Source organism: Bactrocera neohumeralis, chromosome 5, assembly GCF_024586455.1.
Source record: "Bactrocera neohumeralis isolate Rockhampton chromosome 5, APGP_CSIRO_Bneo_wtdbg2-racon-allhic-juicebox.fasta_v2, whole genome shotgun sequence".
In the NCBI taxonomy this organism is placed as follows: domain Eukaryota; kingdom Metazoa; phylum Arthropoda; class Insecta; order Diptera; family Tephritidae; genus Bactrocera; species Bactrocera neohumeralis.
Window position 1 is genome coordinate 17,296,976 of NC_065922.1, and position 243,793 is coordinate 17,540,768.

The 243,793-nt window shown below is 34.2% G+C and overlaps 7 protein-coding genes across 16 annotated transcripts; 4 read left to right on the top strand and 3 right to left on the bottom strand.

The window, feature by feature from the left end:
• The first annotated feature begins 33,951 nt into the window (after window positions 1-33,951).
• On the top strand, window positions 33,952-35,510 carry LOC126760695 (SREBP regulating gene protein). Its single transcript, XM_050476532.1, has 2 exons — window positions 33,952-34,320; window positions 34,396-35,510. Exons 1-2 carry the CDS (start codon window positions 34,234-34,236, stop codon window positions 34,954-34,956), a joined length of 648 nt encoding a protein of 215 aa, XP_050332489.1. The 5' UTR covers window positions 33,952-34,233; the 3' UTR covers window positions 34,957-35,510.
• Window positions 35,511-35,911: 401 nt separating this feature from the next.
• On the top strand, window positions 35,912-36,844 carry LOC126760693 (uncharacterized). Its single transcript, XM_050476530.1, has one exon. It carries the CDS (start codon window positions 35,912-35,914, stop codon window positions 36,758-36,760), a length of 849 nt encoding a protein of 282 aa, XP_050332487.1. The 3' UTR covers window positions 36,761-36,844.
• A 931-nt stretch (window positions 36,845-37,775) lies between these two features.
• Window positions 37,776-39,788, bottom strand: LOC126760687 (allantoinase). The gene is made up of 6 exons (XM_050476524.1): window positions 39,458-39,788; window positions 39,171-39,322; window positions 38,830-39,097; window positions 38,619-38,764; window positions 38,021-38,564; window positions 37,776-37,964 (listed from the first exon to the last, which is right to left on the bottom strand). The coding sequence occupies exons 1-6, from the start codon at window positions 39,611-39,613 to the stop codon at window positions 37,806-37,808; spliced, it is 1,425 nt and encodes a 474-aa protein (XP_050332481.1). The 5' UTR covers window positions 39,614-39,788; the 3' UTR covers window positions 37,776-37,805.
• Window positions 39,789-41,491: 1,703 nt separating this feature from the next.
• LOC126760688 (polyglutamylase complex subunit TTLL1) lies at window positions 41,492-45,364 on the top strand. 2 transcript variants are annotated; one of them, XM_050476526.1, is made up of 7 exons: window positions 41,492-41,898; window positions 42,070-42,270; window positions 42,358-42,548; window positions 43,865-44,051; window positions 44,115-44,316; window positions 44,435-44,775; window positions 45,142-45,364. In XM_050476526.1, the coding sequence occupies exons 1-7, from the start codon at window positions 41,888-41,890 to the stop codon at window positions 45,287-45,289; spliced, it is 1,281 nt and encodes a 426-aa protein (XP_050332483.1). In that variant the 5' UTR covers window positions 41,492-41,887; the 3' UTR covers window positions 45,290-45,364. The 2 variants fall into 2 exon arrangements, with proteins under 2 accessions (XP_050332483.1, XP_050332482.1); XM_050476525.1 differs by lacking the exon at window positions 41,492-41,898 and having other exon boundaries at window positions 42,032-42,270.
• Window positions 45,365-45,602: 238 nt separating this feature from the next.
• On the bottom strand, window positions 45,603-220,119 carry LOC126760676 (partitioning defective 3 homolog). 9 transcript variants are annotated; one of them, XM_050476499.1, is made up of 11 exons: window positions 219,750-220,119; window positions 218,346-218,691; window positions 57,123-58,628; window positions 56,020-56,247; window positions 55,430-55,947; window positions 55,088-55,372; window positions 54,414-55,018; window positions 53,862-54,348; window positions 53,187-53,309; window positions 52,914-52,970; window positions 48,518-50,262 (listed from the first exon to the last, which is right to left on the bottom strand). In XM_050476499.1, the coding sequence occupies exons 2-11, from the start codon at window positions 218,463-218,465 to the stop codon at window positions 49,644-49,646; spliced, it is 4,548 nt and encodes a 1,515-aa protein (XP_050332456.1). In that variant the 5' UTR covers window positions 218,466-218,691; window positions 219,750-220,119; the 3' UTR covers window positions 48,518-49,643. The 9 variants fall into 9 exon arrangements, with proteins under 9 accessions (XP_050332460.1, XP_050332456.1, XP_050332455.1 ...); XM_050476498.1 differs by having other exon boundaries at window positions 219,648-220,119; XM_050476497.1 differs by having other exon boundaries at window positions 219,643-220,119.
• Window positions 220,120-220,820: 701 nt separating this feature from the next.
• On the top strand, window positions 220,821-221,758 carry LOC126758322 (uncharacterized). Its single transcript, XM_050472556.1, has 2 exons — window positions 220,821-221,298; window positions 221,356-221,758. The coding sequence occupies exons 1-2, from the start codon at window positions 220,914-220,916 to the stop codon at window positions 221,724-221,726; spliced, it is 756 nt and encodes a 251-aa protein (XP_050328513.1). The 5' UTR covers window positions 220,821-220,913; the 3' UTR covers window positions 221,727-221,758.
• Window positions 221,759-222,859: 1,101 nt separating this feature from the next.
• Window positions 222,860-242,738, bottom strand: LOC126758321 (proton-coupled amino acid transporter 4). Its single transcript, XM_050472555.1, has 6 exons — window positions 242,207-242,738; window positions 227,488-227,870; window positions 227,025-227,385; window positions 225,963-226,417; window positions 225,711-225,886; window positions 222,860-223,276 (listed from the first exon to the last, which is right to left on the bottom strand). Exons 2-6 carry the CDS (start codon window positions 227,580-227,582, stop codon window positions 223,032-223,034), a joined length of 1,332 nt encoding a protein of 443 aa, XP_050328512.1. The 5' UTR covers window positions 227,583-227,870; window positions 242,207-242,738; the 3' UTR covers window positions 222,860-223,031.
• Window positions 242,739-243,793: the final 1,055 nt, after the last annotated feature.

A 243,793-nucleotide genomic window follows, 5' to 3' on the forward strand; every position in this document is an offset into this window, starting at 1 on the left:
ATTGTATTAACTACGTTTGGGTTTAAATATTGTAGATTACTGGATCAGGGGGCTCTGTAAACTATATTTAACAATATTGCACAAAAAATGTTGTTCCAAATCAAGGTCTGACCGATTTTAATGTCGGAATTGGATAATGAAACTTGAACGAATTAAAAACACGTACTACATTGTGGCCCGGAACGCAAGACATTTAATTATTTATCAATATTTATTCTATCGGCTTCAAAGTAATCTCCGCCAAACCTGTAAAACACTTATGCCAACGATTTTTCCAGTCCACGAAAGAATTTTTATAAGTAATTTTTGGGATGGCCTTCAGCTCTTTTAGCGAATTTTGTTTTATCTCTTCGATCGAAAGAAGACGGGTTCTATTCCGATGATTGTTGACTTGTTTGCATGACAAACTCATTAACCTATATCTTATCGGCTGTTAAAATACTCTACATGAATGTGGGATCTGACTTCGCAGGATCAAGCATGTCCAAAGAGACCTGTTGACGGTACTCTTTTTGTAAAATAAATCTGCTTTATCGGGAGGAGTAGAGTAAGAACGCGTTTGATACCCAAACTCTTTCTAATGCACTCGCAAGAGATGTCAAGCTCATTTGCCATCCCTCAAACACTTGCCTAACGATTTTCAAACACCATATCCTTACTTTTTTCACGTTTTCATCAGTTGAAGAGGTCGAAGGTCATCCAGAACGAGACATTTCTTCAACGATCTCTCGACCGTCTTTGATGGTTTTTTACCACTCGTAGGCTTATGTTTTTAATAACCCGAGTTATCGATCGCCCATAGAAGTTTTCATACGGAAAGTGGCAGCATATTTTGCTATAAGAATTAAAGAGTTAGGTGGTTGGTTATAGCGATATTCTTAATCAGCTCTTCCCGAGGTTAGATTTCAATAGGTTCTTCTAGGTGAGAATACCCTCTGAAAGTGAATGGAAAAAAGGTTCAGTAGTGGAAACAATACTATTTCAATCTATACCGAAGGGTTAGATAGTGGACTCTGTAATAGGGACGGACGACTTAATATCTCTCTCTATCCATCTACCAAACTCAGCCAGCTTTCTTCAAGCGTATATACGAGGCATAAAGAAGGGCTGTGGAGTTCTATTGAATAACTACGGTAGGATTCAGAGACCGGCCGTTTACACAGATAGCCGGGTGACGTTGCTAGTCTTGTCGCCGCCAAAAATACTCTGATAAGTCGACTCCCCTTGTCCATAATCTGGGTTCCCAGTCACAGGGACATTATTGGCAACTAAAAAGCATAGCATCTGGTCAAATCATGAGCCTCTCTAGACAAATCCGAAGCAAAGACAATACCGTGCCCGCTAAGAACGATCAAGAGGGATCGCTAGACGCAATTAGAACAAATAGCTCAGAGCAGTTGGAAATCTATAACCGAATGCATTATAGTAGTTTCTTAGTAAATATCCAAATATACCGCAAACCCGACATAGTACAAGTAGAACTATTGGAATCCATTAGGTACCCAAACATGAAGGGCTAACTACAAAGAGCAGAACGAAGATAAGTAATTTCATAAAGGGCTTCAATTGGTTTTAACGCAACCACGAAATGACATAGCAAGATTATAAAAATCTAACGAAAGTTATCAAAATGGCGCATATAGCGCTAATTGCACCCAATGTGGCTGCACACCTACCTACTACCCTTATTATCGGAATAAATCTTTGATATCTTCTTCTTCTTCTTTATAGCCGAGTTTACAACAGCGCGCCAGTTTTTCTTCCTTTTCGCAGTTTGTTGCCAACTGGAGATTCCCAGCCAAGCCAGGTCCTCCTCCACCTGGTCTTTTCAACAGTGTACAGGTCTTCCTCTGCTTCCCCTGGCGGGTACTGCATCGAATACTCTCAGAGCAAGAATGTTTTTATCCATTCGGATGACACCCATTCATAGCCGCTGTCTTTTAATTCGATGAACTATGTCTTTGCCGTCGTATACCTTAATATACATTATATACTCTAGGGCGCTGCATGAAGAGTCTCTATCTAGAAAACGAGGTTAGCATCTTTCAGTACTAGGGTTGAGAAAACTTGGCGGTCATTTGACAAAAAATCATAAATATTACTCTAAACAGCATTAAAGTTGTCAAAGAGCAGATCTAAAAGTGTAGGAGAGCGCTCACTATCTTTACGGCGAAAATGACTGTCTACTTTGGTTTCCTGGGCATAGGAATATAGAACAAAAATATATTAAAAAGGGTCTCTCTTGACGAACCATAGATAAACGACAATTAGTACTGTAGTTAGCAAAAGTTAGTTGCTGCTTGGAATTATCTAAAAGATCACTTAAGAAATTACAGTGCTATCTAAAAGCAAAACAAAAAATAAAAAAAATCGCCTGGTTCAGTAATTATTTGTACAAAGCTTATATTTTGCATAATAACACGAAATATACTTATGATAATTTCTATCTCGACTAAGGCACTTGATCAAAACTAATAAATAATTTGTTCAACATTTGCATTATTTACAAAACTATATTATTTTTATTAATTAGCACGGGAATACAGCAGGGCCTGTCTTCAGTAACAAGCACCCACTCAAACCTAAATTATAAGTACAATATTATATTTATTATTAGTACCAGTACTCGAATATATAATTTGTTTGCCTACGAACTTGAAAACCATATGTAAGTACATATGTTTATGACTTGTTTCTATTTGAGGTTTGTTGCTTCTCCAAAGAGCACTAATCTTTTTGTGAAGTATAAAGTACAAGTACAAGTTTGCAAATAACTTCACTTGCCAGTGTGATAATACGAGTATGTGAAATTCAAAGGTTCCATCGCCATAATTTGCAAGGCGAGATTTTTTTAAGGTGTGACCATTTTGCGGCTCGTTTTCGCTATCGCGTGTTTGGCAAATTCGCACATGTGAAATGAAAAGGAAGTGAAACTGAAATCTACTAAACAATTATAAAATGTTAGATACGAGACGGCATAACGATACAAATGTTTACCCACGAATAGGATGGGTGGTTGCGCATTAAACGCAATTCATCAATAATATACAATTACATTATATAGTAGATAAGTACATACATATTTATAGGGTGCTTAGTGGCGTAGAGTGAACTTAAGGCTGATTTTCGAAGTTGTCAGTTGTTGAATTTTTAAAGATAACAAAAACGATAGAATAATCACGCTCTTGATAAGAGGAATAAAGAAAACTATAGTCCCTATATTCAAATCTGAGTTAAGTCTAAGCCCCAATCAGACCTTTTTAAGCGCTGCTAATAGATTATAATTATATAAAATACTTGAGTTTTCTTTTCGCCATTAGGTAAGGCGAAGTTTTGTGCTACTTTGAAGACACTATCGCATACTAAATTTTCAACCGTCTAATTAATTTTCAGCTTAGAAGTAAAAAAGAACAAGAAAGAAAGGGCTAAGTTCGGATGCAACCGATATAATCTTGCAACTTACAAGAATCAAAGTATGTAAAACGTCAAACAGAGAATCGGAATCTAAGCAATTTTATATATACATATACCAGGGGCGGATCCAGAAATAGTTTTTCAAATCGATCTTCTAATATCAAATCCTACTAAATTGAAAAAAAAAACAAGAAAAAACGTTAACTTCGGCTGCACCGAAGCTAATATACCCTTCACAGCTGCATTTCTTTTAGTAACAATGTGTTCAGTTTGTATGGAAGTAATAGTAATCCGATCTGAACAATTTCTTCGGAGATTACATTATTGCCTTAGAAAATAATATATACCAAATTTCGTGAATATATCGTGTCAAATGTGAAAGTTTTCCATACAAGCATTTGATTCCGATCGTTCAGTTTGTATGGCAGCTATATGTTATAGTGGTCCGATATCGGCCATTCCGACAAATGAGCAGCTTCTTGAAGAGAAAATGACGTTTGCTAAATTTCAAAACGATATCTTGAAAACTGACGGACGGACGGACGGACGGACAGACAGACAGACGGACATGGTTAAATCGACTCAGCTCAACATACTGATCATTTATATATATACTTTATAGGGTCTCCGACGCTTCTTTCTTGGTGTTACAAACATCGTGACAAACTTAATATACCCTGTTCAGGGTATAAAAACACATTACCGTAGACGTGCGGGTGACATACTGCATTGCAATGTACATATAATATTGTAGTCAGGTCGTGTATTGAATAGAAAAATTTCACAAAACAAAATGATGTATTCCAAGTTTTGAGAATCTTTCGAGAACTTCTTCTGCAGTGACTTCAATGTGTGGATGCGTATGCAGCAACGCCAGCTCGGTCAATCTATCTTGAAGCATGTTCATCCTCAGCCACGTTTTCATGCGGCGAAGTGTCGAAAAAGAGCTTTCAGAGCTCGCATTCGTCACAGGAAGTAAGCAGAGTATGCGAAGAAAACAATGAATCATGAGGTATAAGTCTACATCGCAGTTCTTCAACGTTTCCAATGCAGTAGTCGGTAACTTGTTGTCTTTTGACTTTAGCTTTTGCCTCAGTGGCACTGCCAGTGATCAAGTTCATCTTTGAGCTCCGCACGACGTTGTCATTATCTAAAAGGCCTTTGAATCTATCTATCAAGCAGTCAATAAGATTTTCCGATTCTTTGGTTTTCAAAGTACAGACTTTTTCTGGAAGCATCAAACTCAGTTAAAATCCATAGTTCTCTAGAAAAGCGCTTCTTCAAATCTTCGTCGATTGTATCCAACAGAAGAATGTACACTGAAACCCTGTAGGATTCTTCGCAAGTTCTCACGCAGAAATTTTCGCGTTTTGTATGCCGCAATTTCTTGGTTTTTCTTCGTCAACTTTCCGTTCCGCCGTTTTTTTTTCCTATCTAATAAATGGATCGAAAATGTTCCTTAGTTTTTTGTCTTCGATTTCGGAATATTGCAAGCAGCGTATCAATCAGATTTGATGCTTTTGCCAGTTCGATCTATTTTTCCTGAAGAATCACGCTGAGTGAATGAGTTGGAGATAGAATATTACATAGGCAAAAAATCCCAATCATATCCTTGCTTTTCCCGCTGTTTCCCTCATTTTTCCAGTTAATAATTTTTCTTTGTTGGAAAACTTGGAGGATAAACCGCGAAGAATTAATCGAACATATCACAGATGGACCAGAAAGCAGCATCTATTTCAAGTTCTCTACCAAGCCGCGAAATTTCCAACAGTGCCCTCTGAGTAAAAGACGCTCTCTTATTTCCACTGAGATAACTGACATATTGACCGATATATGCGGTATAAAATCACCCGGAAGTTCGAAAATCTTTATATTAGGTATATGAAAGCCTTGGACGTATTGACCCAATTCAACCCATTTTTGATACATAGCATTCTGTCTGAATTTAAATTGCATGTCAAAAGTCAACTACCGAAATGTGTACCCTAGTATCTGTCCAAATTTTGGGTACCTAAGTTAGGTGACAAATTAGGAAAAATGAAAGATTCAAACCAGTGATCAGTTATTGAAGAGCAGCACTTTATTATTGATAATATAATTTTTACTTCGACACTATCACTAGATATACCAAATTCCTTAAAGCGTTCCCTTTTGTTTTGAGTCATAATTTTCGTTGTGAAAACTCCGCGCCTATTATTCAAACCGGAAACACTCCCTAACATTTATCAGTTAAATAAACAGCAAACATTTAAAAATTTCCTTAAGTATATGTATATATAAACAATAAATATTTGAAAATTTCCATATTTATATGCTTTCTCTCGCTGTTTCAAATACACATTTCCTCATTTGATCTCATGGTGCAGCTCTGTCACTCACACTCTCTATCTCTTTCGCACCCACTAACGCTCTTAACTTGAAAACATGTGTTTCTGTGTACATTTTCTACACGAGCTGACAGTCAGTGTTAATAACAATGAACCTTTTAAAAATACAGTTATTAACCCCTGCCCATTTCCATATGCGCACTTCACCTTTTGTCAACCGTGTATTCTTTCAGGGTCACATGCTGGCACTCAACGTGAGTTTTGCGTAAATACTGTTATAAATAAGTACACTTCGGTTCTAAAGTACGTGTATGAGTTTAATATTTACTACTTGAAGTAACGTTTTATTAGTATTTGCAAACATATATTAAAATACAATAACAATTATTGTTATCTCTACTCATTCCTCGTACTTAATTATTTACTTTGATCGGTTTACCAGCCTAGTACTGGGTTTTAGCTTTACACCTAACCTATTTGCATATACTTTTAATAAATAATCATAAATTTTGTGGCAAGCAGTTTGCTATAAAAACTTTTTAAGGTTAAAATAATATTAAAAAGGAAGTACCTTGAGTTGTTTAATTAAATTAAATATCTTGTTTTTTTGTAACGCAAACAATTGTTCAAATAAATACAGTTATATATTACAGAATTATTAATTTACAGCTAGTTTTGTAGAACAAAGTGAGGAATTTGTGAGCGTTTTTCTTGAAACTGTAAGAGGAAATGCTTATTTGCGGCGATTAATTTTTTTATCATTATAAAACATTATTAATATAGTAGATTAAAGTAGAGTTTGTAATAAAAAGTTGTACTTTCCTCGTTAATGAACTCGCTTAATAGAGTTGTCTCCTGTTTGTTAAAAATATCGAAACCTGAAATTATAAACTCTAAGAGTTTAGAAATACGCCAATAAAGAAGAAGAAAACTTTAGAAATAATAAAATACTTGTGTTCAGATTTTATGAAGCTCTCAATCAGCTTATATCCCGATGAAAATTATCTGATATTTGAACGTAGCCACAACCTTCGGTAATAGATGAGATGAGAGCCAGGTTTTAATTAAGTTTATTTGCTGGTCGGTTGATGGCCCGAGTATCATTGCCGACCTATTAGGTTATCGACCCTTAACATATTTAAATTTAAGTTAAATTTAAGTATAACATACTTTTAACTTTACACAACACAATATTTTTGTTAAACACTCCGATATGGAGAGAGAGAGAGAGAGAGTACAAATGAAGCCCATTGCTTTTCGAAAAAGTCCAAAGAACAGCTGGGACGAAAAGAAGTGTCAAGTCGTAATGGAGAGAAAACAAACTGCTTACCTCGCAACGTTACAATTGACGACAACACTTGCGGGATGGCAAAGATACCGAGAGTTGAAGAGGGAAGCGAGACGCAGCGGCGACTAACAGAAGGTTTCAAGACCGGAGCATACTCTTGTAGAGCCCCCGAGGGATCTAGTGATTGATGCCCAGAGCATACTGAAATTATGGAGGGAACACTTCTCCAGGTTACTAAATGGCAGTGAAAGCATAACCCGTGGAGATAGTGAACTTCATACTCCAATTGATGACGATGGAGTAGACGTTCCATTGCTTGACCAATAAGAAGTCCGAATAACATCAGCATGCCCGCAATTTACGTTTGCTCTGCCAAATCCACAAAAGGGACTCCACAATTTGCGCCAACTACCGTGGGATAAGTCTCCTCAACATTGCATATAAGGTTCTATCGAGCGTATTGTGTGAAAGATTAAAGCTCATCGTCAACAAACTGATTGGACCTTATCAGTGTTTCTTCAGGCATAGAAAGACAACAACTGGCCAGATGCGCCAATTCTTCGAAAAGACTGGTGAAAAGAGGATGGACACACATCACCCTCCTCGTCAATTTCAAAGCTGCTCTTGAGAGCACAAAAAGCAGCTGCATTTATGCCGCGATGTCAGAATTTGGTATCCCCGCAAAACTAATAAGGATGTGTAAACTGACTTTGAGCAATACCAAAAGCGCGAAGGCCCTTTCCGATCCCTTCGATATCAAATGACTTTGTCAATCTAATGCTGCAGGAAGAAATTCGAGCGGTAGAGCTGAATTGAGATGGTACAATCTTCTACAATAGTGTACACTGAAAAAAATGATATCATTGGCCTTAAAATCCACTTTGATACTTCTCCTTTCTCCCGGTTGGACAAAGAAACGCAACAAATGGTGTGGTGGTGAACAAGGGCAAGTTGAAATGTTCTGCATTCAAATAAACAGTCGTCACACTCGCGACTTGGCTCCCATGTCACTGTTGACAGTCATAACTTTAAAGTCGATAAAGATAAAAACCAAACTCTAGAAGTCCCTCATCATTCCCGTCCTACTGTATGGTGCAGAGGCATGGACGTTGACCACATCTGATGAGTCGGCGTTTCGAGTTTTCGAGAGAAAGGTTCTGCGGTCGCCAGTCGATTAAACGATGAGCTGTACAAGATATACAAGTACATTGACATAGTTCAGCGAATTAAGAGACAGCGGCTACTCTGGCTAGGTCATGTCGTCCGAATGGATGAAAACACTCCAGCTCTGAGAGTATTCGACGCAGTACCCAACGGGGGAAGCATAACTCGGCTATAATCGCGTAAGCAATGTATACGCCAGTAAGGAAGAAGAAACTGTCGTACAAAGTAACAGATGAAAACCAAGACCTTGTAGGGCCTTGCAGAGAAAACTTTTTTATTGGCCAAGATATTTTTGCGAAATCCGGTTTCGAATTTTCGGTAGATTATTGTTCTAGGCAACGATACAATCTCCGCTTCTATAGTTTATAGGTGCCAAACAGACCATACAGAAATAGCAATATTTACACCCTTCGTAATATATGAAATGCAAAACTGAAGAATAAAACTTTAAGTAGCAGCCGATCCCTTCGATATCAAATGAATGGCAGCACTGGTAGACCGTAAAAGCAGTTAACATGAACTTAACCTTTAAAGGCAGTAATCTAAATAGCAGTTATAAACAAAGTGTTTATAAACAAAATGAAAGCAACAACAACTAAAAACAAACAAAATTAAGATATAAATAATTAAATGACTCAAAGTAGTAAAATTTTGAAAACAGAAATAAAGCTAAAACAAACTGCTGAGCAGTCGAAAGTAAACACGAAGTTGATAATTTGTTTTTCATTTAATTTTACTGCCGCTTTACTTATTGTGCACTTGAAGTCAAGTGCTCGATATATTTACGAGCATACAGATTCACACACATATGTGTATGTATATAGCATGTAAATATGTATATTGTTGTAAGTTGCTGGCACATGATAAACAGCAAAACAGGCCGAAACATGGCTATAATAATAACAAATAAGCAAATGCTCGTGCTTTTACGTATATACATATATATGTATGAGGCTGTGTAAATTTGTAAATATGTAAATACTTGCTTATAATTTTATATAGACACATTTATATTTATATATCCGCTGCTTGGAGATACTCATCGAGCGTCAAGTAAAATTTGTGTTTTGTAAAACATGTTAGCGCAGCTTGCTGGCCGTCGCTGGCCGCCTGGTTGGCTGCTACACTAGCTTTCGTACATATCTACCTGTCGGCCCGCCAGCCAGCCAGCCGGTCTAACGCTACTTGTAGCAACGAAGAAAAAAGCTTGTCGCTTGTAACAAAGACTTCTTTCCGACTAAGGTTATTGTGTTTGGAGAATAGATGTGTGTGTGTATGTGTATGGGTATGGGTATGTGTGTGCGTGTGAGTGCTAGAAGCCACATATGTCAAGCCGCAAATGTTGCAAACTGGCAAACGACAAAGCTGCAACATATAAACTTCAACTTGAACTGAAGTCACAATATGAGCGACACAAACACAACAAACATGCATATGTAAATCTTATATATGTGTGTATGTATTAGCCATGTAGGTAAGTATCTTATAATTTATAGCAACAATATGGTGAATTAAATCGCAAAACAACTGAAAATGACGGATTGTAAGTTGTAATGTGTTACTTCTATGTGTGTATGTATGTAATAAATATAAATATACGTAAGTATATAGAATCTGTACACAAATATATATGTACATGTACATATGTATAACTTCAAACACGCAAAAAAGTTCACTTTCGCTGTACTTTAATCATTTTATTAGCAACAAAAACAAGCAGAGCATAATCAAAGCGACAACGATGAAAAAAAAACAACAACAAAAATACAAAAAGTTAACAACACCCTTCACATGTGCATTCAGATGCAATAAAAAGGTATAAAAAGATCTTTTTCTTGATTTTGATCAGCCAGTTTGTATGGCAGCTATACGCTATAGTGGTTCGATCTGAGCAATTTCTTCAGAGATTATAGAGCTGCCTTGGATAATAATATATATCAAATTTAGAGAAGATATATTGTCGAAAAAAAAGTTTTCTCTACAAAAACTCAATTTTGATCGATCAATTTGTATGGCAGGTATATGCTATAGTTAACCGATCTGAACAATTTCTTCAGAGATTTACATTATTGCCTTAGATAATAATATATACCAAATTTAGTGAATATATCTTGTCAAATACAAAAGTTTTATATACAAGCAATTGATTCCGATGGTTCAGTTTGTATGGCAGCTATATGTTATAGTGGTCCGATATCGGCGAGTCGGAAGAATGTGCAGTTTCTTGGGTCTAAAAGAACGTGTGCGAAGTTTCAGAGGAATATCTCAAAAACTAAGAAACTATTTATTATTTTAATTTATTGTATATACATACATACAGGGTCTCCGAAATTTCTTTTTGAGTATAACAAACTTCATGGCAAACTTTATAACCTGTTGAGGGTATAATAAATAAAAACCAACAGCAACAGTCGACAACCTCGTTTGCGATTAAAAAAACACAACAACAACAGCTTACAAAGCGCTTTAAGCCGACATTCAAAATACAACCAGGTGACCATCTCAAGCAGCTCAGTCCACTAACCAAAGCTTAACCGCATTTTTAACGCATATGCATATATACAATTAACCATATACAAACAAACATACATACACATACAAGTAGCGGCATTAAATTACCAACAAATCGAGCAAATATGGTAGAGCAGCAGGCTAAACAGTAAATAGAGATGTGCGACCATCATAAATGAAATGCGATATGACATTTATCATATGAGACGTAGCTGCGAGCAAATACATACAAACATACTACTTGATATGTTTTTTCCACCTCTCTTCCTCTACATACATATGTACATATGTATATATGCATACAAACAGTGTGTGGCACCCAAAACGCCTTAACATTTATTGTCATTGGAGATGGCGCTGATAGTTATTGCTATACATATGGTATATGTATCTATGTATCTATGGCTGGCTGCTTGAGGCGATAGTGGTGATGTCGCCGCTAATGTCAAAGTCTTCAAGTCCCACCATAAACAGCGGCGGCACCGTTCGTTGTGTTGCCAGTGTGGTAACGGTTAAGCGTCTGTCAGCGCATGCGTCAATGTTAATCAGCTGACTTGGTCTTGATCGTGTCTGATTTGTTCGTGGCGCGGCTGGTTTGATACGGTGCCTTGTATTTGTTTAATTATTATAATACATAACGTATTTTTGTTGTTGTTTGACGTTTGACGGCGTGTTTTGTTTGGCCTTTCCCTTTTCGAAAGCGAAAGTGGCGAGTTTCGCACTGCGACGGCACACCTACACACGCACTTATAGGCGCTGTTGTTAAGTGACTCTTTTATTGGTGTCTTTTTTCTTGTTGCTTTGGCGGTGATTCACGTTTGGAGCGCATGGAAGTGAGATTTGTACGGTTATTTAACTTCTTTAATAAGTTTTTTTCTTGATTTTTTCGGCCACTTATGCAAACTAATATGTAAGACACCAACATCTAGCTTCTGCTGGTAGCTCTGACCTAGTTTCATGTTGGCGAAAAATATTGGAAAGTCCAAAATGAGCCAAGTTCAAACGGATTTCGCCTCTTATAGGCTATTGCACTTCCGAGAAGGTCGTTTATTTGTTTATTATCACCAATATCGATAAGTAATTTGTAAAAAATTATGGTATAAATAATATGTTTGGACAATAACCAACCGTTGGATAATTCGAATATTGATAGGAATCGGGAAGCCGAGCCGTTCAATAACAAACGAGGTTTCAAACAAGTTGACTCCTTATCGTGCGAGTTCTTCAATCTATTCCTGAAGAAAGTAGTACGAGCTGCAGATCTGAATACAGAAGGTACAATCTTCTATAAGAGTGTACAGCTGGTGGCATACGCCGATAATATTGATACCATTGGCCTCAACAACTGCGCCGTTAGTTCTCCTTTCTCCAGACTGGTTAAGGGAGCGAAGCGGATGGCTCTGGTTATGAACGAGGACCTTACTGCTAAAAAACTGTTAGAATCATCTATCACCATCCCCTAAGGTAAGGATCTCACTTAGACAGCTTAGAACGTCTGTTCGTTATGGTACCTAAAACTTCTATATAAAGAGTGATCCATTTCGAAGTTGAACGAGGACCTTACTGCTAAAAAACTGTTAGAATCATCTATCACCATCCCCTAAGATAAGGATCTCACTTAGACAGCTTACCTAACCTAAAACTTCTATATAAAGTGATCCATTTCGAAGTTGAACGAGGACCTTACCGCTAAAAAACTGTAAGAAAATGATGTCACTTAGACAGCTTAGAACGCCTGTTCGTTATGGTGCCTAAAACTTCTATAAAAAGAGTGATCCATTTCGAAGTTCCCTACTTATTTAAAGCAAAACCTCAGAAACTTCAAATTTAATAGGGAACGTTTATTTTTTGAAGATTATCTTTTTTAAATGTTGGCCGCGGCTACGTCTCAAATGGTCCAGCCGTTGTGTCCAATTTTCGATGACTTGTTCAAGCATTTCGACTGGTAACTGGCGGGTGACACGTGTAATGTTTTGCTCCAATGCCTGAATCGAAGCGGGATTGTCCGCTTAGACTTTAGACTTTAAATATCCTCACACAAAAAAAGTCTGACGGTGTGATATCACACTATCTTGGTGGCCAATGGACCAACCCAAACGTGAAATTATCTGCTCACCGAAGTTTTATCTTAATAAATCCATTGATTGATGCGATCCGTGGGAAGTGACGCCGCCTGGTTGAAACCAATTGGCGCCGAAGTCACGAGCTTCAATTTCAGTCATCAAATAGTCGGCTATCATGGCGTGATAGCAGTCCACAAACCTTGTTACGGCCTAAAACTTTCAATGATAAAATCCCTAACAATAATGAACAAAAATAACCTGACACCTTGACACGACTCACGCGTGATCTGTCAAAAAGACTATTAAAATAAATACCTCTACTTGGATCACCCGTTAATAGGTCCAAAGGCCTTTACAAAGCAGACAAAGTGCTTTGCGCCTATTACATATTGGTTGAGGCGGCTAATGTCAGTGTCGGCTATGTCCACTCGTTCACTAAGCATAAGACTACCGAGATGTTTCAAGCTGAGCCGTGCAAAGGCTGGACAATGAAGAAGAAAATGCAAAGAATATTTCCACCTCAAACTCCACCATACAACTTTGAAGACAAACGTCCGACAAGATCCCATCTCCTAACACCAACGAAAATATTTACTTTTGCAGCTTAAAATTTCTACTAGACATAACCATCCATCGACTTAAATTTCTACCATTAAAAGTTAACGCTAACAAATATTCTATGTACTTACATATACATACATATGTTATATATTTAAACAAATAACACGTGTTAAAAGCTTTTTACGCACTTATTCGCACATCTTATATAACAATAACTAATTTCACTGTTCCCATGTGCGAAGAGTTAATGAATTCCACAAGCTCGGAAATATTTTCACCGAAACTGCGACATTTGCGCTCACTGCTAACTGTAAATGCTGCGATCCTGTTAAAAGGCCTTGAGCTCCAGCTGCCTAATTATGTTGCCGAATACACGAGTATAGGTATCAAACAAAGAAGAAGAGATTTCTAATTTGCAAACCAGTTTCCAAATGGAATTCATAGTCAAATGTAAATCTTTCGCACGGGCTTTTGTTTGTAATTTAATAACATTATTTACAGCAAATCAAATATGTATGAAATGATGAAATATGCAAAATGAAACTGGATTATGAATATTCAGACATTGACACACACACATACATAACATATACAACTATATATGTATGTATGTACGTAGATAGATATACTTGAATGCGGGTTATGACATCACAGTCTATGGATAATACGCCCATTGAATAATGCTCCGCTTCATATGCAAATATGAATGTATGTATGTATGTATGTATGTATTTGCATATGTCACTTTTTAAGAGTATATTTATATATATGTGTATGTGCGTTTGTGTGATCATTACGAAACCGTTTTGTAAGCGAGATAATAAAATGGTCCAACGCGAAGCCACAGGTGACATCTGCCCACCTTAGCGCCAACACACACTAACACACTTATACTCGTATGCACATATTGACTTGAAAAAGCTGTAGATTAGCGAAAAACTTGTTCAGAAGCTATACTAAATATACATATATTTTTATGTGTTGCTTAGTGAGCCACAACGCCAACATGCAGATCGCCTCCCAGTCGTTAGCAACAACAACACCTTAGCAAACATAAACCACCAACACTTGCCACTTCAACACTTGTTTATCGCGCATAAAATCTCGATTATTCCGTTTCTTATGCAAATATTGCAGTTTTCTTTGTTGCTGTTGGAGTTTTTATGCAGTCAATATTTACAAAAACCTAATTTGCTTACAACACACAATGCCATGCACACACCCATACGCACGCACATATGCCAATTCATTCAGTAAATTCAGTCAAAAGTCAACAATTTTTGTCAAATCAATTTTGGTTTTTGGTTTGGCGCCAATTTGGTCATAGGCCTACTATTTTCAGCAAGTGTTTTATGCGCGCACACACAGACATATAGTATGTATGTACATATGTACATATGCGCATATTTAATATTTCCTTGGCCATAAGTCAGCCTTTGTTTGGTCGGCAATTGTTAATTGCCGCAGCCGTCAAGCCTTTATTTCTGCGTCGAACAATTAATTCTTTACTTGTAACGATTTATTATTCTTAAGCTGTGGTATAATTTATGGATTTTAGTTGCTTAAAAGGCAGGTGTATTTATTGAAAACGAAAATATTAAACATTGATGGAATTTGCTTGAAATATGTACTATAATTCAAAGGCGTGATGGGTAGGCGTTTAGTGGCATGCAAAACCAGCAAGGGCGGCATTAAGTGAAGCAAAACTTACGATACTGTGGCAGATATACTACATATGCATATATAATCAAAACTCAAATTTTTTTAATAATTAAATTTATTAGACGCAACTGAGGAAAGTTCTCTTCTGAGTAGCCAGAAATGATTCTTTTAGACCCGTCACGTAAAAACCACCCTCAATAAAAAGGACACAACAGCTTCGGAAAAGAGACCCCCTTTTGATGACGACCACTGCAAACGTATGATTTAAGGGCATGCATCTGGAATGTCCGGTCCACCTCGGTGGTTGAAAGAATGAGAGAAAGAGAGGGACCATGCGGCCAAAGATGTCTTTCATGAGCGCTTGGAGCGGAGCTATTCAGTCTCCATGATGAAATATCCCCAAATGGGTTGAGGCTGATTGATTTCCTCGGTGCCCGAAATATGATTATCTATAGTACTAGATTTCACCATATATGACCTGGTCTACGAAAAGGGAGCTAACGTGCGAAAACTAGTTTTCTGGGAAAAGCTGTTAAAAATAATCGTCAGTTTCTCGTTATCTCATTAATTGTTCTCCTTTTTTTTGACACCTAAGCCCCCTTTCCGTAGACCAGGTCACATATTATAATTCATCATGCTGCCTGGCTGTCTCCGGATCGAAAAGCCATCAACCGGAACAATCATGTTCTTTTTCATTTTCATTCGGTGCGCTTTTTTACGTGGCGGGTCGAATGGGAGCTGCAGAACTTAATCGAGCAGGTACAATCTTTTCTAAGTACAGCTGCTGGCGTATGCCGAAGTTATTGATACCATCGGCCTCAACACCCGCACCGTTAGTTCTGCTTTCTCCAGACTGGACAAGGAAGCAAAGCAAATGGGTCTGACAGTGAACGAGGGCAAGACGAAATATCTCCTGTCATCCAACAAATAGTCGTCGCACTCGCGACTTGGCTCCCCCGTCAATGTTGATTGCCATAACTTCGAAGTCGTAGATAATTTCGTCTATCTTGGAATCAGTATCATCACCAACAATAATGTTAACCTCGAAATCCAACGCAGAATAACTCTTGCGAACAGGTGCTACTGACTGAGTAAGCAATTGAGAAGTAAAGTTCTCTCTCGACGAACAAAAACTAAACGCTGTAAGTCACTCATTATTACCGTCCTGCTATATGGTGCAGAAGCATGGACGATGACAACATCTGATGAGTCGACGTTACGAGTTTTCGAGAGAAAGCTTCTGCGGCAGATTTATGGTCGTTTGCGCATTGGCCACGGCGGATACCGCATTCGATGGAACGATGAGCTGAATGTGATATACGACGACATTGACATAGTTTTGGGAACTAAAAGACAGCGGCTACGCTGGCTAGGTCATGCCGTCCAAATGGATGAAAACACTCCAGTTCTGCAAATTTTCGACGCCGTACCCGCCGGGGGAAACAGGGGAAGAGGAAGACTTCCACTCCGTTGGAAGGAACAAGTGGAGAAGGACCGGGCTTCGCTTGGAATATCCAATTGGCGCCACGTAGCGAAAAGAAGAAACGACTGGCGCGCTGTTGTAACTCGGCTATAAACTCAAAAACTAGCTCAAACAATCATTTAAAATTTTTAGTACGCTATATTTAAAGGTACAACCTTTCCAAATAAGATAATGATCAATAACACAGTACAACAGGTAATCTGGGGGGTGAGAAATTCCAAGTCTGGGTGATGGTACTAGGACAGTATAGCAAAAACGCAGTTTAACATAAAAAAAAATACGTTTTTGCCAAAATGTTACAACTAAGCGAAAAAACATCAAGATAAGGAAAAAATTTAAAAGGTCATAAAAAAAACTGACACATACGAACCTTTGAGGGTTTTACTATACTGACCTAGTACCATCACCTTGACTTGGAATTTCTCACCCCCCAGACAATAATCCCAAAAATGTTCCACAGTGTAACACACGAGAACAAGGTCTAGAAAACCTTTAGTGGAAGGAGTAGAAACAGCGGGACAATGCACCGTGCCGCAAATCAGTGAAAGCTGTTGCCGTAAAATTGGCTTTAATATGATTGTCGCTGGATTCTTCCAGGATATCAGGCCTAGTTTGAAGCAATAGGCAAATCATACTACAAAAAGGTTATTAAAAATTTGTATTACCTTGTATTACCGTCCATAAAAAAATCGAATTTCACTCAAAATCGGGCTTGACGCCCGAGCTGAAAATTGCAATTGTGTTGCCCGCAACCTTTGAGATAACATTTCTTAGGACACCTAAGATTCAAAGAAGAGAAGTACAAAAAGTGTTCAGAAAATATGTTTCATGCTATCCAGACAACTAACCTAAGAGAACTACACAATTTAACACCAAAAACGTATGTACTTTGAATATTTTTTATATAATTTAGTATATGAAGAATAGTTTCAGAGACTAAAGCCTTTCTCGTACCTTTCCGCATAACATAAATCAAATTAGTAAGCATTTCCCTATAATATTTCATGCATATTAATAAATTTCTTTAAATAACTACATTTATACAAAACGGAATTATATTATTTCCAAACTATTCAAATATTATATAAACTATTAATTATTCTTCATACGATAGAGCAGCTGCCCAATTTATTGTTGCGTGTTTTCGCCATATTCGCGCTATCTCTGCGAATTTTCAGCCGACAACCCGACAGCCACTTTCGTCTTATAAAACCAAATGCAATTTAAAATCGAATTTATCACCTAATGAAAGTAAAAGTTTGGCGAATGAACCCATTTGCTAAAAAAGGTGTAAAAGCGAAACAAGCGACGATCTGGACGAGTGAGCCATATAAATTGGAATCAAAAGCGCCGTTGCAATCGGCAATCGACAGGCAATCCAAACAAATACTTGTTAATATGTAAACAAATGTTTGTATGTTTGCAGACACTTGACGCACTCAACCTGTCCGTAGTTTATTGTTACGCTTTTTAGGTTATTTAATATAAAGTGCAGTTAGCTGCTGTTAATGCATTGCAGCGAGTACGTGATCTCTTTGAGCCGGTAAAGCAAGTCGGTGGTAAGTGAACGCAACGAGTTCGATTACGTAGCCTCTTTCTTGACTGGCTGGTCATGTGCAACTGTCTACTAAAGGCTAAATATACAGCCGCGATTTTGATTGCCGAATATTTTGGGTATTAATTTCGGTTTCCCTGATTGTTTCGGTTATTTTGTCGAATTATTCGACCCAAAATATGGAAGGAGGGCTTAGGGTATACTATTTCTAGGATGGCTTTAAATTTTTCTTAGCTTGAAGGTCTGAATCGACATGAAATATATGAAATAAATCGTTTCTCGGTCTGTTTTACGGTAGAGGTAGGTTAGCTTATGAGATCGATTCTTGCATGGATCTCATTTAAACAGCTTATAACGCCGGTCCGTTGTGTTAGGGTAGAGGTAAATGGTGCTTAAGTTGAGGTTCAAGCTAAATATATGTATATCGTAACGGAACTCTATCTGGTATCGCAATGAACCAAAACTGGTCTATGCGTGGCTCATTAACCTAACAGACTAACCTAACCCAAATATATTCTGTACTGGCGATTCTTTCTCTGCAAATCTGGAAGATATTTGTGGGCGGGGCGAAGCCGTTGAAGAATTCACGGATAGATCGAACTTAAAAAGGAGGATAGAAGTTAGAATAGAGAGCTCTCCATAAACTATACCAGACCATCACAGCGTCGTTCAAACAGTGGTGGTTGCCATCAAGGTTTTAATAGTTGTACTGCTCCCAAGGGAGAAGAAAGAGGTTGCGTTCACTCCGATAGACGAGCGGCTATACTGCCTTTGAGTTCGCTGACTATGTGCTCAAAACTAATAAAGAAGTGCATGACCGATTTAGCAATAACATTAAGCTTCTGCCATATTATACTTGTTTAGCAGCCCAGTAATTGCAGAGCTGATAAGTTGGCTTGAGAGGGCACTTACTCTAATTTCAACCGATTTGAAGCGAATCGGTCCGCTGTTTTCCGTTGTCCTCTTGCGTTCTACCGCTAGACGCCCTGTGAGCATAGCAAGCGTTGGTCAACAACCAGAACTTGTGTGACTCTAAGATCCTTCTGGCCCAGAGTAAACCATAAGGCGTCCTTGTGTGACTGTAAGATCCTTCTGAGCCAGAGTGAACCGCAAGACGTACTCTTAGCTACTTGTTTTGAGTCAATCTCACTGCAATTGTATGTGTTCTCACTGGACGTCGTCCCATAGGTTCACACGCGACGTGGCTAAATATTTTGTCGGATTCATTTTGTCAAAGTTATAGTGTGGAAAGCGAGTTGGAATCGTTTTGCCTGTTTCTCCTCTATTTAACGGCTTTTGATCGTCTGGGATCGAAATATCTTGGTATACTCGTCTCTAACGACCTTGATCGAATTGATATTGCCTTCACAAATTGGTGTTAAGCTCGACACTTCGTCGAACTATGAGAATCTGGTGATCCATTTTGAAGAGTTCGTGAATAATACAAAAGATCAATAGCTGTTCAAGTAAGATCCAATGAACCAACCTAACCTTATTTATTTATTCTTTTTTATAACCGACACTCCACTCCGGCTTCAACAAAATATATTCGTCGCTTTCGATCGCTCACTATTCAACTATGCGTAACGACGTAGTTACCAATTACGGTTGCCTGGTGCCATATCGTCGCTTTTGACGACTCACTATTTAATGCTTTCGCTTTCTTTCAACGCAATATGGCGAAAAATGCGTGCCGCATTGCAAATTGAAGCGGACAATTTTTCCTGCCACTGCTCACAAGCGCCAGCCGCGGCCACATACCCGCATATGTAACGGCATAAGTGTTATCAGTGCGTAGTTTGTCGACAGACGATTTTTTAGTGACTTTAAATTCACCATTACAAACTGTAATGACACGAAAGTCAACTTATTAAGTGTTTACGAACACCGAAGGCGTTCAGGTGGTTAAATAAATTGTGGAAAATTGCAACGCAAACTGCCAGCCAACATCATAAATTATCACAAATGTCAAAGACTTCGTACAGATGATTGCTAGTAGGTGGCGCACAATGAGTTTAAATGAGGTAAAAAGCGTTGCGCGGCGGTGACATGTGTGGGAGATCCATAGTGGAACCAAAATGTTTGTGCAAAGAATTCTCGGACATTTTTTTCAATTTTTTTTAAAGATAGATCAAACCAAACATAACTTCGACTCAATAGTCTAACTTTTAGAAAAATCAAACCTCGCATGAATCATGAATAAAATTTATGAAAATTTCAGAGCTTGTACGTGAATATTTTTTCAATAGTTTGAGCCGACATAAGTATAATATAAACAGATTTATAAACTAAACAGAGTCCATAGAAATATAGCCAAATTTGCTCAGAAAACATTTTCTAATATATGCAGCCGATAAAACTAAGAGCTCTTAATTTCAAAAGGTGTTCAGCTTTCCAAGGGAGCCGGACGTTATCTCAAGTATGACTACAGTATTTTCTTAAACTCCCACTGGAGCTTAGTTCCAAAACCGCAATGTGGCGTCAATCGAAGATTTCAAGATCCTGGTCTTTCTATCGGAATGGAGGTTTTCCTCCTCCACTGTTTCTCCTGGCAGTTACTGCGTCGAAAACTTTCAGAGCTGGAGTGTTTTCGTCCATTCGAACCGCATGACCTAGCCAGAGCAGCCGCTGTCTTTTAATTCGCTGAACTATGTCAAAATCGTCGTATATCTCATACAGCTCATCGTTCCATCGAATACGGTATTCGCCGTGGCCAATGCGCAAAGGACCATAGATCTTCCGCAGAACCTATCTCTCGAAAACTCGTAATGTCGACTCATCAGATGTTGTCATCGACCATGCCTCTGCACCATATAGCAGGACAGTAATAATGAGTCACTTATAGAGTTTCGTTTTTGTTCGTCGAGAGAGGATTTGGATAACGGAGTCATGTGTAGAAGTTCTCGCAAGTGAGGAAAGTTCTCTGATTGACATTCACATGGGAGTGGGCAAAAACGATTATTTTACATATGGCTCAAGCAGCTCACGACTTCCGATCTTAGACCAAGTATCCTCTGGGTAGCCAAAGAACACTCATTTGAAGGCGAACTAAAGCGAGAAGGCGAACCACAGGGTTGTGCGCTGGGTTGACGATCCGGGACGTAAAAAACGCCCCCAATGAAAACTAAACAACCGACGGCTCTCTTTAGAAATGTGAACTATGGCAGGTTCGAAGACAAAGGTAGCTACACTAATGGCGGCTAATCGTCTTTCTAAGAGGACAACGATGATTCTAGAAACTCGTAATAAGTGAAACAAAATAAAAAAGGCTGACTCATTGATAGACTTCGACACCGCAGAATATATAACAGGGAAACCAGTTGACACTATTCAACTACAGTGCGGCTTCGGGAACTTTCTGGCACAGATTGGAATGCTAGAGCTTTCCTAAACTAAATAATCTTGGCAAAGTCCATCTCACTGTACTGTAGATGCTCTGAGTGGCCACTGTTTAATAGGCTCACACGCGGTATGGCTAACTATCTTTTCGGATGGATTTTACCAAAAACGTAAGGTTGAGAGAGGAAGGCGAGATAGAATCATCTAGGCTCTATCTGCTCTACTACACAAGTTTGACTACACTGAGGTTGAAATATCTCCGTATATATTATACTATATAGCCCTCTTAACTAATTTGTGGAAAGCTCAAAACGCTACGTCGATCAACGCGGATTTGGTTATTGATATTGAGGAGTTTTGAGTATATCAGAGAACCAACGCTCACATCTAGCCACGGTCCTAACTTAACCCACCGAATGTATACCATTTGTAGAACACCAAAGTTTATTTTAGGTGTAAAAAAATTATTTTTTTTTGGGCTCATCAATGTTTGTAAAACTCTCAATAAAGAAAACCTTCAATTGCGTTACATAATCACTAATTTGACAGAATTTTGACCAATTCCATGCCACTGTAGCGCCTATGCTGTGCGTATGGCACAATAATTGCCAACAAAATTACGTTACAACGCATTTGGGGCGGCAGCGGAGAAGCTGCCAATTTGGCGCGCGGCACGGCGACGTACGCGTTTTGCGGCGGTGGCGCATCCACACATAATACATATCGACATGTATGTGTATGTGTATGTATTGCAGTGTGTGTGCGTATGCTTAGCGCGCTGTCAGTCGACGACACCAATTTATGTGGCGCGTTAGTTAGTGCTTAAGATTTAATAAATCGTAAGCGAGACCCGATGCACTATGCAATTTGTCTTCTTCTTCTTTGCAAAGCAAACGCACGCGTGTATAATATGTGCGTGTGTGTGTGTAAGTGTTTGCGCGCTGTTTGGCGCTGCATTACTTTCGGTGACTGCTGTGACAATTTAATTGAATTTAAGTGGGCACTTTGCCGCCTGAAAAATTTTGTCGTGCGTAAAAGAGTTTTCAGAAAAAAAAAATGTGTTGAAACTAAAAAGAAAATTTTACGAAAAAAATTGTTGTGCAACTTTCTAAAACTACCTGCCTGCGTGAGATGAGTGTGTGCGAAAATCAAACAAAGAACAAAAAATACTAAAAATGATAGCAACAACAACTTGTTGGCGGTGCAAGCGTGAGTTTGGTACCAAATGGTGCAGAGAGCTGTGATTTCAAGGCGGTTTTATGCCTTGAACAGGGTACATTAAGTTTGCAACGAAGTTTGTACCAAAGAGTAACAACGAAGACCCTATAAAATATATATAAACGATTAGCGTGAAGACCTGAGTCGGTTTTGACGTATTCTTCTGGCTGCCTAGAGGTATATACGCGTACTAGTCGCTCAGTTTTTGAGATATCGAACTGAAATTTTGCATATGTCTTTTTCTCTCCAAGAAGCTGCTTATTTGGCGGAATCGCCGATATCAAACTACTACAGTATATAGCTGCCTTACAAACTGATCAATCAGAATCGAGTTCTTGCATGGAAACCCTTTTCGTTTCAAAAGATATCTTCACAAAATTTGGCAGGGGTTATTGCCTGAGACAATAATGGATTCTCAGAAAAAAATATTCAGATTGGATAGCTATAGCATATATCTGCCATACAAACTGATTGTTAAAAAACAAGTTCTCATATGGAAACCCTTTTCATTTGAAAAGATATTTACACAAAATTTGGCATAGATTATTATTTAAAGTAGCGCTACAATCTCCGAACAAATTATTTAGATCGGACCACTATAGCGTATAGCTGCCATATAAACTGATCGTTAAAAACAAGTTCTTGTATGGAAAACTTTTTTATTTGAAAAAATATTTTCACGAATATTGGCAGATATTATTATCGAAGCCAGTGCTCCAATCTCCCAACAAATCTTTTAAATCTGATCACTATAGCATAAACCTGTCATACAAACTGATCGTTAAAAATCAAGTTTTTGTATGGAAAACTTTTTTATTTGAAAAGATATCTGCACGAAGCTTCTCAGAGACTATTATCCAAGGACACGCTGCAATCTCCGAACAAATTATTAAGATCGGCCTACCATAGCATATAGCTGCCATGCAAACTGACCCGTGAAAATCAAGAAAAGTTATTTTTATACCCTTTTATGCTATCAGAAAAGCAGCTGTTAAGGGTATTACAGCTGATATGCAACCGACGCTAATGTTTTTTCATGTTTTTGTTGTTTTTGTATCGATGATTTTTTGTAATTTCAGCGGTTTTGCATAACAAACCAGCTTCAGCGCAATTTTCTGCGCATAATTATGGAAAAGTTGAATTTTATGCTGTGTTAAAGCAACTTTGTTTGCTTAATATTTTTGCGAATGTGCAGATATTAAACATCTCGCGGGCATAAAATTTTTGCGCCATTGCTTTTTCATAATTTTTTGCAATTTTTTCTCATTCACTTTTATATTTTTTGTGCGTTTAAATTTTTAATTTCCGCAATTTATGATTTGTAAATTGTTTTCATATGCGCCAATTGAGCGTACAAACACGCTAGCCACAGCGTAACGTAACGTAACGTTCGCAGGGAAACAGCGCGCACGCAATCCAAATCCAAAGTAAATGTATGTAAAGCACAAACGTACTTGTATATATGTTGCGCATACGCCATGGCCGCCAGCCACAATGCGGTGCTGCTCTTTGAATGCCCGGAAAATGTGCAAATTGGCGCATGCGCATGCGCGTGCCAAGCACACGAGTGTCAGTGGCGCATGTAATTGCGGTCATTGATTTGACTTGCCAGCCAGCTGCGGCTTTTTCAGGCGTGTCAGCGTGTCTGCAGCAGCTAAAGAGCGCATGCGGCACGACCGCGTTACGCCGGCCGGTCACAAAGCGCACTCGCACAAAACAAATGACTAAAAAATGAAATCAATGAAAACAAAAGCAACTATGATTGGCAATTTCAAATCTCTAGTTTTACTATTTTTTTGCATTGCTTATTATTGCAGCTTGTTGTTGCGTAATTTCGATAGCCCACGCCCACGCCTCGAATGCTGACGAATTTTAATTTACTATTTCAAGTTCAACACTGGCTTTGGCCGGAAAGCTGTGGGCACAGCAGAAATAGGAAAGCAAATACAAAGTCATTAATGTGTGCAATCGAGCGGCGAGCAAAAACAAATAAACAAAGTCAACAAAATTGAATAAAAAAGAATATAAAAAAGTGGACTCATAGCCAAGCGGCGCTTGCAAAAATAATTGCAGCGGTCGAGGCGGCACGTGCTAGGCGCAGCGTTGGAAATGAAAGCATCTAACTATGTGTATACAATATATAAATTATACAAACATATACATATATGTACATATATATATTCATATAATGTCATGCAATGATGCGCGACGGAGTGCTAACAAAGCCTAATAATAGCGGCAGGCAGTGCCGGCATCCAAAGTGAAAGGAAACTGATGTTCGAGCTTCCACGAAAAGCGAAATATAAATAAACGACCAAGCAGCCAAGCGATAAAGGAAAGCAATAGGCTTTGAAATATATCATATGGAAATAAATATTGCTGACGGCAGTTATATTTCATGCATTTCGCGCAGCAGTGAAAGTAAAAGCCGAGATAATGTGCAATTCAACTGTGAGTGGTGGAGTTGGGCTGTGGAAGGATTTGCAGTTATCGAATGCCTTGGAGAAATAGAGAGTTAACTAAAGAGAAAAGCAGCAAGAGTAAGAGAGTGATAAAAAGTATGCTTGGAGAGATATAACTAGAGCAGTGTGTTGCAATGTGTTGGTGAGCACGAAAAAAAAGTAGCCCAGTGAGAAATTGGAATTAAAATTAAGCATCTAATCTAAATAATTAATAGTACAATGAAAATTAACAAAATGTCTTTTAAGGATATATTCCCTATTATCTTTAAAAGACTTGGAACATAAAAGGCATTGCATGGCACCAAAGGCATTTAGAATCATAAAATATTTCTCGCAGGGCATATTTGGTTTTGCGCTATAGTCTTGCGTGATGTTAATTCGTTGCTGGCTCGACAACGACTGTACGATAGAGCGTAAGCGTACGTGTGAAGTTAGTTTGCACATTTGTGCTAAGAAATGCCGACCACTGAACTAGAGCGAGAAGCAGTTAGAGAGAGAGAGAGAGAGAAAGTGATCATAAGTATGTTTCCTTCATACCATCATATACATATGTATGTATGTATGTGCTTGCATAGTTTTAGTGGATATCTGCAATTTCACTCGATCAGTAGTAGCCATGTGCAATTCTCAGCCAACTTATGAAATGTCATATTTTGGAGACTTGTTTAATAAAAATAGTAGTTTTGCATCTTTTTGTTAATGATTTTTAGATGAGCCAATTCTAGCTTAAGTTTTAACTCTTAACTTGATATTTGTTGATTAAAATTTGAATTTTTTCCGTTAGTTTGTCAATAGATGGTGTTGCAGTCGTATTTCTCCAGTGCTACCAATCACATTGTGTCATACCTTAAAGACTTTTTTGACTGCCCAATATTTTAAATTAAAAAATACATTTTGTTTGGGACTTAAAATGATAAGCTTACATTAAATTAAAGCCTCAAAACTGAGTTGTATGAATTTTTCACCTAAATTTTGAGGTTATGTGAAAAAAGTCTGGCAACAAGTGTTATAGATCCTTTCATTGCCTACAACATTGTCATATAACTGTTTTGTATAGGACTCGTAGTTTTGCCGGAAAAATTGATTTGATTTTTAAAAATTCAATCACGTTCCTTTCCCTTTCTTTCTCCGACCTCAGATCGCTCATACTCTATTTTTTCTTTGCATAATGTTTGACCTTATCTTTCGTTCTCAATAAATTACATCCTAGGCATCGGTTGCCTTGTACTACTGCAGAAGATCCATTTACAAAGGTGGAGACTCTCCCCTAAGGTAGCTCTTTAACTTTATGAAACCATAGTTAAGCCTATAAAGTTCTACAGAGTTTTTTTTTGAAATTTTTATTTTGGGTACTGTGAGTTTTTTTACGCTTGAATCAAAGCTTGCGGGGACGGTTGGCGGAGGAGTCCACAGTCGGGAATTTTCTATCAGCTCCAATTTCAAGCGGTCCATCCATCCGAGTTTCTATCTATATACTGGCAAGAGCTGTTATCGCAGAAGCACATTTCATAAAACTTTCCGAGAAATGTTTACGATAGTATAACAACAACACAACAGGGAATTAAACGACACACATCTAACCCAGAAGAAAGTCGAAACCTCATCAAAATATATTACACAGTAGTTAGGATCTAGCCTAATCTACGTCATACAGTAATTTTCAACAACTAAATTTTTTATAAAAATATTTAGCTAAAATTAAATAAATCATTTATTTATAGCCTAGAATATTGGTAAAAAACTCTATTTTGAAAAAAATTTAAGATGTGTTTTTCAAACAAAATATTAAAATAAGCTAGAAAGCTTATAAAAAATAAAGCTTTCGGCAAAAAAATATATTCTGAAATAGAAAAAACGAAAAAAATTGTTATTGAAAAATATATTTGTTTTTATTTTTTATATTGAATTTTAATTTTTATAAAAATATAAGCAATATATTAAGAAAGTATGCTCAAGCTGAATAAAAAATATTAAAAATAATTCCAAATTTACAGTTTAAAAAAATACGGAAATTTTTTCCAGAAATTAAATTTACTGAAAAATATGTTTGTTTTTGTTTTGTATAATTTTTTTTATAAATTTTTATAGATATATAAATTTAAATATAAAAAAAGATTATAAAAAAAATTATAAAAATTTAAACAAATATATTTTTCAGTAAATTTTATTTCAGCAAAAAATTCTACTTGATAAAAAATTATAAAAAAAAAATGTATCAAAATTTATGTAATTTTATTTTTTTCTAATATACTCGTCTATGTATATTTTTTTGAAAAAATATATTTTTCAAAATCAAATGACCGCCACTTTTTACGTGCATTTCGTATACAATTGTAGATTATATAATATGTACATACGTACTTATGTATGTATGTAAGTATTTAGTTCAGTGGCAAGCACATTCTATGTTTACTGTTGCATGCACGTCAAACTGTGACTTATTTTTGCCCCATAATTACTATTTGTTTGCGTTTTTGAGGCTACACCGGTACGTGCTCCACCACACAGTCGTTCCAAGTAGACGCACCGTTTTCATTTCCAACAAACCTGCATACACACATTCATACATATGTAAATACTCAAAAGCAAACACATTGTGAAATTGATTTTTCTAGCTTAATTGGAGCAATTAAACATTTGTTTTGCGAAAACAAAAATGGCACAACAACAGCGGCAAGCAAAAGCAAAAGCAAAGTAAAATTCATTTGCACACGAAATTGGAGTTCAGGGTCTCGGCGGCGGAAGGTCACTGGCTAAATGTTTTCACGCCGCCTCAAAGTAACTGGAAATGCACATTTACAACACTTTTTTGCTTTATTTTAATGTATTTTTTTATTTCTGTTGTAGTTGAGCGCTACGTGTGCACTACCGTTCACCGATGTGCTTGTATTAAATATTATTTATGTCGATTTGAGATTTGTTGCGCCGATTTCGTAGGCTGTGCAAGTTCAACTGCTTTCGTAGTTGTTGGTTTTGTTTTTGTCGATTTTCCGATTTGTTTATCTTTCACTTCGACTGGATTTAGGCTGTCGCAATGCCGAGCGTGAATGAAACTGCCATTTAGTTTAGTTTTTTAGGTCAATTATTTTGAAATGCATTCACTTTTGCATTTAAATGGAAAGGTTTGAATAGAGATTTGCAACTGATTTTCAAATAAATAGAGATTTTAAAGTAATTTTCTTTATAAATTAAAAACAACAAAAAATATATATATAAATCATGTAATTAGGTTTGGAAGTGGATCTTATATTAATAACATTAAATAGAATATTCGAACCAGAGATGTTTGCAATAGATGGCCCTAAAGAGGTCCACCTAGTGTGAAATTAAAAAAAATTTTTTTTTTTCGACGGGTAATGCTCGAAAATTATACAAAAAGATGCGGCGACTAACAGAAGGTTTCAAGACCGGAGCATACTCCTGTAGAAACCCCAGAGGAATGGAGGGAACACTTCTCCAGCCGGCTGAATGGTAGTGCAATACAACACCAGGAGATAGTGGAGCGGACATTGCCTGACCATGAAGAAGTTCGAATAGTAATTGCCCGTCAGAAGAAAAACAAAGCGGCGGGGGCCGGATTTCCAGCCAAACTAATCAAATACGGCAGCGAAGGACTGATAAGGAATGTAGGGTATGATCGGAAGAAATCATGCCCAACGATTGGAATTTAAGTATGCTCTTCCCAATCCACAAAAAGGGAGACCCCACAATCTGCGCCAACTACCGTGGGATAAGCCTCCTCAACATCGCATATAAGATTCTATCGAGCGTATTGTGTGATAGACTGAAACCGGGAACGGGGACGACCCCTCCGAGCCGTTCGATACAAAACGAGGTTTCAGACAAGGCGGCTCTCTATCGCGCGACTTCTTCAATCTACTGCTGGGGAAAATAATTCGAGCGGTAGAGCTGATTAAAGAAAGTACAATCTTCTACAAGACAGTACAACAGCTGGCGTACGCTAATGACATTGGCCGTAACAACCTCGCTGTTAGTTCTACTTTCTCCAGGTTGGACAAAGAAGCGGAGCATATGGGATGTAGTGAACAAGGGACCAGACGAAATGTCCAATCGTCGCACTCGCGGCTTGGCTACTACGTCACTGTTGACAGTGATTACTTCGAAGGCGTAAATAATTTCGCCAGTTTTGGAGCCAGCATTAACACAAACAGCAACTTTAGTCTCGAAATACAACGCAGAATAACTTTTGCCAACAGATGCTACTTCGGAGTGAGTAGGCAATTGACAACAGTCCTCTCTCGACGAACAAAGACCAAACTCTATAAGTCACTCATTACTGCCGTCCTACTTTTTGATGCAGAGGCATTGACAATGACAACAACTGATGAGTCGACGTTACGAGTTTTCGATAGAAAGATTCTGTGGAAGATTTATGGTACTTTGCTTATTAGCAACGGCGAATATCGCATTCGATGAACAATGCGCTGTACGAGTTATGCGACGGCATAGAGATAGTTCAGCGAATTAAGAGACAGCGGCTACACCGGCTAGGTCATGTCGTCTGAATGGATGAGCACCAGCTCTGTGAGTATTCGACGCATTACCCGCCGGCAGGAGCAGAGGAAGAGGAAGACTTCCACTTCGTTGGGAAGACCAGGTGGATGGAAAAACCAGGTAGAGCAGGACCTGGCTTCGCTTGGAGTTTCCAATTAGCACCGCATTGCGAAAAGAAGAAACGACTGGCGCGCTCTTTTTAACTCGGCTATAACCGCGTAAGCGGTGTCTACTCCAGTAAAGAATAATGAAAGGATCCGCAATTTTTGTATTAACAACTTTTCCACATAACGTTGAAATTCTTCTTTTTCTTTATTGGCGTAGGCGTACGTTCAAATATATGTGAAAAATTCAACCAATCATTATTTTCGGGTTTTTTTACTTTTATCATTTTTTTCTTTTTTCTTATTCGATGTACTCAAAAAATGGTACAAAAATATTTTTTTTTTCATGCAGTTGCCAATTCGTGAAAAAAAAATTCTCCAACTTCTCAGTGGAACATTATTCTACAATAATAATGTTTATTGTGTTTTAGGTTGATAGGAGGACTCACGTGAGTATTTTTTGAGACTCCCTACTTCAGCACTGGCTAATTTTTTAGTTTTAAAACTATTTTTGATTTTTTTTCTGTATTCTTATAATGTTAATAATAACATCAAAAATACAAATTGCCTTTTTGCGACACTTCAAAAATCCCCTGAAAGTCATGTCGCTAGACTAGACCGTAATAAATTTTATCAAAACATTAATGTTCGATTGCTTTTGATTTTCAAATATTTCGATTATGAATTAATTGCAATAATCTCATCATTTTCGAAATCACCTGTTAGCCACTTGAAACAAAATTTCGAAATCTGATGAAACTGAAGGAAACTAAAAATAAATTTCAATTTCACTTTGCAACGCGATTATTTACTTTTCATGGCATTTTTGCGCACACCTTTTGTTTAGATTTCGAATTCTCATTGTGTAACGGATGAAGAAAGAGCGCTTGACCTCACCTATTTTAGCTGCGGCTCGACGCAGACATGCACAGAACGCTCATTACTTTTGCTAAATTTCATTTTATTAAACTTTTGTTGTTGTTGTTTTTGAATAAACGCAAAAAACTTTTTCTTGGCATTTGCGAATATTTCGATTATTCTAATTTTCAAGTAAATAAATAAACAGGCGAGAGAAATTGAAAACGCTAAACAAAGCGAAATTAAACAAAAGTCAGCATGGTTGTTGCTATTGCTGCTGCTTTGGTTGCACATCAACGTCGCCATCAATTTGATTCAAACTCAATTCAACGCCGCGCAGGCAAATAGTTGTCTACAATCAACTGCAGCGAGTGAATAATTTGGGTAGACAGGTGGGGGGTGGTGAGTTGACGGACAGCAGTGGGGGCGGTCATTGTGCCGCTGAGGTAGCCAAATTTACTCAACGATTGCAGATATGTGTGCGAGTGTGTAGTTGTGTGCTGAAAATCGATTTGATCTTTCAGTGCGATATCAGCTCAGCAACGCCGCGAATTAGCGCAAAATATCAAAAATTGCAACAAAAATGCCACAGCCGCTGATTGCTGCGCCAAGAGTGTCTATTGCAGTGGAGGAGAGCCCATCCAACTCAATTGCAGACAGCGGAAGCAACACAATGAAATGTCACAGACGTTGGCAGTGGGTTGGTGGCCCCATCAGGCAAATAGCTGAGAATCGGCGCACCGACAGCGGCAACAACATTCAGCACAGTTGTGTTATGTTTCTGCAACTGCAGCAGTGTAACAGCAGCAACATAGTTGAGGCAAGCCACAAAGGCCAAAAAAATGCAAAAAAGCTGAGAAAATGCTTTGACATTGATTGACACAATCGAGCGCACGATATTTAAATGATCGCCTGTCGTGGCCCGTCGGGGACAAGTCAACGCTGTCGTCAAGCAATGCCATAACATTAATACTCGGCAATAATACTTAGATGCGAAAAGTGTGTGTAAATGTATCAAACAGCTGTAGGAAACCACTCCAACACTGTGGCAACAACCACAGCAGCGGCTGCCACAATTGAAGTTGATTGTCATCATAGCTGCCGCTGTCATCGTGGTCGCGGTCGGCGCTACAGTAATCTTTAGCTTATCGCATACAACATTTGTGGCACTCATACGTGCACATACATATATGTATGTATATAACTGTACAGTGTGCGATTTTTATCTAGAAGTGATTTTGACCGTCATAAATTAAAATTATTTTGAATTTCGCAGCTCGGTCCTAAATTATAGATAAAGATTAAGTTCTCAAGCAGCAAAGACGTGAACGCATAGGACGCCTTCGATCCAACCCAAAAGTGCTTGTTGCCGACGAAAACCTTAAAAAAATCCACAAAATGTTTTTTGATGACCGCAAATTCTTCAACATAAAATATAATTCACCAATATTTGGGCACGAGAATGCTCTGTGAAAAGTGTTGAGCTCATTTTTGGACCAAAAAAGGCGTGGAGTTGATGATTCTGAGCAGTGTTTGAAGATGTTCAGGTGTAAAAAATCCGACTGTTTGCGTCGATATGTGACCATCATGTCACTCCGAAGTCCAACAATCGAGTGCACTGCACATGATAAACCCGCTTCAAAGTGTGAAAACACGAAGAGCCGATTGGCAAGGTAATGGCGTCTGTATTTTGGGATGCGCATGAAATAATTTTTATTGACTACTTTGAAAAAGGAAGAATCATCAATAGCGACTATTACGTAACTTAGACTTACCGATATAAACTAGGTAGGATCTTCGAAATAACAGCCCTTGGCCGGATAAAATCCGGGTCAATTCCAGTTACTTAGAACCGGCTGTTGTAGGCATTGTTGGAATTGCTCGAGTAGTTGCGAAAAACGAGAGGGGCCCTTGCGCAGCTACCTTCTGGATATTGTAGAAGGTTAAACGCTTACTTATCCAAAATCGATCCCGACATATTAATTATACGTACTATGTCCAGCATGCATGATACTAGCCATCTCATTACATGCCATGCTAACCCTACACATCTGACACCATTCGGTCCGACCCCGTCGAAATAGCACGTTTCCAGGGCCTACCGTTAGATGACGTCGATGACAACTTATCTAATCCTTGCCATCCTAACGGGGCTTAGGTACACGTTACAACAGCAACAACAACTATTACGTAACATTATTGGACCGTTTGTAGAATGAAATCGCCGAAAAATTACCGCATTTAAAAATAAAAGAAAGTGCTGTTTCACCAAGCCATGCACCGTCTCCAAAATCAACGATGGCAAAAATCTATGAATTGGATTTCGAATTGCTTCAGTATCCACCGTTTTCTACAGATCTGGAATCCAACGACTATTTCCTGTTCTCAGATCTCAAAATAATGATCGCTGGGAAGAAATTTTTGTTGAATGAAGAGGTAATCGCCGAAATTGAGACAACAGAACTCGAGAACAACTCGAAATCTTTATTTGCCACAGATTACTGTTCAGATCGAACTATATAGTGTATATATGTTGTTGTTGTTTTGGCGGAGTTATCTAATCCCCGTTGGGGTGGTGAGGATTAACCAAGTTTCGATTCCCACGACAGCCGGTTCTACGCACCGGAATTGACCCGGCTATCATACGGCTAAATGCCATAAGAAATGAAAAAAGGGAATATTTTTGAGTAAAACAAAAATCAAAGATTGCGAAAGAAAATTTGTCAACGCATACTTTCTGGACGCACTGAACTGAATGTTCTTTCAAAATATTTACTTAACAAAATGTATAATCAAGTTGTTGAGAATATCATCCAGAGATAAAATATCATCTATTCATATCTCCTAGCTCGGTGAGTGAGTAGAAAATGGCAATGCGGGTACATACATACATACAAATGTATGTCCAAATGTGTGTGTGTGTAAGCATTACTTATGGATTTCCAATTGTCTTTAGGTTACCTTCAATTTGAAAGTTATTTCCAAATACAGAAAATCCGCAAGACTTTCTAATTGACATTCGTATCAATTAAATTATAAAATATAGTCTAAAACTCGGTTCGAATTAAGTACTTTATTTATTTTTTGTTGGCATTTGCTTCGTTTTAAACGTACATGTATAATGAATTACCAAAAGTTATCAAAGACACGAACCACTTTGAATAACCAATTCTTACTTTGCTTACAAATTCATCAGTTGTACTATTATACACATATTTCTGTTCGTGTGACCTTTAAATTCAAACAACTTTAATTAATCAAATCTTAAAATTTCTTTAACATATAATTTAAAAACACAAAGACTTCTGCGCGATATTTAAAAATAAATTACATCAAAAATCTCTCAATAAAAGCTAAAATATCAACTAAACATGATGGCAACACCGTCAACAGCTGATCAACTGTCTGATTATTACTTTTGTTTTGTTGTATCACTGCGTACTCGCATTTCTCCAATAAAAAGAGAGAAAATAAATTTATATTAATTTATTGTCACATTGTTTGCAGAAAATTTTGTGTTAAAAGCGTTCGTACAAAACTGTAAAATGTTTTGAAACATTCTTAATTGTTCGATGGAGAGCCCACGTTTGTGTACGTGAATTGGATGCGCATAGGTCATAGTAAACTTTGAGAGTCGCTATGTCACAGCAAATTCACCAGCTAGCGTGCCAGCAGTGAACTTTACACAGCAATCAGAGAGCAAAGGACAATGTGGCCACGATTTCTTGGCCGACGTATCCTTTATATAACCATCACGTTACTTGCCCTCATATTTTTACTAACGAATTTACTTAAGGTAAGTGCTTTATTACATATATACATATATACCCAGTAGAAAACTGTCTCACCTCCCTTCATTACTCATTAACAGTTTGGTGGTCTACGCGCACTGCATGCGGACAATGTGCTTACCGTGCAACGCACACGCCCACTTATATGGCGAACGCTACAGGAACACCTACTGCCCGAGGAGTCACAGAATCGCACCAACGACCCAGACATACACTGCCGCAATTCGGTGCAAGGACGCGATTTGCTCGTCGATGATCGCGGTTTCCTTTGCCGACGCGAACATCTCTTATTGCCCAGCAATTGCTGTGACATCGAAGTGCCCGAAACACAATATTACACATGCGATACATGCAATACAACAACACATTGCTGTGATATATACGAATATTGCGTCTCTTGCTGTCTACATCCCTCGAAACGTGCACTGTTGGAGCTAGTGTTGCGCACAATTACTGGACGTCAGGCAGCTGTCTATGCGCATGTCGAGGATCATTTCGAATTGTGTTTGGTTAAGTGTCGCACGAACTCGCACTCTGTGGCGCATGAGAACAAATATCGTGATGGCATGCCCAAATACTGTTATGGACAGACAGAAGCACATGAATCACAACGTGAAGTGTCGGGTGGCGTGGCACGTTGATTGTGCCACAGTCGTTAAAACAAGAGTGGTAGTGACAAATCGGTTGATTTAAAAGTGTTTTGTGTATTAACGACTGAAGTCTATTAAGTTGCTTAGAATTTTAGACACAACCAAGGTGGCTTTACATGCGGTTATAGGGCAAAACAAAACTACAAAAATACGCTTTAGAAGAAATGCTAATGTTTTGTGTGAATGATAATATGCCGGGTATATTTGAAGTGTAGTGTTTGTATGCATGTATCTAGAACTGTTGGAAGACAGCTACAAATCATGGTAAAACTAACAAATAACACTCATGAGTGCGTTATTAAGACAAAAATAATATATAATCAACGAAAATTACCATGACAATTGAAGATTAAGTATTAAAATAGAATATAGCAGTAAATTAAATTAATAATTTTAAGTACCAGGTATGTAGACTTAAGTGCGTTAGATTTATTTAACTAACTCTCAAATAATACTCTCGAAAGCTTTTGTTTAGCAAAAGTATAAAATTATTGTAATAATATTAATCACATTAATAAATATAGAATTTAATTTTTTACACCTTATTTGGCGTTTTTTCTCACTGAAATTGAAGCAGAGGACAATGCATCGAAATATAGTCGCATTTATGCCAGTTTAAGGACGGACAATTTCTTCTGAGATTGCAGCGATGCCTATCGTAATAATATTTGACAAATTTCTTGAAGATACCTTGTGAAATGAAAGAGTTCTCCATACAAGCATTTTTGGTTTTTTTGGGGAGAAAACGACGGGTGCGAAATTTCAGAACGATATCTTAAGAACGGAGGGAAAACTACACTGTTCAGGGTATATAAAATTACCAAACCATAAACACATCTGTTTTAATAAAGTCAAAATTAAAAAAAAAACAGAATTATTTTTTCAATTTAATCAATTGTTTCTGATATATTTTTCTGCACGTTTATTTCAATTTTAAGCCAACAACATGAACTGCTTACGCCATCACCGTTACGATTGTGGGATCTGTCATGGGGATTCACCCAGAGTTTCCAACTGCAATATCAATTTACTATCGCTGGATGAGATTGTGCAAGTTATGCAGAAAGTAGTAAATGACACGGTCTGTACTGCGCTGCAATGGATATTGAGTGATGTCACTGGAGAATATTTCTATCCGGATCCGAAAATTGTACCCGATACGAAAGAGGACTATCCCGACTTTCTTAGCTTTGATGCTATATATAAGGAGAAGTGTATTAATTGGGTTAATATACAGGACTTTTCGGTGAACGAAATATTCCAGCAAGTACGCGATTATATATATCTATGGAATTTATCGGAATGTACGAAATTTACGCTCGCCATCAATGACAAAGCCACTATTGTACCAAATAAAGGTTCGAGATATTTTCTAGATGCTACGTTTTCGAAACCCTCACCAGCTTGCCCCAACCCCTTAGCCGTGGCTAATGTACATTTCACCGCTATTGTACCAGCACACCTGCCAAAACATTTTCCCGTTAAAGTAATGTACCGTTTTGAGGGTTATCGTCGACAATATCATACGCATGGTCGGCATGAAGTGCGCAGCAAGGATTTTCAGCGATACTTTATCGATTCAATACTGCAAACAAAGTTAATATTCTATTCGAAAATATTCGAATGTCGTCATCCACATGTGAAATTGAACAAAAGTCCACTATTAGCTGAAGAAGCAGAGGAGGAAGATGATACTAAAGGCTTTGACAGTAATAAATCTGATGATGATGAAGACATATTACGAAAGGAACAGACAGATGTGTTAAGCTTGATTAGCACGCTTTTGAAGAAGTGAGCAAAAACTGTGTACATGATGAATGTATGTATAAGAGTATGGAAAAACTCAGTCTGTCGATTTTGTTCTTTGATATGTATGTAGCGAGCGAAATATGAAAATATTAAATTTTTAATTGTTTTGAGATGTGGAATTGGAATTACTAGAATCTAGAAAGCTTTATATGAGTTCCTAAAGCTTCTGGTATCAAATTGGTTAGGTAGCATTCGTGTCGTTTTATGTGGGGTTATGTTGAGAGTGGAAAGCATTTAATCTCCTGACCATGACAAAAGACCTGGATAAGTCCATTCACATGACAATGGGGTCTACGTAACTGGAATGGACTCGGATTTTAAACCGGTCAAAGACTGTCAACTCGGGAGATTTCTGCCGCTTCAACAACAACAACAATAGCAACAACAACAGTAACAACAACCTGGATAAGTCGAACGTTACAGAAATATTCTACAAAGTTTTTCTGTCGCAGAAACCATACATTTTCCACGAGGTTAGGCCACCGGAACTGGTGGCAGCGAATGTAGAGCGACCTTTGGGCAACCTCTTGCTAGATACCGAGGCATATTAAACTCCTACTTATTTAGAATCGAACGCGATATGCAAAATATAAATCCATGAGTTCTCGCATGATCACAACTTTGCATGCCCAGCGACCCCAACTCATCTAACACCCCTCTCTCTATAGTCTGATCCAGTTCAAACAGCACATTTCCTGAGCCTGCCATTAGATGAATTCGATGACAACCAACAAGACTCGTCGAATCTACGTAACCGTAACGGAACCGAATTTTTATCCGGTCGAGGACTGCCAACTCAGCAGATTTCTGCCGCTGCAACAACATCAACCAACATGAATCTACCACCTAAGCAGGGACTAGATAACCGTTACAACAAGAACAACAGTTTCATTAGGGTCATGTCCAACCTTACTAACATACATATGACATGATTAAGGCAAAATATGTCAGAACTTAATATTTAAAACACTTATCTTTAAATTTTTATGACACTTGTGAACTTTAATCTTCATATTAACAAAAAGCCAGCATTACATTCGTACAAATTTAACAATTTTCTTAGTAGTTTTACGCAGCAACACTTTACCCAGTGGCTGGCCAAAGCCCTCGTACTGCTGATAAACGTGCAAGCCGCGCACAACCGTGGCATGCACCACGCCGCGTAAGCGTTGGTCCATGTAAGGTGTAGCCTAAGTTGAAAAACATTCAAATATAAATCAAATCTAGTCTTGGAAAATCCAGATACCTTATTGGTGGAGAAAAGCATATCCGCCGACACGTTAAATTCCTCTTCCGGATCCCATATGCAAAAGTCGGCATCATAACCCTCTTCAATTCTGCTTTTGAAACTGGATAGACCACAAAGCACGGCGGGATTTTGACACATTAGACGATAAATGTGCTCCATGCCGAGCCCTTGTGCCTGACACTGTGTCCAAACTATTGAGAGACCCAATTGCAATGACGAAATGCCCGGCCAAGCATTCAAAAAGTTGCCACGTGCACGACCGTAATTCAAACACTTAACGCCCGGCGTCGCTGGCGAGTGATTAGAAGCGATAATATCCAAACAGCCATTCTTCAAAGCTTCCCACAGCGCTGGTTGATTGGATTTGTTGCGTATTGGTGGTTGGGCTTTGAACTCCGTGTGACAATCTTCGATTTGCTCGGCTGATAGCGTTAGATAGTGTGGACAAGTTTCGGCAGTTAGGTCCGCGCCCGCACGTTTACATTGCGCCACAATGGGCAGCACATCTGCGGAGCTCACATTCATGATATGCATATGTTTGCTAGAATATGGGGCGTCAATAGCAGTTTCACATAATTTTTACAGTTCGACATACCCCTTATATGCAGTGGCCAATTGACTGATCAATTGGACGGCATTCACCTCCATTTCGGCAGGACGTGTACGCGAGAAGGACTCATATTTTTTGGGTTCCTCCTCATCAGGTCCGATGGGAGTCTTCAATGGAAGTTCAGCATTGAACTAAAAATTAAATAAACTTGTATTTTTGCTCATTTTAACGCTACGTGCGCTTTCGAGTTTCTTACAGCCACAACGGTTCCGTCTTCTAGTTTATCTATCACCGCCTCCAGCCCTTTTCGATTGATGGCGGGAAAAGCATCACCAACTGGCGCCGGTGTAGGCGAAAGTGTGCATTGTAGGCCTATAACACCGGCGGCTAGTAGTGGCTCGGCTTCCTGGGCATTCTCGGGCACTAATCCACCCCAAAAACCGACATCCACATAAATCTTTCCACGCGCCACACCGGTTTTTGTCTTTAACGCCGAGACGCTGGTTGTTGGGGGTATAGTGTTACTAAAAAGATCGGTTTTTTTAAGGAATATTCGTGAATCGCCTTATCTTAATAACAAATATATTCGGTACGTACGTCGGCCGATCAATGATCGTTGTAAAACCGCCGGCAGCTGCTGCTTTCGTTGCTGTCACAAATCCCTCCCAATCTTTACGTCCCGGTTCGCTGATGTTTACATTGGCGTCTATCAGACCCGGCATAAGCACTTTGTCGCCAAAGTCATAGACCTACGACAAATCAAAACAAATAGAGCGCATTGGTATAAAGAGTTCAGTTCAACCGTCTGTTAGCCGGCAAAACAATACAATTCGAATTTCACTTTCACTCTCTTCGCCGCTCTTCCGCGCTCTCGTTAAACTCACCGCTTCCGACTCCGTGTTGTAGACATAAGTATTCACCTCTTGTGCAGTGCGCAAGACCTTACGTATTATGCCCTCAGTGTCGACGATAATGCCACCGTTCAAGAAGCCCTGCTCGGTGCCAAGGAAAATACGTTTGCTGAGGAAAAGCAAATCCATTTCACAATTGAAGTATGCACAATCAGGACACTTTTTTCGGTTATTTATTCAAGTTTTACGTTTCTTCAGTTTCCTCGAAATTTATAACTCCTTAATTGAAATCGAAAATAAAAAATTTATTTTCTTCTATGTGCTATATTTAGAAAGCTCTTTTGATTTATGTACTTCCACACGCGATCACCGAAAAACACTGAATGATCACTGAGCACTGAACAAGTAAAACCATTTCACTTTACTTATGAAAAGCTCCGAAGCTTTCTTTTTGGTGAAATTCTCCAACAACTTATTTGAGGTGAGTTTTGAGTATTTTTCAAATATATGTAAATCAGAAACTAACGAAGTTTTATTTAAATTTCGTTATGTTGGAATTTGACTAGAGACAGTTCCTGACTTTAATACAGTCTCTTCAAAGTTTTTTAGTTTCTAATTTCGTCTTGATATAAAAATAGAAAGGTACCCAGAGTACCTAAGACACAAAATCAGGTATCTAGGGATAAAAAGGATAAACAAGTAAAGCTAACCAGCATATGAAAATTGAATTCTCAATACATCAACTAAGATGACTGAGTTCATCCAGTTTTTATAACTACAATCCTCTTTACATATGGTTCTCTCCGCAATTAGAGAAGATAACGCTTTCAAAGACGTTGGGATTCGCAGGAATTTTCAAAATCTATGATAACTTATTGCCATCTGTTGGATTCCAGTACTAAAAACCCACATATTATATAGGGTAGACTCCATCTAAAGCAAAAATAGGAATATTTCGAAGGCTCTCTAAATCGAATATATGTATAAAAGAAATAAAAGAAAGCCCCTTGTATTACCACAATGCCACCTCCTGCACTTTTAAAACAGAAAAGGGTTGATATTTTCGACACAGTTAAACGAGAATAAAAGAAAAGTGAAAAGGGATCGTTCCAATAATCCAGCGAAAGTAACTACAGTTTGCTCGACTTTAGTAATAACAAGAAAAAACGTTAACTTCGGCTCCACCGAAGCGATAATATCCTTCACAGGTGCATTTCTTATAGCATAACGGGAAATAAAACGATTTTTATCTTGATAATGATCGGTCAGTTTATATGGCATCAATGCAGTTGATGGATTCGATCTGAACGAATTGTTCCAAAATTGTTCTGTTGCCTCGGACAATAAACCATGCCGAATTTCGTGAAGATATTTCGCCAAGTGAACAAGTTTTTCATACAAGGACTTGGTTTTGAGCGGTTAATTTGTATGACAGCTATATGCTCTTGTGGCCTGATCCCGTCGCTTTAGACAAAATAAAAAACAGATCAGTAGAAACGATGTGCGCGAATTTTCAGATCGATATCTCAAAAACTGAGGGACTAGTTCGCGTATATACAAAATATAATAAGATAGACGAACATGGCTAAATCGACTCCACTCGTCTCGCTGTTTCTTTGTAAATATTTGGATAGATCTCCGACATTTTCTTCTGGGTGTTACAAACTTAATTTCCCCTCTTCCGACTATAATTAGTTATATGAGGATACCAAAGTTCAAAATTCTAGTGTCAAAAGCGCCCATAAGTATGCATTATCTACAAAATATTTTCTTTCGGTAGGTAATGTTGATCTTTCGAAAGAGTTTCATAAAAATGTCTCTCATATTAACAGGAGCCTTCATTGCAAGAGTTACACCTCTCAATTTTGGGAAGTGAGCATCTTCCAGCGAAGTTTTAGGCAAGTCTTAAATATTTATAGACAAAAATTACATACTTTTACATAAAAATTATATACAGACTTAAATACTTGAAAAAGCAAACATAAATTGTGAATAAATTCTTTTACATGAAGATTTTTCTATTTTGTCTGTATATTTCACTTGGAAATAGAAAAAAGAAAGCGATAATACAACAAAAAATAAATTTACATATTTTCGGGCAGACAAAGACTAAGTCAAAGCGCATGTTTTTAGTGAAATATTATAGAAAATAACGGCAAAAAAAATCCTTAGCAACACTAAATTATTAGCAGCAATACGAGGCGCCTGTTGGTTCAATAAAACGAAGTGTAAACAAACGCAAATACATACACCCACACATATGTACGTATGTTAACAACTGCAAAGGCCGTCCTAAAGCATTTAAATAGGACATTTAGCGCAACATTCGCGATCCTTAATTGTTTTGATTGCAACGAACTCCACTTCGATAAGGATATTAGCAAATAAATCACAAGCCCAACAACCGTTAAATATAGCATAATATCGTGAATCAAACAATTGAAATCGAATAGAATTGACTAAATGTATGGCAGGTGAGTTGAGCGCTTAAGTACAACAATAGATAAATAGTAGAGTAGCATAAGTTTGTGGCATATCTAACATACGCTGAGCGAAAAATCACTTATTAATTTAAAATACTTATTATATAAATGCATATTGCTTGAAATGTTTAAAAAATACAAATTGAAAAAAACTCCACGCAGAGCGGGCAATGCGGTACCACACGAACGTATGCGCATAAGTTTTTGCACCGATTTGGACAAATCAGTTTTGGTGAATAATTTCGAGAAACGCGGTTGGTCGCAAGTGAGTCCCGATGATGATTGGAATTTTTATTGGGCGAGCGTGCAGACGTGTCGCAATATTTTTAGCGTCGACAGCGGCTATCGCATGCACGACAATCAGTGAGTTACAGATATGTTAAAGTATTGTAATACAAGTATAAATATGCTTTATGAAATAAGTAAAAAGTAATAATAAATTACTTACAGAATGATCAATCACTTTCCCAATCACTATGAGCTGTCGCGCAAGGATTTGTTGGTGAAAAATATTAAGCGTTATCGGAAGGATTTGGAGCGTGAAGGCAATCCACTGGCGGAGCGCTCTGAGCCAACAGCTGCCGGTGCGCCGCGTTATGTGTATTTGGATTTCGTGCCCATCACATTTGTATTGCCGGCGGGTAAAAACATTTTAGCATTTATTATTTAAGCTGGCGCTTTTTTCCTTTTTTTTCACAAGCTTTAAAGCTGACGTTTTTTTATTTTCTTTTTTTACAACCTTAATAGCATATACATATATTTTATTGATATATGTACTTTGTAATAGATATTTTATGAAACACTTTTTTCTTTATTTTGGCATTTTATTTTTTACTTTTTTTACAAATAGCTTATGTTTTGATACACATTTTATTTTCTTATTTTATTATTATTTGCACCTTTACCCTTTTTTTTACCAATAACACTTTATTACTTTATATATTTGCTATTTCATTCACCACCTTTGATTTTTTTTAACAAATAACTTATTTTTTTATTACACATTTTATTTATTTTTGTTATTATATTTATAATTTACACTTTTTACATTTTATTTTGCTATTTTATTTATAATTTGCACCTTTTACACTTTTTTGCAATAGCACTACCACTTTATTACTTTATATTTTGCTATTTAATTTATCACTTTTGATTTTTTTTTTTGACAAATGGCTTATTTTTTTATTACACATTTTATTTTCTTATTTTATTATTATATTTATAATTTACACTTTTTACAATTTATTTTGCTTTTTTATTTCTAATTTGCACCTTACACACTTTTTTACAAATAGCTCATTTTTCTCTTATATTTTTTTACACATTTAACCTTTTTTATTTTGCTATTTTATTTACTTTTACACCCTTTACTCATTTTTAACAAATAACTTTTTTCTTAATTACTTCTTTTACACTTTCAACCTTTTTCCTGCGCTATTTTATTTATTTTCACATCCTTTAACCATTTTTTTTTTTCACGGAGCTTATTTTTCTTTTAGCACACGATTTTTTTTTAACTAACTACACTTTTAAAGCTTTTTTTAGCATATTTTAACCGTTTCCATTTTAACCCACTTTATTTTCTTTTATTATTTACTTACTTTCACACTTTTTGCACATTTTACTTCTTATTACGCTCTTTGGCTTACACCTTTTGCCACTACTTTTCTTCTACCACTTTCTTTTTACACTCACTGGTTTTTATCGATTTATTTTAAATTTTATTTTGAACGCATTATTTACACCCTAAATTATAATTATATATATTTTTTTTATTTCCATTTTTTAAAATTTTCGCCTTTTTTACTACATGACATATTAATATGATTTATTTATTTTCATACATTTTAATTATTATTAAACTATTTTAGCAAACACTTTTTGCACTTTTTTCGAAAACACTTTTTCCAATTGCAGAACTCACGATTTTAGTTCAACATTAATAAAATGTTTTTAGATTACAATATGTTTGTTGAGGAGTATCGCAAAAACCCACAAAGCACTTGGATCATGAAACCTTGCGGCAAATCACAAGGCGCCGGCATTTTTCTCATCAACAAGTTGTCAAAATTGAAGCGCTGGTCACGCGAAGCAAAGGGTCCTTTCCACCAACAATTATCCAAAGAGAGTTATGTCATCTCCAAGTAAATGTCATGCACTTTAATTGTATGCAATTATTTTTTAACTACACTGTTTTCAAACACTAGATACATTGACAATCCACTGCTAATTGGCGGCAAGAAATTCGACTTGCGGCTTTACGTGTTGGTTACCTCGTTTCGCCCACTAAAAGCATATCTATTCAAACAGGGCTTTTGCCGCTTCTGCACAGTCAAATATGACACAAGCGTTACCGAGCTGGACAATATGTATGTGCATCTAACGAACGTGAGCGTGCAAAAGCATGGCGTAAGTAGGAAGTCTGCAATAAAATGAAAAGTGTCAAGTAACAAATATAACCGCACTTTACCGATTTCCTTTTACTTACATACTTTATTTCATTTCCTTTTCCACCTTCCGTCTAAAGGGCGAATACAACAATCTGCACGGCGGCAAGTGGTCTGTGCAGAATTTAGCGCTCTACTTAGAGGGCACACGTGGCAAGGAGGTGACGGATCGCCTCTTCGGTTCAATTGCTTGGCTAATTGTGCATTCGCTGCGCGCTGTAGCGCCAGTGATGGCCAGCGATCGCCATTGCTTTGAGTGTTACGGCTACGATATAATAATTGACAACAATCTGAAGCCTTGGCTAGTTGAAGTGAATGCATCACCGTCGCTTACCTCAACAACAGTCACTGATCGCATACTAAAATATAAACTAATCGATAATATATTATCTGTAGTGTTACCGCCGGACGGTGTACCCGAGTAAGTGCAAGAAAATTTGTTAATTTTACACGATTTTTCACTTTTCACGCGGAGCACGAAATGACGCTGCGATTTTTGCACAATTCCAACGGTAAACTGTAAAGTGTAATGGCGTACTGTCAAAGTAGCGGAAATTTTGTGTGTGTGGGTGTGTCAACATCTGTTTAGCAAGGTTGCCAACCGCGTGGTTTGGTGCTTGAATATGTTGTGAAACCGGATAAAGTTAATGCAGTGCTTTGTTTGAATTTGAATTTGAATACATTTTTAGTTGCTATATTTTGTTATTGATTGTTTTTATTAGTTTAGAATTTTTTAAAGTAATATTTGTTTTTCTGTAATATGGCTTTATTTTCTTATTTCCTTTAGCGTGCGTTGGAATAAAATACCTAGCGCCGATGCTTTGGGCAATTTCGATTTGCTGCTCGATGAGGAGCTGGCAGCGCAAGAAGAACAAGCACAAACTGCACAACCGAGCACGAAGGGTAGAGGCGCTGGCGGCAATCGTTGGAAGTGATAATGTGGTGTCATTTTGAAAATGCTATATATTTTTTAACTATTTTTATTTATTATTTTTTTATAACGAAAGAAAATTGTTAAGTGAAAAATAAATAAAAGTTATCGATTACTTACGTGTTCGATTTGTTGATAAGTTTTGTGTACTGAAATGCCAAAGTGAATAAAAAAAACAAATGTTGAGGTTATTTTTTATAATTTATTAATTATTGTTTTTAATTTAATTATTAATAGTTTTTATATTTAAAATTTATTCTATTTATTATTTTATACATTTATTGTTTTTGTTTTAATTTTTTTTCTGTATATACATATGTACATACATTTATATAAAATTGGTTGAAATTCGTTATGAGACAAATATAACAATTTTTGTTGGACTTTTCATCCTTTATAAGTTTGAAATGCTGAGGAAAACGCTCATTTTAGTGATTCTCAATGTTAATTGGCCATTCAAAGGCATTCGGATTATAAGCAGCCGAAGCAGTTACCGTGACTGAATCGTGTTTATGCCGCTACAACAACAAAAACAACAAGAAATGTAGCCCTCTGCATGATAAGCTCTTCCATCGCCTGCATTTTAAAGTGTTTTTAACTTTAAAAGTCAAAACTGAAATAAATTTCATTGTGTGTTGCCAGCGTGTTTCTTATTTGTAAAGAAATATGAAAAATATTTTCTTCATTTTTTGGCTGAAATTGAAACATAAATCTAGCATAAGTCACGTGCAATCGGATTAGTTACACAAACACCATAACAAATCACATAAACACAAATTACATTTATTTTAATATTTTTTCTTTATTATTAATTTGGACATAATTTTATTGTATCGTTTTAATTTTTTTTATTACTGGTAATTAACTTACATTTAAACGTTTATTTCAAATTACAATATTAACTTACAAAGCTACGGAATTTTTACTGAGCAATATTAGTCACTTAGTAATATTTAAGGTTAAGTACATGTCTATATGTAAGTTTGTATATAAAACTAATATTTTTAGTAGCTAATTTTAAAGCTAATGTAAACTGAAACTAAACAAATATTTATAAATGAAATTGATGAAAAAAATTGGAATGAAAGAAATGGAAAAAATAAAAAAATAATTATAATATAATAATTAATAATAATAAAAATAAACAAAAATTATTTGAAAAAAATAATAATATATTAAAATATTAAATAAAAATTTGTAAAAAAAATAATAGTAATATATTACAAAATAAACAAAAATTAATTACAAAATAAACAAAAATTAATTAAAAAAAAATAATAATATATTAGCGCAAGTAACAAAAATTAGTAACAAAAAAAACTAAATTAATATATTATACTAACAAACAAAAATAAAACAAACAAAAATCGGCGCAGCTTCTACAAAATTAAGTATTTTCACAAACACTTTCAAACCACGCTTAACAAAAAATTAATGAAATTAATTGCATTAAATGTAATTAAACATATATAGACATATATTTTAACAGTTATGTACGCGCTTATGTTATAAATGTCAGAAATGTCTTATGCTTTCACTTATATTGTATGTATGTAAATTAAATTATAAATATTACAAATATTATTTACAAAATGTTAACACACATACATATATAGAAATACATACATATGTGTTACACACACAAAAATGTTAAAGGACAAATACATACATGTATATATGTAAATGAACAATGAGTGCGTTTGGTTGGTGTGCTAGAGCGTTGCGGCGGCGTTAAATGTGTGACTTAAAAGTTAGGTTAGGTTAAAGATGGCTTCATGGCGTCAAGGTGTGCCCGAAATTGGTTGAAAAAAAAATTGTTATCATGTATAAGCATTTATGCAATGTTTTTTGTTATTTACAAAAATTTTTTACAAAAAAAATTGTGTTTACAAACAAACATATACATACGTATGTAAAGCTTTGGACACATTTTCTTGCTTAAATTCAAGAGTTGAATTTATAATTTTTCATTTATTTCGTTTTTAATGCAAATTTGTATTTACATTTTAATTTTTGTTACAAAATTTTGCTTTATCGTGAATTATTTTTCACACGCAGATACTAAACTCTGCTGTATATAGTTGTTTTTGTAAATTTTTGTCAATGTTTTTCGTTTTATATTTTATTTTAAATATTTTTCAATTTTATATTTTATTTTAAATTTCAAAAATATTGAAAAATTGCATTTTTGTAAATGAATTAAATTATTATGCACTGTAAGTAATTTTAAACGCCTAGTTTGCGCTGCTTAAGTACAAAAATAGTTAGTAGTTGGTAGTAGTAGTATTTTTGGAATGAAAATGTACGCTATTAACTTTTAATACTTTTAATTAGAAAAACTTTAAGTAGAAAATAAGTTTTAAGCATTTTTTCATAGACAAAGGTGGCTACACTGAAGCCAATTGGATTTTACTTCCACTGTGACAGGTGGAATAGAGTACGAGTGGAAATTTGATTGTTATTGTTTATTGTTGAAAGTCAACATTCAGATATAATTGGATGAATTTTTTTCGCAATTTCAGTGTACAAAATAATTTTTTTTCTTTCAACAATGTTTAGTTGTTTTTAAGAGCGCTTCGACATATTTAAATAGTTTGAAAAGCAGTAGTTAGTAGTAACAAAATTCGAAGTTTTCAAATGCTTACAAACTTGGTTTAGTCAGAGCGGCAGCTAAAAAGTGGACGAAATTAGAATAAATTTGTAATAATAAAGCTTGCTGCATAATTCAATATATAGGCATAAATTAGCTACGGCAACGGCTTTTAAAGCTACGCAAAATTCTTTCCAAATATAAATATTATTTCCAAATATAAATATTATAAATTCAAATGTCAATATATATTTTTAAAAACTATATACGTCTTTATATGTCAACTATTAACATATGTTTGCGTTAAGAATAACGAAATTCGCATTTTTAGAACTTTAACGTAACTCATATGCACGCTGTCGCGTAGTTATACACTTTTAGGTTAAGTGCTTAATTTTTTTAAGAAAATTAATATACAACAAAATATTTGTTTCAAAAGTGTTTTTTTTTTTGAATTGTAACGTCACTAATAAGCACGCTGGCGTGTAGTTTTACACTTTTAGGTTATGTGCTTAATTTTCAAAAAGTAATTTATAACAAAAATTTGTTTTCAAAAGTGTTAATTGCCGCGTTATAACACAAAATAACAACATAAGCTTGCCGTTAATGCTAAATATGCACAAAGAAATAGCTAACAAGTAGTTATTATTAAGAAAATAAGCATACACTCATTTATTTTTAATTGCTGTTACAATAATTATAAATTAAACAAAAAATACAATAATTATAGCATATTGTATTTTAAACAAAAAATACAATAATTATAGCATATTGTATGTACGTATAAGCATTTTCTGCCACGCTATAGCTTTAATTTGCTGCATTTTGGTGTCTACGCATTATATATATTAAACACAGAAAATAAAATATAATATTCCACATATTTTTTAAAGAAAATTATGCTGCTTTCTGACGTAAATAAATGTATAATTACATATCTACGCGCTTGTTGGCATACTTTTGCTTTATTTTTAACTTAATTTTAGTGTTTAGTTCGCGCCTAACCTCACTTTGAGCAGTTGGCTCCTTAAATCTACTTCGTATATTTATGTATGTACGGATTTTTTCGTTTCGTTTTTTTTGCAGTAATAAATTTACAATATATTCGATTTATTTTAACGCTATGCAGACGACATTGTTGCATATAAATATTTTTAAATTAAAAACAATACTGTTCAAGCTGCAAACTATGCAAATGCTGCAACGGAATGTATGTTAGTGTATATATAAATGTAAATTTCGCAGAATAGCTACAACTACCGTTAGCGCTCAGCTTACACAATTCTTTTATATATAATTTTAACTTTAATTACTTAAAATATTTATGATTACAAATTCCACATTTTGTAATTGTATGCCAGCACTTGATATTTTTTTGTTGTTGTTTGTTTTGTTGCAGTCTCATGATTTAAGGATTTCGTACCAATTCCTGTGTGCCACATTGAACATAATTTATTTACAAATTTTCTTTTTCTCTCAGCCAATTTTTTTTTATTTTGTTACACGAACGCTTTTGTATTGCTGTTGACTTAGAAACCCGTCGACGGCGACACACGCTTTAACACTCGGTGGCGAGGTAGAATATCTCCACCACATCCGAGTCCACATCTTCGTAGTCATTGTCGCCACCAGCGCTGCTGCCATCATCCATTCTGCCACCACCAACATCACACGCATCGCGCGCCAGCTCAGCGTACGCTGTATCACCAACCGCCGCGCGGTTTGCTTGTTCTACGCCACGCCTTGGGCGCAGCACCGGCACCTATAGTCACACTTTCGATGCGTGCGGCTGCGCGCCACCGCTAACGACTGCGCTCGCAAATTGCGGCTGCTGCTTCTGTACCGTTTGGTATGTGGGTTGTTGTGCGGCGATGGCCGCTGAGCTCTGATCGCGTATGGTCACGTGTGTGACGAAGGGACCGCGACTGCGCGCGCTGCTGTTGAGTGAGGCGGGCGAGAAGCCATTCATGCCCGCCACTTTCCAGTGTGGTTGCGCTTGTGGTGGTGGCCCAACTGTTTGCTGTTGTGCTTGTTGTTGTTGCTGCTGCTGTTGATGATGATTGCTGTTGTTGTGTTGCTGATGTGACTGCTGTTGTTGCTGCTGGTGCTGCTGCTGCTGCACGCCATTCACCGTTATCGGTGAGTGATGTCCGTTTTGCTTGAGACTGCCATTGCGCAGCTGATGATGTTGCGCCGCCGCCGCCGCTGGACTCACACTGTGCTGCACCGTCTCGTACTCATAGTATGTGGAGGTGGGACGCAGCAGGTTGCTCTTGTCGGCAGCGCTGCCGCTGTTGCTCAACATGGCGGCGTGATGATGATGATGCTGCAAGTTGATGTCCTGTGAGCGGGCGCTGCGTTGCGAATGGTAATGCTGATGACGGCGACTGCGCCATCGAAAATGTACAGCAGCAAAGCGGAGGGCGTGACGAAGCAAGGGCGCGAATGTGAGTATATGCAAGAGAGAACGTTTACAGAAGGGAAAAATGGCATGAGTAATGTTGATGAGAAATATATATCTATAATGTTGATGTGCGGTTATGTGATTCTATCACGTGAAAAAATCTCATCTTATCGATTTATATCTATATATATGTCTAAATATGTACATATGTATGTCTTGATAGTATAGCAAGGCGAGAAATACCTAAGGAAATGAAAATGAAAAAATAAAGCAAAGCAAAGGTGAGGGAAAGCGTGTGAAGCGAAAAAAGTGGGCGCATGCAAAATGTGTAATGAAAAAGTACGTATGTACATATGAGTGTTTTGTGTGTGTTATAATAAATAATATAATAAAAATTAAAACAAAAAAATAAATAAAATTTGTTTCTGCGGACATTAGAATGCAAGTAACCAATCAAGCGTAATTATATAATATAAAAGGGGTAAAATAAATAAAATATAACAACAATACAACCAAAAATTAAAATAGAAAATATAATCTTAGGAAATTAAATATTTTTGTTTAAAAAATTGTAAAAATCGTAATTGTACTAGTTACTAAAGATAATATAAAATAATAATTTCTAAAAAAAATGCAGCCATTTTTTTTTTAATTTTTACAGACTTATTTTAAATATTTGGTGCTTTGATTGAGCAGTTTAGGTCTTTAAGCGGGTTGAATGGTGACATTTCGCCGACTGTAATACAAGGTGCTTTCCAAAGTAAACAGGACTTTTTGAATCTAGCGCCCCTGCTGGCGCCATCTATATGTGGACTGGTGCGTTAGAATCTGCTCTCTTTATCGATTGTCCAGTGAGAATTTCATGACATTTCATCGATTGGAAGTGAAGTTACTGCGTTTTAAGTGTCAGTATGTTTGTGCTATCGGTGCGAAAATGAGCTTCGAACAAAGAGCCAACATAAAATTTTGTTTTAAAATTGGTAAATTTTTTCCGAAACGTTTCAATTGATAAACAAGTTTATGGCGATGATTGCCTATCCCGTAGCAGAGTGCACGAGTGGTTTCAACGATTTCAAAGTGGTCGTGAGGACATAAATGACGATCAACATGTAAGCCAATCAAAATCCGTGATCACCGGGAATTCCATGGAAACTGTGCGTGAATTCATCAAAAATCAGCCGAAATTATCATTGAATTTCTTGGAAATGGAATAGAACATCTCCAAAACATCGATTTATCGCATTGTGACCGAACATTTGACTGGCGACCAAAAATTGCTCAGAATCCAACATTCGAAGGACGATTATTTTACGAAAAATCACATTTTAACCATTAACCACTCGAAGTATTCACCTGATATGGTACCTTCCGAGTTCTTTCTTTTCGGAAAAATGCATTTGCCCATGAGCGGAAAGCGTTATGCAGACGTAGAGGCCATTCAAAAGGCTTGCACTGGCATACTGGCGGCCATACCGGCCAACGAGCTAAAACAATAGTTCGACCTGCTTTTGGACCGTGCAAAAAGCTGTATTGAAGCCGAAGGAGACTAGTTTGAATAAAATAAATTGATTTTGCCGAAAACCCCATTTGCTGTTTTTTTTTTAAGTCCTGTTTACTTAGGAACACTCCTTGTAAATTAACTTTGAACAAGAAAGTGCGCCTATTTCTTAGAGCCAGCTATATCGAAGAAAAGTAGATGTTTTCAGAAAATTAACACTGCAAATTTGTTCGCTAAAATCAGCGATAAATATATGACTATACAATCCTTGTGAATTGGAAAAGTACGACATATATGAAGTTGATTAAAAACAAACATAAATAGCCTTATTTTCTTCTTGGATCTTCAAAAAAAACAACTCTTGGCCGGAAGAAATTCGGGACAATTCGGGTAACGTAGAACCGGAAGTCGTGGGAATTATTTTTTCGATGGTTTGCTGCTAAAAAAGCTGACTAAAGTTTTTTGCTACGAAATATATATACATATATACTTATATATAGGTTATGTCTAACATTAAAAAAACTACAAAATCATTACAATATGTAAGGGGTATGTACAGGTAGATTTTTCAAAAAAATCGATTTTCTTTTTATTTTATTTTTTAATGTACATATATTTAAGAATACATACAAAAAATTTTATATCGTAGAATACTTGGAAGTACAAAGCCAAGCTTTAAATGCGTTTTTCGCAAAAAAAAGTGTTTTCAAAGTCAAAGTCAAAACCGATTAGTCTCAAATTTTAACACGAGCTTCTTAAATATATTTTTTCTCACCGATAAATTTTTTTTATAAACAATTTAAGGGTGAAATTTTAGTCGAAATCGATTTATCGATTTTTTTTTTTTAAACGAAATTTTTGTATCAAGGAATTCAAAAGTTTTCTGAGAAAAAAATCAGGAAAATTCGTTTTCTTCGGCTTTCTGACTGTATATTACCCCTTAAAGTAATTAATTAGGTACCTAACCACTCAAGAGTATGCATCGAATAAAATACAGTTACAGAGATACCAAAAAAAAATTTAACAACATTAAAAAAAATTAATAATTAAATATAATAAATTAATGAATACTTAAAAAATAATAACTTTAGCAACTAAAACTAAACTAGTGTTTAAGTAAGCAATATGGCAATTACTTCAATTCAAAGCAAATCCAATCTTCCGATTTCAAACGCACATATCTAGGGGTAAAGCTGCAATAGGAACCAAAGCGAGCACCGAAAAAACCGGTGGTAAGTTAATAAGGTGAGAGGCGTGTGGTTTAAGAATGCTTAAGTGTTGCAACCACAGCATCCACATATACAGCTACAAAGTACATATATGTATACATACATGCACTTAAGAGCGCTATGTATGTAGGTTTCAAATGTGTGTGTATGTGTGCGTGTTGGGTTGCAGTTAGTAGTTACCTTTCCGCCTCGACTTTAATGCGCTGCCTGATAACTTGTTGCCGCATGCATTCTAATGTCGACTCCGATAAAACATCTGTACTATTTTGATTTTGTTTAGTGGCCGTGTTTTCGCTTTCGCTGCTTTTTCGTGCATAAATAGTGCAATAGATTTGGGCATGTGTGTGTGTTTTGTTTGGTTTTTTAATTTTTTTTTTTTTTTTTTCAGATTTTTTGCAAAGTGTGGCAGCGCAAATTTTGCATATGCGCATATGTGGCGTGTTTGTTTAATGCAATATTATAACGGTTTATTTGCAGAATAATTTCAAAAAATTAAAAATAAACGGAAAATAGTAGTGATAATGGTGGTTTGTTGATGGGAAGAGAAAAAGAGAAAATGTAACAGACATTAAAGAGAGTGAAAATGTAAATGTTTTTGTGTGTGTGTGTGTGTGTAAAATGCGAGTTCTGCCAAATGCCGCAGCGACTTTCATTACAAAAATTAACAAAAATAATTCTTTTTTTTCATGAAAGCGCAACATACAGTTAGCGCAGTGAACGCTTATGTAATTTTCTTTATATATATAAATGTATATAGAAATGCATGTATATGTGTATATGAGTGTATGCGTGTATCAGTTAATGTTGAGAAATAAACAATTTATACAATTTTCAGCGAAGCAAACGCGCGCTCACCTCATCTGTTGCTGATGCAGTTCGTCGTAGTTGGCATAGTGCTGATAGCGATGATTGAAAATATCATTGTGGTGTATGCCATTCGAGTTCGACGACAAGTTACCAACGCCAGCGCCCGTATTTGCGCCACTGCCACCGCTGCCGGTGCTGTTGGCAGGCGGTAAGGGCGGCGGCGGTTGGTAGGCAGGCGGCACCAGCTTCGTATTCCGATCGAGCGCGGCCAAAGCGGCGGCAGGCAGCTGATTGTTGGGCAGCGAGGCTGGCGGGCGCTCAGCCAAGGCAGCGGCTTGCACATCTATCGGTGCAACGCCGTCTTTGCGATTCTTGCCGAAGCGAAACATATGTCCGATGCCGCGCAATATGCTCGGCTTCTTGGCGCGCGACTTGTGCTTGCCGTCGTTCAGCGAACTCTGGAAGGGACCGTTGCGATGCGCAAAGCCGCCGTCCTGATCGGTGCCCTCCTCGAGCAGCCAGTGCTTGCGTGGCTCTGTAGTGAGAGTTAGAGAAAATAACATGAAATAAGAAAACAAATTAAATTGCAGCGCAACTCACTGCCCGCCTCGGGATCCGCCACCACAGCGGCGCGCAAGCTGTCCTCACGTCCGCGTCCACGCGGCGCACGCAATGCCGTCGGACCGCGCGGCTCATCGGACATTTGTATCTCTTGCACCATGGTTTGCAGCGACTCCAACGATGAGGATTTCTTCAAGCCCAACGAGGGACCTAAATCACCGACTTGATCGCGTGCCTCCGCTTGCAGTTGTTGCGCCTCCACGCCGGAAGCGGTCTTCGTGTGCTTATAGCCGGGTATTTGCGCATTCGCATTGGCAATACGCGCTGTCAGCGACTCCATGGAGCCACCATATATGGCAGACTTGGTTAGTTGTATGCGGCGCTCGCGTTCGCGTTCTTCGCGCAACTTCTTATTGCGCTGGTAGGTGCCCGTTTCGCGTGCATCCAAGGCGGCGTGATGTTTCTCCGATATCGAACGGCGACCGAGCGCGTCGCGTGAAAAGTGCTCAACGCCCGAGTTGTTCGTTTCGAGACTCAACTGGGACGAATATGTGGCATCGAAGCCCGGTGCGGCTGTGGTCGTGTTTTGGCCACCATTGCTGCTTTGTGTGCACACTGAATCGTTGGGATGGTGGGGCAGTGTGCTGAAGGCAGAAAATAAAAATATGTTCAAATACATTTTTTGAGGGTTTAGGGCAGAAAAGAGTACTCACGGTGACATTGGCTCTGGATCATCTTCAATTAAAACTGTGTTGTTGTTGACGTGGCCATTCATCATCTTCTGATGATGCAAAGCTGGCGACCACGTTTCATTTGTTGCCATGTAATAGCTCTCATTGCGCAGGCCATGTAGGCCGGCGCTACCGGGAGCACCGCCAATACCACCTGCAACCCCACCGCCAGCGTTCAAGTGATCGCGTGAGGGCCGACGCGCCTGTTGTGATGAATTCGACGAGCAAACTCCACCGGTTAGACGATCTAATACGGGATTGCTCCATCTGAAAGGTTTTTATTATACATATAAATGACATAGAAAAGTAGATCCACACACTCACCTGTTCATTTCATTTGTTGCGCAGCCACCAGCTCCGCTGCGTGCTTCCTTCTTCTCCGGACTCAGATAGATCACTGTGGCGCCGGAATTATCGCTGGCATTCGAACTGCTATTGGTCTGCTCGAGTATGTCACCCGAACTGGCGGAGCGTGCAATCTTGCGTGCCACCGATAGCGTTATCATGCCCGGATGCTTACCGGGATTGTTGACCATGGCACGACGCAACGTCTCCATTGCCTCCGCGTTATTTTGACCCAACAGCGAGACACCGTTAACACTTAAGAGTTGATCATTCATGCGTAGACGTCCGTCACGTGATGCGGCGCCACCATGTATGACGTTCTTCACGAAAATACCCAAATCACCGTCGTGTTTCATTGAGTTGTTGCTGCTGTTGGAATTTGAACTGGTCTTGCCTTTGACGCTGACACCGAGACCGGCCTTCTCTGTATCGTGTACTGGTATGTGTAGTGTGAGGACTTCGCGTGAGCGCCATGCGATGCCCGCTTGTAAGCTATCCTGTATTGTTCGAGAGGTAGCGAGGGTTTAGAGGTTAGAAAATATTTATTGAAGCTTGAGGATTATACTCACGCTTGAGGCTGCCGACTCGCTGCCCGCATCTATGAAGTGCTGGGATTCGTTCAGCTGATACTGCGCTTGCTGTTGGTGCTGCTCAAAGAGTGATCGTGCGCTGTTGGACTTCTTAACGCCATTCGGCAGTTTATCCTGCTGCTGCTGTTTTTGTAATGAAGAGGGTAGCACTGGCGCTGGCGGTTTTGGTGGTGTATTCATAACGTCGCGCTCTTTCTCATCGTAGTTCTGGAAAGGATGTTGAAAACAGTAATTAGTAGAAAAACAATATTATTATCTTGGAGCTTAGTCTTTCGATTAATCATTTAGTTGATGAATCTTTTGACTAATTTCTTTCGATTAATCATTTAGTTGACGAATCTTTCGATTGAAATTTAACAATTTAGTCGGTTAACCTTTCGACTAATAATTTTTTTTTATTAATCTTCTGAATAATTTCTTCCGATTAATCATTTAGTTGATTAATCGTGCGATTGAAATTTAACAATTTAGTCGGTTGGTCTTTCGATTAATAATTTTTTTTAATTTCTTCCGATTAATCATTTAGTTGATTAATCTTTCGAATAAAATTTAACAATTTAGTCGATTTGTCTTTCGATTAATATTTTTTTTTATTAATTTTCTGATTAATTTTTTCGATTAATCATTACTCTTTCGATTAATATTTTTTTATTAATCTTCTTATTAACTTCTTTCGATTAACCACTTAGTTGATTAAACATTCGATTTAAATTTAAAAATGTAATCGATTAACCTTTTTTTATTAATTTCTTTTGATTGACTTTTCAATTAAAATTTAATAATTTAAAATGATTAATAATTTAGTCGATTAGTCTTTCAATTAATATTTTTTTATTAATTCTTCTGATTAATTTCTTTCGAATAATCATTTAGCTGATTAATCTTTCGACCACTTCTGATTAATCATTTAGTCGATTAGTCTTTCGATTAATCATTTAGTTGATTAATCATTCGATTAAACATTAATAATTTAGACGATTAATCTCTCGATTAATAATTTTTTGATTAAACTTCCGAAAAATCATTTTACAAAGCAAACTTTCGATTAATTGCTCTAGATTAACCCTCTCAGGCATACTTACAATTTCGCGCTCATCCTGTTCGGCTAATTCCTGCTGTCGCGACACTACTAAACGCACCGTAGCACCGGGTTGCGTAGCGCGCAAAATGGAGACCACATCCGTTTGGGTTTTACCAGTCATCGGCACACCGTCCACCTCGAGCAAGCGATCGCCTGGCTTCAAGCGACCATCCTCGATAGCAGCGCCACGCGGCAGTATATTCTTAATATAAATCGGACAATGGCCACCGGCTGGATTATCGCGTGTTGTCACGGAAAAACCCAGACCGTTCGGACCCTTCTTCAGCACAATTTCGATCTTGCGGCCGAGCTTACGCGTATTCGCAACCTGCAGAGATGTGCCCACTGGCGCCGTATGTGGCTTACGTGTGGGCGAGACAGTCGCCACCTTCGTTTCTACGGTTGAGGCCAATTTCTCTTCCGCTTCAATCATTTCGGCGACTTTAGAGTCGCGACGCCGCGATTTGCTGACGCTACGTTGGTTAGCGTTACTGCCACTGGCGCGCAACACGCGCACACGCAGTTCGGATGCTTCGAGTGAGCGTCGTAGATAGTCCTGCACCTTACCCTCGGTTAGACCGATCAGTTTAGTGCCATTGATTTCGAGTATGCGATCGCCGCGCCGCAAGCGTCCACGTTCAGCGCGACTACCCGGTTCCACGTGCTGCACCAGCAAACCGCCGCCATGTTCGTTATCCGGTATGGCCGTCAGACCCAACGGACTACCATACTCATTAATGATGAGCAACATTTCGCCATCTTTTTCGCGTATCGACTCATAAGCCTGACCGAGCGGCTCTTTGCGCTTACTTTCACGCGGCAGCGACTTGGTGGTGTACATTTGTCCCTGCGACGCATACTGATGTGATGGCTGCTGTTGCGGGTGCTGCTGCTGCTGATGCTGTAACTTTTCGGCGGCCTCCATCCATTTGTAGCCCGTGCCATCGCCCAGAAACTGCATGGACAAGCGACCGGAGCGTGCGAACGGTTGTTGCGTCGGTGCGGCTGTCGCATGCTGTTGCCCATCGTCTTCTTCCTCCCATTGTGGCGTTAAATAGCCGCTCTTATCGAGCAGCACACGATCGGGTGAATCACCACCGCAGTGTGGCGCTGCTGCTGACCAGCGTTTATTACCACCCTCCGCTTTCAGCGAGGCGAGCAAATTCGGATCACTGCTGCGACGCACTTGCAAACCCAGTCCGGTCATGGGGCAGGCAGTAGTGCTGGTGACTTCAATGTGCGGCGTGGCAGCATCGCCGCGTTGCCCATTTGTGGGCGCATCTGTGTTAGTGGGATCACGAAAGATATCGGGCGAGCCAGTGCCCACCGAAGAGCTGCCAGAGGCACCGTCGCCGCCACCTTGCGGCACACCCGGATCCGGACCGGAGTCATCGAAGCTGGCAAGTATTTGTTCGCGATCATCGGCGACATCGCCGACACAATCGTCGGGGTCGAGTATGCCCGACTGTGTTTGTAGATGGTGTACGGCAACCCAAGAATCAGGCTCCTGCAAATGAAAGCGCGACAGATGATTAGTAAATGCTTAGAAATAGTGGTAATAAAATACGTAATTAAGAACTAATCAATATTCTGTGTGTTTGTATTTGTTTCGCCGTGCACGTGACTTGGTAAGTTAATTAGGCGTGGTCATAAAAATACTTTGTAAAATAAGGCAATCGCTGAAATGCCTTTGCCTTTGTCTGTAGCGTAGCGTAACTGTTGTTGCCCATAATAATGGCTTGAGTATGTGACTTCCGTTGCGTAGAAGGGCCAAAGTGTTAATAAAAAACTCAGGCGTCTTTATTAGCTCCATACACATTTCAAGTTCGTTCGAGCAATTATACGAAAGTATGCAACGAAGTAGCGTTTATTCTTATTACAGAGGTCACTGACTTTTTTGGTAGAGTCTACTTTCGTATTGGAAAATAATTTTCATATTGGAAAAGGTCGTTTCTAATGACAATGTATTAGAATTATATTAGATATTAAAAAAAAAAACAGAAACATTCACCCGTCAGTTTTGGGTAGTCATAAACAGAAGGCTAGCACCATAACCTAGAAACTGGAACTGAACTTTGAAATTCTTAGCGAAAAAGCAGGGATCACAGGATGAGGTAAGATTCAAAATCGTTATCCGATTTCTTGTACTTCTCGCACCAAAATAGTGCTCTGAAATCTCCAGAATTATGATTTTCAATAGTTGACCGTTAGCGCCATGATAACCGGCTATTTGATGCCTGAAATTGAAGCTCGTGATCTTGGCGACATTTGGTAGCAAAAAGATGACGCCACTTCCCACACATCGCAGCAACAATCAATGGATTTATTGAGAGAACACTTCAGTGAGCAGTTAATTTCACGTTTTGGGCCGGTCGATTGGATTCTAAGATCGTATGATACCACAACTTTAGACTTTTTCCTATGGAGATATGTAAAGTCCAAAGTCTAGGCGGACAATCCCGCTTCGCTTCAGGCCTTGGAGCAAAACATCACGCGTGTCATTCGCCAGTTACCAGTCGAAATGCTCGAACGAGTCATCAAAAATTGGACTCAACGGACGGACCATCTGAGACGTAACCACGGCCAACATTTGAAAGAAATAGTCTTCAAAAAAAATAAATGTCAAATAATGTTTTTTCGAATGATAAGAAACATTTCCCCATTAAATATGAAGTTTATGTGTTTTTTCTTTAAATGAGCAGGGAACCTCGAAATGGTTTACCAAGTGTAGTCCCAATTAAATTCTTTGATATGCTTTTAGTGACATATTTTATGGAAGCTAGAAGCTTTTTCACAAATAAATGTTAACTTTTTGGGGGCACCAGTCAAACCTTGACGCATTCTGAGATAGTTTTAGGAGTTCTTCGTAAGTAGTCAAGGAAAACTTCATAATGTTAATCAAAATGAATATTTCTATAAATTTTATCAATCTTTATATATTTATTTTCACAAATTTGTTATTCCTTTTTTTCATATGCAATTCCGCAATGAACAAACCAGCAATTTCCTATAAGAAATATGCAGCACAGCTCACATTTGACACTTTTTGGTGACTCATGGCGCCCATATAAAGGCAACTCAAAATATATTCTTCACGGCTGCCACATGTGGGTGTAGCGAATGCAACCAAATAAAAGTAAAAATTTGTATAAAACAACAGAAAAAACACCACAACAATAGTAAAAAAATGATAATATAAACTAAAATATGTGACAGCTTGTTTGGCCAAAATGTGTTGCATTCATTGTTTATATGGTTATCGGATTGCTCATAACTGTGAGAAAAGCGAATAATGGCAAAACAAAAGACTTCAATAGCAACAAACGCCATGATATAAAAAACGCGCAGCAAAGACAAGCGAGTGACGGGTGATGGCAACAGACATGGCTGGATGCAAAGGCATAGCTATATAAGCGCAGTTGTATATTTACGTATATACATATGTATGTATGTATGTATATGGTAATGGTATGCATGAAAAAATAAATGAAAAACTAAACATTCCAAAATGAGATGATGAAAATATTGAAAAATACGCTTGGCATGGAAAAAACTTGCAGCGCAGAAATATATACGCATAATTATGATGGATAAATATAGAAAAAGGTACTAACAAAAAATAAATGGAATACATTTCTTACTCAAAAAATAAATATATGGTAAGGAGAATAATTAATATTAACAAAAAAAATATAAAGAAAAAATATTTGCGTTTTTAAACAATTTCAATTTTTTTCTACCATGCAAGTTTTTTTAATAAAAACAATTTTTAGTTTTTGTTCTTTCATGCGATTTTTTTATAACAAATTTGAGATCTAATTGAAAAGCGGAGAAAAAAATAAAATTGTTGAGTGTTTTAGAAAATTAAATTTTCTATCATGCGATTTTTTTTTTTGAATTATCAAAAATTAATTTTCATTCAGATCTATTGAAAAAGCTGAAGAGAATAAAATTTTTAAATTTATGAATTTTCTATCATGCAACTTTTTTGTTAATCAAAAGCTTGAAATTATATTTTTCGGGAATCATTTCAGTTACTATTTAAGTCCCGAAATTTCAGAATTAGTTTAAATATATTTCGGGATTCATTATCAGGTCTATAAAAGTCCCGAAATTTCGGAGTTACTTAAAATATTTTTTCGGGATTATTTAAAATATTTTTCGAAATTCATTATCGGATACTTGAAATTATATTTTTCGGGAATCATTTCAGATACTATTTAAGTCCCGAAATTTCAGAATTAGTTTAAATATATTTCGGGATTCATTATCAGGTCTATAAAAGTCCCGAAATTTCGGTTACTTAAAATATTTTTTCATTATTTAAAATATGAAATTCATTACGATACAATCCGAAATTTTTAATTCATTATATTTTTAGGATTACCTAAAATATTTTACATTATCAGATCTATAAAAGTCCCGAAATTTCGGGATTACTTGAAATATTTTTCGGGATTCATTATCGGATATGTTTTGTTTCAAGTAATTCCGTTGCAAATAAAAATAATAATAAGAAATAAAGTTAAAGTTAACAATCCCGAAATTTCGGGATTTAACTAAAAAAAAATTTAAATTACATTAACATGCATCGGAAATCTTGAAACACCCACAACAATGACACTAAAACCTAAAACATGTTAAAAAATTAGTTAGCAGAACAAAGCAACAACACATAAACATGCGACAAATGTAAAAACAACAAATAAACCCGAAAAACTAGCACAAAACTAACATACAATATAGTTGTAAGCAGGTAAAATGACACAAAAAGTTAGACAAAATCAACAATAACTAATACAATAGAAAAAAAAAACAAATAACCGGAAATACGCCTCCCTGCCCAGCGCATCGCTCAACGCATCAATGAAACAACGCGAATGTTTAGTTGTATTTAAATACGAGCGATTTTATTTATTATTTATTTTATTTCACATTTTGCTTTCGTGATTTATTCGCGCATGCAAATAAAGTTCACAACAAAATTGTTGTTTTTATTGTTCGAACACATTTTGTAAACCCATCAATTTAAATTTATGCGCTTTTACGATAAGGCATTGTTGATATTTTACGTTTTTTATTGCCTTTGATTGCCTCGAAATTTATTAAGTGAAAACTTTAGTTTTAATTAACCAAATAAGGCGCTTGTTTTGAGTATTAAAATGTTAGACATGGGAATACCAGAGATACACGTGCATAATATGGGTATGGGTATTTACAGCTGAGGCATAAAAGTTGATACGAACAATATTTTAAAACGAAAATAGAAGTAGTTGGTAAGTTGCAAAGTAATGCCATAAAATGACCATTGATAAATGCGAGTATTGGGTTAATTGAACAGTTTGCTGAAGTGTTATCGGAATGTGAACATACCGACATAATTAGTAATTAAATCAAATATATAGTTTCAAATATGGAATTTAGTTAGTACTAAAGGTATTTTAGATATTGTAATCTGAAAAGTAAAAGTGTTGGAAATAGAAAGAAAATGGTTAATTAAGCAAGTTTTTTTTCGCATTTTTTATTAATACGAATTCTTTACTAGTATAACTAAATTTTTCTGTGACGTCATATTAAATAATTTGTTTAATAGACGTTTTCTTTTACAGAGTTGTAAATTACTATACACAAATAATTAAAAGTTTTGAAGGTAATTCGGGATTTATCGGTTTTTAAGTTCATTATTGTTCTGATCCTAGTTCCGAAATTTCGGGATTACTTAAAACATATTTTGGGATTCATTACCAGCTACTATACAAGTACCGAAATTTCGGGATTACTTAAAATATATTTCGGGATTCATTACCAGCTACTATACAAGTCCCGAAATTTCGGGATTACTTAAAATATATTTTTGGGGTTCATTACCAGCTATTATACAAGTCCCGAAATTTCGGGATTACTTAAACTATATTTCGGGATTCTTTATCAGCTACTATACTAGCGCTGAAATTTCAGTATTACTTAAAATATATTTTAGGATTCATTACAAGCTACTATAAAAGTCCCGAAATTTCGAGATTACTTCAAACATATTTCCGGGGATTCTTTATAAGCTACTATTCAAGTATAGTTCGAAATTACTTAAAATATATTTAATTTTTAGTATTCATTATCAAATACTGTTCATAGTTATGAAGAAACCCTTGCTGTAGCCGATCTCCAGCAGAACTTCCGAAGAAAGTGGTCCGGCGGTGAGCAGGTTTTTTCTGCTTAAAATTATCTCAAATCCAAAAACCACAATAAGTACAAGTATTATAACTATAGATGAATGCAGGTAATGATCGAAGAAGTAGTAAACATCAGCTTTTTGAACAAAATGGCGGTTTTTCAAAACAAAGCAGAATCTTGTGAAAAATTTACACTTCGGAGTCGCTTCGAAAATCGAAATTATTATGTTATGAATATTCCTTCCATCATTAACTGACAAATATAGCTAAGAAGATCGTGTGAAACTTGCAAGGCGATCAGTCCAGCCAAAAATTTGTCACCTTCACCGCCTCCGAAAACAGTGTTTCGAGAAAAACACGTTGAAACTGTTGGGAACTGAATACAGTAAGTAAAGAAATTCTACCTAACACACCTATGAATATCTCCGAAACTTGAGAAATCGATACTTGAGAATTCACAAGTGGATATAACCTCGATATAAGGCTTTGAGCTAAAGTGACGTCATTAGAAGGGCTGATTTATGTAACGACTTCCATTTTATTTGGAGCTACTTCGATATTATTAATAGCTAGTTAATTTAGCCTACATAATTAGAGATGCTTTTAAAAAAGTTCGTTTGTAGTTGTCTTCTTTAAATTGTGGATCTGGTTACTTTGCCGAAAAAGTGTTTTCCCTTCGTCGGCATGATTTTTTTAGTGCGAAGTTCAGAAAAAAAAAATTGAACCGAGAATTTTTTTATTTCGAAGGTTTATAAATTTGATATCCTCGACTTTTTCCAACAAAATTTTTATAAATTTTTTATTTTTCTTAAGTAATAGACCCGGTTAATTTTCAAACTTAATCATATTGGGGTGCTTCTACCAGCTTAGCGAAGTCAAAAACCGCCATCTTCAAATGGGATATTATTATTATTTAATATTTATTTATTTCAAACACCAATATGGTTTAAAAAAATCGAGATATTACAGTTTGAAAAAATATTTTTTGAGAGCTCATGAAAATGTTGAGTTTTTTTTTTAGAAAAATTGAGTTCGAGTTTTCTTGTTTGCTCTCAGGAATTTTTGTTTCAAAAAATATATAATATGTACTTGTACTTGTAATTAATAACAATAAAAAACATAAACAAACAATTATTTGTTTTAAGTACTGTCACAGCCGGCTTCAATAACGAAAAATGCAAACCAACCAATTATTTTCAAGAGATATATTTTTATCTTTGCTTTTGTTGCATTTTTTGCTCTGACACATGCCACAATTACCTTTTGGCCGCGATACGGTGACGGCGGCCGTTTCGGCAGCGTTAACGAATAGGATTTCTGCAGGAATGTGTGTTGTATGCCTTCATGCTTCGCCGACACTTTATATGTGTGACGCCAGCCGAAAATGCCAGTCAGTTTGTGGGCCAAAGCGGGACATTTCGGTGGTACGTCGAACATTGTGGGTAATTTTTTTTTTTTGATGTTGTATACACAGTTGTGTGGAGATTTTTTTTTACAATTTTAGTGGTTTTCGTTTTTTTTGTCGCAGAGAATTTGGTGTTTTAATCTTTGGTTAGTGTTTTAGCTTAGTTTTTTTTTTATTTATTTACATACACACTTGCACTCACATTGTCACATGCTGTAGCTGTGCGTCGTTTTTAGAGTCTGTGCGCGCATATTTACAAATATTCACTTGAAATCACGGCATTTTTCTCGAATTTTTTTTGTGCACTAAAGGGGGACGAATAAATTTAAATTAATTTTCATTAATTTGTTATTAAAATTTGTAATAACTTCCAGTACTTTTATTTATTAATCAAGCAGCTTGCTTGAGTTTTGATAAAATTCTATTTATTTTCTTGTTGCTGCTAAAATCACTTTTCCGTTTAGACTGAACTATTGTTGCTGTACAAAAAAAATTTGTGCGCAAACGCGTTCGTAAGCATTTCATATCTTATCAATTGCAGTAACTAACACTTTGCTTTCACCGCCTGCCCGCCGCCTGCTGGCCTGTTAGCCCCCAGATCGGCCTCGCCAGCAACAATGGCAATAAACAAAATGACGCAATTAATTACTGCCGACGACTATTATGTGTGCGAGAAGTGGGTGCTCGAGCGTCTGCCTACCTTGCGATTCACCAATGAGTTAGTAATTTTGTTTACACCAAGCGTTTTCTTATCAAATTCAGGCAAATAAATATTTGTGTTTATGCCAAATGTACAGAGTATATACTATACATTAGAGCGGGTCGATTTTTTTCTATAAAATGGCGAATGCTAGAAATATTCTATGGATCATGCTGAGCAACTTATCTTAAGAGACTATGGGTCTAAAACCGGTTTCGAGCCAGCGATTGTTGAGGTGAAGCTTAAAAAATCCAAATCATCGCTTGTATGGGAGATATGTGATATGGTTATCCGATCTGGTTGATTCCGACAAATGAACAATAGAATATAAAAATTCGTCTATTAAAAAAAATATTTCTACATATTATATTAAATTTCATTCGAATGTCTCAAAAACTGACGAAAAATAATAAACAACCCCTAAAGTGGCTCTAAAATAGACTTCGCATTAAAAATCGCCGGCTCGAAACAGGTTTCAGACCCTTACGTCTCTTAGACAAAGTTGCTCAGCATGATCCGTAGAATATATCCCGTATGCGTGATTTTTCCATTTTTTTTTTGCTTCTTGTTAATCGACCCGCTCTAATGTATGCACGTAAAAAGGTTCATTTGTTAAAAAAAAACTTATATATTTTTTTTAAATTGACAATTATTGACAATTAACATATTTTTTAATATATTTCGTTATTACAAAAACAAAAACACGACATTTTTACAAAAAAAAAAATTGTTATACCGTTTTTGGTAAATTGTGGAAAAATGTAAAATTTTTAAAATATAAAAAAATAAAATAAAAATGTAAATACATTTTACTTTCTTTATTCAAAAACAGAAATTAAAAAAAAAATAAATTGAAGAGAGTGAATAAAAAAAAAAAAAAAAATATTAAAAAAAATAAAAAAATATATGATAAATTATTTATACAAAAATAAAAAAAAAAAAAAAAAAATAAAGAAAGCAAATAAAAAAATTAAAAAAATAATATAAAAACTTAAAAAAAATTATAAAAAATATAAAATAAATTATTTATTCAAAAACAGAAATTAAAAAAAAAATAAAGAGAGTAAATAAAAAAGATATAAAAAGTTAAAAAAAAAATATATAAAATAAACTATTTATTCAAAAACAGAAATTAAAAAAAAGAGACCAAAAACGAAAATTATTAAACTTTAAAAAAATATAAAAAATGAAAAAAAAATGTAAAATAAATTATTTATTCAAAAATAAAATAAAAAAAAAACAATAAAAGAGAGTAAGTAAAAAAATTAAAAAAAAAACAAAAAAAAATTAAAAAAAATTATATAAATATAAAACAAAATTAAAGCAAAAATTATTTATCTATTTCCAGTCACGATTAATGTAGCTGCAATCGGTCATGTGCAGCAAATGATTTAATTTTTCGCCAAAAATATAAAAATAAAAACAAAAACAAAGATTAACACTGCATTTCGCCCACATTTGCAAGTATTCGGAAGGTATTTATGATTTTATTTTTATCAAATTGCTTCTCAAGTTCGTTTTTAATCGAACACTTTTTTATTTTTTTTTTCAATACTTTCCTGATAAGCCACACAAAAGAAAATAGCATGGAAACAAATGAATCATAATACATATAAAGGTTTTTTATTGCAGGCACATATCGGGAGTGGCAACCTTCAAAGGTAGCGTAAATCAAACAAAGTAAAATAAACAAAATAAGAAGTAAAAATGCAATGGAAAAGGAATAAAAAATTATTTGAATGTTAATCATATAACACCTGTGTAGGTACATTGTACATAGATTAAATATTGCCATAGATAAGAATAGCAGTAAATAACATTAAAAATTGGCTAATTTTTTATCTTAGGCTTATACAGCCATGAACAACAAATCGTTAAAAAATGTTTGATGAAAAATTCATCCAGCTCTTCTAAATCACAATAATAATCTTCGGCTGCGGTTTTCCAGGAAATATAATTTTTTTTTTATTAAATTTAAAAAATTAAAATATAAATTATTTATATAAAAAATTAATTTTATTTTTAAATATAAGAATTATTTCAATATTTATGCCTGATTTTTCACGAATAAAATTCCCTATAGTAAAGCTGCTTTTTTCCAGACAGAGCTGCCAAAGGTCTGTGAATTGTTATAGTTCTTTTCTTTAGAATACACTTATGTATATTCGATTACAAAAATGGTAATTGATAAAAATTTATGGCATAAGGCAAAATGAATATAAAAAAGGTTTAAACAGGGTTGCCAAACTTACGACAATTATAATACGACATACTGAAATAGTAGTATTAAAAGAAAATTGTGATAAATGGTTTATTTATTTCTAATTATGTTTGCGTTGCCAACTTCCATAATAAATTTTTTTTTTGTTGACCTCAAAAGAATTTCTCATAATACTGAACAACACAAGGCTACCTATTGGACCAAACCAATAATACCGTGGGATAGTTGAAGACCCTTTAGTGTGACCTACGGTCTTCCCTTGCAGAAACTACTTTAAGTACACAATTAAAGAGATATAAAAAACAAGTAAGGAAGGGCTAAGTTCGGGTGTCACCGAACATTTTATACACTCGCATGATAAAGTGATAATCGAGATTTCATTATCCGTCATTTACATATTTTTCAAATACCGTATTTTTGTAAAGTTTTATTCCGCTATCATCATTGGTTCCTAATGTACTATATATTATACAAGAAGGCATCAGATGGAATTCAAAATAGCGTTATATTATAAGAAGGCGTGATTGTAAACCGATTTCAGCCATATTTCGTACATGTCATCAGGGTGTTAAGAAAATATTATATACCGAATTTCATTGAAATCGGTTGAGTAGTTCCTGAGATATGGTTTTTGATCCATAAGTGGGCGAGGCCACGCCCATTTTCAATTTCTAAAAAAAGCCTGGGTGCGCTTCCTTCTGCAATTTCTTCCGTAAAATTTAGTGTTTCTGACGTTTTTTGTTAGTCCGTTAACGCACTTTTAGTGATTTTCAACATAACCTTTGTATGGGAGGTGGGCGTGGTTAATATCCGATTTCTTCCATTTTTGAACTGTATATGGAAACTGAAGAAAACAAACCAAAAAAAACGTCCAAATATGCCCCTCCCTAATGTGGTGCCAAATTTCACTTTAATATCTTTATTTATGGCTTAGTTATGACACTTTATAGGTTTTCGGTTTCCGCCATTTTGTGGGCGTAGTAGTGGGCCGATTTTAAATCTTCGAACTTAACCTTCTTATGGAGCCAAGGAATACGTGTACCAAGTTTCATCATGAAACTTTTACTCAAGTTACAGCTTGCACGGACGGACGGACGGACAGACGGACGGACATCCGGATTTCGACTCTACTCGTCACCCTGATCACTTTGGTATATATAACCCTATATCTGACTCTTTTAGTTTTAGGACTTACAAACAACCGTTATGTGAACAAAACTATAATACTCTCCTTAGCAACATTGTTGCGAGAGTATAATAAGATCGTTGAGACAGCCATGCTTCTTGAATTTGCATTCACGAAACAACATAATGTTCTGACAAACGATAAACTCAAATACCAAGCTAATCTAACAACATTCAAAGTCATACGCTCATCACATGTTCGTTCTTGCAAAGCGCTTGAATGAGGGCTCTTAAGGGCTTACGGATTTCAAAAAATCGAATTTATTTTATTTCTTATTTAATTCTAAAACCTTTAAAGAATGTTATGCTAAATTTTCATGTTGATCTGAGTAATAGTTTCGGAGATACAGCCTTGAGAACTTGTGCGCTCCTGGCTAGCTAGGCTGAGTGCGCCGTCTTTAAATGCGTTTTTTCTCGAAACTGTGTGTTTTGTAGTCGGTTGCCAAGATTTCTCGAGAACTACGCAACCGATCTTCATGAAATTTTATACAGGTCTTTGAGATAACATTCTTAAAAAATTAATGAAAACAAAAAAAAAAACGATTTTTTGAGGTTATCATCCGTAAAAGTCGACTCAACAAAGTATCTAAAGATAAGAGAGCAAGAACTCAAGTGAATCAAAAACAATATAAGGAGTTTGGATATTTAGTATGCACTCCAAGAAAGGTGGATTCGAAAGTAAAATACCCGCTTTCGAATATAACATCTCCTCAAATTTGACTGCTTGCTGATGACTGAAATGTTTCAGAAGTGCTTTGTGGGGTCTATTTTATAACACAAGTAATGAAAAGGCGAAAAGTATTCAATGAAGGCCATGAAGTCATCCGAGAACTTGTGTCATGGGAAATGTTAATGGTGTTACCATCAAAAAAGTTAAAAAAGTTAAAGAAACGTTACTGTATCGACTTGCTGATCGCAGATAGAAGTCATAGCATCTTAATATCACTTATGGAACGTTTCAATATATTCTGATTAATATTTAGGACATGAAGCGTGTTAATCTAGACTAAAAATATTTTTATATAATGTTTATAAGAAGTCAATCAAAGAAAACCTGATGTAAAAGTTAAGAATATTTATGTTTAAGTCATGATTAATTGCATAGCGATTGCAACAAGTGGAGCGAAAAGGTCAAAGAGGCGGATGGGCGTGCGATTGCCTGAAAGGCAGCGCGCAAAAGACTGGCAAAATACATGCACACACATACGCATGAATAAAGTTAGAATAAAGCAACGCCTTTTCGTTGCAAACGCTAAAATTAGCAACTTGGCTAATGGAGTACTGCATTACTTATCAAGCTGTAATTAAATTATTTTTGCTTTTACGATTCACTGCCTACAAAGTTGGCTTTATTTGTTTGCCTTTCGTTTATTTATTTATTGTTTGTTTTATTGAGTTCGCCTTGCTGGTGTTTATTGACCTGGTTTTAGAGGATGTTTACTGGAAGTTTACAGATATACACATACACATATGTATGTATATATATTTTATATAAGGTATACCATATAAAACAGCAAAAACACCGTAATGTCTAATTAAAACGGCGAGCGTACAAGTGCGTTAATAAATTATGCAAGAATTTGCCATAATTATTATGCGATTTTTCCACACACAACACATTGAGTTTCGTATGCAGCGTTAGTTGTAGATTAATTACTAACTTCTTGAGCTTGGCTGCCCGGCGCCAGCAACAGCTGAGCGCGCTTCTTTTCGCTCGCTTAACCATCTGCACTGCATAAGCGAGTCAGCTGCTTGATGTTGGCGCTGAAATTGCGCTTAATCTCAGAACTGTGCGGAGAATCTTAATAAGCGCAGCAGGCAATCAGCCAGGCAATTACTATCATCAAAGGAAAAGCGCAGACGGACAGGGCTTGTGGAAGGCGCCTCCTGACCTCTAAATGTCGTTTGCAGTTAGCGTACTTATATATATGTACGTATGCTGTAAGTAGTTATGCCTACATGCAGTTTTCGCAATTTAGCGAGTTTCCTTTGGAAAGTTACTTGTCATGCAAATGGTCGACAACACAATTTTAATGATCTCAGCTTAGCTTGGAATTCAAATCTAGCCTTTAGATTGCTCTTGCAATCTTATAATAACCGAAATTATATCTACTTTTGCACTGCAAGCGTTTAAACGTGCATACAAGCAAGTAGCAAAGTAAGAAGCGATATTGCTGAGTTAGCTAAGGCAGTACACGTAGTGAAACCTAGAACCAAGTGGGTATAAAAAATTAAAGACGATAACTGAGATGGATAAATGTTCGATAAGTAAGCTTTTTAAGTAAGGCTGAGAACATAGTGAGGCGTAGCAAGCGGTAAAAACGTAAATCTGGCAAATTTGAGAAAATTTTTAGAACCAATTTTTGAAATTACTTCAAAAAAGTAAAAAACAAATTTAAAACAAAATATAAAAAATTAAAAAAAAAATCAAAATGCAAAAAAATAAAAAAATTAAAAATAAAAAAATTTTGAAAAATTAAATATAAAAAAATTAAAAAATATAAAAAAATTAAAAAAAATATAAAAAAATAAAAAAAATATAAAAATATAAAAATATTAAAAATAAAAAAAAAATTAAAACGATAAAAATAAATGTTCGATAAAAAATGAGAAAATATAAAAAAATAAATCTGGCAAAAAAAATTACTTCAAAAAAAAAAAAAAAATTTAAAACAAAATATAAAAAAATATAAAAAATTTAAAAAAAAATAAAAATTAAAAAAAATAAAAATTAAAAAATTAAAAGTAAAAAAATTTAAAAAAATATAAAAAAAATAAAAAATAAAAAAAAATAAAAAAATATAAAAAATATAAAAAAAAATAAAAAAAAAAATTTAAAAGAAAAAAAAATTAAAAATAAAAATTTAAAAAATATAAAAATATTTACTAAAAATTTAAACAAAAATTAATTCACTAATTGTGTACAATTTTCAAAAATTTGGTTAAAAACTTCAAGATATAAAAGAGCGCAAAAAATTGATATATCAAAATATTTATTTCCAGTTGCAAAAAATTTGCTCAAGAATTACTTTTCACAATGTGAATTTATAAATTATTTGCTTTAGAAACCATTTTTTTAAACAGAGTTGCCAAATACCACTGAATTTATATAAAATAATATAATATAATAATTTCTTAGTATAAATGTATATTTAACTGCAAAATTGGTACTTTGAAATATGCCATGACATACTATTTGTAAACAGAGTTGCCAACCATAATATGCAATTTGATATAATTTATGAAATAAATAAAAAAAATACAAAAATATTATTTTGAAAAGATACTCTTTAAAAATATATAATTTATTGCATACTTATTTTATATAGAGTTGCCAACTAACATTGAAAATATAATGTATTATATAAGAAAAAATAACATAATATTTCCAAAACAAAACAAAAAAGATAATGATTAAGTATAGACATTTTATTGCTTACTATTATCACATAGAGTTGCCAACTAACATTGAAAATATAATGTATTATGTAAGATAAAAGTGGGAATTTTAATAACCTTTTTAAAAGTAACTTCCTTACAAAAACACTCATCCGAAAAAGATCAAAATTAGTAATAGAATAAGGCTTATTGAATAATTCTGAAGACACATTAGATCGATGACTGTAATGAACGTTCAATGTGCGTTAACAGGACTCAGAAACCAGAGGCCGCTCATCAGTATGCGATTTTAGTTAAATAGGGCTGAGAACACAGTAGATCGAAAAATGAACTTTCTATGAAAGCACAATAAAAATATATACTATTGTGAGGACACGCAAGCCTACTAACTAGAAGCATAGCTTTGTATATTAAATTTCATAGAAATCTTAGTTAATTAAGGCTGTAGTCATAGTAGATCGAAAACGAGCTTGCAATTGACAAGAAATAAAAAACATAATCGCAAACAATAAGCTAACAATCAGTCTGTATAGTAACAGAAACAGTGTTTATGTAATTGAAAAAGGCTGACAACAGAGTTTATCAGCGCTCAAAACTGAGAGAAACCCGCAGTAAAGCTTACAAAGAACTCTAAGCATGTGCATACATATATATATTATGTATATCAAATATCCAAAGAACAAGTAATAATTTTTAGGCAACTTTCATAACAGTTGCACTACGTTTTCAGCCTTAGCAACTTCAACACTCCTTTACCTTGACTGTTCTCTAACTCTTTTATTCTCAGCGGTATTCCAGTCCTCAACTTTTTTAAGTGTTATTTCTTTAAAATTAAACCCAGGCCATTTTCTAAATTTGATGGCAATTTTCAAAGCAATCTTAGGAGTATTAACATTGCGGCAGCCAAGCAAAGGCAACAAGCCGACTAACTGACGACGGTTAGGGAGATTTGTTTGCATAATAAAATCAAGGCTTGGTCGAGAGAAACGAGCTGACTGGCTGAGTGCAGATTATTAGTATGGATTGGTATTTTGATGGTTGTCAGTGCAAATAATGCATAGTATTTAAGTGGGTGAGTTGGTATGGAAGGGTGTGTAAAGACATAAATAGGGTTAGAAGCTGATAAAAAGAAAAAACACATAAATAATGCAATTAAAGAAATAAAATATATTAGAGCACTGCAAAAAAACTAAAAAAAAAAATTAAAAATAAAAGAAAAAAAAAATTAAAATTAATAAAAGTAACAAAAATTAATGAAAATTAAAAAAATAAAAAATAAAATTTAGAAAAAAAATTATATAAATAAAAAAATTATATAAAACTAAAAAATTAAAATAAAAAAAATTAAAAAAAATTTAAAAAATTTAGAAAATTAAGAATAAAAAAATTTGAAAATTAATTATTATTTTTTGTTTAATTAAATTAATTTAATTAAATTGAAATAAAATTAAATTAAAAAATTAAAATAAAAAAAAAAAAAAAATAAAAATAAATAAGGAAATTTGGAAATTTTTTTTTTTTTTAATTTTGTAAATATGGTATACCGCTATATCCACAATATATGTATTTTGAAAAACCATTCAAAAAAAAAAAATATTTTTATCTTTCTTGCATACCTCACCACAAACACTTCCTTGTGCAACACACTATTATTGTTGTGGCAACAATGCATGCCAACACATTTCGGTGGACAGACATTGCAACTGCTACGCGCACGGTTTATGCCAAGTAAGACAAGTCAACCAGCCAGAAGCAGCAGCAGCAATGGCAGCAAATTAAGGTTGCACGTTAGGAATGCGATTGTTGCTACACCAGACCAGCGGTAGCAATCAACAACAAAAGCGGCAACAACACAAATATATGTATTTATGTGCAACAACAAATATGCAACAATAGATAGTTAACGCAAGTTTTCTTATTTTCCGCTTTTGTTGTTGTAGCAACGAATTCCCTCGCATGTTGTCGGCAAACTAATTTACTTGTTGCATGCAATTCCAGGTTGCTAACTTCTGACATTTTTTTGTTTGTGCAGTTATTTGCTGTCCCAAGCAATTTTCAGACACATTCGTTGATGTCTGTGGCATATTTATATGGAATTTATGCAAAAGTAGAATACTTGCAAATGAAGGAATGGAAATCAGGGCTAAACGATGGTGGCACTCAGAGAAAAATGAAAATAATAGAAAATAGAAGAATTAAAGAGTGTAACCATTTTGAAATATTTTTAAGGTGGAAGGGCAATATTTAATTTTGATTTTGCAAATTGAAATAAAAAAAAATTATGAAAATTAAAAAAAAAAATAAATAAAAAGAAAAAAATTAAAATCAAAAAATAAAAAATAAATATATAATTATTAATAAAAAAATTTATATTTTATTTATATAATTAATATTGAAAAAACTTAAAATTAAAAAATATCAACTTAATTTTTAATTCATTAATTTAAACTTTAATTGTTTAAATTTTTGTTAAAATTTTAAATTAGTTGCAATAAATTAACAATTGTTTTAAATATTTTTAATTGAATTAACTAATTATAATTGGATTTAATTTAAGAAAAATAAATTTATTGTTATTTTTAATTTTATAAAATTGGAAATTAAATAAAAAAATTAATAAAATTAAACAAAAAATAAAAAATTCCTGAAATTTCAAAATGAAAAATGTTTTTATTCAAATATATAAATAACCTAATTTAAAAAAATTACTTTAATTTAAATATTTTTAATTAAATTAAGTAATTATAATTGAATTTAATTTAAGAAAAATTATTTTTTTATAAAGAGTTATATGGTACTTGTTATGTTCTTAACAAGTGTTGGAATTTGAAAAAAATAAATAAAAAATTAATTAAAATTAAGTTAAAAAATTAATTAAAATTAAAAAAAATAATTAATATTAAAAAAAATTAATTTAATTGAAGAATCCATTTAAAGTTTTTTAATAAAATAATTAATTTGATTTGTAATTAAAATGGACTTTTGTAAAAAAGTTTTCTAGCAATTTAATAATTAATTTTAATTAACACTTTTTAATTTGGAAAAGTTATATTTTTTTATGAAGGTGGTTCTTAACATATGTTGGGATTGAGAAAAAATTCGAAAAATTAATTAAAATTAAGAAAAATTAATTAAAATTAAGAAAAATTAATTAATATTACAAAAAAAAGTATACAATTTAAAAGAAAAATTATTAAAATTTCAATGCAAAATAATTAATTTGATTTTAAAATGGACTTTTTAAAAAAAAATTACTTTGATAATTAATTAACACTTTTGAATTTTAATAAAATTATATTTTTATAAAATCGACTCTTAAATTTGTGAGAATTAGAAAATGTTTTTAAAAATTAATTAAAAATTAATTAAAATTTGTTATTAACTTTTTATACAATTTAAAAGAAAATTATTTTTTAACATAAATTTATAAAATTTAAACTACCTGATTTAAAAAAATTACTAGTAATTTAAGAATCCATTTAAATTTTTTTAATAAAATAATTAGTTTGATTTTTAATTAAAATCGACTTTCGTAAAAATTATAAATTGAAATATGTTGGCAGTATTGAAAAATATTCATTTTAAAAATGTTTAAATATATAAATAACCACAACAACAACAAAACCTCAATAAATTCTGTCCACATAAATACTGGGCTTCTTAACAACTGTTGAAATTTGAAAAAAAAAAATAAATAAAATAAATAAATGAAAAAATATAAAAAAAATTATAAGTTGTTGGACTAACGGATATAGGTATGTGGAAACACAAATCAATTAAATTATGAACATAATATCTTGCTTTAGGTTTTTTTCCTCCACATGAAAGCATCCAGATGAACTGGTTATATACATAAATAAGTGGCCCGTTTGATCAGTCCGCAATATGAAAACATGTCTATAAGTATGTATATATTATATAGCACAAATATGAAACGATATCTGCAAAGCGCACGAGAATATGCGCATACGCGTCCGACACTGGAATTGACAAGACGAGTAATTGGGGAAACCTGTTGAAATATAGCGCTGCGGCTGCACCTGTATTTCGAGCAGTGCAGTTGCAGGCTCTCACACACACTGACATATGTATGTATGGACTTAGATGGCCATTTGAAAAAACGTATGACAACGAAAGCAAGCAAAATTAATAATAATACAAATATTAGTTCTAAGTAGTTATAATTCTTGTAACAGGTCTGCAAGCATTTTAAAATGCATAGCAATGCAAGAAAACAGTTATAATTAATAGTAAAATCAACTATTGTATAATTAAGGCAGTGATCGTGAACAGCTTGATTTTTTTATTTTTTTTATTTTAATTTTTTATTTTAAAGTGTTGCCACCTGATTAGAAAAATTAATTTTACCTCAATAACGAAAAAGAGATATAATAAGGTGTATTCGAAAATGACATGAAAGATAACTTCGATAAAAATATGTGAAACAGAGTTGCCATATTTTAAAAATTACTAATAAGACAATCATTAAACTGTTAATCAAACGGATGTTATTGGTTACACTAGTATTCTGTAAAACCAGTTGAGGAATTGTTATGAGTGAACTAGAGTTGCCATTTATGGTCTATGGTTCTATGAAGATTGGTATTACAGAAGGCAGTCATAGGAGCCGTTGTCAAAATTGGACAATAGGCGTAGCACCATCCACCTTTAACTAAAATCCTCTAACTCAGGATCTACTAAGCCAAATAAAATAACAAATAAAACTATATGAGAGAATATATATGTACATATATATTTTATTAAAAACCATAGCAGTATTTTTGCAACTGCTTTGGGTCGCATCGAATCTAACCTGTGAATGGTGTGTTTACATAATTGTGTTTTAATGTTTAGCAAAATGAAACTTTAAACGTAAAATTGCAACATCTGACGATTATATAAACTTATGTACATACATATGTATGTATGAAATATATATCGACGCGCAGACGACTCATATATCATTTACACAATCAAAAACAGTCTCACATTTATTTCAAAGTAAATAAATATATATATATCTATGTACATATGTATACATATAGTAAATATTATTTGCTTTTGCACTAAACAAATAAAATAAAAGCCAATATCAGTTTACAACAGGAAAGTCGGTGCTAACAGTTAACCGTTAACAGTTGTCAGCTGTGCGCTGAGAGCTCTCATTACATGTGAAATCGAGAGAAGTTTGCTCAAGGCGTTGGGTTGAAAATTATGTTATTAATAAAAAAAAAACAAAATATGAAAAAATAAACAAAAAATTTGTCAGCAATTTCATTAAAAAAATCACATAATAGTAAACAAGTTTACATTAAAAATAATTAAACTAAATATTATGTGTAGAAAAGTAATAATAAAATAAGAAAACTGTTAAGTAAAGCTGCATCGAAGTTGTAATACCCTTCACAGGTGCATTTCTTATAGCATAAAAGGGGATAAAAAGATCTTAATATTGATTTTGAACGAGACATTTGTATGACAGCTCCATGCTTTAGTGATCTGAAAAAAAAAATATTTCATAGATGAGAGTTTGTATGGCAGCCATATGCTATAGTGATCCGATTCGAACTATTTCTTAGTAGATTATATCATGGCCTTGGACAAAAATATATGCCAAATTTCGTTAAGATATCTCGTCAAATAAAAAAGTTTCCCATACAAGAGCATGATTTTGATCGATGAGTTTGTATGGCAGTTTATATGTTATAGCGATCCGATCCGAACAATTTCTTGGTAGATTATACCACGCCCCTAGACAATAATATATGCCAAATTTTGTGAAGATATCTTTTCAAATAAAAACGTTTTTAATAGAAGAATTTGTTTTTGAACGCTCAGATTGTATGACAGCTATATGCTATAGTGATCCGATTCGAACTATTTCTTAGTAGATTATACCATGGCCCTGGACAATAATATATTCCAAATTTCGTTAAGTTATCTCGTCAAATAAAAAAGTTTTCCATACAAGGGCATGATTTTGAACGGTCAGATTGTATGACAGCTATATGCTATAGTGATCCGATTCGAACTATTTCTTAGTAGATTATACCATGGCCCTGGACAATAATATATTCCAAATTTCGTTAAGTTATCTCGTCAAATAAAAAAGTTTTCCATACAAGGGCATGGTTTTGAACGGTCAGTTTGTATGCCAGCTATATGCTATAGTGATCCGATCAAAACAATTTTTTCGTAGATTATACCATAACCCCGGCTAATAATCCATACCAAATTTCGTAAAGATATCTTATCAAATATAAAAGCTCGAAAACTGCGAGACTAGATACTCGTATGTACATACATATATACAGATAGACAGATATAGCAAAATTGACTCAGCTCATAACGCAAATCATTTATAAATACCATAACTACTATATAAGGTCTCCAACGTCTACTTCGCATAGTTCAAACTTCCTGGAAAACTCTATATACCCCGTTCAGGGTATAAAAATCGCCAGCGTCTCAAAACTTCCAGCTAGGGCAGCATGCGTGCGCGCGCCTAATAAGGAAAAAGTATAGCTTTTCTATATTAAAATGTTAAAAGGTGGGAAGTGCCTACTTTTTCTTAATATGCATACCAAATATACTTAGTACATGCATACATATATTGGACTGAGCTTTCTCACTTGGGTAGAAAAAGAGCCAGTTAAATGGTGTGTGCGCACGCGTCGTCGCGCATCTACATATAAATTGCTATAATTAAGCGTGCCTTTGAGAAGTATGCGAGCAATGCCAGCGCTAAGCCTGAAAATTGTGGCGTTCAAGCCCACGCACTCACACACGTCGATTTGTGTACATATGTATGTCTGCATGCGCCTGACATGGCACAAGCCAACGTTGTCGCATATTTTTGTACAACTTGCAACATATGCACAAAGCTGCGTGTTGAGCGTAAAAAAAAAAATGATTGTGGAAAGAAGGAAATATTTTGCTGACAACGCCAATAGCTCTGTGCCACATTGGGTCGCACCCACTTTTCACCAGCTTCTCAAATTTAAAATAATTTTCTACCCACGAATATTATGGCTGGGAGTGCTCTTATTATTTTTAAATTGCATATTGTGGGTAGTTCGTGTTGTTGTTGTTTGTTTTTGCAATTTTTGCGAAAATGTTGTGTGCGAGCCGTTTAACGCGCTTGCGAGTTTTTGCGTGCATTGATATTTATGTGTCTGAGAAGGGCATTGTGAGAAGTTTCTTTACGAGAAAAAAATAGTACAATTGAAATATAATAATCTCGACCGATGGCACCAATTTATGGAAGAAAGTTACCAGATATCAGTAGTATAATATGACCCAAGTTTCATTTATTAATCCATTTTTGAGTCCTCTAAGAAAAAGACAGAGAAGGTGGTGGAAGTCATAATGGTATCATATTGGAAGAAAGGGTTATATATATATATATATATACATATAGGTTTTCAGAGATGATCAACTATTTCCAGAAATATGTACACGAAAACCTAAACAGACTGGAACTATAGCCATTTTGAATAATTTTAGACCCTTATGTTTTTACTTCCCTTATTTTGAGAGCGTGACAATGATCAAATTCCAACATCGTCTCTTCAAGATTTAAGGTACACCAAAATTTGGTCTCACTGAGATTGCTTAGTAGTCACCTGAATGTAGAGAAACTGATATATAATGTCGTCTCAACAAATGAAGACCATACTACAAGGCACACCACTGGCCCCTCTTCCAAGGGACGCCGTTACGAAGAGGATTAACTTTACAAATAAGTTCAGAGTTACGAAGAGTAGAAAACGATTCCACGATCGACATACTACTGAGAGGCAGCACTATCCAGTGGTACACTGATGGCTCGAAAACACCGAAAGGAATTGGACCAGCCATTGTGGGACCGTATACCAAACTATCAATACCAATAGGACGTTTTCCGAGCATCTTTCAAGCAGAAGTCTTTACTATAAGTCAGTGCGCAGAAAACAATCTCCAACGCAACTATCGCTATACTTATCGACAGTCAAGCGGCACTAAACGTGATCTCATCTTATGACAAATTCCGCCCCCTTGTTGCGCTCTATACTGGGGATTGTAGGCTAAGGAAGCACTTGTCCAACATGGGCATAGTCTCTTGAGCAAACTGCCGGTTCTTCGACATGGAACAGGAAAGTCCAGAATACCTGATTTTGAATTGCCCAGCAATTCACAGAAGCAGGATCAAAGCCCTAGTTTCCATCTACAGCGTCCTAGGTTCCATGAACAGGGATCAGATAACCTCAGTCGCGTCCAACAGGCTCCTGGAATTGTTCAGGATGCTGGACCTTTGAGACCATATATGATATAGGAGACGGCGCAATAGTCCATAGGTCGCAATGCAAAGCCTCAATTTTACTATAAATAAAAAAACGCTACTCTAAAATCACCAAATCAACTTCAACCTAACTGAAGCTGGATTTCACTGAATCACTGAAAACCAATTTGTGGAATAAAAAATATACATACATATGTACATCCAAGATCGAATATTCTAAACAATCATCGCTATCACATTTGCAATCTATTCTTCTTCTTCCATTCGAAAAGCTTTAGCGAATGACTGCACAAAGCGACCGCCAAGTCCGTTATATCATTACTGTCACATCAATTACAAATCAAGCATATCTAAGTACAATGTCTGTATGTGGCTTAGAAACCACGAAGGTCACGACTTCAAATGAAAATGTTGCAAAAACAAGAAAATCGAAAAGGTACGAGGCAAAATCGAGTTAACAGATGCTTGAATGAAGACAACAAAGCTAATTGCGAATGGCAACTTTTCATTTACAATTTGCACGATTTACATACAGACAGCTGCACAGTATAGGTTAAAAGAAGTGCAGTAATTGTATGGCTGGATACGCTTGATAATTCAATTAGCTAGGCGTCGCTCAAACAAGCGCAGCGAATGTGTTTGTAAGGCTTGAAAATTGCGAAAATGCTTTTCCACTTAAATGAGATGCTAAAATTAAATGCCAATCAATTGCTAAATAAACAAATTAATTTCATGCGATGCATGCAAATAAAGAACAGTTGTTAGAATTATTAGGTGTGAAGCTGAGAGCTGAAGAGGTGAGTGGGAGTTTTTTGTGGAGTTTTTTTAAGTTTGAGTACAACAAAACAAAAAAAACATAACAGAAAAAAAAATATAAAAAAAATAAAAAAATAAAAAAAAAATAAAAAAAAAAAAAAAAAAAAAAAAAAAAAAAAAAAAAATATAAAAAAATAAAAAAATAAAAAAATTTAATTAAAGGAAACAATTAAAAAATTAAAAACAAAAATGTTTGTATAAAGTAAAAAAATTAAAATTTAGAAGAATAAATAAAAAATACATTAATTAAAAAAAATTAATTAAATAAAAATAACTGTAAAATAATAAAAAAAAAATAAAAATTAAAAAAATATTAGTTATATAAATAAAAAAAATTTAGAAGAATTAATAAAAAATACATAATTAAAGAAAAAAAATAAATAAAAGTAACTTTTAAATTAGTTATATTTGGAAAAAAAACTCAATAAAAATATTTATTGCAAAATAATAAAAATTAAAAATAATTTTTGAAAAAAAAGCTAAGTTAATTATGCACTAAAGAGAATTTTTACTATATAAAACTGTGGACAAAAAATAGTAAGACTTTTTAATTTACATTTCCCACGAAAACCCATTTGTCGAAATACATTTTTTCTAGATTGGCTTTTTGAAAGATCATTTGGGTCTAAGAAAAGTGAAAGGACGATTGGGTTCCAAAAACACTAACTTTTTTCGACGCGTTAACATTTGCGAAACACTAACTACTGACAACGAGTCTTGGATCTATGCTTATGACCCGAAAACAGACGATCAATCGGCCGAATATCGTGGCAAAGGTGAGCCGAAGCCGAAACATCCACGCCAAAGCAAGTCAAAAATCAAAGTTGTGTTGACAGAAATAAGGACGAAATGGCAATAATAAGGAATACCATTTAAGCGTTATGCGTCATATGCGCAATTCGTAAAAAGAGGCCGGAATTACGGGCCGACAACTCATGGTTTCAATTTAAGGCCGCTCCGGAAACTGACTTTAAAAACTGTTTCGAGGATTAGAAAAAAGGTTGGCTCAAATGTATTGGGACCAAGGGGCATTACTTTGAGGGGGACGACATAGATTTTGAAGAATAAATTACTAATTTAAAAATTACTTACTATTTTTTGCTCACAGTAGTATATTTTATAGGATCTGTGCTCTTTTCTCTCATAATAAATTTCCCAATGCAGTAAAGTTCTCTACTAAATATATGTAAACTTTTAGGGCCAGCCTCGTTAGATCTATTAATTTAATATTCAGAGAATCATTATCAAATACATTATCAATACAATAAATAGCTGTCCTAAGAAGAATGAGAGGATTGGAAAGATTGGTTGCGTTTTGGAATGGTAAACGGTTTACTGTATAGAAATTGCTAGTTCAAGGTAATAACGAAGCGTTTATGTCATGTTCTTACTAAAAATCTGCACCAAAAAACTAAAATCGAACAACTCCAATTTAAGATTTAAGTCTCTTTCTAATATTTTCAAGCTAAACTCTTTTAAATTACTAATGCGGTGTCAAATTTGGTCCAAATATTTTTAATGAGATTCAGTAGGGTATAATATATTCTTGAAACATATATACAAATTTTATTAACATATTGAAAAATATATAAATTGTCAGAACTGGGGAAGCTCTTTCAGCAATATTCAAATCTTGGAGCAAAATTTCGTTTAGCTTAGCTAAAAATACTCAAATTTAAGAAAAATCTAATAATTAGTTTCTGAGCTTCTAGAAAGCTAGCGTGTATGGTATGTTTAACATTCGAACCAGCTGCTGTATCTCAGCAGAGAAGAGATGGTGTGAATACGAGGCACACTTTTACCAAGCGTAAGAGAAGTGCATCGAGTGAGAAGAGAGATTACACAGTTTAGTTTAACTAGCGGCACGTGGCAGGCAATTATTTCAAAAAGTAGTCGAAAAAAATAAAAATAAAAAAAAATAATTTTTCACACCATTTTTTCTACATTTTTGTAATAATTTTTTAATGATGATTACGCAACCATTGTACTTGAATGAAGAAATTTTAAAGAGTACCAAATTGCCGACAAACTCCAAACAATATTTTATTTTTAGATACATTTTTTTTAGTCTTTTAATGCTCATGAATTATAGTACATAAAGTACGCATTGAATGAATGTAAAAACCGGAAGCGTCACTATTTACAGACAGACACAAAGACTCCCGGCTTACAATGCGCAGCTGCAAATGCAGAAATTAATGAATCAAAAAATATTACAAAAACAAAAAGTAGCGCCAGCAGCAGTCGCTTAGCGCAAGCAATTAATGACGACATAGAGAAATGCAATTTCGAAAAAGCGTAAAAAATCAAAACGGAAAATCATTAAAAATGCACAAAAACGGCAAAAGCGAGAAAAAAGGTGCATAAAGACTGCCGCTGGAGGCCTTTACAAATTCCATGCGAGAAATGTCGCGTGAAAGTTGCACAAAGGAAAAAGCAACATACCAACTTGAATGTAAGTAGTCGGCGAGGAAGACAGCGGTGATGACAAATAGCTTTATATTAAAGCGAAAAAGTTAAAATAAAACGGGAATTATGCAACACTTGCAGGCGCATGAACGTACCAGCAGCACCGGAATGCTTGAAGTTGAAATTCAAAAAAAAATTACAAAAAAAATACAAAACAAGAGAAGACAAAAATGAAATAGTTTACAGCAGCAGAGTAAAAAAAAAACCGAAAAATGCCGCCGAATTACGAAAGCGGTGACAAAGTGACAAAAGTAAGGCGCGTCAAGCGTAAACATTGCAAAGCGTAAACGCTGCAAAGCGCATCAATCAACTTGCCTACGCATGTGGGTATATGGTATATGTATCTTAGTAGGTTATCCAATAAGCAACGAAAACATATTACCAGAAAACTTGAGAAATTTATTGTTCCAAAATGGATGTCCAATTTCTTCTAAATCAAATAAAATTTATTGTTCAGAAGATGGTCTTCAACATCTTTTTCGAATGTCTCTTAAACCTTTTAAAAATATGTTCTCAAGTCGATCTCTAATTTCTTGTAAATATTTGAAGAATTGATTGCATCCAAGAAGGTCTTCAACATTTTTCACTAATATTTCTTTAACCTTTCGGTACTTTGTTCTTCAAATCGGTCTTTAATTCCTTCTAAATAATTGAAGAATCGATTGCACCCAAGATGATCCTTAACATCTTTTCTCCATATCATTTCAACCTTTCAGAAATTTGTTTTGAAGTCGATCTCCAATTTCCTGGATTTGAAGAATTAAATGCACCCGAAATGGACTTCAACATCTTTCTCTGATAACTTTTCAAGCCCTGATGAATTTATTGCTACAAAAACTTTATTTTTGAGAAATTTATTGAAATTAAATTGAGCCCCAACAGGAACAATAATATTGTGATACAAAAAGGATTTTTTTTATTGTTTGAGAATACTATTATTCTCAATTTGAAATGCGGTTGAGAACGTTATATTCTCGATTAGAAATACTGTTGAAAGCGCTACTACACTCGACTTGAAGTACTGTAGGCAACTTTATTGTAGTTTTGAGTTCGTTTACTCACAACTTTAGCTGCAAATTGACAAAAGCCCAAAGGCTTACTGGGTTTCTAAGCAATGTAGCGCTACTAGTTGACTCGTTGTCACGAGCATGTCAAAGCTGCGAGTGCAAGCGATATGCTTTTAAGTGCGTTAAATTTTTACAGCACCTCTTATTGTTCAAAGTTATCAAATATTTACCATTTTCCTAATTGTTTTCTGTTTTTCTTTTCACTTGTAGTTTTCATATATATTTAACTTTGGTGGCGATAAGCAAACGTTATGAACATGTTCCTCGAGGCTCATAAAAATTGAAATGTATAGCTTTGCCTTTGGCTGCACGCGGCAATTGATGCCGGTTCACTGAGGCACCAGCACTTTCTTCAAATCTTAAACGACTTTTTCGTGTGCGAGTTGCCAGAAGTTGTAAAGTTAATTATTTTATGAGCGCTTGGAAAAAACAGTCAGTTTTTGTTGTTTTAAAGCGAAAACTTTCTATTTTTTGGTTATTGAGGAATGGAAATTGTTTAGCGATAAAGTGTGCACAATGTTTATATTTACACATGTACATAAAAGGAGGCCGATTTGTACATATGAATTTTTGGGGAATTTTCAGAGTGCAGCCAACAAACTTTTCTCTAGAAGTCAAGCTTTACAATTTCATTTATATGAGCATATATAAATTTTTTTAATAAAAGTAATTAAATATCGAAGGACGGAGCCATGTGCTTGGGATTGGCGAGAAAAGCATCTTTTACATATGGCTCAACCAGCTCACGATTTTCAAAGTTAAATATCGATATTGTCTTTCGAAAATATTTTCATAAAAAATGGAAAATAATTTTATTATTGTATTTATTTTGTTTTATTCTTGAAAATAGACGATTCTCAACATTTGTTTAAAAAAGAAAACATTCTCTGCAACTCAAAAACGGTTATCAATATTTTTAATTGGTCAAAAAAATATTTCTTTATGGCTTCAAAAGGAATTTATTTTCGTTTTTTCAAGATCTCGAATTCGCAACAATAATTCAAAATTAATATAATTATTTTAAATTTTTAAATTTTTTTTGCAATATTATATTTAACTATTATATTCTAGATTGTTTGTTGCTTATCTATTGATTAGAATTGCCAACTTGATACAATTTCAATGAGTTAGTAACAAAAAATATTACTAAACTCATAATGAAGACAATTTTCGTTAGATAATTTCTTCAACAGAATTGCTAAGCAGTTAAGAAGTGTGAAGAGTGCCGAAAATATATATTTTTTACTAAAATTTTTCAAAGAATTTTCTAAAATAAAACTATTCCAAAAGCGGAGTTCAAAAAAACTTTACTCTTAATATTACTCAGACATTAAAAAAAGTTATATATATAATAACTATTTGCTAACTGAAAGGTTGCCATATCGCTTGCTTATAAAAATGTATATTTCAGTCAATAAAGATTAAATAGAGAGCCGGAGAAATAAGTGGCAATTTTTTGATTAAAATATGTTTTAGTTTAAGTATTAAAATGAGAAAAAAGTAAAAAAAATTAAAATAAATAAAAAAAATGTTTTTAATATGAAATAATACATTAGTTAATATATATTTAATTGAGTTCCCAAATGAGATTTCGTAAAAGCTCTTACTTTTTCAAAATAGTTCTTCATTATATTTCATAAAAAAAATGTTTTCTTATAATTTCCTTAAAAAAATTATGAAAAGTAAAATGGTACATTGCAAAAAAAGGTGAAGTTTTGAGAAAAAAAAACTTTACCTATTACATATAGTAATATTTATAAGAAAATCTGACTGAACAGATTTTTGAGTAATACTTTTCGTTTTTGAAAACTATTTCTTGTTGTTGTGAAATCAGTCTAACACCATATGATGGTGCTACCAATCGTTCCCACGACGCGCTTCACCCATATCGGGTTTGCATAACTGGGATATACCCGAATTTTTATTCAAACAAGGACTGTCAACTAGGACGCATTACTTAAAATTATTTTTAGTTATTTTTTTGCTCCTACAATAACAACAATAAGTATACTTTTTGGTGATATTTTTTTAACATTTTCGCAAATGTTTCTAACAGCTTCATAGTTTATCTTTTTAACACAGATTTTTAGTATAAGATTATGTCAAAACTGTGAAAAGATAAAAATAAAAAAATTATCAATCCATATCAAAAAAAAAAAATATATATATATAAAAAAAATTGTAAACAAAATATTTTTTTTTAAATTATTAGAAATTGAAAATTCAAGTTCTCCTACAAAAATTATAAAATAATACAGTAAATTCATCTGGCGACAGACAACTAATATACACTGAAATAGACTCGAATTTTCATTCGAACAGGGACTGTTACTCGTATTCCTATAAGTTATTTTGAGAATATTTTTTGCTGCTACAACAACAACGGAAGGATACTATTTGTTGATAGTTTTTTTCAAAAATTTCGAAAATGTTTTTCTAGCTTCATAGCTAAAATTTTTTACATCGTTTTTAGTATAAAATTAGATTAAAATATGTTCGAAAAAAATTAATTTATTAAAAAAAAACGAAATTATTAAAAAAATATATACTTTTTTCAAAATTAAAAACTCCAGTTCTCCTACAAAAAATTATAAACAAAAAACATAACAGTAAACTCATCAAACCACTGTCAATTGAAATAAAGTGGCGTTCCAACCTACGTGAGCACAGCTGAAGCGAAAAAACTCAAACAAACCTGAGCTGCGCAAAGCTAGAGCAATGACCGATGTTGTTGGCTATTTAAGAGCTGGTCAACGACAACAACAAACAAAAATAATGCTATTTTGCTAACGACAAAACGTAATGAGCTTATGATTTGTACGCTCGCACAAAAAACAAAAAAAAAATAATATAAAATAAAAATGTATAAAATAAATAAAAAGCGTACAATAGTACGTATACGCCATGGTGCCGCAGTCAAAAGCTTCATTCATAATTACCTACTATGAAAAATAATGACATAACTGAAATAATAAAAAATATGCAAAAAATTTTTTTGCATATGCAATTAAAGTAGTAAAACTATGTAATTGAGCCGGTTTGAAAATTTAAGAGTGGAGCGAAAAAAAATTTTAATTAAGAATAGACGAAAAAAAAATATATATTTTGAGAATTATGGCGCATGCCTTTGTGAGATAAGCTAAAAAATAAAAAGAAATTTTTTTTTTTCAGAATTGTGGCAGAACATTATTAACATTTTAATTAAATTTTTTTTTAATTTTACTTTTGAGAGAAAATTTGAAACTAAACTACAAAAACTTGAAAAAATACAAAAAAAAATTTAATTACGAAAAAAATTTAATTTAAAAAAAAATTAACTACAAAAAAAATTTAATTACAAAAAAATTAAAAAAAAAACAAATTTCAACAGAAATTGAAGAATAAGCAAAAAATTTAAACTTATGCAAATAAAACTAAACTAAAAACCCTAGCTCACTTCAAATGTAGCAATTAAAACCAAACAAACAAACATCACTCCAAGTTGCTGACCTGTGTTGACGCGTTGAGTTGTTAGTGACAGTTTGAAGACAAGTGTAGCACTAGTGTTGCCTGACTAAGTGCACTTAAGCCATTTATATTTGTATGTTTGCTTATTACGCTGCTTTTCCAGTTTTTTTCTTTGTATTTTTTTTACTCTTACAAGCGTTAAGTAACAAACATTCAAGTTGCGGTTAATTAACTAATTTCTGTAACGAGCATTACAAGTGTCTCCGTCACTTTGAAAATGTTAAGCAAACACTAAGGCACTTTTGTGTGAGTGTATGCGTGTGTTTGTTAGTGAAAAGTGAATGCAACGATAAATCGTCGTCATTTACAACAATAACAATGAGATTTACAACAATAACAATATGATTTACAACACCAGCGACATGCAAGCAAATGTCTCTAAGTACAAATTGTTGCACACGTGCAGGCGACGGTGAGACGCTTTGCGACAAATAAATTGAAAAAATGCCAGCTAATGAAAAATCGTATTTATTTTACACGGCGCAATGTTTACAAACAAAGCGTAAATGGAAATTTTCAACAAAGCGCATTTACTTTTACTTTTCTAAGCAATTTTGTGGCATGATTAATGACCACAAAGTACTATTAGTTGGCAGCATCTAAATATGTACATGTGTATTCATGGCTATAAATGCTTGTATATGTGTTTGTGAACTTGTCATAAAATCACAATTTGTCCAGCTTAATCGCATCATGGCGAGACGGAGAGAAATAGCTGAGCAATTAATAATGCTCATTAGTTTGAGCAGGAAATTTAAATTAAAGGCATTAAAGATTTATTAAATAAAAAATTTTGCAATTTGAAATATGATATATGATATATAAAAAGCAGAAAAAATACTAAATGAAAAAAAAAAATTAAAAAAATTAAAAATTCGAAGTTTGAAATAACAAAATTTAAAAAAATATTTATATATTGCTCTCCAGTATTCAGTTAAAATTTTTTTTTAACTATTGAGATTTTCAAAATAGTACATATATGAGTCATTCCATAGAAAATTTACACTGCAAAAAATTTTTTTGCGAAACCTTTTGTTTGCTCTTTGAGACCAAATATTGGACACTTATTTTTTTATTTTGACTCAATATCATAATTTTTGAATAATGAATTTTTAAAATTTTAACGCTTCATTGTAACTGTAAATATTTGCGTATACGAAGAAAAGTACCATATTTCATTATAAAAATACATTTTTCTTCAGCTTTGACTTTTTTTATACGCAAAAGGCTCATTTTTATAAACAAATATTTTTTTAAATTTATAACTATTTTTGTTTAATTTTTTTTTTATAGAAAAATGTACATAAAGCTGTTAATATTTTGCCTAAAAAAAACAAAAAAAAAAAAATAATTCGCGCGATTCACTTATTTTTTTCTATATCTCTCTCACATATTTTTCTCAAAGAACACAAAAAAATTTTTCACACGATCTATACATATCGTTACCTAAAATTCAAAATAACTTAATTTCAGTTTTTATAAGTTTGCAGGCGTAGAAAAAACGATATAATGAAAACTACTCATAAAACAAAATTTGATTTTTGGTTATAATGTGGTTATGTGTATAGGTTATATCTGACAGCGGAAGCTGAAAATTTTACCTACTATATATGGAATATGTTGTAGAAAATCATTAGCAATAAAAACTCATTTTCGATTTTTTTGATGATACGTTATTTTGCATTTTAAGTGACGAGATATGTACATTCCCAATTTTTCCAAATATTTATTTGTATTGGCGTAATTTCCAATTTTTTTAATTTCTTCCAATATGCGCTGAAAATCATATCTTTAAGTGCTATTTTCTATTTTAGTCGCTGCCAAAAAAAAATTTGTAACTCTAATCATATAAATAAAAATTGCCTACATTTAGGCGCTTAAAAAAATATTGAGACCCAATAATAAATTTTGAAACCCTAAACAGATATTGAAAGTATAAAATAGCCATCTACATAAATAAATATAGTAAAAAACCACGATCTCAAAATGGTTAATTGAAAAAAATTTCAAATTTTACAATTTGTATGAAATCTGATCATAATGAGTTGTAAAAACGAAACTTTTCGAAAATAATTTCACTACAGCGCCAAATGTGATTTATAATTTTGATCAGAAAACTTTTCACTGCATTTATTACCTTTTAAAAAAATTACATTTGATGCTAGCAATGGTTTATAAACAATTTGGAGATAAGCAACATCTACAGAGAAGTTCGCTATAATAGAAAAATGAATTAAGTGATTATATCCTCTATCGAAAAATGGATTAAATGGTTATACAAGTGTAAAAATAATATACATTTATCGAATTAAATGTACTTTGGTAATGTGTGATTCATTTTGAAAAATTTTCGAGTCACATGATGCCGTAGCCGATCTCCAGGAGCACCTCCGAAAAAATGTGTTTGGCGGTGAGGAAGATTTTTCTGCTTCAAATTAACTCAGATCCAAAAACCACCACAAAAAAAAACTTATTATCATAGATGAATACAGGTAGATACCGAAGCACTTGTAAAATTTTTGATTTCTGACTAAATGCCGGTAGTCAAAAAAGTCGTGTTCTGTGAAAAAATTAACAATAAATCAGAGATAATCAAAAATGTTAACTATTATCAAAGGACTTTTTTTTTCTAAAAAAAGACTAGGATTGCATCGCGACCCTAGGTCACTTGTGTCCTTATTCTTCTGATTACTGCATACAGCATCTGACTTATATTTCTACAGAGATCGTGTGAAAATTTCAAGTCGTCAGCCGCTTCAGAAAAAATGTCCTTACCGGCTCTGAAAAAAAAACGTTTTGAAACAAAAAAAAAGTTTAATGTTTTGATGCCAATTACACTATAGTATTCTAAAATTTGTTTAGAAATGTACTCATACCTTCAAAACTATTTGCCGGTTCAACTTCAACATATCGTAGAATTTTCTAGTATACTATATACTAGTACATTTGACATATATTCAAAACAAAAATTTGATTTTTTTTAATCTACAAGTTGATATAAAATTGAATTGCCTACATACATATAGCCGCTACACACATTAAAATTCTTGAAACCACTACTGAAAAGCAATAACCAGTTCATATGGTGCTTAGTTGATCAAGTCCTTTAGATGGGTGTATAACACAAAGCCGATAATCAAAATCTCAAAATTTGAAATTCCAACAATCGAAATACCGACAAATCAAAATGCCGATAATTCAAAATACAGACAAAAGAAATTTTCAAATAAGGTACTACACTTTTCAAAAAATGGTTGTTAATATGGTTCCTAGATTCCAAAGTAGAAAACACCACTAACCGAATGTTAAATTTTAGGATTATAGTTGAGTAATTAAAACCAAAAAAATATTACATTTTATGAAAGGTGGCGTCGTACGATTGAGAAATTACACTATCTGACTGAAAATTCAATCACTAAAACAAATATTTCAAGTAAAAAATGGTTCAAGAAGGGTCATAAACCAACAACTTGTTTCCGCAGCAACCAAAACTCTAAAAAATATCACTCGAGCTGCTAAATAGATGCACTTAAATGGGTTTTACTGTATTGAAAAACTTATCAGCGCAAGCTAAAATAGGCGCAATGCATATTTTCTAATTGAAAGTAAATAAAAAAATATTTTAACTGGAGCATTTCCATATGACTCAAAAATTACATATGTACAACACCGGCGTCATCGTACATTTTTGCAGGTGTATTTTTATCTGCATATTGTATTTGTAAACAGTGTTTATTGCAATACGTCATCGAACTGGAGCGGTAATTAAAATTATAAAAGAAAAATATAAAACAAAAACAAAAAAAATGAAATTAAATTCACAGAACACATGTTTGCGTGTTCATTGACTTGGAGGGTATTAAAAACATGCATAACATTTGGTAATATATAGTATATACATACATATGTACATACATATGTATATAATAATTTTCCGAAAATATTTGATAATGTTGGGCATTTTATTTTTTCAGTCTCACAACTGCAAGCTCAACTCTTTCGCTTGCCTCCACAAGCAGCCATAAAAGTCGAGTCGGCGAGTGAGTTGTCTGCAGACAACGATTAAGTGACTTCATGATTTTATTAGCAGACAAGTTGAAATTGCTCTGTTTTCATTTTTATTTCTATTTCTATTTCAATTTCAACTTCATTTGCTTTTATCTATGATTTTTACTTCGCAGCAGCCACAAACAGTAGGCAGAAGCCTGACAGGCCTGGTAGCCAGCCAAGCAGCTGAGGTAGTCAATGTACAAAGCTTGCGCTTATGAACTTGTACGCTGGCACGTCAATATCACATTATTTATTGTTGTTGCTGTTGTTGCTGACGTTGTGCTGCTGTGGGTCATTAAAGTTCACTATCACTTTCACTAATAAAAATTCGAGCGCCAAGTCAAATGTACACAAGCAGATAAAGTTGAAGATATAAATGCATGTGTTTGTGCGTATGTATGTATATATGTACGAATATATGTACATAGGTACGTTTATAATCATGTTATGCACCGCATGTCAGCTCGCTTTTAGTTTTGTTTCGAGTTCAGCAACACACAAGCGTGCGCATGCGCAGCCGGCGTCAACTCCAATCACACACGCACAGCTCACTCTGGGCTAAAACATATCTCGCACTAGTTGATATTGATGCTTCGGCATTAAATTGCCTGTAATGTCGACTGCCTTAAAACAAGATTAAAAACCACAAATGGCGGATATTCGCACAAGTCAATGCGCAGCGGCAAAGGCAATGCGCAGAAGCAAAAAATAAAGAAAGCAAGCAGATTGTTGGGAGATTTTTTTAATGAAGTGTATTGACATCGTTAAATTGAGCTGCAAGCATTGATATGAGATAACAACGGATGTGTGTGTGTGGAGAGTGCGTGTGAAAGTCAACCGGCCTAGTAAATGACAAAGTGAGCAATAAAAAAAATTTTTCACTTCTCTTATTTATTTTTTATTTTTTAATATTTACTAACTTATTAAATATTTCCATTTTCAAACTTTTTATAAGAAAAATTAAAAAAAAAATTAAAAAATTAAAAAAAAAAATTATTAAAAATAAAAAAAAAAAAAAAAAAAAAAAAAAAAAAAAAATAAAAAAAAAAAAAAAAAAAAAAAAAAAATATTTAAAAAAAATTAAAAATAAAAAAAAAAAAATTGAAAAAAAAAAAAAAAAAAAAAAAAAAAACAAAAAAAATTAAAAAAAAAAAAAAAATAAAAAAAAAAAAAAAAAAAAAAAAATAAAAATAAAATAAAATATGCAAAAAACGAACAAAAATAAATAAAAAATCCAAAACCAAAAAATAATTGAAAAAATGCCAAAAGAAAAAAATTAGCAAATTTGAAAAATTAAAAAACTTAAAAAAAAATTAATTAAAATAAATAAAAGAAAAAATTTTAATAAATAATCCAAACACAAAAAAAATTGAAAAAAAAAACAAAATAAAGAGAACAAAACAAATGCAAAAAATAAAGAAAAAATATGCAAAAAAAAACAAAAATAAATAAAAAATCAAAAACCAAAAAAAAAAAAAATTAATGCAAATAAAAATTGTATTAAAATATAAAAAAATTAGCAAACTCGGAAAATTAAAAAAAAAATTAATTAAATTAATTGTTTATTAATTAAAATAAAAAACAAATAAAAAAAAAAAATAAATAAATAATCCAAAAACAAAAAAATGCAAAAAATAAAATCAAAAAATGCAAAGAACGAAAAAAATAAATAAAAATCCAAAACCAAAAAATAATTGAACAAAATTAAAAAAAGGTAAAATTAGCAAAGTCCAAAAACAAAAAATTTCCAGAACTAAAACAAACCCACAAAACACTCCTACCTTACTTTCTCGCTTCCAACTGCGACAAAAGAAAGAAAAACACATCCTCTATGCACAAATAACTGAAATCAACTACCATTGAGTCCAAGCGCGGTTCACCAAACGATTTGTGGCACACATGAAATAGCCTTGCGATTGGTCAATAACACAAAAATAATATGAAAATATTTATGCAAATATATGTATAAGTATCATACATTGTATATGTATGGTAAATATAAATTGCTGGTTATGAACTTTAGTCGAGGCTGACGGAGCAAATCGGTCGAATATCCAATAAACGTACAGTTTGTATACCAATCTAGAACAATTATTAGTTTAAAAACACGTAAAATAAACGTAATTAAAGTTCCCAGCAGGAAAAGCCAAACTGCTCTGAATGTAACTAGTTTGCAACTAGTTCGAATGGAATCAAAAATGTTAAAAAGTGTTAAAAATAAAATTATTAATATTTTTCACTTCTTTAATGTTTTTTCTTTTTAGTTGGTGTGAATATTTTCTCAGCGATATAGTTATGTAATTGCTCTCATTGAAAAAACGAGAAGACATACAAATGTTCACAAAAACATTCTACACGAATTAGCATGCACTAAAATCATTCAAAAAATTATTTAGCGGAATATTTTTAATTCTATTTTGAGAGTATGAGTCGCCATTGTAAAGTTCTCAGAACAAAAATTAAATTTTTTCTCCATAACCATCCTCCGTTTTGAGTAAAAGCATCCCAGTCGGGTTAATAATATGATAATAAAAGGCCTCGCATACATATTCACACACTTAACTTTGCTCTTGAAATGTCAGTCTATCATAAAATTCACACCTCAGCAGGTGAGAACGAGACTTGCGTCTGAGCGCGGCGAGCACTTGCGCTTGGCTTCAACTTCAATGAAGAGAACAATAATGAGCAGTAAATAGTTAATTGTTGCCCTGAGTTTTGTAGTTTAGAAAACGGTGTAAGTTTGCATGTAGTTCGCAGAAAAATATTGCCAATTTGCATATAACAATGAAACGCACGAGATAACAGCAAATAGAAAATCACAGAAAACTTTGGGCGAGAATAAAACGAATTGTGAAATGGCGAAAATAGGTGAGGTGGAACCGAATATGTATCTATGGCAGTGTATGTATGAAGGTACATAGTTGGAAATGCACGAGCACATGAAATTCAAATATGTGCATGTTTAGAGGTGGCGGCAAGAGGCGAGCGAGCGCAACAAGTGTTCAATAATCGGTGAGGCGTGGCGAAAAGCGCGCTAAAACAAGAACGATGAAATGGAACTGAACATTAAGGTAGAAATGGGGGCCAGTGTAAATGGTAAAAATAGAAATAATAAAAACAACAAGTAAGGAAGGGCTAAGTTCGGGTGTCACCGAACATTTTATACTCTCGCATGATAAAGTGATAATCGAGATTTCATTATACGTCATTTACATATTTTTCAAATACCGTATTTGTGTAAAGTTTTATTCCGCTATCATCATTGGTTCCTAATGTATGTATATATTATACAGAGAAGGCATTAGATGGAATTCAAAATAGCTTTATATTGGAAGAAGGCGTGGTTGTGAACCGATTTCACCTATATTTCGTACATGTAATCAGGGTGTTAAGAAAATATTATATACCGAATTTCATTGAAATCGGTCTAGTAGTTCCTGAGATATGGTTTTTGGTCCATAGGTGGGCGACGCCACGCCCATTTTCAATTTTTAAAAAAAGCCTGGGTGCAGCTTCCTTCTGCAATTTCTTCGGTAAAATTTAGTGTTTCTGACTGTTTTTTGTTAGTCGGTTAACGCACTTTTAGTGATTTTCAACATAACCTTTGTATGGGAGGTGGGCGTGGTTATTATCCGGTTTCTTCCATTTTTGAACTGTATATGGAAATGCCTGAAGAAAACGACTCTGTAGAGTTTGATTGACATAGCTATAGTAGTTTCCGAGATATGTACAAAAAACTTAGTAGGAGCGGGGCCACGCCCACTTTTCCAAAAAAATTACGTCCAAATATGCCCCTCCCTAATGCGATCCTTTGTGCCAAATTTCACTTTAATATCTTTATTTATGGCTTAGTTATGACACTTTATAGGTTTTCGGTTTCCGCCATTTTGTGGGCGTAGTAGTGGGCCGATTTTGCCCATCTTCGAACTTAACCTTCTTATGTAGCCAAGGAATACGTGTACCAAGTTTCATCATGATATCTCAATTTTTACTAAAGTTACAGCTTGCACGGACGGACGGACAGACGGACGGACGGACAGACGGACGGACAGACATCCGGATTTCGACTCTACTCGTCACCCTGATCACTTTGGTATATATAACCCTATATCTGACTCTTTTAGTTTTAGGACTTACAAACAACCGTTATGTGAACAAAACTATAATACTCTCCTTAGCAACATTGTTGCGAGAGTATAAAAATATATGGAAGTGAAGTTAAAAATAGAAATAACTAAAAGTAAAAAAAATTAAATATTGAATATATATTTATATATAAAAATTACGTGTCAGGTTGTTTGTCCGCAATGGACTCCTAAACTACTGAACCGATTTTAGCAAAACTTAGCACACTGTGTCCTGTTCGAACCAACTTAGAAAGACGGATAGTAAAAACAAGTAGAGAAGGGTTAAGTTCGGGTTCAACCGAACATTTTATACTCTTGCAACTTGCAAGAATTAAAACCAGGGAAATACCTCAAGATGTAAAACGTCAACCAAAGGATCGGATTCTAAGAAATCTTTTATACATATACATACATACATAGTACATATATGTATTTTATATAACTCATACACTGGCCGACAAATTCGGCATAAAATTTATTAAAAAACGAAAGTATCTCACATACTTGTACAATCACCAATCATAAGGAGCAAAGTCAGCCGGATATTCGAAAATCACGGTAATGGTTATAAGAGGACAAGTTCAAGTTTTTGCTCAAATTTATCCATTTTCGGCACAAAGATACACTGTCATGATTAAAACACGATCTCTCATTTTCATTGAGATAACTAAAATATTGGCCGATATATGCGGTACAAAGTCATTCCGAAGTTCGAAAATCTTTATATTAAGTGTATGGGAGCTAAGGCAAGTATTTGTTCGATTTAACCCATTTTTTATATACAGACATATCATTATAAGAGAAGGAACATCCCTTAATTTCAATTATATATCTCAGACATTGACCGATATTTTCTAACAAAAGTCAACTATAGATACCGGGGCATGAACAGTATTTATTCGATTTAAACAATTTTTGGTCATAAGGGGGATGAGGGGAGTGAGCGGGGTTATCCACCGATTTCATAGATTTTCACTGTCGGTAGAAGTTCTTATAAGATTTGTACTCAGCGGATTTGGTTGTTGTAGTTTAAGTGGTTTAAGAGATAGGTACATTAAACAACATTAAACTTGTTAGAGGCGGGGCCACGCCCACATTTTCAAATTTTGCCCACAATTGCCCCTTCCACTGCGAACCTCTGTGCCAAATTACAGCTTTATATCTTAATTTAGTGCTTAGTTATGGCAATTTATATGTTTTCGGTTAATGATTTGTGGGCGTGGCAGTGGTCCGATTACTTTTTTTACTAAGCAATCTACATACCAAGTTTCATCGACATATCTAAATTTTTACTCTAGTTACAAATTGCACGGGTGGACGGACGGACAGACAGCTACTCTGTAGCAACTGGTTGCAAGAGTATAAAAATATAAATTAAAAAAATTTTGACATAGGCATGCTATTTAAAAATATGATGATAAAAATTATAGTTAAAAAATGTGCTATAAAAACTTACAATATCTAATAGTTTATAAATAAAATCTGGTCTGAGAGATTTTATGAAGTAAAACAAAAAAAATAATAATAATATGTAAATAAAAAAAAACAAAAACTACAAAAACAAAAAAAAATATAACAAAATATAGCTAATAAATTTGCTATAAGTAAAAATAAATTATAATTTATTAAAAAAATCAAGATTTCGTAAAATAAAATAAAAAGGAAACACAGGAAAAATAATAAAGAAATTAATGTATAAACATCAAAAAAACAAATAAATACGAAGAAATTATGGTAAAAAAAATTTGCTATAAAAATTTATTTCTAAAATATTTTATAAAAAATAAAAACTTTATTAAAAAATTTAAAATTAAAAAAAAACTAAAAATTTAGATACTAATAATTTCTAAAAATTTAAAATAAAAATTAAAAATTTAAATAAAAACTTTAAGCAAAAAAAGTTTGAAGGCAAAAGTAACATCAATGGCGATTTTCAAACAAACTAACAATAAAATGCAACAAAGCATGAAAACCGTATAAACAGATTGTAACAGAAAATAAAAGACCTTATAACATACACAAACCTATGTATATACATACATACACATACATATATACATATATTATAGAGCAGTAGATAGCGCAGTTTAACCTAACTTTACATTTATAAGCCGCAACTAGCGAACAAACATGCAATTGCATAGAACCAAGCTTGTGCTGTAAGTATGCACACCTACATAGATATGTATGTACCCACACACATACATACATATATTCAGATATAAACCAGCATTTGCGGTTAGCGGCTCACATTCCCAAGCAGATTAGCGAGTTTGTGGCGCTGGCGCATTCATTCATTCGCTGACTTATAAAAATATGTAGAACAAAAGTGATGTTGGCTTAAATGGCATTTGCGAAACAACAGCAACGGCAACAACAACAACAAAAACACAAAAACAAACATTGTTGGCAACAACATCAATGGAATGCCAAGGCATGGAAGGTAAACAATAAAGGTTAAAATCACAAACAACAACAACACGGGGCGCGACACAATAATACAACAAGAAAGCAAAGAATTTAAAGCTTCACAAGCACGCAAAAGAACAACAAAGAGTTTGCTGAAAAACGGAACAACTTTAGTGGGTAAATGCAGGCAAACAAAAGAATGAAAGAATCAGCGTGCAGAAAAAATGTCAACAAAAGCAGCAAGCTGGTGTTAAACGGAAAAGCCAACAACAACAACACGAATAAGAAATACGAAAGTATAGCCAACAACAAGTGAAAGATGAAGATTCTGCATAAATATATACATAAGTATATATGAAAGTTGCATGAGTGGGCGTTCACCACAAAACGTTCACGACGGCCCCCTTCGGCTGGCAGCTACTAAATGCTGGATAAACGAAAGCTTATGCTAATGATAAGCCAAGCGCGCGCCAAGTGTTAACGCGCATTTCCACTGAGTACCTGAGGTTCAAGCATGAATATGTTTGTAAATGCAAATTCGTTTTATTCGCAGCGCAAACTGTGAGGCTAATTATAGACGAAGCCAAGAGTTTATGCTGCCAACCTCGGCCTGCGTTGCTTTTACTTTGCCGCCGAAGAAAGCATCATGTGTACCTTATGTATGTATGTTTGGCTGTTTACTTTGGTGTTTAGCGTAATGATAGTGGAGTTTCGAAAGGTTTGGCTGCAAAGTGAGTTCACTTTCAAAAGCTGCACAGTAAAGAGATAAGTTATAGGAAAAGTACTAGATTATAATAAAGTGTTCCAAATTTTATTTTTAATTTTTTTTGTTTACTTCAACAGAATGGAAAAAGCTGCAGATATAAAGAGATCAGCTCAGTTTGAGACTGCAGGTGGCTGCATTTATCAACGTTCTTAGATCTCATGAGAATTTTTGTACTTAAAATATGAAAAATGCTTTAATATTAGGCTAAAGAAACTTCAGAAATGTACATAATTAATTTTTAAGGATAAACAAAGGGCCTTATCATTGAAAAATGGAACTGACTTTGCGAAAGAAATATAGAACCGAAATCGGTTTCAGCTCAGAAAAACAATCGAAAAACTCTTAATTTCTTTATAACAGTAAACACCGAATGCGTTTCGTTAGAGAGAATCAGGAAAACATAGACATATGTAAATCAATAGGCTCTTCTTAATTTTACTAAGAAGCAATCCAAAAAAAATATATCGAAAGGATCTAATTAAAGTGTAAACTACTTTCTAAAATGTTTTTTTAAGACTTTCGACTCTGATTAATATAGAAAAACTGCAAGAATGAATTTTCTCGTGGTAACAGTATTCTCAGCGACGTATTCCGAAGGGTTCGATAATCTGTTTGGAACTGGAAAAATAACTCGCTCTCTGCGAAAAGACTACGGACATCAATTAGTACAGAGTGTTCGCTTCGCACTCAGTACTGTTTAAGGGTTACATGGGTTTACGGTTCACTTGGCACTCAGTACTGTTTAAGGGTTACATGGGTTTATGGTTTCCAAAAAATCGAATATTTTTTATTTTCTTATTAAATTCTACAATATCTCTAAAATATTGTCCTCAGTTTTTAAGTTGGTCCGAGTAATAGTTTCGGAGATACAGCCTTGAGAACTTGTGCGTACGAGGCCGTCTCTAAACTCGTTTTTCTTGAAACTGTGTTTTTGAAGTAGATTGGGAAGATTTCTCCAGAACTACTCAACCGATCTTTATGAAATTTTTAACAGGTAAAATACTGGGAGAAAGGATTTTTTTCGATTACAACTATTTGAAAAAATTTCGCAAAATTTTCACTGAAATTCTCATTTTTTTGTAAAAATGTCTCACAAAAATCCAATTTTCATGGTTTTTTCTACGTCCAAGTTCTAAGTTAAGGTTTTTACTAAAACACACATCTTTTCACTTTAAATGATCCTCTAAGGAGCTTCCTGCCAACGCGAGCGCATCTTTTTCCCGAGGGGTCACCGGAAATGGCGTCGCAATGGCCGAGTTAAAATATTTTTTTTTTAAATTGCATTCTTTCTTTGTTAATAGCCGATGTTTGTGACAACAAAAAATTCTAATAAAATATTTCATTTTTTATATGAGAAAAAAATTGCTGAAAAAGGTTGTTTTTTAGTCGAGGAAACTCATGTAACCCCTTAAACTATGAAAAATGCTTTAATATTAGGCTTAAGAAACTTAAAGACCTCACTATTAAATTTGTCAAGAACAAAATCATCGTTAATGATATTCTAGAATTCGACTTTCCTCAAACACATAAGCACTCCATACGAACTCAAGCGCTATTGATTTAATTTTCTGATTAGTGCTTACACTTAGCACCATTAAATTTCAACGAGATGCTCATGAGTAACTTCTATGGCATCAAAATTATTAAAATAGCGCAAAATCAACTTCTCAGACGAAAAAAATATATGACATTTACGTGTTGCCTATCTGAAATTCTAACATTATCAGCACTCCACATACATATATAAACATATCTCAAAACTCAGCACACATGCCTCACCTAGAGAGCACAGAAATCCGCAGATCAAAACTAGTTCACAAAAATATATAAAAAAATGAAAATATAAAGTAGCCAACACAATTACGCCGCGTGCGAAAATCAGAATTTATTTTCATGCACAACTTTCATGACTACTGCCAATATTAAATAGATGCGCATGAGTCACGCCAGTTCTGCTCTATTCTACTCAACTCTACTTCATCAGCACAAACTCCAACACACACACACACACACACATGCAAGCCTTTCAGTTTTTATAACTTTACAGATCAGTAAGTTTTATGCGAAGCTATTACAGAGCAACGTGCTGGTGCTAATGACTGAAAATCTCTTTAATGAACGAAATATTTATGTATGTATGAAGGTATGCATGGGAGGGAGCAGCACAATCAGCACGGGGCACCATTCGTTATAGAACTAGAAAGCTGATTTAGACAAGCGTTGTTTGAGGTGGACGCAATCGAAAGAAAAAATATTCAAAAAATTATAAAAATATTAGGAAAGGAAAAAAAAATAAATAATAAAAATAATTTACTTTTAAATAAAGAAAAATTTTTTACAAAAAAAATTTCAAAATGTTTAAAAAAAAAATTTTTAATTAAAAAAAATAATATAAATGTTAACAAAATATTTAAAAATATATAAAAAATTAAGAAAAGAAATTTAAGAAAATATCAATAAAACAAAATTAAAAAAAAATTTATTTTTAAAGTATTATCAAAAAAAAAAAAAATTAAAAAGACATATAAAAAGAAATTAAGCCAAATTATAATTACAAAAAAATAATAAAACATACTAAAAGTTTTGACAAAAAAAAATAAAAAAAATGTATAAAAGGAAATTTAAAAAATAAAAGTAAATAAATAATATAAATGTAACAAAAAAAAATTTTAAAATGCATATAAAAAAGTTATGAAAAAATTTAAAAAAAAATTTAAAGTTTTATGAAAACAATTTAAAAATTTACAAACAGAAATTAAACTTAAACATATGTAAATACAAAAATTAAAAAAAAACCTATGTATACATAACTGTTACGAAAAATAAAAATTAAAAAAAAAAACATAAAAATATAAATATAAATATAATAAAAAAATTAAGGGATTACCAAAAAATTAAAAATAAAAATTTTTAAAAATTAAGTGTAGAAATTAAACAAACACATAAATATTAAAAAGTTAAAAAATAATAAAAGTATAATTTCTTAAATACATACACATACATACACTACATAAAAAAAATTGAAAAACAAATTTTAATAAAAGTAAATGAAAAATAAATTGACAATTAGTATATATTAAAAAATAAATAATAAGACAAAAATTCAACAAAAACCGAAAAAAAACAAAATAAGAAAAAAAAATAGGTTTTATAAATATAACTTTAAAAGTATTTATATTATAAAAAAATAACGAAAACAGGAAATAATAATTAAAACAGTAAATAAATTACAAATTAAAAAAATATATATACTATATGTATACATTATATAGAAAACCAACAACTAATTGTAAAAATTTAAACAAAAAAAATTAAATAAAACTACTTTAAAAAATTTATTAAAAAGAAAAATTATTTAAAAAATAGTTACATAAAAACTTTGCAATTTTGATGAGTAAAAGAAAATTTAAAACATACAATAATAAAAAAATGCTTAGAAAATACCAAAACATTCTAGTAATAAAAGTAGTCGGCGCCTTGAATTCTTTTGTAAACAACGGCAGGACGCAACAAAAGAACTTGGCGCAAAAGAAGTGAAAGAAAGCAGTTTCACAAGAAAAGCAAAACTCAAAAAAAAAAAAAAATACACAAAAAGAAAGAAAAAAAACAAAAACAAAAGAGAAGACACAAAAAATACACAAAAACAAAATCTAAAACCGTAAAAACATCAAAGTCAGCAAAGACAACAACCTGTTAATAAAAATCTCAACTGACAATCAGCGAATAAAGAAACGAAAAACAATGTGATATACAAAAACAACACTGTTAATACGAGTACATCAACTACTTGCAGAAACGGGTGTGTAAAAGCGACGTTTAAGTGGCAAGCAAAATTAGGTGACCCAACTACACGCTAACGTCCAGTTCTAATCATGTAGTGGTCAAGCACAACAAATTCCACAACAACAATAACGTCACTAACAACACTATTGGTTATCATCAAAGCCACCAAAGACATAAATCCATGCACATGCAAGCGCGGAGGTGACTTAATGCACGGTGAATGCAACGTTACGTGCGAATGTAGACAGGTGTGTTTGTGTGAATGAGCGCGCGAATGCGACAAATGGACAAATTTATATACATACATACTGGTATTATTTATATTTGAAGCATGACGAACGAATTAAATAATAAAAATGAAAAATCTCTCAGGATTTAATGATTTATTGTATGCAGAAGCGGAGAGGGGGTTTGTAGGAAGAAAAAAAGTTTTATTTTGAAAGAAATAAAATCTCTAAAATTAGATGTTAGCGCCGACTCAGGGCTTACAGTGAATGCAAAATGAGTAGTAATTGTAAACAGTCATAACCATTTTGAAAAAAAAAAAATGAAAATTATATTGATCAATTTATTTTTTTGGAAAATTGTTCATGAGACTACCTTCAGACGGATAACGCTATGATCCCAAAGTATTATATTGAATTTTATATCATCCGTCTTATTATATTTTTGTCATGGTGACGTGGTCATCTCTCGCAAATATAGTCATAGATTTTAATTAATTAAAGAACTTTATGAGTGAAGAGTGGACTCTTTGTAGAATTTCAAGGGATTACATGGGTTTACGGCTTTCAAAAAATCGAATTTTTTATTGTCTTATTAAATTCTACAACAGGTCTAGAATATTGTCCTATATCTTCAAGTTGATCCGAGTAATAGTTTCGGAGATACAGCCTTGAAAACTTGTGCGCTCGATGCTAGCTAGGCGGCTAAGTGAGGCGCCTTTAAACGCGTTTTCTCGAAACTGTGTTTTGAAGTCGGGATTTCTCGGGAAATACTCAATCGATCTTCATGAGTTTACACAGATCTTTAAGATACAATTCTTAAAGACTTGGACGACTTGGACTTCGATTTTTATTGAAAATTTGATTTTTTTGTAAAAATGTCTGCGTAAAATCCAATTTTCAGTTTTTTTTCCTTCGTCCAAGTTCCAGGTTAAGGTTTTAACTTTATATTAATACGAACTAACCCATATTTTACGATTAGTTGAGAGCCATATCGGTGTGTGTTTTGTCTGACAACAGCCGTTGTTCGCACTTTCATAGGTGATTCAAAACGACATCCGAACACGAACCTCATGACTAACACTAGCTCCAGCAAGTAAAAGCTTTCATTACATGTATGGCGGTTGAGCGTATTTTGGATCTGAATTCTCCAGGTTTAATAACTTCACATTAACAGTGATTAGCTTATACGAAATAAACCCCTATTTAAAGGGTGAACTCTTGACCATTGAACGCGATACTATGAAATTTTAACCTCATAACCAAACTTGTACTATCAGCTCATAAAGAATCGATCTTATGTCAGATGACAGGTCTCCGACGGCTCCCGCTACTTAAAATTCTAATAAGACATCCAAAAGAGATTATAGTACACAGTTTTATGGAAATTTTTCGTAAGAAGAACGCACTCGAAGGCTTTTCATTGCTTTCAGCTCATAAAAAAAACGATCTTATGACAGATGGGCAGGTTTTCAATGGCTCCTAATGATTAAAATTCTCATAAGCCACACAAAAGCGATCGTAGTACAGAATTTTAATGAAATGTTTCATAAGAAGAAGGGACTCGAAGCCTTTCCATTGTTTTCTAAAAGTTGGATATTGTTTTTAAATGGCCGGAAGCTTTTAATACCATATGGCTCCCGAGTTCTAACTTTATCGGTTAAAATTTGCAAGTTTCAGCCCATAAATATATTTCTAATACTTTTTCTCATTTTCGAAAAGAAGCAAAATGTAGACTGCTTTCGATTTACTAAACTTTAGAGAGTGACAAATCGAACTAACAACTAGTATAAATGAAATAGACTGGCATAGTTATCAAAAACTAAATCAGAGTCGCACAGGGAGATTTCGAGTAGATTAGCTGCAAATCTCCTCGGTGACTAGATGAAGAAGTGTTATTTTTGGCGAAATCTTGTTAAATCTAGTAGATTAGTGAGATAATCTACTTAACAGTCTAAAACTCGTGATTAAGTGTCGATCGGAACATGGTGCTAGATAAGCGAGTAGCGCTTAAACGTAGCGAAAGGAATCGAAGTCGAAGTCGTGAACCGAAGACAATTCCAAGATAATTTATATATTTAGCCTTAATCATGCCAAATCAATACTCAATCGACACTCAGTCGCACCTCCTCATAAAAGATTAGTTGCTATAAAGCTTCACTGCATCTAAATACCATATAAACTACACGCGTTGGGTATAAGCAAATCAAATACGTGAATAAATGGCAATAAAGTAGGTGGAGAGCGACGTGTGTGCCGATTGAAGCCGCTTAACTGTCACATACAGACACATGTAAACATTAGCCACACAAACGGGTACAGCGCGTCTACAAGACGCTGGTGTGACTGCTAATTGTAAGACGCTTTAAACGCGACTGGTTGAAAGCAGAACACACATACACATAAATACATATAGACACATCTATCTTTAAAGCGCCGTTAGCTGCGCCGGTGCGATCACGATCGATAAATACTTGAGAGAATTGAAAAAAAGAAATAAAAATAAAACAAAACAAAGGAGACAAAACAAAAAAAATTAAGAATAGATAAAAAAATAAATAAAAAATATATATATATATATATAAAAATATATATACAAAAAAGTAATAAAAAAAATAATAAAAAAATTAATAAATAAGGATAAAAAAAATAAAAACTGAAATCAAAACTAAATCGAACAAAGCCACATTTTAACCGGCTTTTAAAAGTAAATTCCACACAAATTAAATTGCTTGGGGTGTCAAGCGCTTAAGCGGATTCCTTAGCGCTGGAATTTCGAAATATGAGTCGGTCAGTCAATGTGTAATCGGAGTCATTGAAGCCCGAAAGGATTATGAGCAGGAAAAAGGATGCAATTATACATATATGTATATATCTATGTATGCATGTACATATGTATGTATGTAAGTAAATAAGCAGTTACATATGTATGCAATTAAATGCGCGCCACAAGTAATTGCGGCGAGTCAATAAATGGTTGCAACAGGTAAACAGCAGTGCAGCGACCACAAGGGGACCCAAACAAGTGCTTGCACGCACACACACATAAAAACAAATAAAATGAGAGTGCTCACGCACACATATGTACATACATATGTGGGTATATTCACCGCATCGGTAGCAATTTAATTTAATTACTTTTAAAGCAAAAAATATAGGAAAATTATTATCTTGTGAATATTCCCTTCGCACAGAAGCGATAACAACAAGCAGGCCAAACAGGCGAACCAGCTCGCGAGTTTGCACAAGTAAATAATAAATATTGTATGTGCGTATGTGTGTATTTATTATCTTATTGCATTCCTTGGCAATTGCTTCCGCTTTCTTGGCTGGCTGGCTGGCATTGCGCGACTTCGTCATGGGAAGTTAAGCACTTAAATTCCCTGTTGCAAGAGTTTACAAAGCGGTGGCAGTTTGCAAGATATTTCCCTTATGCAGCCAGGCAAGTGTGTGTGTGTGTGTGTGTGTACGCCGCCTTGTTAACTCGCTTGATTTTGCATTTTTTCACAACATAAATATAAACGTTTTCCGACAGTGTACGAAACAAAATGTTGACTCAGGTGAGCGGAGGGACATGTCGACAAGTGCATGGGAGATTTTGCGCAGGCACAGGTGGGAAATATTTGGAAAATATATAAAACAAAATAAAACAAAAACAATAAAGTTAAATTTTAATATAAAATAAAAAATAAGAAGTTTAAAATATTAAATAAAAATAAATAAAATAAAAAAAAATATATATAAAAACAAAACAATATATTTAAAAATTAACAAAAAAAAATTTTAAAAGTAAAAAAATAAAAAAAATAAATTATAAAAAAAATTAAAATAATAAGAAAGATAATATTTAAAAGTTTAAAAAGTTAAAAAAATAAATTAAAAATTAAAAAAAAAAAATAAAATATTAAAAAACGAAATATTTAAAAATAAACGAAAAGGCATTAAAAAATATAAAATAAAAAGTTGAAAAAATAAGAAAAAAAATTAAATTATTTTAAGTTGTTGAAAAATATAAATTAAATTACTGTCAATTAGTCAATCTGATAACTATTTATAGTAAAGAATGTCACTTTATTAATCGATTATCGATAAGTCCACGATTTATTAGACCATGAAATTTATCAAAAAGTAACTTAAAATTATTTTGCTTAAGTAGAGCCAGAGCTTGTAAGTGGTTTTGGTGGAATAAATTCAATTGTTTACCAAAGAAACCGTGTTTTCAGAGCATAAAAAGCAGTAAAATCATACAGAAAATTTTCGGTTTAAGACTCAAAAAAGAAATCGGGACATTATTTTAAGAATTTTTTCTTTAAAAATGTACATAATCTCAATTTTATATACTTATTTAGTATTTTTTTAATGATAAAAAATGTTTATGATAAAAAATTATTTTTTTTTTCATCATAAAAAAATAGTTTTTATTTCTATATAATAGTTGGGAAAATATTGTATTCAATATTTTTAAACTATTATTATTTCAATCTCTTCGGTTCTAAAAATTTCATAATCCAATACGAAAACGACGAATTAAGGGGTGACCATGGTTTACGGATTTCAGAAAATCGATTTTTTTATTGTCTTATTAAAATTCTACAGCACCTCTAGAATATTCTCATAAAATTACAAGTTGATCCAAGTAATAGTTTCAGAGATACAGCCTTGAGAACTTGTGTGCTCAAGGCTAGCTAGGCTAAGTGCGCCGCCTGTACACGCTTTTTTCTCGAAACTGTGTTTTTGAAGTCGGTTGGCAAGACTTCTCGAGAACTACCAACCGATCTTCATAAAATTTTATACATTCTTAAAGACTTGGATGAAGGATTTCTTTTTCCGACTATAACTATTTGAAAAAAATGTTGCGAAAATTTCACGGAAATTCTTATTTTTTGTAAAAATGTCTGCCAATAATCCAATTTTCAGTTTTTTTCTTTCGTCCAAGTTTCAGATTTAGGTTTTAACTAAAACACGTATTTTTTCACTTTATAAGATCCTGTAAGTAGTTGTACTGCCAACGCGTGCACATTTTTTTCCGAGGAGTCACCGGAAATGGCGCCGCAATAGCCGAGTTGAGAATATTTTGTTCCAACAATTTCAGAATTTCTTTGTTAATTGTAAAAAATATTTGATTTTTATATGAGAAAAAATTTTTTGAAAAAGGCTGTTTTTACCCGAGGAAACACATGTAACTCCTTAAATTATTATTATTTCAATCCCCTCGGCTCTAAATATTTCGTAGTCTAATACGATAGCGACAAATAAAAAAAAAAAACACATTTTCCTAAAAGTATTTTTTAACGTTCCCTAACAGTTAGTTCTACGCAACCGATGTGAGGCTGGTTTTATAACAACAAAGACAAGGAATATTATCTTAACAGAATTTTGCATTTTTCTTCAGATTTTTTGTCTTATTTTACAAAAAATTGTTTCATTATTTTAGATTTCTGCTTCTAATGAATCTTTTTACTCATAAACCACAGAAAAAATTATAAAAATAAATAAAAGAACACAATACAAAAATTAAAGCAATGTAAACAAATGAAACTCTATAAAAAAAAATTATAAAAATTAAAAAAAAAAATTAAAAAATATATAAAAAAAAATAATACAAAAATCAAAAATTCAAAAAAAAAATTATATAAGAAAATTCTAAAAATTTATATCAACAAAAATATAAAAAATAAATAAATAATTAAATAAAAAATAAAAAAAATAAAAAAAAAAACAAAAAATCAATCATAATTTTGAAACTCAAATTATATACAGTCGACCATATTTTGAACAGCAACAATAATTCCACATCAAATTTGAATCGCACAGCACTTGAAAACCTGGTTCAAATAAATTTCGGCCGCCCTTTAAGCGGCGCATCAAAAAAAATTAATTTTTGTTTTAACAAAACAAAACGTAATTTACCAGCATTCACCAGAATTATTGCACTTTTTTGTAAACACAACAAGCCACCTACATGCACAGGGTTGTATTGTGATTTTATTTATTAATGCAATTGCATATACTGACATACACACAGACTCATGCGAGTACGTACACTTTTTGTAAAATTTTTTTTTTAGGTTAATTACATTTGTTGTTTCATTTGTTGTATTTAGTGCACAAACAATACAACAATAACAAAATGCCGCATAATTCACACAATTCGCACCGGTTTAGCATTGAATTAATTTTTTCACAAATTTTATTGAAATTATTTTTGCTTAATGCTAAGCTTTTTAGCAATTCTTTGCGTCGTTTCGAAAAAATAAATTTAAAAAAAGAATAAAAAGTGCGAAAAAGGTAAACAAAAAGTTATTTGCACGGTTGGCAGTCGTTCAGGCGTCGCAGTCTCTTTTAGCTGCGCGCGTTGTTGTTATTGTGCTGCTGTCAACGTGGAAGAGATAAAACCGCGAAACGAAAATAATAAAAACAGCGCCGCGCGACAGTCACTTTGATAACGTGGAATTTTCGTATTTCCACAACAACAATAACAACAAAAGCGTCACGTTCCAGCCACAAACGCGAAATGGCAGCATTTTCGTTAGTTGATTTTTGCTTTATTTTTATTAATTTTTTCTTTGAAATTTTTTGCGCTGCACATTCTCTTCGCGTTTTGCACGATTCACAGCTGAACTTTTGAATATTGCTGCTCTGCTGTTTGGTTTAATTAAATTTTATTTTGTTGTTGCGGTTGTCGTTTTACCGCACGCGTACACAACAACAGCGCGGTTTCGGTGACGTTGTGAAAGCGAGCGCGTTCGAATTGAAACTGACTTGACGGCAAAAGCAGCTTGGCTGGGAGCACTGCGCCAGCGCTGCCAGCGAATAGCCAAAGCGCAACAGGCAATACACACACACACACATGCGCACCACAAAGAGGCAACGAAACGGCCAACAGCAGACAGACAGACAATCAGATAGCACAACAACAGTCAACAACAGCTGAGGCAACAGCAAAAACACCAGCCATAGCAAGTTGAAGAGTGGGAATCGCAGTAGCGGAAGGTGTTCCACCAACGGCGGATATCAGCTACACACATACACAGTCACATAGGTGTACATAGCTCTACTTAAATGTGTTTTTTCAAATGCTTTTTGCATTGCCTTTCCTTTGTTTCTTTGGTGTTGATGTGTTGCTGTTGTTTGTTTTGTTTTTGTATTTGCTATTGGCATTAAAATGTAAACAGCGATCGATGATTAAGCCACGAAGCAGGTGGAAAGAGCAATATTTTAAGGCAGAGCGTCACAGTAAGAGCGCGTGTTAAGAGCAACAGAAACAGCTGATTTGGCTTTACTACAGCGGTTTTCAAACTGCCGCGAACTTCATAAGCTGCTAATTAGTACTCAGAAATTGTATTTTTTGTTTAGTAGAAATATTCTATCGAGCGTACTGTGTGAAAGATTAAAGCCGACCGTCAACAAACTGATTGGACCTTATCAGTGTGGCTTTAGACCTGGAAAATCAACAACCGATAACATAGCATATTCACCATGCGCCAAATCTTGGAAAAGACCCGTAAAAAGAGAATCGACACACACCACTTCTTCGTCGATTTCAAAGCTGCTTTCGACAGCACGAAAAGGAGCTGCCTTTATGTCGCTATGGCTGTGTGAACTGACGTTAAGCAATACCAAAAGCTCTGTCAGGATCGGGAAGAACCTCTTTGAGCCTTTCGATCTCAAATGAGGTTTCAGACAAGCCCACTCCCTATCGTGCGACTTCTTCAATCTGCTACTGGAGAAAATAATTCGAGCTACAGAACTTAATCGAGCAGGTACAATCTTTTATAAGAGTGTACAGCTGATGACGTATGCCAATGATATTGATGTCATTAGCCTCAACACCCGCGCCGTTAGTTCTGCTTTCTCCAGACTGGACAAGCAAGCAAAGAAAATGAGTCTGGCAGTGTACGAGGGCAAGACGAAATATCTCTTGTCAACAAACAAACAGTCGTCGCACTCGCGACTTGGCTCTCACGTCACTGTTGACAGTCATAACTTTGAAATCGTAGACGTAGACGAAATTATCGTCTATCTTGGAACCAGCATCAACGCCAACAACAATGTCTGCCTCGAAATCAAACGCAGAAAATCTCTTGCCATGAGGTGCTACTTCGAACTAAGTAGGCAATTAAGAAGTAAAGTCCTGTCTCGACGAACAAAAACAAAACTCTATAAGTCACTCATTATTCCCGTCAACGGCTAGGCTGGCTATGTGATGTTATCCGAATGGACGAAAAACTCTGAAAGTGTTCGTTGCAGTACCCGCCGGGGGAAGCAGAGGAAGAGAAAGACCTCCACTCCGTTGGTTGGAAGGACCAGGTGGAGAAGGACCTGGCTTCGCTTGGGATCTCCAATTGGCGCCACGTAGCGAAAAGAAAGCGAAAGTCTATAATCGCGTAAGTGGTGTCTACGCCAGTAAAGAAGAGGATTACCCGTCTTGAAACCTAGCATTCATTATTGGACAACATTCGACCGAATAGACCACGTCCTGCCTGCAGTGAAGAAAATATAGCAGCCATACCTGATAGTATACACGAAGACCATGGAGAGTCGATTCGGCGCCGTTCGTAGCAACTCGGACTGTATTATAGAACGGTTTGGCGCATTTTACGTCGAGATCTTAAATTGAAAACGTACAAAATACAGCTTGTGCAAGAACTGAAGCCGCTCGACCTTCCCAAGCGACAATGCTTCGCTCTATGGGCTCTTGAAAAGTTTTAAGAATGTCCGAGGTTTTCGAGCCAAATTTTGTGCAGCGATGAGGCCCATTTCTAACTCAATGGGTATGTACTCGTAAACAAGAAAATTACCGCATTTGGGACAAAGAGCAACCTGAAGAGATTCAAGAGCTTCCATTTCATTCAGACAAAATAACGGTTTGATGTGGTTTGTGGGCCGGTGAAGTCTGCGGTCAATATTTCTTCAAAAATGATACCGGTGAGCATGTAACCGTCAATGGCGACCGTTATCGCGCCATGATAACTGACTTTTTGATGCCTGAAATTGAAGCTTGTGATATCGGAAACATGTGGTTTCAACACACAACCTTAATCGATTATTCAGTAATTGAAAGCGATTGAGATTTTGGGACTGTTCTATGTTTGAAAAAGTAGCAAAAATTAAAAATAACTTTATATTCTAATCAACTTTCGTAGTAATGTTTAAATACCAAATACAAAAAATAATTCCCAGCGCTGCGATTATACAATCTGTCATATATAAAAAAAATTGAATCACGTGCAATGTACATACATATGTTTATAATTACCTTACCAAGTCATAATGTATAATACCAGAAATTATGATCTCTTTCCAAACGTAAATTTATTATTATATTTTACCTGGAAATAGAAAGAAGAATAAAATAAAATTAAACAAGCTGTTAATCAAATAATTAATAGAACAGAAAATGAGTATAATTTTCTCTTAACTAATAGAATATTGAGCAAAACAGAGCACAAAAAGAGAAACTAATTACTAGAATTTATTTGTATGGTTTGGTAGTAACTAGCCACTATACTATAATGTAGACACGACTGCTTTGGGCACCCAACATGGCGCACAGACCAAATTAAATGCAATTAAATTGCAAAAAACACACTCAAACTATTATTGGAAGAAGGGAAAATATATTTTTGCAATAATGAAAACGAAATAATTACAAGTTAATTGTGAAAAAAGAAGAAGAATTAATGAAATAAATATGAAATCAAGAAGCGCATGCATGCAACGCATGAAACCGACAGCACAACACGCCGCAGAACACAATTATCGAGCAAAAAGCAAAATCAAAAACAAACACAGTCACACTAATACCAACAAACACACTATAAAGACATTTAAGAGTCTACATGCAAGTTTGTAAGTTAGAGACACCTGAATGGAAAATCTTCAAATAAATTCGAAACTCTGATGGGGTGATTGCAACATGCCGCCAAAATTGCTTGCAGCCAAACACAACAAGCGCACCCTCTTACGCTTCGCACTCAGCGCTTCTAAGCGCTTGGCAATTTGGAGGAGGGCGCTGCATAAATGCATGAGTAATGCAAATTTTTTTCGAACGCGAAATTGCAAACACGAACAAATGCAGTCAGTCAAGTGAGGCGATTAGAAGGTGGCTCAAACGAGAGTACATATGCATATGCAGGCATACACGCTATACATTGTTGTTATAATGAGTATAAGAGGCTTGCTAAGGTGCGCAGAGAAGCAACAGGAGAAGGCGCAACGGTTGGGAACTCACTTGCCGAAGCGGCGGTTAGCACCGACTAGTCGAGGCACAAGTGCATATTTTGCTCTTCCGGCCGCATTGGTTAAACTGACCACTCATTATGAAGTTATGAATGCAGAGAAGGAGGTAACCCTTCTTTCTTTTTGTGCAAAATAAATTGAGCGTGGCTTAGAATGTCTTTAGCTGTATTGTATGTTAAATAAAGTATAAAAATGGTTGAGACTACGAACCGATTGCGACATGCAATTAAAGAACCTTTATGAAAAAGTTTAGTTTAGGAACCAATGGCAACAGACAACAACAAATATACGTTATAATCAAAACAGCTATTGTTTTTTTTTTTTTTTTGAAAAATAATCGTTGTATGGTAGCCATATGTTAGCAGGTCAATTAAAAAGTTTCTGGCCTGACACAAAGGTGGCGCTACTAGCATTCAATCCATATGAGGAGGATAGACCCATGTGTAGAAGTTTACACAAGTTAGGAAAGTTCTCTGAGCACCATTCACTCAAGCAGCTCACGACCTCCGGTCTGGAGCGAAAAGTAGGAAGGCGAAACATCCCTCTCCAGGATTGTGCGCTGGGTTTGGGACCCGCCACGTAAAAAAAAGACTCCCAATGTAAAGAAGAAATGAGCCTAAGATGAGAAACCTCTCGTCTACGCCAATAAAGAAGAAGAAGATATTTAGTAAATACTAACCTACAAAAGGCGTGTATATTAACTGGACAGCTGTCAGATCATTAGTTTGTGAATAATATCATTTTGAATGAAGCCACTTTTGTTATTGTGAAAAAATTGATAAAAAGGAATATTGCGTGTTGATAAAGCTTTGCTGTTTGAAGGGAAAAAATACAGTTGATACAAAAACTTGACAAGTTTCCGGACAATGCTCAGAAAAATCAACCATAAAGAACTGGTATGTTAAGTTTAGATGTGGTGAAATGAGCACCGAAGACGGTGAACGCAGTGGACGTCTTCGATACAACTCAAAAGGGGTTGTTGCCGATGAAAATATGAAAAAAGTTCACAAAATTATTTTGAATGACCGTAAAGTGAGGTTGTGCGAGATAGCAGACATTCTAAAGTTTTCAACTGAACTTGTACATCATATCATTCTCGAATATTTGGGTATGAGAAAGCTCTGTGCAAAGTGGGTGCCGCGCGAGCTTACTTTTTGACCAAAAACAACGATGAGTTCATGCTTCGGAGCAGTTTTTGCGTCGATTTCACTCCGAAGTTCAATCGACAGTTATCCGAGTGGACTACATACGATGAATTAGCTGCACAGAAAGGAAAGACGAAACTGTCGACAGGCAAGATAGTGCCTGCGCATGGAATGAATTTTATTGACTACCTTGAAAAAAAAAGAACCATCAACAGCGACTATTATTTAGCGTAATTGGACCGTTTAAAGGACGAAATCGCCTAAGAACGGCGGCATTTGACGTGAAAGAAAGTGTTATTTCACTTAGGCAATCACCGTGTTACAAGTCAGTGAAAGCGATAGAAAAAATTCATGAATTGGGTTTCGAATTACTTGTGCATTCACGATATTCTCTAGATCTGGCTCCCAGCGACTATTTCCTGTTCTCACATCTCAAACGAATGCTCGCTGGAAAGAAATTATCGTCGAATTAAAGGGCGATCGCTGAAACTGAGGACTATTTTTAAGCAAAGGACAAATAGTACTACAAAAATAGTAAAGTTAGAGGGTCGCTATAAATAGTTTATCACCTTTCACGGAAACTATGTTCAATAAAAAATGAATTTTGTTAAATAATGTGTTTTACTTCGACAGGGCGGGGACTTTTCAATTGACCTGTTATAATGGTCCGACCCAAAACAATTTGGTCGATGATTGAACTATTGCTTTAGACAATAATCCATGCCAAATTTCGCAAAGATATTTATCAATTATTTATACACTTGAAGGACTCTGACGTTTCTTTCTGATGTTACAAACTTCTGGGCAAACTGAATATACCCTGTTCAGCATATAAAAATAATTACATATTACGAAAGGACTTGAGTGGTAGTTAAGGCGTCAGAAAACGATAACGCCATTTTACGACGTTCCAAAAGGAGAACTGCCAGCCTTATGAATTTACAGAAGGATTAGGTTAGGTTAGATGGGTGATCGCACGTGCACCTTTGTGAGGCCTTAGAAAAGCCAATATAAATTTACAAAGGTGTTTCATTTTCATTCCTGAAGTGTTAAAGTCTTAACCACCCAAACGCGGAACAGGCAAGAAGGAAGTGTTGTGTTGTTTAAGTTGATTCATATCACGAACGCAAATTTGCTGACAATCTTCATCATGGAGTTTTGGAACCGACGAACTTAAGGATTTATAAATTTCCGGCAACAAGGTCCAAATTGTTATCTTGTTCCCAATCGACCGTACGTATATTTTAAAATATTCTCTGAAAAGTTAAAGTTCTTCCAGTTTCGGAGTTATGAACATATTCGGATAAATGAACATATTTGCAAGATCGGCTCCCAAAACTTTAAACGCGTTCTACCCGAAACGCTGTTTTCAAAGTCGATGAGCTTCTTCCAAATGGCTGGACCGATCAACTTGAAATTTTCGCACGACCTTCTTACTGTTTTCAAGTAATGATTAAAGAAATAAGATTTTCGATGCACATCGATTTTTAAGCAATTATGAAGTGTAATGTCTTGCGTCCGTCTTTTTTCACAAACCAAAATTTAGACTAATCCTTCAATCCTTCTTCGTAAATAGTACAGACCCGTATTTGTATCGGTTCGTTGCTTTAACTAACGAAAAAAACCGGTCAAACGGCTCTTAATGTATTATAGTGCCGCCATGGGAAGACCAGGAAGTAAGTAAGGAGTAAGGATTCAGTTGGCAGTTTAACTCCGAAATATACAATTTTTCGGAGGTCGGGTGACCAGAGTATGGAATACAAAATATAAATTCAGATGTGAAGACGTAGTATATTTTTCTAATAGGCTTAAAGGAAGTAAACATAGAGAATCTGGTTAAAAAATATAGTTGAAAAAAAATTTAAAACAAAACGCGCTGAGATACAAATTTTATAAGAGTTCGAAAAAATTCGAACTTCGTACCGAGGTACCGAAATTTTCGACGTTCTCTTATATAAACAACTAAGGACTCCAGCTAATCTCATTTCATTTATCAGAAACCATTTCGAAATAAAACTGTTATTTTAGTGCAACTTCCTAGTAGCACCAACAACAATGATGCCATAGAAATTTTTCGAGCGTGTCGAAACGGTCAAACAATGAATGCGCGCGTAAATTGTTGTTGTCATTGATGAAAAAAAACTGAAGAAAAAATTATTACAATAGGAACATTAGAAAAGTAGAAGCCATTTTTGAAGTGCAACTCGGGTTGCGCATATACATATGTACATTTACATATACATATCAATACATATGCAGTTGCAGGCAAAAGTTTGCGGCAACAAACGAGTAGCCACAAACGCATGAAAGCATAAAAGCCAAGAAGTGCGATCATTGAGTGGCAGAAGGTGTTGATGATACGCCACCAACATTCAGCCGCATTGCCAACCGCGTGCTGTTGTTGTGGAGCGAACTGCCATGCTTGCAACATAAACAATGGCGAGCGCACACAAATGCGTCTATGATAATGTGTCAGCAACACTTATTTTATGGTCAATGTGGCATTCTGACATTATGGCATAGAAGGTTGCAGCAACGTTTTGTGGCAACTTGCGACTATGGCGAAATGCAATATATTGCAATCGTTAAATAGCTGCGCGCAGGAGCTGCTGGAAATAAAAGGCCAAGCAGACGACTACCGGCTGTTGGCGTGGCAGAAATGCGGTAGCTGAAGCATAAAGAAAATGCAAGAAAAAAATATAGAAAAATAGAAAAAAATGGAAAAAATATTGCAAAAATAAACGCGTTGCATGCCAAAGGCATCATTGCAAACAGAGGCAGTGGCAGTGCCGGTAAAGCGCTGGTGCTGGTGTTGGTGCTGGCAAACTGCAGGTGGTCGGCCAGCCAACCGGCCACTTGCTGCATACGGCTGTGTTGCATGCAACGCGCGGCGGAGATTCGCGCCACGCCAAACCAGCGAGCCAGTCTGCATGTGGCAGCAGCGCGCCGTCGCACCAGCATTATATCTAGTCATTTTAATAGCTTAGTAGTCGCCTCGTTCAAGCGCGCGTCGTCTCCACACACACACACACACACACACATAAACACAAAGATGTGGTTTTCAGTGCGCTCTGCAGCACAGCAGGAATATGTCAAGGACGGAAATCGTGCTTTGAATACTTAATTTGCAACTTGTTCTTAGGCACCTACAACACTAACAATGACAATAGCAACAACAACAGTGCGCGACTAGTTCAGCTATGCTGTGGCTATTAAACGTGCCACAAGTGCACAAGAAAATCAAAAGTAAACACGCAACACAGCAAGCGCTTTTAAAAGTTGTAATGGAATTTTAATATTTTTCAAACATTAAATATTGAAGATAGATTAGGGTGGTTCTTAAAAATGTGGGAGGTGCATTTTTTGTGAAAAAAAAATTTAATTTAGACAAAAATAATAATCAGAACACAAGAGATATACATTTTGGTAGCGATGAAAGACAATTAGGACCTGTCACGTGGGTGTCAAAATTTTGGATCACCCTATGAAGACTTCAAAAATTACTTGTTTAACTCTTTTTGAGCATTATAAGCGGAAATGTCTATTTCTGTGAAAATCTCGGCACTAAAGTCATTTGAACTTTGACCCCAGTAAGTTTTTTTTTTTGAACTTCTGACCAAAATCGGTCAAAAATATAAAATTAATACCCTTAAAACAATTTGAACTTTGACCCCAGTAATTTTTTCCGAACTTATGACCAGAATTTGTTGTAATTTAAGTCAAAAATAGAAGATTTCGACACTTAAAGTTACCTGAACTTTGACCCAAACTTGAGCCTTATCCCAAAAATGGTAAAAATTTTAGTCAAAAATAACTGAACTTTAACCCAGTAATTTTTTTTGAACTTAGGACAAAAATCGGTCAAAAATATATAATTAAGACACTCAAAATACTTAGGATTTTAACACTAGTAAATTTTTTCTAACTTATGACCAAAATCGGTCATAATTTTTGTCAAAAGTATAAAATTAAGACAAACAAAACAACTTGAACTTTGACCCCAGCAATTTTTTTGGAACTTTTGACCAAAATTCGACATAATTTTACTCAAAAATAGAATATTTAGACGCTCAAAGTTATCTGAACTTTGACTCCATTATATATATTTTTTTTAACTTGTGACCGAAAACGTTCGCATTTTTAGTAAAACCCGAAATTAGCGCTAATCACACTCAAAAATATAAAATTCCGAAACACCTTAATTATATACCATATATCTCAATAGAGACCAAAATGTTATATAATAACTTCTTCCAGGCTAATAATGATTCCTGTACAGAAATCACTAAAAACTGACCTTCATTAATATTCTAAGTACCACCCTAATGCATATATGACACTTGTGGATAATGTGCATTTGAATAAACGCGTTTGACTGGTCTAGACAGATAGACAGACAGACAGGTATTATGTTAGAAATTCCAGCAAATTGTAATAAATACAACGTTATCGATCTTTTTCAGCAATCACAAGCAAATACAAATTGATTTTTCCACGCTAATCGAGTAAATCATTTATTGAATGCAGTTTTTATGTAAGCATGGCGACAGGTGCAGGAGCAGAAAATGATTTAACAAGACCTGAATTTGAATTGTGAACTACCTCTCTTATGTATTTTCACAATTCAAATTCAGGTTTTTGTTAAATCATTTTCTAAAATTGAATATATTTTTTAAGCTCCCACACCAGAGTCATATGCTATTTTAAACGAAAATTTTTAAGTTAAACCACATCCGACAATGTACCATAGTAATAACCATTTTTCATTAAAAATAATGCCACAATCGCTCAAAAATTGCTCGGGAATATGTTTTGGAATATGTAAAATAAGTTTTAGTAAAAATAAATCCATTATTTTTCCAAAAGAAGTCTTTAGTAACCTGTGTTTCGTCTTGTATATGAGCGGTCAGGAAACTTTATAATATATATAAATTGTCAAGTCGATGTTTCGATAGCCCAGGTACCAAGCATTGCACAAAAACTAAGTATTTGGGACTATTTAAATGAGGCTGGATACAAAAAGTAACTCGATGTATGGGCACCACACGAGTAAACGCAAAAAAACTCAGAGACCGAATTTTTATCTACGAATCGCTGCAGAATCGCAAACAAATCGACCCATTTCTAAAGCCGATCGATACTGCTGGTAAAAAGTAGGTCACTTACGACAACGTCTAGCGAAAAAAATCGTGATCGAATCGAGCCGACGCAAACGTAGGCCAAGCCAGAATTGTCAAGAAGGTTTTGCCATTTGTTTGGTGGGATTGACAGGAAATCTTCTACTAGTAGCTGATCCTAAACCGAACTATCAACAACAGAATTGTCTGAAGGAAGCAATTGCCCATAAGTGGGAATCTGTGGCACATATGTAGGTGAAGAATTGTGTTCCATCAGGACAACGCCAAATCATACACAACAATAGTGTTTCGTTAGAAGCTCCGAAGGCTTGGTTGGGAGGTCCTTACAAATTAATCTTATTGTGCGAACCTGGCACCAAATAACTGGTACATGTGACAACCTGGGGCAAGGGATTTTGCTGGCAAAAAAAAAATCAATGGAAGTGAAGCTTGAGAAAATCAACAGTTCCAGTTCCAGAAGGTAGGATTGGCATTAACGCCGTCATTTAACGGAAAACCTATGCTGCTTCAGAGGAGTCGATAAATAGAGCAAGAGGGGAGGTCTTGGATAAGTTGGCCTGAGCGCAAAGAGGTAGTTGGTATCATGTAAGGACTTTTGCATGTAGAAATTTTTTTAAGCATTTCACGTCGTAAGTAGAAGTTTTACGTGCTACGTACAATATTTAGAAAGCAAGTTGACGAAGGGCTGGTTAAGGAGTGCCTAACCTCGCTATCAATACCACCGAGTGTCTTTGTGGCAGGCCATACAGTTGTGTTCTACTACTAGATAGCTGGGCTTCGCGGAAACTTTGCCAGCACTGGGCCACCATCGGCTGTCGCAAAAGCTTTTTTTGCCCAAGATTATAGCAAGAGATCTAGTCCTAGTTGTGGGGCATTTAACAGACCATTGCCCTATTGGGGTCCACGCAATACGGGAATTCTATCGTAAGCCATCTGTAGAAGCTGTAAGGAAGAACTTGTATGGAAGAAGATGAGGTGGAAACAACTTAACTCTTGACTCTCCCGCGTTTCGGAGGTCAAGACTTAAATAGAAGAGAGTGAGCGCATACCTTCCGACATTCCACCGAACTGGCGGGAATGGAAATTAAATGTCTGTGCAATTTTGTATTGGCTACTAAGCGCTTTGCTAATTTATAAGTTGAAAAACAGGAGTTCTTCTTTTCTATGGCTTCACAAAGGACTACATATAGCAGTCCATGTGCGATCTTTGATCAGCCATCTAACTTAACCTAAGTGTACGAAGATTAAGTGAATTTTTCAAGACAACTCAGGCGATAAGTGGTGATTTTGACTCCACGACCGCCTATAGTGAATGCTGCCTGTTTCCATGACAGCCTGTTCTACGTGACCATAATCGATCCGGATTTTTCATCCAAGTATATTTTCAGGCAATTTGACTAATTCGCAAAATAAATGATCAGTAAACTCTAAGCTAAATGAAATTAGCGATTTTAAATTGCTAAGATAATTACAGGATGGAGTTCTTCATTATGCTTAAGTTCAAATTTGTGGAACATTATATTGAAAAATGGGAAAGCAAGATTCCATACTGTGAACTTAAGTTTTAGATACACTGAAAACTCACTCATTTGGAAGATATGGTGCAACTTTAGATTTAGTGGTAGCCGGACCAAATCAACGATTCTGATTGTGATTGTTCAACAGTTTTGCTTCCAGGATAGAACGATCTTGTGCTATAAGCAAATTTTGAGATTGCACTAACCCCCAGTCTTTCACACATGACTTGCCATAGAATTCATTGAAAACGTTATGAGGATTTACAGAGAACTTATAGATGTCTGCTTAACTAAATCTGAGCCCAAAAGTGGACGTTCGAGCTCATCTGGTTATAAAATTTCCACAGGTAATATGTTGATAATAAATTCTGGTGTCGAAAACATTATTTTAGTAAAAATGTAAAATAGAGATTCAATTATAAAAAACTGAAAGAAAATTGTCAAAAAAACTCAGCCAGATTGTGACCACAAAAATATTGAAAAAAGTAAGTCACAACACAAATTCCATTTTTTTCCACAAAATTTTCACAATGAAACTAAATATCTGCTGGCATTTTCCTAGTTTGCATAAATCTCTGTAATTTACCGTAAATTTGGAGCGAGCGCGAAAGCATAAATTCATGAAATTACAGCTTGCAAAAGCAACAGAGATAAATCCTCACCGAATACGAGAAATACAAGCAAGAAATGTTGAATGCGCTTGCGAGGCAAATTAAACACCTTGCGCATGTGCAATGGAAATCTGGCTGATAACTCATACTAACAACATTGTATGTATGTATGTATATATAAGGAAAGAAGTGTTAATTTTCAGCAGCTGGCTAACCACAAGACAAAAGTATGCCGCTCGAGAGCCGCTAATCATACCTGGAAATGCAGCGGAAAATAAATATTGTCGAAACACACACACATACACGTATGTCTGAATGAATGTATATATGTATGCAGTTGCACAGCTGCAGCACGACGTGTATTTACTATATTTCACATGCTAATTAGTGGAGTTTCGCATTTTTGCATGGAAAGTTTGTGCGCGAAAAGTCAGCTGACGTTGGAAGTTACAATGAATTTGGCAACAACAATAAATAATACAATATTCAGTTAACAAAAAAATATATGTATAATAAAAAACAATGCAAAGAGGTAAGGAAGGGCTAAGTTTACTCTTGCAACTTGCAAAAATCAGCGCCAGGGAAATAGTTTATGGTGTAAAACGTCAACCTGAGGATCGAAATTCAAGCAATTTTATACTCGTATGTACATATATACTCTATATAAATTATATACTATATTCGGCATATGTTCCCTGGGTTTCTTTAAGGTACCTCACATTCAATCACCAATCATATGGAGCAGGGCCAGCCGGAAGTTCCAAAATCCTAATAATAAGTGGTTATATGGGGGCTAGGTCAGGTTTTCGCCTAATTGTAACTATTTTAGGCCCAAAGATTTACTGTGTGAGCAAAATACGTCCCGTAACTTTCATTGAGATAACTCAAATATTGGTCGATATATCCAGTATAGAGTCACCCGGAAGTTCGAAAAGCTTTATATTACGCATATGGGGGCTCAGGGAAGTATTGACCCGATTCAACCCATTTTTAATACACAGAGTTACCATTGTCAGGAAAGCATTTTCTCTGAATTTTAATTGTATATCTCACACATCGACCGAAATTTTCAGTCAAAAGTCAACTATAGATACTCCGGTCCACATATTCGGTACCTAGAGGCTTCAACAGTTATGGTTGGATTTGGACATTTATATGTATATATAACCCTATTTCTAACACCATTAGTTCTAGCTGATACAAACAACCGTTAGGTGAACAAAACAACTCTATACTATTACCAGATACTCTGTGGCAACATGTTGCAAGAGTATAAAATGAATGCATTAAAATTATATGAAAATCTGCAGAAAATGTAATTCGCAACAACAACAACAAAATTGTTCATGGTATTGTTTTAATTTGCATTTCGATTGTTGTTAGCCTTGTTGTTGCAAGTAAAAAGGAAAAGTGCCAAGCTATTTTTGAAGCAATTTATTTAATGCGCTGCGCAGACGATTATAGAAAATTGCATCAGCAGCAACAACAATAACAATAAGTTGGAATTACTGTCTTTTTGTTTAAGAGCTTCTTTAGGCGCCGCAGTAGCAGACAACAATGCAGAGGGAAATGAAGATTCGACGCGGTAGATAAAAGGATATTAAGAAATACCATAAGAAATAAATCAAAATAAAGAAAAAATGGACAGCGAATGAAAAAAAAGAAAATAATAAATAATGTAAATTATGTATGTGAAATATATGCAATACAAACATAAATGCAATAAAAATTTCTACGAAAAATTTAGATACTAAAGCAGTTATTGCCTCAAAATTCAAATTCCGTCTTATAACCGTTAGAACACATTTTTGTATGGTAGCTATTCCGATTTGAACAATATGTTGAGACGTTGTAACGTTGCTCAGACAATGAACTTTGGGAAAATTAAAAGGATTTTCCACAAAAGAACTTGATATTTATCGGTCAGTTTGTATGGGCGATAGTATATGCTATAATGGTACAATGTCAGCGATTTCGATAAATGATCTGGTTCTTAGGGGGAAAAAGCTGTGTGCAAAATTTCAGACTGATATCTCGAAAACACAGTTGTGGCTAAATCAACTTAGCTCGTCTCCTTGATCATTTGTATGTATGTATACACATGGGATCTCCGACGTTCTTATCTGGGTGTTAAGGCGTCCCGATGGTCTCGAACCCTCAAATTAAGGTTTTCAAGGTTTAGAAAAAGAGCAATCGATTTTAAATTTTTACAGTTTATTTATACACTTATGAAAAGTACAAAAATATTTTTTTGTTAAATAAAAAAAATGTTTAACAATATTAAAAATGGCGTCCAAAAAAAGCTATCTTAAAAAATTACTCCCGGTGCCGTTGTTGATTTTGACTCTTCAGAACATCTGAAACATAAAAACCAAATAAATTATTAATCAGTAGGAGTGCAGCTATCCAAAGCTACAACCAAAAAAAAATTAAAATTAAAAAAATTTCGCGCTTTTGAAGCTCCAATTCTGAAAACAGCTATTTTTACCAGTTTTAGATCGAAAAAAATCGAAGTTCTTAAAATTAAAATTTGATCGTAGTCCTAGCGATAGACATTTATCTTATAAACACCATATTAAAATTTCAAGTGATTCAGATGGATAGTTTTTTTTTTCATCAACGGCACGCCGAAAAAAGTAGTTTTGAGATAAATGACGTACAAAGCATCCATTCATTGAGCCCCTCGACCGCGCGCTACCTGCTAAAACGGCTGTAGAAGCTAAAATAATATCCTTCCAAAAATTTTACAGTACATTCTTAAAGGACTATACTTTCGAACTATCAAACAAAAAAAAATCGATTTTTTTTTAATTCTAGACCGCCGGGACCCCTTAAATAATAGTCTATAAGAATAATGTGTAGAACCATTAAAGGTTTTCTGGTCCATTTGTAAACCTTAAACCATTCAAGTTAATCGTTTAGAGGGTTCCTTGAAACAAGATCTTTTTTCTTTACTATATTTTTAATATGCAATCTAGCTGAAGACAATCATTCATTGAGACTAATCAATATATTCTGCAATAACATAATTTGCATTCACACTGTTGTCCTGTAGATTTATTTCCAGTAAGTTTTCATGATAAGAAAGTATATCTAGGTTTCTTTGACAGGCTTTGCTTATTTCGTTTTCAAGTCTTTTGTAGATTTAAAGTTGCTTATATACCAAGGAGCACATACAATGCTTCTTAAAGTCTAAAAAATGATATCTTTGGATGATTTCAATGTTGGGTGTACTCGCCGTCCCCCATAACTGCATTGCATACGTCTATAATAGTTTAAGGATTGACTTGTAGAGTCGAACTTTATTTTCAAGACTAAATTGTGATCGCAGGCCTAAAAGCCAGTACATTTTTTTGTTTTTAATTTGAGCTGCTTCAATTGTTCTTTTATGTGTGGCTTCCAAGTGAGTCTTCTGTTCTAATAAAGTCCTAGGTATTAGCGCTGGGAGCTATTTTTTTTATTTTATAAAGTAAGCCTGGATGCTATACTTTATTGAACGATGAGATATTAAACAATCTAAAACAACCCCTGCCCAGTATTGCCTGCATTCGAAAGCACTCGTTATAATTTTAACAAAGCTCTCTTCTCAACCCAAACCAGGTGTTCGGATAATATATTTCGGCAATATGTTCTCTAAAAGTATCTTTTCAAAAACTTTAGAGAAGATCGCCAGTAAACTAATTTTACGATATGAAGAAGAACAGTTCTAAGATTTATTAGGTTTTGGAGTTTTGGTAGTGGTCGAGTCGAAGAATGGAATTGTAGATATAAAAGTAAGTTGTTTGCGTGAGATCCAGATTCCTATAGATATTCTGCTGTTCCTTGATCTTTTATTTCCCGTAATTTGCACCGTAATTTGCAATCGTTAGTTGCCTTGTTTAAAATTCGTTAGCCTGAGTATTCTGTTCTCTTTGATTTTTTTTCTCAAATATGATATAAGGCTCCGGAATCAACGTCTTATGTAAGTAGGATTTCACAGAACCCATTAAAGCTAATATTTCTTACGGCCACAACAGATATTATTGGCATCTATTTATTAAAAAATAATAAAATTATATAGAAATAAATTTAATTGGTTTAAAAATTAATGTCTACTCTTCTGGAAATTAAGAATAACCTAATTCTCAGTGAGACAAACCCCGCAATTTCCAATTGATGCAAATTAAAAAGAAGTATCGAAAGCAACTTCCGCTTGCTCGCTAAAAAAAAGCGATAAAAACAAACAACAAAAATAAATAAATCGCCTAATCGACTCAGGTGCTTAGGTGAGAATCAGCAATATTTTTTGAAAAAATAAAAATAAAACGGGAAGAAAAAACATTAAATGAAAATAGACTGCCGGCAGAAGAAATTCAGCGCTAATGAGCAACATTAAATTTAGATAAGCAATAAAGAACAAAAAGTTTGCGAGAAAGAGAAGCAGAAAACAAAAATACAAAACAAAAATAATAAAATAAAATAAAGAAACACTGGCAACGCACAGCAAATACACTTTTCTTGTGTATGTGATTTTTATGATTTCCTAATTTTTTTCTATTTTGTTTTGATTGAGCCGCTCTTTTGACCAATTTACGCCGGCCAAGCAGCTCATTAAGCAGCGAATAAACGCCAAAGCAAGAATACTTTAGAAGACAACGCCGAAATGCTAAACGTAAGAGAGAAGTGGGGGAATGGATGATGACAAAAGCTTTGCAAAAAGTGTAGAGTAGTAGCAAAAGCAACAACAAATAAATGTCTAAAATAGGCTTAAAGACCAGCTGATCAGCAATTGATGTACTCCGGCTGACCTATATGTCTATATGTATTTAAGTATATATGTTTTTTTGTATGTTTTTGTATGTTTTTCTTTTATATATTCGTTACATATGCGTGTGCACTGATACATTCGGAGTCTTGGGTGCTTGAACTCGGAGGTAACACGAGTGGCAAAGTGGCTGACCACCGCTGAGTGGAGAGGAAGTGCTGTCAGCACTTGTGGCGATTTAAACAGTTTACTTTAATTTATAAAAGGCATAAAATTGTAACACGTGCATGAGTAAGTGGTCGGTTAGGTATGAATATATATAGTTTTAATAATAAGATACAAAAAAAACAATAAATTTTGCCTTTCGCTTACCATTCTCTATTAGATATTCAACTAAACCTATAAACTCTTACTTTTCTGTAGTTAATGTATACAAAATTTAAATCAAAATTATTATTATTTTTTATTTTTTTTCTAGTTTTTTTTTTTTTTTTTTTTTTAGTTTTTTTTTATTTTTTTTTTATTATTATTTTTTGTTATATTTTTACAAATTTTTCTTGTTTTATTTTTTGTTGTAAAACTATTTCTCATAGTCTCATATTATTACACATATGTATATGTATATGTATGTATGTGTGAAATATTCATACACACACCTAACATTGCGTGACATGTCACTGCACACGAGCGCTGACATTTAGCCTAGTTTAATTTTTACTCACTTAAATGTTACAAAATGCAGTCAAAAAATCGTTTATGAGCGCTATTAAAATTACAAGTGCACATAGAAAATCAAGTTTCCAACAACAACAATAATTATTTGGAGCAACTTGCATGCGTTGAACGCACAAAATATTGTTGCAACATCACAACTTTTCAAAGTCAAAATAATTAGAGTAAGTTCAAGTTGAAAATTAAAATAAAGTTGGTGGGGAAAAATGCACAAACAACAATAAGAAAAACAGTTTGAATGCATGCGTTTGTGCGTACGAATATCCATACCATATATTTTTATATAGTGTCATACATTGTTGAACAAAATTTTGTTATGGTTAAGAGACATTGCAAAAAAAATTTCAAAAATTATATTTTATTAAAAAAAAAATAAAAAAAAAATTAAAAAAAAAAAAAAAAAAAAAAAAAAAAAAAAAAAAAAAAAAAAAAATAAAAAAAAAAAAAAAAAAAAAAAAAAAAAAATTAAAAAATTAAAAAAAAAAAATTTTAAAAAAAAAATTAAAAAAAAAAACATTAAATTTCGTTCGTGCATTATAAGTTAATTTAAAAGTAATAAAATATGGAAATAAAAAACTTCCGAGCTGAAAATTTCCAATAATTATTTGTTTGGTAAAAAAATATAATTTCTTTATTGTTAATAAGACATTTTTTATTATATTTTTTTATTTTTTATTTTTTTTATTTTTTATTATTGTTTTATTATTTTTTTATTCCTTTTTTATTCTTTTATTGTGTTTTTATATTTTTATATTTTTATTTTTTTCTTTTCTCTTCTTTTAATTATTTTTTATTTTCTTTTTAATATATCTTTTTTATTTTATTTTATTATTTTGTATTAATTTTTAAATTTTTTTGTCCAACGAAAATTGTTAAAATTTCCAATCATTAGATATTTTTATAATTATATTACATATAATTTCTTCATTGTTAATAAGAATTTTTTTATTTTTTATATTCTTTTTTTATATTATTTTTTTTATTTATTTTTTTATATTATTTTTTTATTATTTTTGTTTTATTTTTTGTTTTTTAATTATTATTATTTTTTTTTAATTTCTAAATTTTTTTGTACAACAAAATTTTTTTTTAATGATAAACCACACAATTTCTTCATTTTTAATAAGAATGTTTTTTGTTATTTATTTTTATTATTATTTTTTTTTTTTAATTTTTTTCATTATTATTTTTTTTATTTTTTTTTTTCATTATTATTTTTATTCTTGTATTTTATTTGTTTATTATTTTGTTTTAATTTTGAAATTTTTTTGTCCAACAAAAATTCTGCAGTTGTAAAAAAATTGTTCGGAGACTTTATAATTATTTAAAAAAAAATATTTTAGGAATTCTATTTATATTTTTTGAACTTTCTTGCTCTAACCGATTATTTTATTTATTTACAAAGAAGCATTGCAAAAGCATTTGTATTAAATATATGCGTATACAAACATAAATATATTGATAAAATTTATTTTTTTAATTCTATAAGAAATTCTCCAGTTAAGCCCCTTTAAAATTATTGCCGTTGATACTGCTATAATGAAAATGAACTGGCTCTTACATCAAAATAATAAAATCCAAAGAAAAAATACGCAGCTCTAAGTATATAAAATGGTTTCACGTACTATATACATATGTATGTATATTATCTTGTAACATACACATATGCATATGAAAAACCAACAATTTTGCTTGCTTTACTTTGCCGATTTTCGCCGTAAACTTGGCCTTGACTACAAGCTAACACACACACACATGCAGTAGGTGTCTGCTATTACTCAAGCGGAAATGGTAAATGTTATATGCATGCGTCTGCTGAAGGCGACAATGCGTAGCATTAGCAACAACAACAACAACACATCAAGCAATTAGTGTCCGCAACGCCAATCACTAATTTCGCAAGCGCCAAGTGGCAAGTGGCATGTGGCAAGTGACAACCAAAAGTGTGTGTAGTGGCAAGCCAATGTGGCAAACAAGTTATATAACTTGATGAATGCAAATGCCAAGTTACAATTGGAAAATTGGAATTGAAATAAAGGAAATTTTCAAGGTATAAACAAGATATTCAGAGTACTTGTTGTTCGCTCAAAGACTTTGATTGATTTAAACCGGAAGTGAAAGATGTGCAGCTGCAAGGCTGCAATTTAAAACAATTTATTTGAATTTTTATTTTTTTGAAAATGAGCGTAATTTTATTCCTGGCATGAAAGAGAAGCAAGATATTAGCAAAAACCTCTGGAAAGCATTTCTGTTTTAAAATAAGGTTCGAAACGATTTGCAGAGAAAGAAAATGTAATGGCTGCTTGAACCCACACAAAAATAAATATACACTAATATGTACATATATACACCGATTATGTACATATGTATGTATGTACACTCGTTAATGTTGGTATTCGTTGATGGCTGCGCATTTCGCTCGCTGTGAAGGATCTTGTCGCAGCATGACAGCTCAATTACATACAAAGCTTTGCGATGCGCTCTGACAGCGTTGAGAGCACTTTGGATATATTACTGACGCGTACTTGAAGACGCTCATTCAGCTCAGTGAGGCAGTGATTTTTAAGTGCATTTTTCTTCTCTATTGAATTTTAGCTTATTTTAGTATACTCTGTAGGGTATGTATTCATACTTATATATATAAAAAATCGTTTTTGTTGTTTTAGTCTTGTTTGAAATATATTTATGTAGGTAAACATGTAACGCATGGTACATACATTTTAAATATTTTTTTTAGGGTTTGATTTTTTACTTTTATACTGGCTTAGGGGTTTCGGTTATATGACTTATTTGTTTATTTATTGCTCTTTTTCAAGCCCTTTTTACTGAAACCCAGACTCCATGCGGTTATCAACGAAGCTGGAGGACTTTCCGCTAGACAATACGGCTTTAGGCCCGGCAGATCAACTTAAGGGTCATTGAAATGTTGAAGCCGCACAGCATTGATGGCATAAATACACAAGAATAGTGTTGCTAGCGACTTTAGATGTCCGAAACGCCTTCAACAATGCTAGATTGGTGGATATGATCAACGTTCTCGAAAAAAGCTTGAAATCCCCGACTACGCTGTAATGCGGAGTTACCTTAGCAACAGAAAAGCTATGTCAAGAGAGGGAACACGACAGATAGCGGTCACGTCAGGAGCAACGCAAGGATTCATTCTAGGCTCAGAACATTAACTACGAGGCGAAATGCCAGACGAATCGTACTTAATTGGCTACGCGGACGATATTGCAGCAGAAATTACATCAAGAGATACAAAAGAAACGCGAAGAAAGCTTAATCAGGTCATGATACGAACGAAAGCATGGCTCGATCTCCGAACCTCCATCTCGCTACGGAAAAACAGAGCTACCAAATAAGCACATAAGCCCATACCTCTCGATATAAGTACCCAAACGTCTACCGATATTCTTAGGATACAAGAAGCAGTAAACTAGTTAGGCTTAAGACTGGATCCCAGACTAACCTTCTGGGTGCAAATCCATCACGCCGCAGGAAAGGCAGCCGAAATCACCTCCCAGCTCAGCAGACTAATGGCCAATACAGGAGGCCCCAGCTAGGAAAAGAGAAAGCTCCTAATGTCTACGACAATCAGCGTTCTAATATACGGAGCTGAAATCTGGGCAAATATGCTTAAAAAGGAAAACCGGCATAAGGTAATGGCCAGAGTGCACGGCACCGCAGTCCTCAGAGTTGCATCATCCTACCGAACAGACGACTCAAAATCTATGTACATACAGTTATGTAACTGGAATATCTGGAATCAATTTTAGGTTGCAAGTTTCCCTTCACAGTTTTCCTGCAATTAAAATACTATCACCTTAGATATATCCCTTTTAAATACCCAAACTCTTTCGGCAATGAAAAAATATGAAAGAAAAGGTATATATAGTACATGCTACAAAAATGTATATGCAGGTATCAACATATGTTTTGTTAAATGCATATGTAGTATGTGAGTGACCATCAGTTCATCCTAGTCGAATAAGTAGCAACACAAAAATATAAACTATGACCGACATTAACACCGCCCTCAACAAATAAAATCATTTCGCCGAACAAAACCAACAACGCTTCTAATGACCGGAAGTTAGTCCATATAAGTTTGTATGTATGGATGTTTAGAAAATCACAGTGCCATAACCACAAATCATGCAAAATAAATTAAATGGCAGTTATAGAAATGATGAGCGCAACTACTGGAAACCGAAGGTGGAAACCAAATGAGAGAAATTGAAGCGAAACAAAAGCAAAATCAAGCAAACAAGTTTATACACATACATACTTATGTTCAATGTAAAAACAACAACAGTGGTGTACAAAAAAAACAGCAGCATATTAATGAATAATTATAGTCACGCAAATTAGAAAGGAGGAATTGAGAAAGAGAACACATTACATAGTTGAAGAGTAATATATGAAGTTTCGGCATTCGTAAATCAAAATCTTTAAATGGAAATACTTAAAAAAATATTTTTCGAAGCACAAATGTGTTGTATAGGTAGGTTCAACAGCTGACTAAGCCTCAGAAAACAACCGAGAAAGCATGCATTCTTACGATTTCGAGAGAAGTATGATTTTACCACGGAGTAATCGGCAAAGTTCCCGGTCCCAAAGCTCTTAGAACATTAGCAAAACAAAAACAAGAAAAAACCTTAACTTCGGCTGCATCGAAGCCAATATACCCTTCACAGGTGCATTTCTTTTAGTAACTATGTGTTCAGTTTTTATGGCAGCTATATGCTATAGTAATCCGATCTGAACAATTTTTTCGGAGATTACATTGTTGCTTTAGAAAATAATCTGTGCCAAATTTCGTGAATATATCTTGTCAAATGCAAAAGTTTTCCATACAAGAACTTTTTTCCGATCGTTCAGTTTGTATGGCAGCTATATGCTATAGTTAACCGATCTGAACAATTTTTTCGGAGATTACGTTGTTGCTATTATAAAAAAAAATCGATCAAATTTCGTGAATATATTTTCGGAGATTACAAGAACTTTTTTTCGTTGTTTTTATAGAAAAGTAATCTGAACAATTTTTTCGGAGATTACATTTTGCTTTAGAAAATAATATTTCGTGAATATATCTTGTCAAATGTGAAAGTTTTCCATACAAGAACTTGATTCCGATCGTTCAGTTTGTATGGCAGCTATATGTTATAGTGGTCCGATATCGGCAGTTCCGACAAATTAGCAGCTTCTTGAAGAGAAAATGACGTTTGCAAAATTTCAAAACGATATCTTAAAAACTGAGGGACTAGTTCGTATATATACAGACGGACGGACGGACAGACAGATCGACTCAGCTCAACATACTGATCATTTATATACATACTTTATAGAGTCACCGACGCTTCCTTCTGGGCGTTACAAACTTCGTGCAAACTTAATATACTCTGTTCAGGGTATAAAAACACACAAACACAGAGACAACCACTGAAAGAGCTTTTCATTTGATGTGCTAATTTCAAAACCAGGAATGTATTTTGCATAAAATATTTTAAAGCAAATATATATATTTCTCAAACAAATTTATTAAACAACCCATTATTATTAAATACGATCCTAAAATAAATTACAATATCTAACGGTGGAACTTGTTATATGAAATGGCTTTAAAATTCACTCATAGATGTCGCGACGATGGCTTAAGACACGAAGTCGCGTTACGACTAGTCGTATGAGGTTGTGCACACGAATACATGCAAACAAAACTGCCACTTTTAACCAATAGATGGCGCATGTGCGACTACAGAGTGTCTCATATGATATAACAACACGATTTGTAAAGCTTCGTAATATTGAAAAAAAAAATAATTTGTCTCAATTGTTGTTGTGCGTTGAGAGGAACCCATTAAAAATAATATTTTTGGATATAGTTGCCAATAATTTGTATACCGGCCATTTTAATAGCTGTTATTAGTGGATGATCTTTCCTATACATACAGAGAGATACGTTATCTAATACTTGTGTAAAACTTACAATAGATGGCGCTGATAGACGAATTTTCCAACTTGTTTAGATTTGTCAGCGAAGCAGCATTTATTACTGATAATCAATTTTTTAAATATGCTTCATTGTAAAAAAAAATCTGTTAAAAATTTAATATTCTGGAAAGAATTTTTAATCAATGTTTTAGGTGGAAAATTTGTTTTTTTATAAGCAAAAATATTATATACATATGTACATATATAATTAAAAATGTTTATTTCATAATTAAATATATAATTTTTATATATATATTTTTTTAAACATTATCAAATATTATATTATGATATGAAAATAATAAACAAAAATGTTAACTTAAAAAATTTATCTCTCTAATAAGTCTACAGTCTACTAAACGCTGCGTTTGTTTTAAAAATAAGAATTATATGAAATAGAGTTGACCCCTACGCTAAAAAAAATATTAAATAATATATAACATCTTCGATTCGTGCTTGAGCTCTGCTATATTGACCAAAACATCAAGGAATTAATTGCGTTGAGTACGATGAAAGATATTTTGTATTACCAGTGAATTGCTCGCTTCACTACTCGACAAGCTGGTCTAATCGAAGACCGCTTTTAATAATTCGGACACTAAAATTCACATATTAGTCTTCAACTGCTGACAAATGAAGCCAAAACCAATCAATGTAAGAATTCTATGAATCTAACAGATTGTTAAACTTTGCCTAGAAGCCTATAATGATTCATACAAATACAACATTTGTCAATGGAAAAATAAAGAATTTTGAATGGGCAAAAAATAGTAAGACTTTTGAATATAAATTTCATGCGAAAATCCATTCGTTGGAATATTTTTTTCTGGATTGGTATGACTGTCGGTGACTTCTGTGCCAAATGTCACCTCAAAATAATCATTAGTGTTTAGCATAGGCTTGTCTTACTGAAGTACAGAGAGTGCATTCGGCGATTTTTACGAGGGCTGAAATCATTCAACGAAGAAGCTCCATTAAAATTTATGTGCGGAAACAAATTTCTGTAGCCGCAACATCAATAAAATAAAGGAATTGGTGCTTGAGAATCGAGGATTTACAATCAGAGAGCTTACTGGCATCGTAGGAATATCAGAAGGATCAGTGAACACTATTTTGAAAGAACATTTGGGCCTAAGAAAAATGAAAACAAGATTGATTCCAAAATCACTGGATTTTTTCGAAATCAGCGTCGCATTAACGTCTGTGAAACAATGCTTTTCATCTACCACGATTTCTTGGAATATATTATTACTGTATCTACGCTTACGACCCGAAAATACTGGTAGCATCGCAAAACGCCATGGAGGTGGTCATCAAAAGACTGCAACGTCACGTGAGATGGTTCGGAAAGTGAAGAAGCGACTTGAGCGAAATCCACGACGAAGTGCCAATCAAATGGCTAAAGAACTGAAAATATCCGACCGCAGCATCCGACGCGTATTGAAAAATGAGCTCAAGGTCAAGCCTTACAAGTTCCAAAAGGCCCATGATCTCACACCGAAGCAGCAACAAGTAAGACTGACGAAAAAATTTTTCAAATTGAGCAATTCGTAAACTTTCAAAACGATAGGGTTTACTTGACCGACCGTTCATACGAGAATCTAAGTCATTGGTTGGCCACCAGGAGGCAGCATCCGCCACAAATAATGGTTTGGGCCGCTGTCACCGCAGATGGGCGCTCTCCAATTGTTTTCATCGAGCCTGGCGTCAAAGTAAATGCGACATATTATCGGGAAAGTGTTCTGGAGGCTGCTTTGAAGCCGTGGGCAGACAAACATTTCGGTCGCAAACCATGGACGTTTCAACAAGACTCAGCACCGTCTCATAAAGCGCGAGTGAACCAAGTATGGCTGAAAAACAACGTTCCGAACTTCATTACGAGTACGACCACACAATGGCTCTCGAATTCACCAGATGCGAATCCAATGGATTATTCTCTCTGGGTCATTTTGGAGAGCAAGGCTCGAAGTAAAAAATACAACAGTCTCGAGATGTTGAAGAAAGCCATTGTCCGTGAGTGAGCCAAAATACCGGCAAGTCACATGCGATTCGTTTTTTGACCGTCTCAAGGCCATAGTTAAGGCAAAAGGTGGTCATATCGGGCAAAAGTGAATTGGGCCTGAATTTATGCTTATTTTCACACATTTTTTTATTTTGTATTTTAAAATAAATAAAAATAATTTTCCAAACCGAATTTATGGCTTTTGTAATCGGTTACACTTCGAGTGCCGGACCCTGTATAATAGTACATCTGATTTAGAAGAAAAAACAAATCATTTTAATAGGGATGTACATCCAAAAGCTTTTAAATAAAAGTGATTTTAGTAAATGTGCATGAAACCGGGCAACAATATAATAATTATGTATAAAACATTTTAAATTGCAACATTTTGCACAAATGACCTTCGGATTAAATGTTTTAACATTATTTCTATTATGTCAGCATCATTATCGCACGCGCAACATGAATGAGATGTCTCGAGTTTCAAAAAAAGAAATAAAAAAAGAAAAAAAATTAGCGAGTGTGTTTAAGTCTATATAAAAGCCATCAATTATGCGGCAATTAAGAAATGGCGTGTTCATTTGTATAAAACATACTTGTAGGTAGATATATAACTAACAAAAATCCACGCATCAGCATAAGAATAGCAGCAAATTCACATCTTTCGCTCATAAGTGGATAAAATACATAGAAAAAAAATTAAAAAGATCAAAAATAAAATAAAATAAAAAAACTCGCCTCAGCTATGACAAAATGCTATAATATTAAATAATATTGCTTTGTGTTTTTCATAACAAAAAAATAACAACAATACACAGTAGCTGCCGCGGAAAAGGAATTGACGAAGATGTTTGTTTTAATTGCAATATTGCCTATTATTCACATTCCAAACAAAATATGACGATCTTTTCAACGCAAAACGCAGCGCATCATAGCAACAACAAAACAGCAACGTAACCGCAAAATATGCGCGTAACCGGTTTGACCGGATATCAAAGCGAATAAGTCAACAGACAGCGGCTGATCAATTAATAGTGCGAAATGCGAGCATAAAATGATTTATTAATTGAGTTGTATGGCTTTATATTGAGTAGTATTGAGTAAAAAAGCACTGATTTGGAATTTAAATTGCAACAGTGGCAGAAATATGAATGACTTACTAAATTGGCAAAGCAGCGGTGGCCAACAATGGGGCAGACAGACAGTAGTCAGTAAACAACGAAGAAATCACTCAAAAAGTAAATCAATTTGTTGAAGTGCTGGCAAACCAAATATGTACATACATATATGCGCTTAACATACACACTTACAACAATAAACGCTGCATAAGCATGTATATATGTACAAATGTGTGTATGTGTGTGCGAGCTTCCGCTGACGCGTTTTGATTAGCGAGTCAATGGGTCAAGCGAGACTAGTCAGCACTATTAAATGCAAAGAAATTAAAAGATTTACTGGTTTCGAGCGAAAAATACAAAAACAATAAAAATATACAAACACACACTTACATAAATTCATAGATAAAAACAAATAAAGACATTATTAGCATAAATGGCGAAATCACCCAACGAAAAAGAGAGGAAATGACTTTTAAGCGAACAGCGCAGGCGGCAGTTTCTAAGGAAATAAAAAAAATTAAATTTTCAGAGCCAAAAAAGAGGAAACACGGCAATATTATTGTAAAAAGAAAGCTATAAACGCTTAAAAAGGAAAAAAACAGAAATTCAAAAAATACTAGCGACGATATTTTTGGTATTATCAAGTCACCCATCATCTCCGTGCTGCTATGTGGTGCAGAAGCATGGACGATGGCAACATCTGATGAGTCGATGTTACGAGTTTTGGAGAGAAAGGTCTTGCGGAAGATTTATAGTCCTTTGCGCTTTGGCAAAATGATAGAAGCGGCGGTCGTAAAGTGAAAACGTCCACCCGAATATCAGGCGCCATAATTTTCTAGTCTAAATTTAACTTAAGAAGCAGCAGATGTTTGAACTTCATCTGCTTAACTTTTAAACTCAATAATTGGCTTATTGGTAGTCTTTTTCGGGAGACGAAAAGCTAAAAAACTTCCACTGCTTCCTCAACGAAAGTTCTATATCCTCATAGCCCTCCAGCCAGCTCTTCCCAAGGGCAATAAATACGACATGGGCTACCTTGAGTGCACTGCTTAGACATGGACTATACACTCTTTTTGAGCGTAGCATTATGGTAAGCCTGTTAAATTATGGCATTGGCTTTAGACTCGACGCACAAGAGACCTTAGGTCGCGGTGCAATCCTCATTTACTAATCTAATACCGACCAGAAGAACTTCCAACTATATATGTACCTTGGTAATTGCTATCCAAAATGATCATTAACTCAAAAGAAATGCTTTCTGATGGATATATGAAGCGGTCCAAACTGGGACACGTTAAAATGATGTAGTCCTGCATTTGCATTCCTGAACACTGGTACCTTTGAGTCGTTGAGACTACTCCTGGTCCCTGTTTCTCTGCTCACATACCGGCGAGAAATATGTATAGTATATTGACGAGAGAAAGTCGCTGGAGAAAAGTAAGCATTTTCATAGATTAGTCAAAAAGAAATGGGAAGGTTGGAGGGGGAGTCTTCCGCAAGAAGGTATCCATCAAGCGTAGGTTTAGGCTACCAACCTATTGAAGAGACAGCTATTAAGGTGGCAGGTGCCTCTTCTTTAAGGAAGATGACAACTTCGAGACTAGAGCGGTAAAACTAGCGTTTAACTCGCCAATTGTGCGCTCAAAATAAGTGAAGGAATGTCTATCCTCACTAGACATCCGATTCGATGAACTCGCAAGTGGAGCACTCTTATGCCGCTCTCATTGGAGTTGGACCTACGTTGTTATCTTGCATTATAACACTCAACCTCGTACTTCGCATGCGCTTAGAAGGTATTGATCGACGACCAGCTTCTACGATATATTACTGGCTTAGAGTAGAGCGTAGCAGATCTACTGAACTGCTTGCCCTTCAGGTGAAACTATCCAGGCACTTTCTGCTCAATTGTCCAGCTTTTGCAAGATTGAGGTTGAAACATCTCGACAGTCACATCTTCAGCGAATCAGGAAACATAGCTGAAACCGACATTAGTCGCCTCAAAAAATTTGAAATTGGCTCAAAACGCTTTGGCGATTTATGAGGGTCTTCATAATTAATTTATAGGAGCTCGAGGTACCACAATGGACCGGCGTTATATACTGTCCAAGTGAGATTCCTGTGAGAATAATATACCATTTAACCTAACATAACTTAACCTATTCTAACTGTCCAATCACCTATGAAGACGACGTGGAAAGGTATGTAGATCATCATTAAATTATTTGAAAGTACACATCCAGACAGAACTATAACCTATATTGTACCAGTCACAGCTGAACTTCACTGAGTCCTTCCTGTGAGTGTGTTTAATTCAGCTATTGCTCTGAAGAACAGTGAAAAATTAAACGGAAAGGCTCAACGAAGCAGACAAAAGCGAATAACTTGATACAAAGCGTTTCCAGGGGATACTGCAGGCTCTTGCAGGCATTCTTAAGGAAAAAGAATTACTAAATTTTCTCGGAGCAAAACTGATTTTAAGCCACTATAAAAACTTCACTATACACAATTAATAAACTTCAGCCGCGATTGCACCAAAAATACTCTAAATATACCCGAGTTTACAAAAAAAGCTCCGCCAACAAAGCGTGATAAATGTGAGCTTTTATTAAGAAACCCATTAACGGGGCTGAAAATAATCGGCCGATACCCGCGGCGGAATTCATTAGAAGTAAAAGTGATCGGCTACAAAAACAGAAAAGGTTTAGGCTACAACAACAAAACTATAATAATAGCAGTGTTAGTTGGCACCTGTTGTTGCTGGCGCTTTCGGGCAACAATAATGTTTGTTGCTTTGCTACAAATAACAAAAGTTTAATTGGAATTTGTAAAACCGAAATGCGCACACACATATGTACATACAAATGTCATGCATGCGAGTGTGTATGTGGTGGGGTACGATGAGCTCAACTGCAACGAATGGTCAAGAAACGCTGCGGGTCAACAACAACAATGGTGGAGATGAAGCGAAACAGCAGTTGGCCCTTTGAAATGCACTTGTATACATATCGCCTATATGTATGTATGTATGTATATACAAATGTATGTGTGTATATATATATGTATATGTGTGCATGTGTGTATATCTCCTTGTTGGCATTTTTCGGACATTAATTTCAAATCCATTTCTGTGGTCATAAATTTTACATAAGAAAAACATTTTGTATTTAAATTAAATTACAACAAAAACATGCACACAACAAAGCGTATGACTATGATAGATACAACAATAAAAGCAAAAGCCAATGCAAGCCCAGCATACGATAGGGAAATAAGAATAATAGCTTTGAAATAGATATGCGCCAAGCAAGACAGTGGAAAAAGACGAAGACGACGACGACGCCGTCCGACCAACCGACGATCGGCCAAACCAATTGGCAACCGCGTAGCTATGACAGCAACAACAACAAATGAGTTGATATATATGAAAAACACACGTGTGCAAAGGTAAATTTGTTTTGTCGTTGTTGTTGTTGTTGCACAACGCATTCCAAACACAACAGAGCGCCAAGTGCTGCTGAGTGAGTGACTGGGCGACTGGACTAGCGCTAAGCGGCGCGTTGGCTGACCAAGCGTCCAAGCAATAACAACAACAACACATAGTTACTTAGTTGCACTGCTTTGCTGAGCTATCGATTCACCTCGCGCGCCCCGCTGCTCCAACCACCAACCGCAATGTGGCTTGGCAGCTTGTGTTGGGCCTTCGCTGTCGGCTAAGAAGTGTATTTTTCTTACCATCTTCTTATGGCATACATGTATGCGTGTGTGTAGTGTAAGCGTTTTGTTGCAATGCTGCTATTTTTCTTCTTTCATGCACATTTCACCCCTGACTTGATAAGGAAGAATAAATTTCTTTCTTTACCTTCTTCACGGCTTGACTTTTGCTGTTTATATTACACATACACACATACATATACATGCATATGAGCGTTTGTTACTTGCTGCGTTACCTTGCGGCTTTGTTAGTTTTCAAGGTTTTCTATATGTATGTAAGAGAGTGTATGTAGCTGCATAGAAATATGTCCGCGCGCACGCGCATCATCATCATCGTCATAATCATCATCTTATGCCGCCACTCAACCACCAGCGAGATGTACGTATGTATTTCGCCTTGTTTGATATAGTTTTTCTTATATTTATACCCTGTACAGAAGGAAACGTCGGAGGCCCTATAAAGTATATATACACGGCCGAAGTACACAATTATTGAGTTAACGCTTTGAAATCTTGCACATATACTTATCGTCTCAAATAGCTTCTCATTTGTCGGAATCGTCGATATCGAACCAATATAAGATATAGCTGCCATATAAATTGATCAATCAAAATCAGGTCCTTATATGGACCACTTTCTTATTGGGCAAGATATATTCACGAAATTTCGGATAGATTGTCGTCCAAGCCAACGCTACATTCCCTGAATAAATTATTCAGATCGGATCACTATAGCATATAGCTGCCCTACAAAATGGCCAATCAAAATCACTTTCTTGTATGGAAAACTGTTTTATATGATAAGGTATCTTCACGAAATTCGGCACCGATTATTGTCCAAGGCAACGGTACAATCCACGAACAAATTGTTCAGATCGGTACACTATATCATATAGCTGCCATACAAACTGAACGATCAAATTCAGATCCTTGAGGGAAAAGTTTCTTATTTGACAAGATTTCTTACCTTTTTTACCCTCATATTTTATAAGAAGCACACCTGTGTAGGGTATTATAGCCTCGGTGCAACCGAAGTTAACATATTTTCTTGCTTTTATTTAGCGTTCAACCTGTTTGCAGCGCTCTTTGTTGCCGCTGCCGGGAGAAGCGCTAACTAAGAAATAATAAAAATAATGCCACTTCACACTTTTAAGAAGAAAATCGTCTGTTAAAGTTTTAAGGAGCTGATTGTGGTTGTGGCGGCGACCAACAGCGCATATCCTCAGTCGCGCAGGCGCAATGCGCAGTGCACGAACGCAGGCCGGCGGGCAGCACAGCAGTGCATCAAAGTGGCGGCAGCGTTGAAATAGTTACAAATAGTAAAAAAAGAATGGCTTCTTCAGCGAATAAAATAAATAATAAGACCTGGTGCAGCCGGTGGTGGGGTGGAATGTGTGAAATTAAAATTTTTTGAATAGAGTCGAGGCAAGAAGTGGCCAAGTGACCAGTAAGCAGTCAACCGTGCAATTTTACAACGGTTTATTGCAGTTGGCTAGCAAAATAGAGCTAATATTTTCAATTAAAATGAATATATTAAAATTTTATACGAAAAAATATAAATAAAAATGCTTTCCTTGATCTTACAAGGCACTGGCTTTAAAGTCACTACCAAAATCGATAAATGATCGTAAAGTGATTGATATAGAAATAGATGAATTTACATTTTTAGACGATAAACATTTATTAATTGATGAGAGTATGATAATATCGATAATTTATCGATTATTATCATCGATTAATATTAAATTTGGAGTTTTTTACAGGAGTTCCAATTCGTATAATGTGGAATAAAGGCTAAAAGAATATACTTCTCCAAGGTTTTTCATATTTTCATCGATGAACGATAGCAAAGTTATTTATATAAGAAATATAAATTTATATTTTAAGACGACTAGCATTAATAAATCGGTGGTAATGTGAAAAATATCGATAATGTATCGATTATTTTTGTCGATTAATATGAAATTAGGCATATTCTGGAGCTATAAGCTTTATAATGTTACATAGGGGCTGAAAGAGTATACTTGTCCAACACTTTTAATATTGTTTGAGAACCTGAAGACCTTTAGCTGTCTATCGATAACTAAAAATTCGATAATAATATCGATATTTTTTGTATAATGGGCAGTATTTTTAGCTTTGCTGAAAAAGACGTAGTTGTGCTGTTGATTTCTATATCGGCATACAATATATCATAAAATAGTTTTAAGGAAAAATCTGGAGGGATTGAACAGTTCGTTATAAATCCGGGTCAAGGTTGGTTATGTAGCTTGGGCAGTCGAAAAAATCATTTCTGAACTTTTTTTCTGAAAACTAGTAAAGAGAGTGAGACAAACCTCTTATATTTTACGTAACAATAAGTTAGGGCGATGGAGTAAAAATTAATTTCGATTTTGAAGTTATCGATATAAATAATACTTTTTTTTAACTCATCGGTATAAAAAAAGTGCGAGATATAATCCGAAGTTACAGTAAAGGTATCACCTCAATAGCGTCTGATTTTGGAGTTATCGATATAAATATTATTTCTTATTCTTATCGAATACTACCCTTCTAAAAATCTTTTCAAAGTTTTTAGAACTATAAGTAAGGTTAGGTTAGGTTAATCATGTAGGCCAACCGCTTGACGTGAATTTTTAACAGACTCTGTAGCCTCACAATCGATATCTTTTCCAGTGTATCATACTGTGGAGACCCCAAATGCTTATAGCGTTGTCTTGTCAATGCGGAACAAGTGCACAATAGATGCTAAATTGTTTCCCTGATGCCTTGCTCTAGATATTTCCTGCTGTCTTCTCGAGTTGTCAGCCCTATTGTAGGGGCATGTATCCATACCAGACAGTTATTGGTATACATTAAAAATTTTGTAAGTCACATTCTAAACTCATCATTAAGTTGAAATAATTCTTCCAACTCACATATTGTAGCACAGCATGAATAGTGGAATTCTTGAGAGATCAATATAATCTGCACGTACAGATCAATCAGCTCAACTAGCACGTCTACTACTTAGAAAATGAAAGATTCTTCGCTTAATAATAAGCATATTAATCAATTAGGGTCAAACCCGAACAAGCTTTAATCATAAAAAGTAAATATTTCTCTACAAAAATCTCATATTAGAAACAGCTTATGTAAATTCTAGTTTTTCATACAACATTTCCATGTTCAAATATTCAAAGAACACTCATTAATTACACTAAACATTTTAATTACATATAAAAAACAGCGCGCCATGGGGGCACACACTAATCAAAGTGGTACAAGCCTGACTAATAACTGATTAAATTAGACATAAAACAAACAGAAATCAAAAGATAATGATTCTGAGAAAACACTACCGTTTTCACTAGCCACTCGTCGGCAGAGGCGATAAGATTATGGGAAAACTCGTCACTGGGGCGACGCTTAATGTCGGCTAGAGATAACAGCAACAAAATGAGCAAATGTAGAATTTACTTTAATTGCTTTTCAAGCTGTTTGTATAATGCAAGTTGCACTCGTATGCTGTGTCTGCATTGGAAACTTAAAGAGCGAGCTGAAAACACGAGTGAACGAAACGAGTTTTGTCATAATAATCAGAATAGCAATTAAAGCGACACGCGATTAACCACTTTCTATAAATTCCAACGCAATGAAAATTAATTTGAAGTCATTTCATTTAGATTGACAGAACAGGTATGCGAGTATGATGTAGAGGGGGAGTCAAGGGAGATAAAATCGTTAGTAAACAAATAATGAGAAACGGAATAGAGTAAAAAACGAAGTATGTATGTATTTATTGGCTCGATAAAAAGGTGATAGGTGATGATAGTGATCTGGTTTAGTGGAAACTACTCTCATTATTTTAATATTATAAGGCTCTGGGACTAAATCTGAAGGTGATCAGTAGCATTCCTAAATCTTACGTATCGTAATCGATTCCTTAAATGTTATTATTATCCTCGAGACGATGAGATCCGACCATGTGATAAGAGGAAGCTACATAAATGTGAGATTTATTGGATAAAAAGAGAATACAAAAGCATCGCAACTTCGTTTTTATTCATCGGTTCACTAGGACCGACTTTTAGGAGGAGTTTCGTGGTTGTTTGTTTGGTTGGATCTAGTAGCCACTATCTAATATTTGCGCGCTGCGTTTCTAACGTTTTCCAGTCTTTCGGACAGGATTCTCATCTACCATTTTTCGTTCATTAGTGGTTCACGGTTCCCAACTCCCGCTTTTCATTCATCTGTGAGCGGCGTTGAGGTCTACAGAATCATTGACCCTGCCACAACCAAAGCTATGGATCAATTACAACTTTCGTGAGTGCCATCTAGAATATTACTATTTTGCTTGTCACCTTCGCTCATAAAGGTTGTGTGCATTTTTACTTTATGGTAAAGGTGGATGGGACTCTCAGAGGATATTATTCGCTTCTTCCATATATTTCCCGAGACGCTTCTTAGATGCCAATCGGTATGCTGGGCTGTAGAGCAGTCCGAACCCACTTTATTTTGTATAGCAAATACTATAGAAGAAGAGTGCTCGGAGATAATGGAGTTTGAGATTTCGACCACCGAAAAGTATAATACTGATTCCCCACAAAGCAGACTCCCATCATGACTCTCTATTTTGGACTCAGCAGAAATCCATCGGTTTTGGAGTGAAAGAAAAGTTGGCCGAGGCAAAGTACATGCCTGCAGAAAAAAAACCGTCACAAATGTTCTATAATATTTCTGCTTTCCTACGATGGCATACGAAATACTGGATCCCTGAGTCCAGAGTCTAAGGAAAATTTTCAGAAAGCAATGCTGTTTGCTTAAACTAATCAAATCTTGAAGAACCGTTTAACTAGATAGATTAATTTTTGTCTTATATATTTTTTGTTATTTCTCACTCTGAAAAACTTGAGAACTGCAGTTTGGAAGATCAAGAATAAGCCGTGCTGGTTATAAATACCTTTTTACGAGTGTTGTCAGATCTTATTTTTAGCTGGGCGGCTTAAGCTTATGCTCAACTAAATACACTAAAAATACTTACAATAGTAACGAGATGTCTCGTGGACTTCAATAGAGAACATGCCTTCCCGAATAAAATGATTCTCCACTCTTCCTTTCTTTGACACTTGCCATTTCTTATAGTAATATATGTCACGTCTCGTCCACGCCATGACGCGGTGAGCAAAAAAACAATTTCAGTGGACAATTTTATTTTACACCACTCAACTCTCTGATCATTTTCTTTGCCTTTTCTAGCATATTCCATTTAATTTTGTTAGCAAGTCCAAAGCAAATGCAATTCAAGCCATTTAAGAACGCACCGCAGCGAGAGTTGCACAGCATTCACTTGGCATTATAAACACATGAATGGGCATAAGCGTTGCATAAATACGCATGTGCAGTGACAGTCGAGCCAAATAGACCAAGTGGATCAATGGGTGGACGCAGCAAAACACACACACACACACATGCCAATGAGTGACGCAGCGGCACGGCAATGCAAAGCGACTGAACTGGCAACCTAGAAGACAACAAACGACAGTCCAAAGACGAGAACCGACAGCGCAAACGACATATAGCCAAGCGCTAGCATATGGACAATGGCCGGTCGGACAGGCGCGCATATGCACCAGGGTGGCAATGAAATATGAAGAATGATGGCGGCAACAAGACGTAATAAGAAAGAAAAAACGCCGAGCGCACAAGAACATGTTGAATTGAGGATAAAAAGCAGTGAATTCAATATCTCGATTAACTAGAATCTGAAATTAATTCAATCATTAAGACGTGCGAGAAGCGAGTGCAGCATTTGAGCCGGTTCATTGAAGCATGTGTGTGCAGCATTACGTGCGGGTTCCGAGTGCGGAGCTCTGCAAGCAGAAAAATTCTATTTTCAGTTCATTGCGCTAGAAACGAAAGAGGAACATGCGAAACAGAGTTCTTTTTATGTGCAGACCGCTTTCAAGAACTCTTAGAACAATTAGTATAGCTTAAGGGAAAGTGAACACTATAAGGCTAAGTACATAGTGAAGCGGCCATAACGAGAAGACAATTTTTTCATAAAACCAGAAATTAGGAAATATAGAAAAACAGTTCATACTCCTTGCTTTGAGCTAAACTGATGGGAACTAAAAGCACTATAAAACAATTGTAATTCTAATAATAACGGGTGGTCCAAGTAGAGTTACTTTTTTCAATAGCCTTTCATAATAGATCACGCGTGAGTCGTGTCAAGCTGTCATGTTATTTTAATTCAGTATTTTTTGGCATTTCATCATAGAAAATTTCACGCCTGAACAATGTTTACAAATGGTTAAACTTTATTACGAAAAATCACGTTCTGTAAAGAATGTGTTTCGCGCGCTTCGCTCAACTTATGGTCAACATAATCGGCCTACTGAGCATACTATTCGCAACACCATCACCCATCTTGAGACCCAGCATTTATTATTGGATAATATTCGACCGAATAGACCACGTCCAGAACACAATGAAGAAAATATAGCAGTCGTAGCTGAGAGTGTTCACGAAGTCCGTGGAGAATCGATTTGGCGCCGTTCCCAGCAACTCGGACTGGCATATGGAACGACTTGGCGCATTTTACGCCGATATCTTAAATTGAAAGCGTATAAAATACCGCTTGTGTAAGAAATAAAGCCGCTCGACCTGCCCAAACGAAATCGCTTCGCTCTATGGGCCCTTGAAAACTTTCAAGAAGATCTAACGTTTCCGTGCCAAGTTTTGTTCAGCGATGAAGCGTATTGCTCGCTCAATGGGTATGTAAACAAACAAAATTACCGCATTTGGGACGAAGAGCAACCTGAAGAGATTCAAGAACTGCCAATTCATCCCGAAAAAACAACGGTTTGGTATGGTTTGTGCGTCGTTGGAATCAACGGTCCATATTTTTTCAAAAATGATGCCGATGAGAATGTAACCGTCAATGGCGACCATTATCGCGCCATGATAACCGGCTATTTGAAGTCTGGATTTGAAGCTCGTGATCGACATTTGGTCTCAACAAGACGGCGCCACTTCCAACACATCGGATCAATCAAAGGATTCATTGAGAGAACACTTCGGTGAGCAGATAATTTCACGTTTTGGGCCGGTCGATTGGTCACCAAGATCGTGTGATATCACACCCTTAGACTTTTTCCTTTGGGAATATGTAAAGTCTAAAGTCTATGCGCACAATAACGCTTCAATTCAGGCCTTGGAGCAAAACATCACGCGTGTCATTCGCCAGTTACCAATTGAAATGATCGAACGAGTTATCGAAAGTTCGACGCAACGGATGTACCATCTGAGACGTAGCCGCGGCCATTGGAAAGAGATAATCTTCTAAAAATAAATGCCAAAGAATTTTCTTTCGAATAAACACTTAAATTTGAAGTTTCTGTGCTTTTTCTTTGAATAAGTGGGGAACCTCGAAATGATTCACTCTTTATAAAATTATAATGGATGTTTGACCAAAGTACTATTAAGCTTAAGGAAAAAGAAACGGTACAAACTTGTTGTGAAATAAGCTAGCGTCATCTAAGAGAACTCTAAGCTCTACGTCTAAGCATGTAGTGGCACTCTTCACAGATCAGAGGTAAAAAACCATATTGGAAACTTGGTAGAACTTTGTTAACAATATTTTCTCAATACAAGTTATTCAATAGTTCATGAAATTGGGCAGTGCGAGTCCGATATAAAATGTATACTCCCTTTTAATCGCATTGTCAATTACTTATTTGATGATAAAAGCAAATTATGAATCAATTTAATGATCGTTATACTCTTTAGGGAATGGCTAAAAGCACAATACTATAATGTGTTACTGTTTTGTTAAAAAAAATTCATTTTTATTAAAAAAAAATTATTTTTGTTAAAAAAAAATTATTTTTGTTAAAAAAAAAATTATTTTTGTTAAAAAAAAATTATTTTTGTTAAAAAAAAAATTAAAAAAAAAATTTTTATTAAAAAAAAAAAATTATTTTTGTTAAAAAAAAATTAATTAAAAAAAAAATTATTTTTGTTAAAAAAACATATATTATAAAGCATTATTTATTTGACAAAAAATTACGTGGTAATTATATAATTTCTCTGCAAATGCTTTCGACATTTTATAATGGCGAGCATAAACCCACGCACTCTGCATAGAAAGTCATATTTTTTGTATGTACATATACATATTACTCAATGCATACTTCTTCCATTCAAGCTATCAGTCTGCAATTATTGATAATTCATTTTCACTTTATACTCGGTCTCTCGATACGTTTTTCTATGGCAATTGTAACAATGTACCTTTGAGTCATCAATTCAATGCTCTTTTCTCCATGGAAGTAGTGAATCATTTTACAAGATTTATAACTCAACAACAGTTATAAATGTGTGCGAATATTGAACTCTACGTAACTCCGTATGCCATCTGCGGCGAAATTAGGGGTTGTGGTTAAATCGGACTAGTTTTTTGTTAGCCAGTTATTAGTTACAATGTAACTAGTGCAAACTTGAGAGAACTCGTTAATTGGGGTACCGTCATTTCTTATTTTAAATTAGTTGTAAGCCAAGGTGTGGTACCTCTCTCAGGTATTATGATAACGGTTCTGCGAACGGTTCGAAACCTTTGGTAAAAGGCCATTTATGTTGCTGAATTTGAGTTCAATTTAAACAAGAAAAAGCTTAAATTTCGGTTGCACCGAAACTGTAATAACTTTTACAAATAAAAAAAATTTCATACAAAAACGTGACTTTGAAAGCTCAATTTTTAAGGCAACTAAATGCTATAGTGGTCCGATATCAGAGCAGCAGCCGACAAATGAGTGCTTCTTAGAGAGAAGAGGACGTGTAAAAAATATCAGATCGATATCTAAAACTAAGGAACTATGTACTACTGTGGTCTATGTACATATATTCAGAGGGGCAAGGCTAAACCGACTCAGCTCGTGACGCTTTATAGGGTTTTCGACGTTTCTTTCTGGGTATTACAAATTTACGGCAAACTATTAAGGGTATAACTTCTTATTCAGATTTATAGGAACATTCTCATAAGGAACTCATGATGATTTTTCGTTCGTCAATTCCATCTGATGATAATTTCTTCCCAGCGAGCATTCTTTTGAGATCCGAGAACATGAAATGGTTGGTAGAGGCCAGATCTGGAGCATACGGATCCAATTCATGGATTTTTTTTCAACGTTTTCTCTGACTTGTGACAGTCCTGCCGAGTTGACAGTCCTTGACCGGATAAAAATTCTGGGTTCATTTGGTTACGTAGACCCGACTGTCGTGGGAATGGAATTGTCTTGGAACGAACGGTGCATTATCTTGGTGAAACAGCACTTTCTTCAAATACGGCCGTTTTCCAGCGATTTCATCCTTCAAATACTTCTTTTTCAAAGTAGTCAATAATAATATTCCATTCGCATCTAAAATCATATAGACGACTGTTCTGTGTTTCCACGCTTTGAGGCGGGTTCATCGTGTGAAGTCCACTTGGACTGACTGTCGATTGGACTTCGGAGTGAAAAATGAGGGAGCCATGTTTCATTAATTGTCACATATCGACGCAAAAACTCGGATTTATTAGGCTTGAACATCTCCAAACATTGCTCCGAATTACCAACTCGTCGATTTTTGGTCAAAAAATGAGCTCGTGCGGCACACACTTTGCGCAGAGCTTTGTCATACCCAAATATTCGTGAATGATATGATGTACACGTTTAGTTATTATCTTTAGAGTGCATGCCTTTTCGAACTACTTCACTTTACGGGTCGGAATACGGAACCTATCCCTACCCAAAAACAAAAAACCCTTCCATGCACCGCTGGGTATACACTGCAATCAAAATTCCTTATAAACCGCCGCTCTAAACGATGTGGTAACATTGTTGCAATCAAAGTGTCAGTTTGAAACTGACATTGCATTATTATTCTGAAGCAAAACACAATGCGATTTGACACTGCAGCGGCTCGTGCATGATAAATATACAATAACAACAAGGTATGTGGATAACCATAGCTAATTATAGGGTACTCCAGCATTGAATTCTGTGCAATGTCGGTGCGAGGTTTAGCTGAGGCACTCCAACACACGTTACGAAATTCTATGAAATATGAAATATTATTAGCAAATAGGAGTTGTGTGTGCGTAAAAGCGTTGTAATAGAAGGGGAAAATCATAAAAAAAAGTCCTGGAAATGGCAAACAAAATTTGACATAGAAAAATGTTTAACGTTATGATAACACCGAAAGGGGCTGCACATGGAGAGTCAACAAAGCGGCCGATCATGCAACATAACCACTTAGAGCCTCTCTCTATATAAGTATGTATGTAGTAGCCTCTCTCTAAATGTACATACTTATATGTATATTTGTATGCATTTACCTATGTTGCACTATGCGCGTTCAAATAAAATTGCTTAGGCAGGTAAATAGATGACCTGTGATAAGATAAAAAATTGATGGCACGTCGCCAAGTGCAGAATTTCCTGTTGTACAGACAACATAAGTGGCCTAATATGTAAAAAAAAGTATATTTTTTGTGTTCGCTTGATATGCCATGCGCGGGCTGCATTTGTTTTCAAACACTTTTGGCCCTCGGTTGGCATTTATTGATGGCGTAATATTGCGGCGGCATGGTTGAAAGTGTATATGATTGTGTGTACATAGAATATTTATACGTGAGTAATATAAATATGCAAGCGAGGCTTAGAATATGTGGGACCAAATGTTACCGTTTGCACCTGCCGACTTCCTGGCTTATAAACTGCAAAATAATATTCCGTGTTGCGAAATGCTTACCTATAAAAGAGAAAGAAAATAAACAAATTTTAGAAAATGTGTCATAATAAATATAAAAATTTGAATATTTATAGGATTTTAACCAAGCTAATAAAGTAAAAATTTGTTTTAGCAGAAAATTTTGAACTAAAATCTGATTGCCTAATGGTCGTTTCTTAATATTTTCTTCATATCTGCCATTAGTCAGATTATAGACATTTCAGACAATGCAATGCTAATTGACTCAATTAAGAGGTTCTCTGAAATACCAATTTGCAGTAGCTGCTCGACACTAGTAAAATTAGAGAAATGTTAGAACAGCTGAACGAAAAAATTGACAAGGTTACAAAGGATCAGCTGATCTACGGTGCAGTAGTATGGTGAACAGGCCCAGGAAAAACCTCCTACCTGAAGCCAATGTAAAGGGTTCAGAGGTTCGCTGCGCTGTGCATAACGGGAGCTTTAAGAACAAGTCTAACAACGGCTGTTGAACTGGTACTAAACCTGCCACCTATAGACCTCTTCGCTGAAAGCTGCGCAGCAAAATCGGCGGGACGACTGCTGGCTGCAGGAGAATTTACATATAGAACCTGCGGACATAGCTGGGTAAGGGCGGTTGGGTAAACACCGACTACATGACCCCACTTTGCAACTGGGAGAGAAGATTCAAAGTAAGCATAGAAAAATATGGTTGGCGTAAAGGTTTGTTAGCTACGCGCAACACTCTAAATATTTACACGGATGGCTCGAAAATGGCCGATGGAGTTGGTGTGGGAATATATTGTGCAGAGTTAGGCATAAGTCTGCCTTTTAAGTTGCCGGACCCAAGCTGAGGTCTTTGCTAGTGCGAAAACCGCGGACCTCTAATGCACCTTCAGAAACTCATGCATTGTCTATACGACGATCTGGACAGAAGCGTGGTAAAGAAAACCTAATGGAACGAGCTACAAAACTACAAAAGTCATGTGCAAAAGATTAGATTGGAAGTGCACAAAATTTCTATTAGCACTCGAAAGAAGAGACTGTAGGAACATGATCGGAATACTATGTGGTCACTGTCTGGCGGCCACACACGCCCACAGAATGGGACTGACAGATCGAGAAGACTGCAGGAAATATCTAGAGCAAGGCACCAGGGGAACAATGGAGCATCTAGGGTCCTTTCGTTATGATACACTGGATGAGGTATCGATAGTGAGGCCACAGAGTCTATTAAAATTCGCATCAAGAGCAGGCATCCTAAAGAATGACTATTCCTCATGGACATAGTGACTGAAGTTCATCTGGTATCACAAAGGACCAAAACTACTGGTCTATGCATGGTTCTTTGCCTACCAGATTAGCCTAACCTATCCTTCTCCATTGTATGAAAAGTGTTATTTTAACGGGACCAAAAAGCATCTCATTTTTGAGCAAAACTCGACATTTTTTCAAAGTCTGTCATTTTGTTAAATTTCAGTGTTTCTTTAACAATCGTATATTATTGTATAGACCATACATAGATGAGCCCCTTAATGCTTCGTGATTGCACACCAAAGGGATAATTTTCAAGTCCATTATGGTCAAGTATTATTAAGATTATCAATCAAAATTGCTATTTTTCCATATCGTTTATTGAAATATCTGAAGAAAGATGCAATAATTATTAAATATATTTGGTCTCTATTTCTCAGAAACTAGTGAAGAGATCTTATTAAAAGTTTTCACAGTACTTCTACTAAATGGGATGGCCTCGAGATTGATCGACGATCATTTACCACACAATATTCACTCTTCAGTGGCTAACTGTACGCTCCCAGCCAGTCTAGTTATATGGAGAAGTGTGAGGTGGTATCATCCAGGCAATTTTTCTTCCATTTTTCAGCCTTTGCAAGACTGAAACTGGAACATATCGGTAATCTTACCATTAGCGAATCAGAAGACGGAGCCGAAACTGACATTAGTCGGCTCAAAAAATTTGCAATAGGCTCAAAGCACTTTGTCTAGTTGTAAGGATAATAAATTATATAGGAGTTTTAGGTACAGCAACGGGCCGGCGTTCTAAGCTGTCGACCTCTTAACCTAACACTTCACTAGCTAGTATTTACACATTATATATTCTTCATCTGGAGAACCTCATCTAAACGCTCATACTCATTTTATTCCCGAAATCCTGGGACGGTGAAACATACCCACATTGATAAACGTGGAATGCACCGCGACCTTAGGTCTATTGTGCCCGCATAAATAATACATTAATATGCCGCTAACCTCAAATGACCTAATATCAAAATATGCGAAAAAATTATACAGATAAAAAATTTCAAAATTATTGAATATTAATTGCAAAAAAAAAAATGATTACAATTCAAAACAAGTAAGGAAGGGCTAAGTTCGGGTGTCACTGAACATTTTATACTCTCGCATGATAAAGTGATAATCGAGATTTCATTATACGTCATTTACATATTTTTCAAATACCGTATTTTTGTAAAGTTTTATTCCGCTATCAGCATTGGTTCCTAATGTATATACTCGTATTATACAGAAAAGGCATCAGATGGAATTCAAAATAGCGTTATATTGGAAGAAGGCGTGGTTGTAAACCGATTTCACCCATATTTCGTACATGTCATCAGGGTGTTAAGAAAACATTATATATCGAATTTCATTGAAATCGGTAGAGTAGTTCCTGAGATATGGTTTTTGGTCCATAAGTGGGCGAGGCCACGCCCATTTTCAATTTTTAAAAAAAGCCTGGGTGCAGCTTCCTTCTGCAATTTCTTCCGTAAAATTTAGTGCTTCTGACGTTTTTTGTTAGTCGGTTAACGTACTTTTAGTGATTTTCAACATAACCTTTGTATGGGAGGTGGGCGTGGTTATTATCCGATTTCTTCCATTTTTGAACTGTATATGGAAATGCCTGAATAAAACGACTCTGTAGAGGTTGGTTGACATAGCTATAGTAGTTTCCGAGATATGTACAAAAACTTAGTAGGGGGCGGGGCCACGCCCACTTTTCCAAAAAAATTGCGTCCAAATATGCCCCTCCCTAGTGCGATCCTTTGTGCCAAATTTCACTTTAATATCTTTATTTATGGCTTAGTTATGACACTTTATAGGTTTTCGGTTTCCGCCATTTTGTGGGCGTGGCAGTAGGCCGATTTTGCCCATCTTCGAACTTAACCTTCTTATGGAGCCAAGGAATACGTGTACCAAGTTTCATCATGATATCTCAATTTTTACTCAAGTTACAGCTTGCCGGACGGCCGGACGGACAGACAGACATCCGGATTTCGACTCTACTCGATCACCCTGATCACTTTGGTATTTATAACCCTATATCTGACTCTTTTAGTTTTAGGACTTACAAACAACCGTTATGTGAACAAAACTATAATACTCTCGTTAGCAACATTGTTGCGAGAGTATAAAAATATTTACATGAAATTTCACAATGACATTGCTTACATATACCATAGATGATGATAGTTTTCACTTCACTTGATACTCGCCACCAACCAACTAACGAGTGATGTATCGCATGCTGATTGTGTGCACCATAAGCACAAATTATAGCCAACGAGTACAGTAGCTAAATGTGACTGCTGCATTAGTTGCTGGAGTGGCGGGGCGGCGGCAATGACATTGCAATACAAAGCACCGCCAAGTATCGAATGACAAAAACTGTAAAGGCTACGAATGCACAAGTCGAGGTTCACCCACACACACTTCGGGTGGTTAGGAGAAAAGGAAGCCAAAAAGGAAACGGACACCAATTGAAATGATAGACCAACTGACGCTAATAAAAATATTTAATTCCAACTGATGTGATGTGATACACCATACCATAACTTTGGCTTAAAATTAAGCCAGTTTGACAGTGATATCGGTAGTAAAGCGAAAGAAATGTATGATATACGAGGGAGGATCGATAGGTTAGTAAATCGTCCAGTGAGTTTGTAATGAAGGTTCGGATGGACAGTTGTTGCAATTGCAAAATGTATGATATACGAGGGAGGATCGATAGGTTAGTAAATCGTCCAGTGAGTTTGTAATGAAGGTTCGGATGGACAGTTGTTGCAATTGGTGGCTACAAAAGATTGAAAAAAAAAAAAAAAAATTTTTTCTGGAAAAATATTCGCTGAAGGTAGGGTGAAAGCAAGGTTGGTTCTCAACCACTATTACTATTCCAGAATTTTCTTTCATGAGGTCACGCTTTAAAGTCTAAAAAATACCATAAGCCATTTGCTTAAAAAAAGACTTGGAATTGGTCTCTAGAGGCGTGCCAGGTTCTTCTCACAAATCTATCCGAAGGTATTTTTAACCTTTAGGTAAGTCCGAGCTCAGCATGGAATCTTTTTTGTAGGGTGGAATTGAAGTAATGAACCTTACCTACAGAAGATTCCGTTCCCAAGACAGTCGGGTCTATGTAACCGGAACGATAAGTCCGAGCACAACATGGAATCGTTTTTGTAGGGTGGCGTTAAAGTAATGGACCTCACCTACTGAAGATTCCGTTCCCACAGTAGGCGGGTCCACATAACCGGAACGGACCCGGATTTTTACCGACCAAGGACTGTCATTTCGACAGATTTCTGCTGCCACAAGAACAACAACAACAACAACCTACTAAAGATTCATTAAAAAGCGAAAGCTAAAACAATCGAAATTCCATTTTGAGTACGTCGAAGATAAGCTGAGCTCTATATCTTGCAAAAATTTGATTGTGCTGAGAAATACTACATTTTTTCGGAGGAAAATTAAAATTTTATTCAAAAAGTTTCTTATTTCAAACCGCCCTCGTAGCTACACGACTCACTACGACAAACCGCGGCCGAAGCAAACGAAGTCACAACTTGGCCATATGCTGGCTTGTTCACCGGCAAGGCGAGGGTGATTGTGGTAAGTTAGTGCTGCGGCGCCGCCAAATGACAAATCCACTTATGCATTACAAGTACCTCGACAAGCAAGACGAATATGCAGCATATGCGTTGAATGCAGTGAATGCGCGCCAAATAGTTGCGCCAGCAAAAGATACTCGCACAAAAAGAGCTCTTAGCTCTCGTAGTATATTTACAAATAGTAAAAAATATAAGAAATTGGTAATAGAAAAAGCACGTAAATGCAAAGAAAAATGTAATCAATAAACCGCAAAGAAGCAATGTGGCACTGACAACCGAGCAAATGCACAGACAGCTTTGTAGTCGCGAAGTCACGTTGAAGCCACACAAAAAGCCCAGCGTTCACATGTGGCAGTTTGTGAAGAGCAAAGCGAAAGAAAATACTGAAATACTTGTAATGCACAAAGAAATACATGGATGGACAGATCTATGCAATAGTTGCGGAAAATCGGACAATAACCTTCGAGGTACTGCCCTTTCTAAGCGTTTATGAAGAAAAACTTGCAGGTTTCATGAAGAAATTGCTGATAAAATTAAATAGTAAATGTAGAAGCTTTGCTTTATCATTGTTTTTTTTTTTTTTTTGGTTTTTCAGAGGTGAGGAATAGTTTTGTATTTATACTAAAAACAGAATTCAATAGCTAAGTAAATCTAGTCAAAAGGGGTCATAATCGAAATATATTCGAAAAGTCCAAAAAAGTATTTAAAAAAACTTTTAGAAGAGCGCGCACAAAGAAATTTAAACAAAAAGATATAACAAACTTCTTTATACTATCCCTCGTCTTCCACATTAGAAAAAATCGTACATTGTACGCATGATCAAATTAGACCCGGACTGATCTTGAGTCTGCTATCCTTCGTCTTCGACGGTTAATGCGGTTGGAAAAATACGCACATTATACCACCTGATCAAATTTGACCCGAACTGGTCCTGAGTTTGGCGATTTTTGGAATGGAACAAAGAATTGAACAACGACTGTCACGACTACGGAATCGTTGAAAATGTTGCAGAAGTGTTTTAGCATGTCTATTGTATCATAAACACAAGTATATGAGTGACGCAAAGCATTCAGTGAAGGTCGTGAAGTTATCAAAAACGAGCCTCATGGGAGTCGTCCATCTACTGATGACGATAAGATCGAAAAATTAAAGGAACAGTGCTTTTGTAAATGGTCCTGTTGGCATGATAAAGATAGAAGAGGATCTTAAGATCTCTAATGGATCGACTCAACAATTTTTTGTTCATGCTCTGAGTATAAAAATGCCAATGCTAAACTCGTACCAAAAGAAACCAATCTTTTTCAGAAGCGATGTCGTATAGAAGTCGCAAAAGATATGTTTGACAACATACCCTGAGAACCCTACGTTTATCAAACGCATCAATACTGATAACGACATGTGCGTTTATGAAAATGACGAAACTATCGAACAATCTAGCGAAAGCGCTCCAAAAATGGGTTGAAATTAAAACACAAAACAAAAAAAATCGCTGAAGGCACTGTAGAGCGTCCCAAGCATTGAAAATTAGATTAAGTGTTGACATGCTCGGTTCGGGTGCGTTCCGGTTACGTAAACCCGACTGTCGCGGGAACGGTAGGACCTCTTTTCGAGAGTTTTAACTAGATAAGAGTAAAACTTCGCAGAGAAGTAGTTCGTCGTTAAATGAGTAAGAATGATAGACAACGAGGTGCCTGCGATGAAACCTTTAAAATTATTAGAAATCTAATAAATAATAATCGAGAGAGATTCATGAAGCAAATTTTAGTATTCTTCGAAATAGGAACCCACTCGCTGCTTTTGTTTCTATTTCTGTATTATTTGCACTCGTCCAGTCTCTGGAATCTAAATAAAATCACTCCTCACGTAATGTGTCACATTGTCCTCTGGATTGAAATATTGAATAATGTCTAGGAAAGACTTGGTCAAAACTGGTTCTGAAGAAAACGGAGCCCTATAAGTCAGAGTTTTATTCAGTCGAACAAGATATATTTGTAATAAGTAAGACTCGAAGGAGTTTAAAAATCATTTTTAACACTGAAAATGGAAGAAAGAAACTGACACTGAAAACTTCAAATCGAAACTAAAAGGTGATCCATTTCGAGGTAGCCTACTTTTCTAAAGAAAAATCACAGAAACTTCAAATTTAATGGAGAATGTTTACTATCATTCGAAAGAACATTCCTTGGCATTTATTTTTTGAAGACTATCTCTTTCAAATGTTGGCCACAGCTACGTCTCAGATGGTCGATCCGTTGAGTCCAATTTTCGATAACTCGTTCGAGCATTTCGACTGGTAACTGGCGAATGACACGCGTGATGTTTTGCTCCAAGGCCTGAATCGAAGCGGGATTGTCCGCATAGGCTTTAGACATAACATATCTCCACAGGAAAAAATATAACAGTGTGACATCACACGATCTCAGTGGCCAATAGACTGGCCCAAAAAGTCAAATTACCAGCTCACCTAAGTATTCTCTAAATAAATCCATTGATTGATGCGATGTGTGGAAAGTGGTTTTGTTGAAACCAAATGTCGCCGCGATCGCGAGCTTCAATTTCAGGCATCAAATGGTCGGTTAGCATGGCGCGATAACGGTCGACATTGGCGATTACATTCTCACCGGCATCATTTTTGAAGAATTATGGAATGATGATTCCATCGGCCCACAAACCACACCAAACTGTTTTTTTTTTTTTGGAACAAAAAGTTGCTCTTCATCCCGAAGGTCTCAATTTTGGTTATTTACATACTCATTGAGCCAGAAAAAGGTCTCATCGCTGAATAAATTTAGCTCGAAAACGTTGGACCTTCTTGGAACTTTTCAAGAGCCCATAGAACGAAGCGATGTCGCTTGGAAAGGTCGAGCGGCTTGAGTTCTTGCACAAGCTATATTTTGTACGTCAATTTAAGATCTCGATGTTATATCTTCTTCACTGCTTGCTAGACGTGGTCTATTCGGTCGAATATTATCCAATAAGGTATGTTGGATCTCAAGATGGGTGATGTTGTTCACGCATAGTCTCTCCCTGATAAAGTGTCAAACAATACTGAGCAAAAATAACATAACAGCTTGACACTACTTACGAGTAATCTGTCAAAAAAGCCTTCTGAAAAATATACCTCTACTTGGAGCACTCGTTAAAGCACACAAGGCTTTTATTAAGTGATTATTATGTACAAAACCGGCCTACACTGTAATTAGTGAGCTGCGCTTGAATTGAGCAAATTAAGTTGGGTAACCTTAATTTATGCAAAATGCAATAAAATATGAAACGTGTTAACAAAAAAATTAAAATAAAATGCGCATACATAAATCAAAACGAGCAAGAGGAAAGCTGGTAAAACATGAACAAATTAAAAGTGGTTTATTGCATTGTTATGGGCTTTTCGCGCCGCCAGCGACGAGTGAGCGCTTTTATGTCACACCAGCGGGGCAACGGTGAATTTAGTGCAAAGCTTACACAAAAAAAAAATTAATATATAATAAATGTAAATGTGTGTGTATGTAATTGTTTTTGGTCGGAGTGGAATGTGTAGTGGCCACATTAACGCCACACAAACAACAAAGTCACCGCAGTGGCTTGACACTTGACGCATTTGGGGTCATCAGCAATCGCAACAAACATATGAGAAACACAGACAACAACAAATGCAACAATCCGGCGAATAATTAGTCAACTAACCAACTTTACTGTTGGGGCATGAAATTTAAGCCGCATAAAGTACGAGTACGTTTTTAACGGGGCTTTTCACTTTTCACAGTCGAATTACGAAGGGAAAAAATAAATAAACGAGTGAGACCAATAAATAAAAGTGTGTAAAAATCCGAAATTCTTGTTGGTCATTGTTTTGGTCGAACAGTTCGGTTAGACGAAGTTCGAAGGCGTCAACAAGTGTTGTTGTTTTCGTGAGTAGGGCTTAAAAGGTAGCCAAAGCGGCCCAGCAGTAGGAGAAGTAGACAGATAGCAAGGAAAATAATAATTTTTTTCTAAAATAAAGTGTTGAAAAATTGTTGCGCTGTACATGAAATAAGTAAAAATAATGTTTGTGTATTTACGGCAGAAATTAGCGAAGGAATTTGACCCACAGACCTCAAAGTGTAGTGGCTCTACATTTTTGGAGTTTTGCACTCTTATTTTGTACATTTGAACTGGCATGTAGGCAATACAGAAAAACAACAAAAACTCGGCTTAAAGCTCAAAAGCGCACAGTGTAGATTGTAAAGCAGCGTAAAACAGCAGTGGGCGTTGTTGTTGGAATGCGGTAGCAAAATAAAAACAATTGCCTGTGCGCCCCAAATGTGGATGGGTAATAAGCTTAAGCGCAAATGGCGAGGAAAAATGCCAAGAAATGCGTAAAAATAAGAAAGTAAGAGGCAATGATTTTAGGTTAAACGGCATTAAAATGTATATATAACAATAACAACAATAATAACAATAATAAATGGTCGGCATAAGAGTCTGGTATTACATAATTTAAACATGCTTTGTTTTAGGCGCCTGAATGAAGATAAAGCAAGATAAAAATCAAAATGAAAAAAAAAAACTGTATACAAAATCTGGGCCAAATCGTTCAGGAAAATTAATCCTACTTCCTTCATGCTAAAAGCGATGGAAAAAATTTCAAACAACTATATAACATCGAAGACATTGAAAATTGCACCTCTACACGCCAGTCAGTATGCCTACAGAGCAGGTAGATCCACAAACACTGCTCTTCACTAACTGACGGCTGAACTCCGGAATTCGCTGGAAAGGTGCTGTTGATAATGCGTCTAATTAAACTCAACCTTACGGTGGAATAGACAGGTGGTATTAACAATGTCCAGAGCCACTCATGATTTGCAGACGCCTGGCAGATCCTGGGGCTGCAAGCCAGCCAGGTATCATCAAGTGGCTGTATGCCATAATCGTAAGGCCTATTTCCACTTATGGATAGGTTCCTTGAGCATCAAAGGCAACGCAGACTTCGGTAAGCTTTCAACTATCGAAGCTGCAAAGACTCGCCTGCGTCTACGCTTCAGGACAATGTGCACTTGCCCAACCGCAGCACTTGAAGTCATGCTGAAGCTCACACCGCCGCATCTAGTGATCAAACAGGCAGCGAAACATACCATGCTCATGGCAGCAGAGGGAAGACAATATCGTCTCAACAAATAAAGACCTTAGGGGAAGGCACTGCACTATCCCTTCTTCCAAAGGACGGTGTTACGAAGAGGCTAAACTTTACAAAGAAGTTTAAAGTTACTCTCCAGTGGTACAATGACGGCTCGAAAACACCAGAAGATATTGAAGCAGGCACTGCGGGACCGCATACCAAAATAGCCAAACCAATGAGACGTTTTCCGAGCAACTTTTAAGCAGAAGTCTTTGCCATGAGTCAGTGTGCAGAAATCAATCTCCAGGGCAACTAGCGAAGCCAGCATATCACTCAGGATGGTCAGCACTAAAAGCGATCTCAGTTTATGAGATCAAATCGCTATAAGTGGAGGAATGAAGAAGCAGGCTCAAGGCCCTGGTATCCATCTACGTTGACAGGGATCACACCACCTTAGTCGCACTCAGCAAACTCATGGAATTAATAAGAGAGCTGGACCTCACACACATAAATATTTTGTTATCTATAAAAATATGAATCATTCACATGAAGTCAGCCAGTTCTGACAACATAAAAGTTGGAATGTATCGTTTCTTTAAATACGGATCTAAAAGTAGTTTCTGTAAAAGAAATCTGAATAAGGAAAATGAATGGACAAAATATGACTAACGAAAAGGAAGTAAAAAAAAAAAATGTGTGTCCAAGCCCGCAAAAGAAATTCTAGAGTTTTCGAATAGTACTCAGTGCTTTTTAAGTTAAATATATTGTTAACAGAGTTGCGGTCATCAAAAATATAAAATTAAAAAATCTAGAATATATTCAAAGCACTGTAATTACAACTAGTTTCGAATAGAGTTGCCACTTATCAAAACAAAGCAAGCATGGATAAAGTATTAAATAGTATGTACCATGCATAATACTTTTATGTAAAAAAGTATGCTGCGTATTCTAATTTTATGGTTTTTAAACAGAGTTGCCACCTAACGAACAAAATAAAATAAAACTGAGGAAAAGATTATAAAATTAATGTCAATATATTATACTTTAAATAGTATGCTATAGATTCTAATTTTACGGTTTTTGGAACAGAGTTGCCACCTATCGAACAAAGTAAAACTGAGAAAAATGTATAAAATTAATGTCAATATATGTATAATACTTTAAATAAAATACTATAGATTATAATTTTATAGTTTTTGTAACAGAGTTGCCACCTATCGAACAAAATAAAACCAAAAAACTGAGAAAAAAATTTAAAAATTAAAACTTTAAGGTAGACTTTAATTTGAGTATACTTTAAAACAGAGTTGCCACCTAACGTGTTTTTTAGAAAATATACCAGAAAATAAATCAGAAAATATACCGAAACTACATACGTTTCAAAGCCTGTCAAGCATATTTTACTCCACAATATTTGTGTTTTATTGCGTGGCATAATTTTTTTGTTCATATTTTTTTTATTATTTTACAACCACAAAACAAGCCTGCAATTCTTGCTTACAGTCTTTCATGCTTTGTAAAACTTATGAGAAAGCAAAATGTGTGCCTTAAAGCATTCTAAGAACAAAAAGGGTAGTTTTCAAAGTATTTGGAACATAACTCAAAGCATGTGCGTACATTTATACATATACATATATGTACATACAATATGTATGAATATATACATATCGACAACCACTATAGTTCAATATACATACAAACAATTGTGAGGAACTAAAAGAATAAAGACGCATAAAGAACAATATAAGGAATATATGTATATATATATGTATGTGTGCTTGTATATAGTTGAGTTAGAAAAGAAAAAGGGTTGCCATTGTCTCCAGCAACACACTTGTCACATCTTCACTTGTGCACACTGAACGCTATAGTGTTGTTGTTTTATAGTTATATATGCCACAAGTGGTCTACAACAACTTTATACAAACATATAAATGTATGTGTATAAATGTACTTGTGAAAATATTTTCTTTAGTTCTTTTCATATTCAGAACAGGTACGCTCCTGTGAGCTCAACATTTGAATACAAATGCAATAACTCACACACACACACACATACTTCATATACTCATTTGTATGCTCGGTGCGCACAAATTTGATCATGATCTCTTATTATAGATCATGTTGTTTTTATTGTCATTTCCTGCGCACTCCCTTAATTTTGTCATTTGTGTTGTTGTAATGGCAGCAGAAGCAATGAAGATTTGAATTTAAATTTTTATGGTGTGTGGGTGTGTTTGTTCTTTGAAAGCTATCGCTGCGCGTGCAAGATTTCCGGTAGCCAAACGATCTTCTATAGTCTTCGTGTGTTGTTCTTGTTGTCCATTGTGGTTCCTTAGTGGTATTTATGTGTGTTTTAGTGGGAATAAAAGGCAAAGACATGTAAATGCCTTGCTTTTATTTTTTATTGTGCTCATAACACGAAATAATGATGTGTGAAAATGAAAAACAAGTGCGCGTCGAAATAAATAATGTGTTTGTAAATGTGTGGGTGAATTGAAAGGAAATTAAAAATTCAACATGAGTAATATTAATTATATATTTTTTTAATTCTATTTAAGGAAAACAAGCATTGTTCTCTTAAGTTGTAAATAATAAAATCTTTGCCAAAATTTATTAAATCTTTTGGTTAGAAATTTTCGAAAATTCAAAATTAAATTATTATATGAAAAATATTTTATTTGAAAAGATATCACGAAATTTGGCATCGATTATTTTCTAATGACAATATCGACAAAATCAATTTATTGATTTGAAATTTTTTTATTTGTGAGGGGTATTTTAATTAAGTATTTAACGTTTTTTCTTTATTTATTTTTAATTTAAAATATTTTAACTTTCAAACTGCATTTAAACATTGACTAATCATTCTGATAATATTTAAATTTTTTTTTTAAAATATTTTAATTTTCGTTAATCAATAAGGTTGGCAACCCTGCACTAATTTAACATTGACTAATAGTTTCATAAATATTGGCGAATTTTCAATTTAAATTTTCAAACTAGAAAAAATATGGCAACTCTGCACTTTAACCTTAACTTATAACTCTTAACTATAAACTCTAAGCATTTAGCAAATTTCTAATTTAAAATATTTTATTTTTCAAAATTGAAAAAATATGGCAACTCTGCACTAAAACATTGACTCATCATTCTGTAAATTTGTATGACTGTAAACATTTAAATATTTTTTTTTATTTAAAATATTTTAATTTTCGTAAAACAGTAAGGTTGGCAACCCTGCACTCATTTAACCTTAACAAACATTTTGCAAGCATTTGGCAAATTTTTAATTTAAAATATCTTAATTGTCAAATTTGGAAAGTATGGCAACTCTGAAATAAAACATTGACTCATCATTTTGTAAATTTGTATTACTGTAAACATTTAAATATTTTTTTTTTTTATTTTATATATAATATTTTAATTTTTTAATTAATATTTTAATTTTGGAAAATCAATAAGGGTGGCAACCTGACACCAATTTAACCTTAAGTAATAGCTCTGTAAACATTTGGCAAATTTTCAAACAAAACATTTATTAAAAAAAATAAGATGGCAACTTTACACAAAACTATTTACATTAAATTTTCAAAATATTTTTAATACGCTTTCCTATACTACTGTTACTAAATCTTTTGTGGTCTGCTAACATTTAACTACATTTTACTTCTTTCTCGAAATGTTTTTTTTTTCAGCAGTCTTACTGCAGTTACTTCATAAAATAATTTTCACAGTATATTCCGGTTAAAGCTGTTTTTGGGAAATCATTGAGTAAATATGCCCCTACATACATATACATATATGTAATTTATACATTAACATATGTTTTTATATATCTACTATGTATATTCATATACATACATTTGCAGTTAAACAAAGTTATTGTTCAACTTATTGTTCAACTAAGTGCTAATTAAACAACTGAAGAAAGTTGCTGTGGAAAATTTTAACGAACATTTTTTGGCGACATCAAAAATTTAGGTGATTTTTAGTAGCGAAATTGCGCTAAGTACATATCTTTATACTGGTATACAAAAGCCGGACATTACTTTTGGAATGCATTTGATGAAATTATGAAATTTGAAAATGAAATTTTTATTGACAAAGTATACTCAAAAACTTTCATTATTTTATAACATTTTTTTTTATTTCTACTACTAGTACTTTCGAGCAAGGAAAATTATATTAGTTAAAGATCCAAATATACCCACTAATGAAAAAATACCCTTCACAAAGAAAAATCTGGAGTTTTTCATACAACGATCGATATCTCAAACACTGAGGGACTAGTTCGAGTATATCCAGACAAGTACCCGGAAATTGTAAATAAAACCCAAAATATTCAATTATTCATCAATATTTATTCTTTCGCCTTCAAAGTAATCCCTACCATATGTAATGCACTTAGGCTAACGATTTTTCCAGTCTTTGAAACACTTTTCATAGCCACTTTTTGGGATGGTCTTCAGCTCATTCAGCGAATTTTATTTTATCTCTTCTATCGACTGAAAACGGAACCACGGAGCGGCGAATTTCAGTTTGGCGAACAACAAAAAAACACACGGAGCCAAATCTGGCTAATACGGTAGTTGAACGATGATATTCATTGCATTAAATTCAGTCACAATCGTGGCTCGATGAGATAGTGCATTATCATCGTGGAAAATCTATAAATTGTTCTTCAACAGTTCCGGCTGTTTTCGACCGATGTTCTCACGCAAACGCCTATACATATATGGCTAAATACAAGTACTTATTGACCGTCTGTCCTTCCGGAACAAATTCATGACGCACCAAACCATGAATATAGGAAACATGAAACATCACTTTGATTTTTGAACGGCTTTAGTCGTAGTTTTTGGTTTTCGGCTCGTTTTGCCTCTCATTCCGATAATTGTTGCCTTGTTTGCATGTCAAACTCATAAACCCATGTCTCATCAGCAGTTATAACGCTCTCAGAAATCGCACGATCAAGTATGTCGAAAAAGATCTGTTTATGATACTCTTTTTGAAAAAAATTCAGTTTTATCGGGACGAGTCGAGCAAGAACGCGTTTCATACTTAAAATATCCACCAAAATCATTCGAACGGACTCGCGAGAGTTGTCGAGCTCTCTTGCCATCTCTCTAACACTGGCCTGACGATTTTCAAGCAACATATTCTTCACTTTTTCAATATTTTCATCATTTGAAGTGGTCGAACGAAGGTCGTCCAGAACGAGGCATGTCTTCAACGATGTCTCGACCGTCTTTGAAGGCTTTGTACCACTTGTACAAGTAGGCTTGTGCTTTTGAACTGAATCACCGTAAGCTTTTTCCAACATTCGCAACGATTCCGCATACGAAATTTGGTTAGAAATACAAAATTTGAGGCAGAATTTCGATATTTTTATCCATTGTAAAAATCGCAATGCACTACTGGGGTGTACCGACGTAAGCAGCTGCTGTAAACAAACTGGTTGACAGATCGCGCTCATATTTTGGTACTGCAAATTACGAATTTCGTTCCAAACTCAATATATCATGTTCAGATAAGATAAAGCTCAAACCTCCTAAATTTGACTAATATATTTACCAAATTTAGAAGTTTAATTTTCGGAAGCTCTCAAAACTAATCCAAAATTTTTTTCGACGTTGCAGTTGTCGGAAAAATATATAATTAAATTACGCTCAGTATATAGTCTGATGAAATAATTTTCCTCACTAGTTATTGATCCTTTTCAGTTAAACTATTTTCTTCACAGTTTTCGAAGTTTAACTTAATTGCCTTAGACGCTTCTTTCCCCTCATTTTCGAAAGCCACAAGTTGCATTAGTAATTAAATTACAGGCACAGCAAACATATTAACGCAAACAGCGTGCAATGCTACGCAATGAAATTGAAAGAAAGAAGCCCGAAAAGGAATTCTACAGAAACAGGATGTGAGATATTTGAGGAACATTTACATGCGAAGTGCGTCGACAACGCACTACTTTTATTTGTTAACGCGAGTGCTCGTAATCGTGTGCAGATTGAATTACAATAACAGTAAATGTAAATTTCGTAGAAATTTCTGCGAAAGCGAGGTTGAGTCATTAGTTTCGACCAATGGGGTACTGCTACCAAATGCCATTAAGAACGTGGCCATCATTAAATAAAACCAATAGTTGGAACAAACACGCGCTTTGTGTGTGAAAAATACAAACGAATAACAACAAAAGCAACAACAGTAAGGTGTTTTGTTGCTAATAGAGGACGCGAAGACTAGCAAACGCATGGAATTGCGAGCAAAGAATGAAAAAAGTTGTAATTAAGACTGCTTCCAAGAGCAGTCTAACGAAATTATTCGAAGGAATTAAGCAATAGAAGCAGCTAAATGTGGCTAAAAGTGAGAAAAAATAACACAAAAATTGCATGAGACATGAAAATACGCAAATTTATCGATAATTAGAGGCATTATTGGCAAATTTATCGATAATTAGAGCCATTAGAGGCAGCGCGCAATGGGACGTCTTAATTATCAGTCAATCAAAGGCTTTAATTCGCTGATGTGCAGGCAAATTAAACGAGTGCATTTGCAGTGTTGCAATGGAATATTTAGCAACAATGTTGCACAATACTGCCGCGTTGTTGAGATAAACAAATGCGAAGCGTTGAACACTTGAAGCTTCTTCTCACTTAGTAATATGTGCGTTGGCAGCGGTGTGTGCGCACTTGTGGCAGCAACGAGTCAATACGAAAATTCGCATAACAACAACATACAACATTTGCATACGAAATTGTTTTTGTACTACATTTTCTTTAATTTTTTTCAACAAACGCGCCAACTTCAAACCAAAAGCTGTGAGAATTCGCGCATTCCGCTTAATCTGTTGATTTCTTCAATGTGTTTGCTGCAAGCAAAGCAATTGCTTGGCTGCCTAACTGCCTTGCCGCGCTGTCTAATTGAGCGGCGGTGTGTGGGGAGGTGCTGTTTGACTCGCGCGCCGTTTTGCATGCAATTAAAAGATTCAGCAAATAAAAATATCTCACAAACACACGCGCAATTTTGTTGCTGTTGTTGTTGTTGGCTCTGGTGCTGGTGCTGGCTCTGTGCGAATGACGGCGGGAAGGCCGTCGTCTTCAAGTGCGCAACAGAAAATTGCTTAAACAAATTTGCCAAAGAGGTGGTCATAAAGTGTCGGTACGTATGTATGTATGTGTGTTTGTGATGGCGTGCGCTCTGCTTGTTGCGTGAAGTTGCGTAATTTCTATGCAAATACGTACGGTTATTTATTATGATTTGTGCAAATGAGAATTAGTTGATTGCGTAGTGGCTAAATAAAAATGTTATGAGCAAAATGGGTATGAGCTTCTTGAGTGCGGTGACACTTCTGAAGTAGGTAGAGAGAATTTGGGTTTATTTTGAGGTTAGAATGGTGCTCAAGTGCAGATCAATGGCAAAAATAGTTGTAGTTGAAACTGAAAAAATAGATAAAAAATTAAGTATTTTCAAAAACTGAAAATTTAAGCAAAGAAATTAGGAAATTAAACACCTTCTGGCAACATAAAAACGTCAGGCAACATTGTTTTCCACATTTTATATAGCCTTTGAGAAACCTATAATTTTTAGGCGAAGCTCTAAAATCCAGCTTGAGATCCAGTACAATATAGCAGTCAGTTGAAGAAAATGGCATTATATTGAAAGAGAGTGGGATTCTTTCTTAAGGAAGATATTAGGGAACAAAATTAGTTCAAATCGATCAATTTTTCCCTAAAAGTAAAGCTGGAGGGTCGATTCATATCAAATTTCAATCAGATACATATCTCTAAACCTGAGATATTCAATTCCAAATACGAGGGCTGCTATATATATTCTGGCCTAGGGCAACACTAAGTGTTGCCAGGTGCAATCTGACATTTCTATTGGAAAGTTTGACATTTTTTAGCATAACATCACTCAGAACGTTTTGTCATTTAATCGTGAATTGTTTTATTTATAGGGAATTAAAAAATTCATCTCGGCCAAAAAATGGAATTAACTAGTGAACATTTTCGTGGGATCATTTTTCACAACTTTCGACGTGGATTATCACGACAAGAGTGCATCGATGAACTAAAATCTTTGTATGGCTATGAAGCACCATCCTATAGCACTGTGAAAAACTACAACCAATTTCGTGGCCGACGCTTCAAAGACGAATTTAGGTCGTCCAAAAACAGCCGTTTGCCAGAAAACATCGATGCCGTACGTGAACTGATAATGCAAGACCGTCATGTAACATACCTTCAGATAGAGGCATGCCTTTCCCACCAGCATACATTCGATATTGCATGAACACCTGGCCGTAAAAAAGGTTTGTTCTCGTTGGATCCCGCACAATTTGACAATCGCTCAAAAAAAGGCTCGTGTAGATTGGTGTAAAGAAATGCTGCAAAAATATGATCGCGGTGCTTTATTTATAAGATCGTCACAGGTGACGAATCATGAACAAAAAAAAAAACATTTTCGTTGATAAATATGCCTATTTACATTATTAGGCCAGAAATATATGTATATAGCAACCTACGTATTAACAAGATAAAGGTATGTGTTTGTGAATATTTTTTAGCAAAGGAACTCTTAGCGCTTTTTTAATTATATTTTAAATTTTACTTTTGTTTATCGATTATTATTTCCGATATCGATAATTATCCCGACACTGTCGATGACATTTTCGATTCGATTATCGACAATTATCGATAACTTCTCAAAATTATTCTTTATTATTTAGTATTCTAGTAATTCGATGATATTGTTGATTCATCGAAAATATTGGCCAGCAAGTAAATTTGTTAAACTTTTTAAATTACCATTATTTTATATTTCTAACCGTTTAACAGACACCGAAAAGAGTAGCTGAGACAGTGAGTACCATAAGCTATACAATCAGAGCTGCATACAACTATATAATTAGTTGTTTTTTTTTATATTCAGGGACGTGAGAAGAAATATTAAGTAAAGCTTACAGGGCTACATGTTTCGAAATCGATATTATTTTCATTCTCGCCAATAATAACTATTAATGATATTAATTGGAATTCAAAATGAGAGATTATTATTAATTTTATATAATTATCGACATATTTTATGGAAGTTTATCGATAATTCTATGCCCAAAATTAATTGCAATAGAAAATCGAAAGAAAATCAATACTTTTAACACACACTGGTTATCGATAAATATATTTCAAGTATATCGATAACATTGCATCAAATAATCGATTATCCACTATATGTCTATCGGAAACTTATGATGAACATATTTATATGCCATATTAATTGAGGTACAAATTTGAAAGCGATTCCAATAAAGAACATGAAAATCGACAATTTTTTGTAAAATAATCGGTGTTGCGAGACACATTTATCGATAATTTCATCATTTTAATCGCCATTAAATAGTAATTGGAATTGAAACGTGAAAAAATATTAATAATTTTATATAAAATTATCGATATATTGGCGGAAATTTGTCTTCAACTTTATACTCACAATTAATTGCGAAGGAAATTCGAAAGGAATTCAGTACTTTTAACACACACTGGTTATCGATAAATCAAATATATCTATACTTTTGCGTCAAATAATCGATAATTCGCTATGTGTCTATCGATAACTTTTTTATATTCCATATGAGTGCTAGCATCAGTTTTAAAGCGATTATAATATAGAACTTAAAAATCGACAATTTTATGCAAAATAATCGATAATTCGGGAAACATTTATCGATAATTCTATACCCAATATTAATTGGAATTAAAACGCGAAAGTATTTTAAACATATTGTACGAAATTATCGACCATCAAATATGGAAATTTATCGATAGTTTTATGTCCAAAATTAATTGCAATACAAGTTCGAAAAAAAAAATTTTAGCACACACTGGTTATCGATACATTTATGTCAAATATATCGATACTTTTTCATCAAATAATCGATTATTTGCTATGTGTCTATCGGCTTTCTATAAACTTATTTGTATGACATATTAATTGTAGAAATTACTGAAAGCGACGTCAATACCGAACTTGAATTGTTTTGCATAAACACGAACTGTGTATTTATGGGTTAAGATATACATATAAGCCATGCGCTTTCGTATGTGGCTCCAACTTCTCTAACTTTTTGTCAAAATTTGAGAAAAATATGTATGTTCATATACATATATTCATGTATTTGGCTTAAATTACACTAGCGTCATAACGAAATATCCGTTGGCCGCTGCTGCAGAATTGCTGCTGGCCCTGAAATATTTCACACAATCATTAACCGGCAAAGTTGTTCAAACAACTATTCGCTTTTGTTGTTGCAAATTTAAATATTATTTTTGGTAGCAAATAACTTTACTAAACTTTCAGAGAGTTTTTAGACAAATTACTCAAATAGTGAAATAATAAATGGATGTGTGTGGATTTATAGATGCATATTATATAAACGCATATACATACATACAAGTATATACACAAAAAATACTTCAAATAAATTTTTACGATTATTATAATGCCATTTGCACGCAAGTACTTAACCAACTCGGCTGCTGGTTTACTCCGCCGTAAGAGAGCTCCAGCTTGTTGTTTGCCGCTTTGGCCAGCAATTGCTGAATTTGTGGGCGTTTGGTACCACAATAAAATGCGAAACTGCGATTAATTGCAGCGGCAACGTTATAAATTGGCGTATATTTATCGGCAATACTACGAGGCGCTGCTCTTGCGGCTACCAAACCCAATGAAATGCGTTAAAGGCGAAGAAGAAACAGCAAACTCAGGCAGCAACAGCGATTGTTGTTATTGTCACGCCAATGTGTATGGTTGGTAGTAGAGGTCAAAGCACGCAAAATTGCTGCTGTTGGCTGTGCATGACAAGCGTGTACGCGCATTTATGTATTATGTGTGTGTGTTGGTGTGCGTATGCGCAATATAAACAACGAATGCCGCAAAGCAAATAGCAAATTGACAAACCAACGAAAATCGAAAAAAGAAAAAAAACGTGCGCAAATCACACACATACACACATATATGTACATGTTTATTTTGAGTTCTGCGCATGCGCACCGCGAAAGTCAAACAAATCAGTGCAGTAAATAAACGTTGAACAACTTAATGAAAATCACCGGCAATTTATGTACCGTTGTTTAACGATTCTCGCATTACTCGGTGTTGTTGTTGTAAGTATAACATTTATTATTGTTGTCGCTTTGTGTTAATCAATTGTTGCGGCCGCTTTAAACAGTGCTGGCGTTGCCACTTGGCAGCTATTTTTACACACCGCACACTCACATATAGTATACACACACAAATAGTAAACACACACAAATAGTATAGTATACACACACTTATTTACATATCACACAGAAATATTTTTATTTGCAAATTAAATTGCCGTTGCTGCTGGTCTTTGCGCGCTCATAACTTTTTATTGTTTTCGGTTTTTGCGTGCAATTTTCGTTTTATTGCTACGTGTGGACTTCATTACGAATATGTTGTGGTGACTCAGTGATTCTAATTATTTCTTGAAAAATTTCTCAACATAACAATGCCCTTACCGGGTTTATGACAAGAAGTCGCCGAATTTGGCAATTCATTCTGAAAATTTTCGGTTTTGTTAAGCTACCTAGAGCATTCAATCGGCATAATTATTATTGTTTTTTATGGCCACTGTCGCCACTCGAAAATCACGTTGAAGTGGAGACTTTTGGGTTTACCCAAATTCTTGACATACATACATACATATGTACAATGTATGTATTTTAGTGTATACAAATACACATTAGGATGCTACAAACTACTTTTGCATAGTTACCTGTTTCGAAATCGATATTATTTTCATAGGCGCCAATAATAACTAGTTACCAATAAATTTCTAACAAAAAATTCCGAAAATTTGGTGTGAAATAATCGATATTTTGAGACACATTAATGGATATTTTTATACCCAAAATTATTTTTAATTGAAATCTGTTGTTAAATCTGAGTGTTAATTTTTGTTTGAAAAATTATCGAAATATTTGAAGGAAATTTATCGATATATTTTATGCAAATTTATCGACATATTTTATGCAAATTTATCGATATATTTTATGCAAATTTATCGATATATTTTATGCAAATTTATCGATATATTTTTTGAAAATTTATCGATAATTTTATAACCAAACCTAATTGCAATAGAATTTCGAAAGAAAATCAATACTTTTAACACACACACCATTTTTAGGTAAATGTGTATCAAATATATCGATAACTTTGCATTAAATAATCGATAATTCGCTATATTTATCGATACAAATTTTATAAACTTTTTTGTAACCCATAGTGTATCACCATTTTTAAAGCGATTCCTATATAGAACTTGAACAACAACAATTTTTAGTAAAATAATCGATAATTCCAGACACATTTATCGATCATTCTATACCCTATATTAAATGGAACTGAAACGCGAACATTTTTAAAAATTTTGTAAAAAATTATCGGTATGTTTGATACAAGATTTATAGGTACTCTTGTAACCAAGATTAATTGCATTAGAAATTCGATACTTTTAACATACACTGGTTATCGATAAATGTATATCAAAAATATATGTAAATTTGCATCTAATTTAATAAATATCAGAATAATTATAATTTTTTAAAATTTCGAAAAATATTAAAAAAAAATTTCAAATTTCCGAAAATTATTTACAAAAAAAAAATAATTAAAAATATATGAATTAGAAAAATTGATAAAATGCCGGCACTGCTAAATTTTATGCAAATTCAAAAACATATTAAAAAAAATATATTTTTTTCAAATTTACGAAAAATATTTAAAAGAATATTTTTTTAAATTTTCCTAAACTATTAAAATTTTTTTTTTAATTTTCAACAAATATTAAAACAAAATAAAAAAACGAAAAATATTAAAAAAAAGTAAAAAAATTTTAAAATTCCGAAAAATAAAAAAAAAAAATCGCAAATTCAAAAAATTTTTTTTTTCTAATTTTCAAAAATTTTCCCTCAATTTTTTTTACGGTATTTCATAACTTTTTTCACGAAATTACTGTATTTTATAATTAATTTACAGTTTATATAATTAAATCAACCAAAATAATTACACAAGCACCTCAAAAAATACCAAAATCGAATCAAACTTGATTATTTAAGTTTCAGTGCCAGCGCCTCATAAGCAAGTTCGTGTCTTAAGTCTTTCGTTTGGTAGCAGCAAAACAGCGCACATTGCAGCAATTAGAACGTGGCGCATGCACAAAATAAAAACATTCAATTAGAATAAATAAAAAATAAAAATAAACCAAAAACAAAAAAAAACATAACACAGTTGGCTGTTGGCTCTCGGCATTTTTGTGCGTGACTCAGTTGCATTGTGAGCGCATTCGTGCAACGCCACAAGTGTGTTGCCAGCTAATTGTGAAGGTATTTCTCAATGTAACCGGGCAGCGCGCATACCAAAGCAAAAATGTCCCCGCGCCCACAAAGCGCCCCCACCGCCGCCTGGTACGCCGTTAATTGGCTGCCTAGCCATTTGAGAAATATAAATAGCAACAATCAATATCTAGAAAGCGCCGCAATTGTGTCGCTGAGACGTGGCTTTGTAATTAAAAATCTATGCAACGCAGTCGCCATTTGACTGACGCACGTTCTAGGCCATTTTAACTGAGTTTTCGGTCCGCCATTGTCTACGACGCATTTTCCCAATTCTTCCAGCGATCGCTTACAAATCACAAATGGATTTATATCTTTATCTACGCATTGCTGATTGTTTGCTTTTGACATTTTTGGGCTGTTCAATAATACAAATGAGCTTACAGTGCCGCTTTAGGTGTGGATAAAGATATGAGACTTTAGAGAAAAAAAATTGTTTAAAATTCCAAGCACATCAAAGTTGTAAATTCACAACACAATGAACAGCTAGACTTCATAGTTGCATGTGTGTGTGTATGTGCGTGCTTGTCGATCATAAATTTGTTTCCATGCGAATGCGCATGCTTGGGTTGCTTATTATTTCAGGCATGGATTTGAACTTGCAGGCGGGAATATACTCACGCAGTGACAGTGAAGTTTTATGATGGCGTTTGAAACGATTACAACTAGCTCTAGCGGTATGTGCTGGCCTGGCGTTTGAGGCGCAAATGTGTGCTCGTAATTTGGAGAAAAAAGTGGTTGCTTTATTGGCTGAGCAATGGAATTTGCAAAAACAATTTTGAATACACAAATTTTTAGTATAATAAATAATTTTAAATAGTATACTGAAATTGTTGTTAAGAGGCACACCTTATACGAAAATTTTTTAAAATATTTTTTTCGAAATTAAAAAAAATGTTTTAATATTTTTTCGAAAATAAAAATATTTTAATTTCTAATATTTTTTCGAAATTAAAAAAAAAACTAATATTTTTTTTTCGAAAATTTCAAAGAATTATTTTCATAAATATTTACCGTTCCCACTTTTTGGAAATTAAAAAAAGTACTATTTTTTCAAAATTTTAAAAACTTTTCGAAATTAAAAAAATTTAATCTTTTTTTCGAAAATTATAAAAATTTTTTTATAAATTTATTTAGTATAATAAATCTTATTTTATTGAAATTGTTCTTAAGGGCAACCCCTAGTGCGATAATTTTAAAAATAAATTTTTTTTTTATTTTTTTTCGAAATTAAAAAAAAGTAAATATTTTAATATTTTTTTCAAATTAAAAATAAAAACATTTAATTTTCTATATAAAATAAAAAAATAAAATTCGAAATTTAAAAAAAATTAATATTTTTTCGAAAATTGAAAAGATTATTTTTATAAATATTTATCGTTCCTATTTTTTTCGAAATTAAAAAAGTTAATATTTTTTCGAAAATTTTAAAAATTATTTTTTAAATATAAATTTATTTAGTGTTAAGATAATTTTAAAAAAAATTTTTTTAAATTTTTTCGAAATTAAAAGTTAATAATTTTTCAAAAATTTTAAAAATTAATTTTTCGAAATTAAAAGAAATTTGGGTGAAGTTCAACATTTAAAAAAAACGTCGCAATTTTGCCAATTTTTTATTTTTCGATCGGTTTTTGAAGCTAGAATTTTTTTCGATTTCAAGTCGAAATAATTTGCATAAATTCATTCGTTATTTTAATACTTTTTAAATAAAAAAAAAAAACATTTTTTAAAATATTTTTTCGAATTAAAAAAAATTTTAATATTTTTCTGAAAATTTTAAAAATTATTTTTATAAATATATTAAGAAATTGCCAGAAACGACTAAAATTTTGGGTAAAATTCAATATTAAAAAAACGCTGTAATTTTGCCAATTTTAATTTTTTTCGATCGATTGTTGACGATAGAGTCTTTTATTAAAAATTACGAATTTTTTCGATTTCAAGTCGAAATAATGTTTTCTCCTAAAATTAAATATTTTTTACATTTTTTTTTCAATCAACTTTACAGCTTTCATTCCACAGCAACCTACAATTTTCAGGTTGGTCTTCTAGTTTCATACCAAAATATGTCAAGGGATTTAAAACACACTCACAACATAAACACACACAAACATATATGGTATATAAATTCCTTTATGGTTCATTAATATCATAAATTTCGATTTAAAATTCCATCGATCAAACGATTTGCTATTTAAAGTGAAGCGAGCTTATCTTAAAAGCAAAATGCTAAAAATAAACCTCAAAACGAAAAAAAATCGAAAAGCAGTAGATATGAAGGGTAAATATACAGGGATTTGTTATTGATATGTGGCTATAATAAATATTACAAGCAAATAAGCTGAGATGGGCTTGAAAAAATGCGTAAGACTCACAAGAACAAATAAAAAAAAAACAAGACGAACAGAATGTGCTAAAAAATGTCAAAAAAAGCGAAAAATGCGAAGAAATAAAAGTAAATGTTATACTTGGCTTAACCCAGATAAACAAAGCAGACAAGCAAATAACTGCGCATAGTGGGAATTTCAAGAACCAAAAAATGTCTACAAATATAAAAAGATGCGCAAAAATAAATTTCAAAAATAAGAAAAAATGCTGAGTTAAAAAACACCACAGAGAATAGCGAAGCGAAAAAAAGTTAATAACAAAAAAAAAAGAAAAATATTTGTAGAAACCGTCGTGAATTACGCAAGATACAGTACGCAAGCAGTAGTGGGCAGCTAAAGATTATTGCCCAATGACAAGAATTTCGCGCGACTCAGCGCTTCATCAGCCGCGCAACGCCTGCGCAATGCCTTCGTGCTGCGGTCGAAAGTGTCATCAACGACGGCGCAGCTTCCCAGAAGCACAAAAATGAAACCAAAGCACGCTCGTGCCACAAGAGATGCTACAAACACACACAAAACCAAACATGCATGTATTGGCAGCCAAATAGCGTTACTGGCATTTGCCATTCCTCCGGCCGTTCCGTTTGTTCGTTGACTTGACCGTTCGTTACGTTATCACGACCTCAAAAATCCAAACTAAATTTATGTACAAATAAAACTAAATGGCCGGTCGTTATGGCGCGGTGCGGCACACAGCAGCAGCTGCGGCAGCAACACACGGTCGGTGGCAAAGCAAAAAATCGAAAAAAAAAACAAAAAATAAAACAGAGAAGCACATAAGACGAGGCTTTGGGGGCATTAAGAAAGCGCAAGCGCACGAAATGCCACTAAAGAATCGCGGTATGCACATATTTTGTTGGTTTAGCGAGACAGCAAAGCGAAATTCCTTAAGAGGCAGCCGAGCACGAGATGCTAACAGCCAAAACAAACTGGCGACAATGACGAAAAGTGGCGAAAAAAACACAAATAAAATAGTGCACAGGCGGGTATGGAAAAAAGTTGGAAAAGTCTTACATCTGGAGCCACATTCTATTCACAAACAAAGGGGCTTTTAGAAACCATCTAATGAGAATTTTTTTTTTTCATTTTTCACGAACGCCATTTAATGGTTATGCTAATTATGGGCTTCCGCGCATGGAAACGTCTTCACAAAATATCAGAATTTTTTTTCTATTTTTAACGAAGAAAAAACCTTAGTAAATTGAAGGATTTCAAAGATTCTTTCTTTACCCACCCTGGCATTAAAATCGCCAAATACAATTTTAACATCGTGGCGTGGGCAGTCGTCATAAGTGCACTCCAGCTACTCATTAAAGGCATCTTATGTCTCCACCGTCGGGACGTGGGAGCAAATCAGCGATATGTTGAAGAGCTTCGCTTTGATGCGAATTGTGGCTAGACGTTCATCCACCGGTAAGAATGCCAGTACTCGGCGACGGAGTCTCTCTCTCTTCCACCACGAATCACATGCCGAATTTTCGCGCCTTTATATGGCCACTGTAGTAAACGTCACAAAGACCTACTCGCCTCAATCCTTGTGCCGTCCATCGCATTTCTTGAACGGCGGTGATCAGCCTTTGCTCTCACGAAGACATCAACCAGCTGGTCGGTTACACCTTCGCAATTAAGGGACCGGACATTCCAAGTGCATGCCCATAAATCGTAATTCTTAATACGTTTGTAGTGGTCGTCATTAAAAAGGGGGTCTCTCATCCGAGGCTGTTTTGTTATTTTTAATGGGGGGTGTTTTACGTGGCGGGTCCCAGACCCAGCGCACAACCTCGCTAGGAGGGGTAGTATAAAAACATACGCTGCAATTAGACTTCAGGGAACTCTTAAACCGAATATGTCGGAGTGGCTCCGCTGATGCTTCCTCTCTCATATCTGTCTCTCTATTCCCTTTCCTCCCTATCTATACTATTTTACATTCCCTCTCTATCGATCTGAAAAGGAACGAGTTGGATCTCTGTTCTCATCTCGCGTATCAGTACTGGATCTCTGTGACTAAGAGACCCTTTTAGCCTAGAGGTGAACATAGGAAATTTACTGAACTACTTGCCTTTAGTAAACTTCATTTTGCCGCAATCATAGAAGTGCCTACTGAACATTTTTCAATAGGCGTAAATGTGGTAAAGCCAAAAGTCGTGTTGGCTCCAATTTGACAAGGTTATATGGAAGAAGATGAGACGAGCACATCCTGACACTTTGTTCTCCATTTCCCAACTTTTGCAACTGACTGAGATTGAAACATCTCAGCAGTTATATCTTCGGCGAACCAGCAGATGTAGCCGAGACTGACGCTAGCAACCTTAACAAACTTGTGATAAGCTCAAAGCGCTTTGTCTATTTATGATGGTCTTATATCGATTATGTAGGAGCGGATGCCAAAGCTGAGCCGAGCGTAAATTCGCGTCTTGCGTAAATGGGAAAATGCGCTCGACTCGGCTTTAAGCGTACACTTTGCGGCCACCCTTAGGTATCACAACGGGTCGGCGTTCTAAGTTTTCCAAGTGAGATCCCTCTTAGGATCGACCTCTTTACATAACGTAACCTAACCTTTATCAATTTAAATTTTTTCATATATTTCTCTATCTAACCGTCTCTCTTTGTCTCCTACTACATTTATCTATCTATTTCTACTTTAGGCTCCTTCCATCATGCTTTCTCTGTCTCTATGACTCTCCCTTTTTCTCTTTCATTAAATCGCATCAATCGGACAGGGCGTTGGAACACTGTAATATCAAGACTACTATAAAAAATAATATCACAATTTATTCCATTTGTGTTTCTAACTCGAAAAAAAACGAAAATCAAACCACAGAACAAAAATAACCGAGCAACAGGCAACCGAATATAGTATATAGGAAAATATTAGCAAACAAAGGTCATGAATTGTTGGATGAAAATGAAAATGGCAAAAAGTGAGCTTTCGAAACGAGCTTGTGCTTGCGCATGCGCAGGAAAACAAACAAAGCGTCCACCATAAATGACAATTCGTTGACGATTTTTGCACAAAGCAAACAATGTAGAGGCTTAAGGCCGCCTCCACCGCGAACCGCCGCCATGGTGCGTTCGTGTGGAATTTCAAAGCTGCGATGGCAGCTAAGCGCGGATTTGGCCCCTTGTAGGCAAGCCAAATATGTACATACTATAAACCAAAATGTATGTGTGTTGGTACAGTAAGCCTATGGCCGGCATGCTGTGCATATTTACGACCTTTTGTGGCCTTCGGAGCGCTACGCACGGCGCAGCAGCCGACACAAAACTTTATTGCCGACTTTGCGTTGCCGCTTTTGAATGCGCGCGCAATGCGTGCAACGCAGAGCAAATAAAAATTGTAAAAAAATTGAAAATAGCACAACGTTGGCAACGCTAAACGATCGCTAAAGTCAGCTCAAAAGAAGCTGCGAAGAAATATGTTTATTGAACGCTTTTGGCTTGTGAAAAATAGGAGCCTCCGCGCTTCTAAACTAAACCAGTATTTTATTTAATTTTATGTTATTCGCATGCTAAACGCAACAACAATAACAACAATAGTTTGAATGTTAACAATGGCCTCATTGTCGTCAACTATTTATTTTAGACGCCCGAAAAAGCAACAAAAACGAGAGAAACGAAGCTAAAATCAAATGGCGCAACAATAAAAGTGCAACACAAATTACTATCATCAACAAAGCACAATGTTACAAGCATAAATGCCAGTGCCTACATACGGATAGCCAAGCGCTCGCGCAGCGTTCGAGTCGCCACTGGTCGGTAAAGTTTGCGTTTTTGTTGTTTCTGATGCGCCGCGAGTGCAATATTTATTATATTTGCACGCACATACATATTTACCGCGATAATAAATATGTAATGCTATCCATATACATACAACAAACTTTATATGCCTAGGCAATAAATATCGCCTTAACGGCGACAGAGCAAACGATCAACGCCATGCATTCACTCTGACTCATTTAGCAAGCGCGCCAGAGAGCTGGTGTTTGCATGCGCACGATCGCCGCTAAAGTTAAATAAAAATAGTAATAAAGAGAAATGTTAATAATAATACAAAAATATTGCGTTAATCGCTGTCAGGTGATGCGAAAACATCTGCCTGCGGACGGCTTGTGTACTTATGTACTTAGCTGAAATTAATGCTAACAAGCTGCTAATTTGAGATAAACACTTTCCGCCAGCACTTTCGAGTGGACACATGTCAGATGCGCGTATTTTATGGGTGGCTAAGGGGTTAGGGGGTTTCTGGTAGCACGCGGGCTCTTGAAGCACTCAGCAGCGCTGGCTCGAATGCCACGACTTGGGATGGTATAGTTCCGAACTGATCCGATCGAATTCTAGATCAATTCGTAACTATTCCATCCATTTGTTGTTGCTGTTGTAGTGTCAAGTTGGCGGAAATATGAGATTTGCCAGAAGAAATCAAAGCCGTATATGGACTAATAAAATTGAGATAAGAGAGACTGAAATGTCTCAAAATATAAGCTTAACTTATTTTTAGATTGTCGTTTTCACGAAGATGGGGTTTATAAAAACCGAGCGTACTTGGATTTTACCGGGTCAAAAGTCTCTCTAAGGTATATATGTACATAGGTATATATGACCAATGTATTAACGTCATATGATCAAATTTGACCCGGACTGACAAATGATACCTATAAAAATAAAAAATATAAATAAAAAAATATAAATAAAAAAAATATAAATAAAAAAAAAAAAAAAAAAAAAAAAAAAAATTAAAAAAAAAAATAAAAAAAAAAAAATAAAAAAAAAAAAAAAAATAAAAAAAAAAAAAAAAAAAAAAAAAAAAAAAAAAAAAAAAAAAAATAAAAAAAAAAAAAAAAAAAAAAAAAAAAAAAAAAAAAAAAATAAAAAAAATAAATAAAAAATAAAAAAAATAAAAAAAAAATAAAATTAAAAAAAAAAATTAAAACATCTTAAAAAAAATATAAAAAAAAACTTAAAAAAATATACAAAAATAAAGGAAATTAAGAAAATGTAAAACAAATGTAAAAAAATAAAAAAAAAATAATGAAATATAAAAGCAAATAAAAAAAATAAGAAACAAAATGAAAAAATTTTAAAAAATAAAAAACATTTAAAAAAATATTAAAAAAATATAAGAAAAATTAAAACAAAAATATAAAAAAATTTAAAAAACAAATAAAAAATTTAAAAAGGTAAAATAAAAAAAAAAAAAAAAAAAAAAAAAAAAAAAAAAAAAAAAAAAAACAAATAAAAAAATTTACTTTTTTGTTAAATTCGGACGATCTGTTTTGTGTTCGAAAAACTTGTTTTGTCTTTTTTTTTTTAATTTTGTGTTTCCAATAGAAACTCGGCTACGGAATCGTTGTAAATGTTGCAAAAAAGTGTTGGGGAGACGAATTTATCACAAACAGAAGTATTTCAGTGGCACAAGGCATTCAATGAAGATCGTGGAGTCTTCGAAAACTTTCCTCATGCGAGTCATCCATCTGTTAATGACGATGGCATTGAAAAAGTTAAAGAAACACAGCTTGAAAGTCATCGTGCTAACATTAGCGAGATAGCAGAGGATTTTAACGTGTCTTATGGATCGACTCAACACATTTCAGTTAATATTTTGGGTTTGAATATCGTCAATGCCAACTCGTAAAAAATATGAACCTGAAAAACGACTGATCTGAAAACCCTACTTTGATCGTATGGTAGCGAGATGTAAGCTTTTGTATATGAAGTCGAAACTGTGCCACCAATCATGCGAATGTCACTCCAAAAATGAGCTGGAGCAGATAATGCTGAAGGTCATCTTAACCTCGGCTTTCAACAAGTGCATGAAAAATTATATTAAGCCTTGAAATACTTGTATTGACTCAGAAGCCTATTTTAAAGGCGATAATAAATCGACTTGAAAGTATTTTTTTGGAACCATCCGGGTCATATTTTATCAGACGGTAAATTATATTTCATGCACTTTTTAGTTGACCACATACATATGTATTTCGGACAAGAATAAATAACATTTCGAGACTCTATTGGATGATAGCATAGGGTAGAATACTCTAAATTTCGAGACTCGATCGGTTGGTTAGTATCATGAATTTGAAACCTTGAAAAATTTAAAAGTGATTTAACACAAAACAAAAATTATAAAAAATAAATTATAGAAAATTAATTAACTCATCTATTTTTTTTTTTTTTTTGAGGAAAGAAAAAATATTTGAATCTTTTTGAAAACAAAACATATTGAACTTATATTTAATTTCACAAAAAAAAAATACTTCCAAACCCTACTAAAATCCTCATCATAAAAATTAAAATTTAATAAAAAAAATTTAAAAAAATTTAAAAAAATAAATAAAAATAATATTAATAATTACAAGTTGACTCAAATGCCTAGCAACTATGCAACATCACATCAACTGCGCAAACAATCACGAAATTACAATGGTTAATTAACCAATAAGCGTTGGCAAGCTTGTTACAAACAGGCATTCGCTTAATTAATTTCCACATTTCCGGTCGGAATGCCTAAAATGTGTGCCAACTAACTGGCACTGGCAAACGGGCCAAACGACGAAAGGCTGGAATAGAAGTTGATGGACGACGGCGAGCGGCGGCAAGAACCACAGTAGCTGCATAGAAATGGCATAGCACACATAACAACAACAATAACTTACCTCACCGACGTTTAACAGTGGCCATTTGTGTCAAACGTCGCTGACAGCAATAGCTGCAATAACAACAACAATACACTCAGAACTCACCAACAACAACTAATGCAAGTTCGAATTTAGTAGCAACAACAACAACAAATGAATAATCGAATTTAGCCGCCACAACAGCAAAAACGTGCAAACAGTTGGCGGCATTGCTAACCTATTTGTTGTTTTTGTAGTTGTTGTCCGTACAACTTCCACCGCCTATTGCACCATAATTGGAGCAACTATAAATCAACAATAAAAATGTATACAACAAGTAATTAAATAATTAAAAAATTCTTTAAACAACATAAAATTGGAAAAAACAACAGCAATAACAACAAAAGCACCGCTGCGTAGGTTGCATTAGCAATTGTAGGTTTATTCATCGTGCTTAAAGACTTAAAGTGACTGAAAATGAGTATCGAATGGCAGTTACTCACTCATTCACTCATTATTCTATTAAAAAATGATCAACCCACTATAAAATTCGCCTACACTTTTATTCAATTAACTTAACCTCACTTTCAAGCAACCATATGACATTTGCAACATAAGTATGTAATTAAGTCGGATCAAATTCAGAATACCATAGTCAATAAACCCAAATTATACGAGCACTCATTTGAGAACACGCTCAACACAACTTAAAGTTTTCTTCTTAAGACCTGAAAGCAACTAAGATGAAAGGATGAAGGGCGTCTGTACAGTTAGTATTATATACATATTTGATATGTTTAAACTCTGCCATGTTTTCACTCTCTTTCTCTCTTTTTATCTTTCTCTTTCTTTCTCTCTTTTTATCTTTCTTTCCCTCTTTCTGTTTTTTTTCTCTCTCTCTCTCTCTCTCTCTCTTTCTAACTCTCTATCTATCTTTGTCTCTCTCTCTTCTTTTTTCTTTCTTTCTTTCTCACTTTCTTTTTCTTATTTTCTCTCTATTTCTCCTTCTCTTTTTCTTTTTCAGTCTATCTCACTTTCTATTTACATATATAACCATCTTTCTTTTATAACACCCTTTTGACTCCAGCAATTCTTATTTTTCCACATCTAACTGTTTTTAAAGAGAAAAAAAAACTAAGTTAGATTATATCGGTCCAAAGCGCATACAATCTTTTCTCCCTTTTTCTGAATCAATCCAAAAAATTGAAATCGAAACTTCCTACAAACAGCAGGAGGAAAAATTACTCTCACTCTCCCTCATTTTCACGGACCTGAACTTGAAAGGAAATCAGAGTAATATTTTCACTTGTTACAAGTTTTCCTCTGTATGAGAAGCTATATATAAAAGTAAACTTTGTCTAAAAGCTCTGAATCTAACCGCCTTTAATTTTAATAAAATTGTTTCGTTACCGAGTAACTGAAATCTGTACGCAATCTCTAGACCCTAGCAATGTGATAGATATGAACCGAAGGTACAAAAGTCTCAAGGTTGAACGATGGATCGCTCTTAGGCTGGGCACCAAGTAAAGCTGAGAGTGCATATAGCATCTAAAAGAGTAAAGTGGAAAAATATGCAAAGTCTTCCAAACATAGTGGTGAGCAAAGTGTGATAGCATTAAATTGAATAAAGGGTGCTCTTTTAATATCACTAAAGTTTTCGTAAATTTTTATCGGAAATATATGCACAGAAATTCTTTTTTAATATGAGAGATTACCGAATCTTTACTATGAGCAACGACAAACGTTTCTACTTCTTTGCTTCACATCCTTGACTGCTTTTTCCAGGGCACAGTAGACCTAAGGACGCAGTGCAATCCTCGTCCATTTATCTTATCTCTTGCTTGCTTCTAAAGCTCTTCGCTTCGGGCTCCACTATGTATTCAGCCTAGGGGTTCGAGACTTTTATGATGTGGTAAGATCTTTGGAGTTTATTTCCAGCAAATTAAAGGACTGAGGATAGAACGTGGAGGCTACCAAACATAAATTTTTGTTTTTCAACACCGAGTAATTTTAATTCGTATTTAAAAAAGTAAGAAAATCAAAGTGACAAGAATCAATTAAATAGGGATTACTGTACTCGAAATTTCAACTCATTTTCTTTTCATAATTTTTCAACGTTGCTCTAAATATTAGCTACTCGAACCAGTTATTTCAGTTAGAATTTAGTTAAGTAGCGCACTCTTCCAACTATTTCAGCTCATTCATAAAATACGAGTTTGTTAAACTGAAGCAAAAACAAAAAAAACGTTAACTTGGTTGTACAACTAAAACCAGTTGACACAGGTACATTTCTGTTATAAATATGTGTTCAGAAAAAAAATAAATAAATGGAAGCTATATGCTATAGTCGACCGATCTGAACAATTTCTTCGGAGATTACATTGTATTTTTAGAAAATAATATATACCAAATTTCGTGAATATACCTTGTCAAATGTGAAAGTTGTCCATACAAGAACTTGATTCCGATCGTTCAGTTTGTATTGCAAAATTTCAAAACGATATCTTAAAAACTGAGGGACTAGTTCGTATATATACAGACAGACAGACGGACAGACATACAGACAGACGGACATGGCTAAATCGACATACTGATCATTTATATATATTCCTTCTAGTAGTTACAAACTTCGTTTATAAATATAAAATTAGAAAAAAAAATAAAATAAAAATAAACATCAGAATATAAATTCTAGTAACTGGCTGGCGAGGTTGTTTTCGAAAGTGACGAAATCCAATTAAGGTTAATATTTCTAACATGTTTCTTGTTTACCCACCGCAGAGTGTTGACCGCAAATCGAAGTAGAAATTTCAAAACAGAAAAAAAACACAAAACAATTCAAAGTGCGAACACATTTTACTAAAATAAAAATAAGAATGACACGACACGTGCGTTAGACACGATTGTGCAATAAAAGAGAAACAGCAATTCTACAAAGAAGCGGTTACGAAACGTGAAACTTTAAATGAAAAGAGGGCAAAAGGCAAGCAGGCGCGCTGACTTGCTGCAATTGGAAGCAATAAAAATAGAAATGTGACCACATTGCGTCTACGCAACACCGCAATCCAAACAATAAAGGCATTCTCAAGAAAATATATGCTTAAAAGTTGACTTGGAACAAAGAGAAAAAAAGTTGTAAAAAGTTACTTATTCTCGGAGAGAAAAAAAAGAAAATATTTACTAATATCTATCATAAAATTAAAAAAGTAATTATCGCGTCGCTGGAAATACTCTTATGAACACTCGTAACCGTTTGACACTTTATAGCGCTTATGATTTATAGATTCCATTAATACTTGCGGTTATAGAGCTGAATGCAAAATTTTTGCTTTCCATAACATTTCAATTACCTGGAAATAGAAAAAAATATGGAATTATTAGTTATTGTATTGAAAATGGAATTTAATGACTAAAAATAGGTATAAAAATGTTATCTCAAACATAAGCTCTGGTAGACACGTTTGAATCTTAGAAACACATAGAAAAATTTTTAGTGAAGCTACCACAAAATTTTGCAAAAAGGCGAATCGATGAAAGATCGAATCACAATAATAACTAAAAATAGGGAATAAAAATATATTCTCGAACAAAAGCATTGGTAGACTCGTTTGAACTTTAAGAAACATATAAAACAAATTACTAAAAATATCGACCAAAATCTCATCTTTCACGAAAACTTAAAAAATAATAATCATAAGATTAGGTTATCTGGCTGATCTCAAGAGAGAGGTTCACACTCGAACTGATTATCATCAGTCCTTTGTGCAGACAGAAAATTAACTCTAGTAATTAAATTTTAAGAGTCGACCAAGCGTCCTATACCCATTATAAAACTGTTTCGACATTCAATTTTTATTGTTTTATCCCAGATCTCGCAAATGCGAGGCGATCAAGAAGAAAGTGTTAGACATTGTTACCCTGTCTTCGTCCAAACAACTTCCGCAACTGGCGTCCGGTAAAATAGTCAAACTTATTCTGGACACAAATAGGACAAAGTGAAACCCTTACCTTACTGAGAGAGAAAAGCTCACTGTGTTAGAAGGATCTCGCAACAGCAAAGCTGCCGATAGTCTCCCAGCACTCACCAGCTCCCGCCAGCCCCAACAGTCTAATCGTAACCGACAAGAGAATAGCAAAGCTCTGACCCGTTTCCACTTTAACTATAACAATGCCAATAATGGTTCTATTCCATCATCAGCTTTTGTTCTTAAGAGGTTACATGGGTTTCTACCGGTAAAAAATAGCGTTTTTTCTAACATTTTTTTCTCATATAAAAAATGAAATATTTTATTAGAATTTTTTGTTATTACAAACATACACTGTTAACAAAGAAATTCTGGAATTTTTGTAAAAAAAAAATTTTTAAACTCGGCTATTGAAATTTCCGGTACCCCTCGCAAAAAAAGGTGTACCCGCGATGGTAGGATCTTCCTTACAGGATCATCTTAAGTGAAACAATACTGGTTTTAGTTCAAATCTTAACTTAGAACTTGGACGAATGGAAAGAACTGAAATTGGATTTTTGGCAGACATTTTTACAAACAAAATTAAAATTTTAGTGTAAATTTCGCAACATTTTTGTTCCAAATCCTTCGTTCATGTCTTTAAGAATTGTATCAAAGACATGTGTAAAATTTTATGAAGATCGATTGAGTAGTTCTCGAGAAATCTTAACAACCGACTTCAAAAGCTATGTTTCGAGGAAAACGCGTTTAAAGACGGCGCACAAGTTCTCAAGTAAAGTCTAAAAACATCTAAAGTGTTGTAAGATATCAGAAATAGAAGAAAAATTCTGTAACATACCAGAAAAATTACCGAAAGACAAATGTGCATCTCTGTAAATTTGATTGAGATTCATCTTTAATTAGATTGATTACTTGAAAGAGAATCTGCTCATTTATTTTAACACCAATTTAAGTTTTTATTCACAACACAGTAATTTCAAACAATTTTTGTAAAAAAATATAATTTTGGTTTTAACGTAATTTTTTCCAACTTCTCTCATTTTTTTGTCGGCCGCTGTTCGAAATATTAAATTAAGCGTTAGGCAAAAGCATGCAACAAAACACGTCTCAATATGCGTGCAACATTAAAGAAATGTGCAGTTGCCACGATTACGCTTCAATGCAAGCGCTAAAAGGCGTTCAGTTTTTGTGCCTATGCTCCTCATGTTTATAAAATATTGTATACTATAAAATGGGTTGTTTACAGTTGTAGCAATTTATTTGAAATATCTAAAGTCACGTTTTGAATCGGGTTTAAATTGCTAGTTATTTCAAATATGGAGAAAAAGGGATGAACATTTTGCGTGCTTAAAAATTTTTGCAGCTAAAGTTTGAAAAAAAGTATCTTTGATATTTTCAAGTCAAAAGAAGGAAAAAAAATTATTAATTTTAAGTATGCATTATTAAGAAATGTAAAAAAAGTAAGAAAAATTTACATCTAGTAACTAGAGCAATTTTCTAATTTCGAAACAAGTATTTTAATTAAAATTGTTTCAATTGGAATTTAATTAATATTATGCAAGGTTTATTTGCAGTTCGAATCCATCAATTAAAATTCACTTCAGTTTCATATACAAACATATGTACAAACATCTTAATACTTAATGACTTTGCCTGACAGCGGCCAAACAGGTTTAGTAATTATGCAATTACGCGCTTGAGTTCCTTTGCATATACAGTAGAATCCGGTTATAACGACTCCGCTTATAGTGTCCGTCCGGTTATTGCGACGAAAACTCGATGGCTTGGTTGGTCCCCATACAAACTTATATGAAAGGGCCTCCGCTTAGTACGTCTCCGCTTTTAGCGACTAACCGCTTATACCGACGAAATTTTTCAGAACTCAACCGGATATAGCGACGAAAAAAAACAAATTCAGCGAAATAATGCCAACAAATTTAAGCATCAAACGATGTAATTAGAAATGTATGTATTTATCAGTGATCGGCACCCTTGCTTGTGTTCGTAGCAGCGACAGGAAGGCTCTTACATAGGTTTGGCCTATACTACGAAAAGATTTCACTGATGAGGAAATTTTTAATGCCGACGAAACTGGACTATTCTACAAATTAACTCCAGACAAAACATTTAAATTTAAAAGTGCGAAGGAAAATTATTTTGAAGAAATCTGTTTATTTAAATTTTTTTATAGGTGAAAAATGCACTTTTTTTGTCAAGGAAAGGATAACTGTTGCAGCCTTAAAAGTGGTAATATTAAAAAGCATTTATTGGTTATTGGAAAATCAAAGCGACCTAGATGCTTTAAAAAAAGTCTTTGCCTGTTGACTACTATAGTAATCGCCGGACATGGATGACATCTACAATTTTTATTAATTGGATAATTGGGATGCTGAGCTTAAAAAAAGAAAAAGAAGATATTGCTATTAGTTGATAATTGTCCAGCCCATCCCTAAATTTTGACCTAACGAATATCACATTAGTTTTCCTTCCACCAAATACGACATCTGTATTACAATATGGATGAAGGCATAATTCGAGTGAATTAATCAACTTGTCCCAGCAGCTCATGCTCAAATGATATTGAAATCGAAGATGACATTCCTCTATCGGTTTGGGCAAGAGCTCTAAAAAATCAGCTACCGATTTCAAAGGAAGAACTGGATGAATATGTTCTTATTGACAAGGTGACTTGTGAGGAACCTTCCGAAAACAGAATTGTTGAAAATATATTAGATGATGGACAGGATTAATGAGTCAGCATTAGCGTTTTAAGGCACTGAAGGCTGCAGAACTACTAAATAATTTGTCCATTCGAGTTTTAATGACGAGAGTTTAACGCACAGCATCTCTCGTTTAAATAATGCGGTGCGCGACTGTTTTTACATGTCGACTGCAAAACAATCAAAAATTACTGATTATTTAAATTAAGAATAAAAAGTAAAGGAAAAGAAATTAATCTAGTTATATTAAGTTTATGAATATCCGTTATATGTATACGCTATTTTGAAAAACCAAGGATATTGAATTAAATTTTTTGTTTTGATTTAAAAATTAATTTGTTTTATTTTAAAAGTCTATTACGAACATGGCAACCATAAAATAAACAAAAAAAAATTTTTTTTTGCTCCTTCCAAACGTCCTCCGGTTATAATTAAGATCGTCGGTCCCTTGAAAGTTCGTTATAACCGGAATCATATAATTACAAATGGAAAGTCAATAAGCGTAAAACGGTCATATTCAAATTCACAAAGCTGCAGCAACGTTAATGAATCAAATAATTCGCCTGGCAAGTGAAGTAGACGATAATGCTGGAATTATCCGTCTGATGCGTTGAGAAAAAAATATCTCAAAGAGTTATATATTTTATATATTATCTTTAAAAATAAAGTTTAAGTTATGCTTTATATTTTCGTGGACCAAAAAAGAATACAATAGGCCAACAATAACTACTTCGAACACAGCGCCATCTAGCGTGCGACAGATTTTTAGCCGCTGCAAACACTATCACTTGAAGACATTATTATTGCGTAATTAACGTTTCGAAAAAACTTCGTCTTCCATTTTTCAAATAAATATATTTACACATCATTCAGTTAAGACTACAAATAATTAGAAGAACTAAAAATCAAACAGGTTGGCTTTCAAAATATTTGCATATTAAGGATTGATTTACCTTCTACACAGTATTATAGTATGATATGGTTTAGATAATAAAGGGGTTACAAGGGTTAACGAGTTTCAAAAAATCGATTTTTTTTATTATCTTATTAAATTTTACAACATCTCTAGAATATTGTCCTGAATTTTCAAGTTGATCCGAGTGATAGTTTCGGAGATACAGCCTTGAGGATTTGTGCGCTCGAGGCTAGCTAGGATAAGTGCGCCGTTTTAAACCCGTTTTCCTCGAAACTGTGTTTTTGAAGTCGGTTGGCAAGATTTCTCGAGAACTATTCAACCGATCTTTATGAAATTTTACACAGGTCTTTGAAATACAATTCTTAAAGACTTGGGCGAAAGATTTTGTTTTCTATACCAACTATTTGAAACAAAATGTTCCGAAATTTTCACTGATATTTTCATTTTTATGTAAAAATATCTGCCAAAAATCTAATTTTCAGTTTTTTTCCTTCGTCCAAGTTCTAAGTTAAGGTTTTAACTAAAACTCGTATTTTTTACTTTAGATGATCTTGTAAAGAGTTATCCTGCCAATGCGGGCGCATCTTTTTTCCTAGGGGCACCGGAAATGGCGTCGCGATGAACGAGTTTAAAATATTTTTTCTAAAAATTTCAGAATTTAAAATATTTTTTTCTAAAAATTTCAGAATTTCTTCTTTAACAGTATATGTTTGTAACTATAAATTTTTTTAATAAAATATTTAATTTTTATATGAGAAAATATTTTTCAAAACGGCTATTTCTTAGCCGAGGAAACCCATGTAACCCCTTAAGCAAAACATAATTAGAAGTATTCAAAACATAACAAGTCGGATTTCAAAGCATTTTCATATTAATGGCTGAGTTACTATCTACCAAGTGTTACTACATAATTAAAGTATTCAACCAAGACAGAACATATGAACCAGAAAAGAAGTATAGTATAGTATAGTTTTTCTCAAAATATCAGTTTTCATTCATTTCATTCATTGGGTTGAGTGATTACTGGGAGACAAATAATCCGTTCACTTTCATCTGCCTGTTCCGTATAGTTCTCCATACAATGTAAGGTTTTTAGATCTGATCAAATATCGAGTTTTGACAGGCCAAAAATTACCAACATTTTGAACTGTTTTTTAAAACGCTCCAATTTTATAAATTTTTGATCTTTTTGAACCGTTTTCCGTCCGGACTATATTTTTTAGATTTCTTTAAGTTTTCATGCACAGAGAAGGCGAAGTCACTGTAGGAGCTGAGAACTTTTAATATCGCCTTCAGAGATCGCGTTGAATCCGGCAAATATTTAATATTTATTCTTCAAAAATCCTACTGTGTATTCTTAAGGTGTGTATAAAAATATTATTAAAAATTGAACACAACTGGTTTAGTCCGTTTTCTTTTATTGATTCCACAAAATTTTCTTTGGTTAAGGCTCACATAAGAGGTACATATGTCCCTTCATAGAAGACCTAGCTTAGAATTATTTGTAAACTGAGGAAAAGTAGTTATCCAATTTTTTCTTTTGGCTAACGAAAAAAATATAAATCATTTTTGTAGCTAAAAAGTTCTATAATATCTCCACTGTCCCCCCAACAGTCTCCCACAAAAAAGCTCGACGGTTTTGTCAAGCTTCATTTAACGTGACACTGAAATGTGCGATAATTTCGAATAATTACTAACCATTTTAACGTAAATTATTTGGGTGCTTCAAATGGCGTAACAATAAACAAAACGGCAGGCGAAGTGAGGCTACATATGGCCGACGGCCAAGTTCATGGGCCTTGACCTTTTTTGGTGCATAAATACAGTGTACGAACGACATGGAAGCGACTACTAACTGTTATGATAATGCAAAGACACTTAATTTGAAGCTAGTTAAAACAACGGCACCGTAAAACTACAACAACAACAACAGTAGTGACAGTAGTAAATAATAAGCAATATAATGACACAACAGATGACGCGCGAGTGAGCGGCTTTAGTCTACGTAAACTATGCCACCACCCGCATGAGTGACTAACTCTACTAACTCCAATACAAACACACATACATGGAGCGACACAAAACTGATTGCCGGCTGCTTGGAACAGCACGTTCGCCCGACGCCGCTTTATCTTTTACGCACTTAAAGCTCGGCTTGTAAATTTTATGCGTTTGACTTTGCCTGGCAATCAGCGACGCACTTCGCCGTGGTTGTTGACACTCGCCACGGGCAACGGATTGGATTTTCCCTACGCTTTTTGTGCCACTATCACTACTCAAGTATTTACATACTTACTCGCATACGATTTTATGACAGTTGAACTGTCATTGGCCTAATGAGAGTTTTAATAAATAAATATGATTTTGTGAAGAAGTCGCCGCCGAATTCTGGAGGGTGGACTTGATTACTCAATTTAACGTGTGGTTTGCTGAGAAAAGCTGGCCCGACGCTATCTTTAATGTGTGTTACATAAATTCCGCTTAAATTTGATAACTAAATGCATATATCCGCATTCTTTACGAAACAGAAAAAATATTATAAAATAAATATGGAAAAGCTCGTGCAGCTGCGTAAATACGTCATATCATAAAAGGGGGAATGAAGGTAGCTAATGCGAGTGTGAAGGGAAAAAGAGGATTGGTCATTTTATTGCAGTGTCCAAATTGAACAGAAACAGAAATAAACACGGGGCAAGAACTGCAACGGAAGGAAGATATAAATAAATACAAGGGGTGTTTAATGTGTGGTGAGATATTTTTTGTAAGTTTTTAATGCATTTTCTGCTTTAGAACCACGCCTATTTGTATTTATATCAATGAGCTACTGCTAAATGTAGGCAACGTTTTATTTTTAGTATGCAAACTAATGCATTGATATAAATAAAAGCATACAATTGGGCGCAATGTCAAATTAAGCAAAGACGCACACCTCTTATGGAGTTTATAAGTCCCTAGCCAACTAGAAAATTATTGTTCGCTGCAGTAGGGAGGTGCTTGATATCGAAAACACTTTTCAGTTCTGAAATTGCTTCTTCATAATTTTTCTAGATTATTCTAAAAAGGTTTAACATTTGCAGAAGGCTTCAGATATTGGGTACAAATCAGTGCACGCACCATAAATAACGGGGTTTTCAATAAGAGCGCTACAAAAACGGTTTAGGCTATCAAAGAAATTCTTTATTTTAAGTACATTCGATGGCATTATGTATGTAACTCAATTTCTTTTGCATGGCCACCACGGGCACGCTTGCAGTAGTCCAGACGCTGAACCCAATTTTCGACGGTTTTCAAGCATAAATCGGCCGATACTGCTGCAATTTCACGTACGATATTCGTACGAGGTTTATCAATCGTCGCTACTTTCTTGGCATAATGTAGACCTAGCCCCACAGGAAATCGTCTAACGGCATCAAATCGCACGATCGAGGCGGCCAAATGACTGCGCCATTTCGTGAGATAACACGTTCACCAAACTTGGTTTTCAATAAATCGATTGGGACATTCGCTGCGTGGCTTGTGGCGCCGTCTTGTTGGAACCACATATTGTCCAAGTCAATCGTCCATGATGATTTTTTGATGAAAATCCGGATCATTTTCATGTGGTTGCTCAGCTCAATTCACGAACATGCGACGATTCTGGTGGTCAAGCGGCTTCAGTTCTCGTGTCAATTTGATCTTGTAAGGATGTAGGCTAAAATCTTTTCGCCAAATTCACCACAACGACGTCACAGTGATGTCCAACGCTTGAGAACAAAGTTTGAGAGACTGATTTGGATCTTCCTCAATTGATGCGCTAGCGGCACTTCTTTGTCTCACTGGCACGGGAACAATTTGTACTGTGCTAGTGGATTCAAATTTTTCCACTAGAAGCTCAATTGTGCATCTGACAGGACGATTATGACGACCATAAATCGGAAAGTTGAGGCCACTGACTTCGAATTTCGGTAGTAAATTTTAATAATTTCGACTCGTTGTTGGATCGTATATCTTTCCATGATGAAATGGCAAACCTTACTGAAGAGAAATGTCAAAAGAGCAGGAAAAAATATGGCGTCGTTTGCTGTCCCTATCGGTCCACTTTTGTAGCGTCCCTATCGACAAACTCTTTTATGACGGTTCTGTAAATCTATTTTTTTCGTCCTTTTTTGTCGATTTACTTAAAATTTTCAACCAAATTAAATATTTTCTGAGATCATATCTTCTAAAAAATTCAAATTTTTATAGCGATAGTACAAAGTATATATTGAACCACCCTCATACATTTTTTCGAGTAACAAAGTATACAAAAGCAATAACAAAAACATTCACACCCCAATTGCGCACAAAAATATCACACAAAAACTGCATTATAGACCAAAAATAAATTTATTGAATGCTTTATTGGTTTCGCCTTTACAACAAGCACAAAATATGTAGCGAACACACACGCATGCGCATAATGGGTTTCTAAATAAACCAATCCACCGTGCATGCAATGTAAGTAATCGGCAATAAAAGTCATTAAAAATGCATACAATTGTCATGACAACCAACGCATATTTCCTTTACGTAATAATGAGTTTGTTTACCGTTTACCCTTAAAAGTTTTCTTAGTTACAGAGTGTTAAAGTAAAAAACGCACACATTTTTTCGTTTTCTTTTTTTTTGTTTGTTAAAAATCAGCTTCGATTGGTTTTTGACACGCAAATGTGCTTAATTGTCAGTTCGTGCAGCTGAGTCAATGTGTTTTGTGGCCGATCGTACGAACGACTAGACAGCTCACCTAGATGAGTGGCTGGCTGGCTGGCCGATCACCTATTGCCAAGCACGGTCGGGTGGGGTGTCATGGCGCGCTGCTTTTGCCAAATGTAATTACTCGTGTAAAGTAGACATATGTTTGTGTGCACGCGCTCACATATTTACAATAGCGACATTTGAGGGACAGCGGTGTGTCATGCCGGAAACGTTTTAATATTCGTTTCCTCACCGCAAAAATGGTCGAATAGGTGAATTGCATTTTTTCGATAACGAAACGTTGAATGTTCCAATTTGATAAGTTAGATAGTGGTGTTAACATCAATACCGAGTTTAGATTAAGGATCCACTGTGGAAAAAGTGGAAAAATACATCCCTGAGTACTGAAGCTACAGCTGTGTTCAAAATAATAGGAGTGCCCCTGAGAAAAATATTTAACCCAAAAAATTTATCATGTCAGACCATGAACGTCAAGCATTTTTTATGAAATACTTCTAACGGTATTCCGCGAGTAAAACACAAAGCACAAACTTCAGCTGTTTACATTATTTCCAATGTTATGAGTTCAAATCTGTGTAGGTCACTGAATTGCGCTGTTCATAAAAATAGGAGTGTGAGCTACCAAGCGGTATAATACATTTTTTTTTAAACCAAATCTGTAAAAAACTTAAAAGTAAGTACAAAAGAATAAAAAGGATGGGATTTTTTAAAGGATAAGTCATTTATTTTAATTAATGGGTAGAGAAAAACATCGCAGCGACAAAAAGCGTGAAATCATTAAAAATCTTAGAAAAAAACGGGAAAACTTATAAAGAAATTAAAGAAATACTCGGGTGCTCTGATCAAATGATGTCAAATTCCATGTCCTACAAAAATAAACCCGAAACACGTGGACGAAAACGCAAAACTACTAAGGTAATCGATCGACGCATACTCCAGTCGTCTAAAAAAGATCCCAAAGCGGCGTCTTGAGTAATAAAAAAGCGTCTAGAACTTGATGTTACTGCCGTAACAGTTCGTAGGCGTTTTTTGGAATATAATTTATTTGCGCGGAGTCCGCGAAAAGTTCCACTGTTGACAAAGAAACATAATTGCAGCACGGCTCCAATTCGCCAAGGAACATGGCAACTGGCAACCGGAGAAATGGAAAAATATTTTGCGGACAGAGGAATGTAAGGTAGCTTTATTTGGTGGCCCAGGGTATAGGCAGTATATCCGTCGTCCACCAAATACGGAATATAATCCGCAAACCACTCTTAAGACCGTCAAACATGGTAGTGCATGGTGGGAAAGTTTCTCGTGCAACGGCGTGGCACCAATCCATCTGATAAAAGAAACCATGGATCAATACGTGTATGTGGATATATTGAAAAAAGTTATACTGCCATTCACGGAATGAAATATACCATTAAAGTGGTTGTTTCAGCAAGATAAAGACCCGAAACATGCAAGCAAATCTGCAAAGGAATAGCTTCGGGTCAATAAAGTTGAGGTTATATCGTGGTCTGGTCAGTCGCCTGACCTTAATTCCATAGAAAACTTTTGGGCAGATATTAAAAAAGGTGTTGCTGACTGTAGATTATCAAATACAAGGAAATTATGGAGCACAGTCCACGAGGTATGGCAGCAAATCCCGATGAAAAGGTGTCGGGATCTGATCGATCCCATGTTCCGCAGATCTGCAGCATTTTTGAGGTTGTTATTTAAATAATTTATTTTTTTTTCATTTACTGTGTATTACTAAAAATTTAAAAATGCATAAAAAGCCTGCATAAAATGAACAATTCGTGGATAAAAAATAAATTAATAAAATTATTGTTTTTGTTGAAAAACATCACTTTGTATTTTATGTTGTGATGCACTCCTATAGTTGGAATACGCTGCACAAGTAACGCAGTTTCCATATAAGAACTTGATTTTGATGGTTCAGTTTGTATGACAGCTATATGCTATAGTAGCCCGATTTAAAAAACTAATAGAGAAAAAAATATTGCTTAGCCAAGAACCTTTCAACGAGCTACTTCTACGTATATTACTTAGAAAAATTATATTTGAGACTCGACGCAATCTGCACTTCCAACTAACCAGCTCATTCCCGTACCATATCATGATTCATGTGAAAACAGCTGCTATAGAAACAATAATAACAAAAACAGCGCTTTAAAACTGCCACTGAATCACACAAGAGACTTGGGAGAAAAGCTAAAGGCAAATATAATAAAATATATATTGACATATGTAGGTACATATGTACATATGTATGTAAGTATTGCATTGAGCACATGAGAGTATGCCTGTAAATGGTAAGATCGCTGCTTATCGCCCAATGCCTTATTTGAGGTGCGGATATGACATTTTCAAATGAATACGAACGGGCATAGAGTTTGTCGGTATTGTCGATGACGCACAGAGGCAATGCTTCGATTTTACAAAAGTGGAAAAGTGTAATGAAATTTAAAAAAAAACTGTACTAAGAATAAGATAGAGAAAAATAGAAATAAATAAAAATAAGTAAATTAAATAAAAATAAATATATGAATAAATAAATAAAAATAAAAAAATAAAAAATAAATAAAATCAAAAAAAATAAATAAATCTAAAAAATAACTTCTCAATTATTTCAAGAAAATTACAAAAATTTAAAACAATAAATAAAAATAAAAAATTATAAAAAATACATATAAAAACATCTTTCAAATAATTAAAAAAAAATACCTAAAAAAATATTTAAAAAATTTTCTTAAAGAAAAAATTGTATAGTAAAAAAATTAAATTTTCTAAACAATTTAAAAAATATTAAGAAATTATAAAAATTAAAAATAAACTTTAACTTAAAAACAAGTAAGGAAGGGCTAAGTTCGTGTCACCGAACATTTTAACTCTCGCATGGTAAAGTGATAATCGAGATTTCATTATCCGTCATTTACATATTTTTCAAATACCGTATTTGTGTAAAGTTTTATTCCGCTATCATCAAATGTTTATACTCGTATTATACAAAGAAGGCATCAGATGGAATTCAAAACCGATGAACCGATTTCAGCCATATTTCGTACATGTCATCAGGGTGTTAAGAAAACATTATATACCGAATTTCATTGAAATCGGTCTAGTAGCTCCTGAGATATGCTTCTTGGTCCATAAGTGGGCGGCGCCACGCCCATTTTCAATTTTTAAAAAAAGCCTGGGGGCAGCTTCCTTCTGCCACTTCTTCCGTAAAATTTAGTGTTTCTGACGTTTTTTGTTAGTCGGTTAACGCACTTTTAGTGATTTTGAACATAACTTTTGTATGGGAGGTGGGCGTGGTTATTATCCGATTTCTTCCATTTTTGAACTGTATATGGAAATATCTGAAGAAAACGACTCTGTAGAGTTTGGTTGACATAGCTATAATAGTTTCCGAGATATGTACAAAAAACTTAGTAACTTTTTCCAAAAAAATTACTTCCAAATATGTCCCTCCCTAATGCGATCCTTTGTGCCAAATTTCACTTTAATATCTTTATTTATGGCTTAGTTATGACACTTTATAGGTTTTCGGTTTCCGCCATTTTGTGGGCGTGGCAGTGGGCCGATTTTGCCCATCTTCGAACTTAACCTTCTTATGGAGCCAAGGAATACGTGTACCAAGTTTCATCATGATATCTCAATTTTTAAGTTACAGCTTGCACGGACGGACGGACAGACGGACGGACAGACAGACATCCGGATTTCGACTCTACTCGTCGCCCTGATCACTTTGGTATATATAACCCTATATCTGACTCTTTTAGTTTTAGGACTTACAAACAACCGTTATGTGAACAAAACTATAATACTCTCGTTAGCAACGAGAGTATAATAAATATAAAATTTCTAAAGTAAATTTAAAAAAACACACACACTATTGAATATGAACACAAAACTTAACTAAGAATAATAAAAAACTAAACAACTTAAAAAATAAAATGAATAGAAAAATTTAAAAATTATAGCAATTAAAAAAATTGAAAGCAATTAATATTGAAAAATGTACTCAAATTAATAAAAAAAAAACATTAAAAGAAAAAGAAAATTCGAAATAATATTAAGGAAATTATAAAAAATATATATTTTAAAATATAAATATTAAAACACAAATGAATCAGAAAAAAATAATAAAAAACTAAAAATATTAAACTTTACTAAACAGTAAAATAAAATTAATAAAATTATAGCAATTTTTATTTAAAGAAAAAATTAAATATAAAAACGAAATAGAAATTTTTTAGATAAAATTAAAGTTCATTAAAAATTAATTTCAATATTAAATAAAAAAAAATAAATCAACAAAAAAATTAATAAAAAACTAAAAATATCAAACTTTACCAAACAAAATTTTATGACAATTATTATTAAAAATTTTAAATAATAAAAAAAAACAATATACAAATTTTCTAGTTAAAGTTCATTGAAAAACAATATAAAAAATCATAACTATTAAAAAATATATTTCAAAATATTAATATTAAAAAAATTAAAGTTATTTAAAAAATATAAAAAATTATAGATATTAAAACAAAGCAACTAATAAAAAACTAAAAAATATTAAACTTTACTGAACAAAACTAAGTAAAATTATGACAATTATTATTACAAAATTTAAGAAAACAAGAAATAAAATTTTTTAGATTTAATTAAAGTTCAATAAAAAAATATAAAAAAACTTCAATATTAAAAAAATATATTTCAAAATATTAGTATTAAAATAATCAAAGTTCATTAAAAAATATAAAAAATTAAAAATATAAAAAAATCAATCAATAAAAAACAAAACTAAATAAAATTATGACAAATTTATATTTGAAACAAAATTTAAATAATAAAAAAAGAAATAAAAATTTTCTAGATAAAACTAAAATTCATTAAAAAATATATAAAAAAACTTTAAATATTAAAAAAATCTATTTCAAAATAAAAATATTAAAAAAATATAAGTATAATTCAATCAATAAAAAAAAATTTAATTAAAGTTTTCCAAATAAATTTTATACAAAAAATTAAAAGATTATATAATTAAAAAAATATAAATTATAATATAAAAGCTAAACTTTAAAAAATTAAAACAAATTAAAAAAATTAGTATTAATTAAAAATTAAATTAATTAAAAAATAAATTAAGATTCTAAAAAATGTAAAAGCCTTATCAACATTAACTGCCATATTGCGGTGGAGCCAACTAAAACACTTTATTTGCAATAAATAAAAATAGAAACCCATTTACTTACATATTAACATGTATGCCTATATATGTATGTACTAATATACAAATGTATGTATGTATATGGCTATAACTACTCATGTGATTATTTATTTTACGGTTTCATATGTAAATGCCAATACGGCGAATTACTGTTGTTATAGCAACTCGTCGCCATAACAAATATTTACGTAGCGCAAGGCGCATAAAAACAAAACCACACACACACACACATGTATGGATATAATGCAAATGCAAATACACAGGAACAACCTATATATACATACATACATATGTATATGAATACGGAATGCAATATTTTGCGAAAAATATACCCCTTTGCATGAAGTTCCAGTTGAAACTGCAACGAAATGAGTGAGTAAAACTGGTAATTGTAGAGTTAATGGCAAAAATTGCAACCTGCAACTACAACAAATCATTCAGGCGTAGCAAAGAGGGTTGCGCTGCGTCAGATCCATATGTATATAAAATCACAAAAATACAAAAAACCGTTAAGAAGCACAATCACGCAATCACGCTGATAAGCGAATGCGCTATCAGTCTGTCGAAAATCGATAAGCCACCTGCCGTTTACGCGAGCAATTTTTGGGCTGCAATTGCAAAATGTTTATAAACGCATCGAATAATTTGTAATACACTTAATTAGGTCATTTACCCAACTCGTGCATATTTAGTGTTTATTTTTATCTAATATACATTAATGCTTAAGTGGGTCACGATAAGCAAAAACCGTAGTAAATAAAAAAAATTATGAAATTGTTTGTGGCAACGCCACAAATACCATAAATATTTGTGTGGCTATTATTTCCAGTTTAAAGCGGTTTTGCAAGTAAAAAGAAATACAGAATTTTAAATTAGGTTATGTCAAATGATTAATGCACAATAAATGCTGAGGGAGTTTTAGTATGATGCGTTCATCATCATTTTCACTTTAAACATTCTTTTAATATTAATCATAAAACCATCTGCAGTTCCTTCATTAGCAAAAACAACAAAAAACATTAATTTCGGTTGGAACAAAGCTATAATACCCTTCACAAATAAACAAGTTTTCATGTAAGAACTTGATGTTGACTGATAAGTTTATATTGCAGCTATATCCAATAGTGAACCGATCTGAAAAAATTTTTGGGAGATTGTAGCGTTGCCTTGAAGAATAATCTATGCCAAAATTTAAGAAGGTATATCTCGTCAAATAAAAGAGTTTTACATACAAGAACTTGATTGTGATCGTTCAGTTTGCATGGCAGCTATATGCCATAGTAATCCGATCTCAAAGATTTGTTAAAAAATTGTAGCGTTGCCTTGAAGAATAATCTATGGCAAACTTCGTGAAGATATCTCGTCAAATAAAAAAGTTTTCCATACAAGGACATGATTTTTATCATTCAGTTTGTATGAGAGCTATATGCTAAAGTTGTCCGATATCGGCGGTACCGACAAATGAGTAGCTCCTTGGGGAGAAAAAGGCGTGTGCAAAATTTCAGTTCGATATTTCAAGAACTGCGGAACCAGTTCGCGTATATACGGATAAATGGACATCCGATATGACTAAATCGACTCAGCTTGTCCCGCTGATCATTTTGAAATGTATGCGAGTATATATTTTACTGAGTTATCCACTTCTCCTTCAGCAAATAAAAATATGGGAATAGGTTATGCCAGGTTCAATAAAATAATATAATATAATAAAATGGTTAATAAGCTGAGACAATTAGTGAGTCGTAAATTTGCAATTGACTCAATTTAGTTAAAATACTAAGCATTTTTCTTTGATATCTGTCAAAAAAGCTTATGATTCTATTTGCAAATACTCTATATGTTTAAAATATATAATAACTTCACTATAAGTCGGTTTTTTCTTAGATTACAGCGTAGAAACGTAGACTTCGGCTGTCAAAACAAACGAGTTTTGACTGCATTCTGACTTTGTATAGCAAAAAAGCGGATAACCTGAGCCAATTTAATATAGTAGCTGCTTTAGATGAAGTGTATTTCCCTCCTTCCTTCTTCCTTCGCAATAAAGTTGTTACAAGATCAACTATTGTCAATTGAGTGCTAATTAGGCAATTAGTTAATTGCTTCATTGTATGGTAAATTGAGAACAATTAAGAATTTTTTGTTTTAATTTCTCAATTCACTAAAAACTCATCTTGAATAGTGTCATGTTTGGACAAAAAGAAATTAATGTAAACATGGTTGCAAAATCCCAAAAGTTTCACCACGAGATTCCTTAAAATATCGTGGCTTTCAGACGAGATATTTTTTTCCAAATAATAGATACTGAGGTAAAAATGTTTCTTTCCAATATAAAGGAGGAAACAGAAATGCTGAAGATCTTCCAATTAAAATTAAGAGACCATACTTATACTACATAGTTTTAGGTGTCTGTCAACTAATTTTTCGTAGTATAAAGTGAAAAAGTCCAAAAAAATGTAAAATAAAATGTCTGCACACCCTAAAATTCACTCTCTCTTATAAAGACAGCGGCTCTAGAAAACTTATAATTATCAACAATTATTATTTTTTTACAGTGTAAGTAAACTTTCTCACATTTTAATCTTTTACCAGAAATTAATACATTCAGATCGCTCATTTTAAATCACAATAAAAGCCAACAAACAATACGCTTCCACAATCACTTATAAACATTTTTGATGTATCATCCAAGCAAAGAAAAAAATGAAAAAAGAAAAATTGAAAGCAATAAAAAGCTCGTCAGTTAAAAGATTTAACCCACACCTAGAACCCGCGTAGACAAGAGCACAAAAGGTGCATTAAAAACTTAATCGCCATTGATCATATCAATGTCAAGTGTCACTTAGACACACACAAACAAACATAGTGGCATACAAACAAAGATCTCGGTATCACCGTTACACGTGTACAAATGTATTTTCAATTTTAATCCTAAAACGCAATTAATTTGATGCATTAGAATTCACGCTTATGTAAGCGCACTGTCAGCCTACGGCCAACAAACACTCAACAACAACAACACGACAAGCAATTGCAACAACAAAATGGCAGTTAAATTGTTAATACGCTGTGTTATGCAGTCAGTGTCACTTCAATTGGCACACCTTTGTAAATGTCAGCGTCATTTTCGTGGCTTAGACGGCGGCTGGTGCGGGCGCAAAGCAAGAAAAAATCTGAAAATCATAGAGTAACGAACGAAAAGGCGCGATTCATAAATCCGTGAACGATTGCCAACAACATTGAATGTACCCATAGATATGTGCGTTGAAGTTGTTTGTATACATGTTAGAAGATAAATATTTACAAAGACAAAAAATGCTCTAAAACATTTAGGGTGGCAACATCGACTCGGAAAATAGTCGAATTTTCTTTGAAAATATAAGATGGAAGTTTTGTAAACTTCAATTTTGAATTTTTCTATCTAAAAAATTATTATAACTAAAAACTTTCAAAATTTTTGAATATTGAAACTGAGTATTGATTTTCTTTGAAATATTACACGAAAATTTTTTTAGTGAAAATTCGCAAGTTGCTGGAAAATTAGAAGTTATATTTTAAATAACAAAATTTTTTGATTTCAAATTTTCCGAAATTTCAATATTTAACTCTTTATTTTGAGGCTGGAAAATTAGAATTTGCCAATATTTTTGAGGCATACAAAATTTTTAAAAAAAAATCAAATACTTTGCCTGGAGAAATTTTTTTTAATTTTTCGAAAATTTGAAATTTTTTCGAAAATTAACTCTTTATTTTTTTGAGGCTTAAAAATTTTTGCCAAAATTTTGGAATAATATTAAAAAATCAAATAGGAGAAAATACGAACTTTGCCTGAAAATTAGAAGTATATTTTTATATTTTTAAAAACTAAATTTTTGAAATTCTAATTTTTCGAAATTTCAAATCTTGAAATTGTTACTTTCGAAAATTAACTCTTTTTATTTTTGAGACTTAACATTTTTTTTATTTCTCCAACATACATAGTTTTTAAAATTGCGTATATAATTATTTTTAAAATATTGGAGTTATTAAAAGTATAATAAAAAAAAATCATAATTGAGGAGTAGTTATTTCCGTAATTTTTTTTTTTGAAATTTAAATACTAATTTGATTCAAAAAACCAAAAATTTTATTAAAAATTTTTGATTTTTCAAAAATTTCTTTTAAAAAATTAATACATAATTATTTTTAAAAATTTGGAGTTATTAAAAGTATGAAAAAATCATAATTGAGTAGTTAAAAAAATGTTAAAAATTTTATTAATCAAACTTGAGGCCTAAAAACCAAAATTTTCGAAAGTGAAATATATTAAAATTTAAAAACAAAAACGTCTAAGCATCCAAAAATAAAAGCAAATTTAATTTCATAAATAAAAATTTCAAATATTGGAAATCTGAAAACTAGAATTAGTAATTTCAAAATCAAAAATTTTATTTTTTTTATTCGAAAATCAAAAATTCAATTTTTGAAAACCAAATTGTCTAATTTTTGAAAATAAAAATTTTAAGTTTTGAAAATAAAAAATTTTAAAAATTAAAAAGTTAATATTGAAACATAAAAAATATTGAAATTTTATATTTGGAAAAAAAATTTTTGAAATTCAATTAATTTCGAAAATAAGATATTTAATTTTTATAAATACAAAATTTTAGTTTTGAAAATAAAAAATTTTTGAATTTCGAAAGTAAAAATTCTAAATATCGGATATTCCAAAAATTAATCTAGAAATTCAAAAATTTTTTTTCCAAATATAAAATTTCAATATTTAAGTAGCCTTCGAACTGAAATGTTAATTTATTCCTCAAAAATCCAAATATTCGAAAATCATAAATTCTAAATTTTGAAAATTTAAATTCTAACTTTTGATTTTTTTTTTGAGATTTCTTAAAAGCTTGAGAACAACCCTATAACTGGTGTTAATGTTGATTTTTTGGCTAAGAATCAATTGCAAAGCTTGTTTATTGAATCTCAGTTTACTAACAGGCGTTTTTCAACAACTGCCAATTTATTATACAATACACATACATACATATTGTACAAACAAACGCACTTAAATATATTTTTACATATTTTTAATTTTGTTAATAAAAAATATTATTATGTGTACATAGAAGTGGGTACAGCAAGTGAATACAGAAATTCCACAATGAATGGCAAGAACTGGTTTTGCATGCATGAAACAACAACAAAAATATATACTATAATTATTAAGCGCAACAAAAGCCAACTTTACAACCGCAGCAGCAGTAAATACATGCATAAATATTAACATACACAAGTGCATACATATGTATTTATGTATTTATGTATTTTCAATATAAACAAGTCAACTTAAATTTGTGATTGCAAGAATTCGCAATGCCAGACACAGATTCGAGTACATACATACTATATATATGTATGTGTGTGTAAGATTGTGTGTTTAAAGCTCAGCTTAGCCATGAAACGACCGCCTCCAATCGACTACTTGTCTATATAATCCACTAAAAGAGCGAACTACCCACTTACATATAGTGTGAACATACATACATACATATATACCAGCTTAAGACTCAAGAGCTGGCGGGCCATTCATACGGAAAAGTCAATAATCATATAAATAGACATATACATATATTATATATTTAATAGCTATGTAGAAGCTGTTAGAAAAATAAACAAATACAAATTTAATTATTTAGCAAAAGGTGAGAATTGTCGGTACTTGAAATGTATGCAGACATTTTATGAATAATCGCCCACCTGTGCAACTGAGTCGTGGAGCTGATGGCGATCTAAGAGAAACAAAATGAACATTTTGAAATTTTTAGATCTAAATTGAAATCAAATTTTCTGTATTTTGATATATATTTTAGAATTTTAGCTAGTTATTATATTCTAAAAAGTGCTCACAATCAAATAAAAAAAATCAGAAATTTTTGAAAATATTCAAATTAAATTTACATTATAATGGTAAATTTGGAAAACTGCAATTTAAATATCGCAATTTAAAATTTAATTTTTCGAAGAACGAATTTTCGAACATAAAATTTTCGAATATCGAATTTTCGAAATTAAGAATTGTTTACTTTCGAAATTAAAAATTTCAGTAACCCTCTATTTTCCCTAATGAATTTTTCGTAGTTAAACTAAAATTATAACCAAATCTTCCTTTCTTCAAAACATTTTGCCAACAACAAAAATTTTTGAAAATGTGGCTTTAAAAAAAATTCGTACATCATTTCAATTTTAAAATTTTAAGTTTGGAATAACGAAATTTTAAATTTGGAGATTATATCTAAAGCTCCTACATTTTCGAAATTAAAAATATTTTACTTTCGAAATCTAAAATTTTAACCACGCTTACTTTTTTCGAAGAGATTTTCTTTGAGAATACTTTAAGAGTTAAATTTTTAAGAGGAAATGCAATGATTCTGGACTAGATTATTATTGTTTCACATTTTTTAAGGTATTACATCTTAGTTGAATTAGGCTTCAAAGGGTTTAGTCTAGAAAAGCAAATTACGCAATTAACAAATTAACGCTATGATATTGTCTGTATATACGATTAATGCTTAAGATTATTAGAAGCCGTTTCAGACAGCCTATGAATTGAGTCAGTCTATTTTCTCTATAAATATAAACGCAGTCAATTTGTTAATTGACTGAATTAAGCTTGTCAGATTAATTGAGTTTGTTAGAAAAATGTCTGTATAATTATTAATGTACACAATTTGTTAATGGGCTCACTTAAGCTTTTCAGTTAGTTCATTAATTGAGTCAATTAGCAAAATTTCAATACAATTAATATGTAAACAATTTGTTAATTGACTCAATTAAGTGTTTCAGATAAACCAGCAATCGAGTGAATTGTCACATTTGCTTTATAAATTTTAGAGCGATTATTTTCTTAATTGACTCAATTAAGATTGACAGATCGTTCATTAATTGGGTCTATTAGCAAAACATCTAAATAATTATTCCTGAATACAATTTGTTAATAGACACATTTAAGCTCTTCAGATGGTTCTTTAAATGAGTCACATAGCAAAATACCAATATAATTAATATGTAGACAATTTGTTAATTGACTCAAGGTCGTGTTTCATAGAAGCCAGTGGTCAAGTCATTTAGTTATTTTAGTAATTGACTCAATTAAGCTTTTAGTTGACTCAATTAATGAACTAACCGAAAAGCTTAATTGAGTCAATTAGCAAAACATCCAAATAACTATTAATGTAAACAATTTGTTAATGGACTCAAATAAGCTTTTCAGTTAGTTCATTAATTGAGTCAATTAGCAAAACATCCTAATAAATATTAACGTAGACAACTTGGTAATGAACTCAAATAAGCTTTTCAATTAGTTCATTAATTGAGTCAATTACCAAAATGTTAAAATAATTATTAATGTAGACATTTTGTTAATTGATTGAATTAAACGCTCCATATAGTTCAGTAATTAAGTTAATAAGAAAATTTTCGCTTATAAAACTTACATGCGTCATACAGTAAAAATAATTTCAAGTGCACTGTTGCTTGTTAGGCGTATTTTCCAACGAAAAGTATCGACGTGTCAGTACAATGCTAATATTTACATATTTAAAATAGTACAAAGTGACGCGCAGATAAAGCGCTTATCTAAGTTGTGCGCGTGAACATTTTATTTACGAGTTTAATAGCTTCATTTGACATTTCATTTTTTATTCGCTTTATATTTGGGTGCTTATCGGGGCAAGCAGCCAGCCAGCCAGCTGCACTCACTAAAGTCTACGCCTCCAATTGTTAGGTGACTTTCGAAATAATCATGTAAATAAATTAATTTTTTATTAGTATTTATTTTTGTTATTGTTGCATTTGTGGTATTTGTTAGTTGTTGTAGCTTAAAAGAATGGGGACACTAAGCATTATCTATTGGTTGTTATGGCCTTCAATGCAATTAAATGAATTTCGAAAATTCATGTAAAAAATGTGAGAGATAATGAAAGAATATTCGTTAAAAAATAAAAAAAAATGTGTTGAAAAGTTGGCTTGCTTTTGATTAGCGTGGTCAGTTCGATTGGGAACTAATTTACACCATGAAATAAGTTTGCTCTGTTTCGGTTATTGATAACTATTTGCATTGGTGTTATAGTAACGGTAATAATCAAACAGAAATAATGCATTTGGTAAAAGAATTGAAATATCGTTTCAACTAATTTATCGATTGTCATAAATTGCTATTATTTTATATCCCTGTAAATTACAAACCAAAAAATAGATAAATATTTTTCCAATATGGCGTTTTTATGTTCGTACTCATATTAACAACAATATGAACAAACCAAACAAAAAATATTATTTTTGTACTAAAATGAGCTCATAGTAATTAAGCGATTACTTAAAAAGTTTATGTAAATCCAAATCAAATCGCCTGTTAAATGTCTTTTAAAATCGTAAAGGGTAGGATAGTAAAGAGTAATCCATAATTTTTGCATTAAATAGAAGGTTTTACATACAAAATTACTGTGATCCGATTTAGATCATATATGCACTGATTTGTTCGACAATTTCAAAGGATTCTCTAGAGCCGAATTTCTTACCAGCAAAATCATTCGGCACAGACATTAACAAGTAGTAATCACTTGGGATCAAATCCGTAATATTCGGTAGGTCCAACAGAACCTCCACATCTACATAGCTGCCGGAGCTTCTGGTGGGTCACTATCAATGTATGCGGTGTGGTGTTGTCCTCTTGGAACATAATTCTTTTACTATTGGCAAAACCTGTTCGATTGTTGTTGTTGCATCGTCATTCCTGGCATGGCCACCGTTTGCGCCGGCTCACCGCGATTTAATCACGACAGTCTTTGCTTGAAGTTATCGGAAGTGTTCCACTTTTTATTCACAGTAACCAACCTCTTCAGAAATGGATCGGTTTTGTTAAGGTCCTTCAATGATTCGCTTATAAAAATTCGGTATATTTGTTCTATTTTTACTTAAACTTGTATGGCACCCATACATGGAGCTTCTTTTTGTGTCCAGCCTTATTTAAGCGGTTCCAAACGGTCAATTGTGCTTAAATAACGGTCGGACTCAACAATTTTTATTATTTCATCGATATTTTCGACAAATAACCTTCCAGTAATCGCGCATAATTGGCTATTACAGTATCAGGACCATAAAGGCTATTCATATTTGCAGCCAACAGGTTTGTATTTCGATTTTAACGAGGAAAAACTAAAATATGTGGTATTTTCAAACAATCAAATAACTGTGGGAGACATTTTTTTTAGTACGAAGTCTTATCGTTCTAATGTCATATAACGTAACCCGATCGTACTTATAAAACGCGATTTACCGAGTATATGCTTGAAATGGTACGAAACCTGCCAACTATAGACCTCTTCGCTGAAAACTGCGCAGCAAAATCGGCGAGACAACTACTGGCTGAAGGAGAATTTACATATAGCACCTTCGGGCATAGCTCGGTGGGTACAGGCGGTTTGACAGCTACCGATCCCACTTTCCAACTTGGAAAGTAGGTTCATAGAAAAAGATAGTTGGCGTAAAGGTATATTAGCTGTGCTCAACATTCTAAACATTTATACGCATGGCGCGAAAATGGTCGAAGAAGTTGGTGCAGGGATATACTGTCCACAGTTAGACAAAAGGCAGCCTTTTAACTTAAGTTTTAAAAGTTTTAAGTTGCTGGACCACTGCAGTATATTTCAAACTGAGCTCTTTGCTGTTGCGAAAGCCTCGGAGCTGGCCTCTAATACACCTTCAGACAGACAGATTCCAGAGCCAAGCAGCAATCAGGGCATTAACTTCGTATCGCATATCGGCCAGAAGTATCTTGAGAAGCAGGGCAGCAGTGGAAAATGTTGCCAGAAGCAAACAACTTTACTTCTACTGGGTGCCAGGTTACAAAGGCATCGATGGCAATGAAATAGTGTACGAGATTGCCAAGGATGGTGTACAGCTAACACCGGAAAACATGATGAACATTGGGAAACCCATAAATTGTCTATACGACGATCTGGAGAGAAGCGTGGTATAATAATATAGAACGAGCTACATGGGTGCAAAACTGCAAAAGACATGTGAAAAACGGTAAATCGGAAATACAGAAAATCCCTATAGGCACTCGATAGTGTGCATCAGGGAAACAAAGGAGCATTAGCAAGACTACGCTGTAAGCATTTGGGGTCTCTATGCTATGATTCACTGGAAGAAGTATCGATAGTGAGGCCACAGAGTCTGTTGAAATTCGCGTCAAGCGCAGACATTCTAAAATATGACTACTCCTCATGCGCCTAGTAACTGAACTCTATCTGGTATCGCAAACGACCAAAACTCGCCTATGTGTCGCTCATTTTCCTACCAAACTACATAGGTTAGGTTAGTTGTTTAATAACTGGAATTTTTTCAACTTTAATTAATTAAAAACTTCGGTGTAAAAAAATCTGATAACATAAAAAATAACGAATTCCTAAATTAACACAATTAACAAACTGCGATACCTGACTCAATTAAATGTCTCGTAGTAATGGAGTCAATTAAAAAATGTAGACTATAAATATTAGTAATTGGCAATTAACACAATTAACAAATTGCGATAAATAAATAAAATTTATTGGCTAATTGACTCAATTAAAAATTTTAGATGAGAAAAATACACAGAGTTTCATCTGACTCAATTAAACGTTTGATAGTAATGGAGTCAATTAAAAAATGTAGACTATAAATATTAGTAATTGGCAATTGGCTAATTGGGTTTATTAAGCGTGTCGTCAATTAATTGAGTCAATTAACAAATTTTTCTTATAAGTATTAATGCAGAAAATATTTTAATGAACTCAATCAAGTTTTTAAAAATTTCTAACACAAAAGTAGAAAACAAAAATGGTTTTCCTGCTGAATTAAATTATTATACTAAATCACGAATGCGACATTCAGGAGAAAATATGCGCCAACACAGTGACATTTGAAACTTAAAGCGAAATAGAATACGCGAAACGAACGAGCAACGCCCACTTGCATAGATCACCAGCGCATAGCGGACCACAGAGGACGTGGGAAATTGCAAGCTCAGTAGTTTGCAGCGCGTTTGCAGTCCAAACTTGAGACACTTGCAAACGGCAAATACTTTAGAATGCAAAATAAAACCAAATGAGCATAGAAGTAAAGAAGAAGAAGAATGTCTATACTAAGCGAGTGTGCAACTTTTGACTGTCAGCAGAAACAAGAAATTTATATAGGAGCATAATGACAAATAATGCAAACAAAAATTTGATGTAAAAAAAAATACAAAAACAAAGCAGGCGAGCAAAATGTATACAATGTAGAATATGGTGAATGGTTATTATAGTTTCATGTTGATATGCAATTTAACGGCGAAAATCCGAAACGAAGAACAACAAGTGTCATGAGACAAAAAATAAAAAAATAGAAAATATTTTAGTTAAAGAAAATGTCGCTGCAGCTGCGATTTCTGCAAAGCCAAGGCAAAAGTTACTCGCACGTAGGAAACGAGCGACGAGTAAGCTGCAGTGCGCAGTGTTGCATGCACAGCAATTCTTACGCTAGAAGACAATTGGTAAGCCACTTTTATTGTCGCGTTTTTGTTTTAATTTATTATTTTATTTTATCTTTTTTGCAAGCATCAAATTGCAGATTTGCACGGAAGTGCGCGCAGCGTTGACAGTTAATTTTAATGATGCACGAAATTCAGAACGCACGTGGTGAGCGAAACATAAAGCGGCAAAAGCAGGAAAAGCAGATGAAAGTAAGCCAGCAAGTGATATTGTTGAGCATCTTTCACACACTTTTGACAAGACATTTAAATATTTTTCCGACATTTTTACTAGCATAACAAGATAGCTTAATAAATACGAGTGGATATGCAGTGGAGAGTAAAATAAAAGCAATGCAAGCAAGCATTTCGAATTTTTAATAACCAGCTCAAACTCACTTCTCCAATATTTTTTTGTTACTTTACTGAATTGCAACAACAATAACAACTGATCAAATTTGAACCGGATTAACAATTTTTTTTTTTTTTTTTTTTTTAGGATCGGCTCATTTTTGAGGCGCTTTTCGCTAGATTGTTGGACAGTTTCTATTAATTTAATCATAGCACACGTCCCGTCAGCGTGTAATAATGCGTTTGGTAAATGCAGGGCAATCGACTCAGTTGTGTTTGCAAAAGGTTCACATTTTACGGTACGACTATAGCGCTTCCTACCCAAAAAATTAACCAATAAGCATGGAGTCGATCCATATGTTTGTTCAGATCGTCTGCTATCACTTTGATGCAGAAATGACGATTTTTAAGCACTGCTTCTTTGACTTTTTCGATATTATCCTTATTGCCGAAGGTGGATGGACGACTAACTGCGGTTTGAAGGGTTTTACGACTTTCACTGAATGCTTTGCGCCACTGAAAAACTCTCCTTGTATCGATTCAAAATGTGGGCGCAATTTAATTGCACCAGTCCGGGTCAAATTTGATCACATGGACCAAAAAATCGGGGGGAAAAAGTGGACACAACCTGCTTGGTAAGTTAGACTTAGTAATTTAGGCTGCGAAGATCAGACGGTATTTTTAGCCTCGGGGTCTAATGGGTAAAAAGTAATAATTTAGGGTACGCAAACCCCACATTGAGAACGCAAGTTGCCGTTCACACGAGAATCTGTGGTCTAATTATCCAAGAACAGACCTGGATTTATATCCAAAGCATACTTTTAGGATTGCAAATTGCGTGAATATAAAAATATATATTATTATTATTAATTATTTTTTCAATAAATGGCTTTACATTAGGTTAGGTAAATATGCTAATTTTACGTGAGGCCACGAATAATACCACTTGGACCGCCAGCATGTTCGATAGTGACTCGCCAGATGCTTCGGGAGCTTGGTTGGGAGGTTCGTTCTTATGCATCTACCTTAACGTCTGGATCTGTCACTAAGTGATCATTTTTTGTCTTTGGCTAATGATTTTGAGGAAGGAGGAGTGAAAATCAACTGTCCCAAAATTGTTTAACATTACTGTAACTTATTTATTATATACTTGTATGTATGTGGTCGCATGAGAAAAGTTAAGCGTGGTTGCACAATTGACATAGTTTTTAGCGCTTCTTGCATGTCTTGCATTTCTCTCGCTCCATAAAAATGAAGAAAACACCGAATTTCACACGGAAATCTTATTTTGCTTGTTGCAGCGTAAGCGCGATATGAAATCATCAAAGAAATGGTGGGGGAAAAAAGCAACAATAAAAAAAAAAAACAATTTATATGAAATATGTGCTTGTAGCAGAATTAATAAATAATTAAGTACTTTCATGTAGTGGCTGCTTAATTTATTTATAGCTTGTATAGTTGTTGTACGAAGTCAACCTACGAGTGCATTTCTCTGATGGGGAAAGTGTCTCTATAACAAAGTTTTTATTAAGTGGACGATAAATTGACTAGAGATTGCCATAGGCCCTATTTAATTAGGGACAAGTTAACACTGATCGCTAGCTAGATCACTAAATAGAACTCTAACTGAGCGCTAACTAGATCGGTAACTAGATCATTGATAAGTCGATACTAAATATGTATGGCTTTCGGAAATCGACAAATCTTATTTTATGATATTATATAAATACAACTACAAAAAATTCCTAAATACAACAACAAAAAATTCCTGAATACAACAACAACAAAAAATTCTAAATACAACAACAAAAAAATCCGAAATACAACAAGAACAAAAAATCCTAAATACAACAACAACAAAAAATCCTAAATACAACAACAACAAAAAATTTCTTAATACAACAATTTTTTCAACTTTCATGCTCAAACAACCGTCTAGAACCTCAAACTGAATCGCCACGTAAATTCTTCTTCCACCAAAAGTAATGTTTTTAGCATTATTCAAGCAGACTGTTTTAGAATGTCTAATTAAAAAAGAAAAAAAAATTGCTTGGTTTCTGGTTACTCATTCTCAGCAGCCAAATCGCTCTGTAGTGATCGGTAAACGCCCCTTAGTCATACAAAAACAAAACAAAACAAAACAACAACAAAAACAAAATCATCAAAAATCACTTTAAATTCGCCTCAAATGCTGGTAACGTGTAAGTTGTGTAACGGAAATATGTGGAAAAACGTAAATTAATTACAACATGCAACAACAAATTAATAATGCATTTTTTTTGTATATTATGGAGTTTAAATAGCGATAATGTATGTGGGGAAGAATTACAATGACGTAGGTGAACCAAGTGCAAGACGATAAGCGCGCTGGTGCATTGGGGTACAGTGGTGTGCAAAAAAATGCAGTAAGGTGAAATGTTTTGAAAAAAAAAATAAATAAATAATTAAAGATAAAATTACAAAAAAAAAAACAATAAATTAATATTGCAAAAAAATTGAAAATGTTGCAGAAGATTTTGTGGTAGTCAACTTTATCACACATTTGAAGACGATAAAAAAGATTTGTATTAAAATACGCGAAAATTAGCTTTTTCATTGTCAGTCCGGGTCAAATTTGATCAGACTCCAGAAATTTTTTTATGATAATAAGTACTTAAAAGTGTCAAACCTACAAAAAAAATAAAAATAGAAAGACTAAAAAAACTAGATAGAATGTATTATTAGACCAGAAACACCTATAAATTAATCAATTATAAACAAATGACACGGAACGACTCTATTTGGGTTATCTTTAACTGGAAATTATAATTTATTTAACAATAAATAGAATAAAGAAATATAGAAAGCTACGCTGAAATACTCAATAGGTGATGAGTATTCCTTAAAAATGATTTTCTTTAAAAAATTCTAATTAAAATTCTAATTGCTAATTAAAATTTTAATTAAAATTTTTTTAATAAAAATTTTATTTTATTTTCTTTGTTTTTATTTATTTTTCGAATTTTTTGAAAAAAAAAAATTATGCAAACCACAAATTTTAGTCCTTTTAGTAAGCTGCTAATTCTTTGCACACCACTATTCCAAATATTCCTGCATTTTCACGTGCGAGCATGTACCATCATCAACACACATACATACATAGGTACACCCATAAGCTACAGCATCAAAGCGCACAATGCGGAACCAAAGGCTTAATAAAGCCGCCACCGACGCCATAAACCAACAACAAAAGCAATTGTCTGCAACAAATTCCGATCGATACGTCACAGAACATTTATTGATGGCCGGCTCTTGCCAGTGAGCAGAAAATAAAAAAGTTAGAAAAAGCCTGTCTAAATTAGCCTATCTCGAACCTTTCAAAATGAGTGATCATGACGGCAAAGTTCAGAATATTTTTGGGTGTGCCCTCGCAACTGATAGGAAGTGTATGCTGTGGTATGTGGTAGGCAAAAAAGCAAAATACTCGAAACATGGCTTAAATGCAATCAGGCAGCGGAGAGTGATGACTTCCTGCTTTCTTAAAGCGTTTGTTTATCTGCGCCTTGAACCTTCTTTTGGCTATAAGCGAAGGCGTTGAGTTGCTGGTTAGACTGAAGTGGCTGGAAATGTGCAGCGTCACGAAAAAGAACCAAATTAAGTTCGCGTCATATGTTGTTGTTATTGTTGTTGTAAAAATGCATGAGAATGCTTTGAATTTCATTTCTATTATAATTCTAACCAAATTGAACCAAATTGAGTGCATTTGATTGTTTTTATGCGCTTTAAATTCTTATTAGCATTTTGAGCTTGGCTTTGTTATCTACAAGAGAAGACACAATCTTGAACATTTTCTTGTTAAATTTCTCTTATGTAACAACTTTACTACGCCTGCAACAATTCTCAAATTTCTACCTGCTTTTCCCCTTGTAAACACAAGTTCTTTAGTTTTTTTTTTTTGGGTTCTTCATGTTTTCTTGATTAATTATTAGGCTTTTATCGCTATGCGTAAGGCATCTATCCCAGCTGACTGGCTTGTAGAACAAGTGTTGGGCATCTCACGTTACCAGAAAAAGGTAGATGCATAAGAAAAATAGTTGTTTGTACATGTGCAAGTGGAATGCACCCCCTTCTTGTGGCCAAGAATGAAAAGGGTCATCAAAAATGTAATTAAAAATAAGCATATAAAAGTATGAAAGAAAATAAGACACATAAAAAGGCCACAAAATTTTCCATTTATTGGGAAAATATTTTCCTGCCGCCGAGGTCAACGGAGTTCACCTGTTTATATTTGCTTATTGCATTTTTGCTATTGACACATAGTTTTACCCACAATTCAGGCCTTCCAAATACATAGGATTCAGAGCAACTTTTATCAGCATTGCGTGTTTACAACACCAATATTTAAGCAATTTTATTAACTCGATTTTATCATTGAACAAATAAAAATTGGCTCTTCCGTTTTTTTAAAGTCTGATTTCGTTGATGGAAAATTAAAACGCTTGCATTGCTAGTTAAAAAAACAGGTAAACCTCTTAGCAAGAAAAAAAAGTAGTTTATTTTCTTTGAAATTTTATCTCGTAAAGATAAGACTTTGACGTTTAAAGATTACGCCGATAACGGAAAGTGAAACCTACTGCTTGGAATGGAGAATAATAAAATAAAAAAAAAATTTTAAGATTTATTTTATTTGGAGATTTTGTATTTATGAAAGTCATAAAGATATTTCCTTCTTTTGTTTTAGTTATTATAGTTTTAATTAAAATATCTAACATTTAAAAAGTTCTACTCCTTTTAGAAAATTGAACATTCAACAAGTTCTCTTTCTTTAAAACACGATCATCAATTGCATTCACCTACGATGGCGTAAGTACGAAGATCAAATTGTTATTATTTCAAAATTATATGATGTATTTCTTACAATAAGAACAATTTAAACACTGCCTAAGGTTTATTTACTACGGCGACCCCTGAATTGACAGATTTCATGTCAAATTTGTATGAATATTTTAATCCTACTCTGAGCAATAATTTAACAACAACATCTATAAGTCAACAAACTGATTCTTTCTACTTTTATGTATGTATATTATTCATTCATATTTTCGATTACTCACCTTTCCTGCTGCTTTCTTGTAACGCCTGGTTGCTTCGTTGATAAGATCCTTCACCAGCAAATCGCCATTGCCACATGGCACAACAATGCGGATGGCACCAAAACACACGGTGACCTTCATTTTTGACAATTTTTTTACGTTTTTTCTTTGCACAAACAACTATTCGTTAAACTTTACAAACACTTTTATTTTTTAACAAATAATTTTCACTTTCTAGTACACAACACTAAGTTAAATATTTTCAATTAGGTGAATAGCTAACTAATGAGTCACACATTCGTTTTATATTCGGCAGTAATTCATATATTTATATTTTTCGTAGACGTTTAGTTATTTAAATTGAAAGCTAGGCGGATAAATAAAACATTATAAATATTGGTATTGAAACGCTATTAAATAACTGCATTAAAGTATTTTGGAAATTGGAATTGCAAGGTCATATAATAGGCGCGCGCCAGGCCATCGCCAGACGAAAAAAAAAATATTATTATAAACAAAAACAATGCAATTATACAGCATTCATTGTGTAGTCGATGATGTGTGCTGCTATTCTCGAGAGGGTCGTGACAAGCTATGGAGTCACCCTCCAATTGCCTTCTATAAAATGCACTAGCAAAGGCGCCGTTAGTGATCCTTGAATTATGTACATACATAAATACATAGATATACATAGGTGTACGCCGGGTATTTTTATGTGGTGGATGTAGATTTTGTGGTTGCTTCCACATAAATAGTGTGCAGCTGCGCTTTGCCGACACGAAAATACGTTACACAAACACTAACTTAGTGCTAGTAAGCCAGCAATTCTACTAAAGCAAGATTACAGCACAATTGGGAAGTGCATGTGCTATAGGATGTTTAGCACTTGACAGCTGCACTTACTGGGTGGATTTAAGAATTAGATGGTATAAGGAATGTCGAGTCAGAAAACCATTTACATATTATTAACACATCTAATTACTTTAGAACTTCAAATTTTTGGAACTTTATACATATTTCTTTCAAAGATCAACTGCTTATTAGCAGTAAAGCTCCTATCAGTATCGCTATGAACTTTTAAGGAAAACATGAATCACTAGAATATATCGCACAAACAATGCAAAACGAAGCACACATCATACACAACAAATTACTGGAAGAAATAGCGATCTGAATGCGCGAGTTAAAAACTGGATTTTCCAGCACAGATTTAGGATCGCAAAAATGTGGCCATAAGCGAAAAAAACGTAATAAATGTAGATACAAATGAAAAATCTATTTGGTACTACAAAGAAAAATAACAAATTTATTTACAAACTTCACTTTGTTATACACTTGTCGGTTTTTTCTTTGCTTCACCGCTTTTGCATTATAAACGTTTACATTTAGTTTCGTCGCCGTTGGTTCGACGTTGTCGGCACTTACGGCATTTTTTATCAATTCTTAGTTATTGCTTACTTTCTTTCTTTATTTTGCACAATCTCACCGACACGTTCGTTGGTTAATTTTTCGCTTATATTTTATTACATATTTTATGTTTCGTTACCACAATTATTCACATAATATAATTTTTCACTTCGCTGCACTTGCAAGTTGCTAATATCGCGTTTTAGTTTCTTATTGCACTAAGTAAGTGCATAAAATTGGTTAGTTTTCGTTAAATCCGATCAGTAGACACAACTGCATTATGCATTACACACTTGGAAAATTTGAAATTTTTTCAAAAATCGCGTTCTCCGCACACGCGCGCTTTACTCCCGTTCGCACTCATGTCAACAACTCGTTTGTCACTTGGCTTCCATGGAATTTTGCCGTTTACCTTGTTTCGTCATTTTTCGCTGCTTGGTTGCCACTCGTTTATTTGTTGTTTTTTGAAGCCGCAATTTTAACGTCTATTTCAGTAGACTGCCCAGTGTTGTTGTTGTCTTCTCGTTTGCTGTTGTTTACCTACCTGTTCTCTGCTTGCGTTCTCTGACGACAGCAGCAGCAGAACTAGTTTTTGTTGACAGCCCACCAATTCGTTACTTCTCTTTGACATTTGGTTTACTCGCTAGAATTATAGGGTGTTACCAGTAGTGGACGGAAAGCAGGAAACAATTTGTTTATTTAATAAATTACAATAAGGACAACTTTTGCTGTTAATAATATTTCTATAAAAATGCGTGTTTTAAAATTGTTATAGTAACAATAATAAAAGTGACTAAAAATACGTGAATTTACAAATTAACCATTCGTTATGGTTTTTATGGATGGCAGCACTAGTATTTTACATTTTGCAGGATTGCAATGTTGTGGTATATGTCGGACTATAAATCGTCTTATTTTTCTAAGCATATTGTTTGGTTTTCAATTAAATATGACAAATTCAAGTCATAAATAAGAATAAAGAACAAATATTTCTGATTTTTTGATATATATAGTCATACAATTCGGAAGATTTTATGCTTGTACTGAAGTAGTACCTTTTTATTACTTGCATTAGAAACCCCAATTGTCAGCTGTCAAATTTGTTTTGATTCGACGGCGTGTTCCTATTCAATACTGGCAGTACATTATTGAAAATATAAATTTTTTGAATTAAATATTTAAATGATTGTTAAAATGAAGCAAAAGAAACGACAAAGTGGTCTACCACCACCACCTCCCCCAGAGGAGTTGGAGGAAATGTCGCAGGATGATAAAATGCAGGACTCAAGTGGTGAACAATCTGCGCGGTCCGATCTAGAACAGCAAAACACAACATCAGTAACCAGCAATATTGGGGAAAATCTTGAAAAAGCTGGTGCTGACGATGATGATGATGATGAAATGGACCTGGGCAACTTCAATGTAAAAGCGAAAAAGAAACGCAAGAAGGGCATCATTTACATATCGAACATACCCAAACACATGAATGTTACAAGGATGCGTGAAATTCTTGGCGAGTACGCGAAACTTGGACGTGTGTACTTGCAACCAGAGAAATTACCCGGCGGTAAGTTCCATTTATTATGCTTTGAGAAAAATTCTAAAACATAGATATTGTTTGCAGCCAACGACAAAAAGAAGAAGCGAAAACGCTTGGCACGTCACTTCACAGAAGGTTGGGTTGAGTTCGAGTCAAAGCGCGCGGCCAAACAAATTGTTGAACTCTTAAATAATAAACAAATATCTACACGTAAAAAGTCACAATTCTATGATTATATGTGGAGTATGAAATATTTGCCACGCTTCAAATGGGTGCATCTTACGGAGCGTATGAACTATGAGCAAGCTGTGCATAAACAACGCTTACACACCGAGGTGTCACAGGCGCGCAAGGAGACTACATTCTTCCAAAATAATCTTGATAAGAGCGAATACTTGAAAAAGCAAAGTAAAAAAGCGAATAAAGGCAAAAATTCGGCCGCATTAGAAACGTGAAATTCTGATGGTCGCTATTTTATAAAAATCTGTGTAGTGTATTATTGTGTTTTTATGAAGACGGTAAATTAGAACGAAAATTTATTGTAAAATTGACAAAAGCAAAAAGTATTTTCTTAAAGGATATATTATTTAAATATCTAACCACCCCTCTACTGTTACAGATTTGTATAACATAATCTCTCATTGACAAACATTTCGAATCAGAAAGTGTAATTAAAAATCTAAGTTTTTTTATTTTTTCCCGTGCTTGAAGTACAAAAAGTAACGAAATTGTGATTGTGATTGATCTATAATGAGGTTTTGTGGAATGCTGTTTGAGAATCGGCACTAAAATAGAGATATATGTTTATTTTTCTTCCGATTGTAAACGCCCATACTCCTTGATGTACAAATTTCTCCCAGTAAATCCGGAAACGTGGGAGAACATATTGTTCACATTCGTCCACTATAGCATATTATATAGTATATGCCATAAAAACTGACCGCTCAGAATTCAGTTCTTGTATGGAAACATTTTTTATTTGACCATTGTCCCAAGCGACTGCACATTTACAAATTTTTCGGCCGAACTAGTATAACATATACATAACTATCATACAAAATGAGCGATCAAATATTGTAGGGAAACCTTTTTATTTGAAAATATTTACTAAAAAAATATTATTTTATTTTAGAGGTTATAGTTCAATTGTATTTTCTTTTTATTTAGCATGTTTCTATAAAATACTTTCTTATCTTATGGAAAGCTTTTAGACTAGTAATACATATGTCTTTACATTTAAAATTATATTTAACACTAAAAACAAATAATCAATATTTATATAAAATAATTTAAGTTTTTAAATCAATTTTTTTAAAACAAAGTAACACAGTGTTTATCTTAGCACAGCTTCACGTTATATAAAAACCATAGAACTACAAATACTTAAATTTAATAAAATTAACATTAATAGATAGGCTAACAGACTATTTGGTGCTACTTAGGCATGGAAATCGTAATGATATCCCTCCATTATGAAAAAATATATGATAAGTGCTGTCGATATTCAAAAGTTACTACAAAACGGTATGCAATACGTAAAAGTACACCTATTAACTAAGTATTTACATTATAGTTTATTTACATTAGATTGTTTTTTTTTTATCGATAATTACTTTTCTCATGGCCATAAATACTTAAAAATGTACTAACACTACACAACACTTGATTACATGTATGCTTAACATAACGGAAATAAATACCACATCAACACATACGTACATGGATATCAACTTAATTGTTATTTGCCTGCCACAACATATTTAATCATAAAATTCTTGAATTATCTCAACAATGCTCTGATAAGTGCCGGCGGCAATGCCTAACAAGGCAAACAGCACAATCGCCATGTTCTTCAGGTACACCCAAGTGGTCAGGGCTTTGGGTACGCTAGCGCGCAACACAAAATCGAGTGTCACCGGTATCAAGAGCGCCAATGAAGTGGAGCACAGTGCACCGATTAGCGAAATGAAGAGACCGAGTTTGGGCACAATCACAGCAACACCAACTGCAAAGGAGTGTAAAGATAATTATTTAATAAACAAAATATTATTAATTTCTGTTGCTAAAAGAAAATATTAATAGGTTATGGGTTAATAATATTTTTTGTAATTAAATATGTTAAAAACAGAAATAAAATAGTTGAGGCTAGGTTGGAAAACTTTTGGGGGAAAAATTAACATACATACTTGAAGCTACAATACCCTTCACAAGTAAAAAAGTTTTGCGTACAAAAACTTGATTTTGATCGATCAGTTTGTATGACAGCTATGTATGTATGTATATGCTATAGTGGTTCGTTATGACGGTTTCAACTATTGAGCAGCTTCTTGGGAAGAAAAAATTCCGTTATGTAATATAGCATCGTTTGCTGTCCCTATCGGTCTACTTTTGTAGCGTTCCTATTGAAAAGCCCGTTATGTGTAAAATTCCAGAGCGATATCTCCAAAACTGGGAGACTTTTTCGCTTATATACAGGCAAACGGACAGACGAACTTGTCACGCAGAATTTATATACATATGTATGTATACATTTTATAGCGTATCCAACGTTTCCTTAATATTTATATACCGTGTTCAAGGTTTAAAAAAAAATTGAGGTTAGGTTCGAAAACTTTCGGGGAAAAATAATACAATTTTTTCTATAGCGTTCGAAAGCTATTACTTCATCATAAATATATACTTCTCAGAGAGTTGATATTTTATATTATCCTTGTAGTGTGGCATGGATCATTGGAGCAGGTCATTGTAAAGTTATCTTATACGTAATCTTAAATTTGTCTAGCGTAGAGTTGAACTTGTTTGTTTGCTTGTATTTAAAACGCTATCAGAGACCACTAGCTACACTATAATGACTTTCATTGAAAATTCCACTCTTCATAAACATTCATATTTACGCACTTGTCTAGATAAATATTTATAATCGCTAATTATGTTTACGCCTGGATATTAAAATCGCTAGTCATTCATCGCTACCCATTTTATGATTTGTGAGAAATTTTTTGTATCATAAAAATAATGTTTTATATGGTCCAATAAAACTTTGCTCGAGTGATTTGTCATTTTTGGGATCCCGTAGAGAAATATGTATGTATGTACTTTACAATTTATAACCGCAATTGCCATATTTTATTATTGAATTAAAGCACTATGACAATAAAAGATAAACTTAAATGACAAATACGCAAAAATTCATTGAAAGTTTTGCGGTAGTTTTCCATTATATTGAGACGCTTTGGTATACAGGGTCAGGAACTAAACTTAGATGATGGTAGATGACATACTTATGTATATGAACATTGACATTGACAGGTGATGACTGACTGCTGTCAGGAATATGATTATTGAAGTTTAATCCATCAAACTTTTGTCATTAAGAGCCGTTTTCTCGATATGCGATTAGCGGCTATCTGTCAGTTAAGTTCTGGTTAAAAAAATGTTATTTACTTAACTGACAGATGTCTGCTAACCAGACGTTGAGATTTCTCAGTAATAGTCTTTGAGTTATATTTATTAATAATTTACACTGCCTTAATAAAAATAAGACAAAGAACTGTTCGAAGTAATGAAAATATTGCCACAGTTCGGGCAATTGTTGCTGAAGACCGCAATTTATCGACCCCAAGACATTTTCAAGAATTAGGACTGTCTCAAACCACAAACTGGTGGCCTTTGAGAAAGGACTTAGGCTTGCGTCTTTAAAAAAAAATGGTACCCACTCAAGAACTGAAGCCATTGGATCATCGTAAGCGTAGTAAGTTTGCTAATTTTGCCTTGGAACAACGTGAAAACGGTAAACAATTTTTTAAGGAATTCATCTTCTCCGATGAGGCTCACTTTCATCTGAGTGTTGCGGTAAAATTGTCTTTCTGGTGTGAAGGAAATCCACAAAAACACCTAAGTTGAAAGTTTGGTGCGATTTTTGGTCTGGTGGAATCATCGGTCCATACTTCTTGCGACATTAAGCTAGTGACAGCGTTAGTGTCAATGGATGGATAGATCGATGGTAACCAACTTTTCATGGCCGCTATTAGAACAAGTTGATTTTGGCAACATCTGGTTCCAAAAAGACGGAGCTACGTGTTACAAAGGACGTGCAATAACCGGATTATTGGGAGAAAATTCTGGAGACTCGATTATTTCAAGAAATTGTGACAATGAATGGCCTGCAAGAGCTTGTGATTTAACATTATTAGACTACTTCTTGTGCGGTTATTTGAAGTCATTGGTCTTTAGCTATAAACAAAGTCTCTCTTCAAGCTTTCGAAGTCATAGTCACATAAGACTCGATTTAGTGGAAAAAGTAGTCGAAAATTGGGTTCATCGAACTCGTTGGTTACATTCAGAACTTAATTATATCGATTTTACCTCACATTATATAAAAAACATTTTCTAAAAGAAATCATATAAAATTGTTTGTTCCTTAAATGCTCAATACTCACATGTACACATGACCATGATGAACCGCAACACAACTTGTAACGTAATCGGGTAGCTTTGGGCCACACCGCACGATTCCTTCATCGGTTTCCAAATGATCTTAATCAGTACAAAGATTTGTAGGGGATAACCGAAGAAAACACCCATCGCAGCGACGATTTTGACAACCTGCGACATGCTGCAACAACAAAAAGAAACGAGGAAACGAAATTAATATAACTTTACAGCTCTCCACCACCTCTCTCTCTACTTACACTTCTTCCGCGTTCAAATTCAACGTTATGCTGCCATCAACATCCTCACCCCAACGCATGTAACCAATGAATCCGGTGAATATGAAAAGTGCCGTTGTAATGCCCATGGTCACATTTAAAACACCAAAAGTACTCGTAAAGTGTTCGGGATTCCGCATTTTATTGCGTAATGGCAGTATGAGCGCAATGCCTTCAAAGGCGAAAAGCGCTGTGCCGAAGAACAATGCCATCTGTGTACCGTTGGTGATGTAGTGACGCTCACTTATGGCCGACATGGGACCTTGAAGCGCGATTACCAGTGTGGCTAGAATACCGAAGAGTAGCGACAAGTTGGCCAACATCGAAACGGGTGAGATGTACTTCAAATTGGTCAGTAACGAAGGCAACATGGCCGGCAGCAATGTGAGAGCCATTGTGGCGGTTTGACTAATTTCGATGCCGTTTTGATGGAGTACCTGTGGGGGTGCGAGTGGAGAGAAATTTGTTGTTATAATAGAAATAAAATATTTATACTTTGATGTTTTTTTTTATCTTATGAGGAAAAAAACTGACAAGAGCTTCTAGCGAAACTTTCATGAAAAGAAACTTGAAGAAGCTCATGAGGTTAATAAGGTCCTGCCAATATCAAGAGGTCTACTGCATCGGAAAGTAGCCTCATTCATAAAGGGAATCAAAACAGATTTTCCGGAGATTATTTAGAGAGTTTTTAATGGGTCTAAATGAAGAACATGAACGACTGTGTCTCCTGGTACCTTAAGATTCACCAATAGTTTTTATAAGGCAAACCCTTAAGATTCACCAATAGTTTTTATAAGGCAGACACAATAGTTGAAGACCAAATAGTAACCAATCCCACGACAGTCTGGTCTAACAGAACGGACCGGATTTTTATCCGGCCAAGGACTGTCAACTCGGCAAAATTCCGCAATTACTTCGCAGCACGACTTCAACAACAACAACAGTAAATGGAAACTGAAAAAATATCGTACGCGATCTCATCTAAAACCAGTGGTTCACTTTCAAGCTCTATCTTCTTCGTCCTACTTAAAAACACTTACTCACCTGATATAGATTCTCCGTAATGAAAACGAAATATATTGAACAGAAGCCGAATTGTGTTACACACAGAAAGGTCTCCACAATGGTACGCATTAATTTTGACAATTTCCGCACAGGCGGTGGCCCATATTCAAAAACCTTCTCCACCGTATCCGGATAGTCGAAGAAGTCTACACCGGGTGTCTTCTCCACGACTATGATCGAACCGTCAATCAGCAGATGCTCACAGTGCACACAAATAACCGCCAGAATGGGCAACAGCACAGTAGCACCGACCAGCCCGCCATTCTTGAAGGCATCACCCATGGCGAAGAGACCGGCACCAACGCTACCTTTGAAAAGATGTGCCGCAGTCTCCATGTTACTGCAATAAAATGTTATATGAAGTGGTTAGCGATCTCAAATTATAATATGGGTGCTACAGGTTACAAAAGTTTCTCGGTAATCCAATATTGCATATAAGTACCTTGTGCGGTGAGTCTGCTTGCCACCACTAGACTCCAAATCCGCTGCATTCGCCTTGGCGTTCTTGTCATTTCGCACCTCCAATGTTACGCCCATGTTTCGTTACTTTTATGCAAAACTATTTGACGAGTTACTCTACTTATTTCTTGTATTCTTATCTTATTCCACTTAGAACGCGAATTATTATTATTTTTTCTTGAATATTGCTGCCTTTAACAATTTATTTCTTGTTTCAATTGCGCTGTTGGAATTGTGGAATTCTTGTGTTCACGTGTTGATCTTGTTGTTGCGGTCTTTTTGTACACTTTTCTGGAATTTCACTAGTTTACCTTGACACCTTTGACAGCGCTTTGAGTGTGTAACGGTTACAAAGAGTTAAGTCCACTGCAATAAGAAAGGAGAACATTGTTTGAGTTTAATCGCATTCTTGCTTGATTAATTTTCTAAGAAATGAGTGTAAATACTGTAATGATTACTTTGGTATATAATTGCGGCTGGTGAGTGTTCTCATAAGAATTCTTAATAATATTTAATTAGTTGATAAACCAGATGTAATACCAAAAATATATGTTATATTTGAAAGGATCAAAAGGCTTAATTTTATAAAGAATATTAAACGAGTCTATAAAAAAAATAATATCCAGCATTCAAATTCGGTCTGAATCAGAAAGATAACCATTTCGTCTTTAAACTGTCCACCTAGCAATGTTGCGTTAATCACTTGCTCATCAGGTTAGCTTAATACTCTTAGATAGATAGATAAATAGATGAGGATTTCACCGTAATCTTAGGTCCATTGTGACCTCTCCTAAGTCATAAAAAGTCACCTAGCCCTAGCATATTAATAAGGTCCAATATACTGCTAGATGCTAGTGAGGCTTGTATGGAAATCTTGTTCCCTTTATCTTGCGTCTGCAGACTGCTATGCAGTCAATTTGCTGGCGTTCTGGAGCTTCAGGCTCACTGTCGCAGAACCGGCATGTAATATAAGTGCTTCTTCAGCTTGCAGTGGCCAATATAGAAGCGACAAGTAGTTTGAATTTGTCCCTAAGGAGGTTGATTACATATTCAAACCTGCTGAGGTCATAACCCCCCATTAGCAACTTGGCATGGCGCATGATTTGGAGTTTTTGCCAATACCTCTATCTGCTAACTCCTTCTTCCGTGTGAAGCAGCTTCTTTATGATATGAGTGCCCCCGGCAATTAAGCGTACAGGTCATACCTTGTTATGGATGCTGCGGAGCTGTCGAGCTTATCAGCCAGTTCATTCTCGGCTATACCTTTGTGACCTGGCCAGATGAGGTGTACTTGGTTACGTTCCGCTAAACTTTTCAGCTGTTCTCTATGTTCTCGCATAGGTAGAGATTGCTTTAAGTCCCGCTTGACTGTCACTGAGTATGACTATGCATCCGCTGTGATTGTTTCGTTGGAGGTTTATCTCTACGCAGCGACTTATGGCAAAGATTTATGCTTTAAAAATGCTCGGAAAACTTCACATAGGTAATGAGAATGTGGTACGTGCTCCTGCGACTCCTGCACTATTTCCCCCCCAAGTTTTCGAGGCGTCGGTGAACCACTTGATTGTACTATCTCTAAACAGTATCTCGAGAGCGGATTCATTCCATTCAGCCTTGCTGCTAAGGATAACCTTGAACTTCTTGATTTTGTTTACCCTTCTGGTAATGCTGTCCCTTGGGAGAAGAGACAATGGTATTATACCACTTAATTCTTTCATACGCTAGGATAAGATTACCTTACCTCTGCCACACCCTTCTACTGTCATTTGGAGCAGTGTGTTTTTGGCTACCTGACCGATTACTAGGTGAAGTGGTGTGAGCTCTAGAATTGTTTAGCGAGCGTCGTTTTTAGCTGGAAGGTTATACTTTGTCAGATACTGACAAGCTTCTGAGCGTCTTTAGATATTATAAATGATTCTTCGTGCTGTTAGACAATTTTGAGAAAACTTTATCCGAGATGCTGCAGTAACAGAATGCTGTCATTTTAGTTGACGTTTATGTTGGTTAATTGGATGAAAAAGAAGCCACTGGACCGCAGGCGGCCGCACTTAGGACAACATTATGCTCATTGTATTCCCGAGGTTTAACTAATTAAGCTTTATCCAGCAATTTTGTGGATTTGATAAATACCCGATTACTTTTCCATCCCAGCTCCGCAATATATCTAAAGTTGGATCATTGAAAGCCGTGAAAGATATTATGTCTTAAACGATAGAAGGCTGGGCATTCGCAAGATTTATGTTCCAGCGTATTTTCCTCTTTTTCATCACAGAGTACGCGGAATCAGCCGAATCCACTTTAACAATTTTCTGAAAGTGGGATCTTAGGGATAGGAGCCTTGTGATGACCTTTAAAATGTTACTAAATTCCCTCTTGTCAAAAAGCAGAAGCGTTTTGGTCTGGCCATCATCAACACTACACCTAACTACATTTGGAACCTGCCCTGTGTTGCTAGTGTTCCAAGACCTGAGGTGTTATTTCAAAGTTAATTCCTTCCAGGAACCGTTGAATGAGCTGAATGGTGTAAAGCAGCCGACGTCTTTGTTATTTGTATAATATTCCCAAAAAATACTTTATATGCCAATAAGAAGCCCATTTGTGACCACTATCGACATAATTAACATTTTGGAACTAAAAGTGTTAAGAAGGGCAAACCTAAGCTGAAGAATCTAGTGAGAGAGTTTTACATAAAATAAGGCCGCAAACATTAGTTAAAAGCCTCAAAGTAATGAAAAAGCTTTGAGTCAATGTATCTCCAGTTTAATCTGTTATAGAATATCTAGTTATAGTTATACCAACCGATAAATTACTCGATTAATTACAAGGCTTTTATTGTAAGAAAAATATCTCAGGCCTGTTAAAAACTCATACACTGGGAATCGAAAGTAAGAGCGTAGATCAAAAACACAAATTAAATTGCGTCAATGTAGCAAATTCTAAAATCGTAAACTTCGTCTCACGAAGTTATACTCTACACACTAGACTTAAGTGAAAATTATTGCACTAACTATATTCCGCAAACAGATTGTAAATCAAAAACCGACATTCCAAGGTAGTCATTTAGATAAAATGCACTTGTTGCTATAATTTCCGAACGATCTCAACAACCAGACAAGTTCTACATTAACGTTACTCGTTTACTACCCACGAAAGTCATAAATAACTTGAATATGACAATTATCATACAGTTATGTACCAAGAAATATCCTAATGACATGCTTCCCTATCAGCACCGGTTCTGACAATTGATTGACACAACAACGTGATCGTATATTATCGACTTAATGCCACTGACTAAGCGATAACACGAAGGTAACGCATTCACTATCTCAACGCTTACTATTTATTTACATATATACTTACATACATACATATGTAGAAGTATGTAAGTATGTGTTTTTTGCATTCACTTTCGCTTTCAATGATTAATTGCACACTAATCAGCATTCATATATTTTAATTAAAATAATTTATTTTGCATTCTACTGTTTTTTTTTCGGAGCGGTGCTCTGCTGCTCTTCCTGCCTTTTAGCCATTCATAAATTTCGCTCTTCTTCTTCTCGTTAGATAAAAAATACATTTCGTAAAAAAGTTATGAATGAATGAGTGTATAATGCACTTGTTTCTTTTTCTATTCGATTGTGAGCAAATTTATGACCGACAAATTCGTTAAACTTATCGGTTAAGTGCAGTTCGCCTCAGTCAATACGAGTACTTGTATATACAGAGTAAACACTTACAAACATGCTAATACATGGGAAATGTTGGTGTATGAAATTATAAAATTAATTATTTTAAACGAAGAGGATTCTATGTGACTGTTTTCCAGCAGAAGATTTAAAAATACATATAATAATATTTCCGGGTGAACAATATATGTGACCTGGTCTACGGAAAGGGGGCTTAGGTGTCAAAAAAAAGGAGAACAATTAATGAGATAACGAGAAACTGACGATTATTTTTAACAGCTTTTCCCAGAAAACTAGTTTTCGCACGTTAGCTCCCTTTTCGTAGACTAGGTCACATATGTATAATATGAATGATCAACGAGACGTGACGAGATAAGTCGATTTAGCCATGTTCGTTGTTGTTGTTCTTGTAACGGTTACCTAATCCCCGTTAGGAGAGTAAGAATTAGATAAGTTGTCGTCGATGTCATCTAACGGTAGGGTTAGTGAGGTGTGCAAAGAGGTGGACAGCACGCAGGACATACAAATATTGGATATGTCGAGGTCTATTCTGGATAAGTAGGAGTTTAACATGCTACAGTATCCAGAAGGTAGCTGAGCAAGGGTTACTCGTTTCCAAGTACTGAGAGTGAGTCGGTGAAAGTGTTAATGGCTTCACTGTGAATGTGAAGTGCTTGTCGGAAGTTAGTTGCGTTCCAAGTCTGGTTGGCGTATTTTTTGATGTCGACGACGTAGTTGAGGAATGACCTTTTAATGCTCCTAGGAGGCGGTTCCGCTCCAAGCAGATGTATGCAGAGATGATTTCTGCGAAAGCAACTGCTTGGAATGAGTTCATTATGATCCTTAACTGAGAGCATCGGGGCTCACTATGCAGGTGTTTGAAAGGAGACATCAAGCGGCATCCTATCGTAGTTCGGAGTGCAGTGTTTTGACAAGTCTGTAGCTTCCTCGTCTGCGTTTCACTGCATCCAGGCGACCATATTCCATCGATATCAGACTACTATAACATATAGTTGAGATATCGATTTGAAATTTTTTTTTGGGAACCGCCGATATTAGACAAACTGCATTCATAAAATCAAGTGCTGGTATGAAAAATTTTATATTTAGAAGAGTATTCTAGCTTTGGTGAAACCGAAGTCAATATTTTTGCTTGTTTATTTATAAAAATTTGCAGATTTTTCAAAAAAAAAAAAATAATAATAAAGTTATTTTGTCCGTTCGTTCACCTCACTAAAAATACATTTTAATTACGGTTTTACAATATTCCACTTCATTATAATATTATTCCGTTAATGCTTGTATATGTATAAATTAAAAAATATATACTCGAGACTTTGTCCGTATTTTAAAAACAATCTTTTGCAAATAAGAAGGCATATAACAGACGAACAAAAAGATTATTAATGATTATTTTTTCACCTGAAAGTGCTTGAATTGCTTTTTTGTAAGTGGCAAAATACTTTGTTCTGTACCTCACAAGTTAAAATGCATAATTAGAGAGTCATAAAATAATGTTATTTATATGAAACAATACAAGCGTTTCTAGAATATAAAAATGTATTTCTTAGAAAAGGTTTGAATATGCAAATGTACATAAGTGGACCGAAGCAAGACAAAGCATATCGTGTGCATTTTAAAGCAAAGAAATTCGGTGCGAAATCATAGGAGCCAAGAGACTTTGAAATATGATTTTGCATGTCCGAAAATCTCTTTGAACAAAGAGAACTCGGGCTTGAATTGAATTGTGACTGATGATGAAAAATAGATCCATTACGACTAATCTAAATGTATTATGAGCTTCTAAAACCGTGTAAAATTATTAATGAGGAATGCTACCGACAATAATTGTAGCGAGCGTTTGCCGAAAAAAAGCTTGGGGTTTGCGACTATACTTATACTTTTTCTTCGGCACTACAATCGTGAGTCGGTCAGGGTCGAGCACACGTAAATAACTTCGCCAGTTGTCTCTATCCTTTACGAGGTCACGCCAGTGTTACATCCCATGCGCAGACAGGTCGCTATGCACTTGATTCTTCTTTTGAATGCGTGGGCGCCTTTGCTTTCGTTGTCCGTTGTCTCAAATCAAAGGAGTTTTTCGCTGCAGCATCATCTTGCATGCGAACGACATGGCCTCGTTGAATTTTTATGCTCATCTATCTTCTTCGACAGTCATCGATCAAGCGAACGGCTTCAAAGATCTTGCAAATGCTCCAAATGCTGTCCCATCTCGGGTCATCATTGTTTCTGCGCCGTATAATAGGACGGTAATAATGAAGAATTTATAGTGTGGAATTTTTGTTCCTGAAGAGAGGGATCTGTTTTTCAATTGCAAAAGTTATTCTGCACTTGTTCTCGAGGGTTAAAATATTGGTGGAATTTATATTAGTTCCGATACATACAAATTCCCTAACTTTTTCAAATTTATAGCTGCCAAGACGCGGGAAATCTTTGTTTGTGGCATCCAGGTACTTTGTCTTGCCCTCGTTTCCCATAAGACCACTTTTCGCTCTTTTTGCTAGTCTTGAAAAGGCTGCGCTGACGACTCTGTTGTCAATATCATCTGAGCACCCCATTAGAATTAAACTTTTAGAGTGGACAGTTCTACAGCAGCTCAGCTTTGCGAAACGTATCACTTTACGTATATTGAAAAAGACGCCCGAGAGAGAATCACTCTGCCTGAAACATCGTTTGTACACGGTCTTTCTTAGCATCTCAAGCTCTTCGTACTTAGGTCTTTCTGCCTCTCTCAGTTTGCGACTAGACACGAAACAATTTTTTCAATATGACAATGCTCGGTCCCATGTTGAAAGACCGCCTATCCCGACTACAAGCCTGTTTACTCGTACATTTACCAAATTTACAGCTACATACATATATCTAACCGATTACATGAATATTATTTATTCTTACTCTTTGTTATAATATTACTTGTGACCAGTGAAGTTTTATAATACTATATACATATTTTGCTTTGATTGTTTATCAACAAAGGAACCACACGACGGTTTAATTGGTTTGTTGCCTGATTTATGGTCATATGTATCTATATGACTGTACGAGGTGTGTTCAAAAAGTATCGCGAATTTTGTGTTTTTTCAAAAATTATTTATTTATTCATGAATATCTATTTTGTCCCCTTCAAAGTAATCCCCATGAGATATTATACACTTGTGCCAATGGTTTTTCCAATCTTCGAAGCACTTCAAAAGATCATTTTTTTATCTTCTTCAGCACCTCCTTCGATGCCGTCTTTAAAAAAGCTAATTTTTGTTCTTCAAGAAAAATCCGGGCGTTTCTGGCGGATTGCTTCGCGCAAATTGCGCATAACTTGCAAGTAATATTCCTTATTGACCGTTCTTCCCTGTGGCAAGAACTCATGATGCACCACGCACCTGCAATCGAAGAAAACTGTCAGCAAAACTTTCACATTCGACCGAACGGGCGTCCGGCACGCTTTTCGTCGTTCACATCTTCTCGGCCTTCTGAGAACATTTTGTACCACCGATAAACGTTGCTTCGGTCCAAGGTAGCTTCTCCGAATGCCACAGCTCTTAAGAACTCAGGTAGTGCAGAAGGTGCTTAACAATTAGATTAAGTAATTAAAGTCGCAATAAACCTACCTCGTTTCCAACGAAGTACGTATATGCGTTATTCATAAAACTTTATGTTCATTAGAGATTAACAGAATTGTTAAAAAATAATATGAATGCGATTATTCGAAATGCTTTGACAAAACGTGATGCAAATAAAAATGTTCTGTGTTTGAATAACCATTATATTGAGGGGAATTTTCAAGTTGTCCAACTCACTAGCAATGAAACAATATTTAAATTCCACATAAATATTTTCATGCGATTCCGTTTGCTAATAGAACGTAGACTGTAAGGTTAAAAATACTGTCAATTGTCAACTGTCAAAGTTGTATGTAAGTTGTCAAGCATTTCTTTCTTGGCTGTGCCGCTTTGGCGAGGCTAAAGTTCTAACAAGAAAGGTTTATCATATGATATGATAGGCTATACGTTTTCTTGTTCAGACTCTCTCATTCCTTCTGCGACCCAAGAAACTAACGCGGTTAGAGAATTGATCATCTTGGCAGCTTTATAATGAACTGATATTGAAGACAACATTGTCCTTCGCGATGACCAAAATGTTTCAGAAGCCCGGAGAATCTCGCATGGAGCATATTGGTTCATATAAGAAAATTAAATTCTTTTTCTGGAGCATTTGGACAACGAAAAGGACAATGTTGTTATTATAAAAGTATGATCTATCAGTAATCAACCACAAAATCTAAAATTAAATAAGTATTTTGTTAAAATTGTATATATGTATATTTTTTTTAATCACTTTGGACATCTTAATTAACCATTACCCAGATAGAGCTCTGAAACATTTCCACAATAATTCCTGAGTGCTGATATAAAAAACTAATTAAAATTCTATTCAATATAAATTAGTTAAAATTAGTAAACAAATCACTTCAAATAATTTGATATATAAATCAAGAGTTTATCGGCCACTTAATTGCCTAAACAAGCAAATTATCTTTAATTAACATTGTCGAAAAACACCATTAAGTGTCCAACCGCTTGAAGATAAGTCTCACATGACACACACACTTCATACGAATACTTATTGACGTTACTGTTATAAGCTGCAGCAGTTTCGTGTGTTTTTATAGACCGCAACCAATTACTGTCAAAATTTTCACAGTAAATCAAAGTTTTCCGCAAATTGAACAAAATTAGTATATGGTGGGTAATTACGTGAGAATAACGTCAGAAGATCGTATCTCTAAAAGTACTGCAAAATAAAAAAAAAATAAAAAAAAAAAAAAAAAAATGCAAAATCACTCACTAAAATCACATCCGACTGTTAATATCGCTGACAGCTATGTACGTGTAAATCTATTATTTATGTTTATTGGAGTTTTCAGCTAGCATTTGTTTATTGAGAATATTTACTTTTATAATTTATATATATTACGCCTACTTTGATTTCAATTATTATCAAATATCAACGCTAATTGGAAACATACATTTTGCACTTTATTTAAAGTGTTAAATATACGGTGTTGAGATTCGCCCAAGTGCCTGCACTTGTTGTTGGTATGCTACATTTTGGGAACCGTGAATGAAAGTCGATAACAGGAAATTGTTTTGGAGGGTCTGCAAATGCTCTCTTGAGATTTAACCAAGTAGAAAAACAATTTTTTTTTAATTTTTTTTACTTAAAGGGTGATCCATTTCGACTGGTTTTTAGAAGAAATGGTAGCTCTTGAATATCTTCAGGTTGGTTTTCGTCGAAAACGCTGCAATTTTGCTTGTTTACATACCCATTGAAACTAGAAATGGGCCTTATTGCTGAACAAAATTTGTCGCGAAAACGTCGGATCTTCTTGGAACTTTTCAAGAGTCCATAGAGCGAAGCAATGTTGCTTGGGAAGATCCAGCGGCTTCAGTTCTTGCACAAGCTGTAGTTTTCATTTTAAGATCTCGACGCAAACCGCGCCAAGTCGTGCAATATGTCAGTCCGAGTTGTTGCGAGCGGCGCCGAATCGACTCTCCACGGTCTTCGTGTACACTCTCAGCTAAGGCTGCTATATTTCTTTCACTACGTGCTGAACGTGGTCTATTCGGTCGAATGTTATTATATAATAAAGAATGCTGGGTATTAAGATGAGTGATGGTAATGCGAATAGTACGCTCAGTCAGCCGATTATGTTGACCATAAGTTGAGAGAAGCGCGCGAAACACATTCTTTATAGAACGAGAATTTTCGTAATAAAGTTGGATGAATGGTAAACGTTTTTCAGGCGTAAGTTTTTCCACGACGAAATGCCAAATCATACCGAACAGAAATAACCTGAAAGCTTGACACGACTCACGCGTGATCTGTCCAAAAAGGCTATTAGAAAAAGTATCTCTACTTGGATCACCTATTAAATGTACCATATAAAACCAAAAACCGATCTCTTCAAAGGGGCCGGTAAGCAGTGCCAAGGTTAATAATCTTATAATCTTACCCGATATCAAAGGAAAAAAAATACTCATTCGATAAGATTTGCACGAATTTGAAGTGGTTTCGGAAATCAGCAACATAATCAAGTGCACGCCTGTCATATATTATCACAAATTGGTCGGTTCATAAACAACCAGCGGGAAATATGGTAATACGTGACGTATTTAACTAAACGTTAAAACTTTGGTACCAAAACAAACCAATTACAGTGTTGCTAACGCTAAGGTAGTACAAAAACAAAAATGTTTAATGAACCATAATTGAAAGTGATCGTACATAGATACCAACGATCGTTATTGATTTATGCATTATATGTCACAATCCTTATGAGAGAGAGAGTGAGAGGAAGTTGTTATCAACTACTCAAGTATGGTTATATTGACGTAATGATCAAAAGAGTTCTGCAACAAGAACCGCTAAAATCAACAAAGAAAATTTTCCACTCAAAAACAATAAATATCAAGCAAATCACATAAAAAATAAATAAAAAAACGATACATGAAAATTCCTCAACTTAAGCAACATATTTTTACTTTTTTTTAGAGAAATTCACTAATAAATATCACACATTTATGATATAATACATAATTGTATGTATATACATATGTACATATGCCCATTGACAGCTGCTTTGAGAGTCCGCAAAATTTTTGTCTAGAAGAAGTAAATACAAATTAAATTGACATACATATATACTATTGTATATACTCTTAGGGTGTCCGCAGAGTGGACACTCCAAGCCGAGACGTGCGTAAATGCTCGTGTTGCGTAAATGGGATCACCCTTAGACAGTATTTTAGCGACAACTTTCTTTGTTTTGATAAGATTATATATACATATATTTGTATGTTTGCGAAAAATGTGATAGCATCTTGAATATATAACAAAATCAATGTCAAGATATTATTTGTTGAGTCTGGATTCCAAAACAAAAAAATATACATATAGTTTGTCTTTTTTTATATACATACATATAATAAGGAATGTGAGTTTGTATGCATAATATCATGGACTCCAAGACGATTACTTTTAAAATTCGTGCAAGTACTTATTAAATATAAAATGTATTAATTTTTATTTTTTTCGAAGATCCAACTTTGAAACTTTGTAGCTTCTATTATATAAGATTGCATGAAAAATGTTATAAACCATTGAAATGTGAGAAAAATATACATACATAGATGATGTTAATATTTTTACTTTTAAACTTACATATTGCAACTAATATTAATTTGGAAAGGAAGCTGAATTTCGAAAATTCGAAGAAAAATATTTCGATCATGGAGGTTAACTTCGAAAAATGAAAAAGTTGGAACTAATATTAATTTGGCCAGGAAGCTCAATTTCGAAATTCGAAGAAAAATATTTCTATTATTGGGGCTTACTTCGAAAATCAAAAAAGTTAGAAGTAATATTAATTTGGCCAAGAAGCTCAGTTTCGAAATTCGAAGAAAAATATTTCGATTATTGAGGCTAACTTCGAAAACCAAAAAGGTTAAAACTAATAGCAATTTGGCCAGACAGCTCAATTTCGAAATTCGAAGAAAAATATTTCGATTATTTGGGCTAACTTCGAAAACCAAAAAAGTTAAAACTAATAGCAATTTGGCCAGACAGCTCAATTTCGAAATTCGAAGAAAAATATTTCGATTATTGGGGCTTACTTCGAAAATCAAAAAAGTTAGAAGTAATATTAATTTGGCCAGAAAGCTCAATTTCGAAAATTCGAAGAAAAATATTTCGATAATGGAGGCTAACTTCGAAAACAAAAAAGTTAAAACTAATAGCAATTTGGCCAGACATCTCAATTTCGAAAATTCGAAGAAAAATATTTCGATTATTGGGGCTTACTTCGAAAATCAAAAAAGTTAGAACTAATATTAATTTGGCCAGAAAAAGCTCAATTTCGAAATTCGAAGGAAAATATTTCGACTATTGGGGCTTACTTCGAAAATCAAAAAAGTTAGAACTAATATTAATTTGGCCAGAAAATTCGAAGAAAAATATTTTGATTATTGATGCTACTAACTTCGAAAAAAGAAAAATATAGTACTAATATCAATTTGTCCAGAAAGCTCAATTTCGAAAATTCGAAGAAAAATATTTCGATAATGGAGGCCAACTTCGAAAAACTATTTTCTCTGAAGAGTGTTAAACAGTGTTATGGATGTCTTCATTTTATAATCTTAACCAGTTCTCAAGATATAAGTTGAAAAATTATTAATGAAAAACTAAACTGAGTATTTTGAAACAAAGTAGAGAACTTTGTATGTATGTGAACTGAAAAGTTTTCTATAATTATTTAATTAAGCATTATTTGAAATGAAGTTTCCACTGTTGAAAAAGCATAAAAGATTATATTACCAAAAGTGATTGAAGCTTTAGGCATTCAAAACTATCTGGAATTACCAAAATTTTAAAATCCATTGTTAAATCGATGAAAATTTCCTAAAAATCCTTAAAAAAATATTATGGGTTTGAAAAAATCGATTTTTTTAATTGTCTTATTAAATTCTATAACACCTCTAGAATATTGTCCTAAATTTTCAAGCTGATCCGAGTAATAGTTTCGGTGATGCAGCCTTGAGAACTTGTGCGCTCGAAGCTAGCTAGTCTAAGTGCGCCGTCTTTAAACGCGTTTTCCTCGAAACTATGTTTTTGAAGTTTGAATACCGCAAAATAGCTATCGGGTCTGCTAATTGCAAAATAAAATAAAAAAGATTTGTGGTGATACTCTATTAAAGTAGATCATGAGTATGTCATGAATAGCACGTTCAATATTGACTTCTAAAGCTTGAAGAGAGTTTGGTTTATTGCTAAAGCCCCAGATTACGAATTAATCAGATATCCCCATAAAGCAGTAGTCTAATGGTGTTAAATCACAAAATCTTGGAGATCTTTCAAAGTCATAATTTCTTGAAATAAACCGGTCTCCAAAGCTTTCTCGCAATAATTCGGTTGTCACACACGCCGTGTAGCAGGTAACTCCGTTTTCTTTGAACCAAATGTTGTCGAGATCAACTTCTTTCAATTATGCTATATAAAGTTGGTTATCAACGATCTATATCACACTCCACACGGTGTCACAAGCTTCATTTAGAAAGAAGTCAATGATTCCACCAGTTCAAAAACCACATCAAACTGTGAATTTAGGTGAATGTAATGGTTGTTCATAATTAATTTATGGATTTTCTTTGCACCAGAATGTACAGTTTTGTTTATATATCGCACCATTCATATGAAAGTGAGCCTCATCGGAGAAGACGATTTTCTTAAAAAAAATCGTTATTGTTTTCAAGTTGTTCCAAGGCAAAATCAGTAAACACACTACGTTGTCGGTGGTCCGATGACTTTAGTTCCTGAGTAAGAGCAATTTTATACGTATGCAAGCCCAAATCCTTGCTTAAAATCTGCCAGATTGTAGTTTGAGACACGGTTGTGGCCCGGTTATGGTTTGAGTCTTGAGTAGGTCTTGGAATCGACAAATTGCGATCTTCAGCAACACTTGCCTGAACTGCAGCAGTATTTTCATTACTTCGAGCGGTTCTTTGTCTTATTGGCACTTGAACACTATGTAAAAAAAATATATGTTCCAAATTTTCAACCATTCGACAAATAGCGAGCATAGCTCTCCATTGACAGCAACACACAGCACAGGTGGACGATTATTTTGACCGTAAATGGCGAAAGCGCACGAAAAGTTACATTTGGATAACGATTATTTTGATAAAAAATTTATAATTTGTAACATTGTTTTTCGTATATCTTTCCATGAAGAAATTGTAAACAATGCTAAGTAGTGAAAAAAAAATTACAGTTCATGACAATTTTTAATATGTATAATATATTAAAAATGGCCATTGCGACACCTAGAAATCATAGTATTCCTATTGAAAAATCCGGTATAATTTATTTTCTGCTTTAAGCCAGAAAATAAAAATTATAATTAATTCTCAACAAAAAATCTTTTTCTCGCAATTTCCAACCACCGATTATACGAGTATTTCTAAGATTTGATAAAATCTATCAGATAATATTTTAAATATCTAGCACTTTTATTTTAATGGCTGTATCTATAATACAATATCAATAATAATAATTAAATATTTTGCGTTTTATTTACAATTTCCGGATACTTTTATGTCACCATATATTTAAACCTAAAGAACAATAATGACTCAGCGGTTTTTTAGATGGAGCTCTATAAAATTTATTGGTTTTGCATAACGATACTTAATTAATTAGTCCATATTAATATTGTTTTTGCATACGGATACTTTATATTAAAAAATAAAATATGGGTTTAATTAATTAATTATTGCATATTGCATAATAAAACAACTGCAGTAAATGCTATATATCGTCACTTAAAATGCAAAATTAACGTAAAATCACTTTTCATAAGTTTATAGGCGAAGGAAGTGCAATATAATAGAAAACTACTCATATTGGAACAATTTTGAGTTTTGGTTATAAAATGGTTATATATATTATATATATGTATATATGTATGTATGTCACTTAGATCAATTAAAATGCAAATTAATGTAAAACCACTTTTGATAAGCTTACAGGCGTTGGAAACACGATATAATAGAAAATCACTCATATTGAAACAATTTTGGGCATAGGTTATAAAATGGTTATAAATTGGTTATGCATTGGTTATATCTGTAAGCGGAGGCTTGAAAATTTTTTCTGATCGTGAGCAATAAGAAACTCATTTTTTTTAAGATACGTTGTTTTGCATTTTAGGTGGCGATACATATGTACATATTTCTCCTAACTGTTTACATTAAATAAGAATTGGTCATGAACAAGCTGCAATCAACAGTAGCCTTGAAAGTATTAAAAACAACAGAAAATATCTATATTTACAACGAGTTTTACACAAAATTATTTGCTTTGTCTAAAATGCAACTTGAGTTTCATACTAAAAACAACAACAACAACAACCACAAACATCAATATTATTATTCAGCTGTTTACCTGCTTCAGTTGCTTTTGCACAGCTGCTGCGTTTAATTAATTGAGCAAATAATTCCACCAGATTCGGCAATTAGCATAACAGACATGTTCTACTGCACACGTGAATATACACACATACGCAAATGTTGTGACAAGTTCAATAAACGCGTTAAATTTGGCAATTGATTGGCAAACAAATGCACCGAAAATAGACACGAAAAATAAGGAGTCCGGCTATTAAACGTTTTTGTTGTATTTGTATTTGAATTGTGGCTTACAAAATTATTTTTAATTGATTTTCGTATATTTTTGATAACTTGTGTTATTTTTAATTGCACCTTTTAATTAATTTAATTACTTTTAATTAACCCTATTATTACTTTTAATTAATTTAATTACTTTTAATTAATTTAATTACTTTTAATTAATTTAATTACTTTTAATTAACTTATTCTTTTGTCACTCGAAATTTTTTTTCTTGTGAACAGTAGTTGTTTCAATTCACAGTTGTGCGTTAATTTTCGCAAAATTCCAAGTTGTTCGCGCCTCTAAGCACCAGTCGAAACTGAACCGCACCAGAGCTGTGTGCGCTCATATTTATTGTACATACATACAACCTTACAAGCGTACATACGGCTGTGTGCATTTAGTCAAAAGCGTCGCATGCGTTCCAAAGTGACTCAAAGGCGACTGCGCCGCGGCGACGCGATTGGCAAATAACTCAAAACAAACTCAATTCCAAAGAACAACAATGAAAAGCAATAAAAGCAATAATAATTATTATAAAAAGTGTCTCAATGCGCGCTGATAACGCGCAGATTACTAACTGATAGCCATGGTATACTAATGACAGGTGGGAGGGGAGGTACATACGTACATGGCCGCATGTGTGTGTCTGCTCGTGCGTAGGTGTTGGCGGCGCGCCAATAAGCCATCCATCTGCAGAAGATGTGCAAACTGCAAAACTATTTTTTTCTTCTGCAAAAATTAAGTAATATAATTGAGTCTGTCTGTATGTACATATATATGTGTGTATGTGTGTGTTTATTTACATTCCTGCCTTTGATTAATGCAAAGTGCTGTGTGCCTCAGCCGGTGCGTGTGTGAGTATGTTTGTTCTGCATGTGCGAAAGCAGGCGATCGTGACCGATATATATACATATGCACATATGTATGTATGTATGTTTGTAAACAAACGCACGCGTTGCACACGAGCTAAGGGAGTGGCGCGAACGGAATGCGAAACAAATAAATTAAATGTGGGAAAATACCATTTAGATAAAACTAAAATAGAGTTTGTGGAACAAAATTAATATCATAAATTAGTAAAAATCAAAAAAAAAATTATATAATTTTTTTTATTGCTGTATAAATTGTGTGTACGATTTATGAAGGTTTTTTCCGTCAATAATTATAAAGAAATAGTTATGTCGATTTTTTTTTGTTTGAAACGTATTATATGTGTAAAATAAAATAAATATTAATTTCTGGTTTCAATAAAATTTTAAATAAATGTTTATGAAATTTTTATTTAAGTAGTATTAATTAGAGTGACTATTTTTGAAATTCTTTAATAATTTTTTAAAAATATTTTTTAATAAAAAAAAT

Bases quoted from the DNA above. Each gene is read 5' to 3' on its own strand.
- LOC126760695 (XM_050476532.1), top strand. From the start codon at position 34,234: ATGTGGCCACGATTTCTTGGCCGACGTATCCTTTATATAACCATCACG. The intron at 34,321-34,395 runs GTAAGTGCTTTA...ACTCATTAACAG, and splicing joins TACTAACGAATTTACTTAAG to TTTGGTGGTCTACGCGCACT.
- LOC126760687 (XM_050476524.1), bottom strand. From the start codon at position 39,613: ATGGATTTGCTTTTCCTCAGCAAACGTATTTTCCTTGGCACCGAGCAG. The intron at 38,765-38,829 runs GTAAGAAACTCG...TTTAATTTTTAG, and splicing joins AAGACGGAACCGTTGTGGCT to TTCAATGCTGAACTTCCATT. The intron at 38,565-38,618 runs GTATGTCGAACT...CCCATATTCTAG, and splicing joins TTGGCCACTGCATATAAGGG to CAAACATATGCATATCATGA.
- LOC126758321 (XM_050472555.1), bottom strand. From the start codon at position 227,582: ATGGGCGTAACATTGGAGGTGCGAAATGACAAGAACGCCAAGGCGAAT. The intron at 226,418-227,024 runs GTGAGTAAGTGT...GCACCCCCACAG, and splicing joins TTACGGAGAATCTATATCAG to GTACTCCATCAAAACGGCAT. The intron at 223,277-225,710 runs GTGAGTATTGAG...ACTCCTTTGCAG, and splicing joins CATCATGGTCATGTGTACAT to TTGGTGTTGCTGTGATTGTG.
- LOC126760676 (XM_050476495.1), bottom strand. From the start codon at position 64,728: ATGTTCGACGTACCACCGAAATGTCCCGCTTTGGCCCACAAACTGACT. The intron at 55,373-55,429 runs GTGAGTGTGTGG...AAAACCTTTCAG, and splicing joins GCAACAAATGAAATGAACAG to ATGGAGCAATCCCGTATTAG. The intron at 50,263-52,913 runs GTAATTGCCATA...TCGATGGCGCAG, and splicing joins TGGATTTGCTTTGAATTGAA to TCGCCGTCATCAGCATTACC.
- LOC126760693 (XM_050476530.1), top strand. From the start codon at position 35,912: ATGAACTGCTTACGCCATCACCGTTACGATTGTGGGATCTGTCATGGG.
- LOC126758322 (XM_050472556.1), top strand. From the start codon at position 220,914: ATGATTGTTAAAATGAAGCAAAAGAAACGACAAAGTGGTCTACCACCA. The intron at 221,299-221,355 runs GTAAGTTCCATT...TATTGTTTGCAG, and splicing joins ACCAGAGAAATTACCCGGCG to CCAACGACAAAAAGAAGAAG.
- LOC126760688 (XM_050476525.1), top strand. From the start codon at position 42,032: ATGTTTAAAAAATACAAATTGAAAAAAACTCCACGCAGAGCGGGCAAT. The intron at 44,052-44,114 runs GTAAATGTCATG...TTCAAACACTAG, and splicing joins GAGAGTTATGTCATCTCCAA to ATACATTGACAATCCACTGC. The intron at 44,776-45,141 runs GTAAGTGCAAGA...TATTTCCTTTAG, and splicing joins CCGCCGGACGGTGTACCCGA to CGTGCGTTGGAATAAAATAC.